The sequence below is a fragment of the Cupressus sempervirens genome, chromosome 8 (genome assembly GCF_028749045.1).
Source record: "Cupressus sempervirens isolate cs-2001-9-10 chromosome 8, ASM2874904v1, whole genome shotgun sequence".
Lineage (NCBI taxonomy): Eukaryota > Viridiplantae > Streptophyta > Pinopsida > Cupressales > Cupressaceae > Cupressus > Cupressus sempervirens.
In genome coordinates, this window is record NC_143125.1 from 345,199,629 (window position 1) to 345,487,986 (window position 288,358).

A 288,358-nucleotide genomic window follows, 5' to 3' on the forward strand; every position below is an offset into this window, starting at 1 on the left:
TCTAGAAATGAGCTCTAATTTCCTTCATAAAGAGTTTTTCCCCCCAAATCAAGGCTTTAATCATGCAATCATGTGAAAACCCTTTGTCTTTAATTACTATATTTAATTTTCATACACACGGGTAAAAGCACAAACCCATGTCACCTTTTATAAAGAAACGTGGTATCAAAATGCGACAGTTCAACATTAGTGACAAAAAAAATGGTATTTGTGTTTAAAATATGAAGATGATGTAAACTGATGAAATATGTAGAATTCGATGAATTTTATGCCTATAATTTTGATAATTTTTTTGAGTAAGAATTTATTCATTTTATTTTATTTTGAAGTCCCCTTTTTAACTGTAAAAGATATAGGGTGTAGTTCCCGTCAAACAAGTATATGCAAATCATCTTTTTTTGTTCTGATTTGAAAATATCTTATAGATGACATGTATAGCTAGTGCACAAAAAAAGAAATAATTATTTTTGATGTATATTTTCTTTGTTATAAGTACTCAAGTTCGACCTTAGTAGAATCCAACTTTTTTTCCTCTCATCAAAGCTTTCCTATGAAATCTATACCTTCTTGAAAAAAAATTACATATTCGTGAAGAAGATTCTCTGCTCTAGAGATAAATATAATTTTTTTATTTTTTTGATATGATTTACTATTTTTGTTCCTTTTTTGAGGGGGCATCTTTTGAAATGTTGAAATATTGACTTATAATACTTTGAGATTATAACATATTATAACTAATCAAAACACTAAAAAATTTATATAATGATGATATTGAATCTGAGATCTATAAAAGGGTATTTTTAATTTTTGAAAAAAATTGAGTTTTGATAGAGAAATGAGATTTGACCAAAACAGGTTTTAGTATCACAAACGGTGACACAGATCTGTGCTTTTACCCACACACTTTATGCAATTTAATTAATATAAAATTTATTAAATTAAAGCTTTCTCTCCCTTATTAAATCATGTGATGTTTTTAATATAATATTTATTAATTTAACTAATAATATTATTTAGAGGTTTTTAAAAATAAAACTCCTAAATAAATTATTATCAAATTAAATAAATATAAATATGCCTAAATTAAAACTTTAATCAAATCTTTTAAATTTAATTATTTCATGCAAATTTAAAGAACTTTTTAATTAAAATATTCTTTTATATTTTTCTTTTCCTCCACTTATTAGTTAGTGTAAGCAATATTGCATAGTTTATTATTTAAATTAATAAGAATAATTAAAGCTCATTATTTAAATACAACTTTGATTTAATAATTATTAATTAAATAATCATAATAAAACAATTTTTTTTTTAATATTTTAATTCTATTTTTATCCAACTTCTTAAATTAGACTTTTAAAATAAATATTTTAAACTGAAGTACATATTTAATTAATTTCTAATTAATTAAATAACATCATATTCTAATCTTTCTTTAACCGATTTTCTAATTTTAGACTTTTTATTTAAAGCATAATTTAATTGTTTTTTAATTAATCAAATATTCACATATTTTAATTTTTTCCTTTTAATCAAATAATATGTATTACTCAACTAATAGTATTACTCAGAGTTTATTATTAAAATAAAACTCTTAAATGATTATAAATATGCTAAAATTAGAACTATAACTTTATCTTTTAATTTTATTCATTTATTTAAGTAAGTCATGAAATATTTTTAATAATATATTTATTAACTTAATTAATAACATTATTTAGAGTTTATTATTAAAATAGAACTCCTAAATAATTAACATTAAATTAAATAAATATAAATACATCAAAAATAGAACTTTACTCAGGTGAGAAGTGTGTAATGAGCTCTACTAGGGTTTGTACGGTCTGCATTTGAGCCCTTTTTGCATTAATGTCTGTCATTCCACATTTAGTGCAGGAATTAATTTTAGCTTATAATGGCCTCAGCTCTGTTCGACCCAGTAGTTACACTGGTGCTAGAGTTGTTGTTGCATGCGATACTGGCTCTGCTGAGCAAATGCCTATGCAAATTTGTGCCCAAGGTATTTCACAAGGTAATTCCTCTCCCAACTTGGTTCTGAATATTTCTGCTTTTGAATCTACCTGCCAATGGCTAGAAACCCAAATCCTTATTGAGTATTTTGTGGGTCGTACTCCATTTGAAAGCATGCCACATCAATGGGTATCCAAAGCCTAGTCCCCCTAGGGATTCACCTTGAAGGGATTCAAAACCTCACCAAGGGTTTTTTCTTGTTTCATTTTGGTAACCCCTCTCAAGTTGAGAGTATTTTCAGCCATGGGTTGTGGACAGTTCGCTTCTCTCTGCTCATTTTCAAGAGATGGTCTCGAGACTTCTACATCTTAGATGACCACAAACTTAGGGTTCTAGTTTGGGTAGAGTTCCCTAGGTTGTCCATCCCTTGCTAGTCTTTTCTCATTGAAATTTCCCAAACTGTGGGAAAAATCATTTGCATGGAACTAGAAATTTTTTTTAATGCCCATCCTTGGTGGAGGGTCTGTATTGAGGTTGACCTTTCTAGGGACCTTAAAGAGACTATGGAAATTTAGATTGGTGCTACCACCTTTTCTCAAAAGGTTCTTTACTTAAATCTCTTGAATAATTGTTTTAGCTATCAATCTACGAGTCACAAGATCAAGGATTGTCCTCTTCTTGAGCATAATTGCTCTCTAGTGTAGGACCCCAAGTTAGCTCTGGCTATTAAAAAAGATAAGTGGAAAATAGTTGTCAAGAAAGGCAAGGGCACTGCTAATCCAAACCCTATTTCTCAAGAACCTAGCCATCCTAGTTCTAGTGTGGCTCCTCTTGCGCCCTCGGCACTAGAGGCTTCTCTGGTTGTGATGCTGCCACCCATTTCAAATCCTACATCGCAAGGGATAGCTAAGCCAAAGGTTTGAGATGCATGGGTTTGGGCACCTCAATCAACTTCTATGATTTATTCTTCATCTCCCTGTCACTCTCATAGCCCTGAAGGAAATAAACAAAGAGCCATCACTTTGGGTCACTCTTTGTTTGAACCCTCTGCTTTCTTACATAACATTTTTTCCTTACTTGAGGATGAGGGGAATATGCAAGCTAGTTTATGATGAATTTTCTCTCATGGAATATGCAGGGGGCTAATAGACCTCCGTAGAAAGTATTCTATTCATGATACCAAGCGTAGGCTTGGCAATATTGATGTTTTGTGTTTGCAAGAAGTTAAAGTCCTTGGGTTCCTTCTCAACTTGGCTTGTCTTGTGATATGGTTGGATGGTGTTAGTTTTTCTTCTCAGCATGAAGCTGGTTGAGGTGGTGTAGTCACTCTCCTCTCCCCTTATCTTTCTCCTTTTGTTACTTCTCATGGTTCTGACCCTATGCAGAGAGTAGTTTGGATTTTGTTGTCTTTTGAAAATCCTTCTTTTGGCATTGTCAATATCAATGCCCCTAATGATGCAATTCAGTGCTCACACTTGTGGAGGTGGCTAGTTGATTCTTTGACACCTGCCACCTAGTTATTCTATGGGTATTATAATATGGTTGAGCTAGCTATTGATAAAGTGGGCCTTATGCCTTTTTGATGGTCAGCTGGTGAGCGAGAAGCCTAGTTCTACATGCAGAACAAGCTGGATCTTTTTTATCCCACTGTTCATTGTCGCTAGACTGATGGCATCTGGTACACATGGTCTAACTTTTGAGAGGGAGCTGATAGGGTCCTTAAAAGGTTGGACCATGCTATGATTTATACTCAGTCCTTTTTTTCTTTTTCTCACACAAGTCTACTACCTGTCACTTTACTCCCTGACGTGACTCTTTTGGACCATTTTCCCATCCACTTCTCCAGTACCTAGAATTTTGCCCCTTCTCATAATTGTAAAGCTCAATTTTACCTTAATAATTTTGTGTTGTCCCATCCACCCATTGTGACCCATATTTTACAAATCGAAACCTTGAACCTAGGCCCCACTCATCCTCTAGGTGGATCCAATAGTGGAATGATGCCATCACCCATACTACGAGGTTTCTTTGCATTTATGGGAGGCAATTGGCCACATACCATAAGAGATCCTATGAGGCCACTATAAAAGATCTTTGTATCACCACTAAAGCTCTTTCCATGAATCCGTTTGATATAGAACTCTAGGTTTGGCTTGCCAACCTTCACCATCAAAAATAAGTTACAAACAATTATGCTACCCAAGGAGCTCAACTCAAAGCCCACCTTCACTAGTTGGAGGTTGGTGATCAAGCTTCCAAGGAATTCTTTAATGTGTTGAGGGCATGCCACTCTATGGTGGGGATCAAGCACATTTGAGAGGTTCAACATACCCTCTATGAGCTTCTTGATATTCTTCAAGCCTTTGTTCGCCATTATGAAAAAGTTTTCATAGCTTAGGGTCCCTCAGTAGCTAGGGACCAAGCCTTATAGGCTTGTTTAGCTGTCATGCCTAAAAATATTGCTCTAGAACAATATGCATTTTGTGAGTAGAAGCTCACTTTGAGGACCTCAAGGAATCTTTCTTTTCCATGGTAGATGATAAGGCCCTTGGTTGTGATGGCTTCCCTTGTGAATTTTACAAAGCATTTTGGGATGAGATTGGTCAAGCTTCCAAGGAATTCTTTAATGCATTGAGGGCACACCACTCTGTGGTGGGGATCAAGCAAATTCGAGAGGGTCAACATGCCCTCTGTGTGCTTCCTAATATTCTTCAAGCCTTTGTTCACCACTATGAAAAAAATTTCATAGCTCAAGGTCCCTGGGCGGCCAGGGACCAAGCCTTGCAGGCTTGTTTGGCTATCATGCCTAAAAAAATTGCTCTAGAACAATATGCATTGTATGAGTAGAAGCTCACTCTAGAGGACCTCAAGGAAGCTATCCTTTCCATGGCAGATGATAAGGCCCCTAGTTGTGATGGCTTCCTTTGTGAATTTTACAAAGCATTTTGGGACAAGATTGGTCTAAAACTGCATAAGGTTTATATTGAGGCATACAATTCCCATTCTGTAGATAATCTTATTAACAAAGGGAATATTAAGTTCATACCTAAGGTGGGTGACCCTAAAGACATCTACAATTGGAGGTCTATCACATTGTTGAATGTTTCCTATAAGATCATTACCAAGGCTCTCTCACTCAAAATCAGTCATCTTCTTCCTCACATCATTCACCCTGAGCAAATGGGTTTTATCAAGTCTCGTTATATCTTCGACAATATAATTTTTGTGTGTGAAGGGATGGAATGGGCTTGTTATTCCAAACAATATGCCATTTTTCTCAAAATTAATTTTTCCAAGGCTTATGATACGATTGAGTAGCCTTTCATTCTAGCCATGCTTCAGGCTCTTGCGTTTAGCCCTACTTTTTTGCAATTAGTCCAAATGCTCTTTAGAGATGCCTCTTCTTGCATCTCTATTAATGGCCATAATTCTCAAGCTTTTGGGCTTTATCTTTCAATTTGCCAAGCCTGCCAGTTGGCACCCTCATTATATGTTTTGGCAGTAAAAGGTTTTGGATATTTGCTCGCAAATACCATCTCCCAAAGAAGGGTTTGAGGTATTTCCCTTCTAGATTCTCCTGATCATCTTGTGAATGGTCATTTTGTAGATGTCTCTTTCCTTACTCTCATTGAGGATGAAGAGAATATTGCCTCCACTTTGCAATGTCTTGACACTTTCTATCTTGCTTTAGGGTTTGCCATTCAGTCGCACAAAAAACCCTTTGTTATAGATAGTCTTACCTTCCTTGTCCTACTTGGCTTGAGCAATACTAGTGGAAATGGGTTCAACATGCTGAAAATTTTCATTTTCTAGGTATCCCCTTTTCCTTCCAAGCCTCATCTGTTGAGCTCTAGAATGAAGTTCTTGCCAGAATAGAGAAGAAGCTAGAGTATTGGATCACCAAACCTCTTTCACTGGTTGGAAAATTCTAGATTTTTTCCAAAGTGTTGGCCACCACGCATGTTTATTATTCTTCCTATTTATCAAAGGCCTCATACCTCAAACTTGAATGCCTTTTGTGTGACTTCCTTTGGGCATGAGACGCTTCTCACAAGGGCTTTCATAAATTTGCCTAGGATTTATGTTGTCTTCCCAAGGAGTCTAATCGCCTTGTCTTATTGTCCACCTAGAAGCAAGGTATTGCTTTATGTGCCAAATGGGTGATTCAAGCTCTTTTCAGTAATGAAACCTAGAAGATTCTGTTAAGGCATTGCATTTCTTTAGGCTTTCTAGTTCATCGCATAGCCTAGAAGGAGATTGGGTTTCAACCCTTCTGATTACCCCTAAACCTATTCAAATTTAGGGTACTTTTGTTTCCAAGAGTATTTGGAAAGCTTGGGAAGCAGTTAAGCCCTAGCTTCACTAGGTTGGCAATTGTTGTAGATATGGGCTTTCCTTGAACCAACATAATCTTTGGTGGTCACCTTTATTTTCTATTCAAGGTGTTCCCTTGGCTAAGGTGTATGGGGCTAGTGCTTTTCATTTTTTTTAAATGTAGCATAAGGACCCCTAAAGATCTTTTCTCTAGAGCTACTATGAGCTTGCAGTCATGGGAAGACATGAGAGTGCAATTCTGGCTCACTCATCCAGATTGACAGACTTTTGATTTGCTATTTTTTCTGGTGCCTTCACATTTGTTACACAAAGTGGGCATTCATTCTTCTTGCCCTTAGTGGAAAGTCTAGAAGTGGTATCCAGACACTCCCGTTACTAGCTATAACGCTAGGTTGGCTTACCAATGGCTGGTTCCTCACTTGCCCATGTTGATGTACTCAACCAATGTTGGCATTTGAAATCCTCACATTGTGCTTGGAGTCATAGGTTCTCCAATGTGTGGAATGCCATTACTGAACCCAAAATTGTGCATTTTGCCTATGTATTCTTTTCCAGGGCTTGTCTTTGGGATCTCGGCTATGGCATCTAGGAGTTCTTGACCCCTGTTGCCCTTTTTATGGTCAACTAGAGTCTTTTTTGCACATTTTTTGTTTCTCTAGATGGACTTAGTGTTACTACAAATGGAACCATGATCTCTTCCACCCCTTTTTCCCAGAACCTTTTTCTTGGCATACGGTTTTTCTGGGTGAAAATACCTTGATTCACTTCAAATACACCCAGATATGGCATGCTTTTAGATTGGAGATCTTATTTACCATTTGGAAAGATCACAATGAAGTCATTTATGCTTACAAAACACTTGACATTAATGTTGCTATGTACTCTAAAGCATGTATTTATAACAATGTCATGTTGCAGATTCCAGTACAAACATGTAAAGTAGCTTTAGAGGTGGCACACTTACAGGAGCTTTTAACTCATTGGGGAAATTCCCTTGTATGGTTGCTCATCTTCTACTAGATTTGGCCTCCAGTGACCATACCCCTCCTTGTGGTCACCATCAACGATGTAGCAATTTCACTCACCACTCACACAGGCCTCACTCTTAGTACCATCACTCTCTGAGCAGTGGTGCTTCTGGTCAATGCCGCACTTTTGGAGGTTTTGGTGGTCAACACTACTTGGCCTCATCTCCTAGAGCTCTAGTTTGAGGTGGTCCCCAATAGCTCCTCCTACTGCTCCTGCTACTGGTTGGCCCTCTACTCACTCAAACCCCAAGTGAGTGTTTCCCCTACTGGACTTAGCCATTTCTCATCCTAGGCCTAAGGGAGAGAAAGATGAAGATAATGTTGCTACTATTGATGATGGTTGGGCTCCCCCTAAGCCATCTACTCACCCCACTTTTGGGTGGGGCTTTGATGATAAGGATCCTCCTTCCTCAGCTAGCGCTACATTGGCAGCATGAGGATTTCTTTGTTTTCTATTATTTTCTAAAGTTTTTTTGATGAATAGTTGATTTTTGGCTATTGGTCATATGAACTTGTGGGGTGATCCTATATCCCCTGGCCCCTTTTTTTGTGAATATGTAACTTTATTGTTTTTTTAAAAAAAATATAAGGGACTATTCATAAAAAAAAAATAAAACTTTAATAAAATCTTTAAATTTAATTTTTTTATTTAATTAATTTCTTAATTAATTAAATATAATTAAATATCATATTTCTTTATAAAATTTCCATTAAATTAAATCACTAAATTATCTTTTAATTTGATTTAATTATAAAAGAAAATCACAACAGACCCTTAAAACCAAATACAACAACTCAACTGAAGGCAAAGAACATAATCAAACTCTAGGGTCAAAATCACAAATTCATGTCACTTGACAAATTTGGATGGGTAAACTAAATCAGATACTTGTCCTACTTTCTAGAACAATTGGCTTAGGTTAGGATTTGGATTCAAGAGTTATCTCCCCACTTATATCATTGAAATACTGCGATAGGGTATGCTCATCCTAGCAATTAAGGGAAGTCGATACTTAGTACCTACAATCTGCATAAAATCTACACATGTACAAACACAATATTCTAAATTAAATAGGAAATGTTAGGAATTGGTTCATCATGTAGATCCCGACTAGTAGGTGACTACGAATCCCTTCCTCAACCACATCAAAAACATCAAACATAAAGAAAACATACACTCACACCATACACATGCAAGTATGGGATAAGTATCCCTAGAAACTGCATAAAAATCATTCATCTAACTAACATCATTCAATAACTGAAATAAATAGCACTAAGTACTTCAACACACACACACACACACACACACACACACATATATGAAATACAATTAATCAATTCTAGTAATCCAACACCGCTAATCATAAAACATAATAATAGAACAGGCCTAAAAGAATCCAGTCAAAACAAATCAGAAAAGTCAAGTAGGGTTAGGCATTACACCTTTAGATTAGAATAGGTAGTTGTCTTTCATGCATTTCTTCTCCCTTTTCCTCTCAAATAGTAGTTAGGTGCACTCTGATAGTAAGGAAGTTGGCCTTCTCTAGAGACTCAATCTCATTGTTCAAGTCCCACAACTTGGAGATTTTTTCCATGTTTTGCAAGGTTTCCTGAGAAGTAGTTCCTTGGGCAAGGGTGCAAGCTTTTGTGAAAACGGAGATATCTAAAGAAACACCCATCCCATATATGATGAAAAACTAAATAGTTATGGTTACTACTTATATTTTATTTCAAATCATCATCATATATCCACATCCCCTCACTCTAGTCCTTAATGATATTCTTCCATCATGTAGAGATTGATCTTCTCTTACATCTATTTGAAATAAATTATTAGCTACCATCATCAGCACAAATTTATAATAATAAAGCATTATTGAAATTTAATTTTCATTGATGATCCATAATGAATCTAATAAACATATATTTAAATCATAATATTCATGATTTACTAACTCATACAAATAAAATCCACTTATTCATATAGTATCGCACTTCACAAGAAATAGGCACTATATTTATTTTAAAAGATTCATAGTGAAAATAATGTAAAATATTGTTTAGGGTGGGGGGGAATGGAAGAAATTAAATTGTTAATATAAACTAGATGATATGAGTTCATTAATTAAACATCTTCCCCCTAAGTCATTTGATACAAGAAAAAGAGGGGCTTCCAAACATAACTCTCAATATAGCCCAACTTAGATTAGCAAAACCCAAGTGGGATGAAGGGATGTCAACACTAAAACCCAAATTATATAAAGGACATACACAAGAAATTTATTTTTCATGGAATTTCCATTAACCTTGACATTTACAATGTAGTCAAATTGAATTAATTGATTAAGTTGACTAGCTTGCCTAGGGTGAATTGATTTAAACACATACATAACTCTACGAAAGAAAGAAATCATATTTGAGACATAAAGAAAAGTGGGAGAAAGTGACTAACCCAAAAGAGGGGTAGTAGAATATTGGAATGTGAAGTCATCCATCTAGTCATCTAGTTGTGGCCGAGTCATCAAATCGAAGGTGCAATTTTTTTGAGACTTACTGTAAATAGTAATTATGTTTGTATTTACTTACTAAAAATAGTAAGTTGTGTAGGTGGCTTTTCGAAAATAGTAATTTTGACAAGTATTTAACATGTGTTGTACGAATCATACTTACTAAATTTAGTAAGTGGTCCTTATTTTGAACTTTGCAACTCGGTTGTTATCAACAACTAGAAGTCATGATTGTTCGTACATTTTGAACACTTCTATAACGATGAAAATTACTTAGCAATGAAAGTTAAGAGATGGGCTTTTGTTTTTTAACTAGAATATATTTACCTGGATTTTTCATGTAAATATTGTGCTATGTGTGTTTTCTTAGTTCTATAATTTTCTATGCTAGGTTCTTTTTCATTATATAAAATACACCTTTTTGCTCAGAAAATTGAAGATTGTGAACTAGAAAACAAGAATAGGGATTGGATATAGAGTAAGGATAGAAAACCCAAAAATTTCAAAAAAGTACATATCCATAGGTATAGGTTGACTTGGTTGACCTAAACCAATATATGTTCTACCAACTCAACATGTTCTCATAAGGTAGAATCATAGTTGATCTCATATCTCTAGGAATAATTTTGATAACCTATTCATGCACACAAGAAAAGTGGATTTTTGTTGGAGGGAAGGTTTTGCCTTAGCCAAGCCCTAAATTGAGGAATCAACCTTGAAATGGAAATGATAATGATAAAGGAAATGCTACAATGTAGTAGAAATGAATCTAACAATGAGTAATATAACTACCCCTGTAGATGCAATTGACTTTGGTATGCAATCAATTATATTAATGTGATAACCTTGACTTAACAAAAAAAAACACAAGGAAACTATGTAAGTCAAAACCTCATGAATGGGAAGGCTTGCAATTTTTCCTTGATGAAGATTTGATGAAATTGGATGGAAGAATGGAAGATCTCCTCGAAAGTAAAACTCCACTACCACCTTATGGAAGAATCTTGATGCAAGAAGCAAGAATGCAAGAAGACATGGAATTGATGAGTGATTGAGATCAAGTGAGTATGTCTAATGGATTTTTTTTGATATCACTTGTGTGCATATGATGTCCTCATGTGTGTGCATAATGTCCTTCATGTCAAAATTTAAAAATTAACAAGTTCCCTTATATACTATTTTTTGGGATTAAAAATAAAGTGAGATGAATGAGGTGTTAAGAGAAATAAATTAAACACCCAATAAAATATGGGTCACATGACCAAAAATCCTCTAGTTATAGGTTGAATAATTAAACCTATACCTAAGGTTATGTTAAGAAAGGATAATCTTTAAGTTACAATGGTAATGCACAAAAAAGCATAAAATGAGAGCCATGCATAGAAATGGGTGATTACTTAGAGATTTGAGAGATATTGGAAGAAGAGAAAGGGACCAAAGACACACTAAGGATGGCTAAACGGTCTCAAAATAAGTGCTTCCATTTTAAGATGGTACACATATCCCTCCACCTTTGTGAACCATAATACTTGATAGTTATTATTTATCAATGTTATAGAGGATTCTGTAAAGTTTTATAAGATGTATTTTTTAATTGATAAAATTCCTAAAGGATCTCATCATAATTATATCATGTAGCACTATATTGTCCATATTAGTTCTATTAGACCTTTTATTGAATAATACTATAATTATGTAAGTATATATTATTTACCTAGATAACCTTGAGTAACTTAGTCATTACCAATCCTAGATATTGTACCTACAAGGAGTTATAGTCAATTGTGTTGGTCTGATTTTTCATAGTGTAGAGAAGTTCTAAAATTTTGGTGACAACAATCATTTAAGTCATGGTATCCTGTAGCTTAGGGTTTCTTTCCTTATAATTTTTCAAATTTTGTGTTACCCTAATCATGTCCTAGTCTCTGTGTTGCTTGAATTTTATTAAATTATCAAGGTTTGTCATCAACATAGTCATTAAATTGACCTAAGTCTATTGAAACCCTAGTTTTTTTTTAAAAAAAATTGAAAGGGTTTGCATAGCACCTAAGTTCCTCCTTTTATGGTCTTACAGTGTTTGAGTTTCCCATAAGAACAAAATGCTTTCTTTTTTATATCTCCATGGTCACACTTCATCAAGTGGTGAAAAGGCTTAAAGGTTTTGTATGCTTTGGAGATGGGCTTACGATTCCATGGTGATAAGTCAAGAGGAAGAGAAAAAAGATTTTATTAAAGTATTTTTAGTCATACGTTGTTTTGTTAAGCGTATGAGTGAAACAAGTTCAAAAGTGACCATGTCATATGGTTTTATAAAAATATGAGTAAAGTGTTAAGCAGATGAGCGAAAAGGTCTTGTGGTTTGATTTATGCACTTTCATTACATTGAATGGTGTAAAGGAATAATATCCTAAGATGGCATAAAGGATGGCTCATGAGAAGACATAAAGTGGTTTTATGATTCTACATGTAAGAGGGAATCATAAGAGCAAAGTAAAGTTTAAATTTCTTTACGTGTCTTTACTGCTTTGACTCGTGAGTAACCATAAAGCTATTTTATAAATAGGAGTTTGTTGTGTGGGACCTATTGAGTTTTTACATGGGCCCTGATGAAAATAAATCAAATGGTGACATGTCACACATCTTAGATGGGCACAGCCCACGTGGCAGACAACTTAAGTTTTTCATTTTGCATGTGCCTAAAATCAATGACAATGTTCTTTTTCTATTTTCCTAAGATTTAATCTAGGTCATTGATAAGTGAAATGAAAAAATTATCATTACATCTTTATGATTGCATGGTCACCATATGAACGAAGATTCATTTCATCCTTTTCTCTGTGGTTATGAGCTAAGTCTAAGTGTATAAGCATAAAAGAGAGATGGGGAATGAAAAGAAGGCTTTACACTTGTATGAGGAGGGAGAAATGAAAGAACAGGATGTAAATTATAAAGGTTTCCTGGTGTTACAAGGATAAGGTAGCTCGTGTGGGTGTAAAGGAGAATAAAGAAAGTAAAAAGCATTACAATGCCAGGGGTAAAGCCCTAAGCATATGAACAAAGGATGGATGTGTAAAGTGTTACGATGCTTCGAATGTTGAAACAAGCATATCAGCATAAAGAAGGTTTTTAGAGGCTTCGATGGTACATGTGCATATGACCATAAAGGGTAAAGTGAAAGGTGTAGTCAATGCTTTACACTAGTATGAGTAATGTGTTCAAGCATAGGCACGTAAGGATTTAATAAGAATGTTTGAGATTCTATAGTATGAAGGGCTACGTAAGAGCACAAAAGGAATTTCAATGTAGTGCTTAAGAAACCCTAGAGCTTCTACACTTGGAGCATTCTGAAGTATCACCAAAAAGACTAAAGGCTTGCTAAGTGTATTTCTACGGTTATGAAGATTGAAGGGTTTTGACTTAGTGTGTAAATGGAGGACCAAAAATAGAAAAGGGAGCGGCTGAGGTCTCATGCCAAGTAAGAAGAAAGGACAAATTCACCATAGCCAAGTAAAATAAAACACCAAGAACTACACTAGGATCGAATTACATAGTTGATATACTTTGCTAACACCCTATAGGAATGGTTTCAAAAGCTAGTGCATGCAGAATTTATTTTAAAAAGTTGGTACATTGCATCATTAAACCATAAAGATTTGATTAACAGAATATTTTCCATTTCAAAGAGTTTGTGTTTCTGTTCTAAAATTCAAAAGTGTCCATAGCTTCATGATTTCTGTGTTACTATTGGAAGAGTTTGAGATATAATTTGCAGAGAAAATGGCTGACAAGGAAGTCAAAGAGGTTCCTATAGAAGAAGTAGAGGTCAAAGATGAGGGTGATGATGTTGTAGAGGTTACAGTAGAAGGAAAAAGGAAGAAGGGTGTTGTAAAAACATAAAAGAGGTCAGAGGTTAGAAATCCAAATAAGCACATAGAAAATTGGCTAAAAATTCTTCCAGGGTCATCCAACGCCATTTTGACGAATGACAATATTTTTAAAGACCCTTACTTTCTATGTCAAGATGCAAAATGCCCTAGGATTGATGGTTTTGGCATGTTTATGTATTTCTACCAGAATAGAACTAAAAACATACCAGTCTACAACTCATGGAATAGGAACATGGAAAAATTAATATTCCCAAAGGTATTTTATGATGTGTACTTGTTAAAGACATTGATAAATTCTTACAATCCAGTCACTAGGACATTCCATAGGCATAACGGGAGTTTTTTGTGTGCACTAGATAGAACTTCTTTCATAGAAGCTTTTGGATTAGAAGGACAAATGGATGTGCCTATTGACATTGAGGATTTAAAAGGGAAATTTGGAAGGAAGAAGGTCCATTTTCTAAACAATGTGATGCTACCCCACCTCCCTTACAATGTCAAGAAAGCAAGGATGATACCAAAGAAGGTAGAAGATCATTTGCCCTTGAGCAGGTTTAAGAATTACTTCGAGAATACTATATATGGATTGCACAAAGTTATAGGAAGTGATGGTGTAGAGGATTGTGTATATGGTTACTTGTATTTAATAGCATGTGATATAAAGGACCCTTTCCAAATAGTGAAATAATGACCCCTACAAAAGCTAGGGAGTTGGCACATAGGAGTGGTATGATTCTGGTACCAAATTGTGACAATGAGAGAGCTTTTGTTCTTGATCGAATGAGGAGACAAGATAAACCAATCATTCATAAAGCCAGTAGCAATGAAGGACTGAAGAGGGGGTTAGGATTCAATATAGACACAAACACCCTAGCAGTATGGAGTGTTGCTCCGAACACCAAAAATACTAAGATGATGGACATACAGGAGACTACACGGGGCAACATGATTGTGTGGACACTAGAATATACCACTGGAAAAGAGATATCTAGCCTATTCAAACACTTTGCACTCATGAATGAGGCAAATGTAGATCAAATTGAGGATAGGCTAGTTGCTGCATATAATGAATGTTTAGATGTTAGAAAACTGTATGAGGAAGAGCTCAAGATGAGCTATGAGTAAAAGCAAAGGATAGAGGAGTTGGAAGGGAGAATTCAGAGCCTAGAAGTAGATGTGGCATCCCTAAAAGACCAACTCAAGACTTCAATGGAAGTAGAACATGCACTTGGACATGTGGAAGAGGTAAGGCACATTGTGGAAGCAGAAGCCCAAATAGAAGATATACCTATAGGTGTGATAGTGCCAATGTCTATGGTCAATGTGGAAGCAGAGGTTCCCCAATCTAACAAAGAAAATAAGAAGAGTGTTATGATGAATGTGCTAAGACATAGGATACGCATCTTGAAGAGAATCTCTCAAGATACATATAATTCATTCATCAACTTACAATCTGCAGAACAGATGTGCAAAGAAGTAGTAGGGTGGCTTGATCCAATTTTCCAACAATGGGGACCTTACATGCAGTTCTTTCATAGGTTAATACCATTGCTAGCTAAGAAGCTAGACCTTCCTTATAAGGTTATTGCTATTAAAGAGGCCATGGACAAAGTAAAGGATCTATTGCAGTTCTTCACAAGAAAACTGGAAACAATTCAAAACAAGATGAAAGTTATTACCAATGGTTTTTATTCTTTAATTCTTTCTATCCTTGATTCTCACAACCAAGTAAAGGATTTAAATGAATGGTTTAATTCTTTTGACCATATTGTAGATTTTCCACAGGTGGCATCCATTTTTCAAGGTGATATTGATGAATTTGCTTTTAATGAACTCATTGATAGTCTATTCAAAATTGAAACTGAGATGAATAGATTTATCACAGAAGGGAAAGTGATTACTGAAGCCAAGTGGCAGAAATCTGTTGGTGAATTAGCAACAACCAAAGCATGCGAGTGGCCAACAAAGAGGGAGGTTATTGTATGGGAAGTAATCACATAAATAAAGGCTTTACCAATAGGGGGCAGTTAAAGAAAAAGAAAAAATTAAAGATTTGATGCTCCAGTTGTCATCTACAACTGCTTCTTGTTGTTTCTTTTTGAATTAAGGTGTCATGGATATTTTGAAAAAGGTCATTGTATTTCTTGTTATAAAAGGACACCCATCCATCACATTTTCCCTTTTCTTGTTGCAACTCATGCTTGTATAAATGAGTTTTCAAGGCATTGTGGAGGTCCAAAAGTTGTATAATTTTGTTGTGTTCAAGAAAAATGTAGTTGGTCCAATACTATGTAGGTATTTGAGTTTACTTTCAAAAAATGTGTACTTTTTGGTGATATATAGAAATGATAGAATCAACAAGATATTATGGGGTTTCTCATTGAATTTCTATTGGTCATTATATTACTCATCTAAAAGGATAATACAAATGAGTATTTGCACCAGATTTGTGTCACCAATTTATGTCTCCATTTTATGAGTTTGTTTACTTTGAGGTCATTTGAATAAAGTTTTAATTGATTGAATGAAATTTGGATGGGTTGTATACTAGCTCTGTTGTTGCTTTTAATTCAAAGGATTAAGTAAATGCTTCAGTAGATCAGTAGAGTTTGTGAGTTTGTGAAATAGATAATTTATAAGAATGGGAATGGGTGATTACAATTGATAGATTCATTTATAAGTTACTTGAATTAGATCTCTTTCCAATAGTTAATTTGTTTCCCAATGGATCCAACACAGGTCACATAAGTCAAAAGTGAGTAAGGGTAAATTCTATCACTACATATCAAATCATTTATAAAATCAAATTCATTTTTATCCTATTTTGTTCAAAATTACAAATGCTGGTCACCACTCATTCATATCTAGTTTTTGAGTCTTGGGTAGCTACTATTTTCAGAAACATTTGTGAACCCTAAGTGAATTATGACTAGATTTGCTCATGAGGGGTGTATATAAACTTGAAGATATTAAAGAATTAGATGAACTATGTATGTTTTAGAAGATAAAAGATGAGAATTAGAATGAAACTAATATAATTCTCATACATCCGTTGGTACCTGAATCATCCCTAGGTATACCCACCTTGGTTTTGCAGAGCCTAAAGAGTAGAAAACCATCTTTGGTTTTTTTAATGTTGGGTCCAAGTGGTTTTCACATGTAATTGTTACTAAGAAGTAGTTGATCCTTAGGTTATGTGAGCATTACCACATTGATATTGAGCATTTTTGTTGTTCAGTAGTTTTAAATACCAACAAAATGGTAGCTCTGCCAGGGACAAGTGTACAACATATGCTTAGGTGTTGAATTACTATGTTTTCTTTGGCTATGTTAGTATTACACTTGTTAGATATTTTGGGAATTACCTGTGGTTTTAGTGGGCTTTTCTAGTGACAAACCTTGAAATTTTGAAAAAGAAAGAGAGAAAACCCCCATGCCATAGGTGTACACTTGTATGTAAGGTCCTTGCAAAGGTGTCTTATCCATCAAGAAAGAGTCGTGATCCCAAAACAAATTTTGATTGGTTGCATTCTATTTGTTAGTTTTCTTCTTGATAATCCCTTGATATTTTACTAGGTCAACAAGATTATTTCATTACTTTTCCCCTAGGTGGGTGGCCACTCAAAAAGGTTTTTAACCAGTGTCAAATATTAAGGAAGTTTTTAGATCATGGGAAGTGTGAAAAATATGCAAGAAAATGTGAAGAAAAACCTAGCTATTAAGTTACAGACTGATCTTCCTCCTAAAGGAAAGAAAAATAGAGTTGTTAAAGGAGCTCAGGTGTAGAAAGGAAATTATTCCCAAGAGAAAATGGCAAGGGAAAATAATACTTACCTTTCTACTATTGAAAAGTAACCCTTCTACAAGGGTCCTAGATCTCATCTTGGTTTATTTGATGATGATTTCTACAATACTCCTGAAATGATATGTCAAGAGAAAGTTGTGAAACCACATGCAATTAGTCCAGATGATAGGAATAGTAATAATATTTTCTAGCATAGTATAAACCCTTTCATGTCAGATTATTCTCTTGAAAGGGTAAGACATAAACATTAGAACTTGAGAGTTTCAATGATGAGAAGACCTCTAGTTCTAACTTTACCATTCTTGACCTTGATGAGAATGAAATATTGAGAATGCAGCTTGCTGAGCAAGAGGCTATTGATAGGAAATTTCAAAAGGAAAGGGAAGAAAAGATTATGAAAGCTTATGAAGAAAAGCAAGAATTACTTAGGCAAATTGTTGCCTTGAATAAGAAGAATGAGAGAGCAGCCAGTGCTTGGTAGCCTAAAATTGTGGGTCAAGTTGAATAGCTTAAAATACAAGAGAAAAAGCTATTAAAAGACCAAGATGCAAACCAAGAGGGTCTTGTGATACAACAGATCAAGAATTATAAGACCCTAGAAGTTAAAAGAGATGTAGAACATGATGTTTGTATTTAAGATAACGGAAAACAAAAGGAAGTTGGTATTAGGATCAATGAACCAAAAAATCTCATCCAGATCCATGATTCTTTGTCACCTTCTAATATTGAGTTGGAGAAAAGGAGGAAGGAGAAGGATGCTTTGGCTAAGAAATTGTAAATTGCAGAGAATGAGGCAGCCATAGCTGAGATGAATAACAAGATTAAGTTTCTAGAGAATGCTAAGAAGCAATATGTATTTACTCCCAAAGATAATGATAGATCAACTATTGCAAATTAGAGTGTTACTAAGTTGTCTACTTCTTTCATCTTTTCTTCATCACAGAAAGTGGATCCTAATAAATCTACTGCAGACACTAGTACTAGTAATGCTTTTAACAATAATGAAAGAAATGTTGTTCATATCTCTAAGATTGATCTACAAAGGAGACCTATTCAGTTAGAAGGTTATAGATAGATACATTTTGAGGGTATTCCTAGTTTCCCTAACCCTATCCCACAAGAAATGAGGAAAAGATTGCCTAATTTTGCTGGAAATAATGCTATCACTTGTGAAGATCACTTGAGGAATTTCCTTGACATGATGAGTGATTATGAAGTTGAGGCTGAAGATGTTATCATGAAGCTATTTGTTTATTCATTAACCAAAGATGCTAGAGAATAGTTCAAGAGGCTCCTTGAGTCATCCATTATAGACTGGAAAGACATTCAATATTGTTTCAAGGAACAATATGGTGATAAAGAAAACCCAAGTTATATTTTAAGTGAGTTCAATAATATTAAGAAGTTGCATAATGAATCTATTACTGACTTCAACACTAGGTTCTAGAAGAGGATGTATAAGCTGATGCAAGCCATGCAAGTTGATGATATGGTATGTATGATCACGTATTTGAATGATTTTGATGGTAAAATGACATACCAACTTAGGGATAAGGAGCCTATGACCTTAAGAGATGCCTTCAAAATTGCTATCAATATAGAAAATAATTTGAGGATTTCAAGGTGATTAGAGAGCAAAAGAGATGATCCTAGGTTGTTTGGGAGCAAGGGGAATAGAAAAGAAAAACACAAATCTATAGGAGGAAAAAAGCATGAGCCTAATGAAATGAGTAAAGTTCTAAATTCTATAAAAGGTTTCAATCTTCCTCAGGAAAAGAATGATAGAAATCCTACTAAAAATAAGGTCCCTTATCAGTCCAACTTCAGTAGATAGAATAGATTGCAAAATTTCCCTTATAGCACTACTTGGAAGGATGGTCAACTCAATGTTCCCCCTCTTAAGAACACCAGTAACAAGGTCACCCCTGATCCCGAATCAAAAAATTCTATAAATGCGATAGATGACCCTGAGTTCATTGCTAAAGCCACATGGTATTTTTTTTGTCAATTACCTAATGCTCCAGAGTATTGTGCAGTAGCTTTGTCATTTTTAGGAAATCAAATTGAGGTAGAAGAAAATTAGGAACATGAAGAGAACAATGATGATGTAGGATGCAATATGTTTGAGTCACATTATGACCATTATGATAGTGATGATCATGACAGGGATGTAGTGGAGCAAAGATAGTTTCAAAATCATATGTAGTAGCAAGTATTTTCTAATGAGGAGAGTGATGTAAAATACAATATATGTAACTTGGAATCTACTAGAGAGGAGGTGATACTAAGGAAGCCTTCTAGAGAAGAGGTTGATTAGATCACTACTAGTATGGTAGCTCAAGTACAGACCAAACATATGGCTCAATATGCTAATGGTGATAAGGTGGCTAGTATACTTATCAAGAAAGTTGACCCTAAGAAAAAGGAAGTTGTAAAGCCTAAGTATATTCCCACTCTGAAGGTCAAAGCTATAAATAAAAAGTGGGAACCAAAGAAAGGGGGAAATCCTAAGGATTTGGAGTTCTCAAATAAGTTTCCCAAGAAATTAGATGAGAAGGTATCAAAAGTGATCACTATAAATGACAAGAATTATCAAAATATTGTGAATACTTTTGATAAGAATCATAATAAAAGGAATGTGATTATTGATAATCCCTTAGATTCTTTTGTAGATACGCTTGTCATTCTATCATAGATCATTGTTAAGGTTCCTTTTTCTGAATTATAAAGGATCCCTAAACACCAAAATAAAGCCACGACATGGTTGGGAAATACTAATGTAAGGATAAGACAAGATTGCAATGAAATTCATGATCCCATGGAAGGAAGCAAAGAAAAGGTAAAAGACAAAGAAGCTGAAGCAGTTGTGTCTCAAATTCCTCAGATGTTTTTGGATAGCTCTATCAATGAATGTTTAGGAAGTGTTGAGCCATTTTTCTTGAGTATCCTAGTGAACGGTAAAACGTTAAAAAATTGCATGATTGATTATGATGCTTCCAATACTATTATGCCTTTTGAAATAATAAACGAATTTGGCTTGAAAGTTGATACTACTTAGGGAAGATGTTGTGCCATAAATAATAGAGAAGTGATAGTCATAGGCACTATCAATGCCTTACCCTATAGATTGATAGCCTATCCAGACAAAGAACTTACTATGAGTGTGTTGGTTGTTGATATTCCACCCTAGTATGGTATGTTTTTGTCTAGAAAGTGGAGTGATGCCATGGGAGGAAGTTTACAATGTGATCTATCATTTGAAAGTTTTAACATTGATGGAAATTTGGTAAAAATAAATAGAGAGCCAACGAGCATACATATGATAGAAGAGGAGATAGAGGATGATATGAAAAACTTTATGGATACATATGTAAATGCATTCTGATCTGAGGTTCTAACTTTGAGGAAAGGTAAGCATAAATCTCAGATGGAAGCAGAAGTTGACACAAAGATAGATAAAGGAGATCTATGGACCATGTTCTTTAATGGTGCTTGCTTCAAAGATGGAGTAGGTGTACATATTTTATTGATTTCTCCTACTAGGGTAACATACAATTTTTTTTTTACATTGAGTTTCCCCTATACTAACAACATAGCATAATATGAGGCTTTGATGTTAGGACTTAGATTGGCTCACAAGCATGGAATAAAATCTTTACATGTTATAGGAGATTCTGAGTTAGTTGTATCCCAAGTAAGGATTGTTTATGTGTCAAAAAATAAAAGATTAAAGCAATACAAAAATGTTATATGGGACATGATTAAATGTTTTGATTCATTTGGGATAGTTTGGAAAGATAGGACTAACAATAAGACAGAAAACTTGCTAGTAAATATAGTAGTAAAACCTAATGATATCATATTTGCTAGCATATATTAAATTAAGACTCAAACTAGGCCCTCCATTCCTAATAATGTCCAAAATTGGCTAGTATTTGAAGATGACAAGGACATTCTAAGATTTTTGAATTGTGAAAATAAGTTGTCAGGACAAGAAATTGATTGTGTAGCTTATGTGGAAAATATAAATGGAAAGGATACTATTTTTGGGCAAGAAGTTGTGCAATTGAAGACTAAAAAAATCCCAAAAGTTTTAGTGGTTTTAGAAACTATTTTTGAAAACCAAGATAGGTCACAAGTTGATGTCAATAAACATGATCCTAAAGATCTGAAGGAGGTAAACTTAGGAACTTAGGAAACACCTAAGAAGGTGTATATTGGTAAGAGATTATCTCCCAAAATTAGGCAAAACCTAATAGATTTCCTAAGGAAATATAGACATGTATTTGCATGGTCATATGATGACTTAAAGGCTTATAGAGAGGATATTTTTCAGCATGAAATCCCTTTGAAGCCAAATGCCAAGCCCTTTAGACAAAAATAGAGGCCAATAAATCCAACCTTGGCTCCCAAAATGCAAGAAGAATTGACCAAGTTAAGAGATGCAAGGATCATAAAGCCTATTAGACATTCCTCTTGGGTGTCCAATTTAGTGCCAGTAAGGAAGAAAAATGGAGATATAAGGTTGTGTGTTGATTTCAGGAATCTTAATATATCTTCATTAAAGGATAATTATGGTTTGCAAAATATGGAGGCTATGTTGCAAAAGGTCATTGGCTCAAAACTTATGTCTATGATGGATGGATTCTCAGGTTACAATCAAGTGGTTGTCAAGGAATCAAAACAATTTAAGACTACTTTCACCACTCCATGGGGTACTTATGTGTATGTCAGGATGCCTTTTGGACTTACTAATGATGGGGCTACTTTTGAATGTGCAATGGATGTAGCTTTTGCTGATATTATTGATAATTTTTTGGTTGTACATCAAGATGATTTAACTACTTATTCTAAAGATGAGAATGATCATTACATGCATCTAGAGAAGGTATTTATTAGAGCCCTCAAGTATGGTGTATATTTAAATCCCAAAAAGTGTCATTTTGGTGTCACAGAAGGAAAGTTGTTAGGGCATCTAGTGGGTAAGCATGGAGTGAGGATTGACCCTAAAAGGGTAGAAGCAATAGATAAGATTCAAAAGTCTAAGAGTGTTAAGGGAATTCAGTCATTTTTTGGAAAAATCAATTTTCTCAAAAGATTTGTGACTAATTTTGAAGAGATTAGCACGCCTATATCAAGAATGTTTAAGAAAGGGTCTGTGATAAAATGGGATGGTGAGCCTAGTATTGCATTCCAAAAGATTAAACAAGCTATTAAGGATGCTCCTATTCTCAGCGCACCAAATTATGCCAAGCCAATGCATATCTTTTCCTTTGCTTCATTTCATACTATTGTTGCAATACTATTATAGAAAAATGAAGAAGGTTATGAACAGCCCATTGCATTCTTCAACAAATCATTACAGACAGAAGAACTTAAATATGACATAAATGAAAAATGAGCATATGCATTGGTGAAAGAGGTGAAGGCTTTTAGGTGTTACTTAATGGGAGCTACTGTTATTGCATTTTTTCCTACTGCTGCTGTAAAAGATATTTTTTCATAACAAGAAGTGTCTAGTAGAAGATGTAGGTGGATTAATAGAATATAAGAATTTAACATTGACATTGAAATCACTAAATTGGTTAGGGGTCAAGGTTTGGCCAAATTGATGTGAGAAGCCAATTTAGAGGCAAACCAAATCAATCAACTTGATGATAGTCGCAAGGATAATCTTTGTGATATGGATACCTCTGATTGGTATAGAGATTTGATCTATTATTTGAAAAACATGAAATCTCCATCAGGATTAATAGACAACCAAAAAAGGTCTCTGAAGTTGCAAGCCATAAGGTATGTCATAGTGCAAGGGCAATTGTGGTGGAGAAATATGGAAGGGGTCTTTTTGAAGTGTGTAGATGAAATTGAGTCTAAAAGGATCCTAAGAGATACGCATGAAGGTGTATGTGGTGGTCATTATATGGCCAAAACTACTGCTCATAAAGTTTTGAGGACTAGTTTTTGGTGGCCAACACTTTTTAGAGACACTCATGAGTTTGTGAAAATATGTGATACTTATCAAAGGTTTAGTGGAAAGTTAAATTTTTTTGGGAATTTACCATTAAGACTTGTTGAAGTGCAAGTACCATTTCAACAATGGGGAATTGATTTCATAGGTGAGATTTCAAAGAAATCTAGTGGTGGACATTCTTGGATCCTGGTAGCTTCTGATTACTTCATGAAGTGGGTTGAAGCAATCCCTACTAGGAGTGCAACAAGTAAAGTAGTTATTAATTTCATTCTAAATAATATTGTGACTAGGTTTGGATCCTCATAGAGGATTGTCACTGATAATGCTATGTATTTTAGATCTGAGGAATATAAGAATTTATATAAACAATATGGCATTACAGAACAAACATCCTCCCCTTATCATCCTCAAGGGAATGGTCAGGTAGAATCAAGCAACAAAAGTATACTAAAGATTATTAAAAGAATATTAGGAGAAAACAAGAAGGCATGGGATTCAAAATTGCCATTAGCTATGTCGGCTAATAGGGTTACTATGAAAAAGGCCATTGGATGTGCCCCATTTGATTTAGTTTATGGAATACAAGCTAGACTTCCACAGAATAACCTAAAGGAGATGTATAAATTTGTTCAACTTTTTGAAGATGATATCATTGATGAGATGCAACTCAGAATGGATGATATCTTGCAATTAGAAGAAATAAGAAGAGAGTCCTTTGATCAGAATGTCAAGCTACAATCATAGATGAAGCACTTATATGACAAGAGGGCCATTGAGAGGAAATTTTAAATAGGTGACATGGTATTAATGTGGAATGCTACAATGGAAGATAAAGGAAAACATGCAAAATTTGACCCAATCTAGTTGGCCCATATAACATTTGTGATACAAATTGTGAAGACTCATATTTTTTGAGGGATTTAAGTGGAGATATTCTTGAATTGCTAATTCATGGATAATTCTTGAAGAGGTGCTTTTCCTAAAAGTATCTATTTTCCATGAACAGTAGTTTTAGGGTTCCTTGTGTTCCTGTACATTTTGTATATTTTGTAAATCCCTGTAAATTTCTCTGTACAGTCTAGTTCCCTATTTTTGTTGCTCTATTTTTGTGCTCTTTGAAGAAAGTTTCATAGTTGTGTCAATTATGTGGTCTCTTCTACCATAGATTTTAATTCTTGCATAGACTTAGGTAGTTTATCATCCCTAGTTAGAGCCACTATTGGTCTAATTTTTCACATTGCAGAGAAGTTCTTAAATTTTGGTGAAAAAAATCATTTAGGTCATGGTATCTTGTAGATTAGGGTTTCTTTCCTTATAATTTTTCAAATTCGGTGTTACCCTAATCATGTCCCAGTCTCTGTGTTGCTTGAATTTTATTATTGTCAAGGTTTGTCATCAACACAGTCATTAAATTTCCCTAAGTCTATTAAAACCCTAGGTTTTTTTAAAAATTTTGAAAGGGTTTGCATAGTGCCTAAGTTCCTCCTTTTATGATCTTATGGTGTTCAAGTTTCTCATAAGAAGGAAATTCTTTCTTGTTTATATCTCTATGGTCACACTTCATCAAGCAGCGAAAAGGCATAAAGGTTTTTTATGCTTTGGAGATGGGTTTATGGTTCCACGGTGATAAGTCAAGTGGAAGAGCAAAAGGAGTTTATTAAAATATTTCTTGTCATATGTTGTTTTATTAAGCATATGAGCATAATAGGTTTAAAAGTGACCATGTCAGATAGTTTTATGGGAATATGAGTAAAGTGTTGAGCGGATGAGCGGAAAGGTCTTGTGGCTTGATTTATGCACTTTCATTACATTGAATGGCGTAAAGGTGTAATATCCTAAGATGGTGTAAAGGATGGCTCATGAGAAGACATAAAGTGGTTTTACAGTTCTACATGTAAGAGGGACTCGTAAGAGAAAAACTAAGTTAAAATTTATTTACGTGCCTTGGCTACTTTGACTTGTGAGTAACTGTAAAGTAATTTTATAAAGAGGAGTTTATTGTGTAGGACTTATTGAGTTGTTAGATGGGCCCTAATGAGAAAAAATCAAATGGTGACATGTCACACATGTCAGATGGGCCCAGCCCGCATGGCAAATGACTTAAGTTTTTCATTTTGCATGTGCCTAAAATCAACAGCGATGTTCTTTTTCTATTTTCCTAAGATTTGATTTGGGTCGTTGATAAGTGAAAAGAAAAAATTATCATTATGTCCTTATGATTGCATGGCCACCATATGAATGAAGAGTTGTTTCATCCTTTTCTCTGTGGTTATGAGCTAAGTCTAAGTGTATAAATGTAAAAGAGAGACAAGGAATGAAAAGAAGGCTTTATGCTTGTACAAGAAGGGAGAAATGAAAGAACATAATATAAATTGTAAAGGTTTCTTGGTGTTACAAGGATAAAGTAGCCTGTGTGGGCATAAAGGAGAATAAAAAAAATAAAAATCATTACGATGCCACGGGTAAATCCCTAAGCGTATGAATGGAGGATGGATGTGTAAAGTGTTACAATGCTTCAAATGTTGAAACAAGCATAATAGCATAAAGAAGGTTTTTAGAGGCTCTGGTGGTACATGTATGTATGAGCATAAAGGGTAAAGTGAAATGTGTAGTCAATGCTTTACGATAGTATGAGCAATGTGTTCAAGCATACACACATAAGGATCTGATAAGAAGGTTTAAGATTCTATGGTATAAAGGGCTACGTAAGAGCATAAAAGGAATTTCAATGTAGTGCTTAAGAAACCATAGCACTTCTATGCTTGGAGCATTCTGAAGTATCACTGAACAGACATAAAGGCTTCCTAAGCATATTTTTTGGGGTTATGAAGATTGAAGGGTTTTAACTCAACGTGTAAACAGAGGACCAAAATTAGAAAAGGGAGCGGCTAAGGTGTCATGCCAAGTAATGAGAAAGGACAAATTAACCATAGCCAAGTAAAATAAAACACTAAGAAGTACACCAAGATCGAATTACATGGTTGATATAGTTTGCTGACACCCTACAGGAATGGTTTTAAAAGCTAGTGAATGTAAAATTTATTTTAAAAAGTTGGTAGATTACATGATTAAACCATAAAGATTTGATTGAACATCAGAACATTTTCCATTTCAAATAGCTTGTGTTTCTATTCTGAAATTCAAAAGTGTCCATAGCTTCATGATTTTTGTGTTACTATTGCAAGAGTTTGAGATATAATTTGTAGAGAAAATGGCTAACAAGGAAGTCAAAGAGGTTCCTACAGAAGAAGTAGAGGTCTAAGATGAGGGTGATGATGTTGTAGAGGTTACAGTTGAAGGAAAAAGGAAGAAGGGTGCTGCAAAAATAGAAAAGAGGTCAAGGGTTAGAAAGCCAAATAAGCATGCAAAAGATTGGCTAAAAATTCTTCCAGGGTCATCCAACACCATTTTGGCAAATGACCATATTTTCAAAGACCCTTACTTCCTATGTCAAGATGTAAAATGCCCTAGGATTGATGGTTTTGGCTTGTTTACATATTTCTACTAGAATAGAACTGAAAATATACCAATCTACAACCCATGGAATAGAAACAAGGAAAATTTAATATTGCTAGAGGTATTTGTTGATGTGGACTTGTTAAAGGCACTAATAAATTCTTACAATCTAGTCACCAGGACATTCCACAGGCATAACGAGAGTTTTTTGTGCGCACTAGATAAAACTTCTTTCATAGAAGCTTTTGGATTAGAAGGACAAATGGATGTGCCTATTGATATTAAGGATTTACAAGTGAAATTTGGAAGGAATAAGACCCATTTTCTAAACAATGTGATGCTACCCCACATCCCTTACAATGTCAAGAAAGAAGGGCTGATACCAAAGAAGGTAGAAGATCATTTGCCCTTGAGCAGGTTTAAGAATTACTTCAAGAATATTGTATATGGATTGCACAAAGTTCTGGGAAGTGATGCCACAAAGGACTCTATATATGGTTCCTTGTTTTTAATAGCATGTGATATATAGGACCCTTTCCATAACAAAGAGTATGACTATGTGGGATTCATCATGGAGAGCATGCACCATCAAATTGTCAATGCAAAGAAAGGAGAAATGAAAGATTTCAAATTTCATCATTACTCATTATTGATGCACCTAATCCTATATTACAACATTGGTTAGATCAGCCAGAACTTCATTGATCAAACTTCTAATGAATTTGGTGAGTTACTGTGCAACTATGGACTCGCATTTGGGATAAAAAAAATCATTATTCAAATGCACTTGTATTTTTCAATTTGTTCAGTTTTGTGATTATGAGGATGGTGGACCATACTCTCTTTAGGACCCCAAATGTTTTGAAAACATTTCTCAGACCTTCTTTTTTGGATGAGAAAACTAAATTAGATCACAACTAGGGGGACACATTTTTGTTTAAGGAGTGCACATTGATGAGGGTATATGCATGCCCATAGCCTCCTCACATATTGCCCAAATATTTACCCCCTAGGTTGGCTATTATTGAATTCTTTCGGCAATTTATATTAATGAACAAAGAGATGATCCCTCTTTCTCTGCACAAACCCACATTTGTTTGTAGAAGTTTCAAGGTAGGAGATTTTGAAATTGGGAAAAATGCATATGAAGAGCTGAGTGAGTACTTAGGTCAATACAAGTTTGCTATTGGGCCTTATAGAATGTATGACCTAGAGAATTACATCACAAATGAGGTTAAAACCATCAGGGGTTACATTCTACCTCCTAGCAAGCCAATCCCTATAGAAGATTTGATTGCTAACATAGTAGCAACAGGGGAAGTTGATGAGCTACTAGGAAAATATTATGAAATAAGGAAGGTGGAGTCCTTAAAAAGGACCAACCTTGATTTCAAAGGTTTCTATATAGAAATTCCATACCCTGGTAACTTGAGAAAGATGCTAGAAAACTTTGATTATATCATTCTCAAATGCCAAATGATCTAAAGGGAGAGGAGGCCACTGTGAACAGAGAATCCCTTGAGCCAGATGTGCAATTGGAGATTGATGTTGAGGAGGAGCAACCATCATCTTCAATGTGGGTGCCAAAAGGAAATAAGATGCAAAAAACAATGCACATCCCAGAGAGGGTGGTGAGTAGGGCTCTGCAAGTAATGCTAGGATATGACCAATATTTTGTTGATGTCAAGAAAAATTACTTGCATCAAAGGGCAACAGAGGCAAGAAAGGCCTCTAGTGATCTACAAATTGTAGCTTCTAGGTTGGATGATAGACTCATCCAATATGAGAAATTTATGGAGGATGATGATTTCATTAAATCATCAAAATTTAAAAGTTTTATGTATAAAATAAGGCAAAACAAGCTCATATTGAGCCTCATGCCAGGAGAAGATCTAAAGAAGAATAAAGAATTGGTTGATAAATTGCTGGCTTATGATCCAAATAGTGAAATAATGAAATAATGACCCCTGCAAAAGCCAGGGAGTTGGTGCACAAGAGTGGTATGATTCTAGTACCAAATTGGGACATTGAGAGAGCTTTTGTTCTTGATCAAATGAGGAGACAAGACAAAGCAATCAGCTATGAAGCTAATAGCAGTGAAGGACTGAAGAGGGGGTTAGGATTCAATATAGACACAAAGACCCTAGCAGTATGGAGTGCTGCCCCAGACACCAAAAAGCCTAAAATGATGGTCATATAGGAGACTGCATAGGACAACATAATTGTGTGGATGCTAGACAATACCAATGGAAAAGAGATCTCTAGCCTAGTCAAACACTTTGCTCTCATTAATGAGGCAAAGGTAGATCAAATCGAGGATAGGCTAGCTACTACATATAATGAATGTTTAGATGTTAGAAAACTGTATGAGGAAGAGCTCAAGATGAGCTATGTGAAAACACAAAGGATAGAAGAGTTGGAAGGGAGAATTCAGAGCCTAGAAGTAGAGGTAGCATCCCTAAAAGACCAACTCAAGACTACAGTAGAGGCAGAACATGCACCTCGACATGTGGAAGAGGTAAGGCACACTATGGAAGCAAAAGCCCAAATAGAAGATATACCTATAGGGGTGACAGTGCCAGTACCTCTGGTCAATGTGGAAGTAGAGGTTCCCCAATCTGACAATGTAATAAATAAGAGTGTTATGATGAATGTGCTAAGACATAGGATAAGCATCTTGAAGAGAATCTCTCAAGATGCATATAATGCATTCATCAACTTACAATCTACAGAACAGATGTGCAAAGAAGAAATAGGGTGGCTTGATCCAATTTTCCAATAATGGGGACCTTACATGTAGTTCTTTGATAGGTTAATACCATTGTTAGCTAATAAGCTAGACCTTCCTAATAAGGTTATTTCTGTTAAAGAGGGCATGGAAAAAGTAAAGGATCTACTATAGTTCTTCACAGGAAAATTAGCAACAATTCAAAACAAGATGAAAGTGCTTACCAATGGTTTTTATTCTTTAATTCTTTCTATCCTTGATTCTGACAACCAAGTAAAGGATTTAAATGAATGATCTAATTCTTTCAACCATATTGTATACTTGCCACAGGTGGCATCCATTTTTCAAGGTGATATTGATGAATGTGCTTTTAATGAACTCATTGATACTCTATTCAAAATTAAAACTGAGATGAATGGATTTATCATAGAAGGGAAAGCGATTACTGATGCCAGGTGGTAGAAATCTATTTGTGAATTAGCAACAACCAAAGCATGCGAGTGGCCAACAAGGAGGGAGGTTATTGTATGGGAAGCAATCTTAGAAATAAAGGCTTTACCAATAGGGGGCAGTTAAAGAAAAAGACAAAATTAAAGATTTGATGCTCCAGCTGTCATCTACAACTATTTTTGTTGTTTACTTTTGAATTAAGGTGTCATGGATATTTTGAAAAAGATTGTTGTATTTCTTGTTGTACAAGAACACCTGTCCATCATATTTTCCCTTTTCTTGTTGCAACTCATGCTTATATAAATGAGTTTTCAAGGCATTGTGGAGGTCCAAAAGTTGTATAATTTTATTGTATTCAAGAAAAATACAGTTAGTCCAATAGTATGTAGTTGTTTTGAGTTTACTTTCAAATGTGTACTTTCTGATGATATATAGAAATGACAAAATCAACAAGATATTATGGGTTTTCTCATTGAATTTCTATTGGTCATTATATTAGTCATCTAAAAGGATAATACAAAGGGGTATTTGCACCAGATTTGTGTCACCAAATTCTGTCTCCATTTTATGAGTTTTTTTACTTTGAGGTCATTTGAATAAAGGTTTAATTGATTGAATGCAATCTGGATGGGTTGTATATTGGTTCTATTGTTGCTTTTAATTCAAAGGATTAAGTAAATGCTTTAGTAGATCAGTAGAGTTTGTGAGTTTACAAAATGGATAATTTATAAGAATGGGAATGAGTGATTACAATTGATAGATTCATTTACAAGTTACTTGAATTAGATCTCTTGCCAATAGTTAATCTATTGCCCAATGGATAAGGCACTAGTCACATAAGTCAAAAGTGAGTAAGGGTAAATTCTGTCACTACGTATCAAATCAATTATAAAATCAAATTCATTTTTATCCTAATTTGTTCAAAATTACAAATGCTGGTCACCACTCATTTGTATCTAGTTTCTGAGTCTTGGGTAGCTGCTATTTCCAAAAACATTTGTGAACCCTAGGAAAATTATGACTAGATTTTCTCATGAGGGATGTATATAAACCTGAAGATATTAAAGAATTGGATGAACTGTGTATGTGTTAGAAGATAAAAGATGAGAATCAGAATGAAACTAATATAATTCTCATACATCCATTAATACTTGAATCATCCCTAGGTATATCCCCCTTGGTTTTGTAGAGCCTAAAGAGTAGAAAACCATCTTTGGTTTTGTTAATGTTGGGTCCAAGTGGTTTGCACATGTAATTGTTTCTAGGAAGTAGTTGATCCTTAGGTTATGTGAGTATTACCACTTTGATATTGAGAATTTTTGTTGTTCAATAGTTTTAAACACAAACAAATTGTATGTTAGAAATTTAATGAATACTTCTTTAAATAAGAAACATTAAAGAAATTGTGCAGCTTGATAAAATCTGGTGGTAGAGAGATTTTATATGATCTTAGGTTGCTAGATTCCAAGAACCTTGTAACATAAGAGATAAATGTATGGGAAAGGGTCTTATTTTTTTAGTCAATTCTGGAAGGAAAATGGCCCACTAGGATCAAGAAGACCCAAGTTCTAAATAGGATAAATGATCGTTTACTTGTATAGAAGATGATGGAAATGGAAAATGTAAGTATGGATGCAAGATGTATGGCAAATGTTGAAGGAAATTTCAGAAAATACAAACTGAAAAAAATTGGTAAGATATTTTTTTCTATTAAAGATGTGATCCTAAAACAAAAAGTAACTTGCAATTTCAATTTGCAAATAGTTTGGAGAGACCAAGTCAAAAGTGGGGACTCTTTCCTATTCCTTTGGCATATTTTTAGACTCAAATTGTAACCACTATCTTGCATTATCCAAATCTTGTCGAAGAATTAGTGTCACTTGTTCTTGCTTAGAAAAAGAGATAATTTTTTAGGGAAAAGCAGGATTTTGTTAATAGAACTCCACTTGAGGTATCAACCTTAAAATTATAATGAAATATGCATGTAGAAAGAACTTATTTATATAAAGAAGAGGCTAGATCCAAAAATTAAATAATTATACCTTCACAAATATATTTGGAAGATTGTTTTAAATTTGTAGAAAAGTTATAGAGATCAAGTCAAAAGTGGGGCTCCTCACCTACTATTTTTACATGATTTTAGTCTTTGTGCATTACCTAGATCTTGCTACAAAATTAGTACCGCTTGTTCTTGCACACAAAAAAGAGATAAATTCTTAGGCATAAGAAATTTTTTGTCAATCAAACCTTGCTTGATGTATTAACCTTAAATTAAAATGAAATATGCATGGTGGATTCAAGTGTGTTAATATAGAGGCTAGATCCAAAAATTAGAAATTTATACCTTCACAAATAGATTTGGAAGATAATTGGATTTTTTGTAGTGTTAGAATTTTTTTAAAATATTAATAAAAGGATGTCTTTCACATATGCCTAGATATCTAAATAGTCCTCAAATATCCAATGTTGTTATTCTAGATTTCTCTTTCGTCAAGACAAAATAAATTCATGTTGACATTCATGTAGTTGATGGAGGATCTTCTTGTATGATCAAGGTCTCAAGAATCATGAATAAAAAAGACCAAGGAAATTAAAAAGAACTCAATTAAGCATCCAATTATATGAGTATAATTTAGGATAGTACATGCAAGCCGTCATTTAGAAAGACCGTGGAATTGCCTTAGACTCATAGTAAAATAAGTCAAAGCATTAGAAACATTTTACCAAGGTCAAAGAGACAAAGAAAGATGTTGCCAAGTGAATTATGTCCTCATCAAATCCAAAACCAAGATTAAAAAAATAAAGAATTCTCAATAAAGAGAGGAGGGATAACATGACCAAACTAGCTTAGTGAGGTATGAATTACCATGGTTTAAGAAAAGAAAGAGATAAAAATGTCAAATGGATGATTAGGCCTAATGAAAAATTCATTGCTAAGTAAATTAAATAATTAAAGTATAGTGGAATGTTGTAATGTAATGTAATGTGTAAAGGCATAAAACATGTAAAGCATGGGGACATAAGAGTTGTTGAATTATATTTTTAAAAATGATGCAAAATTTGGTCATGTAGTGTGTGAAAATGTGAAATAAAGGGTAGATCTTATTCCCTAAAGTTAAAGAAATTGCAAATGCCTTAATGAGAGAAATAACTTTAATGGTCTAGAATACAAGCATAAAAAATTGTTTCCATATTGATATTCTCCTAAGCTAGGAAAAAGCAATGGAAATGAATCAAATGAAAAAAAAAGAGAACAAAGGGATCTAAGTTAACTCTAGAGTTAGTATGATCATATGATAACTCATGTATATCAACAATTATTGCAAAATGAATAGAAATTATCCACCAAAGGTAATAGAGATATGAGCACAATTGGAGAAGAATATATAAGATATGTGAATGAAATTATTTTGGGTCATCCATATAGAGACAAAAAAATAATTGATTTTTTTTCCTCTATTTTCATTGTCCCAAGTAAAAAATGCAAAAATTTGCACATTTACAATAAAACCGCATGCACGAGATAAGATGTATATAACATATAGAAAAAATAAGATATAAATAGAGGAATTTCAAGAAAATTTAATTCTTTTATCACCTATCACTAATGGAGTAACAAGGGTCATCAAAAGAACTATACGCACGTATAACCTGTTGAAAGAGGCATATCATGGGAGAAACACAACACGATCATGAATTTACATAAAATAATTCATTGTACAAGAGGATATGGTCAAGCATATCACTTGCAAACCCCATCTAGGTCAGTATTATTTGGAGATGAAAAAAAGTATGTAAGAGATGCAACATTGAGAATGATAGATGAAGTCATCAAAAGTTCAAAATAAGGAAAATACTCTAATGATGAGTCAAATATTTTTAACTATAAGCTAGGAATAACATTTATTAAAATATACTAGATAGTTTATGATTTATTTTAATAAGATCATGCATATCAAAAAAAATTTATCACCAACAATGTTATTTGAATTAGAAAGATTTTTTTTTTTTTTTTTCATTATGTGAGGTGTATTCATGCAGCTCAACCTAGTGGTCCAGCTTACCTTATGCATTAGAAACAATTTTATCATCACCAATAGTATATTCATCAAAATTAATCATAATAGGACCTATAACATGTACACTATAATAATGCTTATCAAATTGAATTTTCTTTATATTAACTTCTCCCCTTGGGTTATGCATATATAGGTTATTCAAAGGAAATTAAGGCATTATAAGATGTGCTAGTGGAGGAAGTATTTTGGGAAGCTAGATCATGGACCCTAGTATTACATATATAATGATGGTAAAAAACACATTAGCTTAATTTAGTTTTACTTGAAATTTGGGATGGTTTAGGATCAAACAAAATTGGACCATTTTCTCCCTTGGAAGGATAAATATATTAAACCTCACCAAATTGAGAGATAGAAGATGAAAAACACATGTAGTTAAGATAAGAGGTGGAATTGAAGCATAAATAGAAGGAATGAAATGTGTGAGAAAGAATCCAAATCCTACAAACGGATATGAGACATCCTTAGGGTTTCTTAACTCAAAAATAGTTTGGAATTTGAGTTTCTTGTAGGATAAGAATATATGATATTGGATAGGTTGTAATGGTTGAGGCATACAAGGTCAAAATAATTCAATATTGAATTTTCCACAAGTTGGTAAAGGTTTATAAAGACTATGATTGGTAATGATTATTCATCCATGATGAAGAAATTACAAACACTTATGGATAGCAAAGACAATATAATTTATGGAAGTAAGCCAAGGAAGGTCAAGTCTAACTTGAAATTGATTAGAATATGGGATGACATAAATATGACTACCAAATGCAATGGGAAAAGTAATGGAATCATGTGTAGGACAAGTAAAATAATTTAAATAATTACATCTCATTTCTCATAATATTGTTGCAAAAAATGTCATGTGTAAAGTTGTTCCTTAATTATAATATTCACCATGTAAGTGGAATCAATAAGTAGTCCATTAAAAAAAATATTATTAATCTATGTAGTTCAATGCACAGTGGTTCATTAGGCACCTTAATAGTCTCCTTTTAATATCAAATCTAATAAAATATTGAGGTCTCAACTTAGTTATGGGTTTAGGTTGATCAATAAATTTGACAATATTCTTGGCCTCATTACACATATTATCAATATTCATTATGGTAGTCATGTGAGACTTGACAACATTGGTTGAAGAAGAAGACAATGATTGGACAGATTAAATTATGTTGGTTTAATGGAAAGGTAAAGGATCCCTATAGAGGATTGGAATGAAGGATCTTTATAATAGGATCAACTCACAAATGACAAAGTGATTCTTCAACTCCAACATAGCTTGACTCATGGGCTTCTAAATAGGCCCTTGCCTGGGGTATTACGTTAGGAAATTTGGACATTAAAAAACTTGAACTTCCCTATATAATTAAAATATCTTAAAATGTGGCCTAAGGGGAAATGAACACCTGGTTTTCAACAATACACCAACATTCAAGGTTTACACCTATTTTTACTGAAACTGCAATTGACAACATTTATGGATTTGACAAAACAAAGGAATAGGCTATTTAAAACCTTGAACTCTAACTTAAAGGCCTTCTTACAACATATCAAAATTTATTACATTTAACATTCAATAATGAGACACAAACACTACTCTAATTTTGTAGATTGTCTAATCTACAATGGTTGCCAAAAACAATCCTCACAGGGTAGTGATAACACACTTTGTATAAAACCCTTAAAAATTATCAAAATCAGTTTGATCATTCCTGTAGTCTTTCTCCATGTTATATTTTCACTATTTGTGCCCAAACAAATAATTTTAAAAATTAGATTCTCGACTTTTGTCTCTTTACTATCTTTAATGGGACCCAATTACCCAAGGTGACCCAATCCTATAACCTAGTTTCACAAGGTGATATGGTCCACTATGTTGTGATGATGTCAAATTATTAAGTGAACTGAGAAGAAATAAATGAGATTGAATACAAAAGATCATACATGCTGAAATAGGGCCCATGTGAGCAAGAAATGGCATAGGGATACAATTTTGCATGTTAAACATGAAAAGTAATCATGATAGATTATTAGTAATTATGTGAGTAGGATCAAAGAGACATGCCACTATTCATACTCAAATATTAACTAAAATACAATGACTAAAGGTATATAAAGATAAATTAAAAAACCCTTAGAGGCTAAAATAAGGACAATTTTAGATTTTAAGATCAAACATTAGAGGTTAATTAATGACATCATATTTCCATAATCCATCGTGTTATTCTTATAATTTTTAGATTCAATTATGTTGAAGGTTATGCATCGACATTTTTCGTTTAGCTCTTTATTGTCTTGATAATGGACAATGAAATGAGAATTGAATACATAAATTGAATTCATAAACTCTCATGAGAACTAGAGGTCAGATTAAAGATTAACATGACGAATGTATGAAAAGTGACTAAATGAGTTCCAAACCCTAATGCAAAAATAATGGATCATGAAATAAGAAAAAAAAATCCACCTTAACTATCTATGAGAGAGGATAAATAATCAAGAAATATATCAAATATAAAACCACCGATTTGCAAGGTGAAAAGGCCCCAAGGAAAGATTCAAAGTTGCATATTAGAAAATGTCACATTTTCTATCTTATGTAACAAAAAATGATTACACTACATGGTTAAATTTAGGCTAATCAAATAAATGGAATATTGAACCATAACTTAACCTAGATATTAAGTTAGATGGATTGATAACTATGATGAATATTGATAACTAACTCCGTTTGTCATTTTTCAAAAATTGATGTCACAAGTTTGATGTCCATGCATTTAAGTTTCTCACTCTTAAAAGACAATGTGATTTAGTCTTTAACTTTTGTAGTGTCTATCTTAAGATCTATGCAAATTTAATTTGAAGTACACTATCGAATTGTACCATGTACAAATATCTAATAAAACATATTTTATAAGTCTACTTGCATTTCCTTTTCCAATACTTAAACCTGTCCAAATGGTGTTTAGGGATATTGTTGGGTAAATTACATGATAGGTGATCATGTTTTTCTAGGTCAATACTTTTAGTCATCTAGATTAATAGCAATGAGGAATAATAGAGACTGTTCACAAAAATACAAACGACCTGTATTAATAGTTCTTTTATATTTTATAAAATTGAAATATTCAGTGTATATTTTATTATTCATGAATCTAATATATGAATAAATGATCCATGAAATGACTTCAAATATCATTACATAGTAAAGTCACAAAAATGTACATCAAATCCATATGTAACGATCGATAGAAAAGACCAAAAAAAGGAAAGCTGAATTTTGAATATGAAGATTTTACATTTTAAATTCAAAATTCATTCTTATATTTTGAATATGAAGTTTAAGATTTTAGATTCATTCTTATTTCCCTTGTGATTGAAAGGAGACAACCTTGTACCACATGAAAACAAACCACAAATTGAATGGTAGTTTGAAGAAACGTTAAACTCGAATATGGTAGGAAAGGATAAAAACTAATAAGTTAATGTGATTTCAGCATGACATAATGCTTACTTATAGACGCCCGCATCAAACCAAATCTTTGGCATGCACGAGTTTCATAATGACTCATCACCCAACATTTTAGTGACTAGAGAATGAGTCAAAACGGGTTAAATCAATCATTTTTTATAGGTCACTTCAATATTCCATTTCGACTATCAATGTCTACTTTAAATAAAGGAGAATCCTAGAAGTGTGCAAAGGTGGATTTCTTAATTTAAGTAATTGAGTTAATATTAATAAATAAAAACAGTTGAATGTGTGATATAAAAACAATACAATGAATTGACATTCATGTAGAAAGGAAAATAGTAGATATTTTCCATTTTAGATTTTTTAAGTATTTTTATTATTAAGAGGTTAATTGAAGATTATATAAATTATTTTTTAAATCTTATGAGTATGAATTTTAATTAAGCTGAGAGGCTTTCTCCAGTGGTAGCAATCTTCAATGTAAACGTTTTTCATTTTTTTTTAAAAATTGACATTCATTTACTTGTCACAGAAATAAAATATAATCTTAACAGTTATAGAGACTAGTTTAATTTTTCTATTTCATGATATTTCTAAATTATTTATCCTATATACAAGATACAAATTGTTTTAATGTCAAATGAATCTATTGTGCTAAACACATTGCATCGAGAATGCTACTAGCTTATATATATTCAAAGGATATCTCTCGGCTTATTATATACATATATATATAGAATATGTATATAAGCTAGTTGTTAGTTTATGTGATAAAAAATTGTAAATGGAGAGTGTAAGGCGTGAGAGTGAGTTCTTTGAAGAGAGAGACTTTATTCGAATATATGAATTTTGGTTGTAAACATTTTAATATTTTGAAAAAAATTGACATGTAAATCTAATTCTAACTTGGTATTATTATTTTATTGATTAATCTATTTTTCAATAAAAATATGAATAGACTCATGCTAAAGTTGAAATCCATATTAATTGTCAATAGTAAAAGAGAGACATTATATGTTAATTGTAGAAGACCATTTGTTTTGTCTTTATTCTCGTATCTTTAAAAATGGGAGCAATGAATTGTGGACAATGTGGAGTCACATATCATTAGCCATATTTTTTCTTATTTGTTTGCTTCAATGTTGTCAACACAACTATACACCGTGGATTCAAATCCCTCATATATATAGAAATATCTTATCTTAATAAATGGTAGCAATCAATTTAACTGACAGTGCATCATATTTAGCAAGAGTAAATATAACTCACCATATGTTATAGAATCATCTGTTTCTAAATTTATGTTATTAGTTTTTATAAAATAGTTTCCATGGTTTCATTGAATTAGTTTTAGTTTCTATTTTTTACAATATTCATTTCAACTAAATTCATTCTATTTTTATTTAAAAATTTTAAAGAATGATATATATTGCTTATTACCAATCATTATTAGTATTATAGCATTTTCTATATGAAGTTTGTTCATTATTTTTTCAATTAAAGAAAAAGTGTTTCAATATATGAAAGTTTTTTTTCCAGTTAAAATAATAAGATTGAGGGGTTTTTAATTTGGATTATATGATTGTAATCTTCAATTGTCTTGTTCACTATATATATATATATATATATATATATATATATATATATATATATATATAAACTACTATTACTTAAATCTAATTAAAAAATAACACAACATAATTTAATTTCAACAACCATTTAAAAAGTTATTAAAGGTAAGTAAGTTCTATTGGATGAGTTTGTTTCTATATTTTAGAGATTTAATAAAAACTATTAATAAAATGACAAAAGAAAATTCAATTTTTTTTTTTTAAAAATTGAATTTATATTTCATACTAATTATTAAAAGTTAGCATATAGAAAAAAATTGATTTTATAGTTTATAATTACTAAAAAATAAAATATATACTATTACATTTTAATAGAGAAAAGTGTTAAAGATTTTTAATATATGTATGTATGTGTTTAAATCATAATAACAATGACTTTTAATATATTTAGGTTAAAATATAATATGTGCATGTGACTTTCTATTTGCCAAAATTAAATATTATATTATATTTAAGTATTTAAATATATACATAATTTAATGAGTTGATATATTGAAGCTAATTATAAATTAAATAGTTATTCTATTTAAGCTTAAGAATATAAATAAACATCATTTTTAATTAAAATGGTAAAACTACATATTTCTTAAGTAAAAAGTAAAATTCAAATTAATTTTTCTTTATCATTTTTTTGTATTGAAGATCATGAAGACAAAAGAGTACATATTAGAGTACATCAAAATATATCAGAGTTTAACAGTTGATATGAATCATCAATATAGAGAAGCAGTTAAGTTCAAGAAGCATAAGCCTAGATACACATATACCCCTAGTCTATGAGTATGAAAAAATAAATATAGTATGAGCAAGGAGGCTCATCTTCCATATCTGACATCCATGCCATCTTGTTATTCCTCCTCCTGAGATGAGAAGTATTGAGAGGTTGGTGGGGACATATCTTGTCTACAAGGAACACTACTAGTTGCTTAAGCATTAGTAGCATTAACACCTCTTCTCTTTCTCCTCTCCTCACTGGTCTTTAGTTGCTTGATGAACTCCTCAAGTGTGGTATTGAAATTGGGTTTCTCCTTTTCCATTGTATATCCATAGGCCACTTCTCCTTTCTCAAACTTTTCTTTGACTTCATTTGGTAGCTTAATGAACTTACTTTATTTAACCTTCATAATGGCGGTTATCTGCAAGGAGATATTAAAATGAATTAGTCTCCGTAGAGACCTAATAAGAAGCCTAGACTTGCCATCAATTACACCATTGTTCCTCATTTTCCACATGTACCATAGCAGTAAACAAGAGAAAATAAACCCAAAAAAGTTACACATTTTGTTGTTGCTAATAATATTCCAAAAAATAATCTAAATAGGATCAAAATTAACAAATGGGATAACAAAGAGCTTCCAGATATCCTCAATAGGAGGGTGTACAAAAAAGATGTAAAATAAATTTAGGTAGGTTGTAGACTTTTCCAATATTAGGCTCCCTATATGGCTTTTTGAATGGCATCTTGTGTAAGAGGAAACACCAAAGAAAGAAGGACACCTTAGGCTCAATAGGTCATCTCTAGATATTGGTACAATGCTTCTTCCAATTCATAGGGGTAAGATTTAGATTCTAAGAAGAGTTAAGGTGCTCAAAGATATATGCACATCTTAGGAAACGAAGGAGTAGATATTCTTAACTTTGATATTATGAAGGTCGCTATTATCAAGCCAACAAAGAAAGTGACAATAGTCCTAAGGGGTACAACATATCATGGGTAGATTCTTTGAATTTGGGGCATCTCTAATAATAGTTTAGGTTCTCCATTGTGTAAGGGGAATGCCAAATTTAATCTCAAATTTTTCTCAAGGCATTAGTCCACCATTATCAATAAAATCATTGAGTTTTGCAATCTCTTTACTTGAATATTTCTTAGTTGAAGAGTCTTGAAGTAAAGCCAAAGGTTTATCTTTATGATGCAGATTCCACCATAAGGATCTACTGCCATAGAGAACACCTGCATGTACTGAAGGGTTTTTGTACTTTAAGAATTGTCTAGTGAATTTCCAGCTCTTCCACAAGGATTTAAATACATTAGAGTCTTTAACTTTGAAGTTGACTTTCAAGGAGAAGAGATCAAGGGTAGTGAACCCATGCCATTGTTTATTTATAAAAGGGTAGGATCTAGAGAGGTTGTGTCTAATGAACACTTTCCAAGGTTCATCCCTAGTGGTAGCCTTGGAAATCCATTTGACAACTAACACAATACCTTGGAATTTTAGTTCTTTCAAACCAATTCCTCCAACTTCATTTTCTTTAGTGCACCAACTCGACTTGATTACATGCTTGGTCTTACTGTTAATATTGCCTGGCCATAGGAAATTTGTAATGGTTTTTTGGAGAACCTCAAATTGATAAAAATTAAACATCCAAGAAGAAGAGAAGTAGATAGAGTATGAGGAAAGAATTTTAGATAGAGTATGAGGAAAGAATTTTATGGAAAACTTGAATCCTGCCTTTTAGGGATAGGTACCTAAAATCCCATTTATTCAATTTCTTCTCAATATTGATCCTAGTCCAGTCCCACATAGCTTTAAGACTAGGATTGACGATAAATAAAAATCTGACAATGTGGTTTGGACCTCCCCATTGGAAACCAAATCTACTACACCATCTTGGGGCATCTTTCGCCCAACCTTAGGATAAATGAATTTGAAATATAAATCTTTCTACTAGAGGCAACAAAAATTAAATCAAGTTTTCCCATGAGGAGCTCTAGGTTATATTTACTCAGATGGAAAATAATTGCAGCATGATCAACAACTTTAACATTATCTACTTTATCACCATTAGGTAAGGAGATGCCCTAAAGAGTAGGAGACAAGGAAACATCCCTTAGAAGATAGTAAAGTGAGTTGGTAGTTAGGAAAAAAAGGGTAGGTGTAAGAGGGCACCCTTGCCTAATAGACCTAGAGAGTTGGAATTTGTAGGATCTGACACCATACCACCATTATGTAGAGAACACACTATATTAATAAATGGAGGAGGAAATCCAAGAGCATTAAGCATCATTCTAAGGAATCCCCATTCCACTCTTTCATAGCTTTTCTCATAGTCTATGAGTAACAAAACTACTTGTTGTCCTGACTCTCTAGTCCACTCCATAGCTTCCCATCAAGTAATCAAGTTTTCCAGGATAAATCTACCCTTGAAAAATCCATTTTGAGAAGGATTAACAATCTTGGGAGAATATCAACTAATCTCAGTGCAATGATTTTGGAAAGGATCTTATAAGATATGTTCAATAGGGTAGTAGGCCTCCATTTCTTGATAAGTATCTTGTCCTCATTAGTAGGGTAATAGGCCTCATCCTTTAACAAAGAATTGCTTAAGGATAAATTCATAAGATACTTCAATTTTATCCATCTGGCCACTAATTCTAAAGATGCTAGTCAACAAAGGGTGGTGATCTGAAAGGGAGTAAGGAATAAATTGCACTCCTAGGATACCTGTGGTCTTAATGTAGCTAAATGTATCTCTTCTTAGATAGAATCTATCTAACTTGGAGTAGAATCTATTAGTTCCTTGTTGTACCACATACTACTAGTTTCTAGCTAGAGGGTCAAAAAGACCTAACGTAGAGACCATTATATTCCAAAGAAATCGCTCATTTCCTTTCCAATCAAAGTCCATCCCACCAATATTGTCTTGGCTTGACATAATGATATTAAAGTCACCTCCAACTATCCAAGTGATATTAGGTAATTCAAAGAGCCATCTCAAAAGCTTGATTCTTTTGCTAAGTTCATTAGGGGCATAAATAAAACAAATTAGAAAGAAGAAAACATTATCTTGAAGAGAAACCCAAAAGTATTTGTGTCCCCAATCCTTAATACACTTTGACCTTTTAGGACTAATAAGAATAGAAGTTCCCCCTTTTCCTCTCTGGTGGAGAGTAGAATAGCTAACAACATCCTACCAAATGCATTATAATGCAATGTCTATTTGCAATCCAACTACTTTAACTTCTTGAAGCATAATAAAATCTACCTCTTTATTGGATCTCAACAACCTTTTAACAATAAATTTTCTATCTAGGTACTCAAGTCCCTTGACATTCCAAGAAATGTATTTTATATAATTCATTTAGCATCCTTTTTACCAGCATCTATCAAGGCCTATCTTAATTTAAAATAATTGGGGATGTTACTCTTGCAAGCCTTATGGTGTTTGTGTTGGAATTTATAGGTGGGAAGATTTAATTTTGAGGGGGGGACATAGGGGGTGAATAAGAAGTAACTAACTTTAACCTCTTTAAAACCTTTTAACTAAAAACATTCACATGCATCTAATTCATCTAGTAAACATGGAAGTAAAGACATGCATGAAAATAGATAACACCAGAATTTGGTAACCCAGAAACCCTCCATAATGAGAAGGTAAAACTGGGGTGGGGATGACACCCACAAACTATCACTGCAACAATATGTAGATGTTCAAGGTTACAAAGTTTGACTACTTCCAATGGTCTTCCCTATGAAAGGCCTATCCTGTTAAAGACTTTACACCTTGTTAAAAATGACCTGTTTAAAGGATTTACAAACATTCACTTGGAATGCTACCTTGTTAAAGGATTTACAATCTTGTTAAGGATCTACAATGTGGCTATTAAACCAATATGGCTGCTAGACCAACCTATCATCATAGGATTTTCATTCTCACAATACAATGGTTAGAAAGTATAGAAGAATGTCTTGACCTGATGACTTGCAATCCTTAATTACTGATTCCAGATCCTTGTTCAACTCTGTCTACTCTGATCCTTGCTTGATTTGATATGTCTCTCTTCAAAACTCTGATACTCTATTCTTGATCAACTAAATTCTACAATGTTATTCTACTCTGTCTAAGTCTTTAAACCTTCCTGCACTTTGTTATAATTCACCTATACACTTCTCTCATATGTGCACACAATGTGGTATTGTCCTCCTTTTAAATATTTCAAAGACTTAGGGTTAGGTATGAATCTACGATCAATATTTACTCTTCATTTCTCGCTCAATTCTTGCACTTTTCCTATTGGTTGCATGCCTTCTCCATTTTTCTCATTGGCTACATGTTGATTACATAGGTAATGCAAAAGATTCGATCTTATCTTCAATATCCTTCGAGATTCATCCCGAGTCAGCTAAAAAATGGTTTACATCTAAGTTTGTGAAGATACAAACTCATATGTTGATTCTATGTTACTCGACACTTACTATTTTTTGATGCTCGACGCATATCCGAATTCTATTTCACTCGACTCCTATAGTAATTATATTTCACTCGGCACCTATAGTGACTCAACATCTACAGTGACTCGACACTTTAACTTTGCTCGGCACTTGAAGTTCACTCGACACCTATTGAATTCTCTAGCTCAGCACACACTATAGCTTAGCTTCTATATTATACTCGACATCATCTTGAGAATTGGTTAAGTGTGTTGACACTCAATTGTCAAAACCAATTTGAGACCAACAATCTCCCCCTTTGACATGAGAGGAAAAAACACTTAACTGAGCATTATGATTTTGATCTCTATGAGTATACTACACATTCTATTTAGCATATGTACAAAACTTCAAAAACTTGTTCAAAAATTTTATATACCTCAAAAATTTGTAACTCCCCCTAAGCTGATGTGCCATTCCTATAACCAAAAACTCCTTGTGCTGAATTTTTCTCATGGTGATGTGTTTGATACTCTTTGCCTCTATTTCTGTTGATATTCTTTTACACATGTTCACATCTTCTTATAGTTTTTGTATCCTTTTGGCTATATCTCCTTATTACTTCCTCAAAATTTGAATATCTCCCCCTTTGGATATCCTTCATTACCTTCAAAGAATGTAGTATTTGTATATCCCTCATTCTTATTATATGCATAATATTCATATCTCTCCCTTTATTATCTATCCCCTTTTTTTGACACTTATGTCAAAGGGTCCTAAGGATGAATATAATATTTAGCCAAAAATGTTTTATTTACCTCCATGATTATCTTCAGAGAAGCATCCCAATTGTTCAATGTTATTTCTAGTGATTTGTGTTGGATGGTTGTCTCTGCTGCAAGATGTACAAGGCCTTCTAGTGTAGAAAGATTAGGATCTTTCTTTAAAACATTTTCTACATAGGCATGTTCCTTATGTAGGACTTCTAGATGTGGAGTAATAGAGGATTGAATCTAGATTAATTTGGCCTTAATATTGGCCTCTTCTACTTTCCATACAACTAACTCTTTCTTTGTGTGAAGCGTAGTTGCAAAATGCTTCTCACTCTAAGCTGGATCTTTGGGTAATTGTGTGCTAGAGATCTTGAGATTTCGTTCCAAGCTCAATATACTTTGGCTAGATTCTTATGTGAAATATGATGAGTCACAATTTTGAGTACAATGAGAATACATTCCCACGTACTTCTTTAACTTTCTCAATTTTCTTAGACAATTCTACTTGTGAAAGTGCTATCTCACTAGATATTTTCTCATTAACTGTTATTTGAAACTTCTTTTTTGACCATTCTAATAACTTAACAGTAATATCAAGGTCTTCGTTTGTACCTAGTCTAATATGTTGGACAATTTCTCCATGATGGGCTTGGTTTCATTAGGTACTAGTAGTCTAAATACATCAAGAAATATGTCTTTGATTTCCACCAATGCTTGCTTTTGTCTATATTGATTTTTGAGTATCTCCTACTTCTTCCTTCTCTCTAGTGCCTCTTGCACTTCATTTATGTATGCTAAATTCATTGTTTTAGAGTCATAGCTTGGTATGACTATTTCCTCATCAAGTGTAGGGTTTCCATAGTGAAGTACCCTTGCAACCTTGGTGGAGCCTGAGCCTAGTTGTGAAATCTGTAGTGGTACTACATCAGTGCTCGTCTTCTTGGTAGGAGTTCTTGAGGTAGGAAAGTTCACCAATGTCTGTATTGCTTCCTGCTCCTTAGCTATTTTCTCCTCCTCCTCCCCCTCTTTTGTACTACCTTGATCAATAATAATGATTTGAGGGGGTGAACCTTGGTCTTGTGTTATAGTAACATCTTGTCCTGTTTGTTCCTTTGTGGGCTCCTCAATAGTTGTTGTTGCTATGACTATGTGATCAACCCTGGTAGTTGTATCATGTGCTTCTTGCTCTTTTGGTTGATCTAATGTAGTTGTGGGAGGTTGTGAAGGTGGTTCTTGTGTGTTCACCTTCTTCCTTGTAAATTTTGCTACAGCCTTTTGCAATTCTTCCACACTCACCAAAATTGGATTGGTGCATAGTTGTTATTGCAATGTAGTTTGGTGAAGGATCTTTTTGAGATCCTCTAGAGTTAGTGGATTGATGTTCTGACCTGAGGTGTCAAGAACATCCTTAACAATTATTATTTTTGCAAGTGTTGTATGTGGAGGACTTGGTGGTGGCATTTGGGTGTCTTGGAAACTCTATTCTGGCTACTACTTTCAAGCTCTTGCCTCTTCACCTTGTGTCTTCTCCATTGTTTCCTCTTCTTTTTCTTTCTCTCCTTCTTCCTCTTTTTCATTTTTCTCTTCTTCTTCATCATTTCTCTCTTCAAACGGGTCTTCCTACTCTTCCTTAACTATTTTCAACCCATATATAACCTTCCACAAAAGAGTGGATTTCTGCACAACATCCTCAATTTGATTTTGCAGTATACTAAAGGCTCTATATTTGGATGCAAAATTTCTCCCATGTTTCTTGCTATCCTTTTTTATTTGTCCTTTAGTTAGGTCTGGAATTACATGAGGCAATGTAGACTCTCTTATTTCCTTTTCCATATTAAGGTGGTAATGCCATTTATTCTCAACTAATGAGCTTAGCTCTTTAGGCATTGAATTGTCAAGTTCAAGAGGGGTGGTCTTGAACTTAGCCATCATAGTGTAGATGGACTCTTGCACTATGTTTTGTTCTTCCTTTGATAGCTTATTAAAATCTATGGTCTTTAAACTAGTTAGATCTACATTATCTCTAATGTTATTGCAAATACTTTCCAATTTAGATTTGGTAGAATGTCTTACCAATCTAAATTGATCTTCATCAGACTCTATCCTCTCTTCATCTGATTCAGGAGGTGCAACATACTTTCTTCTTCTCTTCTACTCTATAGGTCCTACTTGATCTGTTGCTTTTTGCTTCTCCTATTCTTTTGCCACTTGGGCTATTGCCCTAGTATCTTCCCTTGTAGTTGGCTTGGCTGGATTTGGCTTTGTTGCCTTCTTCTTCTTTCCCTTTGGTTGTACAACTGGCTATTTTTGTGCCTTTCTCTTCTTTGGCTTAGCCTTGGGTGCTTCTTGCTCGACAACTTCCTCTTCTTCAACATCCTCCCATATTCCTTGGGTTAGAGAAAATAGTTCATATCCTTGTTCCTCTTCATCATCCTTGGCTTCTTCACCTTCTTCTTCTTCTGTCGTTCCCTCACCAAATTTGGCCTTTAACTTCTTGACAAGTTTGTCATTCTTCTTTAGTGTGGAGGCAGGTTTTAACTCCATATCTACTTTTGACCTAACCACATCATAGGTTCCAAAATGTGGTGCACTTTTGTCCACTTCTTCTACTAGTAGTGCAGTTATTGTTGATGATGCGTCATCTATATTTATTTCATAACCAAGAGGTCTTAACCATCTCACTCTTAGTATGGAATCTTGAAAGTATGTATAGTCAATATCTACAAGAAAACATACATCATTTACATGTTTCTCTACTAGGGAAACTGGTATCCTTAACCTTTGCCTCGTTGTCTTCTTGAAGTCTTCAAAATAGCTAGTCATAAGGATCTCAAAATTAGCTCCCATCTGCTCTATATATTCACTAACTTGAGCTATGATTGACCTAATTGTCTTCCATGCAACTTTACCAAAAGAAAGAAACTCATTGTACACATAAAAGAATATACAAATTAAAATAGCACCAAATTTGCATTGGGCTCCCTTGGTTCTCCTTATTACTACTAAATTCTCATTGATTTGTTGTAGTTACAATTCTACAAGATCATAAGTATGATCAATTTTCACTAATTTGTAACCATATCCACTACAATGCAAGGCACACTGTCAAGTCTCCTAGATTGGTAGAACTTATGTGCAATGACTCTAACAAAAAAGTCCACAAGAGGGTCTTGAATGGTGTCAATTTTCATTCCTCTCTTGTTCCATTTGGCACCAGTATTCTTCTCAATTGTGTCCTTAGCATCACTTCTAAGGGTCTTTGGCTAATCTAGGGTTGGGTACCTTGTCACTCTATGTACAATAATATTCATGATTTTCATTGTGCCATCCTCCAACGATAAGCTTCCATCATGTATTCTACTAAGTACTAGCCTGATCCATTCAGTCTTGAACACTATAGGGAATTCTAGGGCATGCGTTAAACCCTTCTTCTCAACAATTTGATATTCTTCCTTTAACACTCCATTTTCACACAATTTCTCATAGGCTTCCCTCATTTCCATATCAACTATGGCTCCAATCTTGCAATTGTAACATCTTCTTACATCTTGAACCATAACTACCTTAGGCGCTATGATAGATAGGGCTCCAGTTAGGTTGTTTTTATATGCTACTTCTGGTATTGGGCAAAAATTGAGTTGTTTCACTTCATTGGACACAAGCTAGACCTCAAATGGTTCCTTCTCTTGAGTTTTCCTAGAGCTAGAAGCCATTCATGCAATCTAGGGTTTGTACACAAAGAAAATTTGAAACTACGTAGCTTGACACAAACGTAAATACCTTGAAATTGATGAAATCATGTTAAAATGTTGTTGAAATATTTAATTCTCTACTTTGGAGTTGTTCTATGCTCTTTGTCATCTTTACTCTTAGTTCATGATGAAGAAAAATGATTGAAAATGCGATAATATACCCTATTTTCATTACATTTAATGCTTAGTGCATTTACAACTGTCCACCCAACTTCTGAAGGATTTCTACATTACTCGAGTTCCATTGGCTTTCTCATTACTTGACGTCCACAAGAGTTTCCTTTACTCGACTTCAACTAAATTTTCTCCCGACTTGGCTTCTACCATTTTGATAGTCAACTCAACATGTACTAGAATTTTACTTGGCATCTGAGGGCAACTTGGCAGCACTTGTAAAATCTTGAAATTTTGACTTTGCATCTTTGATCATGCAATTCTCTTCCTTTCAGTACTTGCTTATTTAGGAATTGATGTATGATAAATCTTTGTAAATTAATCCGTCATGCCTTCTTGTGCTTAGTTTGATGAACTATGACCACTTGACTTGTTAGGTGAAGTGTTCCCTTCATTTGATGTGCTACACCCATCTTTCTTCTTCCATGTCTTGTTCATTTCTCCTTTGATGTGTTCAACATCTACCTTCTCTTTACCTTTGTTGTTCCTTGAGTTGGGTGCCTTTGACCTTGTTGGGAAATTTCTGTTGATATGACCAGTCTTTAAGCAACTGAAACATGTGATTTGACTCAATCATCAATCGTAGTTTCCTCTGAAATGTGTTCTTATGCAATTTTTCAGAAATTTGTCCATATTCCTGATAGTAATGACAACTATACCTAGTGTCGTAGTCCAAATTGTAGTGATGTCCATGGTTATTTCCTCTTGTTGAATTATTAGGTTTCCACATAGGCTTTGATCTACACTCAAAAGATCTATGACCATATTTCTTGAAATTGTAGTAGTGACCTTCAAATCTTGGTGTTCTGATAGTCCTATTTCTGTAGTTATGTGCTTGATGTCCTTTCTTTTTGCACTTATGACAATAACTCACATTCTTAGGTTTTTCATGTTGATGGGAATTCTTACTCCTACATACATTAGAGGTATGTCCCTTTTTACCACATAAATGACAAGTAGGTTTAGTATTCTTTCCTTTGTTACTCCTTTCTTCTGTAGTCTTGGATGACTTTCGTTGTTCAGTACTGATGTATCCTAGTCTTGATGTATCATTGCTAGCCCTTGTTGATTTTAGTAGTTTCCCAAAGTACTTGATGGCCTCATTGGGTTTTTTGAAGCTCTATGCAATCTCCTTCTCTCTTTTTAGGTCATTTTGTAGTTGTTCATTTTGTATTTTCAGTGTAGAAATCTCAATGTCCTTGACATTCAATTCATGATGTGCATTCATCATCTGGTTTAGGGTGTCTAGCTACATGTTTGAAATTCTTGCAAGCTCAATTGACTTTTCTTCTAGTCTGTTGGCAAGATTTATCTTATCTTCTATTCAATTACCTCACAAAGCATCATGGCTTGTGATTCTTGTTCAATCTTGAGTGTTCTAATTTCTTTTGCTTGGGCTCTATTCTTCTCCATTAGGTCTATTATTTTTGCATCAAACTCTTTGGAATCTCCATTTGAAAATTGATGTGTCAATCTCCTTGTATTGTGTATCATTCTTAGCTATGGCAATGTCTCTCCTTCTCTTTAAAGATTTTCTCAGTTCCTCCTTGGCTTCTTCAAAAGCATGTAGGGTGAGTTGTATATCTATTACCTAATTCTCTATGATCTTTCCAAGTTTGTAGACTTCCATTTCCAAATCTTTTCTCGAAGTTGTAAGGTTCCTTCTTGTGAGAACTTGGCTCTGATACCAATTGCTGGAATTTACAAGTGGGAAGATTTACTTCTGAGGGGGGTGGGGGCGGGGGGGGGGGGGGGGGGGGGGGTGAATTAGAAGTAACTAAATTTAAACTCTTTAAAACCTTTTAACTGAAAACATTCACATGCATCTAATTCATCTAGTAAACATGAAAAATAAAGACATGCATGAAAATAGATAACAACAGAATTTGGTAACCCAGAAACCCTCCAAAATGAGAAGGTAAAACTGGGGTGGGGATGACACCCACAAAGTATCACTGCAACAATATGTAACTATTCAAGATTACAAAGTTTGACCACTTCCAATGGTCTACCTTGTGAAAGGCCTATCCTATTAAAAACTTTACACCCTATTGAAAGTGACTTGTTTAAAGGATTTACAAACATTCACTTGGAATGCTACCTTGTTAAAGGATTTACAATCCTGTTAAGGATCTACAATGTGGCTATTAACCAATATGGCTACTAGACCAACCTATTGTCATAGGATTTTCATTCTCACAATACAATGTTTAGAAATCATAGAAGAATGTCTTGACCTGATGACTTGCAATCCTTAATTGTTGATTCCAGATCCTTGCTTGATCTAATATGTCTCTCTTCGAAACTCTGATACTCTATTCTTGATCAACTAAATTCTACAATGTTGTTCTGCGCTGTCTAAGTCTTTAAACCTTCCTGCACTTTTCTATAATTCACCCATACACTTCTCTCATATGCACACACAATGGGGTATTGTCCTCCTTTTAAAATTTTTGAAGACTTAGGGTTAGGTATGAATCTACAATCAATATTTACTCTTCATTTGCCACTCAATTCTTGCACTTTTCTTATTGGTTGCATGCCTTCTCCATTTTTCTCATTGGTTGAATGTTGATTACATAGGTAATGCAAAAGATTTGATCTTATCTTCAAGATCGTTTGAGATTTATCTTGAGTCAAATCAAAAATGGTTTACATATGAGTTTGTGAAGATACAAACTCATATACTAATGCTTGGCACATATAGGAATTATGTCTCACTCAGCTCCTATAGTAATTCTATTTCACTCAACATCTATACTCTACTTGGCACCTATAGTGACTCAACATCTATAGTGACTCAACACTTGAACTTTTCTCGACACCAAAGTTCACTCAGCACCTATTGAATTCTTTGGCTTGGCACATACTATAGCTTGGCTTCTATATTATACTTAGCATCATCTTGAGAATTGGTTAAGTATGTTGACACTCAATTGTCAAAACCAATCTAAGACCAACAGTTTGCTATTAGGATTAACAATAGGGGGTTTCCCTCTCTTTCTTTTGACCACATTTCCCAGACCCCCTTCTACCAATTACTTTCTCTACAGAGTAAAAAAAGCCTTCCATCTCACCAAAAACTTCTTCAACATCCATTTTGACCACAAATGTCTCCTACTCCTCAAGCTCAACTAAATTTAATCCAACATCTATTGTTACCTCATCCACATTCTTCTTTGGTGGAGAAAGAGGATATGACAACCCCTAGGGTCATATCACCAAATATTCAGAAGAGTGGGTAAGGGTGGAGGGGCAGGGTTAAAAGTCACTTCAAAACCTAGCAAATTGTCATCCTCATAAGCATCACAGATTTCCTCAAGGCCACTAGGTTGATTCAAATAATCCACACCCCTTATCACAATGATGTGTTTCCAAACTTGTGTTATGTGTTTTCATAAAATAGCTTCCATGATTTCATTGGATTATTTTTAGCTTCTACTTTCAACAATATTTATTTCACCTAAATTCATTATATTTTTTATTCATAAAATATATAAAATGTTGAATAATGACATCTCTTACTTCTTTTCAATCATTATTAGTACTATAGTGTTTTATATATGGAGTTTGTTCATTCTTTTTTCAATTAAAAAAATGTGTTTAAAATATGAATTTGTTTTTTTAAGTTAAATAATAATGTTGAGGAATTTTTAATTTGGATTATATGATTGTAAAATTCAATTATCCAATTCACAATAATTAAAAATATATATGATTTAATTTATTTAAAACTATTATTACCAAATTTTGATTAAAAAATTACAAAACATAATTTAATTTCATTAGCCATTAAAATTTTATTAAAGATAACTAAGTTATATTGGATGTGTTTGTTTCTATATTTTAGAGATTTAATAAAAACTATTAATAAAATGACAAAAGAGATTTGAAACAATTAAAGACTGAATTTATATTTCATATTAATTATTGAAGGTTAGTATTGAGAAAAAAGATGAATTTATTTTTTATTAAAATTGAAAAATAAAATCCATACTATTACATTTTTATAGAGAAAATTGTTAAAGTTTTTGTTAACATACATACATATGTGTGTGTTTTTTAAAATTATAATAGTAATGAATTTTTATATATTAAGGTTTAAAATATAATATGTTCATGTGATTTTCTATTTGTCAAAAGTAAATATTATATTATATTTAAATATTTAAATATATAAATAATCTATAAGTTGATATATTGAAGCTAAGTATAAATTAAATAATTATTCAATTTAAGCTTAAGAATATGAATTAATGTCATTTTTATATATTTAAAATTGTAAAACTACATATTCCTTATGTAAAAACTAAAATTCAAATTATTTTTTCTTCAACATTTACAATTTTGTATATAGATAGATAGATAGATAGATATATAGATTTTCAATTTGATGGTTAGTCATACAATATACTAGCCATGATCTTAGCCTCTAGGGTGGAAATGTCCTCCTTGTAATCATTAATCCGACTCAAATAGGTTTTGTCAATGATAGGTACATATTAGAGAATCTGATTAGTTGTTGGGAGACTCTTGACTAGGATAAACCTCAAGACAAAATATTGGTATGCTACAAATTAGTTACGTGAAAGCCTATGACAAGGTTGAATGGAGTTGTATCCAAATGATGCTCCAAACCCTTGGGTTCCCTCCTATGTTCTTCTACATATTATCTACCCTTATGATAGGAGCTAGGAAGGTAGTTGAGATCAATGGTACTAGGTCTAATTTCTTTGAGCTATCCAAATCAATTGGACAAGGGTTCTCCCTTTCCCCTTCATTGTTTCTCATTATTTCAGACTCTCTTCATTATCTTCTTAGTTATGAATCCTTATCTATAAAAGTTTGAGGCTCGTCTCTTCCAAATAATAATGAGATTTCCAATGTTTAATTTTTTGATGATACTTCTATCTTATTCTTCTTGGAAGAGTGTAACATGGAACACCTTATGAAAAAATTAGATCTTTTTTGTTCATCCTTGGGTAGTAAGTTATTTGTATACAAATCTATTCCTTTGGGATAGGATGATCAACCTCCATCTTGGTTTGCTAAGTTTGGCATTTGGTGGGAAGGGACTAATCATGTTGTGAGGTATTTAGGAATCCCCTTTTATATAAACCCAAATATTAATGAGATGTGACACAAGATCAAGAAGACAATTATTGTGAAATCGAACAAATGGAACTCGAACTATATTACTATGACTGGAAGAGTTCAAGTCTAACAAAAAATCCTACCCTCCTATTATGCTCACTTATTCTCTACTTGGATCTTTAACATTAATAAATTTAGTTTTCTCTAGAAACATGGTTTGATGATAAAGGGAACATGAAATCACATGAAATAAAATAGGATCAGTACTAAAAAAGTAAGGACATTGGAGGTCTAGGGTTGAAATATTTAAGTACTCAAGGGGTTGAATTGAAAATAAAATGGAATAGAAAAATCAACCTATGTTAATGAGCCTTATAAGCTGTTGATTAGGAATAATTTTTCTAGAGATCATCCTTGCAGAGCTAAGTCTTGGAGTGGGCTGAATATGTTGGATCTTTCATCTTGGAGATCAATATGAATGTGGGAAGATCAAATGTATTCAAGTCCATATAGAAAGATTGAGATATATCAATCCACTATTTGGTAATAATTTGAAAATAGACAAGGGGAACATATTGTGTGGACAAATCTCTATTTTCCAGAATCTTAGGCATAGGGATAGGCCACCCTTGTGCAAGGGTTCTTGGCAGGAGATGGGATAAATTTGGAATTTGTAACTTTAAGGACATTCTCATTGGTGGATCTCTTGTACCATGGTTAATGTTAAAGCAGATGTTTGGATTGCATATCTCCGACAGGAGAACATTCTATATGATTAGGCATTGCCTAAGCAACCCGCTTGTGAAGCCTAGCTACTTCTTTGTGTTGGGTAAACATGATGTTCAACTTGATGGTATATGATTGAATCAACAATACCCTTAAAAATTTAAATCTTGGATTCGTAAACTCCTAAGAGATATAATGGCTATTTTCACATGGGATGAAGATAATAAATGAAGAGGTTTATGAATGCAATTACTACTTGCTAATAAATTGAACTATCCAAATTACCACACATCTAAGATTACTTTTGCAAATGGATTCTAATCTAAAGTTCAAACCTCTAAACAATTAAAAATAATGTATTTATGAATGCTATGAATGTTATTAACACACTTCTAAACAATTAATCACAAATACTATTAACACTCCTCTAAACAATTAATCACAATGTTATTATAAAGTTTTGTCTGATTAAAAGTTGGTTTAATTAAGAGTTGAAATCTACTTGGATTGCAAGAGGAGATTTAATGGCAGTAGAAGGTTGTTTTCAATAGGCTAGTTCTAAATACAGAGTGTGGCAGGAACTATGATAAGTGGTGACAGAGAGTATTATGAATGGTGACAGAAAGCTGTGAGTATTATGAGTATTATGGTTCAATAACTAATTGGATAAGGTAGGAGAAATGCAACAAATGGTATTATGAGTACCAAGGTTCAATACATGAATGGTTGTGGTAGGAAGAATGCAATAGATAGTATTATGTAATAGATTTATGTATTAACAAAATAATGATATATAACAAAAATTTTTTTGATAAAACTATCACAACCAATTACTCCATCAGACAATTGAATCCGTGATTAATCAACAAGCTTTGTGTAGATTCAATTAGCAAACATATATATATATATATATATATATATATATATATATATATATATATATATATATATATATATATATGGAAAACTTCTTATAAATGCACAAAATCAAATCTAAAAAGAACACATGAAATCAATAATACTGAAATACTTACAAAGCAAACTAAGATAATCTCACCAAGTTTCCCAAGAAGGGGCCCTCCTCTAGTTTGCAAGGTGAGAAATGTTTTAAAGCCAACTACTACAGAAACTCCATGCTTTTAATACCATAAAATTTTAAGATAATATAAATAGGGTGCTTCATAAATCATATCATATCATGTCTTTTGTTTAACATTTTCTTATATAGACTGAAAATGTTTAACTAGATTAATAACAAAGCTAGAATGGCTGATGGCCTATTCCCTAAATATAGAAAATAATTTGTTTTAGCCGCTGGCCAAACATAATAGTTTACAAAACAACTTGGCTAACATAACATATGACCAAAATCTGATCTATTTAGCCATTCAAAACTGTTTGCCTAAAATAATATAGCAAAACTACAACTTCAAAACTGTTCCTCCACCTAAGTGGCTATCTCCATATTCTCGCATCCTCAGTTCCTATAGCAGAATGAATCAAAATGTATCAATATTTATGCATTAAACATCCACTCTTCAAGAAATATTTCAAACCTTAAGACTTTATTAAATGCATTATATTCTTTAGTAACTAATGGCATAACAAGGGTTAGGACAGGCTTAAGATAAGGCAAAAATGTATAAAGAATGTAAAAAAAAAAAGTAGTTTGCACACCCATCATTCCCTCTAGCTTAAAGGTTTTTCTTTTCCTAATGCAAATGAGGTGATTGGCTGGATCCAATAGGTTTGACATTCAATATCTCTGTATTCTCTTCAACTCTAACTATATCAGTAGCTCCCTTTTCTTGAGAAATAAGTGCTTACAATTGTAACTGTAGCTATTGATTGGTTTGTTGGAGTTGAGTGACAATCTGCCATAATTGTGCATTAGAGAAAGGTGGCATACCCTATTTTGTGGTAGGAACTCCATGAAGTCCACACATTCCTATAGCAATTGGATTGTAGTCACTCTAAACTATAAGAGCGATAGGAGGTGTATCACTACTGACATTAACCATTGGAAGGGCAGATTCATGAAGAAGATGCTCACTTTGTGTATCTTGGTAAAGAACCATATCAGTACTAGTGGCTAGATATTCCATTACATCCTTATCTTGTTGAGTACTTCATAGGGCATATCTCTTCAGTTGTGTGATGAACATCTTCCTATAATTTTTTAATATTAGGATTCCCTTGTTGATTTTATATAATGTCCTCATATTCTTGAATATTCATATCACATGGTGGAGTTTCTTTCCCAATTTTTTCACCAAGTTCCTCACCAATTTCTTTACCAATTAGAGTAATATTCTCACGGTCTTCCATTTCTTCTTCACCTCTTTGTTCAGGTGTCTCTTCTTCCTCTGAAATGGGATGCTAAGTAGTAATGACTTCTTTTTGTTGTTTCTATTTTTTATTTCTACGCTGCTAGTTTCTCAACCTCCTTAAGAGTTGGGAATTCCTTACTTGGAGTTCCTTTGTACCTAGGATTTCCATGTCACAAACAGATCCAACTATGTTAGCTAATCCCTGCAGCCTATCAGGGGCATGCTACTTCTATCGAGTAACCATAGGATGAGGGCTAAGTTTTGGGGTTTCACTTCCTAATTTTCTTTTGGGCTTTAAGGATTTTCCTTTTAGTAGGCTTAAGGGTTTCAAACACCACTTTTTAGAAGGGTTGGCTTCAAGGGTAATATCAATAGTAGGAGGTTGAGGATCTTCTATATGGGTTTACTTCACAAATGCATCCCATTCTAGAACTGTTTGAGCCAGACGAAGGTTGTGGTCAATAATGAGCTTAATTAACCCATAATGATCCAAGGAATCAACATGACCCCGATTATACTGGTCACAAGACCACTTCAGGGATCAAAATAGGTAATATGGAAGTTTAACAAGAACACCATATCGCAAATGTAACATGAGGCAAAAATAGTGGGAAAATACATAATTGTAGTGTCCTTCACAAGTGATATAATGAATTAAATTTTTTGCAATAGCATCCCATGGTTTTGGAAGTGATTTTCATGCTATCCCTTGCCCCTAGACATTCTCGACCAATTCTCCTTGCTGAAGAAACTACTTTTAGTGGGGATTTAAATCTATAACCCTTGATGATGGATTAGGAAAGAAATGGTCACCAATTTGGGGTAGATTAGTGACCTTTGCAATTTTCTATAAACTCACAGGAAACTATAGTCCTCGAACAGTAGCATGAGTTCCCTGAAATCTCAAAGCAAATTTTGCAACTATGGTTACATCAAATCCACACAAGCATTTAAATAAATTTGTCCATCTAGCATGATAAATTTTTTTCAAGGCTTCCTCATTAGCGTATAACTTATCTAAGGACTCTGGTTCAAAGCAAAGATGTTCCCCCCGCCCCCCCCCCCCCCCCCCCCCCCCCCCCCCATGATGACAAGCGACAAAATTTGAACAAGTTTATCATAGAGGAAACAAACAAAAAGAAATGGAAAAAATGACAAGAAGTATGAAATAGATTTAGCAATAGAGGAATGAGGATGATACCATCAAAATTAGTAATAATGGTAAGGTAGGCATAATTAATTTTTAAGGACAAAAGCACTTGTGTAGAAGTGACCTAATGCAAAACCCACAAATGCTTAATAATAATGGAAAGGAGCATTTAATTAATGTCATGGAAATGATGACTCAATAAAGACTTATGTGGAAATGATAAATTGGTACATAACCCCACCTCCCCCCCCAACTTAAGTAGTTGATCCATTTTTGTCATGCCAAATTATCATCAAAAGAATAAAATACATGAAATAAAGCATAAGGTGAGATAATACTTCCTGATGTGGTGACAGTGGTGAGGGAGGAGCCGAAGACATCAGCAAATCCAAGATCACCTAGGAAGGAAAGTGAAAGGCTACAAATTGCAAGGAAAGAGCAACAGGCACACGAGGAGTAAATAAAATTCATCGAAAAAAGATTTGCAAATAATCAGTCACCAAAATGAAGAGACACATGGTAGTGTAGGCCTCTGAAAGGTGGGGAGCAACAAGAGGGTCATGAGGAAGGGATGCCAAGTGAATGGCGATAGGAACAAAGAGACCTTCTATCGCAAAAATCATAGTGAAGTGTTGGAAGTCTTATTTTTTGAGCTCTTTTATTTTATTTTAAAGAATTATGTACGACACCAGACTGTGAAGAAATCAATTTTCAATCAAGTGTCACTTGGAAGTGTTGGAAAACCAATTTTCACTACCAAGAAGTTTGGCAACTACAAGTCACTGGATTACCCAGTTTTCAACAAGTAGTTGGCCAACAATACCAGAGAACTAGTTTTCATTGTTAGATCTTTTTTTGTTTTCTTTAAATATTTATTTCATATATATAATGATATAGATATATTCTATCGATGCTAAGGGAGACCAAAGGGAACCATGGTGAGTTCCTTGGCAATCTCTAGAAAAAAGGCTTCCTTCAAGAGAGGATTCTTATATAGCTTCAATCGATGACTATTAATGAGGAGCTTGTGATGTTCAGAGTCCACAGTGTAGAGCTAAACTCCACCATTGTCATGTACATGCTTAATTTCATAAGGTCCAAGCCATCTTGGATGAAATTTACCTTTAAAATCCTGGAAGCAAGAGTCGTAGAGAAGTGCCCAATCACTAGGCTAGAAAGAACACTGAAAAATGTGTTTGTCATGCCAGAGTGCTTATTGATTTTGAACAAGTTTAGTATGAAGAAGTGCTTCTTGTTGTAACTCATCAAGGGAGTGGAGTTGTGTTAGGCATTCCTTTTGAGCATCAGAGAGACTCAATCCAAGTTGAAATGTATTTCAAAGAGTCTTAATCTCAAACTCAATGGAAAGTACAACCTTCTTACCATAAACCAATTCATAAGGGGTCAGACTAGTGGTGGTCTTCCACATAGTATGATAGGTCCACACAGCTTCAGGAAGTTGTGTGGCCCAATCATGCTTATGAAGTGCCATAGTTTTAGTAAAAATATTTTCCAGTTCCCAATTAGTTACCTCAATTTGTCCATTTGATTGAGGATGATAAGGTGACAATTTTCTGTGGCGAATCTCATATTCTTTAATTAATGTAGTAATGAGGTCTGAAGTGAACTGAGGTTCTTGATCAGTAGTAATCTCACGTAGAACACCAAAGCGAATGAGGATTTCAGAATATAGGAATTTGACAACTTTGGTATCTCTAGCATGCTTAAGTGCGACCGCCTAAACCCACTTTGTGACATAACCTATACAAACAAGAATATATTCCTTATTTTTGGAAGGTGGGTTGATAGGTCCAATGAAATCAAGACTCCATTTTTCAAAAGGTTTAATAGAAAGTTGAGGGTGAAGTGGCATCTCATCTGATCATATAGGATGGCCCATGCACTAGCACTGGTCAAAATGTTGAACATAACATTTGCAATCCTTATGAAGCATAGGCTAGTAATAACCTACAATCAAAATCTTTTGAGAATTTTGTTGAGTAGAAAAGTATCCTCCACAAGGTTTATTATGACAAGCATGAAGAATATCAAAGATGTCTTCCTCAGGAATGCAGTTGGTGCATGATGTTATCAATGCCAGTACAGAATAGAAGACCATTGATCCAAGTATACTATCCACTAAGGCCCACCAACTTACGATGCTCATGAGGAGAGAAGTGCGGTCAAAATTTTCATGTAACCAAATAGTTGGAAATGTCGGCATACCATAGAGTTTTGGTAGAGATCACAAAGAGGTGTTCATTAGGGAATGAGTCATCAACAAGAATGACTTCACTATCAAACTATGGTAACTAGGACAAGAAATCTGCAACCACATTTTCTCAACTAGGCTTATCAAGTATAGTGACATCAAATTCTTGTAATAAAAGTAACCATCTAATAACCCTACCAATTACTATAGGTTTATTCATCTAAAATTGAATTGTTGAATGATCAATATGACCAAACACCTTAGAACTAGTAATGCAGTGCCGAAATTTATTAATAGCATAAACAATAGCTAAAAATTCTTTTTTTGTTACTATGTAGTTTACCTCAGCACTAGTGAAATTCTTACTAATGTAGTAGATTGAATAGCCTTTTGTCCAAGTACTTCACCCATTGAGAAGTTAGAAGAATCACTGTGAATATGGAATGGTAATTCCCAATTAGGACCTCTAAGAACAGGAGTAGTCACTAGCTTGGTCTTAATGGTTTCAAAGGCTTCTTGACATTCAGGGATCCAAGTGAAAATAAAATCTTTAGCTAACAACGAAAACAAAGGAGAAGCAATCTTACTGAAGTTTTGAATAAATCTCCTATAATACTTGACATGACCAAGGAAACTTCGAACATCTTTTTGTGTTGAAGGTGTGGGGAGGTCTTGAATTATTTGGATCTTTTTGGGAACAACTTCTATACCTTTTAATGAGATTAAATGACCTAAAAAAATTCCCTCTATCATCAACATATGACATTTCTCATGGCTTAAAGATAGATTAGTGTCGATACATCACTTAAGCACTTTTTCTAAGTTATCTTTAACTTCATCAAAGGTATTTCCATGAATAGTAAAATCATCCATATAAACTTCTACACAATCATTAACTAGATCAGCAAAGATGCTTAATATTGTGCATTGGAATGTCATAGGGGCATTACATAACCCAAAAGTAAGAACATTGTATGAAAAGGTTCCCCATGGACAAGTAAAGGTAGTTTTGTCCTGATCTTTTGCGACAATGCGGATCTAATTGTACTCACCAAATCCATCCAAGAAGGAGAAGAATTGCTTCCCATTTTTCTTTGGAACAAAAACCAAAGGAGATACCCACCTACTATCTGAAATTAGATAAATGAAACCAACATTCAAGAGTTTTTGTAGTTCTTCTTTGAAAATATAACACAGGGTAGGATTGAGTTTGCATTGTGGTTGTCGAACTGGGTGACTTCCTTCTTCAATGTAGATGTGATGGGTACAAGTGTTAGGATGAATACCTCACATGTCTTGATACTCCCATGCAAATGCATCTCTATGTTCTTTAAGCATACTTATGAGATCCTTAACCTAAGTTGGTGTTAACTATGGATTAATATTGAGGGTACACTCGGGTAGGATTTCCATAGGTTCTAATGATGTAGGTCTTGATGATGTTTCTAGTTTTTCTAAAGACAATGATGGGCTATACAAACATTGATGTGGCAGGAGCTGATGTAACATGAGGAAATGTTGAATAGATTGAGGATTGCCAACTAAAGGAAAATTCCCAAAAGGATAGTCAATAGTCGCATGAGAGGAGAAAACCATGGTTTCTAGGATATCATTAGACTCATACGTATTCTGAAGAAAGTTTACTAAAATGGCCTCATCAGTTAGGTCTTCAAAATGCTATACTTGCTCAATGGTAAGGACTGGAACATAATCACCTAAATCACTGCTGACCCATGTTGGGTCTTTTGTGTCCAATAATGGTTGAGCAGGAGGATATACAGTTAACTCTTTTGTTTGCTCACAATTAGAAATAATCATGTTACTTGACTGACAATTAATGTGGGCATTGGCTTCTGCTAACCAAGGTCTTCCAAGAATGAGAGGATATCCCCCCAACTTAGCTTTGGGCTTAAGGATCATAAAATTGGTTGGGTAATCCCAACTATCAATGGAAAGAATGACATCTTCTATAACCCCTTCTAGTCTAACTAAGGAGTGATCAGCTATTTGAAGCACTATAGGAGAAGGTCTAAGTGCCTCTAAGGATAATTTTATTTTTTTTTCATTTGTCATTACATTTATAGTAGGACCTAAATCAACAAGTGTAATAGGAATAACAATTGTACCGATACTTACCTGGATGATAGGACTACCAGGATCTGCATATTTTGGAATGTTGATATTTCCCAACATTAATTTTGCTAATTGTCCAATAACTTGAACAATTTTTGGATCCTTCTTTTTTTGGCATTGGGTACATAATTCCCATACCATCTTGTTGTATACTGGCACATCCTTGAGAGCCTACAAAAGAGGAATTTTAATGTTAACATTGTATAATTCATTTAAAATATCAAACATAGAATGTGTTGGTTCTTTAGGCTCTGGCTTATGAATGAATCAATTGGGAAAGGGAAGTTCTTTTTCTGACTCCTCTTTAGGTTTATTTGAGACCTCTGTGATAGTAGGTCCTTCAAGAGCCTTCCCAGATCTGAAGTGTACACCATCCAACTCAACCATGTTAACAGGGTAGATAGGCAAATTAGCCATCTCACTATGATAAAGTGGTTGAGAAGGTTTATTATTAGGGTTTGGATTTGGTTGAGTTGGCATGGATGTGGGTTTAGGTGGTTGTGGTCGATTTGAAGAAGATGGACGTATGAGAGGAAGAAATTGTTGAGGTTATTGATAGGGGCTTATTATTGGTGGTGGAGTAAAGGATTGTTGTTTAAGATAGGCTTGCGTATAAGATGGTGAAGGTAGATATGATGATTGTGGAGGTGGATACGAAGGTTGTGGCCTCCATGTTTGATGCCATGGTTATGTACTAGGTTGAAAACTTTGGGGCCATTGTGGATAAGGTTGAGGTTGTTGATAACCTCCATACCATGGACCTTGGTTAGGGAATTGCTAAGGTGGTTTGGAAAAATATTCATTAGAGAACCCTTTAGGTAAGAACTGGCATTATGGAGCCATATAATTAACTGGTTCTTCGGTATATTCCATAGGAATCATCCCTTTAGGAAGAGGTCATAGCATTGAAGTCTTACTAGCTTCCTTGGGTGAAGCTACATGAGTTCAATTATAAGAACAATCTTTTGGTCCATGCTTCTTATGACAAGTTAGACAATATACTGCCAAGGCCTTTTCAACTTCCTCATGCTTCCTTTTAGAATATAGTGTGTCAATTTGTTTGCCCATATGATTTAATAAGTTAGTTTTAAGATCTTCAAGTAAATTACCAATTTCACACTTAGAGATACCTAATGTATTACCCATAGTGGAAAACTTACTTGAATTCCTATGAATAGATTGATGAGACCACGAATAGTTCCTGCATATATCAGGAATATCTTTAAAGGACATTTTAGAAATATCACCTTTTCTAATCAAATTTAAGGCATCCATGGTTTCATCATGAATCCCTCTTAAGAAAAGCATCTTGATAGTTTCCAAAGTTAAATTAGGACATCTTGAACAATGTAAACTAAAGGAAAAATGTTCCAAGAAATCTTCAACTGATTCTTCTTCTCATTGAGTCATGTGAAAGATTTCATCCCATACTTCCTTGGTCTTACAATACTCCTGATATTTTGATAAAAAAACATCTTTCATTTGGTTCCATGTTCTAATGTCCCTAAGACTCATGAACCATCATAATGCAACATCCTTCAAAGTGGCTGGAAATAGCTTTAGTTTTTGTGCATCACTTTGATAATCATAGCTATTACAAAGGACATCAAATTCAAATAGGAACATATTAGGATCTTTGAATGTTAACCCTCTAAATATGGGAAGTGCTTAGTGAGGGATGTTCTTCATAGGGGCATCATCTGCAGGAGGCTGAATAGGGAACTCAAAGGTCATATTGTATTGAACAATTTCATTCCTATTTTTTCTAGCATTATTTTCTCCTACATTATTGTTTTAGACATTGTTAGCCATGACTTATTCCAAAAATTTGGTTGCCTAAGGTGTAAAATATGTTTTAAAGGGTTATTCCTGAGGTTTTATAGGCTTACTACACCTAATTTTGTATGACTTTGCATATTGTTCAGCAATTTGATTTTGATAGTTGATGGATTTTTCTCTTTTTGTGGTTTTTAAATTTTTGAACTACCTACAAATTCCTTCTTAAAAAATCTAGCTTGACTATCTCTAAGCCTATTCATGCACCTAAATGATTTACTGTAGTGGAAACCAAAGGTACTATACTAAGCAAGGTCAACAATTTCTCAAGACTTCTCAAGGGTTCACTATTCCTATCTTGACTTACTATAGTTTCATGCCTTTAATATCTCTCCCTGACAACAACACCAAAAGTGTTGGGTAAAACTGAGGTTCAACTTGATGGTATATGACTGAATCAACAATATGCTTAAAAATGTCAATCTGGGATTCATAAACTCGTGAGAGATATGATGACTATTTGCATAAGGGGTGAAGATAATAAATCAAGAGGTTTATGAATGCAATTACTACTTGCTAATAAATTGAGTTGTCAAAATTACCACACATCTAAGATTACTTTTGCAAATGGATTCTAATCTAAAATTTACACTTCTAAATAGTTAAACACAATGTCTTTATGAATGCTATGAATGTTATTAACACACTTCTAAACAATTAACCACAAATACTATTAAAACTCCTCTAAACAATTAATCACAATGCTATTATAAAGTTTTGTTTGATTAAAATTTGGTTTAATTAAGAGTTGAAATCTACTTGGATTGTGAAAGAGATCTAATAGTGGTAGGAAGTTGTTTTCAATAGGCTAGTCCTAAATACAGAGTGTGGCAAGAAGTATGATAAGTGGTGATAGAGAGGATTATGAATGGTGATAGGAAGTTGTGAGTATTATGAGTATTATGGTTGAATAACTGAATGGATGCGGTAGGAGGAATGCAACAAATGGTATTATGAGTACCAAGGTTCAATAGATGAATGGTTGCGGTAGGAAGAATGCATCAGATAGTATTATGTAATAGATTTATGTATTAATAGAATAATGATATATAATAGACAATTTCTTCATAAATTTTTTGCAACCAATTACTCCATCAGACAATTGAATTTGTGATCAATCAACAAGCTTTGTGTAGATTCAATTAGCACATGTGCACGCGCGCGTGCACGCACGCACACACACACACACACACACACACACACACACACACACACACACGGAAAACTTCTTATAAATGCACACAATCAAATTTGAAAAGAACACATGAAATCAATAATACTAAAATACTTACAAAGAAAACTAAGATAATCTCACCAAGTTTCTTGAGAAGGGGGCCCTCCTCTGGTTCACAAGGTGAGAGATGTTTTAAAGCTGACTACTACAAAAGCTCCATGCTTTTAATACCATAAAATTTTAAGATAATATAAATAGGGTGTTTCATATATCATATCATATCATGTCTTTCATTTAACATTTTCTTATATAGACTAAAAATGTTTAACTAGATTAATAACTAACCTAGAATGGCCTATGGCATATTCCCTAAATATAGACAATAATTTGTTTTCGCTACTGGCCACACATAAAAATTTACAAAACAACCTAGCTAAGATAACATACAGCCAAAAATTGATCTATTTATCCATTCAAAACTGTTTGCCTAAAATAATATAGCAAAACTACAACTTCAAAACTGTTCCTCCATCTAAGTGGCTGACTCCATATTCTTGTATCCTCAGTTCTTGTAGCAGAATGAATCAAAATGTATCAATATTTATGCATTAAACATCCACTCTTCAAGAAATATTTCAAACTTTAAGACTTTATTAAATGCATTATATTCTTTAGTAATTAATGGCATAATAGGGGTTAGGACAGGCTTAAGATAAGGAAAAAATATATAAAGAATGGAAAAAAAAAATAGTTTGCACACCCATCACTTTGTTGACTCTTTCTCTTCCCATCTTCTTTGGCTTGGCTCCAATCCTCTCCATCTTGTTAACTCCAAATATCTTTATTTTGTCCCAACCTTCAACCATACTTAATAGTTTAAACTCTTTATGGAACCTTCATTATGAGTCATTTGAATGAAAGAAGATCTAGGCTAGACCGATTGAACCTAAGATTTCCTACTTCTTACGAAGACTCTTTTTGTACAAGCTTCCCTTCAAGAAACCAAGAGGGGAACCTAATATAAGATTTTATGCAAGAAATTTGAATAAGTTCACCATATAATTTTTTAATGTATTTTTTCCAAGGAAATTTGCTAATTTTTGGGATGAATCTACAAAGAAAATTTGGATTTAAATGTATAATTATTGGTTTTGTTTTGATTACATAAAAAGAAGTTTTAAAGGACCCAAAACCTTTAACATAGTATCAAAGAAGTAGAAACATTAAAGTTCAAAAAATAAAAGGCCTTAGAGAACAATTAAATAACCATAGAAATAGGAGGCCAAAGTATAGCTATGCACTAAAAGACAACAAAAGAAAAGAAAAAGGACAACACTCGAACAACTACAAAGTCTTCAATAGGTCTGAAACTTGATCTATCAGAATGTTCATATTTTTCACAGAAGCTTTCATTTCATCTAGCTTTTCTACTTCTACTCCTTCAGTATTCTTGGAATTGGCCCTTGTGTGCTTGCTCGAGCCTTGGTCCTCATTCACAGTAGAGGATTCATGGGCTTTACTTTGATCCATCTTGTTCAACAAGGTATTGAAATTATCAGTCACAATCTTCAAAATACTACAATTTTGATCTACTAATTTCTTGACTATTTTTTCCATGTTACTTACTCTAGCATCTAGACTTTCCATCCTTTTTTGGACATTTTGTTTACCTATTCAAGATTTCTATATTTGTTTTCAATTATTGGCACACACTTTAGCAAGTTTTTTACCTCTTTCGCATTGCCAATGACTTTAGAGAGCCTATCAACGTGCTAACCCAACGTATGTTCCCCCCTTGTCGTCCTACTAAGATGATAAAAATCCTTGAAATCTCTTGCATTTTCTATTTAAGGGTACCAATATCCTTCATAATTGACCCTGGGTTACCTATAATTCCCTTTAGGAACCCCTTTTCATCCTCTTCCTTGTTATGTTCAAAATACTCCTCCTGATCCCCTTGCATGTTTTTATTGAAGTCCACCTCCTTAGGAACATTGTCACCCTCATCCTAAGAAAACACCAAATTTATTTTCCTTTCCATCCTTTTGATTAAAGGTTCATCATCAGAGGGAACAAAGACCCTTTCTACATTCTTTCCCCTATTTCTCGAGACCTTCCCTGCAGTTCCTCTCTTTTGAAAGCCCTTTCTCTGCTCCTCCTCATAATCACTATCTTGATCCAGCTCACTTTCCTTTCCTTTCCTTTTCTTCTTGGAAGAACTTCCTAGATCCCCTTTCATGATCTTCTTTAAATCCACCTCATCCACCTCATCCTCAGTATGCTTATCAAAATCCTTCTCAAAATCTTTTCCCTCCATCTCATAATCAAGTGATTTCTTACTATGCCTAGGCCTATCCACCTTTTTTGACTTCATAAGGTTCATAATTAAAACCATTAAACACTCATGATAGGAAAGATCTCCCTCAAGGTCATTTTGAAAAGCAAGAATATAATTACCCAGAGATTGTCTAAGGTAAAAAGGAAAATTTATCCTAACCCCATGCCTAAAATGATTAACTAACATGAAATGGTGACCATTAATCTTAGTGAAGGGTCCATCTAAAGCAAGATACTCAATAATAAAAAACACAACAAATCTATAAGGGTACAAAATGGAAGCTGGGCTAAAGTAGGAATTACCTATTTTAACTAGTCTGTTGTATACTTTAGCTGAATCCCCAAACTTGTCAACTGCCCTATCTAAGAGCTTCCTATCTTGGTAGAAATTAACACCCTCCATATCTGTACCCATATCTTTATCTATGATGTCTTCAAATAGCTCCATCCTTTGATTTCCCACTAGAATAGTCTTGTTCCAAGTCTTTATGAAATGTCAAGTAATAGAAGGGTTGCTTCCTTTCAATTTTTCCATAAAACTAGTATTTCCTAGATTTACTTCTTCTTCCTACACTCTTTGCAACTCACAGATTCAATACCTTTTCACTTTCCTTTGATCTTCTTATCTCCAAGAAGAATTTTCTCTCTTCTCAGAAAAACCCTCTATGACTAAAAGCTATAGTTTATGTCACAGCCAAGGAAAATTGTGGGAAAAAAGATCCACAATCTATGTGGTATTGATTGGTAATACACTGTCCTTCTCATAACAGCTCGCCACTTTCCAATTCTACCCATATAATAATTACTCCTTCCTGGCATATTCATCATTAATAAAACACTTTTTCTTACTTCTAACTTTGTCATGTTTGATCAATAAGCACCCCTTAATAGGTATGATATCATTGTGGTTCCATATTACCTTTTCATCACTCTTGCATGCCACATTAGCCACCCAATTAGCAACTTGATTTGTTTCTCTATAATTATGAGTGACAAACAAAAATTTCAAAGGATTTGATAAGATCTATGGCCCTACTTATAATATTAGTAATAGTCCAAGAAGAATTGGTAACTTTATTAAGGCAATTAATTATATTGAGGGAGTCCCCCTCAAGCCATATCTTATTCAAATTCAAACTCTTTGCATAGTTAAGACCATAGAGGGCTGTACTAGCTTCTGCCACATGGTTAGTTTTAACTCCAATAGGAATGGCCATTCCACCCACTCTATCCCCATTCACATTCCTAATGATGATACCACAACCAAAAATTCTTGGGTTGCCCTTCGAGGCCCCATCAAAATTTATCTTATAGAAGTCCATCGGGGGGCAATCCTATCTAGCTAGATCCCTAAGGTTAGGACTAATTTTCACCAAATTGATACCATTTAAATTCCAATTTTGAAGCATTGATTCTTGCCAATCATTTTGAGGTTGTTGACCTTTTCCACTAGATCTAATATTCTCAGTCATCATATTCTTTATCTCATAGAATACCTAATCTAGATTAGATTCAACACCCCTAAACATCCTATCATTACGTTCCTTCAAAATGCCCCAGCAAAGGAACAAGAGAATAAAATCCCACAATCTCAAAACTAAGGCATTATTAGATGGTGACTTCCAACCATTGAAAAAATCTTGAATTTTAGTAGGGAAAACCCAAGTAATATTCAACAAACCATAGAACCTTTCCCATACCCTTCTAGTATAAGAATAGTGAATAGTCATATGGTTAACTGACTCAACATCATTCTTATAGAGATAACATCTATTAACTATGTTGAACCCTCTCTTCAGTAAATTATCTATTGTCAAAACCTTTTCCTACAAGAGATTCCAAAAAAAATTGTTAACATTGGTAGTCATACCTTTAAACTATGCTTTAGCCCAACAAGGATCATGATGCTCTTCAAAAGCATTAGCATACACCAAGGACATAGAAGAAAATCCATTAGGATTATATTTCCATATCAAAGCATCCTCCTCATGGCTTAAAAAGACAACATTCAGAATCTTGTTGAGATAATTCAAATTTCTATCCACTCTTTTGAAATCCAACCATTTATTCTCCTCCCAATAGTCTTCTATGAAAATCTCAAAGAGATTCTTACACTGGTCCATAAAACCATTCCACCTTTGATCAATGCTAAGTGGGTTATCAAGAATCCACATATCATATCAGAAAAGAATAGTCCTCCCATTTTCCACCTTCCATTTGACCCCTTTCTTAACAATCTATTTATTTTTTTGAGTATGTTTCCAAATCACTGAACCCCCTTGCACAGACTCATTGTTAAGAAAGTGTTTAAGATCTTGATTCTGCCTATTGTATTTATCATTCCAAATATCATGCCATTCATCTTCCTCTTTATGTCATCTCCATAAAAACTTGGCAAGCAAAGAATCACTCATAGTGGTAACTCTTCTAAGGCCAAGGCCTCTTTTATTAAAATGCATGTAAACTTTCTCCCAAGAAATCAGGGGCAGTGCTTTTTTTTCCATACCCATCCATAAGAAAAGCTTTTGAATTTTCTAACTTTCCAGAGCAAAATTTCTAGGGATCTTAAAAAAACTCAAGGCATACAATGAAGCATTCTGTATAATGGATTTGAGGTCAATAACCTTACCAACTTGACTAAGGAGGGAACCCTTCCACCCTACTAACTTCGAATGAATTTTATCAATCAACAAACTCCAAAAGATCTTAGGTGGGTCCATACAAAGGGGTAATCCCAGAAGAACTTGGTAAGGTGCCAATCTCATAGCTAATAATTGTTTTAATTTTATTCTATCTAATATCATTAACATTGATAAAATATATCAAACTTTTGTTCTAGTTAATAATTTGACCAGAAGCTTTCCCATAATCCTCCAAAGCCTTCTTTATGTTTCTACCATTTCTAATTGAAGCTTCTCCCTCACTATAGAATCATCCACAAATTGCTGATGTGAACAAATTAGCTCTTTGGATGAGGATTTTAGTCCAACAAAATCCCCCATATTCACCATTTTTTTTGCAAATCTTCCCACACATTCAGCCATTAGAATGAAGAGGATAGGTGAAAGTAGATCCCCTCACCTTAAACCATGAGAAGCCCAGAAAAAAAGAGTTGGAAAACCATTCACTAGCACCAAGAAAGTAGTAGAAGAAACCAACATAAGGACCAAATCCCTAAATCTCTTATTAAAAGCAAAATCTTCGAGCCCTCTTTACAAAAAAGCCTAGTCCTCTCTATTATAAGCTTTGCATAAATAATGTTTAAGGAGGAGCCCCTCTTTCTTGGATAAGGTGAGAGAGTGAATATTTTCATGCACCAAAATAATTGAATCCAAGATCTGCCTACTAGGAACAAAACCATTTTGGTGCTTAAATATCAAATTAGGAAGAAGAGACAAAATTCTAAGAGTTAGCACTTAAGAAATAACTTTATAAAAAGAATTACAAAGACTGATTGGTCAAAATTGGTCATACTATCAGCACCTAACTTTTCTGGAATCAAAGCAAGGAAAGTACCATTCAATTCTTTGAGTATTTTCCTAGAACCAAAGAACTCCTTAACCCCATTACAAACATCATCACCAATGATACACCAATACTTATGGAAAAATAGGAAAGGAAACCCATTTGGACCTGGTGCCTTGTCTCCATCAAAGGAGAAAACAAACTTGGAAATTTCTTCATTAGATAGAATAGAAGTTAGGAATTTATTCTGATCCTCTGATATATAGTTTGGGATGTAGTCCAGAAACATATTCTACTTCTCCTTGTCCAAATTGGGATCACCTTGTAGTAAATTTCTGAAAAAATCCATGGCTTCCCTCTTTATAATCTCCTCATCCTCCATAGCACCTCCATTAGCATTCAGTCTAGAAATTCTATTAGCCATCCTATTCTTCAAAGTAGTCATGTAAAAGTACTTAGTATTTTGATCCCCTTCCTTCAATTTTTTTTCTAGATTGCTACCTCTAGATCATCTCCTCCTTAGTAATAATATCATGTATCTCAATCAATTTCACACTCTCTTCTTCCTTAGAAATAGTCTCATATCCTTCAACCTAAATACTATCCTAAATTTATTTAAGCTCCTCCAAAACCTTCTTTTTATTCTAAAAAAAGTTCCCAAAAACATCCTTGTTCCATCTTTTGATATTCTTTTTAACATTTTTCAACTTGCAATTTTGAACATGGCAGTACCCTCCACATGAATCCTCCACCATTCCTTAATAAGATTTTCAAGTCCAGGATGGAGAGTCCACATTTTTTCAAACCTAAAGGGATAATTCTTCTTAAAGGTTAATAGATCAGCCATAGTAAAAATGGGATAGTGATCCAAGCCAATACAAACCTAAGTAGAAAGAGAGCATTTATATTTTAAGAACCAATCACTACTAATAAGAGCTCTATCCAACCTGACCTAAATGAGGTCCTTTCTAGTTCTTCTATTAGTCCAAGTATAATCAATCCCATGCAAATCCATATCATGCAGAAGATAAATGTCAATAAAATCCATTAAATCCACTCTATTATCCAAGTTAGTTTGACTTCCTCCCATATTTTCATTTTCTTTCAAAGAAGTATTAAAATTCCCCATAATGATCCAATTCTCCTCCATAATTTTTTTTTCTCCGAGTGGTGGTATCTTCCCAAACATCCTTTCTACCCCATTCATAATTGGGACCATAAACATTAGTAAGAACCCATACAAAGCCATCCTTAGAATTGGTAAATCTAATGTTCGTCATATTTCTATTCTAAGAGATAAGTTAGCCATCAATACATTTGTCATTCCAATATACTACCAAACCACCTAAGGCCCCATCAGAATCATTCCCAATAATATTGTCTCCTCTAAAAACCAAGAGACCTTCCACTTTATCCTTCAACATCTTTGTTTCTTGAATTAGTACAATATCAGATTTGTTATCCCTAATCATATTTTTCATAATATCTTATTTGTAAGGATTATTTAATCCTCTAGTATTCCATGATATGAACTTCATTTCTTATGGAAATTTTTTGAGTCTAAGATAGTACTCTGACTACTATTTGATATACTTCTATTAGTCTCAATAATTCTTCTCTACACATTAGATGGTCTACTTGCTAAAGAAGGAGATAAACCAACATGTCCAACCTTAAAACCTTTACCTGATGGTGTTGTGGGTAGACAACAGTCCATGGCTTTGTTGCTCTTAGTTTCACCTTTTTTACTACCTTTTCCCAAAGGTTTGCAAGGGATATCCCCTTTCTTATTACTCCTAGTTTTAAACAAAGCATTCTCTTTATTCTTTTTGGAAGATACAACCTATTTTTATTTTTAGATTTAATGATTCTTTTACCCTCAACTTGAGTCTAGTCTGCACCAAAGTCCTCCTCTGCCCCCTATAGAGCCTTAAAGATTTCTTCAACCTCCCCCCTTTTTTTATTACTTTCTATGGTAGTAACATCTGCAAGCTCGGTTTAATTAGACATTGATTTTCATTACTCATGATGATAGAATTAGGCTCATCATATGAATCAAAAACATCTTCAATAGTGTTATCATTCTAGATCTCCCCACTATCCTCTTCATCCCCTTTATTGGGACTGATCACACTTCCTTCATGAGCTAGAACTTTAGCCTCACTGTTGTGATCTAGTGGAACCCTTACCTGATTATCCCCTTTAGCATTCACCTTTGGTTGAGATGCTTCTTCATCAACCACCAAGGTTCCCTTCACCAAATCACTAACCTCCTAGATATTCCTTTCCTTATCACTACTTATCTCAGCTCCATTCTGATCATTCAATCCTTTACAAACCCATATTCTTTTAAACTTTTTGGGTGCTCCATTCAAAAATGGACTTTTTTTAGCCCAATACCCTAATTTTTTGTAGTGGAAACAAGCAAAGGAAATAGTCTCATACTCATTCTACTTCCATATACCATGTTTAGATTTAAACAAAATAAATTCTAGCATATATGTACCTTGAAGAACACCCACACATATTCTAGCATAGGTCATTCTTCTCCTTGAAACTATAAGTGAATCCATAGAGAGGATCTCACCAAAAGTACTAGAAATACCTTGAAACACATCCTCTACCCAAAACTCTAGCGGTAACCTTGTCAATTTAATCCAAACTGGAGCTTGAATCCTAGATTCATCCAATGAATACAAGTTTGGAGCCCATTTCTATAGAATCAATGTATGTTTATCGAAAACCTAGGGACCATTGGAAAGGATATCACATTTATCTTTTTCACATGAAAAACCAAAGGAAAGGCATCCTTTTGCCATCACAACAATTTCCACCTAGCCTTTTAAAGCCCATTTCCTTTGAAAAAAGGCCCTGACAACCTCAATGTTGGGCCTAGCACCTAAAAACCTTCCTACCAAGGTTGAGTTCATCCTAGAAATATTTCTATCAATTATTTGATCTGGGATTTCTAGTGTAAACATACCTTTATCATTTGAAGAAATATTCTTTATTGGTGGAAAGGATGATTTGCCTACTAGATTGATGCCGAATAGACTAGCCCATTTTTTTGGTAGAACAATAGCCTTCCTAGGACCCCCCTAGAACCATTGTAGTCCTACCATCATTAGGATCCTTCCCCTTTACAAAATTGTCCCTTGTTGACTACGATTACACTCCCGATCTAGTCAATTTTGTCTCATTCCCCCCAAAATTTTGAATCCATTTTTCCTACCCACCACACTTGCACTGCTCCTGCTCCCGCTCACTATCCCTATGGTGATGGTATAGTTTTTTTTGTTTTTTTTTTTATAGTAGCAAGTAGTGTAATATATTTTGGTTTGTTTTATCATTTAGATTACTTTGGAACATTTGGAAGTTATGGAATAATGATGTTTTGTAGGGTAAAGCTAGGCACCTTAATAAGTTTCTGCAACTCATATTTAGTGATGTTGCATTGTAGGTTACAACGATTATAAAGATGAAAGAATGAAAATTCCTCTAGATCCTAAGAGAAGGAAAGATAATTATTGAAAATAAAGAGATACTTGATGGGCACACCATTTCTAAAAACCATAATCACCTAAAAATGATCATCTAGACTATTAGCCTCCTTCTCAACATTTTGGCTAAATTAATTAATCATTTACCTAGGCCAAATTGCTAAAAATCAATTAATTTGTTTATAACCTATAGTTTTTACTATACCATCCTAAGGTCATTATTTTATTAAAAGAACATGTCCCCCTTTAATTAAAAAAAAAACACCCATTCTTCTAACCCACTCAATGTGCACACATAAACCATAGTTCTATTTTACAAATTAAAAGAAAAGACTCCTTTTGTCTCATATGAAAAGTCAACTCTTTGTTTATTGGTTGACTTGTGTATGCACGTGGATCAATCTCATTTTCAAACTCATCTTGATCTTGATCTCCACTATCTGTAAGACTTTAAAAGAGAGAAAGCTTTCCCCCTCAAAGAATCCACACTCTTGAGTATTGTTATGCTACAGGTTTATCATTTGAATTCTTGAGATCTTTTATGGAGAACTTCTACTTCTTATCTCATTCTCTCATCCATCACATGATAGCTTAGAATCATATTTCATATTAGTTTAGTTTCTTTGCAATAGCTTAAATCATATAGTAATTAGTTTGGTTTGTAATACTCTCATTCTTGTTAACATACCTACATTTTGTATATTCATACTAGTTTAATCCACATTTTAATTCTTTCACCTTGTCTCTTAAAGAACCTCCCATTGCATGGCTTACTAGCAAGAAAAGTATTCCTAAGGCTCAGCTAAGAGCCCTCACACTTCAAGTATACTTTCTTGCACTCCATGGATAGGAAGCTCTAAGCCAACATCCAAGTATTCCAAACTAATAGAGTACCTTAGTTAGAAGGGTTTAGAGTGTGACACTTTCTTAGTGTAAATTTTTGGCGCCCATTGTTGGTGCCCATTGTTGGTCACAACATCCTAGTTTTTCTCGTAATCTTGCTGCATTTCTTGCACTTTTGGCATTCTATTTGCATTTTCTTCTTTTTTAATAGTCACAATTTTTGGGTGATACTTTGCCAGTATGGCACAATATTTGTTTGTACTATTGTGCGATACTTTTCTTGTAAAAGTATCACATTCTCTTATTGAACTTTATCATCCTGCCATAGTAAGTTTTTTCACCTAGCTTAAGAAAAAATATCAAATGAAGAAAAACTACCTCACAGGTATACTGAGAAGTATCATACGACAGTCTTCTAGCAAAAATTGTTGCCTTGTTTAAATTTGCTTACTGTTTGGGTGATTTGGTCAATTTTCTCAATTATTGCTTACTGTTTGTCAGATTTTATAGGTTTTTGACTATTTGACAGAGGTATATTTTTAGATTTTATGCTATTTTGGGACTAACTTGTGGGACTAACAGTTGTGTTTATAGGTTGTTTCCTTAAAACTCTTACATAATTTCCTTGAAAAGAATGCATGTCAAAGCTTCAAATGGACAAGGGCTACTAAAATTTGTTTGTAGGGCTGCCCAAGGCATAAAAACTAAACTTGCTTGTTTTTTTTTCTTTTATTCCATGTGTGACATTCTACTAATTGTTTCCATTTTATAGGCACATTAAAATTGTGATTGAGATTCTTTGGTAATAGGAGAATATGCTCTTCACCCTTGTGGCGAATCAAAAATATTGACTTGCCTTTAGATTTTGAAAGCAAGGAGATAATTGAAGCTTCTTGACGTGTTTGGGGGAAATGATCAAGATAGGAGAGTATACTCTTGACCCTCATAGTGAATCAAAAATATTGACTCTTGAAAGTGGATCCAATTTGTTTTAGTTGGAATCCTTTAGAGGGCCTACTCTTGGGCAACCAAGAGGAATGACCCAAGTAGGAACAAGAAAACCAAACTATTCCAACCCACTATAAAATCTAAGCTATCAAGAACACAAAACCTTGGTAGATGTATTGGTTGTCTTTGCTTAGTGTGATTACTTGTGGGATTGGGACCATGAGGAAAATGATAGGTAAGAATGCTTAAGGTGCTCTTGTGGCGGTGAGATCTATTACCCACTACAACGTGTGGTATCCCTTGATTGGGTGCAAGAGGAACATTATGAATGGAAGCCCTCTTTTAAAACCCTAAGTTAGTAGCTACCCTTTTTTTCCACTCAAATTCTTGGTGCAAGGATCAATCCTAGTGGACTACCTAGATCACCCCAAGATTTTACACTCACCATTTGTGTTCTGTTAGTTGTGCTTATGGAACTTCCATGACAAAGCCTTTATCATATGGGCAACCACTTGGTTTGAGGTGAAGGAGCACTTAGCATAGGCTAAGTTGTTGAGTAATGAATCATGACTTTAAGGTAGATTGCTTGGAAAATGTTTTTGAATATGTTGACCTATGTAAACATTCTCACAAATCAAACATCTTTGTAAAATTGGTAGGAAGGTTGTTCTAATATCATGAATGCATATTGAAAAGGTTTCTTTGACCCTTGTTCAATTATTTGAGACATGCTAAAATACCCTTACTATTTGCAAAACTTGTTGTTCTTTGACACAAACTAAAATCTCACACTGTTTGATCTAAAACTATCTAACTATCAAACTAAAAATGTAAAATTTTGAGTCAAAACTATCTCTTTTCATATTTCACTAGAAAACTATTGCATAGTCTCTAGAGAAATATTGCACGACACTTTTTTTCCAAAAAAGTATCCCACAACTCCTTCTAGATCTATCTCTTATTTATATTATGTTTTATTGAACTGATTAAGAAGAACTATCACCTAAGAGAAAAGTATCACCTTGTTATTGTGAACTGTTTCATACAATACAAATTTCTATCCTAGTGTCACCTAGTTTCTAGAAGAATATTGCTTGGGTCATTTTGTTATCAAAATAGAGTCTGCAGTGTGTTTTAACTGATCTAGGGTCTTGTCACTTCATTCTTTACTGGGCCTGGTCTCAAATCTGTATGTTAGGTGTTGTTCTAAGTTGAAAGATGAGTTTAGTCTGTTAGATGTAAGTCTCAAAATATTATTGATGATCACTTGTCAAAATTTGGTTACTATTTTATGCTTGATATTTTCTACTAAGCTTCTTGCTCACTCTCTCAGCTCAAGTCACTAGTGTTGTAAATTCTTGAACACTCTTGACAAGCCATCTATTTTTCTTTGACAACTAATTACTATTTATTGTACAAGCTTCAAATCTAAAAAACTTCTCTCATCCTATTAATAAAAGAAAAGTTCTTACATGCTAGTCACAACTAGGTCCTAAGTTGGTAATGGTTGTCATCCCTCTTTCATTTTTGTACAATTAGAGACTCCATCTAGGTTCCCTCATTGACAACCTTGCGTGGAAGATCCCAATTCTAATCAAATGCAAACAACCAACATCTGGCACAATCCACTTTAGAGTTTAGAAAACCCATTTGGTACACCCTTTGATACACCCATGGGTGAAATTTTGTTGACCAACATGCATCTTGAAGAAATCAAATTCCACTTAGAAGATAAAGTGCATGAAAATGAAAGATTTATGGAAACCATCCGTGGTAGAACTAAGCCTAACATTCATACACACCATGAAGAAACTAGAAGGGGCTATTATAGCAATCCATTTGAACACATTTTCCTTGGTAGAAATGATGGAAATAACACACCTCCAAGGACTCCTAGATTCAATGTGGGGGCATGCCCATCACCACCCATACAATCACAATCACATTATGCAAGTGACGATGAGATCACTAGTGAAGATGTCATAAAATTTCAATAAGACGAACTCACTCAAAAATTGATGCTCAAGGCTTTGGAGCAAAATGGGAACCAATACTTCTAGTATATGACAAAAAAAGGATGGAAACTCCCCCAAGATTTTAATGTGTGATGAATAATAAAAAAATGAGATCCCACCGAGGCTAAAAACTTGAAAGAAGAAATACAAGAATTGAGGAGACAACTTGCACAATTACAAACTTCCAAAGAGCTATCTAAAAATTCATTTGTTGAATCAATATGTGCTCTCCCATTTTATAGGAGTTTATACATGCCTCCATTTCCTAAGGACATAGAGGTTACTAAGTATGAAAAATATGATAGAAATAGTGACCCTCACAATCATGTGAGGCATTTTTATGCTATTAGCATGGATTTCATGCATGAAAACACCTATCTTATGTGATTATTTTCTAGGAGTCTAAGAGGGCAAGCTATGGAGTGGTTCACAAAATTGACACCCCCTCTCAAAAAATTTGACAAAATCATACAATGTTTCATCCAACAATACTCCTACAACATTCAACATCCCATAACTGTGCTAGACTTGTGCACCATCAAACAAAAATAGGGAGAACCTTTTGCAACATACCTTCAAAGATGGAGATCCTTATACTCTAGGTACCCTTGGCAAGTCCTTGAGGCTAACAAAATTGACATCTTTGTCAACACACTTATACCAAAACTATACTTTGACTCAAGAAAATAGTTGTTTACATCCTTCAACACAATGGTTGAGAGTGCATATCATATTGAGGATGTTGCCATCAAGAAGGGTGACATTATTGTGAAAAAAGAGAAAAGTGGTAAGAACAAAAGAAAACCTTGAAACAAAAATAAATATGTTGTCAATGATGGAGTAGTGGATGCTCCTAAGCCCAAGGAGTCTGTGTTCAACCTTTCTAATGTTATTTATGCTACAAAACAATAAGATGGTTCAAAACCACAAAAATATGAAAAGAACACCAAGTTTACAAAGAAAATACATGTTTACATGCTAATGGTTGAACCTTACAATGTGGTCTTGAAGACTCTAATTGCCAAAAAACTGGTCATACTTTTAGACAACTCCCACCCCTATGACCCACCCATCAGGCTTGATTGGTGAAGAGAGGACCATTTTTACAACTATCATACAATAAAAGGCCAAGATACTAATCATTGTCTTAAACTCAAAGATGTAATTCAAGATCTTATCAATACTGGTAAAGTTGTCACAGATGGCCTTGTTAAAATTTTTGACCATAAAGCTTTTAAACAACCCTTGCCAGAATCTAAGAAAGGTGAATCCTTAAAGGCTCCTAAGAAAAATTATGATGCTAAGATCAACTATGTAGATGGTAACACAGATAATGTTATCAACATGATTAAACCTACAGAGTATCTTTTGCATGATGACCTATAATTTGAATAATCAACCCAACTATGATGTCGAGGATGAAGGACCTAAGGTTGTCCTCAAAATGCAAAATGATCCCCAATAATAAAGGACTACCCAAACTAAGGTGGTACCTCGAGTGGCTAAATCTTCCTCTTTATAGTGTGAGCTTCTTAATGTTGTCACTAGGGGGAAATCTAAAATCATCCTAAATGTTGCAAATGATCCTAAGCATGATTCATCCTCCAAACAAGAAACTACCTCAACAATCTCCAATTATGACCTTGTCAGCAAACTGCAACGTATCTTGACTCAAATCTCCATCTTCAAGTTGTTAGAATTGTCCCCTTTGCACAAGGACATCCTTGATAAAGCTTTATGTTCTACTAACTTTCCCACATATATCAATGTAGAATGATTCCAAGCTATGGTCAACCATATCTCTTCAATTTACTACCTCACCTTTTCTAAAGAATATGACAGAACCCTCAATCATAAACATAATCTTGCCTTCTATGTTGAAGTCCAAATCTTTCATGCATTCACCGAGTCTTGATAGACAATGGTGTAGGATTGAACATCATCTCATTCAATGTGATCCAACAATAAGGGATATCTAAATTTTCCATTGATCCTAGGTGCAAGATCACTATCAAAGCCTATGACGAGGTTGAAATACCTTCTAAAGGTCTAATTGTGCTTCCAATTAGAGTTGGTCTAATTGAGAAAGATGGCATTTTCCAATTCCTATACATACCACTTGCATAAAATTTGTTGTTGGGATGACCATGGATTCACAACATGCAAGTAGTAACTTCCATGTATCTTCAGTGTATCAAGTTTCCTTTCAATGGTACTAAGGTAATTATCCTTGGGGACAACTCAATATCTATCAATACGCTATCTACTTTAGAAACATTGGTTCCACATAATCTCTTCTCATGAGCTGAAACTATCCTTTACAAAGTGTGAAAAGAAATTGAAAATGATGAGACTAGGCATGGATGAATACTCTCTAGAATCTATTGCTACTTTACCTATTTTTCCTTAGTCTTATGGGAAACCTTCTACCAAAAAGAAGCCTTCATCTTCTGTGATGATTCTTTTTGGAACTTTTGTTCAATCCTTAGTTCCCCTTGAAGTGGAAAAAGAAGAACAAGCAATCAAAGATTGGATATATAGGGAAGACAAAGATGATGAAGAAGTCACTGCCACTACTCCCATCTCTCCTAATTTCTAGGGTAAAGGATATAAAATTCTTGCAAACATGGGCTATCAGGGTCATAGGTCCTTAACTAGTAACAAAAAGGCTCTAGTAGAACCTGTAAGTCATATCGAGGGTCGCACCACTCGAGATACTATTGGCCTAGGTTTTAGGCTAGAAGATGACATACCAACATTTGATAGAAGAGCACCCATGTCTAGCGAATTAGAAGATGATGATCCCCCATTGTTGATACCACTTTGCAAGATGATAATTTTATGCCTCTCACTTCTCTCCTTTGGAGAGAAGAAACACTAACTATCGACAAGGATGCTGAAACTTCCACTTCTCAATAGTAGGAACAAGATGAATCTAACGATGAAGACCTAAAAATAGGAAAAATTAGACAAAATATTGCTCACTTAATTGCTAGGGATTAGAGTATAGATTCTCATGAGTATGAATGTAAGCCTATCTGATGCATCTTTTGAATTAGGGGTGGATGTCATTTACACCTATGCAACCCAACCAAATTTAGTCAAAGAGTCTAGTGTAGGGTTAGATGAGTTTGGTTCACAAGCTACTCTAGTGGACCATGTTGGTCCCTCTAGGTCGATTCTTGATCTGGATTCCTTTACAACATTCATTATAGGCTCAACTTTGAATGTCACCAAAGATGACTCGTTTTGTATCAACAACCTTGAAGATTTCACATTACTCTCCTTTATTCACCTTGATTTCATAGATTAGTTGGTTCAATATCAAAGACTTGAAATACCATCTTTTCAAAATGACTATGAGATCACTTGCTACCTAAATGCCATTGAACCTATGATTTCTTCCACCAGTGGACCCACAATTAACATGATGGAATCAAATATCAAGTACCCCAATCATAAAATTAAGAGAAAAAAAAAGTGGTCAGATGTCAAAAACCACTTTGTGGCAGTATCTGAACCTAAAAAAAGTAAAAACAAAGACACATCTAATGGTGAAAACCTCCTTGAGACACCTATAGATGAGGTACTTGGTAGTCTGCCAAGCTATATTCAAGATAGATCTTCAGTTCTTGTTCAAGCTATACAACCTATCAATTTGGGGACAGATGAATCTCCTAAAATTATCCATGTGTCTTAGTCATTGTTAGTTGAAGAAAAGGAGATCTTTCCAAGTTCTTTCAAGAAAAGAAGATCAATTTTGCATGGACATACTCAGACATGCTAGGACTTGAAAAAAATATAATTATCCATCATTTATCTATCTCTCCTAATGTGAAACCTATTAAAAAAAAATTGAGAAAGATGCATCCACATGTAGCCCTCTTGGTCAAAGAAGAGTTAGAAAAACTCCTAAGTGCAAAATTTATTAGAGCTATTGATTATGTACAGTGAATTTCCAACATTGTACCTATGTCTAAACATGAAAAATCCATTCAAATCTATACTAATTTTAGAGTTCTAAAAAAAGCATGCCCTAAGGATGACTTTTGACTACCTAACATCAACATGATAGTGGATATGACAGAAGGTTATGAAATGTACTCCCTAATGGATGGTTTTTCTAGGTATAACCAAATTAAGATTGCTCTATTTGATCAATAAAATAGATCCTTTAGATGTGCCTAGGGCACCTTCTACTAGAATGTCATGCCCTTTGGGCTCAAAAATGTTGGTGCTACATATCAAAGAGAAATGACCACCATCTTCCATAATATGATGCATACATATATGGAAGATTATGTTGAGGACACCCTAGAAAAATCTAAATAGTGAGACACACATCTTGGTGAACTTAGTTTGATCTTGGACCGCATGGAACAATTTCAACTTCAGTTAAACCCAAAATAGTGTGCCTTTGGTGTCACATCTATAAAAATACTAGGCTACATTATATTAGTAAAAACCATTGAGGTTGATCTAGAAAAGGTACAAGAAATCTTGGAAATGCCTGCTCCAAGAAATATCAGTCAACTTAGAAGTCTACAAGGATGTCTACAATTCATTAGAAAATTCATTTCTTAGTTGGTTGATAAAGCTCAATATTTTAACAAGAATTTGCATAAAGGCTCTACTCATATTTTGAATTAAGATTGTCAACAAAGTCTAGACCAAATCAAAGGGTACTTGGCTAAACCTCCTATACTAATGCCACCCATACTAGGATAACCTTTGATTTTGTACATCTTAGCTACAATTTCCTCTCTAGGAGAATTATTGGCATAAAGTGATGAGGTTGGAAAAGAACATGTAGTATACTGCATTAGTCACACTTTGGTGGCTTATGAGACAAACTATAGCAACATTGAGAAGGCTTTCTTGGTAGTGATCTTTGCTTCTCAAAAACTAAGACATTAAATGTTGGCACATATAGTTCACCTGATTGCTAAAATTGATCCCTTTAAATACTTGTTGAGTAAAGTTGCACTTACCGGTTAGATGATGATTCTTTCATGATTTTACATTTAGTATGTCAAATACAAAGCTATCAAGGGGTAGGCCATAGCTAACCAATTGGATGATTTTACACTAGAGGATACAACACCTATACAAATTGAGTTTCTAGATGCCTCAATTATGTACATCACTAAGAGAACTTGGAAAATGTTTTTTGATGGCTCTCATACATAGAATGGGGCTAGAGAAGGTGTCTTGTTTATTTCAGCTCATGGTTATAGAATCCCAAAATCTTATAAAATCCTATTCCCTTGCACCAAAAACATTGTGGAATATGAGGCATTAATAAATGGGATCAAAATGGCCCTTGAATGGAGAATCATTGAATTGCACATCTACGAAGATTCACAACTTGTCATAAATCAAGTAAACAATGAATATCAAACAAAGGATGACAATTTGATACCTTACAAGAAGTTGATTGATGGTCTAAGAAACTATTTCACTTTTGTAACATTCCAAAAAATTCCTAGAGCAAAATTCAAGGTTGTTGATGCTATGGCTACTTTAGCATCTATCATCCAGTTGCAAGAACATGAATCATGATTTGAGTTCCTAGTGGAAGAACTATAGCATCCTGCCTATGATTCCCTAGATAACCATATGATCTGCACTATTGTAGGTCATGATTCCTCTCACTATGTGGCTATCTTCTCTTATCTATGTGATCAAGTTATTCCTAAGACCCTCACACACAACCAAAAATACCAACTCCTCTGCAATGCTTCACATTACACTTTGGTCTTTGGTGACTTGTATAGGAAGAATTTAGATAGAGTGTTGCTTAGGTGTTTAGAGCTAGAAGAGACTGAAAAGGCACTTGCTGAATTCCATAATGACATTTGCGGGGCACATTCCAATGGCCTTGCACTTGCTCAAAAATTGCTTAGGGTAGGCTATTACTAGCCAACCATGCAAGCTAACATTGTTCATTATGCTAAGTCCTGTGAGAAATGTAGACTTCATGGAAACTTAATTCATCCTCCTAGATGTGAGCTTATTCCCTCTATGACATAATAGCCATTTCAACAATGGGCCTTTGATTTGGTAGGAAAAATTCATCCAAGTTCATCTAGTGGGCACAAGTTCATTATCACAACAATTGAGTATTTCACCAAATGGGTTGAGGCTATGCCACTATCTACTGCTATAGGAAAACATGTTGCCCTATTTATAATTAACTACATCATTTGTCATTATGGCATTCCTTCCTCCATTATTACTGATAATGGAGGACAATTCAAGAACAAGGACCTCAAATAACTATGCAAGAAATTTAGAATTAAAAAACATTGGTATTCTATCTACTACACCCAAGGGAAAGACCAAGCTGAGGCCTGCAACAAAATATTTTTGAAAAAATTGCACTAAACAGTTCACAAATTTGGGAAGGACTGGCACTTATAGATCAATCCAATGCTATGGGCCTACAAAACTACCATCTGTACTCCTACATGGACCACAACTTTTTCTTTAGTCCATGGTATTGATGTTTTCCTCCACTTAGAAGTTGATATCCCCTCATTATGAGTCTCCTTACAAGGGTTGATAACCAATGAAGACCATAGGGCTATGCGAGTACATGAATTGGAAACTCTTGATGAATGCTATAGGGTTGCTTTTGAGCACATGAGGGCTTATCAGAAACACATGTCTACTTAATATAATAAGAAAGTTCATACTCATGAGATTCAAGTGGGTGAACTTGTGCTTAGAGAAAACCCTAAGAATCAATAGAATTGGGAATAGAAAGGGAAGTTTGAACCTAACTGGTTGGGCCCTTATATTATCATAGCACCATTTGGGTCTGGTGCTTATCAGATTTTCACTTTGAAAGGGGAACAACTGGTGGAGCCTATCAATGTCCTACATGTGAGGAAGTTCTATTCTTAGAGGCTCACCACTCAATTCTTTTGTACATACTTATTGATCCTGAAAAAATCCTAAAAATCCTAAAATTTCCTGAAAAAATGATCATCTTAGTGAAAATCTAGCAATAGGCACTTTGATGCATCACCAAAAAAATTAAAATTCTCAAAAAATACAAAAAAATTGAAAAAAGTCCCAAAAAAATCTACCAAGTGGTGAAAACCTAGAAATAGGCACTACTTGAGACCCTTGCACCTATATCTATCAATCTTAATCACCCACTTAGAAACACATTTCCTAGCTTGGAATTGTTTCTTGTCCTTATCTCAGGGGCACAACTGCTTATCCTATTGAGGTCTCCTTGTGCATTAGGGTTTCTTTGGAAACTCACAAAATAGTGTTTCTTAACACTATCCCCTTTGAAATCAAGTGTTTCTCAACACTTTTCAGATAGTCTACCTACAGTCTCTGATGTTGTGATATTTCTCACTATCAGAATCAAGCTTGAAGAAATGGCCAAGTGAGTTACACACACACACTTAAAAAATAAAAATGGCTGAACTATGATGAACTTGATCTACTTTGTGTGTTGTCTATGATTATTTATTTGCTATGTGCTCCCTCCCTAATAGTCTTTTGAGTATGTCATGGACTAGAAGATTGGGGGTATGGGGCATGTTTTCTTGCTTTCTACTTGTGGGTATACTTTGTTATTCATGCTTGTCTTACTTAACACTTTGAATCACAAATGTATCATCCTTGAATGTTTTTGCAAGACTAAACTTAGGGGTTATCTAGGTGCTTATGCCTTGATATAGGTGTAATCTTGCTATATTAAACTTAGGGAATCTAATCACACAGCCATCTTGACTTACATGTCTTTGATGCTTAGATTAGATTTCCACATTCCTATATGATATTGATCATATTCATATCCTCATAGTTACACTAGTGATGGTTGTATGATCTCATGATGTCCCTAATATATACTCAATGATGAAATTAGAATCTAAATGTTATGTGTTTCTTGTTGGTAAAACACTTTGCATATTAGTTTGTGTTTTAGGTTTAGTCTTGCATTTTTGCATATGGGGAGAGCTCTATCTTCATCTTTTTTGGACATGTCAGCTAACTACTTCCATACCTTCTTTACTTTCTTCTTAATCATTTCTTTTAATCTTCTTGATCTTTTGCTTCACTTCTTTGCTATCCTATCATCACAAGGGGTTAATCTAAACATCACATCTAATCTATCCAAGTGTGACATTATTCAAAACATAAGTCTACATCATAAACATGAGAGCTAAACATCATGCATGAGAGATATCCATGAGCAATAAATTAAAACAATACATGTAAATTTAAAGTGTTGAAACATTGATCAAATTGAGACAAGTACACAAAGCTATTGATCAAATCTAGTATCTCATATATATCATAATGTGTCACTATACATATACAATGTGAGATCCAAAATCTGGATATTCATCTCAAAATACATGAGGTAAACTAAAAACTATCATGAAACATCAAGCCTGGACCTAAGACTAACTTGCTTCCTCTGTAGCTAGTGGTGGCCCTGGTGGAGGAGCCTATCTCCTTTCTAATGGTTGTACTGCACCCTTTGATCTATTTTCCCACTTTGAGTAGTTAGGAAGTCCTTGCCCTAGTGACACCACACCCCAATAGGTGGCATAATAATATGTAACTTTTTCTCCATGATGCGCTCTCTCTCTCTCATAGAAATATCCCCTCCCTATGGAGCTCATCCACTCTCGCTTGCTCATCTATGAGTTGTTGGTCTTGAACTACAATTTCCACCCATGTTGCCTACAACTCTGCCTCCATAGCCCACAACTCTGCATCTCACTCATCATCCCCTCTAGTTGGATACTCCACTTGCAAATCCACTCGCTCCACTCTCCATCATCTCAATGATTGCTCCTCATCATCCTCATCCTCCTCCTCCCTTGTGGCCTGGGCCCACATCTTCCTCCTCCATGCTTGGGAATTTCTCCCTGCCTCCATCTGTCTACCTCTACCTTTTCCTCCACTACCATCTCCCCTATCTCCCCCCTATCTTGCTACTATGAGTGGAGCATCTAGCTAAGTAAATTATGGGAAAGGATGTCTTTGACTTTCATATAGATATTTCAGATCAACACCTACATTTGCTATCTTTGGCCTATAATCCCAAGGCTTTCACACTAATGTTTTTGTCTCTTAGAGGGTTATGTGATAGTCCAAAATAGGAAGCCAAACTTGTGCCTCCTCTCCATGATACCATGCATAAGGGGTCATCTCCACTGAAACTACCTGTTGCTCTAAAAATTGGTGCCATACTCGACTGATCATAAATTGCTCCACAATAGCTGCATGCTTACCAACTAAGGGCCAACTATAGTGCATATACTCTAGCTCCCATGAGTCAGACCATCTATGGAACTATTGGTATCGCTGCCATACAAAGGATGTGAGCTCATCTAATACTCATTGATGATATGTTAGATCTCCACTATGTGTTTGTGGCACTAAATCTCTATATCTAAATATGTACGGTTGGCTATGCTCTCGTGGTAGCACCCATGGCTAGATCACATCAATGTGCTCCTAGGCCCATATCTAATCCAACATTTCTCCATATACCCAAGAATTCTCATCATGGTAAATGATCTCATGCATCTCATGATAGATATCTACAAGGATCGCCAGTTGTCATGCTATCCTCTATGGCTGCTCAATTAGGTCCACTACTAACTTCCCCCATCCTGATAGGAAGCCCTTCTACTCCTAGTTGGTAACTAGAGCCTAAGAAACTAAAGAACAAATTAGACACTATAGCAAGTACTCATCACTATACTCATCTATAAGCTACTCCTACCTCAAATGGTAGTCTAAATTGTAACATCATGGAACATCTCATGTACAATTGCTCACCTCTCTATAGAGGTTTGGTCATAATAAACCTATGACATATTAAAAACCTTGCATCAATTTACCTCACATGGATATCAAAACCTAAAAATGAAAAAGAGAATTTGAATGAAGAACTCATCAGATCACCATAACATGGTACTTGAAGGATGTGATATACATCCTCCAAAGTGATTGTCACCTCTCTAGTAGGCAAGTAAAAGGTGTTTTGCTTGCTATGCCACTGCTTGGCTAGCGCAATCAGAAACCCATGGTTTGGTCATATGTGGGGCATCTATGTAACCCACTTTAGCTCCATACTCGATATGGAGGCCTTCACATCATCAGTAAGATGATCTAAGACACACAAGCCCACCACTTTGGAGGCCCTAATAATAAATGCGAGTAACAAAATTTGCAAAAAAATGACAAATTTTTTTTGTAACATTGTAAAACAATACTCAAACCTTCAAAATTTGGCTAGAAATTACAAAAATTAGGCTGTGTGATACATGCAACACTTTTTGTTGTCTAGGTATCGTGCAATACTTTTTATAATACCTAGGTGATACTTTTCTCCCAAGCAATATTTTGCATTGATCTACACAACATTTGGGTATGGCTCATATGATAAACCTTAAATAATCTAGACTATTAGCTCCCTTCTTAGCATTTTAACCAAATTAATTAATCATTTACCTAGGCAAAATTGCTAAAATTCAATTAACTTGATTATAGCCTATAGTTTTGACTATACCATTCTAAGTTCATTATTTGATTAAAAGAACATGTCCCCTTTTAATTAAATAAAAAACTCCATTCTTCTAACCCACTCAATGTGCACACATAAAGCATTATTTCTATTTTGGAAATTAAAAGAGAAGACTCCTTTTGTCTCATATGCAAAACCAACTCTTTGTTTATTGGTTGACTTGTGTGTGCACATGGACCAATCTCATTTTCAAACTCCACCCTTGATCTTCCATCATCTTAATCTTGATCTCCATTATCTGTACAACTTTAAAAGAGAGATAGAGAGAGAGATCTTCCCCCTCAAATAATTCACACTCTTGAGTATTGTTATGCTGCAGGTTTATCAATCAAAATCTTGAAAGCTTTTGTGGAGAACTTCTACTTCTTATCTCATTCTCTCATCCATCACATGCTATCTTAGAATCATATTTCATAGTATTTTAGTTTCTTTGCAATAGCTTAAATCACATAGTAATTAGTTCGGTTTGTAATACTCTCATTCTTGTTAACATAGTTGTATTTTGTATATTCATACTAGTTTAATCCACATTTGCATTGCATTCTTGCATATTTTCTCTTAAAGAGCCTCCCATTGCATGGTTTACTAGAAAGAAAAGTATTCCTAAGCCTCAACTGAGAGCCCTCACACATTCAAGTATATTTTCTTGCACTCCATGGATAGGGAGCTCTAAGCTGACATCTGAGTGTTCCAAACTAATGGAGTACCTTGGATAGAAGGGTTTAGATTGTGACACTTTCTTAGTGTAAAAAGACAAGGATGAACTTAATATTACACTAGAAAAAATTATCTAGAAACTCAAGGACAAAGGAAAATGGAAAGGGAAAGGTCAAACAAGAAAATAACTACCTATGTAATACACATTAATCCACCTGCATCTCCCATTAATGTTACCACCTCTAAATCCAATAGTAATTTGCCTAACTGTATTGTGGAAGACTTTGATTTATATTTATATTCCTAGTGCTATTTCAACAATGTATCTAAATATTTATATATATCTTGAGAGATTAATCATAGCAAGCTAATATTTTGTATTATAAGCTGGGTATTATGGTCTACACTCAGTAGGTTGAGTTGGGTTTCCTCAATTTGTGGATTCCCTATTTTGTTGTATTTATATGATATGCAATAGAAAAAGTGTTAAAGAATAATATATCTTTCTTGTTTTCAATGATTATTAGTAGTGTAACATTATATGTATGAAGGTTATCTATTATTTTTCCAATTTAACAAAAAATGTATTTTTATATATGATTTTAAAAAAAATTAAAGTGATAGGGTTTAGAGGTTTTTTATTTGGTTATATGATCAATCTTCAACTATTGTGTTCATAGTAAAAAAAAATATATAACATAAAATTCTAAGAAATATAATTACTTAAATTTGCTAAAAAAATTACAAAATTTAATCTAATTAATATAATGATAAAAGAGGGTTTATAATTAGAAAAATAAAAAAATGAATTTATATTTCATGCCAATTATTGAAAGTTGGTATAGAAAATAAAAATTAAATTATTATTTTATAAAGTAAAATATGTACTATTACATTTTGATAGAGAAAAGTGTTAAAGATTTTTTTTAATTATATAAAATTTTAAAACATAATAGTAGTGAGTTTCAATATGTTTAGGTTAAAACAATAATAGTTGCATCTGACTTTGTATTTTCCAAAATTAAGCGTTTAAATATATAAACAATCTAATGTGTTGATATATTGGAACTAAATATAAAATAATTAGTTATTCTATTTAAGGTTAAGAATATAAATAAATGTTATTTTGAATTAAAAGGGTAAAACTACATATTTCTTAAGTAAAAGCTAAAATTTAAATTAGTTTTTCTTTAACATTTACATAGAGAGAGGCTTTAATTTAATAATTTATAAATAAACTATATATTATAAAAATAAAAGTCCTAATAAATCTTGGTTTTCCTATATATATTATATATATAATATATATCTATCAACTTCCACTTCAACCTTTTCTCTATTTCAAATCATAATATAATCTTAATGATAAAACATGTGCTAATGATAATACAAACTAAAACTCTAATTTCAACCCATATTTAATTATAAAATTATTTGAATAAAAAACATATTTTCTAATCATATTAATTATCATATATGTGGTGTCATAATTTTTTAGTTTTAAAGGCAATCTATTACATTAAACATGTTTTTGAAGTAAACATATAAAATATTTAGTATATCATAAATATAAAATATTTAATAATTATAATTTTTTTTATAGATTAGCTATAATTTAAGATAATAATAGTAATAACACATTTTATTCTTGTTACTCTTAACCATGGTCAAGTTGTCTACTAAATGGGGAAATAGGTTCTAGCCTATAGAGTACGAGAATGCTAGCCTCTATTGTAAAAAAATTTGAGCATTTTGGCCACATAATGACAGATTGCAATGCCTCTGCTCAGAAGGACAAGCCAAAGGTAGGCTCACTAGGCATAGTCAAGTCTTCTTCTTTGTTAGGGGAATCTTTGGCTACTCCTATGGGAGTAATAGAAAGTAAAAGGGATAATCCAGATGGCCAGATTATAGAAGAAAGAAACGAGAAAGATAAGGTTGTAAAAGCTGATTAGTTGGGTTTGTTGCCAAGTATTGAAGTGAAGAAAGGGAATAATGTGGAGGAATACCTATTTAGGAAGGAGATAGATGACCTCCTCAAATCCCTAGTGGCAAGAGGGGATATTGCTAAGCAAGCTTTAGAGGAAGATGAAATAGGGACCCCTAGTGGAGCCCCCATGGAAGAACAAATTATAGGCAATGATGCCACTGAGAGTCAAATGTTCTTAGCCAGGAAGCCTCTGGGGTCCCTCAGACCTTTGGACAGACACTATGCTAGCAACATCAGTCAAGAAATCCCTACTTCTAATGGAGGTGAGGGGTGGTGGCAACATAGGAAAACTTATAGTGCTAGATAATTGAACCCAATGAGGGACTATGACCATGAAAAGGTTTAAATTGGTGACTCTTGAGGAAATTGTGGCCAAAGTCATGAGAAGTATTCAGGAGGTTGGATGAAGGATGACCCTCTTGGTACCCTCCTCCCCTCAAATTAGTGTTATGGAAGAATGGGAATTCCATAAGAGGAAAACTAGGGGAGGGAAGAAACCAAATGTGAGGGTAACTAATATTTTGGGTTGTCCTAACAACATAACAACTTGAATGAAGAAAGCAACAAGGGATGTGGCTAGTGGAAGAAAACTTACACTAGAGACAATCAAGAAAGGTAAGAAATGAAATTCCTTTCCTAGAATATTAGGGGGTTGAATAACTCCCAGAAATAGTATGCTCTTAGGCAATGTATTTTACTTGAAAAGGTTGATTGTATCCTAATTTAGAAGAAAAAGATGATTCACCAAAATTTTGCTAAGCTGGCTGATAAATTATGGCCTGGTGTTGCTTTCTTTCATTTGAAAGTGGAAGGGGCCTCAAGGGGCATTGCAACAATGTGGAACTCTAGTGTCTTGACAAGCAGGGAGATCCATAAAGAAAAGAGCTTAATGATTATGGAGATCAGTAATAACAAAAAGGTGTGGAATCAGGTGAACATCTACGCCCCAAATAACTAGGTGGGAAGAAGTGAAGCCTAGGGAAGGGTGGGAAGAGTTGTGGGAAATATGAAGGATAAAAGTATTATGTGTATGGGGGAATTTAACACCCCAGTGTACCAATTGAAAAAGCTTAGGGGGAACAATGACTTCTTAGATTGCATGCAAGATCTTTTGGATTTCATTAACACCAATGATCTTCTTGTTGGTCTCAAAATGGTTTTGAAAATTGAGTGTCAACACATTTAACCACTTTCTACATAGAAACCGAGTACACTACATATGCCAAGCTCCAGTATGCTTCGAGCTATAATTCCAATAGGTGTCGAGTGACTTCAGGAACTGAGCATTATATAGGTGCCGAGTGATATATAGGCACTGAGTTACAATTGATGCCAAGAAAGTTAGAATGCTTCATGTCTTGAGTGAGCTAGAACTATGCATGTGCCGAGCAAGATAGAATGTAATAGGTGTCGAACAAATTAGGATCAAACATGTGCTGAGCACCAGTAATCCAGTATGTGTTGAGTAACACAAAATCAACATATGAGCTTGTGCCTTTACAAACTCTGATGTAAACCATTTTTTGAGCTAACATAGAAGGATTTCAAAGGATAATAAGGATAAGAATGAATCTTTTATATTTCCTATGCAATCAGCATGCATCCAATAAGAAAAATGGAGAAGGCATGCAACCAATGAGAAAAGTGCAAGGAATGAGTGGGAATTAAAGATTCAATATGGATCGTAGATCCATACCTAACCCTAATTATATGAAGCCATTATAAGAAGGCTTAGACCCCTTGATTTCATGTTGTTGAATAGAAGTTAAGAAAGTTGCTAAGCAGATAGCAAAAATTGTAGAATAGGGAAAACAACAGGGATATTATAGACTTAGTGAAATAAGCAGCAATTACATATTTAGTTGATTAGAATAGAACAAGGGCTACAAATAGCAATCAGATCAAGCAAGGATCCCATCAAAATAAGCAGATCAAGTGCCTGAAATCAACAATTAAAGATTGTAAGCAATTAGGTCAAAAGATTTCTAATACTTCCAACAATTTTATTAGATAGTGGTAAATCCTATGTTGATAGGTTAGCTTAACAACTATTTTGTAGATCCTTTGAAGAGATGACCAAATCCTTTAACAAGGTGAAACTTCATGTAAAGTGTTTTAAATCCTTTAACCAAGTCACTATTGACACAGTGCAAAGCCTTTAATAGGGTAGGCCTTTCATAGGGTAGACCATTAGAAGTGGTCAAACAATTATTGCTATAGTGATTTTGTGGGTATCATCCCCACCCTAGTTTTACTTTCTTATTCCTGGAGGGTTTCTGGGTTACCAAATTTTTGGTGTTGTGTTTACTTGCATTTTTTTACTTTATGGTTATTTGATATGTTACATGCATGATGTTTATTATTAGTTAAAATTTTTAATGGATAAAATGCATTACTTCTGATTCACCCCTGCTCTCGAAAGTATTCTTCCCATTTGATTATTCCAACAATTGGTATCAGAGAAAGGTGCTCATAAGGAAAAGCCTAACAACTTAGAGAAAAGATCTAAAGATGGAAGTCTTCAAACTTGGGAAGATTATAGAGAATCAAGTAATTGATGTGCAACTCGCCCTACACAACTTGGAGCAAGCCAAAGAGGAAATGATAAAATCTTTGAAAAGAAGGAAGGATATAGCCATAGCTGAAAATAACACACATTACAAGGAGATTAACACAACACAAGTGTTTTCCAATGGAGATTCTAAGGAATTTAATGCAGAAATAGAAAAACTAATGGAGAAGAATAGAGCTCAAGTAGAAGAAATTAGAATACTTAAGCTTGAACAAGAATCACAAGCCATAATGCTTTGTGAAGTAACTAAACAAAAGAAGAAAGATATTGAAGAAAAGGCTATGATAGAAGATGACAAGAGAAATCTTACCAATAGACTAGAGGAGAAGAAAATTGAGTTTGAAAGAATCTCAAACATGCAACTTGACATCTTAAGCTAGATGATGAATGCTCATCATGAGCTAAACATGAAAGACATTGAGATCTCCACCTTGAGAATTCAAAATGAATAATTGTAGAATGAATTGAGGAAAGAGAAGGAGATAGCATAAAGCTTCAAAAAAACCAATGAGCCTATCAAGTACTTTGTGAAATTACTAAAATCACCAAGGGATAGTAATGATACTTCAGTACTTGGTTACACCAACACTGAATAAGGAGAATCATCCAAGACTACAAAAGAAAGGAATAACAAAGGTAAGAAAATTAAACCTACTTGTCATTTCTATGGTAAAAAGGGACATACCTCTAATGTATGCAAGAGCAAGGATGGCCATCAACATGATAAGCCTAAGAAAGCAAGCTACTATCACAAGTGCAAGAAGCAATGACATCAAGCACATGAATGTAGGACTAGGACTATTAGAACACCAAGATTTGATGGTCACTACTGCAATTGCAAGAAATATGGACATAGAAATTTTGAGTGTGGATCAAAGCCTATGTGGACACCTAATTAGCTTGTAAGGAGAAACAACCATGCACACCACTAAAGCTAGGATTACAATACTATGTATAACTGTCACTACTATTAGGAGTATGGGCACATTCCTAAAATCTACACAAGGACACATTTTAGAGGGAACTACAATAGGTGGTTAAGCCAAACCACATGTTTTAGTTTCTTGAAGACTAGTCATATCAATAGGTATTTCCCAACAAGGTCCAGGGCACCCAAGTCAGAAGTCAACAAAGGAAAAGAGAAAGTAGATGTTGAACAAATTAGAAGGGAAATGAACAAGACCTGGAAGAAGAAAGATGAGTGCAGTACATCAAATGAAGGGATCACTTCACCCAAGAGGTCAAGTGATCACACCTCATCCAACCAAGCATGAATAAGGTGTATGGGACTAATATACATAATTATATCATGCATTAGTCCCAAGACAAACAAGTACTGCAAAGAAGAAATCAACATGAGCAAAGATGCCAAGTCAAATTTTGAAGTTTTTGCAAATACTTTTGAGTTGTCCTTAGATGTTGAGTAAAGCTCCAGTGGATGCTGAGTTGCTAGTAGTGACCAAGTTGATAGTTAGTGTCGAGTTGAGTGTTGGCATTCAAAATTGTAGCTCCGATTTTGAGTACCATTGAGTAAATTAAGCCCTATAAGCGCTTTTAAATACATATGTACCTGGCTATCCATTTGAATCCCATAAGGTGTTTAATGTTTCTAACACCTTCCATTCAGCATGTCCACTCATTTCATGAAGTTAAATTATCATTCCATGTCATTTCGTGAAGTCCCATTTTGAGCAATTGTCAGATCTGCATTTTAACCTATGTCAAATAGCAACATGATGGCTATGTTTGCATATGAATATCCTACACCCACTAATGTTCCATGACTCACCACTTTGAGAATGTTTTGTATCCATACTTGAGAGTCTATGTTTTAGATTTTGAGTCATTTGAGTCCGTTTGACTAGGTTTTGAATCCCTCAAAGTTGGTTATTTATTGTTGTCATGTTGATGTGAATTATTGAAAATTCTAGAAGGCCTTGTTTGACCTATTATAATTTTGACCCAGTTGAACAAAATGAGATAATTTATTTTATGTTTCATTTTAGAGGTCAGAGACTTGCTATGTTTCAAATTTGTGCTTATGAAAAATCCATTTGACCAGTTTTCAAATGCAATTCCAAATGCAATTTCTAATTTTTTATTGGTGTCAAGAAATGCAAATTGATTGGTACCCTTGTTCGGGATGCAATAACTTGAAATCTATGATAGGTGAGATTGAATGGATTGTACCACAATGTTGTACTTCAAAAATACTTTAAGTGTGCCAAGTTTCAAGTCTTGATGAATCCATCTGCACACTTTCCCAGGTCCATTTCATTTGCAAAAATTGCTTTTCTCTCAAGTGTTTCCAGTCTACAAATTTGAGCAGCCTACTTTGACTGCTTTCCATTTGCATCTTGTTATTCATCATGAGCCAAAATAATAGATTTATACTCTCATCATGACAGTGAACTAACACCCTAGTTTTTGTTCTCCCAAGTGTCAGTTTACCTAGTTTTCAAAGCCAAATCTGAATGCATTTTATGTTTTCTAACTTGTTTTGTTGTAGGTAGTTCTGAAAGGGAAACTTCAACAGTTAATATCTTTTGATCTTGAGTTCATCATGAGACGATATTCGATGGGGTGCAAGTGTGTAGAATAAAGAATTAGTGTTTTAGATTCTAGAGTCCAATTAGGTGATTTGGTTAGTTTTTAAGGCCAGTCAAAGGACCATCTAGCACTAAAATGACAGTGGGAAGTAAAGAGAAAAAATGAGTTTTAAAGGATAATTCAATGTTTGAATTTGATTCCAATTAGTATTAGATGATTAATGGGTCAATTTGATGGATAAATTGTTTGAAAATGATTTTTTTTTTAGCCAAACCCACTTTGGGGTCTGACTAAGTTACATAAGATTGATAGGAACACTGTGAGGTTTTATGATGTTTAAAAGGGGAAATTTATAATGATGATGATCTTTAAAGATAGAGTGATTATGAACCAATCATCATTTAAGAATTAGAAATCTAGGCTTCAATTGGAATATTGACCTCAGAATTAAAGGAAAAGAACACACCAGATATTGTAAAAGAATCTGGTGGGAGAAAAGCTCTAGGAAGATGCAAGCAATGGATCTAGAAGACATTTTCAATCAATACTCGATTCAAGATAGTGAAAATATGGAGAGGCTTAATGTAGAGGAAAGAAATGTGGAGCAAGAAAATAATTGTTTGTTAATTAATGATCAAATTAACAATGCTCAAAACAAACTTGCAAAAAGCAAAAATAAAAAACATAAAGCACCTGGAAAAGACATTGATCCAGATTTAGAGAAGAAACCAAGAAAAATAGACTTGGTGAAGCTCGAAAAACATTTGTAGGAACTAGTAAAAGGATCATTAGAGGCAATATGAAAGAGAAAGAGAGAGGAAGACTTAGCTGATAGATATAGAGAAGAATAAGAGATTGTAGAGGCAAAGAGGCACAAACATGAAGATACACAGCTAGACACAGAGGATACAAAAGTATTGGTATGGGTACATTCTAATGCACGAGTCTACAGTGATGTGTATAGATGTAGTTAAGGGTGATGAAAAGGACAGTCCTATGGAGTAGGATTATGGGAGTGAATCTGGTGAAGAAACTAACTAGGCTGAAGCAGCATTAAGGAATGGACATGCTAGTATATTAGGAGATGAAGTTGCAATGGAACTTGGCATAAAATCTAGGCAGAATAGTAGTGCACCTACTAAAAAGCTAGGCTTTGGACTTATAGGATTAGGAAAGTGAGCTATAGTTCCATCTGTTCAATATGAGGAAGATGATGAACTCCATGTTCAAATAAGAGAAGAGGTCATGTAGTTGGAAACAAGCAGCCCATGGCTTACAGAGCTCTAATATTTTAATGCAAATCCCATGCATATGGGCAAGGGTCTTTATTTTTGGAGTTCATGCCCCTGTTTTGGGACACCCATGGCTTCAAAGGAAAAGTATCTACATTTTTTGAGCAAAGAGGCCAAAGAAAAGGTACTGAGTAGCCCATGTTGGAAGTTTTTCACCAATCACAACAAGCAAAGGGATCATCCAATGCATAAGCCATAAAAGTCCATGCAGGGCATAGGTAGCAGGGAAGTCGTCGATTCCTTTATATGCACATTGATGTGTGGATCTAAGAGGCGAATATTTTAGGAGTGTTTGTGTAATGGCTTGAATGCCATTGAAGTGTCCTCAAAAAGAGAAGATGCATATGGGAAAATAGAGGCATGGTAGTGGAAGACCAACGCTAATCTCCTTGGTCGAGTAGAGGCAGCAACAAGGGAAGATCAAAAATCCCACTACAAACAAGGAAAGTTGCCAATTTTAAAGAGGTAGGCGAGTCAAGAGAGCCACACATCATAGAGAACGCCAAGGAGGACATGATCATGAGGCAGTGGTTCAGTTGGCAGTTAGAAATTTTGTAATTCTTTAGTCCCACATAGCCCATGTAGGGGCTTTTTTTTCTTTTTAAATACAACTCCATGCATACTCTATAATGTCTAAAAGACAAGCACTTTTGAAGTGGAAGCCTTGCTGTGGGGCCCATGGTTGGCCAGCTGGGCATGAAGACCATGGTTAATTTTGACCCAAGCTTCATAGAAGGTGTACGCAACACGTGGTAGTTAGTCATATGCCCAAGAGGTAGGTTTCAAAAGCTTCCCCATCCTATGGGAAGGTCTTTAGCATGAGAGCGAAATGCAAATTTCAAATGCTCACAGTGGTAAGCAAATTTGAAGACCCCATGTAGTTGTAAAATAATTTTAAAATGCTCCCAGCAATATGAGTGCTCATATGAGCGTAAAGGGAATTAAAATTGCAAAAGCCCATGTGCACGTAAAAGAAAAATTAGAAGCCCTCCGGTGCTACAAAATTTGAAGACCTCGTATGGTCAGGAAGCAAAAATATATGCTCTCCAATGTTACGAGAAATCATAAAATGAGGTTATTAGCATATGATTAGGAGATAGAATTAATTAATGTATTAATTAATTAATATTTCAAGTGCTATGACCAATATAAAATTGACAAGTGGGTAGAGTAATAAAATGAATATAAAAATAAAAATTCAAAGATTGTTTTGAAAATAAAGATTTTCAAAGATGAAAAAATTTAAATGATTTTAAGGTTTTTATATAGTTTTTACTATATAAATTTTTAAATTTTTCATTTTAATGCTCTAATTTAGTCCAAGAGACATAATTTCAAACTACTACCAAGGGGCAATTTTTGTCCAAAACAAGCACTATAATATACCATTGGAACCAAGAAGAAGTGCATTTTCCAAATATGGGGTTAGTTTTTTAGTAGGTCTTTATCGGTTTGAGTTATGAGCATATTTGTAATTTTTGGGGCATTCTCAGTGGAATGGGTAGAATTCATCATGGAGTATCAGAATCGGTTGTGGAACAAACATTGGTATTGGTTGAACCATAAAATGAATTCTACAAAAGTTTTCATGATTCTAGAGTTCATTTTTTAATTGATTTTTGTTGATCACATTGAGTTCAGATTAGACATTAAAATGAATTATTTGTTCAATCAAATATCTAAGATATTTTTGCATTTGGGAGGCCAAATGATGAGGATTTGATTTTGTAGTTGAGGAGAGAGATCAGAGAGATATTTTTCACTGCTAGGATATGGAATTTCAAGTGGACACATGTCAGTTACAGATCAAATCTAAGAATTCTCTTTTCCTATATCTTTCTTTTTCTTTCTCTTTATAGGGATTGGTTCCAATCTTTGGAGAAAAACCACTCACTGTTGTGATACCATGTTTTTGGTTCCAATTTTGATGTATTCCCAATACTGTGACACCACATTTCCTCTAGCAAATTTCTCTTTTATGAACAACAGTAATGAAGATAAACATAGATAGTTTAGATCTATTAGGTGTTTCTTTGTTTTAAATTCAAGCATATGAATGTATTATTTCAAGAAAATCAATACAAAGAACATCAAGTGTTTGAGTTTTCATTTTAGATCTTGTCTTCCTTATCAGTAATCTTCAATGTTTTATAATCTTTGAACAAAGAGCCTAGGTCATAGTTGCAGTCCCTTAAGGTTGTATGTTGTTTCACTATTGCTTATAACTCAAGGGGTTATGTAAATGCTTCAGGGAAATCAACAAGGTTGCAAGTTTACTGATGAGGATATTAGGTAAAAATGTGATTTAGATTGAACATAGATGTCTATTTACAAGGTGAATGGATAGATCAAATATCTAAAGATATGAATATGTCTCAGGTACCTGTATGTATGTATTTGATTCATAGAATTACCCAATAGATTAGACACTGATTAGTTATAGAATCATTTAGTTCTTATTGTTGCATATTAGGGTTTTTGTTGAATTCAACATCATTGAAGAGCTGAAATTCTAACCCTCACTCAGCTTATGAATTTCATAGATTTGCATTTAGCTACTATTGATATGTGTTATTGCACAAGTTATTAGGAGACATAAGGGTTAAATCTTCTGATTATAGATTCAGGAATATGTTTTTGCACTGGTACCATATTAATTGAATCTAAGGTCCACCGACCTAGGTTTTGTAGAGCCTGAAGTAGAAGAAGGAGTTATGCCTTATAGTTGGCTCGGTGTTTGAAATGATATGTTAAAGATGGGAGTTAGTTGCCCCTAGATGTGTCATATTCTCTTCAGGGTAATTGGAAACCTATAGTGTTTTCAAACACCGAGAAATGTCAATGGAAGCCAAGTGAAGTAGAAATCTAGTGGAAGCCAAGTGAACGAAGTCTAATGGAAGCTGAGTCATGTTGAAACCTTCAAGTGTCAAGTTTACAATTGTATGCACTAAGAATTTAATGCAAGATTTTGAAAGTTATAAGGTCAAATTTTGATCATTTTTACACCATTCAAACATAGGGAAAAGACAAGAAGAGTGTAGAAGCAATCAAACAAAAACCTTGAAGCCTTTTCCATCGATTTCAATAGCAATTCAACATAAATTTCATCAATCTAAGGTATTTTTCAAGTGTTGAGCTACGCAGTGTTAAAGTTTTAATATATTGAAACCCTAGATCGGTATAATGGCTTCTAGTTCTAAGGACCCCATGGGAAAGGAAAGTCACGAGGTCCAGCTAGTTAAAAATGAAGTAAAACAACTTGAGTTTAGACCCATTCCTATGGTAGCCTATAAAAATGACCCTGTTAGCATGTTGTCCATAATTTCACCCAAGATTCTCATGGTGCCAGATGTAAGGAAGTGTTACAACTACAAAATAGGAGTAGTAGGAGACCTTGAAATTTTTCAAGGCTATGACAAGCTGTGTGATAACAAAATACTCAAGGATGAATTTCAAATAGTTGAGAAGAAGGGTTTAACTCATGCCCTAGTTTACCCTATAGGTTTTAAAATAGAGTGGATAAGAATTGTTTTAAGTAGGATACACAATGGCTATTTGTGGCTAGAAATAGGACCAGTTAAGATTACCAAGAAGATAGTGCATAGAGTTATGGGTTTCCCAACCCTAGATCAGCCTAAGACCCTACACAATGATTCTAAAGAAGTTATTGAAAGGAATACAAGGGCCAAGTAGAATAAGAGGGGTATGGCAATTGATACTATAATAGATCCTCTTCTAGATTTTGCAGTGAGAGTGATATCTCACAAATTTTACCAATCTAGTAGATTAAATAGTGCACCATGTATTGTTGTTGATGTAGCCTATAAGCTTGTAAAGAAAGATCATACGTATGATCTAGCAGAACTGATGTTGCAGTAGATAAATGAGAATCTAGGAGCAATAAGAAGGTCAAAAGGTGCTCAATGCAAGTTTGGTTCAGTTCTTGTCTGCATATTCTTCTATGTCATGGAAGAGTTTCCTTCAATTGGAAAGGTGAATTGGAATCCAAACAAAACTACAATCACTCAAATCAATGAGTACATTGATTAGATGGGTGACAACTTTGAAGCACAAATGACAAGCTATTTTGAGGATTTTAAGAAATCCATGAAACAAAGAGTGAGAATACCAATTTCCCTAGTGGAAAAACATATCAATGACATATGCTTCCTGGTAGACATTGAGTACACTTATATTCAAGTAGTAGTTCCAAGGGTGAGATGGCTAAGGCCATTAGGTTATGAACTTGAAATGGATGGAGACTCAACAACAATCACATCATTGCTTGCAGAAGAGATTGTTAAAGAGGCACCTCATTTTGGAACATATGATGTTGTGCATTACAATGTAGATATGAAACTAAAAACAACCTCCACCCTAAAGAAGAAGGATAAACTAGTGAAGAAAATAAAGAAGAAATTTGGTGCAGATATTGAAGGGGCAACAAGTGTTGAAGAGGAAGAAGAAGAAGAAGGTGAAAGTGAAGAAGAAGAACAAGGGCAAGGCCCAATGGAGTTAACCCAAGGCTTAGGAGAAGACAAGGAGGAAGGTGCTAAGGAAGAAGAAGCCAAGGAAGCACCTACACAAGCCAAGTCAAAGATGAGAAAGGCTAAAATTCAGCCTCCAGCCCAACCTCAAGCAAAGAAGGCTAGAAGAACAACACAAGCCAAACCAAAGGCACTAGTAACAAGAGCTACCACAAGGGCCTCTACTCAAAAGACCAAGGAGCAAGCAAAAGAGAAGAAAAAGGCCACTAAACAGATTGGTGAAGTGCAAAAGAAAAGAAGAAAGTACATAGCATAGCCAGACACTAATAATGAGGAGAGAATAGAATTAGAGGATATTAGCCAATTTAGAGTGGTAAGCCATCCTCCCAAATCTGCCATAGATAAAATTTGTGAAAATATTAAGAATGCAGATTTGACTAATTTGAAAAGCCTTGAATTTAACAAGTTAAGTAGAGAAGAACAAAAAAAGATAGAGGAATCAGTGTATGCCATGATGGCTGAATTTAAGAACACACCTCTAGAGCTAGACAATATCATGCCTAGGGAGTTATATGAGATTGTTGAAAACAAATGGCATTATTGTCTCAAAATAGACAAGGAGATTAGAGAATCTACCTTAGCACAAGTGATGCTTGACCTAACAAGAGGTCAAATTACTAAGGCTACTAAGAAACATGGTGGCAAATTTACACCAAAATATAGAGCCTTCAGTATTTTGCAAAATAAAATTGAGGATGTAGTGACTAAGTCCACACAATTGTGGAAGTCAATATACAAATTGACTGATGACAAGGATGCAGAAGTAGATAAGGCTAAAGCCAGTGAGAGGGAAAAGAAAGCCAAAGTAGTGGAGGAGGATAAAGAAAAATAAGAGAAGAAAGGAGAGGAAGAGAAGCAAGAAGAAGAGAAGAAAGAGGAAGAGGATAAAATTAAAAAAAAAGGATAAGAAGAGAAAAGAGAAGAAGAAAAGGAAGATGAGGAGGATAAAGAAAAAGGAGAGGAGGAAACACAAAAGGGAGAAGACATGGCAATAGCAGCAAGAGGAACAAAGTGTGCAAGACACACAAATGCCACCCCCTAGCCCTCCTCATGTAACCATCACACCTGCAGACAGTATAACAATAAAGGATGTTCCTAACAATTTTTCTCAGAACATCAATCCCCCAACTATAGAGGATCTCTCCAAGATCCTTCAACGATCAACTTTACAAGCATAATTATGCACAAATCTTGTATTGGTGAGTGTAGATGAGTTATAGAAGGTAGTAGCAGAACCAAAAAGAGACAAGGTGAAACCACAAGAACCACCTTTCATCTATATAGCTACTAGTACTCAAATTTTAATGCTTCCACCACCATCTCCAACAATGGAAATAGCAAAAGGTGACACCATTCAAAAGCCAAGTGTAGAAGAAGGGAAGTCTAATGAGGAAAAGGAGGATACATGAAAAGAAGAGAAGTAGGACGTCATATAGACATTGGTAGAGTTACCATAAACAATCACTCCTACAAAAACTCTTTAGAAGCCAAGCACTGAAGCCATACCTTTGTAAATCTCCACACTAGGCTCGAGCACAACCAAGGTGACTAGGGTACTTCACTATGGAGACCCTAAGCTAGATGAAGAGATAGTAATACCTTCTTATGACTCTAAGACTATCACAATTGAGAAAATTACATAAATGTAGGATGCATTAAATAGAAGGAGAAGACAAGAAATACTCAGAAAGGAGTATAAACATAAGCAAGCACTACTTGAGATAAAGGACATATTTATGGATGTCTTCAACTTGTAGTCACCGGATGAGTCAAAGCCTATACTAGAACAATTATCAGATATAGTTGACTAGGTGACTAGTGATGACTAGGATACCAACGTCAAACTTATGGAGTGGTATGAGAGGAAGTTTTAGGGAAAGGTAAATGAGAGAATATCAAGTGAAATAACACTTGCACAGGTAGAATTGGACAAAAAAATTGAAAAAGTCAAACTATACTTGAGAACATTTTCTCACTATACAAAAAGCTATATGATTTTTCCAATTTCACACAAGAGACAGGCCAGAGGATATTGAGCTTGGAAAGAAATCTTAAGATTTCTAGCATGCAATTACCAAAAGATCTAGCTCAAAGTGATAATCATTTTGCCCAATCACTTCACACTCAAAGATAGTTACCTACACTCACAAGTAAAGAGGCCAATATAAAGGCCAAATTAATGCAGATTTAGTCCTCCATTACCCCACATTTGGGGGTTCTCCACAAAGAACAATTCTATGATGAAAATGTTCTAAAGAAAGATCCTAATCTTTTGACATTAGATGAGCTTGTACATCTTGCTGCAGAGACTACCATCCAGTATAAGTCACTAGACATTGCTTTGGAGAATTGGGATGTACCTCTCAAGATGATAATGGAGGTAAACAACACATTTTTGGCAAAATATGGTATTACTCTTTAACACCCTTTGACATAAGTATCAAAAAGGGGGAGACAGGTATAATTTTTAGGAGAAATAACAATAAGGAAGATATGACTAAGGGGGAGAATACTAAGTATTCTTAAGTATTCGTAATTACATTCTTTCATTCATTCTTTTGGAGAATAAAAGGGAAAAAATTGTAGATAGCCAAAAAGGGGGAGATAAGACTTAATGTGTAAATAATGTGGAGGAGAAATAATGTTTTGGCGGAGACAAACCAGCTAGAACAAAAAGAATAGCTCAACACATAGGTACAGATTACAAAAATAGGGCGAAGGAAAAGAATATCAAGTACATTTAGCACATAATTTTGGTTGCAAGAATAGACAAGGCACAATCAGCTCAGGGGGAGTTATAAGGTATTTTGAATTTTTTTTGAAATTTGTACATATGTAGAGTAGAATGATTAGTGTACACATAAGGTTAGATCAATAATATTTAGTTAAGTGTTTTTGACACTCATGTCAAAGGGGGAGATTGTTGGTCTCAGAATGCTTTTAACAATTGAGTGTCAACACACTTAACCACTTTCTACATAGAAGCTGAGTACACTACATATGTTGAGCTCTAGTATGTGTCAAGCTAGAATTCCAATAGGTTCTAAGTGACTTTAGGTGTTGAGCATTATATAGGTGCTGAGTGATATATAGGTGCCAAGTCATAATTGATGTCAAGTAAGTTAGAACACTTCATGTGTCGAGTGAGCTAGAACTATGCATGTGTTGAGCATCAATAATCTAGTATGTGTCGAGTAACATAGAATCAACATATGAGTTTGTGCCTTCACAAACTCAAATGTAAACCATTTTTTGAGCTAACATAGAAGTATTTCGAAGGATAATAAGGATAAGAATGAATCTTTTATATTTCCTATGCAATCAACATGTAGCCAATAAGAAAAATGGAGAAGACATGGAACCAATGAGAAAAGTGCAAGGAATGAGCAAGAATTAAAGATTCAATATGGATCATAAATCGATACCTAACTCTAAGTCTACTAATCCTTTATAAGAAGGCTTAGACCCCATGATTTCATATTGCTGAATAGAAGTTAAGGAAGTTGCTAAGTAGCTAGCAAAATTGTAGAACAAGGTAAGCATCAAGGATATCACAAACTTAGTGAATTGAGCAATAATTACATATTCAATTGATTATAATAGAACAAGGGCTATGAATAGATATCAAATCAAGCAAGAATCACCTCAAAATGAGCAGACCGAGTGCCTAAAATAAGCAATTGAACACTGTAAGCAATCAGGTCAAAAGATTTCTAATAATTCTAGCAATTGTATTAGATAGTGGTAAATCTTATGTTGATAAGTTAGCTTAACAACTATTTTTTAGATCCTTTTAAGAGGTGACTAAATCCTTTAATAGGGTGGCACTTCATGTAAAGTGTTTTAAATATTGTAACTAGGTCACTATTGAGATAGTGTAAAGCCTTTAACAAGGCAGGCCTTTGATAGGGTAGACCATCATAAGTGGTCAACCAATTATTGCTGCAGTGATTTTGTGGGTATCATCCCCACCCTAGTTTTACCTTCTTATTCCTAGAGAGTTTCTGGGTTACCAAATTTTTGGTTTTATGTGTTTACTTGCATGTGTTTACTTTATGGTTATTTGATATGTTACATGCGTGATCTTTATTATTAGTTAAAAGTCTTAATGGATAAAATGCATTACTTATGATTCACCCCACTCTTAAAAGTATTCTTCCCATTTGATTATTCCAACACTTCTGGATGTTGATCTACAGAGTAACCCCTTTACTTGGACCAATAATAGGAAGGGTCAAGAGTTGATTCAAGTAAGGGTTGGATTAGCTCCTAGTTTTGGTGGGATGGCCTCACATAATCCCATCCTCCCTAGTTAATCTTTCAAGAACTATTTTTGACCATTTCCCAATTATGTTCAATTGGGAGTGGGCTTAAACCTTTTAGGTACAAAATTATGTGGCAATCCCATCCACACTTTAGAAATAAAGTGGAAGAATGGTGGACTACAGAGTGGATGGGACAACTATGTTCAACCTAACTCAAAAAATTGATAATGTTAGGAGGAATGTTAAGGAATTGGCAAAGAGATCCTTTAAGGATGTGTTTAAAATCAAACAGGATATAGAGGAGGAGCTCAAAAGGTTGCAAGTGGCTATGGCACATGGGGGATGACACTGAGGCTACCACCCAAGAGGAAGAACATTGTAGGATAAAGTGGAAAGAAACTATTAGCAAGGAGGAGGTCTTTTAGTAGAAATGGTCTTGTATTTCTTGGTTGTTTGAAGGAGATAGGAATACCTCTTTTTTTCATAGATCTATCTTGAAACACAAAAAAAAAAACCATTACCTCCCTCAAAGAGGATGAAGGGCCTTAAAGGAGTAGGAGGAAATAGGAAGACATGTGGTTCAGTTCTTCATGAATTCATATAAAGAGGAGGACAAGAGGAGTAACAATATAATCTAGAGAAGTATCCTAAATAAAATCCCAACAGTGTTTGGGAATGAGGAAAATGCTAAGCTCAAGGAGAAAGTCTTAGAAGAGGAGGTGTCGAATATTGTATTCTCTATGAAAGCCTTCAAGGCTTTGGGACCTGATGGCTTCCCACCATCCTTCTTCCAACATTTCTAGGAAGTGATTAAAAATGAACTAATTTGGGCCACTAGAGACATGGTCAAAATTGGGAAAATGCTAATAAGGACCAACATAACCTTTATTGTTCTCATGACTAAGGTAAAAACACCCAAAAAAATAAGGGATCTTAGACTGATCAGCCTTTGTAATACCATATATAAAGTGTTCTCCAAGGTGCTAGTTAACAGGATTAAACCCTTTCTAGATAAGGTTATCAGGAGCCCTCAAAAGGGGTTTGTCCTTGGTTGTCAAATTTTGGACACAATGATTACCACCCATTAAATTATCCACTCCATGGAGAAAAGTTGAAGACCATGCATGGCTCTTAAACTTGATATCTCAAAGACCTATGAAAGAGTCAATTAGACCTTCCTATATGAAGTACTAGAATAGGTGGGGTTTAGAAGAGATATGGTGAATGTCATAAGAAATATGGTGGAAACCACACAATATGGGGTTCTTCTCAAGGAGAACCCCTTGGGAAACTTTGATACTGGAAAAGTCTTGAGACAAGGTGATCCTCCATCCCCTTGCCTTTTTATTATGGTGGCTGAAGTGTTAGGAAGATTAGTTTGTAGACTCGCTGAGTCATGTGACTTAAAAGGTATCCAACCAACTACTACCTTGCTATGGAGGTTATCCACCAATTTGTGGATGACACTTTTCTATTTGGTGAGTCATCTATCTAGGAGGCTAGAGCTTGTAGAACCTTACTCCCTAACTATGGTAATTGTTCAGGTCAACAAATTAATCTAGTTAAGAGTAAGGTCTATTTTTTTAACACCCCTAAGGTTTTGTAGGTTAAAGTTAAAAATATTGTAGGATGCCATTCTTAGAACCTCCCAGAAACTTGCCTTGGGCTCTCCTTGAAAATCAAGGATGTATCTACCACCTATTGGAACATTATTCTAGAAAGGATGCAAAACAGATTTCAGGGTGGAAGGGAAAATTACTTAGTAGTGTAGGAAAACTACAACTACTAGTGGCATCTTTGCAGGGAATACCTATCTATTTTCTCTCCATGTTTATGATAAACCATAGTATGGTCGAAAAACTTGAAAGATTATAAAGGAATTTCCTTTGGTTTGGCATAGAGGAGAGAAACAAATGGAACCTCTTCAATTGGGATACTATTTGAAAACCCACAGATAAATGGGGGTTGGGAATTAATAGAATTGCTTATATGAATAAGGCTCTACTCACTAAAATGGGGTGGCAATTGGTGGAAAACTAGATTAGTTGGGGAAGAATCATGAGGGCCAAATACCTAGCAAACACACATTTTAGATACAACCTCCTCAGTAATGATCTCCCTAGTGGCCCTAACATATGGAACAACATCCACAAGAATAGGTCACATCTAAGGAAAGGAGTAAGATGGCTAGTAGGCAATGGTAAAAAAAAAGATTCAAGGAGGACAACTGGTTAGGGGGGAAAACACTAATCTACAATAAATTTAGCAGCCTTCAGGAACCATTAAAAAGAATGGTGGAGGTGAAGGTGGAGGACTACATTGATGATCAAACAAAATGGAAATGTTTATTTGCTATGAATATTCTTAATAGTAAGGACCTGCTAGTTAAAAAATTGGAGGTAATGATTAGTCACCATTTACTTCCTTTGCATACTCAACCCAACAAGGTGGTTTGGGATAGAAGACTACTAGTCAGTTCTGATTTAACTCAGCCTACTAGCTTATTTTTGAAAATGACTAGACTTCAATCAGCTAGACAAAGATATGGAATAGTCATTTGATTCTAGAGGTTAATTTCTTTTGGTTGATAGTCATGCATGACAAAATCCTAACTACTGACAACCTAACAAGGAGAGGCTGATCGATTACTAATAGATGCTACCTTTGCAAGGAGGAAGAAGAAAGCATTGTGCATCTCTTTCTTGAATGCCTCTATACTTTAAAGGTTTCATCATACATCAAGAACAAGTTCTCATTGGCTTGGGTCATGAACAGAGACATGGAACAATTCATGGAAGAATGGAATTTCCCCTTCTACCACCTCCATCTCAAAATCCTTTGGAATCTCCTCTCCTCACATGCTTGCTGGGGCATTTGGAAGGAGAGGAATAACCAGGTCTTTTGGGATGAGGAAAGGGGAGAGGAGGTTGTGGAAAAGATATTCAGAAAGCTCATTATGGAGAATGTTATGGTGGTTAAATTCAAAGTGCCATAGGAACCCCTGAGTAGGAAGGAGGAGGACATTGCTGGGAATTGGAATATTCTCCCCAACTTCCAAAAATTTGATAACCTAAATTTGTTAGCTAGAAAAAGTACTAGGTGGAACCCTCCCACACTATCTACTATCAAACTCAAATTTGATGGTGCAATGCATGGTGGTTTGGCAGTAGTAGGAGGTGTGCTGTGAAATGAAAAAGGTGATGTGCTATTAGACTTCTTAGGGAATGTGGGCTAGTGAACCAGTAATGTGGCCAAGGCCAATGCCTTACTTTTGGGTCTAAAAATTGTTGAGGAAATGCAAGTGCAAAGATTAACTATAGAAGGTCACTCTAAACTCATCATAGATGCTGTTAAAGGGTGTGGTAAACTGGGTTGGGCTCTTCAATGCATCATGTGGGACATTTGGCAATTCTTGATGACCCTTGACCATTATGACTTACAACACACTTATAGGGAAGGCAATGTGGTGGTAGATGCCCTGGCAGGGTTGGGTTTTGATTTTGTGAGCACAAAAAGCTAGAATAGTATTGAATTGTTAACAGAATATATAAATTCCCTTATTAATAGGGAAAAGACTAATCTAAACTATGCTTGATGACTATCCAAATTTGGAGAATGGAGAAATCTGGTGGTCTTGCTATTATTATGATGGCTAAGATCACTTTGAATTTGACATGAAATTTCATGAGGATCAACCATATGGTTTTCATCAAACAAGGGCATGTAAAAGGAGAAGAAATTAATAACCCTAACTTCAATTTTAGTGCCATCATTTTTTGGTGGTAGCGATGATTATGAAAAAAGTTTCATTTATTACTAATGTTAGATCATTAAGGTATTACATGCAAATTATTTGCACTCCTTGTAATGATGTCTTAAATTGGCCAATACATTTAGGATTCTACATACCTATGAAGAGTAAGGAGAAAGGCATTTTAACCATTGGATACACCATTTTTAGCCCTACCTCTGTGATTTTCTAGGTGGTGCCATTTTTACCAATAAAAATTACTAAGATTATAGAAGAAGATATTGTTGAGGAGAGAGTTGTCATGGGTGGAGACCTTAACAGATTGGAGCTCATGAAGATGGATAATTTTTCCAAAAGACAAGCAACTTGGATAATGTTGAAGGAGGGAGGGTTTTTCCCTTACATGTAGGCTATGGCTGGCTACAAAAAGAATTGTTCTCAATAATTTGTTAGCAGCTAGAAGGACATGCAGGTTACTATTAATGGAATTACCTTTCAAGTGAATGAGGAGACCATAGCTATAGCATTGGTCTTGGATATAACTGGGGGAAGATTATGGAGGTGGTGGATGAAGCCAGCTTGTCTAGTTTTTTGAGAGGCAATGAGGCCCCAAACTGATATCGAGGTGTTTTTAGGAGAGATAAGCTTCTATAGCCTTGGGATGATGTGTGCCTAGTCATAATGAAGTATCTCACTCTAGAAGAAAGACATGGTGAGTATTACTTTTACCATTTCTCTTTGGTTAACCACTTTCATAATAGGGAGTTTATCTGCATTCCCTTTTTTCTAATGCATGCCCTTGAAGAGACTACGATGGATTTTAGGGAGAGAAAAAAGGAAGGGGCTAATTTCACTATTTTATACCAAGGGCTCATGTTTCATCTTTTCCAATTTTGCCTAGCCCTTTTCCCTCCCCATGTGATAGCCATTGATAATATCCTTCCCTTTGGCCCCCCCCTTCTTCTGGAGTTTGTGGGGGTAGCTATGTCTCTACTTCTCAACCATCACCAATCCAAACCCCAGTTAAGGGTAGGAAAAGAAAAACCCTATCCTTGGAGTCCACTACCAATAAAAAGATTAAAACAAATAAGAGGGTGGAGTTAGAAATTGGGGATTTGGATGATGAAATATGTGGGATCAGAATAAGGTTGAGAAGAATAGCTAAGATCCAAGGTAGATACAAACAAAAGGCCAATCGCTCTTAAGAGAAGGAGGAAGAAGACACCAATTTAGAGGAGAGTGATATGATCTTAGGGGATGGTCAGGAGAAGGGGAAGGATAAGATTGATAAAAAGGTGGAGAAGTAGGATGACACCATTGATGGCACCTAGGGTTTTGAGGTGGACAACCCTACCAAGGACCCCTCCCAAGACCCCACACATATTTCTACTACCATCACCATGCATTTATTGATAACCATGGTAATCCCAAACTAGATAAAACCTCCCTAGACACTATCTCCTCTCCTATAAGGAAAGATGGGATGGAAATGTTTAGGGCCTTCACTAACAATCTAGATGTACAGGATGAAAGAAAATCTCCAACGAATTGTAGTAGGGCTCTAAACCTAGGTATTTTGAAGGATGGGCCTATTTCTCATAACGAGTTCTAGGAGTTGAAGGATAGGTGCAATGCACTAGAGGAGGGCTTCATGCTCTTCTAAAAGTTCACTCTAAAGGTGACCCATGCGACAACGACCACTCTTGAACTTCTAGCTCATGAGTTGGAGGAGGAGGGCCTTGGGAAGGAGGACTCAAAGCTTCTCTACAACTTCCTTGCCAAAGACCAGGCCAAAGTCATCCTTGCTAGGAAGGGAAAGAAAAAAGATGCCAATTAGTGGCCTCCCGATGCCTAGTGTTTTTTGGTTCTCTGCTAGTTTTTCTCTCCATCCTTTGGTGATGCTTTTGTTTTTTCTAGTGAACTTGGATATTGGCTATAGGTGGTATTATGTGATGACCACCTACATGCCTTTTGTTAACTTGTTAAAAAATTTTGCTTTTAAGAGTAGGAACTCTAGTACTATGATGTTGATAGTTATGTTTTTTATGTAAATCATTAGGGGTCTATGTGGCTATCTATTGCTTTTTAGTTGGGTGTTTCACCACTATTGTAAAGAGCCAACCCCCTATTTTTGGCTACTTTTATATCAAAAGCACCTTTTATTCTTCATCATGACTACTATTATCTATCTATCTATCTATATAAGCCAAGAGATATCCTTATTGAGGTTCTTATGCTAGTATGAGATCTTAGAATGTATGAAAATATTACTTTGAAATGTATGTATAGAAATCAATAAAGTGATCATAATTTTTTGAGATGCAACTAATAGTTTATATTACTTAGTATCTTGAAAGATTTTGGATTTTATTGTGTATATTGTTTTTGCATTTACGTTTAAGATCATACTTTATGAAAATGGATAGATTATGATGTAAAACATACATGTAGAAAAGAAATACACAATCAAATCTAGAATATTTGAAGTTACTAATTGATGGATTGTGGAAAAGCAATGAATATAAGATTATTTAACTATATTATTGAAAAAAATTGACTAGTAAAGAAAACATTTGAATGAAAGGATTGTCCTTTAACAATTAGTAATAATCATAGTATATAGGCAAATATTAAAAAATATAGATTTTTAGTTATCATGTATATATGAGCAATATTCTTTGAGGTGAGACTTTAGAAGTATGGTCTATATGAATTTACATAGATCATAGAAAGGGGAAAAAATATGTAAAATAAATATTTTATTATAAAATGGATATATGATTAGAAAATATTGTAATGGGGGCTTATATCATGTGCAATTTTGTTGGAAAATATATTCATAAATTATTTTATATAAAACAAAGTTTTGTGATAAGATTTTTGTTACAGGTTAAAATTATTTAAAATGAATATAAAAGATATAAATAGATAGGAGGAAATAAAATTCACCCTCCAAAAGCATAATAAAAGAAAGGTAAAAAACCTAGAAACCAAAAGTAGAGAAATACATAACAAAAGAGCTTCCAAGGATGAAGAAAGCCAATCAAGAAGGATGGAAACATTAAGATAAAACTAGAAAGAGAAAATAAAGTAGTCAATCCTCTCTACAAATAAAGCCACCCATCAGCTAAGATGTAAGAAGAATAAAATATTCCTTTGATCAGGTATAAGGATAAGATTAAGGGAACATACCAAAAGTACCATATTACAACATAATAATTTATGTGATTTTGAAAATATTAAAAAATAAGGGTGAATTATTTATCCATTTCTTTTGCAATACTATATTTTCTTTTATTCACTTTCTTGTTATTAATTTTTCTATTTTTATCATATTCAAGTGAAGTTCTATCTCATTTTTGCTATATCTATATGCATAGTCCATATCATGATTTTCTAAAATATTTGGGACCCTAACTTACCTACTTAATATGTCAAAACTATTCTTTAGTATATTTTTTCCAAAACATGTTACTTATATTAACAATGATGTAAAGGAATCTAATACCAATCTCAAGGATGTAGAGGTATCTAACATTAATGTTGAAAGGAAAAATGCAATGAAATGGAAATTCAACTATATGAATATGTTATGGAACAAAGTAGACCTAGATAGAAAAGAAAATCTAACACACAAAAAATATAATGAAAATGTTATGAGTCAGGATCACAAAAATGTGATATATATATATATATATATATATATATATATATATAATGGTGATGAATAGTAGACCACCAAATAATATATAAATTACAAAGGGGATCCAAAATTGAATCCTTAGGCTACAAATCTGATTTTTATAACCCAAGGGATAAGATAGGCACAAATTAAAGATCTATCCAAAGAAATAGATACTGAGTGCTTCCTTTCTTGTGTAGTTAGGAATGAAGGACAATGTTTGTAAGAGGGGAAGACTAGGAAATGATGACTAATAAGAGATAATATCAGATTTGAGAAATTAAAATGCAAAAATGAAGATATAATTATCTTGAGGGATAGTAGAGGATACACTATTAGACTATATCAAAGCCATTAATAGGCTGAGATATGGAATCCCAAGGCCTATAACTCTTGAGTGTAAAAATCTATGAGCATTAGAAACATGTCACTTTTGGGTGACCTATATTTGAGAGGGTTTTAAGTAGATATCCCAAATGTAAGATAAACACTATATCTTTAGATCTTGTTTTTTTGGGTTTCCATCTTTGCAAATCTACACCTCTATACAAGACAAGGGGGAATTTCCTTGGTCAAGATCCCATTCAAGAATCAATCTTGAAATGATAAATGAAATAGAGGAAATGTTATCATATAGTAGAGATTAAACAAAAATGAAATATATCATACCATGTAGATGTTAGGAATAAAATGCACAACACACAAATGAGAGTTAGGGGTGAATTAGTTGTGACCAAATTAAAACATTAGGCTATCCATCACTTATTAGATTTGAAAAATTAAATGTAATGCAAATAAAATTATGCCATAACACATATAACCAATTGTTTCTTACATGGAAACCTAGCTAAAAGAAAAATAGTTATGAAGATTGAACCCACTAGATGATGTACTAGCACATATAAAACTTTGTTAAAGGTTGGTGGAGAATTCCTATATATTTAGGAACTCACTTGAATCTAAATTCTATATTAAAATAAGGGTAACAACCTTGATTAAATAAGAATCCAAATATAATTATGAAAATAATCGATGAGTGAGCAACCATTCATAATGAATAAGAGTCCAATGAGACAAGCTGACTAAAAGCATCAATAATGCCAACACACACACACACACACACACACACACACACACACACACACACACACACACACACACACAAATTAAAAATAAAATTTAAAAAAAAATAGTGAACCACCAAATAATAAATACATTACGAAGGGGATCCAAAATCTAATCCTTAGGCTACAAATCTGATTTTTATAACCCAAAGGGATAAGAGAGGCATAAATCAAACATCTATCCAAAGAGATAGATACTTAGTGCTTCCTTTGTTGTGTAGTTCGAAATGAAGGACAATGTTTGTAAGAGGGGAAGACTAGGAAATGATGACTAATAAGAGATAATATCATATTTGAGAAATAAAAATGCAAAAATGAAGATATAATCATCTTGAGGGATAGTAGAGGGTACACTATTAGACTATATCAAAGCCATTAACAGATTGAGATATGGAATTCCAAGGCCTATAACTCTTGAGTGTAAAAATCTATGAGCACCAAAAAAATGTCACTTTTGAGTGACCTATATTTGAGAGGGTTTTAAATAGATATCCCAAATGTAAGATAAACACTATATCTTTAGATCTTGTTTTTTGGGTTTGTATCTTTGCAAAACTACACCTCTATACAAGACAAGGGGGAATTTGTTAGGGGAAGGGGATTTACTTGGTCAAGATCCCATTTAGGAATCAATCTTGAAATGATAAATGAAATAGAGGAAATTTTATCATATAGTAGAGATTAAACAAAAATAAAATATATCATACCATGTAGATGTTAGGAATAACAGAGCACAACACACAAATGAGAGTTAGGGGTGAATTAGTTATGACCAAATTAAAACATTAGGCTATCCATCACTTATTAGATTTTAAAAATTAAATGTAATGTAAATAAAATTATACCATAACACATATAGCCAATTGTTTCTTACATGGAACCTAGCTAAGAAAAAAACAAATACAAAGATCAAACCCACTAGATGATGCACTAGCACATATAAAACTTTGCTAAAGGTTCGTGGGGAATTCCCATATATATAGGAATTCAATTGAATCTCACTTCTATATTACAACAAGGGTAACAACCTTGATTAAAAAAGAATCCAAATATAATGATGAAAATAATCAATGAGTGAGAAACAATTCATAGTGAATAAGAGTCCAATGAGACAAGTTGACTAAAAGCATCAATAATGCCAATATAGCTCCTTTAAAGTATACTATTAGATTCCACTCATACCTATATTCAATAAATTCTAATATTTGTCTCTAATCCACTCTTTTCATATCCACATACACTCTTGCACTCATTTCTTCTTCTCCTAATTCACAAAAGAATTCACTCTCTTATACAAATCTCTAACACTTATTATGTTGAATCAATACGAGGCCTAATAAAAAAATTAATTACATCATCCAATGTAATTCCATAATTTATTGTCTAGATCATATTCATAATACATTACAATACCAAATAACACACTATCATGTAATTGCTAATCTTAATAATCCAAACAACACATTTCTTGTCTGAGTTGGCCAATAAATAAATTCTCTTTCATTGTCCAATGAGAAAACTGACTTATGAATCACTAGTCCTGAAGAAACTCTACAAGTAAATGTGAATTTGTATCTTCATGAAGTATCCTAAATCATAGACTAAAATCCCACTCTACTGAAAGTCACCAAAAAAAATATAAAACTACTATCTAAAATAGTTTCTAGTAAATACTCTCAAGACATAGTCTTTAGCAAATATTTTCCAAGTTCTTTCAATTAACTTAGAAACATATGCAATGGAAAACATATCATGTAGACCCACAAACCATTATCCCATAATATTCACGAGCTCATGTTTAGAAAATTGTGTCTTCACCAAAACTCTCTTTCTCTCTCTCTCTAGTTAATCATTAATAGGAACATTATTTAATAGACATATATGTTGACATCAATGAAAAAATATTAATGCTAGACATAACCAACAATAATTCTAAAGAAGAATCTCTAATAGGCCCCCCCTTTGGAATTGAATAAAAAACATAATGTGAAATTTTTTTAATGCACAAAGTGATATATTCAATATCTCGCTTGCATAATTCTTCCTTTTAATCTTTCTTTGTGTATTTTTCACACACACATCTCTCTCTCTCTCTCTCTCTCTCTCTCTCTCTCTCTCTCTCTCTCTCTCTCTCTCTCTAGTATCTACCAAAACATCAATGCTAGATGTAGGATAGTATTGGACTAATGCCTTCCTACATCAATCAATTATGAAAAGGAAAGGCCATCACCCTAAGTACACCTTTGAGATATCTAAAGGCATCCTTTAGTAAGGGCTTTGTAAAGATGTCAAGAATATGTTCATTAGTAGCCATATATTCTAGATGTCAGAGATATTCATAATCTAGTGTTGATTATGAATATGTTTTCTAGTATGCCAAATCACCACATTGATATAGTGAAATAAATGTATGGAAAACATCTATAAATAACTTCATTCCATCCTATGAGGTTAGAAGCTTAACATAGTGAAAATCAAATGGTTCGTAGTTCTTAGTAATAGTTGGTAGTGCAAATCTTTTACTTGAGCTTATGATACTTGTAATAACACACAAACAACAAAGATATTAGTGGTAGTGCACAAACTATGTAGGTTCACTTTTGATGTCAACATTCTTAACTTTTTAATCAATAATCAACTACAAGTCTACAATTGAAATAATAGTCTATTTGAATATTTATCTAATTAAACAAGCATATATCAAATAATAAAAAAGAAAAATATGTTGAAAATTAATGCTTCTTCTTAACATAAATAATTCAATTTATAAAATATCATTATATCACAATAGTATTTTATAAATAAAGAAGAATATAAAATATATTTCAATCAATTACTAAACTTATCTTCAATTTTATTCTTACGAATAATAGATATTTTATGTTGTATTTTGAATTTCCAACAAATTTAAAATCATATCTCATAAACTATGATGTAATCAAATGTTTAAAAAGATAAAAAATCAACAAATATGAAATCATAATTTATGAAATATGATGCAACCAAATGATACAAAGATAGAAACCCCCATTAAATTTGCATATAGATTAAATTCAATGAGGTGGTAATTAATATAACGAAATGAGGTTGAATTCAAAGTGGGAAGCATGAAAACATAGTAGTTATACATCTCATCGTTGCCCTTTGCATGCATAATCAAATACAATTTACGACGAATTTTGTGCTCTAGATTGTCGGTAAAACATGGTAAAAGTTACAGTAAATTTGACTGAAAGTTATGATAACAAAAAGAAAAAAGTTACGACGTGATGAAGAATTGACATCACTTACAGCTCTCATTTTCTTTGTTTAAATCAGTGAAAAGGAGAATATTACTGCCGACATTTTAACACGTAGTATTACCCCACTCAACTTGGCGTATCATACTTTTCATGACTGTTTTTATAGTCAATAACAAAGATTACTTGCTTGCATGCGAATTACCACCACTACCACATGAAAACAAAATGAAATAGCATACATGTTGGTGAAAAGGACGAGTAACAACATTTCATTTTTTCAACATCCATAGGGTAATTGAGTGTCATGATTACGTATGTGAGTGTTATATGTATATTTTTAATTTGAAATTGAAGCATAGATAAAATGACTAAATTACATATTTTTCATTTTTTTATTTTTATTAAAGTTATTTTGTCATTATGATGTATGGGTCGAAAGTAGAGAGAGAGAGAGAGAGAGCGCACACGTTGCTCATATGGTAAGAATAGGTGAAGCAATGAAACATAATAAGGACCATTGTCTTCTAAGGTTGAGATCCATGAATGCACAATGAGGTTTGTGATGAGCCCTGTTATAGTATGGGTGAGTTAGGGTTAGGATTGGTGTTTGTAGAGGTGTTGTGGTGATGATTTTCTAAGTGACTACGTTGAGAGATCTTATCATTTTGAAGTCTTTGGAAGTGTTTTATGATTTTATGAACTAAGAATATTTTGAACTTTGAGGTGTGAGTAGATAAATACTTTCTTTTGAATTCACTTTAAGGGTCCGTTTGGTTCGTGGAATTAAAAAAACCTGGATTTCTACAAAACTTGGTTTAGCCAAATCAAGATTTTGCATATCTTCATTCCGATTTTTGGGATTTTACTGAAACTGTTTATTTCACTTGGAAGATGCGTGTGAAGTGCACAAGCTAGTCCAATCTATATTGTTTTTACACTGCTTAAAAAACAAAACCAGGTTTTGATTTTCAATTCTTGCCTGCTAGTAGGAAGTTGGAAAACCTGGTTTTGAGGCAAAATTGGAAGTCATGTATGCTAATTCTATTTTGCAAATTTTGAAACAAATGCACAAATTTTCAAATCTAGGTTTTGAAAAAGCCAATTCCTGTCATCTTCCATGAAACAAATAAACCTAAAGGGTATGAATTCACTCAAGGGTATGAATTCATTCAAGGGTGAGCGTTCTCTAACTTTTTTAGAGGTGATTTTTATTTAATCTATCTTGATATCTAAATACATGAACTTAAAAATAGTAGATGTGACCACAAAGATTTAAAAAAATAGATATGACCATGTGGAAGGAAATATAGATAACAAACCTTTGGGGATTTCTTGCTTTAATGTTTATATTGGTTTAAATTTTTTATTGGTTGTTCTATTGATTTCTCATTGTACTTGTGGTGATTTAATTTAACACTATTTTATTTATTTTAATATATTTTTAGAACCTTTAACTATGATATGAAAGTAGTTAAGGTGTACTTGTTTGTTTTCACATTTTTAGATAAGTTAAATTTTAATTAATTAATAAATTCAAAATTTTTATGGTAATTTTAAAAATAGATAATGATAATTTAAGCTACTAAACATCTTGCATATATTTTAGAAAAATAGTATAATATTAAATTTCTCTAGCTAGAATGAACATAAATACTATTTTTTTGGAAAAGAGCTTTCAGATACACAACTATAACATCTTTGCAATTTCTCCTCTTCATCATGATGATGGTGTTCATAAAGTGTGATCCAAAATGTTGGTGTAAAATAATAATGAACAATTATATTTAAAATCAAGTGTTCATGCAACATACTTGACTATGAAAGAACTATGTTAACTACAAAGTACATGTGAATTATTTTGGAAGGTCAAGGGTAAAACTTCTCACATCCTAGACATAATCTAATGTTTATTGAAGTCAAGGATGGAAGTCAAATTTAGTAAACAAATAGCATATATAAATGTGTGGCTGGTTTTTAACTTGGTATTACTTATATTTTTAGTTAGAAATCCTAAAGGTGGTTGAATGAATCACACAAGAAATTGGTGAATCATTTGAGTGATTGGTGAATCACACAAACAATTGGGGAATTCATTGAGTAATTAGTTAATCAACCAAGAAATTAGTTGTGAAAAGAATGCTTCCAACACTAAAGGGATAAAATTGATTTTTTTGAAGGCAATTGTTGATGTTTTAAAGTCCACTTACATACCTTTCCACACCAAAAAGGGAAATATTGTGAACATAACTTATGATTAACCAAATAGAGTCTAAGATTCAAAATTTGATTCTATATATGATATTCAATATATTTTAGGAAAACAAGATAAGAAATTATAATAAATACAATAATATTTTTATTAGGAAAGATGTCAAATGTAAAACTATTTTTAACTATTTGAACATTAAAATAAATTTTCCAAAAATCAATAATAATATATTAATAGTGAAGGATACATCCTCATAGAATCTTCATTTTTGTATAAAGATAACTGCAATGTAAACATGAAAGAAAGGATATGCCAATAAATTGATAAGTTGTTGGCATGATGATGATGAATGGAGACATTTTCGAAGTCATAGTGGTTTAATCATCATACTAGTGTTTTCATTTGTATAAACAAGATGGTCTATAGGTAATGGATTGACCATACAAGTAGAAGAAGTGACCGCATTGCCAAAATTGTGAAGTATGTAGTGTACTAGTGAATGTATAACCAACTATAGTGTGATGGATGTGTAGTAGTATGTTTTATGTTTTAGAATAGGTAGTTAATTGGGATGATTGATGGGAGACAATCTTATCAATTTCTAGAGTTCCATCTCTTAGAGATAAGTACAAGTGAAGATTTGATGTAATAAAAAGGTCACAATGTAAAGAACAACATAGCCAATAGAGCTAATTGGGTTGAATTCATCATTTGACAATATTAAATTCAAATGATGGATTAGTTTCCTAGTAAATGAGGTTGGTCCAATGTCATGGCATTGATTTCTACATAATGATGCTTGCCCATGAAATTTGAATTTTATTTGGAGTTGACTCAATAGTAACATGTTTTGGATTTTTCCAACACCTTAAGATAAGTATAAAATAGATCAAAAGATCGATTAGGGATAACCATTGGTGCTATTTTTTTTTATGGTGATAGTACAAAAGATCAAAAGTATTTTAGAAGAAATTCAAAGAAAAAAATTGACTAGATTTATATTGGATTTATCATGCATTGAGTGAAATTAGTAGATCACTTGACACTTTTTGATTGTAACATATTGACAAGAAAAACCCCTTAACTAGGTTACTCTTAACAAGTTGAGAAGGATCCTAAAAGGCCTAAAGTGAAATCCTCTATCAAGGTGACTCTAAGAAGGATTTCAAAGTCTATTAAAAAGGTAGATTGTGATAGGTCTTTGTAATAGCTTTTAAGAAGGCTAAAATACTCTTAACTAGGAATACCCTTAACTAGGTGGATGTAATTGCTTCTAATATGGACAATTATTATTGTAATGGTGATATTTGTGCGTACTAATTCACACTATGGTATTTACCTCGAAGCAAGGTTTTCTATCTGAAAATTATTAGTATTATAATATTGCACATGTGGATGCTTGATTTGATTTACTACTATGTATTACTTGTTATTGTATTTTTATTATTGTAGAAATAATTGGTAAAATAGTATAGATTCATGGTTCCATTAATTCACACATACCCCCTTCCTTTCAATTTCATCTAATATTTACAATTGGTATTAGAGATGAATTGCCTTGAAGAAGTCTAATAGTTGGGAAATATCCTTAAGGGAAAAATGGAGAAAGCTAGATATGTGAATAAACTTGAGGATGCAATTTAAAAGTTGAAGGAACAATTGGAGAAGTCAATAGGAAAGATGAAAGAACAATGGAGTATTATAGAAATAGTGAATCTAAGGAAGCTAAGAAATTAAAGGCTTCATCACAAGAGAATGCGAAGGTTGTTGAGATTATGTGTATTGCACACATTGCATAACATTTTTTATTGTATTATTTTATTTTATTATGTAATAATTTACCTAGAAGAACCGATATGGATGTGAAAAATGTAGAGATTCCCATGGAATATCCTTCTTTCATGCCCAACATTTACAATTAAAACACACCATGTTATTTTCTTGAAACACTAAGGTTTTTTATTCTAAACTGGCAAGTAGGAATAAAGTATTGTCTACTTGTAACTAATGGGGCCATATAATAGTATATAGTTTTATAGTTTTTATAGTGACTTGGAAGGTTTTAAACCCTTAAGTTCAATATAATTTTATCATATGCTCTGTATAAACCTATAACTACTATGCACTCTCCTATGATTTTTAAAGACTAATATGCTTTCATAAATATAATACTATAGTTAGAACTTATGTTTGATAATGATATAATGTGTGTGTATATTAATAGATGTATTAATTTCTTCCTAATTAAAAATTTTCTAGAGTAGGTTCCTATAGCCATATTCCACAAGAAAGGATTAGTCTATTTGTACATTCAATGATTTCTATGAGTTGTTGAGATGAATATATTTTGACATTTGTCTTGTGTACTAATCTCTTGTATGAACAATTCAAAAAGAACTAGAAGAAAAATGATAAAGAGAAGTAATGATAGATTTGTGCAGAAACCATATACAAACAATTTATTAGAAGATTAAGTCAATACAACCATAACCCGCTCATGCACAAATACATAGTTATAGTGTGCTACATTTGATGAAGACTTGTTCAAAAAGGAAGAATGTGTCCTATATTGGTGTATTTCATTAATTTTGTTGATATATCTTTGTTGTTGAAGGATCCTAAATTTAGGGAAGTTGTTTTTTCTTAGATGTTATAAACACGTTGCTGATTAAACTTCTTGAGTTAGTTTAGAAGTGATTGTAATTCAAAAAAATATTCAAATATATAGTTTGTTATTTTCATTTTTTACTATTGATGGTTCAATATCAATAAAAATTACATTTTTTACTTCTCAATATTTTGTCTTGAGCATTTTTTCTTTCACTCATCCAAGGGGGCTCACTTTGTGAATGAACTCAGTTAATAGAATTAATTTCCAATTCAATTAGACTAGTTAGTACTCTACTATTCCTATAGCCACACACTAAAACCACTATTAGTTGTTCCTATAGCATAGGAATACATAACAACATCCTTTTTGTATTCCTATTTCCATGTAATTGATTAATTTTTCCATTCTTCATTCAGAATCAAAACTTCAATTTCATAACTTAAGTAATGACACTTGGGCTAGTTTAGAGAATATACTTTATAGATATCATTTCAAGTATACATCTATGGTTTAAATTTTAAATGTTTTTAATAGGTCATTTGGTTACCACCTAAGGATTTCCAATCCATGAGTAATGAGTGTAATACTCTAGCTTCCAAGCTGAATACTTGGCCAAGCATTTTTGGTGTTATTGCCCTTGACTATATTTTGGGATAACTTCTATTTCTTGGTATTCATGCCATTAGATATTTTCATTTTTACACAATGACATACTATATAAAGGCATCAATAGTTGCTAACCATGGTCTTCCTAGAATGATAGAGTTTTTAGAAATAGATAATATTGGGGGGGGGGGGGGGGGGGGGGTGTTGAATCAATATTCTACAAACTTTTTCCCACAACTAGATATTATTAATTGATTTACAACATGCATAAGAAAGTAAACCAATAATTCTAAATATTAAATAAATCCATACATAAATAAAAATCATAACAGCATAATTTGTTAAGTAGGGAAAACCTGGCCAAGGGAAAACCCCAGTGGGGATGGTACCCACAAATTGATCCACTAAACAAAAGAATCCTATTAAGGATATTTACCCTATTAAGAGTCTATGAATTACATATAGTCTCTCGGTCCTTGTTAGATGACTAGGCCCTATTAAAAGCATCAACCATATTAGGAGTTTCTTCAACCCTATTAGGAGTTGATAATATAATTACATATATATGGAAGAAGAGCCCACTGTACTAACATGCAATTATACAAGATAGTGTGTTTATACAAAATGAGTTAGTTACAATTATAACCTCTTTGTTGTTGGCTATTGTACTTCACATATCTCTAATCTTACATCATACTTTGCATTATGAATCCTTCACATCTGTTCACATACACACTACACACTTCACCAGAAATGACTTCTTACTTGTACTTTTTCTTTTTACAAAACTCTATCTAGTTGTCTTTGATGGTTCCACATGTTTGACTAAATACAAAATTATCCCATGCTAACTTAGGGTTAGCATCTAGGATGTTGTCCCTAAATAATTAAGTAATTATTTTTTAAATAGAATAATTCCTTAACTTGTTATTCATCTTTTACTATTGTTCCCTGTTATGCTTTGTTCATTGCCTTTACTAGTAGATCTGATATAACTAATGTTGTATCTACCATACCATACTGCACACTTAGCCATGTCATTAGGACTATCTACACTACCTATCCTTAACTTCACACATGTCAAATGTTAGTATAGACTTTGTAATATCAAAAACTATCTCTATATTGCTAGTGAAACTATATAATACTTAGACAATGCTCTGTCTCTTACTATAGGGTCTTTATCTGTACATTTTTCCATCTCATCATGAGATATATATTTCCATAAATCACAACCCTTACTCATCCTACCTATTCATATTTCCAACAATATCACCCTTTGGTATTGATGACAACATATGGGAAAATTGGCTAAGTCCCAAAATGTTACTTAAAAACTTCCTCAAAATTTGGCCTTTACAAAAACTTTACAAAATTTCAAAATTAAAAAAATTGTGGATCATTACAGTTATGACCATATTTTCCTTAGATCTCCTAATAATATTGTAATACTACCCCCCTTAGTAAATAATTGTTACTCCCCCTTTCATTATATTCTATACAATTTTCTATTTCTTCTCATCATACAATTTTCCTTAATACTACCCCCCCTTTGATATCAATGATAAAGGTGTCAAAATTTATTTACATTTAAAAAATTTGGATTCTTTACTTCTTCTCTATGCTAATAAGTGAGAAATACACTCTTCAAAACTAACCATCAGACTCTTCATGCTCTTCTCCCATGTGCTTTTTGTTCCTTCTGAAATAGTGAGGAGAGTGCATAATCCATAGGATGCAATCTCAACTGCATTTAGGTCTAAGTAAATAAACTTCTCAAATGATGCCTTTTCTACTGGGAAATCCTCTAACTACTACTCAACTATGCTAAGATTCACTGATAAGTGTTCTCTTAGAAGTGAGAACCTTTTGATGATCTTCTCTTTTCTGAATTCTAATAGACTTATTGTGTCATGAGTCTTTCTCACCTATGTTTCAATTTCTTCAATCTTGACACCAGGTTGGCTGAGCTGGTTTGTTAGTTCTTTCACTTCATCTTCTCATCAATGTCTTTGGTGAAATTGAAAGACATGGCACATTTACCATACAAGGTCTTGCCTTCAATTTCACACCTTCTTAGTTCCTTGATGCAAGCATCAAGAGCTATCGAATCATTTCTGATATTTTGACACATAGTGTCAAACATCTACACATCATGTTTAGCTTGAGCTTGTGCTTGTACTACCTTTGATAAATTTTTGATTTCAAAATCAACTATTGAATCACAACATTGGCTTTGACCTCTGGATTAGGATCCAGTAATTTTACTGTCAATGTACCTTGTAAATTTTCAATTACATCCATCAGAGTATTCTACAAAATGTTCACTTGTTTATTATAAATGATAATCTTTCTTAGGGATGATATCAAATCTATTTGATCATCATCATCTAAGCCTCTAAGTGTTGCAAGGGTTACAAAAATGATGGGTACATTCACCTCATCCTTGTCCTCTTCTTTCTTCTTCTTTTGTTCTTCTTCTCCTCTCCTTTCTTCATCCTCTTTCTTCTTCACATCTTCCTTTCCTTTTGATTTCTTTGACCTTTTTCCTCTTCTCCTCTTTTCCTCCTTTCTTCTTCTTCTTCTCTTCTACTTCTTTCTTCTTCTTCTTTCTTTCTCTTATCTTCTTCTTTCTTCTCATCTTGTTTTCTCTTTTTATTTTCTTCTTCATTCTCTCATTTCTCCTCTTCCTCATCTGAGCTAGAGTAATTAGTGATATTTCCAACAATGTTTTCCCATGATCCTTAAGAGGATCTTTTGTAGTGTTTACTGTCACCTGTGTGGCAACAACTTGCATGGTGTCAATTTTAATTGTGATCTTGGGTGCAATTGTTGCTTCTTTATTCAAATCTTCAATCATCTACATAATTGCCTTCTCTATTTCCTCATTGACTTCCTAATAGTTTCCTCCCATTATTAGTATGGCTCTCTTCTTATTCCTAAGATAAGCTTCTAGACTTTTTAATAGACTAGACATGTGTGCATCATTGTCAATTTGACATAATTTGCTAAGTAAACTATGTCTGATATTTTTATCTCCTTCAACAACTCTTTTCCTTCTATTTATCAATCTCTCATAGAGGTCTTTGGGAATATCATCTTTTACATCCTCAAATTTCTTATTAGATAGAATGATATGTCTGATAACAACATTTTCTAATTGTAGTCGATCTATGCCAATATACAAATGATAAAACTTGTTTAAATGAAAAAAAAAACTTCTATCATTTATGATTGTGTTGTTTACCTTTTCTATTTTAGGCTTCCAAGCCTTCCTTCCTATTTGTGCACTTTTTGGTTCCTTTTTAGTAGATATTTGAGGTTGTATCTAAACTCGCATCTTCTTTCTTAGCAGGCTTGGCTGAATTTCCATTTGTCTCTTGTCTAGTCATGTAGCCATATCCTTCATCCTCTTATTCCTTGGTGAAGTAGGTGATTCTTGTTTCACCTTTGCAAGTCTTACTGACTTCCTCTTCATCTCAATAACTTCTACCTCTTTTTCCTCTGACTCCTCTATGAATGGAATGGAAGGTGTAATAGATGCCTACTAATGTGAAACTACTACATAAGGAGAAATAGGTGTTGCAGTAGGAGGTGTGACCAATGTCATACTATCAGTTAGTCCTATCGATGCCAAGGATGAAATGTACATCATCCCTTGCTAACCAATTTGCTATATTCTAGTGAGAGTTTTCCTCACTACACTTGCTTCCTCAGCTATCATTCTAGATTGTTCCAATGATTTCTTCATTACTACCTCTACCTTTTTCTTGGCTGATTTCTCTAATTGAGTTTGATTGGTTCAAAATCTATTAAAACATTCATCTTTGTCTACTTTAAGGATAGTTTGGGCATATCCTTCTATCTCTTCTTCTATTAGTTCATAACCCAAGGGTTCAATATAGAACCTTCCTTGTTCAACTACTTCCATATATGTGAAGTCTATGTCTACTATGAAGCAAATGTTTCCCTTATATTTGTCTATCATAGAAGGTGGGATTCTAAATCTTTCCTTCATCATCAGATTTGCACTATGATTCACCTTGTCAATAACATGTCTACTATATACTTCTAAAACATTTTCTATTGTATATCTATCACTACTCACTATTGTAGATGTTTGCATAAATGGAAGAACACATTTAATTAAGGACTGAAATATGAAGTGATTGTTCTTCACTTTCTTTATCCTCTTCAAGTTCTCTATCAATTGTATTCTATGAATTTCACACAAGTTGACCTTCTCCTTGTTAACAGAGATTTTGTGAACTTTTTGTATGAAGCCAACTACCATGTCATCTTCTCTGGAGCTATAACACATTCTCACAGCAATGATTCTTCTCAAGAACCTAACATCATGTTGTCTATATTTTCTTATGAAAATCCCTCTACCATTGTAGATTGACTTAGTATTGTCAAGTACCAACTTCTTTACATTTTTATCATTGATTGGTATGCTACCTTCATTACACAATCCTATTACCTCATGAATCAAATTAGCATAAATTTCTATCACATTATCTCCAAGTGAAAACTTACCATCATGAATTCTACTTAAGATTCTCTGTGTCTATTCCTCATTATCAAACTCATAGTAGAAAATAAACTTGACTATGCCATTTTCCTTCAAATACTCAAATCCTTTCTTATAGCTCATATCCTAATTATAAATATTGTCAAATTCCTTGGATATATGACCCTTTCCTACAATCTCAAATTTACTTCTTAGATAGGTACTAACATCTTCCAAGTCTAAGACATTTTTAGGCATTCTTGACAATGTGAAACTAGGGTCATCACTTACATTTTTGACTGGGTTAACCTTTAACTTAGGTCTAGCTTCATCATTTACATTGTGAATCATAGATTTATCCATCCTTATAACTAAATTCTTGACACAAATATGAGATTTAGAAGTGAAACACCTCAATAAAATGTGTAACTAGGGATTTCTTTTCCTTCACACTTGTAAACTCTTCAAATATCCTTCAATTCATTGTCAAATTGCTCTTGGTAGCTTCTTAATACTTCACATGGTTGAATGATACCCCCAGTCATGCTCACATGATTTTATATCTTTGCATAATGATCTCAACATTAATTGCTCAACTACTTAATCTATAAAAACAACTCTCTATTAATAAGTAAATGTGTTTTCATTCATATGGCTTTATAAAATCTCCAAATGATTTACGATCTTAACCAGAGTTTCCTTGTGATGTACTAAACCTACCATTAACTTCAAAACTTCTAATTCAATCTAGATCTTATGTTCTATCTTTTTGGTGCTCTATCTTGAATAGAAAAATGTTTAATTCAAGTAAGATGAATCACACACTATGGATGGTTTCAATCTCTAATCAAGTGCATCAAAATTTTGTTCTTCTAAGACCACATGTGAACTTGATAGATCATTTCCCTTCACAAACACTTTGATAAATTCTTCAACATGCTCTTTAATTGCTTCTTTCTGACTGTCATTGCTACTATCATTCCTTTTGTCATTTCTATTGTTATTCCTTCTATCCATTTTGCAAAAATTCTCTATGTAACCAAATTTATTGCATAACTAACATACATGTGTACTCCTTTTTTGATTAGGTCCATTTGGATTGATTGGTGCTTTGCGATTCCTTGCAATGTGTCCAAAGTTGTTACACTTGTAACACACAACATTTATCCTTGATCCACTACTTCCTTCTCCATCATTGGATCCACTTGAGGATCTCCTTCTTTCATTACCTATAGGGTTAGTATTCCTAAAAAAATTACTATTTTAATTATTACTATCAAACTAAGGTTTTCTATAGTCTACTACTTTATGTCAAAAATCGTGACAATTATAACAATAGAAATTAGTAGTAGTTTTAAAAGACTTACCTTTGCAATCTCTCTTCATACGACCAACTTCACTACATATAAAACATTTACCTCTAAATTCATGTCTTACTTCATTAGGTGGGTCAACTTGCTCTATTTGTTTGGGTTCATCACATTTCTCAGATTGACTTACTTGCTCAACTTCTTTGGGTACTTCTGTAGACTTGCTTGGTTCAATCCTATTTTGATAATTTTCTTTAGGTTCAAGGGTTTCAACAACTAGATCTGGTCCTTTTCTAACTTCAATTTTCTTTGCTGATTTTTTTTCAATAACATATCCAAGACCTATCTTATCATAAGAAGATCTTTGATAGATTAGTTGTTCATGAATTTTCTCACTACTAGAATATAGATTTTCTAATTGTTTCTTAGCTTGGGTCAATTTTCATTTCACAATGGTATTGTACTTCTCTAATTTTACATTCTATATTATAATAGAATCTAGTTTAGATGTTACTTTTTTCAGATGAGATCTTAAATCTGCATTCTCAAACTTTAGATTTGGTTTAGTTTTGTTATAATCTTTCTTCAAGCTTAATTTCAGTTCAACAATCTTGAACTCATGTTTCAAAATTTTAATTTATTTCCTAAGGGTTACTACCTCATCTATAGTGCATCTCCCATTTGATTTATATATGTCATCCTGATGGATGCAACCTTGATGATCTTTCTTTGTGACTGATCATGATTGGGACCATGAGTTGTCTACACCATTGGGGTGATTTGGTTTATATTGTTGCATTACCTAGTTGATTATGCTTTTCATTGATTTATGAGATTATGATGTATTTGATGGTTTTACTAAGGTTTGTGCTAGTGATTATCTAGATTTATGTGGTATCATGATGTTGTTCCATGATTATCTTGAGATGTGTGCATTGATTGCATGGTGTATTATTATCTTGCTGCACTTGACTAGGTTCTTGCAACTATGTTTACTCATGTGTTGGACCATGTTAACTTATATGTTTATGGTGCCTTTTTCCATTATTGAGTACTTAGTATTAATTCCATTATTTAATGCTTAATTAATTAGATAATGAACTATCCATATTAGATTCATGGAATTATGTGCTACAGATTTTCACCTTGTTCATTTCAGTAATTTATGAAAAATGAACTATTTAAATAAAATTAATAAAATTCTTTAATTACTTGATTTCTCATAAATATCACTTCATCTATTTTTTTTTGCATCGACACTTGATTGGGTGTGTTTATTATGCATGAATTATATCCCTAGCAGTGACACATGGAGTTAGTGATCAGACCTTTCATGTTGAGCCAATATCGTCCCTATATGGGTGATGTATCTTCTATTGTTATTTAAATCCTCTGGTAATTGGTAAATCTGGATTCATAATGAATTATGTGTCTAGACTTGTAAGCGTGTCTATGCATTTAGGAATCCACAATGGTTGTGGAAGTTATTTAATTAAATTCCTTTTAATGGCTTCTAGAGGGATTTTATTATTTGATTGAATAATTTTAATTACTAACAACATTTCTGAAGTTGAATTCCATTTAATTGGATTTTCCCAATTTTTTTTGGGTTAAAAAGGGTTTTAATTAAGTGAGCCAATTATTTTCCTATATTCTATTTCACTTTTCAAGTGAATATATATCCCAAAACCTGAGTTCTTTCTCACTTCTCACTTTTAAATTTGAATTTGAGAACAAAAATACCAAAAAACCTCTTAAGGAGGTATTGTTATTTTACTTTTTGTGGGAGCTATAGATGTGGGATTAGTGCAAGATTGTTCTTGTTAGATCCAACTCGAGGAGACCTTGATTTGCCAAGACTTTGGGTAGTTTTAGTGAAGCAATTATTCTACCATGTGCATTCTCATTTTTTCCCTTTTGGTTGCTAGGTAGGGCTATTCCATCTTTATGCCTCAGGTCTATTTCTGAGTCTTTTTTTGGTACTATTTTATAGGAGATAGAGAACTAGTGTTTCCCTTTGTTCCTATATGCTGCCTCTACTCAGTTGGGTGGGTACAAGCATTTGTTTGCCTTTTAAAGTGGGGTTTGGGGTTTTAGACTATTATGTTGGCCATTTTTGCATATAAACTCCAAACCAAAAATTTGTTTGATATCTAGGGTTTTTTAATCCAATTGGAACTAGGGTTTTAATTTCATTGATTTTTATCAGTGTTAGATTTTGGGTATTTTTGAGTTTGTCTTGATTTGTGTACCACCTAGTTTTCTTGGGTTTTCTTGGCACTAATGTTGATCATGAATTCACATTATTTTTGGGGATATTAATATGACCATATATGTATTCTTCTTACATTGGGATTCGTATAAAATCTGTGCTCTCGACTATGTGCTTAGGTGAGTGATTTTATACTTGGTATTTTTATTGTTTCTTATCCAACCCTTGTTGTTTATGATCTTAATAGAGTTGGCATGTGCTTTCCAAGGCCCAAACTCTTGGTTGATATCAGTAGAGTTATGTTTATTGGGGGTTGGGTTGTGCAACTGCATTGCCTATGGGCACTCATCATGGGTATGTAGGGTAGACAAGTGGAGGGGCTTTTCTCGTGACCTCGAGTGATGTTATCGACAAGATAAATGTGAAGAAGTTTCTAATAAGTGACAACTAAATGAATTAATGGGAAATAAAACTAAGATAATAAAATGTGAAATACCTATATGGTTTATCCAAGGTTATTTTCTTGTACGATCTATCTAAGGGCAAGTGTCCGTATGGTTTATCTGAGAACACACTATGATGGCCTCCCGAGGGAGAGTTTCCACATGATGTTTAGCTTGGGATCCATGATGCCAAGTGATTTACTCTCCACTAGAGTCCCTACATAGTAGACCCATAGAACATCTAAGCAAGACCTATTGTATTACATTGTTTCATGATCTTGGTTTTAATACTGTGTACTATTTGGTATGAGTGTTAGCCTTAGATGACTATATGGTGTGTGATTGTGGTTTTGGTATGAGTGTTAGCCTTGGATGACTATATGGTGTGTGATTTTGGTTGGATAATTATCTCCATTAGTGCAAAAGTTGTGGGCCTATGGGTACTACATGGTTCAAAGGCATAGCTACCTATACCACTATTTGAGTCTAGTGTACAAAGATGGTCTACTTCTAGTTTGAGGCTGGTGCTAGATATTCACTTGGTTCTTTGGTGTACCTAGAGTATGTTCTCTTGTGAATCATGCTTTTCTTTGGATGCATTTGATATCATGTTTAGATGATGATTAGTATGTTACTTGATGCATTCTTTTATCATAATGTTGTATCATATTGAAAGATGATGTTCTTACCACTGCTTTGGATTAGTGATGCTATTAGTAGATTAACATGTTGGATGTACTTGTTTATATGATGTTAATTAGTGGTTATTGGTAAGAATGATCTCATGAGACAACTCAAACTATTTTGTTGAAAATTCAAGATTCATGCTTAGGGGTATGGTTAGGGCCCTTGAGGTCTCATGATGCCATTATGGTACAAAGTAGAGCATGGTTGGTTTTTGTAATAATTTGGTATAACTCGGATAACATGTAAGAATTTTCCTTAGGGAAAAATCACCCAAGATCAAGGAACTCAAGCACAAGCACAAGAATAGACCAAAAAGAGTATGATCAGAATAACAATATAGTATTCAATTCATGTGAAATTACACTAGGAGTGCCTATATATAAAGGCCTTTGGAATGCTTCTAGAATGCCTAGGAATCAACATACTAATAAGTCATACAACAAGGCAAATGTCCACTAGGAGTGGATTAACCTCCATTAAGCACAGGAGTAAGTGCAATGATGAGAGGATAAGCCTACAAAGGTGTAGCATGAAAAATAATGTTGTAGACACCATGTGCTAGAATAAGAGTACTAATAACCATGTTGTCTACATGTAAGAATTTTCCTTAGGGAAAAATCACCCAAGATCAAGGAACTCAAACACAAGCACAAGAATAGACCAAAAAGAGTATGATCAAAATAACAATATAGTATTTAATTCATGTGAAAGTACACTAGGATTTTTTGTATATAAATTCCTCTAGAATGCTTCTAGAATGCCTAGGAATCAACATACTAATAAGTCTTACAACAAGGCACATGCCCACCAGGAGTGGATTATCCTCCATTAAGCATAGGAGTAAGTACAATGATAAGAGGACAAGCCTACAAAGGTGTAGCATGAAAAATAATGTTTTAGACACCGTGTGCTAGAATAAGAGTGCTAATAACTATGTTGTCTAAATGAGAACTTAGTTAATTATGCAAACTTGAGTGTTGTAGACACCATATGTTGAATTAGAGTTTCTTACTTCTATTTTGTCAACAAGACAACTCATAAAAGTATGCAAACTCCTAAGTGTCTCATGTAAAAAATAATAAAATAATGCATTGACCTAAGTAAACTTAAGTAAAGTGTAAATAGTGAATAATTATTTACACCAAAAATTTTATTTGGTTATATTGCATGTGTGTACTTTCCTTGTCACTACGATGTTGCTTATGCTCATTTTGTAGATTATATGGATGCATGTTAATACAATGTGTATTTTAGATTCATTCAAGTTCTTACAACTACTTTCATGCTCTCGAGTGATCATTCCTTGAATTATGTGGATCCAGTACTCCCTAGTGTGGAGTTTTCATGTTCTTATGCATTTTCTTCTTACCTTGTTGATGCACTATTAGCATTTCTCACACGGGAAGGGTAGTTTCTCTTGCAAGAACGTATTGTCTTGCATGAGCATAAATTCTCTCACATGAGCATTCATTTTCTATCACGAGTATGTACTTCCTTATGTGATGAAACAAAGTCTCACACACATCTGATGAGGAAGCTCATTCAAGAATGAATCCTGACTCACGCTAGCATCTTGGTTGTTTCCTCACATGGAAAATGGTGTGTTTTCATGAAATTAAAGGAGATGTGAAATATGGTTTTTATTACCCTTTTAGATCTTGCATCTTCCCATATTAGAAACTATTAGCTTTAAGGTGAATAAAATATATCATTTAAGTATAAGTTCGTAAGTTATGGTTTTTTGCTAGGGGATCTTTGGAAGTGTTTGTAAGACTTCCACTAGTGTAGGTGAACATGTGAGTTTAGCCATGTTCCCTATTCTTATCACTTTTTTTAGATGTTTCATTCTTGCACTTGGTTACTTTATGTTTTTGTTGGTAACTTATCTTTTAAAAAATGTTAATCAGTGCATGTTTTATACTTGTGATCTAAAGATCTTCGAGTGGGGCATTACATCATCACTATCACTTGTTTTCTCTCTAAAATATTTTCTAGATTTAAGATGATCGATCTTATCTTTTAGTTTCCCAATGTAATCTTTAGCATCTTCATACTTTTCTTTTAGGTTGTCTCTTTTTTCAGCAAGAAGATCAATTTTCTTAAGGGCTTCTTCTAGGTTCCTCTTTGAACTATTCCATATCTGTAAGGATCTTATTCAAGATGTTAAGCCTCTTTTGAGTAACTGGGCTTTGATACCAATTTTTAGAAATATATAATATTGAGGGGGGGAGGGGGGGGTGGGGTGGTTGAATCAATATTCTCAAATGTTTTCCCACAAGTTGATATTATTAATTGCTTTACAACATGCATAAGAAAGTAAACCAATAATGCTGAATAGTAAATAAATCCATACAAAAAGAGAACTCATAGCACCGTAAGTTTTTAACTAGGGAAACCCTAGCTAATGGAAAACCCTAGTGGGGATGGTATCGACAAAATGATCTACTAAACAAAAGAATCCTATTAAGGATATTGAACCTGTTAAGAATCTATGAATTACATATAGTGTCTTAGTCCTTGTTACTAAGACTAGGCCCTATTAAAAGCCTCAACCCTATTAGGAGTTATTGTTCTCTCAAGAAGTTGTGCCTTGACTGAATTCTACAATTCAATCACTTTGAGTAATATGGAAGCACTCTTGGGTAGTGGGTGTATCGAATGTTAGGAGTGAATCTCCAGATTATAAGTTGGTTCCTTATGATGTCCACCTATTTACTTCTTCAAACTGAAATTAAACTTTGGGGGGAAATGGATAGAAGGATTTTTTGAAAGTAAATGCTAAAAGGTAAATTGAGGTGATACAACAAACATTAATATGAGGATATTTCTGAATTGACATGATGAAACACTTTTGAAGAGTTTAAATAAGCATAACATTGATCATTGTAAACTCATACATAAGTATTTCATAAGAAGGAAAGCACTTTAGGAAAGATGCTAAAGGGAATGATAACATTCATAGTTAAATATTTGAGATAAAGCACATATTCATGACTTATAACCTGTATGAGAACATCCAAAACCTTACTTCCAAAAAAAATTGAGATATAGACTCAAGGATTCAAAATAAATCAAAAAATTTATATCATATCAGTAATTTGAGCAACAAAGTCATTATAAGGAATTCTTAACTTTAACTATTCATTTATTTTAGATTTCAAAGGTAGTTCCATGACATTTCTATAGACTAATTGTAAAGCAAGAATATAGAAAAGCCATGAAGGACTCCAAAGAGGTCAAGAAAAAATCCATTTTGCATCCTACTCTCAAGATTTTTACTAGACCCCCACCCTTCCACATCTTGGAAAAATTTATAAAGAGAAGGATTGCAACAAGCTTCATATGAGAATGACACATGTCAAAAAACTATCTGAAGAATATAGATATTTTCAAAACATTACATCTTACATTTACATTCTACACTCTATATTTGGGTAAAACTAGGAAGATTATCATGAAAAATGCTAGGTGGTACTTACTCCAAGAGTTTTTTAACTAATTTTGTCTTCCTTTGTTGTTTCATCATGAAATTTCTCAACTACATTAGCTAATAGAGTCATGATATCTTCAACTACTCCCATCCCATCCATTTCTTCTCTAGGGTCATTTGAAATATTCGATCCTTCCTTTTGATCTCTTTTCTCTGCTTTATCAAGGATCAAATATTTATTTTCTCTTGTTTCAGCTTTGCAACTTGAACCTATCATTTCTTGCCAACTTTGGTTAAATTCTTAACTGACTATCCACTGAGATCACAAATATAATAGTTGAAAAGTCAACTTCAAATTTAGACCCCCAATCTCTCAATGCTATGATCACAACTCAGTCACTCTATCACCATAGTTAAACCCTTATCATCATTCTTGACCATGATCATGTGACTAACCAAAACATTTTCCATATTGTAACCTTGCACATATTCTCTAACACGTGACACTACATCAAGCTTGAACACTGACTATTTGATTGAAGTGGTATGAGATTGTAGGTTAACAATCTATATCTTGACTCAACCATTAACCCTTGTGATCAAGTGACAAAGACATCACCATATCAAAACCTTAACCTTAGGTTAGAATTAACTCATTACAATCCTGGGACAAGGGCATATGAACTACTATTGAAAAATGGTCCCACTGGTACATGCGTTAGCTTCTTGTTATGTCACTTTAGGTAACCTTCTTTCTTCTTTTGTTAGTGACATAATGACAACCAATGATCTATCTTTGATCAGTCGACTAGGACTCTCTCAAAGGTCAAAACAAGGCCCACAATGCTACAAGTTGTCTCTCTACCACTTTTCAAGCTTAACTCATGATTGGTCTTAACCCCTAATGAACATGCAAAAAAAGAGGAAGTGTACTCTCATAGCCTTAACCATGAGTCTTTATTAACTTTGAGAAACCTTGCCATTAGATAGGAATCACTACTTCACAACTTATATCTTGACCTTAGCATTTAATCTTGTGACCATGTGACTGACCATTAGACTGGTTGCTTCATCCTCAATGCATCATCATAACTTGAAATTTAATCTTGACTATTAACTTTTGCAAATTAGTGATCAAGGAAATCATTGTGTCACTTTCTTGATCTTGGGTTAGCATTAATCTTCTATGACTATGCAAACCATTTCTTCAACTACCCAATTAACTTTTTCACCCAATCTCAACATAAGATGTAACTACATCTTTCATCCTTGGGAAGCTGTGACAACTACCATAATGTTTCATCACCTAGTCATAACTTATTACTTTGGAGCTTTCTTTGATAAAAGATATCAATTTAACATCTTTAGCCTTCATTTGATGCATGATTTTTCTGGAGTTGATCACCTGTGAAGCTGCGATCAAAGGATCTCTAAGACACTTGGCCTACCATGACACATGTCCCTCCCTTATATTCCTACATTTCTAAAACTTTGATCACTTCAGAAATACAAAGATATGTTGACCATAAATTTTCATTTGATTGATGGCTTGTGCAAGGTTAGTCATTCTTTGGCTCATTTGACATCATCATCAAATCAAGTAATACCACATCATCAAGTCCGCTCTAACATACTTCTTACTGCATGGCTCAAACCTTTAACCCGATGACCAGGTGCTAATGCAAATGCATCTTCAAGACTTATACCCTTGATTAGGTTTAACCATTTGTGACTATGAAAACAAATCTTTCACAGTGCCACCATCTTTAATCCCTAGTTAGTTTGACTCTTTGTGACCATGCAAATGAAATTAATAATGTGATGACTATGTTGTATCAAGATCAGGAGCAAAAGTTTGATTGACAGGATAATGGAAGTGGAAACAAAAGTATAGTTCATTTCTATTATTATGGAAGGAATAATACAAAGATCATTTGGATAGTGGGCTCATTCATCTTTACCTTGAAGCTGTTTGGATAGTGAGTCCTTCTACCTTCTACAACTCCTAATAGGGTTGGCACAACCCCTAACAGGGTTGGAATTTCCTAACAGAAATTCAAAGTCTTCTAATAAGGACCGATATGTACTAACTATATTTCATAGACTCCTAATAGGGTCCATCCTCTAACAAGGAATATTTATATTAGTACATCATCTTGTGGATATCATTCCTGTTGGGGTTTTCCATCTGATCAAGGGTTGACCTCATTAATATATCTAGTGTTATTGTGTATGAGTATCTTGTTATGATTGCTGATTATATTGCTTATGTGGTTAAAGATTAATAAGGTTGATAAGTGTTATAATAGTTGAATAAATGATTCATCCCCCTCCTTGTAGAAAATGTAAGAGGAGTAACTAAGAGGGGAGGGGTGAATTAGTTAATACTAAAATAAATTCCAAATCCCTTGGATGTCAGTACAAAATATAAATTGAAAACTGAATACTACTAATGTTGGGTATACACACATAAAATGTTGTAACTCGGTAAGTGCTCGATAAATTCATAACATATAAACTTTAGATGTTATCTATGATTACCATTACTTTAACTTAGTTGCTAACACATAAAAGAAAATAGCACGAACACATTTGACACCAAGATTTAATGTGGAAACCCAATTTGAGAAAAACCACAAATTACAACTAGTTACTATTTTCACTCTTTTGAAGTGAGCCCTATAAGGAGCCAACCTTGTTAAAGGTTACAAAACACACTGTTAGGTGTGATCCTATTAAAAAATTTAATCACCTTGTTAGGAGTGGCCTTTTTAGAGGTCTTGAGACAATTCAATAGAATTTCCACCTTGTTAGAAGATTTGCATATAGTTGTTAAGCCAAATCTGTTAAGAGATTTAGATCATTGCTACAATGGTTAGAGTGTAACAATGAGATGACCTGATTTGCATGCAACTAGATTGTTAATTAAAGATCTCTATTTGGGCTTCTCCTTGATCATTCCTAATTGAATATAGCTTTTTTGCTCCATAAGGATATTCTTCTTATCCTTCAAATTTTCTTCCTCCTCTCATCATTAAATCTTTAGTAACATCTTCATACTTACACATTCACACTTTGAAACCACAACTTAACCTTATATCTTTTATATTGTCAAGTCAGCTCAAATACAACTTAGAATAATTAACATTCATCACCTTAGTGAGCTGGAATAAATAGATGAATCTATTAAGCTTAATATTCCAAAATAAGAAAATCCTTCATTAGCCAACCCAACTCAATAGAAACTAACTCAAAAATAATTTCTTGTGTTAACCAATAGAAGCTCGGTTAACCTACAAAATTGAAAAAATCCTTGGGCAACTGAGTGAGCTTAGTTAGCACTAGTTCCATCTAACTTTCCTTTATTAACTGAGTGAGCTTGATTAACACTCATCTTCTACATACTTTGCTTTGACACCCGAGTGAACTCGGTAGACACTACCTTATGAACTAGGCAACCATAGGAATGCTCAATAGACATAGAAAACTATGTTTACTACCCAAGTGAGCTTGACATGTACTAACTAATAATGATATGACATTTGTGTAACATCAAAGAAAACACACAATTAATCAATTATATCCAACAATCTCCCTGTTTTTCATTGATGGCAACATGACATGTCATAGCACAATAAAATTTTGGATTTATTCTTGAGAACTCCCTCTATTTGTTTGAACTCTTCCTTTTACTTGATTCTTCTGCTGCCAGCAACAACTGCTACCTTGGCTTCATTCATATAACTTTCTCCCTCTTAAAATAAACTTCTCCTTCTTTGGCAAACTTCTCCCTCTTTAGTTCCTTACTTTATTCTAGTTCCAAAAATTTCTCAAAGATATGATAGCAAACTTCTCTCACTTTGAGAACACATGCCAAAGACAACAATTCTATTAATATTAATTTACCTTAAGTATTGATTCATTTGCAACATGTCCTTATCAATTCTACATCAACTGATTGATTTTCAACTTAGCTCTTGTTGATGCATCACTAGACTTTATTTAGTGAGATTTAGATAGGGGAATGATGTGTAGCTTACCTCTTAGATACATAAATACATCCTTAGGTAATGGCTTAGTGAACATGTCTACAATCTATTCTTTTGTATTCACATATTCCAATTTGACTTCTTTATCCTACACCAACTCTCTTAAGAAGTGATATTTTATAGCAATGTGCTTTGTTTTGGTATGCATTACTAGATTATTTGATATTTGATTACTGGTGTTATCATAGTATATGACTATAGGATCCTTGATCTCTATCTTCATTCCTTCCAACAATTGTTTGAACCAAATAATGTTAGAACAATTAACTATTGTTGCCATATATTCTGCCTCTATTGTGGATTGAGATGTACAATTTTTCTTATTTCTTGTCCAAAACACTAGTATTTTACCAAGAAAGAATGCTCCACCACTAGTGCTTTTTCTATCATCAATACTTCCTACCCAATCAACATTAGTAAATACATTCAAGTCCAAATTTCCTCCAAGTTTATACAATAAGCCATAGTCTTTAGTACCTTTAAGATATCTCATGATTCTTTTAATTGCCATCATGTAATTTTGTTTAGGATTTTCTGAGAATCTTGCTAGTATTTCAACTGCTAGAGCAATATTAGGCCTTGTATGTACTACATACTATAATTTTCCAATCATTCATCTATATGTGGTATGATCTACTTCTTTGGAATCATCATTTTTGGAAAGCTTATGTCCAATAGACATAGGGGTTCGAAATGGTCTTGAATCTTCCATTCCAAACTTCTTTAATATCTCCTTGATATACTTAGATTGAGTGATGTAGATAACATTTTTGTTCTGTTGTATTTGCAATCCAACAAAGAATTTTATCTCTCCAAACATGGACATCTCAAATACTTTCCTCATTTCTTCTTAAAATACTTTTCAAAAGTCATCATTTCTTGTAAATAGAGTATCATCAACAAATATTTCTTCCAACACAATCTTTTTGTCTAGTCCTACCCCAATATACAAACTACTATTATCATTTGTTCTTTGAAAGTCAATATATACCAAGCAATTATGAAGTCTTTCGTACCAAGTTTTGGGAGCTTTCTTGAGACCATATAATGCTTTGTGTAACTTGCAAACCATGTCTCTTTTGCTAGGATCTACAAAACCTTCTGGTTGTTCAATGTAGACTTCCTCATCAAGAATTCCATTAAAAAATGTAGATTTAACATCCATTTGATACACTTTAAATCCTTTATGTATTGCATATGCTAGTAAATTTCTAACACCTTCTAGTCTTTCTATAGGAGAAAAAGTTTCACCATAATCAATACCTTCTTCTTGAAAATAGCCCTTGCACACCAATCTTACTTTATTTCTTGAAACTTTTCCATCTTTATTTAGCTTATTTCACAATACCCACTTTGTACCAAATACATATTTATTGTTAGGTTTAGGAAAATGAATCCAAGTTTTGTTCTTTTCTATTTGTTCTATTACTTCTTTCATTTCTTCAATCCAACTTTCATTTTCCAAAGCATCTTTAACATTTCTAGGTTCAAATTTAGTAAGTAAACATGTACCTTTTAATTTGATTCTTGTCATTGTTCCAAAAAATTTGTCTCCAATGATCTGATCAGGTGCATGATGCCTTCTGACATATCTTTCTAACACAAGCTCTTTGGATTTTGAATGAGTTCTACTGTCTTCATTATGAACTTCAATTTCAAGCTTGGGTCCTTCTGTTTATGACTTGGGTCCATTAGACTCGATTTGAACTAGCTCGGTAGCCTCTGATTGTGACTCAAGTCATTTAGACTATAACTCGATAATTGTTGAAGATTTTTGGGACTCGAGAGATGAAGCTTCCTTTCTTTCAAATAGATTTGGCAGAGTATTAGGTTCATAGTAAAAAAATCTTTTGTAATCCTTTGGCTCCTTGTTTCTTTCTTCTTCACTCTTTTCTACAAACTCATCAATTCTAACATGTTCACTTTCTATTATTTCATGAGTAGATAAATTCAAACATTTGTATACTTTAATTTTGCAAGAGTATCCTAGAAATATGCCTTCATCACCTTTTACATCAAATTTTCCTTTTCTAGACTCTTTCAAGATATAACATTTGCTACCAAATACTTTCAAGTAACTTACATTAGGTTTCTAGCTATACCACAGATGATAAGGAGTTTTGTTTGAGTCTTTCTTCAACTATACTCTATTCAAGGTATGAATTGTAGTGCTGATAGCTTTCTTCTAGTATTTGAGATCAACATTCTTTTCAATTATCAAGGTTCTTGCACAATCCATGATAGATCTGTTTCTTCTTTCAACTATACCATTTTGCTATGATGTACTAGGGGTTGACAATTGTCTTTTAATTCCTCTTTCAATGCAAAAATCATTGAATTCATAGAGATGAATTCACCACCTCTATTTGATCTTAAACATTTCAACCTTTTTGCAGTTCCTTTTTCTACTCTTGCTAGATACCACTTGAGCTTTTGAAGGGCTTTTGATTTCTCTTTTAGATACATTATAGTCATCACTTTAGAATAGTCATAAAAAAAAAAGAATGGGAAAATTTCTCCACTATAACTCTCAATTTGAATAGGTATGCATAAGTCTGTATGAACAATTTCCAAGACTTCTTCTGACAGATAGTTTTTGTTTTTGAAACTAGTCTTTCCCATCTTACCAATTTGGAAAATCTTGCATAGACCTATATTAGGCTTCTTCAAACTAGGAATACCTCTTACTCTTGTATGTTTGCATATCTTAACCAAATTATCAAAGTTTACATGATATAGCCTTTTGTGCCACTAGCTTTCTTCTACTTGAGAAATAAAACATGAACAATAACTGAGATCAAGATAAAATAGATTACCTTTTGTTTGCTTGCCAGATCCAACCAGATTTCCTTCTTCATCTAGTAATTTTTTCTATCCATTCATGAATTCTACCTTGAATCCAATGTTATTCACCTATGCCACACTTAGCAGATTATGCTTTAGTCCTTCAACCCAATAAGCACTGACACATACAAGTTCTTTAGTTAATGAGATACATCCTTTTCCTTTTATGTTACAAGGTTCATTATTTCAAAATCTCACACTACCTCCATCATAATATTCCATGTGCTCAAACTTTTTTTTGTCTCTAGTCATATGATGTGAACAACCACTATCAATAATCCATATATCATTTTTGCTAACATGAGAGATAAGTGTCATCTTATCTCCTTCATCATTAGATTCATCTTTTACAACAATGTACACCATTTCATCTTCACTATTATTAGAATATTTAGCTATAAAACAAGATTCTTACCTTTTTCCTTGTAGTTCTTGAAATCCTTCTTTCCTTTGTATTTATTTATTTTCTTTTAATCTTTGATTTCCTTTTTTGGACACTTTACAACAATGTGACCAATTTCTTCATAGGAAAAGAAGATCAGAGGAACTTTACCTTTGTACTTTTCTCTACCTTTGGAATGCTTACTTGCAAGTAGGGCTTCAACAACTTCAAGATCACTATCTAAACTTTCTTCTGATGTTCCTTCTTCTTCACTTCTTGATTGACTAGATTTTGATTTCTTACCCTTTTCTTTGAGTGAGAGTTTAGCTTTAAAATGAGATTCAATAACTTTTGAACTAGGAACATAGTTATCAAAGTTATCTGACTCAAAAGTTATCAATCTTACAACTAGAGCATCCAAAGATATTTTATTATTTGGATCACATCTCATCTCTTGAATGGTAGAAACTCTAATTGTATAAATAGGAAGAAGAGTTATAAGTATCTTTCTTACAACTATTTTCTCTTTAATGTCTCCTCCAGATGCTTTGATTGCACTTACACTTGTTTTGATCCTTTCCACATATTTTCCAATATTCTCATCTTCACTCATTTTCATCTAATCAAAATGACCTCTAAGACTTTTAGCCTTAGCCATTCTTACATTGTCATCTCCTCCATATATATCTTTTAGTTTGATCCACATCTCATGAGTTGTCTTGCAATCTTTGACTTCATCAAATTCAACATAGCTAAGAGCAGATGCAATATCAATCATCATGATGTTATGATTTTTCTTTTTAGCAATATCTTCAATAGATAATATTCCAGTGGGATTCTTGTATTTAGTATCAAGATACTTACATCTTGAGTCAATGATAGTAGCTAAGTGTAACCTCATAAGTCCTTGCCATGTTGCAAAATTGTCCCTGTTCAGCTTGGGAATCTCTCTTCTATAAGACATCCTGATCTTTAGCTTAGGTCCTTGAAACCTTCTCTACAAGCACCAAAATCTTTGATACCAATTGTTGGAAATATAAGAGGAGTAACTGAGAGGGGAGGGGTGAATCAATTACTACTAATATAAATCCTAGATCACTTAGATGTTAGTACAAAATACAAACTAAAAATTGAATACTACTGATTCTCGATAAACACATAAAATATTATAATTCGATAAGTGCTCGATAAATGTTTAACATATAAAATTTAGATACCATTACTTTAACTTAGTTCCTAACATATAAAATAAAATAGCATGAACATATTTGACACCAAGATTTAAAGTGGAAATCCAATTTGGGAATAACCACCAATTGCAACTAGTTACTATTTTCACTCTTCTAAAGTGAGCCCTGTTAGGAGCCAACACTATTAAAGGCTAAAAAAAACACTATTAGGTGTGACCCTATTAAAGAATTTAATCATCCTATTAGGAGTGGCCTTGTTAGAGGTCTTGAGACAATTCAATAGAATTGTCACCTTGTTAGAGGATTTGCAAATAGCTATTAAGACAACTCTGTTCTAGATCTCTGTTCTAAATACCTAATTGGAATGCAATTGAGTTTATGATTATAGATCTCTGTTGTAGCTTGTACTTGATCCTTCTTGATTGAATATAGCTTTTTCTTCTCCACAAGGATATTTTGCTTACCCTTCAAATTTGCTTCCTCTTCTCATCATTAAATCTTCAATAACATCTTTATACTTGCACATTTACACTTTGAAACCACAACTTAACCTTATACTTATATCTTTCATATTGTCAAGTTGGCTCAAATATAACTTAGAATAATTAATATTCATCACCTTAGTTGGCTGGAATCAATAGATAAATCCAATAAGCTTAATATGCCAAAATAATAAAATCCTTCATTAGCTGACCCAAATTAGTAGAGACTAACTCAAAAATGATTTCTTGTGTTAACCAACAGAATCTTGGTTAACACTACAAAATTGTGAAAATCCTTTGGCAACCAAGTGAGCTCAGCTAGCACTGGTTCCATACAACTTTCCTTCATTAACCAAGTGAGATCAATTCTACATACTTTCATTTGATGCCCAAGTGAACTCAATAGACACTACCTTCTGAACTAGGCAATCACAGAATGTTCGATAGACACAGAAAACTATCTTTACTATCCGAGTGAGCTTGACATATACTGACTGATAATGATATAAAATTTGTGTAACATCAAAGACAACACAAAATTAATAAATTTTATCCAACACCCCCCTAGTTATATTGGTAGACTTTATATTTTAACAATTAGTATCAAAGATTTAGGTCCTTGAAGAGAAAGCTTAATAACTTTGGGAGATCAATGGGGAGTTACTTCATAAAAGATCTTCACAAATTTGATGGGGTTAACTATGATAGATGGAAAGAAAAGATGAAGACTTGTCTGCCATGTATGGGTCTAGGATATTGTATTTTGACAAAGGAAAAAAAAAATATTGTTGAAGGAAATGTCAAAGAAAAGGTTAAAGTAGAGAGATCTCTGTTTATGTGCAATATGTCAGCCAAAGAAACCTTACTAAAAACTCTGCCTAAGAATGGATACAGTAGGGTAAAATCATTAGAAACATCTCACAAGATTTGGAAAGCCTTATAATCTACTTTTGAAAGAGATAAACATACAAAAAGAGAAAGATTATAGAATTGGATATGCTTGTTTCAAGATGCTAAAATGTTAGAAGATGAACCTGTAAGAAGCTATGTTGGTAGGATATCTAAGATTGTTGCAAGAATAAAATCATATGGTGTATCTAAGGAAGATTATGATATTATATGGAAGATTTTGAAAATTTTGACACCACCATTCATGCAAGTAGCACATATCATTGAACTACTGATACCCTATACTAAGAAGTTTTCCATGGAAACTTTTCTTGGAAGATTGGAAGAAACAAAAGAAATTTTGAGACAATCTAAAGGATTGACAAGAGTGGAGATAACTTTTGGTACCTTGAGTGTTTGTCCATGCCTTATCTAGAAGTGTAAGCACCCATGGAGCTTTTTCTAGTAGTAGTAGAACTAAATATGAAGAAGATAGAAATATTGAAGAAGGTATAGCCCTACTTATAAAAAGATACCTAGATGGTGAAAAAATATTTAAATTTTCGACTTTTAATGAATTTGGTCATTATGCATCTAAGTGTCCTAAAACAAAGAAAAATAATAAAAGAAATTTCAAGCCTTGAAGACCTAGATATTGTTTGTATGCTAATGAAGATGATGAATATGAAGAAAGAGCTCAAAGTGAAAGTGATGATGAGTTAGGATTTGTAGTCATAAAGGAAGATGAACTTGATAAATAAATTAGAGAAGAAAAAGCTCTAGTTTCCCAAGTTGAAAAAAAATTTGATTGGATTATAGACATTGGATGTTCACATCATATGACTAGTGATATGAACAAGTTTTAAATTCTTAAATCATGATGAAGGTATTGTTAGAGTTGGTAACAATGTGGTATATCATATCATAGGGATATGAACTATTAATCTTGATGGAAAGACTAACACTAATGATGCTTATTTCATTGATGCTTTAAAGAATACCTTGTTGAGTGTTGGATAATTGGTGGATAAAAGTTATCAGTTGTAGTTTAAATAAAAGACTTGTACTATCAAAGATAAAAATGGTACGATGATTGGAATAGGTACAAGATCTAGAGGTAATGTATTTCAATTGAATCCTATTGAGATAACATGTTTGGTTGTAAAATTGATAAAAATTGGTTATGATATAGAAGGTTTTGTCATATGAACTTTGATAACATAGTGAAGGTTAGTAACACATTTGTAGTTGGAGATTTGCCTAAGATCATGAAGGCTACTAATGTTGTTTGCAAAGAGTGTGTCATGGGAAAGAAGAAGAAGGTGTCATTTCCCAGCAAGAAGTTTACTACTATAGAGAAGCTAGAGATTATTCATACATATTTGAGTGGCCCCACCAGAACAAGAGGATTCTATGGAGAAAAGGGCTTTATGATTTTTGTTGATGATTTCACTAGAATGATGTGGGTAGAATTCCTTAAAGAAAAATCTAAAGCATTTGAGAAGTTTATGATATTTAAGAATAGACTTGATAATGAATATGATATTAAGATTAAATGTTTGAGATTAGATAGAGGTGGAGAGTTTACTCCTAGAGATTTTAATATGTTTTGTGAATAAATGAGATTAAGAGATAGTTATCATCACCTAAGACTCTTGAGTAGAATGGGATAGTATAATATGAGAAATAGATCAGTATCAAAGGCAACAAGAGCAATATATTTGAGATTGATGCATCAAAGACATTTTGTAGAGAGGTAGTCAATATAGAAGTATACATCATGAACAAAGTATAGATTAGAAAAGGTTTGAATAATAATCCTTGTGAAATGTGGTTTAGTGATACACCTTTAGTAAATTATTTCATAATTTTTGGAAGTTTTACATAAAGAGAGATGATGATGTTCGTAAGTTTGATCCAAGAAGTGATGAAGGTATGCTCCTTGGTTATTCATTAAAAAGAAAAGCTTATAGATGTTTTAATCATAGAACTAAGACAATTATTGAGTCTGCAAATGTAAACATTGATAAAAAGTTTGGAATTAAGGAGAAAATGATATATTACAATTCTAATGAGGAAGAGGAAAATCTTAGAATTGTTAGAGAAAATATAGAAGTTTTCTATGAGACTAAAAATGACTTGCAAAATGATGTACAAATTGTTGAGCAAAGAGGAGAACCCTATGCTTGAGCATTATTGGAAGAGGAAACCAAAACCCAAGAAAAAGTCAACATAAGATCATGCGTTGTAAGGAATAGGTCCAAATACAAGTTAGGAGTTGGTTCCCAACTACACAAGATGCCATGCCAACATAAGAAATTGCACCACAAAAAACAACATGCCTTGCTGGATGAAAACTCTAAGAATAGAGACCGTAAAGAATGAGACAAAACTCAAAGAATATGAATAATCAAAATACAAACACTTAGGAAAAGGATCTAAGATATGTCCTCCACATGATGTCAAAAGTGTACAAATTGAAACTAAAAGTAGCAATGAATACTTTGCAAATAATAGACTGGTACATAAAACAATAAATATTTTTGGTTGATGCAAGATTTCTCAAACCAAAGGTCCTCCTGCATCAAGAGGATGAGAGTAATTTTGAAGTCTTTCACCTAATATTGGCACCCTAATTAGGACTTCTAAAAAATATTTAGTTCCCTATTTAGTAGTGGTCATCTCCAACACTTACCTCATTCAAGCATTATGCTTGGCTTCAGAGTTTGGTAGATGTAATCAATATTTGAAATATTTTCTTTTCCATTTTGTTGTAGGACCAATTTTTGTAGTGGCGCTACTAAAATGAGGGGGAGGAGATCAAAACATGCATAGTAGAGCCAATAGAGTGGGGATTCAATATTGGAGACCCAAGGGTACGCATGCTGCTACACCAATCCTACATCCCCACTATGGTAGAGGAAACCAAAGGGAGTGCAATAGGAGAGATAGTAGTACGTGTGAGCTATATCACCAGCCCAAGTGAACATCCTCACCCATACATGGTTCACATTGAAGGATGAGTGTTATGACCCTCTAAAGCCTGCATACCCTTGATTAATGTACATGAGTTTATATGTTTTTATTTTATTGTATTTGAAATAATAGTAATTCTCCTCCATACATAAATATATATACCTTAAAAGTTGGCCAAAGATTTATAAGTTGCATATGTACATACGCAAGTATGAATACTATTATGATCTATTTTATTATTAGTGTACATCAACTATGAACACTATTTTGCTAGTTAAAAATGTAACTACATATGAATGCGTAGGTGGATATGTACTAATAATTGTTATGTAAATTTCATGTTTCCAATTTTGTAATAAAGTATTTATGTGCAACATAAGTCTTTGGTTCAATGTAAAAATATAAAAAATAAATGACATATAGAGCGTAGTAGTAGGTTGGTATAAAATACTCTTTTTTATATCAATGGGTTGGATAAAATACTTACTAATACAATATATCATACTTGCTAATCAAATCCAAATTTATAATATATTGGATTTATCATGTTGTATAGTAAAAGTTTTTAGGAACTATTACATGTAGTCTACATACACCTAACTATTTCAAATGGACTCTTTTGCAAAAAAAAAATTGTTGTTAAAATTTTCTTCATTCTCTACTTCAATATATAATTTAATAGAATGTAGAAGATCCTTTATAATTAACTATGCACTTCATAAGACTATTACTTCAGCTACAAAGAAATAACAAGTTTAGAATGAAGATCTAATTGTTTCAATAAACCAATACTTCAACCATAAAATTTTACCATTAATATAAGATAGAGTATTTATTGCAATGTATATAAATATATAGTTTCTTTTTAAACTTAAATCTTCACATAGCTAAATAGACTGAGTAACAACTTAATATATAACACAATATCAATTGGCTTCAATAAATGAAAGAATGATGGATGAAATCTTATTTTAATTGGTCTAAATCCAACCACCCTTATTTGGTAATCTAAGAAGGTATTCTCTAGGAGATGAATTGAAGGATTTGAGCAATACAAATCCACAAAGCCTACAGAATACTTGCATGCAAGAACCTATCACATAGAAGAAAAAGTAAAGAAGAGGTAGGGGTTTTTCTCTAAGAATATGCAAATTGTATTATTAGAATAAAAGAATGAGAGATATTTACAAAAATCAATCCTTATAGAAGGAGATCAAGAAAACCTAAAAGGGAAACCCTAAGAGGTAAAAGACATTTAATAATTACTAATTAATTATTAAATGAAAATGCAAAGTGCATAAAATAAAATCTTAAGGGAGTAAAGGCAATTTAATAAATAAAATAAAATAAACTTTTTACTCTAGCACCCCCTTAAGATGAGAAATAATGCATCTACAAACAATGCATAAAAAGAAAGGAAAATACAATGCAATCCTAAAAGAAAACTTGGGTTTTGACAATGAGGCCTAATGAGGTACCCAATCACAACCAAATCTCTATCAAACAAAGAAATAGGGAAACCTACATGGGAAAAACTCTACTCCAAAAAGCCAATATTCTGTTAAGGAGAAAGCCGACACCAGTCTCAAGGTTGATTCCTGGATCTACAATGAAATAATGGGTTTGAAGAAAAAGGTGGAAATTTTGCAACATAACCTGGATACTATCAATGCTAAACTTAGTCATATGGAAGGACAGATGGGAGACATCCCTAAAAAACTTAACAAATATGAGCAGAAACTCACAATATTAATCAAGGAGAGTAGCACTAAGATGGAACAGGTCACCTCGAGTATTTGGGCAGCCGCTACAAGCCTGGGCAAAAGGGTGAATGAAGATATCATTTCGGCTGAGGTTCCGAGCAAAAGAACAAGGTAGAGCTCGAGGAAGAGTGCTATGAAAGCTGCTGCTACTATGGATGTTGTTTCCATTCAAGAGACTACTGCAATTGGTAAGAAAGTAGCTAAATTGATCCTGGAGCTGCAATAGTGGCACTGGGGTGGGTTCTCTGGTTTGGTGCCTGTCTGGTATTTGTCGCTGGTTGGGGACTCTGGTCTTGGTTTCTGGTTTTTTATAGTTTAGATTGTTTGTGGTTCTAGGTCCCTGTAAAACTTGGGTTAGTTTGTTTTTGGACTTTTCTAGTGGTTTCAGGTCCCTATAAAACTTGATTTTGATACTGTTCTTTAGTTTGTTGCAAGTTTTTTCCTGGTTGGGCTGTCTTGCTTTATCTTTCTATTTTTTGTTAAAGGGTTTTGGGGTCCCTTCAAAACCTATTTTTACCGTAATCTAAAAATCTACTCAAAAAGGTGATAGTAGGAAGATAAGGAAGGAAGGACTCATGACTAAGACCCCCTAAATATAAATTCCTTCACCCCAAGCATAGAATGTAGCTAAAGATACTGAAGGGATGAAAAAGGTTTAGTTAATATGTCTGCAACCTAATCAATAGTGGGAATATACTCCAAGCTTAGAGTTCCATCTTGAATCATACACCTAATGAAGTGCATGTGAAGCTCAACGTGCTTGGCCTGCTGATGCTCAACTAGGTTGTAGGAAATGTGTATAGCACTCTAATTGTTGTACCATAGAAAGGTGGGACTATCAATAGGAAATCCAAACTCTATCATCAACTGTCAAAGCCACAAAACCTCCTGACTAGTTAGCACATATGTCTTGTACTCTGCCTCTGTAAATGATAATGCACGAGCATGATGCTTCTTGCAAGACCATGTGATAGGACCAGAACCAAGATAAAAAACAAATCCAAAAGTAGGCTTGTAAATCATCAATATCACTAGCCCATCTGATTATGTGTAACCAAAAATGTGAGGATCCCATGATATGTAGTATGCTAAATGTACCGCAAGATACATTCATAAGCTTTCCAATGACTCTCATGTGGATAATGTGAGAATTGAGAGATGAGTCCAACCACAAAGGAAATATCAAGATGTATGCATGTCAGGTAGAACAAACTACCCACAAGATGTTTATATAAAAAGGAATCCACTGTAGGAGTAGTAGATAAAACAACACCCAAATGGAAAGGTGTTGGAGAAGTCTTACAATTAAGCATGTTGAATCTTTGAAGCATATCAAGAGCATACTTATGCTAGAGTATGGATATCCCTTCCAAAGACTAAACAACCTATAGGCCTAGAAAATAGTGCAAAAGTCCAAGGTTTGTCATCTCAAATTTCTCTCTTAAGGCTTATTGAACACTCTATATTATGGAGGCTAAGCTACCTATAGTGATGAGATCATGGACATAATGCACAAGTATTAATAGGTCAAATCCATGATGTTGAATGCAAAATGTAGCATTGGAATAACACTGAGTGAACTATGAAGCAAGAAAAAAGGAATCCATCTTCTCATGCAAAGCTTGAGGGGCCTATTTGAGACAATATAAAGACCTCCAAAGCTTGCATACCAATGAGAGTCCTGCACAAAACCATGAGGCTGCTCCATATAGATCTCCTCATGAAGGTTTCCATGCAAAAAAGGTGCTCTTCATGTCCATCTAAAAAACTATCCATCCCTATGAAGCTACAAGGGAGACTACAAGGTGAGTAGAATTCATCTTGGCAATAGGAGAAAAGGTCTCAGAGTAATCAATAACCTCAAGCTGTGAAAATCCATTTGCAACAAGACATGCCTTATATCTCTTAGTAGAACCATTTGCAACATACTTGGTATGGTACACCCACTAGCATTTAACCAACTTTCTTCCTTTCAAAAGAGGAAAAAGATTCCATGTGTGGTTTTTCATCAAAGAAGAGTACTCCTGATCTATAGCCCTATCCCACTCTAAGCTTCCTATCACCTATGAAAAAAATCTATGGATAATCTAAAATGGCATGACTCAAGAATTCATTAGCATAAGTTTGAGTACAAGTGTAATGAGAATCTATAGGATCACCTGCCATAGGTCCTATTGCATCAACATTAGCACAAGCCCACATGGAAACTCATTGAGCAACTAGTGGAGGTGGTGAAGGGGGATAAATATCAAGATCTTCCTTAGAGGATGAATAATCCTATGAAGGAGTAGAGGAAGTACTAGGTAGTGAGGAGAAGCTGGTGATGGTAGCTCCATCTAAGGATAATGCTCATAAAACTAAACATCCTACTAAAATAAGACATCTTTATAATCAAGATCAAACAACCCATAAACCTTCACATCCTCAAAGTAGCCAAAAAGGATTAGTGGTCTTCTCTTCATCTCCATGGCTTACCACTGAGCATTTGGAATAAATGCCCAAGCCTCACTACAAAAAATGTAGAAAGTAGAAACATTTGGCTTGACATGATTCCAAGCCTCCTCAAGAGTCATGTGTCACAATGCCTTATGAGGTGTCTAATTTTGAATATAACTAACCCAATTGATAGCCTCATCCCAAAATGAAGAACTCATAGCTCAAGACTGTATCATACAATTGACCATCTTTTGTAATGTCTTGTTCTTTCTTTCTGCAATCCCATTTTGTTGAGAGGTATGAGGAACTAATGAGAGTCAATTATAACCCATTTTATACCATATTTTAATCCATTTTATAACCTTCATACTCATTCCCACACCTTATTTCCATTCTATTTTATCATATTTTACTATCTTATGCTACATATGGTTAATATATAAGTACTATTTAATATAGTTTTGGGATTAAATTATGGAAATTATTTATTGATTATTTTTACTGATCAATATTATTTATGTCATGGAATACATAGTTTTCAACATTCTAATTCATGGGTGCAAATCTTCCTGTTGCAGTCTAGAATTCTGTAGAACTTCCTTTTGTAGTCTAGAATTTTGCAGAACTTCCTGTTGCCTATCAAACTTCCTATCCCTTGACAGACTACCTATCACCTATTAGACTTCCTATCTCCTAACAAGATTTCCTAATGCCTATTAAGTCTTCCTGATGCCCATTTTATAGATTCATATGTTTGGTTTATTCATAAATCAATTTTCTACCAACCATTTTAAACCCATGGTTAATTTTCAATTATATGAAAGTAGAAAAAAAAATGTGCTTCTTATTTGAGCTTGTTGTTGTAACTAAATAATTTTAATATGAGGACTAAAATGAACATCATAATATTGTTAAGATGGCTAAACCAAACCACCTTATTTTAGCCATCTATTGTTGTAATATTGAACTATATATTTCATCTCTACTATAGCTTGTGAGAGGAGATTTATATATCAGAAAAAAACTTCTAGACATAGATCTTCCTATAGAAGAAGTCTATATTTTTCATGGATGAATAAAATATCATTGTTTTGATTGAAGGAGCATAGAGGATCATTTATTTCCATCACTAGGCATAATGAGGAGGTAGGATCCACTTCTTAGAATGACTGCTGATTTGTTTTAAATTAGAGTGTGTTTTATTTTATGTATGCTTTGATTTGATTTCTTGTATAAAATTCTTATATTATCTTACCTTTTTTAATTCATATTATTGTAATTAATTATTGATTGATGTATTATTTAAGATATAAATATGAATTCAGATTTCTGTGGTTTCTTATTTATTTTATGCCATGCTAAATTCTAAATTAAATTTTAAATTTTATAATGTTTTCTAGTTTTTAATATGTTTTCTTTTAGATTTAAATTTTTGTCACAGGAAGTTATAGTTCCTATCACTAGTTATGTTTTGATTTATTGTAGGTTTCAGCTTAGCTATTGTAACTAGGAAGTGATAGTTCCTGTTGCCAGTTTTGTTTTGGTTTGTTGTAGGTTTCCTTCCACATGTTCTAGTTGCATCCATCCCCACTTTGCATGCTATCTTCATCCCTTGAGAATATATCTACTATACCTTTTGTGAGTTTATAACCCCAGATTGATGTTTAAATGCAAGACAAAATGGCTCTTAATCTTATGAGTTTCCCTTAATATGTGTACCATAGTTTGTCCATATATTTTGGTGCCATTGCTGAGGAAAGGTATTAAAGTTTTTGAAATCATAGTAAGTCAAGTTAGGAACTATGTGCCTTTGGGAGTTTTTGATCACAAGTCAGCCTTACTCAGTCTAATATGTTAGGTTTGCACTGCAGTAAATTATTTAGGTGCATTGTTTTCAATTTTGCAAGTAGGTCATAGAAGTTAGATCCATTATTTATGTTATCATTTTTTGTTGTGAGTAATTGGTAAAGAAAGGGAAATTTGAATGAAATTTTTAAAATGGTGCATTTTCAAGGTAGTCCAAACATATCAAATTTGAAAACAAAAATTGTTGGAGGGATTGCATCAACCAAAGGTGATGTTTTTACACACTCTCTACCTAATGAATAAAAATTAAATGATCTTGATCTTCCATTATGACAGGTATGTCCAATTGTTATTTCTATGTCTGAACAAGAGGATAAAATTGATGAACTTTTATTGCAATGTGATTTCATGAATGAAAATTTAACCATTTGTTGTTCTATTTGTTACAAGAAAGGTGACCAATGCATATGCCCAAACAATGAAGAACATCTGGTGAATGAGGGTAAAAGCATAAACATGTGTCACCCTTTTGTAAAAGGAAAATGCTAACAAAATTATAAGTGTTCATCTTCAATTACATAAAACTAGTAGTATTATTTAGAATTTGACAATGAAGTAAACTAATGAAATGTGTAGAAATGGATGAAGCTTAGGATTATAATTTGTAATAATTATTTGGAATAAGAACTGATATATTCTCCTAATTTTTAAAGTCAATTTGTTACTTGTTGAAAAATGTAATTTTTTTTCTTCGATGAATAGTGAATTGTTTCTGGCTGAGACCATGTTGTTAATTCCAGCTTCGGCTGTGTGAACTCATTCATGGGGTGATCTTGTATCCCTCGACCCCTTTTTTGTGAATTGTAAACTTAGAAAATTTTATTAATTGAAAAGGACTATTCATAAAATAAATAAAAAATGTTGAAAATTAGGGGTCTAGTTCCCACCAAAAAATTATATGGAAATAAAATTATTTTCCTTTGATCTTAGATTATGTTATAGATAACATATATAGCTAGAACAATAAAAAATAAAAATTGTCTTTAGACCTATATTTTATCTTTTATAATGATTCAAATTTTTACTCACCTGAAATCGATAATTTTCATCTCCCACCACATTTTTCAAAATAAATCTATTCTAACTAGAAGAAAAAATATACATTTTTGAAGAGGACTCTCTCCTCTAGAACGTCATGTGATTTTTAATTTTTTTAATATGATTTAATATTTTTTTCTTTCTCAAAATTGACATCTTCTTGAGTTTTAGAATGCATACTTGTAGAATTTGTTAATTATAATATAATATATCTAATTAAAACACTATAAACTCTACATGAGAATATTATTGACTTTTAGCTCTATAAGATGGTGTTTATATGTTATTAAAAAAAATCATAAAAAATAGTTAGAGTTATTGAAACATTAGTTTTCTGAAATAATTTTATTTTTTATAATTGGATACAAACTAGTATAAAACATGCATTTAATAGACATTTCCAATTGGAAAAGAGTGAGCCTGATGAGAGCCAATTATAACCTATTTAATGCCCTATCTTAATCCATTTTATGCACTTACCTATTCACTTCCTTATTCCATTTCCACTATATTTCATTCCATTTTACCATTATAACATTGTATATTGTTTAATATAATTAAGTAGTATTTATTATTGTTTTGGGATTAAAATATGGAAAATTCATTGTTGATTACATTTTACTTATCTTTATTATTGCAACATGTTGACTTGTGGTATATATCTTCCTATCACCTACTCTATGGGAGCTTCTTGCCACAGTTGGGAAGAAACTATTATACAAGATTGGTTAATTGTTTCTTTGATTTCTATATTAGAAGATATTACTAGCATGCTAAGAAAAAATATCATACAAAAAATAAATAGTATTGGTGAATCAAAATAAGATATGACATACTTATTATGAAGGCTATAGCTTGTTATATATACTATAGCTGTAATAGAACCATATTTCCTATATTTTCAATGGATGGAAACAAGGCTTGAATCAATATCCACCATTACAACTATTATGAGTGGTATTTATGATCCACATAGAATACTATCTCCTTTAATAAGTTACATATGACCCATGTAAAACCCGTACTACAGGAAACTAAGCTATTATAGTTGCTAAGGAAGTGAATTGAGATGTGAAGAATTTCCAACCCTCACATGAAAATAAACTCTAGTAATTTGATTCTTTCAAAACTATTTCAAATCCATGTTGGATGCAGACAACGATGCTTGCTGGAAATTGGTTGAAGACAATGGTGCTTGTTGGAAATATTAGAAAAGCATTACCTATTCTTGGCATGAAATATATTTGTGTGATATTCGTTGCATAACCATTTATTTTTAGATTACATCTCTTTGTTTTTATTGGAGATGGATATTAAGGAGGAACCCATTGATCTATTGTTATAACAACAATCATTTTGGCCTATAATGTATGGCAAAGGTTCACGCGAGTTATTAACAACATATCTAAATTTGTATAGTTGTTATTTGTTGCATCTATATAAGTAGTCCAATGTAGATTGAAATTTACTATTCTCCCATTATTATATTTGAAGAATGAAATAATATTACTACTGGTTAATCCAACATAGAAAGACACAATTTCTTCAACTCATCTTGCAAACTAGAGAAAGGGCCCACTCTTGGAAGGTTTGATGAGGCTGTTAATATTGTGAGTTATTTTGGATTGTTTGCTAATTAATTTATGTAGCTTAAGTTTGGTGTGCTTGAGTTGCTGTAGAATACTATTTTATTTTAAAATAATAGTTAGTTCATATTAATACATTTGCAATCTAATTAATATCACAACTGGGTAAGACAAATTATCACATTGACATTATTATATAGATTATTAATAATACCCAAAATATTCTAAATTTGCTATTATATTAAGAGATAAATCAATATAGCAATATTAGATTTATATTAGTAAACTATTATATTAGATTAGTTATATGCCTGGTGCTAGTATTGTTTCCTCTAGACTAGTTGATTTTTTGATTTGTTACATTCATTATCCTCATAGTTGTTAATGTTTTTTTTTTTTTTGATGTTCCTATCACTAGGAAGTGACAATTCTTGTCATTGGGATTTATTTAGTTTTTCATAGATTTTCTTCGTGTGTTGTAACTGCATTCATAATCCCTCATTTCACAACTATCATCTCTTGATGGCATATTGCTCGGACACCTTTCACAAGCTTACACTCTTGGATTGACACTTATAGACTAGTCGAACTTCATCATAAAATTGTTAATTCTTTTGTTATTATTTACCCCAGTGTTGGCCTATCAGAGCCCATATATAAATTAGCTAGAATAAATTTTTCTAGATCATATGTTTGAATAAAATTGATTTTTACATAGAAATACTCAAATTCAGTCATTCTGATAAGTCAACTTGAAAGGTGAAACAACTTATACTTTTACCCATGAAGTACAAGGTATTTGTGAACCTCACCATGCTGACAATGCAAGTGAAGAAGTATTATTTATAACTAGTGAACTATTCCAAAGAATAAATCAAGGAGATCGAGGTATGAATCCTCATTCTTCTACATTACAAAGACAATGTGTTTCTTCAAAACATAATTTTCCATCTAGTGTGTACAATGAATATTATCATGCATGCTCACAACAACCCATATATCCATCTTATATTCTGCCATCTCCATTATTCTCATCTAACTCATATTCACCTATTCTATATACAATACAACCTTTTCCATTATCCTTATTCCATTCATTCCACCCACCATCCACCCCAACATATCCACCAATTGAAATTATAATTCCTCATGAAACATTACATAATAAGGTGGATCAAATAACATATGCTGATGACATTTCAATTATCCTTTTAAATTCTTTTCATATGCATGAAAATGATGATATTGTAATAACCCAAAATTGACTCATTGCCATGACAACCAATTGTGGTCTATTTGATCAACCCTAAAGTCCTATGTCACTAGGAAATTCTCATTCTAATCCTCACTATTTGACTTAATTGTCAAATGCAAAAAACCCTAATCTACATTAATCACACTCTTTATTTAATTCCCAAAGCATAGACTCAAATTAGCTACATTAAACCTGTTGATTAGATTTAATTTAATTTAAAGTGTTTATACTTTGGTTAAATTAAATTATCTCCTAAAGCTAATGTACTAGGGAATTAAATTTATTTAATTTAATAATACTCTCATTTTAATTATTGACTATGATTATTCAATTAATATAAATATACATTTATGAGGTCATATCTCATTCTTATTAAATTAAATAACCTTCTAATTTCTTTTCTTCAGTTGAGGAATGGTAATTCCAAGTGATGTATCTCTCAAATTGGAATTGGCTTAATCCACTCATTCTCACAGTTAGGTGAATTTCAGTTAACTCTCCATCACACTCAAGATCTGAGTGAGTTAACTTCACCTACACTAGGAATTTTCTATCTTGACTAGATCTCACCTTCAATCTTGACCATTGATCTAAGTTGATCTCAACCATTGATTGATTTCAAGAATTCTATATAAGAGGCTTCTAATTCCTCATTACAAAGGTTGGAATTTGAATTGCATACTCACTTGTTTAAAGTTATCATACCTTTTCTTGCTTAGTATCAATATCATTTAGTTTAATACAATGCATACATATAGATTACATGCTTTTTCTTATGCCTAGATTTAAACTGCATCTCTCATTTAGATTAATTGCACAATCATTTAGCTGCATAAGTCCTTCATTCTAAAAGGTTTGGTTGCCCACTTCTTAGTTTGAGAGCGCCAAGGAAAAATCCTTCTAGTTAGAAGGAAACATGTCGCTTTGTTGGACTTCTCAGAGGAACAATTTGATGTTCATTCTAGGATTATCTCTTAGGTAAAGAACATGTTGAAATGTGTGTGAGAATCTAAGGCCCACAATTCACACATACATTTTTGGTGCTAATCATGGGGCAAGAAATTCAATTTTTCTAGCCTCATTTGCTTTAATTTTTGTTATTTTAGTGATTTTTTCATGTCCTATTGTACAAATTTCTAGATTTTTGCATGAGAAATCTCATTTTTTCTCTAAGATTTGAATATTTTCTCCCTTTCTTCATACTTCCTCATGCGAAAAAGTTCCTAAATGCATGGTTTCTCACATGGCACCTCATTTTCTCACACGAGACTATGCAAGATTTTGTGCAAAATTTTGCAACAACACATGCAAAAATGTAGTTTTTCTAGAATTTAGTTTATCATTTCATTTGATTGACATGTTTTCTTTGAAGTAATTTCTTTTAGATTTCTAGTTTTTTTGTAGTATGATAGTGGTTTGAAGGACATTTTGATGAAGACATTTTTTATTCAAACTTTTCAAACATTAACTGACTGTGTGGTTGCAGGACACTATCAAAGATATAAATGTTGAAGACCAATTTTAAACCCACATTGAACATCGTGTATTTTTCTTGCTTTCCACACATAGTATAATTAGGGCTTGTGAACTTTGTAGGGTGCAAGGAAAATAGGGGAGTATGTTCTTTACCACTTGGAGGTCATGACCAAGGGTAAATCAAAAACCTAGATGCCTATGAAAGATGGCATCCAAGGGAGGCAAGCAAGTTAGTAGTTCTCTAGTGCTAGTCCTCTTCTATAAAGGGACAATGATTTCCTTTTAGGGAATCAAAATCTTGAGAAAGGGATAAGTCTAGATCAATTAAGCTAACTCGATGATTAGTGTGTTTTGCATGTTTGGGAAAGGTGATGAGGTAGAGGAGTATGCTCTTTTCCATTGAGGGAAATTAGAAATTTGAATCCTTAGATCTAAACCACCAGTCTGAGTCAACCCTTAAAGGGACTGTCAAAGCGATCCAACCTATAGGAATGACCCAACTGAGCACACTCCTTTCATTGGAGATTCCAACTAACTATAATAAAGAAGCTTTGTAGATCAAAAGACTTTAAAGCCATATTAATTTCCTCCTCTTCATTCCTAATATCACATATGAAGAGGAGGCTCTATCTATTGCACTAGTTGGTATCGGCCCCAGTCTTGCTAGTCAAGTGTATGCACTTTTAGATGCTAGTGTGGACTGTTGGTCTCAAATCCACTTATAGAGCCATCAAGGATTAATATGAATTGAAGCCAAGTAAAAGCCTTTTAGTTAGCTACTACTTGGTTCACCTCTGAAAGGGGGCATAATCTTTGTGCAAGGAGGGGGAAGAATCTCTTATGTAGAACTCATCATAGGCATGTAACTGGGCATTGGAAGGTGGTATACATGCTTGACCCCTACCACAAGGGTGTTCATTCAACATATATGTTATTGAGCCCTTTGAATACACCAAAAAAATAGGCACCCTCTAAGGGGTGACATGGCTATGTGAGGTGCATGCATGCACATAAGTTATGGGATAAAGGTTTTACCTTCTCTACCATTTTTGGTTTTAGGGATAAAGAGTGTTTGTTATCAAGTCTTAAAATTGTCCAAACCCATCTAAACAAATTGAAAGAAAAGACTCCCCCATCCCTCCAAGTTTCTTTGTCCTTAGTTGGATTGTATTCAACTACTAATTGACTCCCATGTCTTTCTAAAAACAACTTGTCTTGTTCAAAAATGACTAATGTCTAACAATTTGAAAACCAACCTTTTTGTCTATCTAAAATCTATCCAAGAAACCAATAGTCTATCTAGAATAGTATGAAACCTTTAAAATCTCTTCAAAATTCAATTTTTATTGTCAATCTATTCCCAGTTTTCATGCTTAGGTTTCCAACATTTCATGTGAAGTCCTTTTTTCTCAACATTTCTTCACGTGCACCTGTCCAGGTTTTCACATGACCTTGAGCAAATCTTTGCACAAGATCTTGTAAAATTGTTAGGATCTTGTTTTCTTATCAACTCAACACATCCTCATGCAACTATAAATAAGTCCTCACATGAGAAACTTGGTCTGAATCTATTGCTTGAAGTCTTTGTCTAGTTCTTTGTGCTTTCTCACATGGCTCCCCTAGAATCTTCATGTGGGATCTTGCCTTGGATTTATCAAAACTATCTATTAGAGCTATCTGCACTCTAAGTCTAGTATGTACCTACAACTTGTTACCTCTTTTTTGTCTATAAACAATTTCAAATAGTGGCATCTTACTTAGCTAATGACTTGTGACCTACACTTTAGGTAGTCTTGTCTCTTAATCATCTTTCTCTTGTCCTTTAGTGTTTGTTATACTCCATGTCATGATAGTCATAATATTTGGCTATTCTAGCCTTTACTTAGACTACTCGTACCCTAGTATACTATACTCTTATCTTATTTCTTTGAGACTACATTCTAGTATGGTCCTTGTCTAGGTTTTGGTCTCTTGTCCTTGTCTATGACTATGGTAACAAGAAGTGGAAATGTGTTTTATCCCCTTAGTCTTAGATGAGGTAGAGCTAGGGGTCATAATCATGGTAGAGGTCACTTTCCAGTTCATACATGGTCTATGTATGGTTCATCTAGTGAGGAGTCCTCATGATCTCCTGCACCTATTAGACAGCTCTGTGTCTAGAGAACATTCTCTATCAACTTACACCAAACTAGAAACCCCTTGTATCAAGAGGATCCCAAAACCATAAAGGTCCTATATCTCTAAAAAATATAGTTGAATTCTTATTCAGAGGACCTTTCCAATCAAAGCATACTGAAACTGTTCACATTCCTACAATGGATTACTTTGATAGCACCATGGAAACAATTTCAACAAGTCTCCTCTCCTATGATACTTTGATTTTAGTCTCCCCCTCTAATCTCCCTTCTATTATATGGGTGGAGAGAAGGAAGCATCACCAACAACTCAAGCATCCTCACATCTTAATAGATGGATGCACCCATTGAATGAGTTACAAATGAGGTCTTGGCCTTTTATAGTTGTTTGATTACAATGAAGAGCCAAGATTGATTTAATATCAAGGGTCAAGATTAAGCCAACATATCCCTAATTAGGGTTTCCATAACTGTTACTAACAATTATTAAATAACCACCCAATTACAATTAAGCACCTCCTTGTGGGTCCATACAAAAATTACATTGCTTCCATGGGCCAATAAGAAATATATTATGTAGAAGCTTGTAAGAGAAGACACCCATCAACATAGTAGAGACCAAGATTGATCTAGGTATGAGAAACATACAGACTCCTTCACTTATGAAAATGAGGAAGAGGAGGAAATACTTCTTGAACACATTGGAAAGTGTCATAAAGATAAAAACTTCCACAAGGTAATGGAAATCCTTCTCAATGAAGAGAAAGAGAAATACTTTCTCAAACTTTCTTAAGAGGGAGCTAAACTACCTCATCACTTTAATGTGGAAACTATCATTAAACATGAGGAGGAAACTAAAACTTCCAAATTGCAAAAATAGTTGAAGATCACGCAATACCAACTAGCCCAAATTATGCATGATAAAGATAAACTTGAAAAAACATACACCTTAGAAGCTCTTTGTCCATTCTCATTTGACAAGAGTATAAACATGCCTCCTTTTCCAAGAGAAGTTGAATTCCCTAAGTATGGAAAATACTTTGGAACTACTGATCCCCAAGATCATTTTCAGGATTTTGGGGCCTTTTCTATGGAATTTATGCATGATCAGACATATCTCATGCATCTATTCCCAAGAAGTCTAGGTGGTCAAGCTATGGAGTGTTTTTCACACTTGCCTCTTGGTAAAAAAAATGTTTGATGAGATTGCTAACCTATTTTCTCAATAGTAGTCTCACAACATGCAACAGTTGGTTAATGATGCAGGAGCATCCAGAGGTATAAGGGCAATCCTGTGTCACCCAAAAAAAAAAAAATTGTACTTAGACTTAGTTTTTGTTTCATGTCTTTTCATTTTTGGATACCCATTTGGGTCAAATAAAGGTTCCAACTCTCATAGTTCCACTATCAGTGTGTTTGAAAATCCCAAAAAAATAGGAGCATACAATTTGGCCATCATTTTGGTGACCTAGAAGGTGTGAATTGGCCAGATGAATATAATTGTGATTTAGAGCATTCCAGAAAAAGAATCAGGTCAAAAGGCCACACGGTTTGAAAGTTATTGCAATTTTTTGAGTTTTGGAGACCCCCTAAGAATGCTTTGAAGTCAGGTTAGGGGCATTAAATGACCTTGAAAAGGGACAAAAAATGGGGGATGAGCAAAGCTAGTCCATAGGGCTATAGAGCGCTTCGAGAGCTTTCTCAAAATGTAAATGATTCATCAATCGAAGCTACGGTTCAAAAGTTATGCCTGTCGAAAGCTTGGTTACCATTTCTGGATTCTTCTAGATTTGCACTGACTTCTAACGTAGCTTTCGGAACCTTCTATTTGGTCAGTGGATGCCTAGTAGTACTTTCTAGAATGTACTCCTAGTCCTTAACCCTCTGGGGTCTATTTAAGGAGATTTTTGGCATTGTAAAAGGCAGTTCGGAGTGGAGTTTGAGAGGAGGTACTAAAAGGAGAAATTATCTCCAGATTTATGCTATTGTAAGCCCTTAGGGCATGTTTTGAAGTTTATTTTCTCTGCACTATTTGTACTAGCTTATTTTCTCAGTTAATATAATTTTCCCTTTTTGTTGGTTCCATTCTTTTCTTGGTTCATGTCCCCATCAAGTGGTATCAGAGCTGGTTTTCCTGAGTGTGTAGATAGAATGCCGACTATGAGGCAGTTTGCACTAGGACTGTGTGGTTGTGGGTTCGAGTTAGAAGATGCCTCCATGAAGAGAGCATGGTGGAAGGGCAAGAGCTATTAATCCTGAGGAGGTTAGAGCCCTCCAAAGGCAGGTGCAGGCATTGCAAGAGGACCTTCGTAGAGGAGCAAATGTTGCCATAGGTGACAATAGTGAGGATGACAATGAAGAAGAAGCAATGGGACCAGAAGAGGAATTTGACGGGGAAGTTCTGAATCCTATAGAGGAAAGGCTTTTTAGGGCCATTACTAAGTTTGGGAAAAGACCTATAATTGAAGTGGGTGTATTTTCAGGAAATCTGAAACCAGATGAGTTGATCGATTGGATCAATGAACTGGAAGAATACTTTTGAGTATGAGGATATCAGGGACCCAGATAGGGTTAAGTTTGCAAAGGCCAAACTGAAAGGCCATGCCAAAATTTGGTGGCAACAGGTTCAATTAGAAAGAAACAGAAGAGGAAAGGAGAAGATCACAAGATGGGATTGCATGGTGGACAAATTGAAGAAGCAGTTCATTCCTATGGACTACGAGCTTGATCTGTTTAAGAAGATGCATGGGTTAAAGCAAGCAAGAAGATCAGTCCAAGAATATACAGAGGAGTTTTACCAACTCTTGATTAGAGTGGGGCATGCAAAAGCAAATAAGGAGAAGGTTGCTCGTTATATCAGTGGGTTGCGACCTAGCATCCAGGAGGAATTAAGTCTAGTAAGAATGACCAACGTTGAAGAGGCATACCAGTTTGCCCTACGAGTTGAATGGAAGCTGAATAAAAGGTTTGAAGAAAGACAAAGAGGGTGCGGTCAAGGAGGAAGGGGAAACGGTAGATCATCTAGAGGCTGCAATGAAACCCAAAAGAAAAATGAAGATGTGGATACTAGCAGAAACCAGAGTAATGAGGGTTTTAATTGCTCCTATGATCAAGACTTTGGAAATCAAAGAGGAAGAGGTAGAGGACGTGGAAAAGGAAGAGGAGGCTTTTGTGGAACCTGTTTCCATTGCAATGAAGAAGGTCATCATGCCTTTGAATGCCCTCAACGACAAGGAAGGACAGATAGGAGAGCTGAGGGCCAAGCTAGGGTTTCTCATGTGGATGAGGATGCACAATCATCACATTTAGAGGATGCAGAAAGAGGAGAGACCTTGGTAAATGAAAGAGTCCTACTAAGTGGTGAGAATGAACTAGGACAATGAAGGAGTTTGTTTCATACTAGATGCAAGTGTGAGGATAAATGTTGTGACGTGATCATTGATGGTGGTAGCACGGATAACCTGGTATCAGAAGAGATGGTCTCTAAGATGAAGCTCAAGAGGGAGAAACATCCCCAGCCCTATCGTATTTCTTAGGTAAAAGATGATCATAAGGTCCTAGTAAGTGAACAATGTTTAGTAAAATTCAAAATTGGGAGTTACCATGATGAAGTTCTCTATGATGTTATTTCGATGGATGTTTGCCATCTATTGTTGGGTAGACCATGGCAGTTTGATAGACATGAAATAAATGATGGACATGCAAACACATACTCTCTGAAAAAGGATGGAGTTCGCCACAAATTGAAGCCCATGAAAAAGGAAGGTGAAAAGGTATGTAGCAGTGCTAGGATTTGTCTTGTTGATGGAAGGAAGTTTTTAGATGGCATGAAACATCAGCATATGTGCTATGCTTTGATTCCTAGGAAAGATAAAGAAGGTAGTAGTGAAATACCATTTGAAGTTTCAGATTTACTAGGGGAATTTGGAGATATTATCTCTGATAATGTTCTAGATGGATTGCCACCAGTAAGTCAAATCAGTCATCAGATAGATCTGATTCCAGGAGCTAGTTTGCCTAACAAGGTTTCTCACAGGATGACTCTTACTAAAATAGAGGAGCTAAATAGACAGGTTTAGGAGTTGTTGAGGAAGGGCTTGATTCGAGAGAGCCTGAGTCCATGTGGAGTACCTACAGTACTTGCACCAAAGAAGGATGGAGAGTGGAGGATGTGTACAGATTCTTGAGCTATAAATAGGATAACCATCAAGTACCAGTTTCCTTTACCAAGGATGGATGATCTTATGGACTACTTGAGTGGAGCTCGGTACTTCACAAAGATAGATCTGAAGAGTGGCTATCATTAGATATGGATTTGAGAAGGAGATGAGTGGACAACCTTCAAGACCAAGGAGGGTCTTTATGAGTGGTTAGTCATGCCCTTTGGATTGATGAACGCCCCAAGAACCTTCATGCGGCTCATGAATGAGGTACTTAAGAAGTTCTTGGGAAAATTTGTTATTGTCTATTTGGATGATATTTTAATTTTTAGCAAGACTTTGGAAGAACATTTACTGCATATTTGTAGTGTCCTTGAAAGGCTAAGGGAGGAGAAACTGTTAATTAATCTAAAGAAGTGTGTCTTTGCAAAAAGGGAGTTAGTCTATTTGGGATTTGTTATATAACCTGAAGGTCTCAAAATGAATCCAAAGAAGGTAAAAGACATCTTGGAATGGCCTACTCCAAGGACTGCTACTGAGGTAAGATCATTTCATGGTCTGGTTAGTTTTTATAGGAAGTTTATTAAGAATTTCAATGGCATATGTGCACCCCTAACTGATACAATAAGACGGGATAGAAAAGAGTTCAAATGGACTGCAACAGCTGCAAGAAGTTTTGAATTGCTTAAAAAGAAGGTGACTGAACAGCCTGTGTTGGAACTTCCAGATTTTAGAAAAGTGTTCCAAGTGGATTGTGATGCTAGTGGTAGTGCTATTGGGGCTATATTAAGCCAAGAAGGTAAGCCTATTGCATATTTTAGTGAAAAATTGAATGATGCAAAGAAGAAGTATTTTGTTTATGATCAAGAATTCTATGCAATAGTTCAGGCCTTAAAGAAATGGAGGCATTATTTATTGCCAAAGGAATTTGTTTTGTATACTGATCATCAGGCATTACAGTACCTAAATAGCCAAGGTAAATTGAATCAAAGGCATATGAAGTGGGTAGAATTCATGCAGAGTTATACATTTGTGTTGAAGCATAGAAGTGGAAAATCTAACAGGGTTGCAGATGCACTAAGTAGGAGACAGTCACTTCTTACAGTAATGCAGGTTGAAGTAGTTGGGTTTGATGAACTCAAGAATTTGTACCCCGAGGATCCTAATTTTGCTGAAGCATGGAAAGCTTGTAAAGAACCTATTGCTGTAGATAGAACCAAGTGGTTAGACTATTTGATTCAGGATGGCATGTTGTTCAAAGGTAGTCAATTGTGCATTCCAAGGAGTTTCATGAGGGAAAATCTGATTAAGGAGAAACACAGTGGAGGAATGGCAGGACATTTTGGTCGAGATAAGACCATTTCCATTCTTAGAGAACATTATTTTTGGCCTCAAATTTCACAGGATGTGAAGAAGTTCGTACAAAGTTGCCAGGTTTGTCAAGTTGCCAAGGGGTTTAGTCACAATACTGGTCTATATCAGCCGTTGTATGTTCCATCAAGGCCATGGGAGGACATAAGTATGGATTTTGTTCTTGGATTGCCAAGGACACAAAGGGGTAATGACTCAGTATTCGTGGTGGTTGATAGGTTCTCCAAAATGGCACATTTCATTCCATGCCACAAAACTCATGATGCTGTCCATATTGCAGACTTGTTTTTCAAAGAGGTGGTAAGACTACATGGTCTTCCAAGGAGTATAGTTTCTGAAAAAGATACTAAATTTGTGGGGTATTTCTGGAGGACATTGTGGAAGAAGTTGAGAACAGACCTAAAATTTAGTTCCATGCATCACCCACAGACTGATGGTCAAACAGAAGTGGTAAATAGAAGTTTGGGCAATTTGCTGAGATGTTTAGTTGGGGATAAGCCCAAGGGATGGGATTTGATTCTACCAAAGGCAAAGTTTGCTTATAATAACTCTATAAATAGGAGTACTGGAAAATCACCATTCCAAATTGTATATGGGAGTAGCCCAAGGACTGCACCAGAGCTGAGGAAGATAGAACAAGGGGAGAGGACAAGTGCTGAAGCAGAAGAATTTGCTAAACATATCAAGCGTCTACATGAGGAGGTTCAAGCACACATTACTAAGATGAATCAAGAATATAAAGCTAGGGCTGATCAAAGGAGAAGACATAAGGAATTCCAAGTAGGGGATCTAGTCATGGTGCACTTACAAAAAGAAAGATTTCCAGCTGGTACTTACAATAAACTGAAAATGAAGAAATTTGGCCCTTGCAAAATTTGGAAGAAACATGACTCAGGAAATGCATATGAAGTGGAGCTGCCAGATGGTATTCACATTTCTCCCATTTTCAACATTGTAGATTTAACAGAGTATCATAATGATGGTGCAGATGATGAGCTGGTGTTAGAGCCATGTCCAATTCCTGCTTCTAAGAAGGAGGAGATAGAAGACATTCTAGATCATTGTGTGGGTAGGAGTACCAAAAATAGGCAGTATGAAGAGTATTTGGTCAAATGGAAAGGATGACCGATCGAGGACTCAACTTGGACTTCAGTAGCTGAGGTTTCCCATTTGGGATTTCCTCTACCATCCATAAAGTGACAGGGTCACTTTTCAATCTACCCTGGGTGTCTGATGCAGGAGCATCCAGAGGTATAAGGGAAATCCTGTGTCACCCAAAAAAAAAAAATTTGTACTTAGACTTAGTTTTTGTTTCATGTCTTTTCATTTTTGGATACCCATTTGGGTCAAATAAAGGTTCCAACTCTCACAGTTCCACTATCAGTGTGTTTGAAAATCCCAAAAAAATAGGAGCATGCAATTTGGCCATCATTTTGGTGACCTAGAAGGTGTGAATTGGCTAGATGAATATAATTGTGATTTAGAGCATTCCAGAAAAAGAATCAGGTCAAAAGGCCCCACGGTTTGAAAGTTATTACAGTTTTTTGAGTTTTGGAGACCCCCTAAGAATGCTTTGAAGTCAGGTTAGGGGCATTAAATGACCTTGAAAATGGACAAAAAATGGGGGATGAGCAAAGCTAGTCCATAGGGCTATAGAGTGCTTCGAGAGCTTTTTGAAAATGTAAACGATTCGTCAATCGAAGCTACGGTTCAAAAGTTATGCCTGTCGAAAGTTTGGTTACCATTTCTGGATTCTTCTAGATTTGCACCGACTTCTAACGTAGCTTTCGGAACCTTCTATTTGGTCAGTGGATGCCTACTAGTACTTTCTAGAATGTACTCCTAGTCCTTAACCCTCTAGGGTCTATTTAAGGAGATTTCTGGCATTGTAAAAGGCAGTTCGGAGTGGAGTTTGAGAGGAGGTACTAAAAGGAGAAATTATCTCCAGATTTATGCTATTGTAAGCCCTTAGGGCATGTTTTGAAGTTTATTTTCTCTACACTGTTTGTACTAGCTTATTTTCTCAGTTAATATCATTTTCCCTTTCTGTTGGTTCCATTCTGTTCTTGGGTCGTGTCCCCATCAGTTAACATCCAAGGCTTGTGTAATCTTAAACAAAAAGTTGGGGAACCTTTCCTTATACTCCTTTAGAGATGGAGACAACTTTACACCAAATATTCACAAAAGATTCCTGAAACAAAAAAAGCTTGATATCTTCACTAATAACATCCTACCTGATTTTGGGTATAGAGTTCAACTTCAAGGTCCACACACCTTTGAAGACATGGTCACACAAGCTATCCATATAGAGGAATTCATGGTAAAAAAGGGTGAACTTACCCTTCAAAAGGACACAAAACAAGGATCCACCTCTAACAAGGACAAACCCAAGTACATGAACAAAAATTGAGAGGTTGTACATGATGGGGTTGTTGACAACATCATGCCTAAACCTGCTAATGCAACCTTTAATCTCACAGATAATCTTAAAGCATCCAAGAATGTTGAGAAATCTCCTTCTAACAATAAGGCACTTGGAAACAAACTAAGGAACTCTTGGGTCTTACGCCCAAAATGAGAGTATACACCTCTTGGTGAACCTTTGGATGTGGTCTACAAGACCTTGCTACAAAAAAAGCTCATTTATCCATTGGATAACTCTCAACCTTATGATCTGCAACCATGACCACCATGGTGGAATAAAATTGTATTTTGCAAATATCACCAAAAGAAAGGTCACAAAACTAGCAACTACATAAACTTGCATCACAAAGTCCAAGACTTGATTGATGATGGTGACATTTTTGTGGACAGACATAAAAATAACATTGATCACAAGGATTTCAAGGAGCTATTCTCAACTTATGAAAAAAGAGAGAGCTCAAAACCAAAACCTAACAACAAGGTCAACTATACATACTCTAACAATGATGATGAGATAGTCCATATAGTTAAACCAATTGGTGTTGAGTATTGTGATGTTATCACCATCAAGGACAAGCAAGATAATAGTAAACCTAAGACACCATTTTTCTTAAGGGGCCCTACTTCCAAGACATTTAAAAATGAATCACCACAATCCTATGCCAACACTATCACACATTCTTGTGCCAAGTTGGTACTCAAAGACCCTATGCCTTCTACTCTTGATCTTGAACAAAACAAAGACAAACCCCTTGCTGATCCATCTAGAAAATGTGCAAAAATTGCAGCAACTTCCATGGATACTAGCTATAGTATCCTCCATTAGTTACAAAAAAATAATTCTCAAATCACAATCTTTGAGCTACTCCAAATCTTGCCTTCTCATAGGTAGATTCTTGATAAAGCCCTCACCGAGGTAGATGTACCTCAAGATCTTGATCTTGAGAGATTCTAATATATGGTAGGTCATCTAACCTCACCTTACTATATATCCTCTGAGGGTGACAACAATTCACTAAGTCACCCACATAATCAACCTCTACACATTGAGGTTATGATACATTAGAAATGGGTCTGTTGTGTGCTCATCGATAATGGAGCTGGTTTAAACATTGTCTCTAGTACTTTGCTTAGACAATTGGACTATTCTAAAGATTCTATTGATCCCTGCCACAAGATCATTATCAAAGTGTATAAAAAAGTTGAATGAAAGTCTTTAGGTCTTGCAGTGTTGCCTCTTTGTGTTGGTCCTATAGAAAGGGATGTCACTTGTTAGGTCCTTGACATTCCCTTGGCTTACAATATTTTGATCAAAAGACCATAGATACATGAGATGCATGTTGTGCCATCTACATACCATCGATGTGTAAAATTCCTATTTCATGGCTCTAAAGTCACCATACCTATAAGCACTAGCTATACTTGTAACATGCTAAAATCTGCTAAAACTTTGTGCCTTCTAATAGGGAATGTATGGACTATCATGATAAAAAGTTGAAGCAAATTGAGCAGTCACTCAAGCTAAAAGAAACTAGAATGGGTGAATATCACATGGAACTAGTTCTATCTCTAACATCCATTCCTAAGTCTCCTCGTCATTTTGCGAGACTGTTGGAAACAAAGAAACCTTTCATGTCAACACCTCAAACTAAGTTTGATGGTACTTTTTTCAAAGCTACTATTCCTATTAAGGAGGAAGCTAAAAATAGAGCAATTGTTGTGTGGATTTACAAAGAGGAAACTCCAGTTGATCTCACCAAATAGGTTTGTGAGATCACTCCTGAGGAATATGGTCTAGGGCTTAGACTCATGAAACACTTTGGATACAAGGGAATTGGTCCTATTGGATGCAATAAAAATGGTTTAATTGATCTCATCAAAGTGATAGCTAGGAAGAGCTAAGATACATCTGGTCTAGGCTTCAAGAAGACCCCCTTTCATCTAGGGATCAACAAATTTGTATCGAAACCTGAAAATTCATCTAAAAATGAGTGACAAGCTGAGTCTAATGATCATGAAGATAATTTTGATGATGAGAATCCTTATCCTTATCCCATTCCTAATGATCTTGCTAAATTCTTTGATGAACCTGATCATTTTGTACCACATGTCAGCACCATGGATGGTGATAGCAATTCTTCTATAGATACTACTAGTTCATAGCATACCCAACCAAAACAAGGAGAGCCTAGTTATGCTTTACACATTGAGTACCTTTGCAAAAATCTATATGATGAAGGAGAGTTTGTTCCCATCATTGTTGTGTAATTCTACAAACTATCTCCATGTAGTATAGATTCTCTCGAGTATGAATTTGATTCTCTCTTAGAAGAAACTATAGACAAAGACATAGATCAAGTTCATGGCTATAAAAACTTTCCTTGAGGTAGGTAAATCATCTAGGGTTATTTTGGATGAGTCCTATTCAGCTAGTGTCCTAAAATATTTGATTAGTGATGTTAGTGCTCAAAGGCATTCAAACACATTTGTGGATGAAGCTACTCTAGGTCTCAAATTGCTTGTCAAAGCATTTAATGATTATACCATGAATGCAATCAAACCCACCACTTCTCTTTCACTCACCTATCCTAAGCTTATAGACTAGAATTCCAATGCATCTAGTGAAGTCCTCACATTCTAAGTACATTCAGTCGGTCCAATAGTATGTAGGTGTTTTGAGTTAGCTTCCAATTGTACTCTCTAATAGATATTGAAATGACAAAAAAAGCAATATATTCTGTGGTTTTCAATTCATTCCTATTGGTCATTGTATTAGTCATATAAAAGGATAATACAAAAGGGTATTTGCAATATATCTGTGTCATCAATTCCTGTCTCCATTTTATGTGTTTATCAGCTTTGAAGTCATTTAAATAAGGTTTAAATTGACTGAATGCAATTTGGATGGGTTGTGTACTGATTTCATTGTTGCTTTTAATTCAAGGAATTATAGAAATGCTTCAGTCAATCAGTATGGTTTATGAATCTATGAATAAGATACTTCATAAGAATGGGAATGGGTGATTATAATTGATTAATTCATTTACAAGTTATTTGAATTAGATCTCCTGCCAATAGTCAATTTTCTGCCCAATGGATAAGGCACTGGTCTCATAAGTTAGAGGTGAACAAGGATGAATTCTTCTACTGCATATCAAACCAAGTATAAAATCAAAATCATTTTTCATTCAATTGTGTTTAAAGTTGTAAATGCTTGTCAATACTCATTTATATCTATTCTCTGAGTCTTAGGTAGTTTCTATTTCCAAGAATATTTGTAAATTCAAGGAGAAAGATGACTAGATCTACTAATGAGGGATGCATAGATGTTTGAGAACATTAAAAGAAGTGAAGTAAACTACTCAAGTGTTAGTGGGTAATAGATAAGAATCAAAATGAAACTAGAAGAATCTTTACACAACAGTTTGCATTAGAATCATCCCAAGGTATACCCACCTTGGTTCTGCAAAGCCTAAAGAGTAGGAAACCACCCATGATTTTGTTGAAGATGGGTCCAACTGGTTTACTCATTGTAGCTGATAATAGGAATTAGCTGATGCTTAGGTTATATGAGTGTCATCATTCTGGTATTGAACATTTTTTTTTTCAGTAGTTTTCAAACCCCAACAGGGTGCCTCAATAATGCAATGCAAATGGAGACTAAGCTAGAATGAGTATGAAAAATATAGCTACACTAAGCATGGATGAGAGTGTTACCACCAACCTAGTTAAACTATGTGAGATGAATCATTGTAAAAAAGGAACTAAAATGACATGCAACATGATATTAAGCTAGAATGCTATGGAATGAGAGAATGAAGATAAGAAAATGGAAGTTCTCCACAAAGCTCCAAAGAAATTTGTTAGAAAACCTAAAACATAACAATATTCAAAAGGTGGATGGATCCTTTGATAAGGGAAGAGATCTTTCTTTTAAAGCCTTAAAGATGGTAGAGATCAAGGTCAAGATGATGGATGATCAACGGTGGAGTTTAAAAAGAGGAGTCACTAATAAAATATAAGTTAACTTTCCATATAAGACAAAAGTCACAAAGCCTTTTCTTTTAATTTGAAAAATAGAAAAAGGAATTTATGTGTGCACTTTAAGTGGGTTAGAATAATGGAGGATTTTATTTAATTAAAAGGGGACATGTTCTTTTAATCAAATAATGAACTTAGGATAGCATAGTCAAACTATAGGTTATAATCAAATTAATTGATTATTTGCAATTTGGTCAAGTTAAATGATTAATTAATTTATCCAAAATATTGAGAAGGGGGCTAATAATCAAGATGACCATTTTTAGGTGATTACATTTTCCCCTCTTTGACTAATGCATGATCAATTTGGGAATACATTACATCAAAGAAAATAGAAGCCAAGTAGGCAGCAATAGATAGAGATATCTAATTCTGAAGAACAAAATGCAGAAGAACATAACAAATCCTAAATGTATAGCCTGATAGTGGTAGTATTGAACACTAGGAAAAATATGATGTTAGAATTCAAGAAGAATGCAAACATCTAGCAAAGAAGATAGATCCAGAGAAAATGAAAAGATCAAACATATGCTCCTAGGAAATAGATAGCTAGAGAAAGCAATGATAGAGTACTTCTAACCCCTCAGGATCGAAATAAAAATGAGGTAAGGGAAATGTAGAAATGAGTGAGATTTGAGAAAATCAAGATATAGTAGTGTCCAAGATGAAAGATAGATGATTTGAACCAAAGAGTGACTATTAAGGAATGATAGAATGCCCCAATTTGAGTAGAGTTGACCATGAAGGATAAACCATAAAAATTAGGTTAAATCAAGTAGAAAAGTGATTTTAGACATGAAAAGGTGAATCAAAGTAGATATGAAGTGTAGAAGTGATGAAGACATGAAGAAATGAAGATGCCCTAGTGATGATTCAAAGATTGGACCTTAAAAGGTCAACTAACTGCTTAGAAGAAGGTAGAATTTTAAAAATATGATTTTGACTATCAAGATGAACTTAGATTTCAATTTTGATCCCAAAAATGGATCGAGGATGTCAAAATTAGCTATGGGTGCAATTTTTGTAAAATTAGGTCAAAATGAGGTTAGAAGGCTATAAAAAGAGTCCAAGTGTCATTTTCAAATTCATTTTTTCTTTTATGAATTTGGAGAGCTTAGAGTGATTTGGAGAGAGAAAATGGCATTAGTAGGTATTCTAATCCATAGACGCTATTCTGAGCATAGCCGGTTGCATAACCAACCAACCAACTACGAGGCACCGGTATGTTTCCAACGTTTTCCCACTTTTTTGACCTTTTTTTGTGCATATTTTGGAAGTAAAACATAGAATATTGTGTGATATTTTAAAATTATCACACAAGCACTTTAGAAAATATCACATGACACTTCGTATCAAAAAAACTACATGGGTAGTCTAAATTATGTCATATGGGACATACCTATTTATCATACGAATCAGTGAAAAATATCACACAATAGAAATGTATCACACTAGTACATCAGAAAATATCACACGATATTAAATAACATTTTTTATCACATACATATAAAAAGAAATGTCACACAGCTTGTTTTGAAGCATTTTTTTTCACTAATTTTTTTTATTTTGATCAATTTTTTTAATGTGTTACTAATGTTTGTATGTCTTGTGTTGTAGATAGCATTTCCAACCCTTCTCATTAGAGCCCCTAGATTGGTGGGATTGTGTGTTGTGTAGTATCTAATAGATGATGAGACTACCACCCTAGCTAGGATGGTTTTGAGATGGGTTATGCAGATGCCCCATATACAAGAGAATCATAAGTGGTGGCACAATGAGAATAACACCTTTCACTTGCTAACTAGAGAGGCCTTGATCACTTTAGAGGATTTTTATCACATTTTTTGAGTACCTTGTCATGGTGATCTAGTGATTTCTAAATTTGATTGTTGATTTTGCACTTTTAGGTTTAGTGATATCCATGTGAGGTATGTTGATGCAAGGCTTGGTGATATATCATAGGTGCACTATGATTATACCCCAATAGAGGTGCAAGTAGTGATGTAGTAGATGTCTTAGGATGTTACCATCCTAGACCACCATCTGAGTTAGGAGTGATTCATTGATGAGTATGGCATTGATTATCCCCTATTGAGTTTGTTATGTTCATTCATTTCTCAAGCCTTGGTAACTAACAGGAGCTAGAAGGGCTTCCCACTAGGATGGGGTAGACTAGTGGAATATTTGATCATGTGGCCTTGGAGGATGGCATGGGGACCAGCTATACTTGTTGATATGTATCATGAGTTACATAAGGTATTATACCATGAGGGTCACTCTTGGGCATGCAAAGCAGTGTTAGCATGACTCTAGGAGTGAAATCATATTACGGTTATCTATCCATAGGTGTAATGATAGGAGCAGAGCTAGCACTACATTTTTGGATACACAAGATTTGTCCTATAGACTCATAGTGGGGATGTCACTTATTATCAGCATATTTTTGATGAGTTCACAACTTTTAGATGGTGGCCCTATTGAGAGTGTCATAGATGGTCAGATACCTAGGAGCTAAAGTATATGAGATATAATAGACCATTAGTAGGTAGGTACCTAGAGATTGTGGAGAGATTTGTGATTATTCAAGTATTGTGTCAGTTTACAGAGCCATAGGTGATCTTAGTGGAGATTATGACCTATACTCACTTCCATTTGGACAAGGTACAAGGGTGGTTACGCATGCTAGACTATCAGATGAATCTTTCAGAGATAATAGCCTTGGTGCGGATTGCTTGAGATTATTACCCAGATGTCACAGATGTAGGAGTAGACCCTACATACCTATATGAGAGGTAGAGGCATCCCTTCCCTCAATTTATAGAGCTAGATGCCCTACTCACAATAGAGGGACATGGGAGAGGGAGAGATAGAGGGTGGAGAAAGATGGAGGTTGAGGATAGTTCCTAATTTGGGAGGAGATGGATGTGAGCACAGGCCACTAGGGAGGAGGAGGAAGAGGAGGTCCCACTAAGGTAGCATTAAGTAGTGTGGGTGGAGGTATAGGTGGAGTAGCCAGCTAGGGCTGGTGATGATCGAGATGGTAGGATTTGGGCTCTAGAGGCTAAGTTATAGGCAGTGCAAGTGACAATTTGATGTGTGAGATCACTAGCTAATGGATTCACAAGAAGAGGTAGATAGATGAGAGCAATCCTGAAGAGATGATTTAGCCAAGGTTTGATGAGAGATGGAGTGGTATATAGCTAGGGCAACATATTATCATAAGGTATATATTATTGTAGTCCTTGCAGACTGATAGGTACTGATGTACTCAGAGAGCGGGGAGATTAGAGCATGTGGTGCAAGCACAAAATAGGAGATTGGCTCTACCACTAGGGACACCACCAGTTGTAGAGGGTGCAAGTCAGTCATAGGTTGATTTTGATAATTTTGAAAGTTTTGATTGTACTGCATATATTTTTGAGATGGATGTCTAGATTTTGGATCCCACATTTGTATATGTAATATGACACATTGATATATATATGAGATACTATATTTGATCAAAAAATTTGTATACTTGTCTCATTTTGATGGATGTTTCAATATTTTGTTTTCATGTGTTGTTTCTGTTTCTATTTCTTGCTCATGTATGCATTACTTTGATACTTATGTAAATATGCTCATGTATATCTCTCTTGTATTTTAGCTCTCATATGTATGATATAGACTTATGTTTTTTAAACATGTGACACTTGGATAGATTGAATGTGATTTTTAAATTAACCCCTTATGATGATAGGATAGAAATAGAGATGAAGCAAAAGATCAAGAAGGTGAAAAGACATGGTAAAGAAGAAAGCAAATAAAGATATGAAAGTAGTCAGCCCATATGTTTGCAAAATGATGAAGAGAGAGCTCTACCCATATGAAAAAGATGTAAGAATGAACCTATAATGTAAACTAATATACAAAGTGGTTTACTAGCAAGAAATGCATAACCTTTAGACTCTAATTTCATTATTGAGCATTTATTAAGAACATCATGATATCATAAAACCATCACTAGTATAACTACAAGGATATTAATATGATCAATATCATATAGTGATGTAGAAATCCAATCTAAGAATCAAAGACATGTAAGTCAAGATGACTATGTGATTAGATTCCCTAAGTTTAGTATAGAAAGATTACACCTGTATGAGAGCATAATGCCAAGATAACCCTTGAGTGTAGTCTTGAAAATATAATTAAGGATGATATGTTTGTGAGTCAAAGTGTCAAATAGGACAAGCATGAATGCTCAAAAACACCTTTAGAAAAACAAAGTATACCCACAAGTAGAAATTCAGAAAACATGCCCCATACCCCTAGTCTTCTAGTCAATGACATCCTTGAAAGGCTATTGCAGAGGAAACATATATTAAAGAAATCATCATAGATTGCACACAAAGAAAATAAATATCAGCATAGCTTAGTCATTTAATTATTTAAGTGTGTGTGTGCGTGTGTGTGTGTGTGTGTGAGTCACTTGGCCATTTCTTCAAGACTTTATTCTAATAGTGAGAAATATCATGACATCAGAGACTGTAGGTAAAATATCTGAGAAGTGTTGAAAAATACTTGATGTCAAGTTGGGGGTAGTGTTAAGAAATACTATTTTTTGAGTTTCCAAATAAACCCTAATGCACATGGAAACCTCAAATAAGCTAAGTAGTTGTGGCCTCAAGATGAGGACAAGAAACAATCCCATGCTAGGAAATGTGTTATGAAGTGAGTGATTAAGATTGATTGACATAGGTGCAAGGGTCTCAAGTAGTTCCTATTTCCAAGTTTTCACCACTTGGCATATGTTTTTAGGACTTTTTAAAAAAAAAAATTGATTTTTTAATTTTACTTTTATTTTTTTGGTGATACGTCAAAGCACCTATTGCTAGGTTTTCACTAAGATGATCATTTTTTTCAAGTGATTTTATGCTTTTCAAGATTTTTTTCAAGATCATAAATATGTACAAGATATCTGAGCAAGGAGCCTCTAACCATAGAACTTCTTCAAATCTAGGACATTGATAGGCTCTACAAGTTCTTCCCCTTCAAGACTGGATAGTTAAGCACCAGACCCAAATATTGTTGTGATAATGTACGGGCCTACCCAATTAGGTTCAAAATTTCCCTTTTGATCTCTATGCTGCTGATTTTTTGGATTCTCCCTAAGCACAATTTTACCTTCTTGAAATGTATGAGGGTGCACTTTCTTGTTATACTAAATAAACATGTGATTAAAAGTAGCCTTGTAACATTCATCAAGAGTCTCTAGTTCATTCACTCACATAGCTCTATGGTATTCATTAGTTATCAACTCATGCAAGGAGACTTGCAAGGAGGAGATCTCAACTTCTAATGGAAGGACAACCTTAGAGCCATAGACTATAGAAAAGGGTGTGGCCCTTGTAGGAGTATGAATAGTCATTCTATAGGCCCAATGTGTTGGATTTATCTGTAAGTATCATTCTTCCTTAGACTTGTGAACTGTGTGGTGTAAGATTTTCAACAATGTTTTGTTGGAAGCCTTAGCTTTTTTTTTCCCTTGATGGTAGTAGATATAAGACCAATGTTGTTTGATTCAAAATTTATGGCACAATTGTTTGAGGTCCTTATTCTTTAATTATCCTTCATTATTAGTAAGAATGGAGGAAAGAATACCATAATGACAAATGATGTGGTTTAGTATAAATAGGGTAACATGTTTGCCTGTAGTAGCAGAAAGTGGCATAGCCTTAACCCATTTGGTGAAATAATGAGTTGTTGTGATGATGAACTTGTGACCACTAGATGAACTTGGATGAATTTTTCCTACCAAGTCAAATGTACATTATTGAAATGGCCAATATGTTATAGAGGGAATCAACTCATGTCTAGGAACATGAATTAAGTTGCCATGAAGTTGACATTTTTGACAAGACTTGGCACAATGAACAACATCATCTTGCATGGTGGGCCAATACTAACCTACCCTAAGTAGCTTTTGAGAAAGTACAAGGCCATTAGAATGTGCCTTGAAAATGCCATTGTGGACTTCAACAAGTTCCTTTTCAGCCTCTTCTAGCTCTAACCATCTAATAAATATTCCATCTAGACACTTCCTATACAAGTCACCAGAGACCAAAGTGTAATGTGAAGCATTGTAGAGGAGTTGACATTTTTGGTTTTGTATGAGGGTTTCAAGAATAAATTGATCATGTAAGTAAGAGAAGATAGCCACATAGTAGGAGGAATCATGACCTACAATAGTGAAGATCACCCAGTTATCTGAGGTGTCATAGATAGGATGATGTAGTTTTTTTGTCAGGAACTCAAATCATGATTCATGTTCTTGTAGTTGGAGGATAGATGCTAGAGTATCCATAGCATTGTCAACCTTGTTTTCTACTCTAGGAATTTGTTGGAATGTCATAAAAAAGAAATAGTCCCTTATAGCATCTATCAACTTCTTGTAAGTATCAACTTGTCATCCTTTGTTTGATATTCATTGTTTAATTGATTTATAACAAGTTGAGAATCTCCATAGATGTGTAATTTAGTGATTCTCCATTGGAGAGCCATTTTTATCCCATTTATTAATGCCTCATATTCTACAATTTTTTCTATGCAAGGAAATAAGAGTTTTTAGGAATTTGGGATCCTATAAACATGAGGGGAAATAAACAAGACACCTACTCCATCACCATTCTATGTATGAGAACCGTTAAAGAATATTTTCCAAGCTCTCCTAGTAATGTACATAATTGAGGCATCTAGAAACTCAATTCACATGGGTGTTGTATCCTTGAGTGGAAAATTAACCAATTGGTTAGCTATAACCTACCATTTGATGGCTTTATGTTTGACATAATGAATGTCAAATTCTAAAAGAATCATCATCCATTTTGCTAGACGACTAGTAAGCTTAGCTTTTCTCAACAAGTATTTAAGAGGATCAATTTTGGTAATCAGGTGTATTGTATGTGCCAACATGTAATGTTAGAGCTTTTGAGAAGCAAAGACCACTGCAAGGTAGGCTTTCTCAATACTGGTGTAGTTCATTTCATAAGCTACCAAAGTTTGACTGATGTAATATATAGCCCAATCTTTAGTAGTCTCATCACTTCATGCTAATAATACTCCTAGAGAAGAAGTTGTAGTTGAGATATACAAGATCAAAGGTTTTCCAAGAATGGGTGGCATCAAAACTTGACGTTTAGCCAAGTACCCTTTGATTTGGTCTAGACTTTCTTGACAATATTTGTTCCAGGTATGAGTAGAGCCTTTATGCAAATTCTTGTTAAAAGATTGAGCTTTATCAACCAATTGGGAAATCAATCTTCTTATGGATTGCAAATTTCCTTGTAGACTTCTAAGTTGAATGATATTTCTTGGAGGAGGCATTTCCATGATGGCTTTGACTTTTTAAGGATTAACCTCAATGCTTTTTTTTGAGACAATGTAGCCTAACAATTTTCTAGATGTAACACCAAAGGGACAATTTTTTGGGTTCAACCTAAGTTGAAACTATTCCATATAGTCCAATATTAGACTAAGGTCTTCAAGATGTGTGTCTCATTTTTTAGATTTAGCCAGTGTGTCATCAACATAGTATTCCATTTTTTATGCAGCATATCATGGAAGATGGTGGTCATTGCTCTTTGATAAGTAGCACTAGAATTTTTGAGCCTAAAGGGCATGACATTCTAGTAGGAATTACCCCATGCCCATGTAAAGATTCTCTTCTCTTGATTATTAGGTGCTTTCTTAATTTGGTTATACCTAGAAAAGCCATCCATGAGGGAGTAAATTTTGTAACCCGCCATCATGTCCACTATCATATTTATGTTTGGTATTGAAAGTCATCCTTGGGGTAGGATTTTCTTAGATGTCTGAAATCAATACAAACTTAGATAGATTTATCATGTTTAGATATAGGTATGATGTGGAAATCCACTCTACATAGTCAATAGCTTTGATAAAGTTTGCACTGAAGAATTTTTCTAACTTTCCTTTGACTAATAAGGCTACATGTGGATGAATCTTTCTTAGTTTTTGTTTAATAGGTTTTACCCTAAGAGAGAGAGATAAATTATGCATGATAAGATCTATGTCAAGCCCTAGCATATTTGAGTATTTCCATGCAAAATTGACCTTCTTATCTTTCAAAATTTTGGCAAAATTCTCCTTTTCCTTAGTTGATAGTGATTGAGCTACATGGATAATGTTAGGAGATTCCATTATTCCAAAGTTGATAGGTTGTGTAGTTTTGATGAGAACTAAAGATCTGTCCTAAAAATAGCTTGGCAGACAATCAAGTACCTCATCTGTAGGCCTAATGAGGTTTTTACCAATAGATACATCTTTTTTTTTACTTTTATAGGTTTAGATACCACCATAATGTGGTTTTATCCATCTAACTACTTGTTTTTTATTTTAATTTTATGACTAAGGTATTTGATATCTAATTCCATCATGTTAACCATGGGTTCATTGGTGGAAGAAGTAATGGGTTCAATGGCATTTAGGTAACAAGTGATCTCATAGTTATTTTGAAAAGATTTTATTTTAGGACTCTGATTTTGGACTGACCAATCTATGAGATCAAGGTGAATCAATGAGAGTGATGTGGAAGCTTCAAGGTGGTGAATATGAAAAGATTCATCTCTAGTGAAATGCGAAGGTGAGCCTATAGTGAACATTGCAAAGAAATCTAGATCAAGAATAGCCCTAGAGGGACTAGTGTGATCCACTAAAACATGTTGTGAGCCAAACTTGTTTGACCCTAAACTAGACTCTTTAAATACATTCAGTTGGGTTGCATAGGTGTAAATGGCATCTACTCCTAGCTCACAAGATGTTTCTGACATGATTTCCCATTCATACTTGTGAGAGTCTATACTCTGATCTCTAGAAATTAGATGAGTAATAGTTTGTCTAATCTATCCCCTATTCATGTCTTCATGGTCAAATTCATCTTATTCTGAGAGTTGAGAAGTGGAAGGTTTAGCATCATTATTGGGAGTGAGTGTTTCTTCTCCCCAAAGGAGAGAAGTTAGAGGCATAAAGTCCTCATCTTGTGAAGTGGAAGCAACAAAGGGAGGACCATCATCCTCTAATTTTCTAGACATGGTGCACTTTGATCAAATGTTGGTATGTCATTTTCTAGCCCATAACCTAGGCTGATAGTATCTTGAGTGTCACAACCTTGAGTATGACTTAAAGGTTCAACTAGAGCTTTTTTGTTACCATTTAAGGGCCCATAGCCCTAATAGCCCATGTTTTTAAGAAATTTATATCCTTTTCCATAGAAGTTAGGAGAAATTGGAGTAGCAACTATGATTCCTTCCTCATCTTCCTCTTCCCTATAGATCTAATCTTTAATTGCTTGTTCCTCTTTTTCTACTTCTAGGGGAATTGATGATTGCACAAAGGTGCCAAAAATGGTCATTGTAGGAGTAGAAGGCTTCATTTTACTAGATGGTTTCCCACAAGATCAAGGAGAAATAAGTAGAGCAGAAATAGAGTCTACAATGTATTCACCCATTCCAAGGCTCATCATTTTCAATTTTTGTTCACACTCTATAAAGGATAGTGTCAACTCATGAGAAGAGAGATTGTGTGGAACCAATGTTACTACAATAGATAACATGTTGATAGACATTGAGTTGTCATTATGGACAACTATTTCAGTACCATTAAAAGGGAACTTGATGCACTGATGGTATATAGAGGCACTACTTTCATTTCATGAATCCATGGTCATCCCAACAACAAATTGTATGTAAGTAGTATGTCTAGGACTTGGAAAATGTCATCTTTCTTGACTAGACCAACTCTAATTGAAGCACAATTAGACTTTGGATGGTGTTTTGACCTTGTCATAGGCTTTTATAGTGATCTTGCACCTGGGTCAATGGAAAATTTAGACATGCCTAACTGTTGTATCACATTGAAGGAAATGATGTTCAACCTAGCACCATTGTCTATCAAGGCTTGGTGAACACAAGTACAAAATATTTGGATGTTGACATGGAGAGCAAGTTTATGGGGATGACTAAGAGCTTGGTCATCTTTTTAGAAAAGGTGAGGTAGTGAAGTGAAGAGGTATGTTTCACCATAGCTTGGAATTCTTCTACATCAATATCCATGAGAACATAGCAAAATGTAAAGCTTTTTCAAGGATAACCTTAATGAGATCTTGAATTATGTCTTTGAGCTTGAAACACTTTTTTAGTGTTGTGACCCTTGCTTTGGTGATAAATTCAAATGTGATCCTCTCTCCACCATAGGGGTCTAACAAGTGGGTCATAGGGATGAGAATTATCTGGTAAAGTAACCAACTTGTTTGCAATTAATATTTTTAAGACCATTTCATAAGGCTCAACCATTGGTGTATAACCATGTCATTTTTCAGTAAACTTAGAGCCCTTATTAGATGTTTGTCGTTTCAAACCTTCTTATCTTTTTGTAGCATAGATAGCATTATAAAGGTTAAACATAGGTTCCTTGGTGTTAGGAGTGTCCACTACTCTATCATTGACAACATACTTGTTTTTATTCCAAGCTTTTCCTTTGTCTTTGCCATTTCCATTATTATTTTTTTCTTTGTTTGCAAAAATGTCACCCTTCTTGATAGCAACATCCTCAATGTGATATGTACTCTCAATCATTGCATTAAAGCATGTGAACAACTATTTTCTTAAGTCAAAGTATAAATTAGGTACAAGTGTGTTGACAATTTTTTTGATTTTTTCAGCTTCAGGAACTTGCTGAGGGTACCTAGAGTATAGGGATCTCCATAATTGGAGGTATGTTGTAAAAATTTCTTCCTATTTTTGTTTAATTTGGCATAAGTCCAACATAGTTATGGGATGTTTAATTTTGTAAGAGTATTGTTGGATAAAGTGTTGTGCAAGCTCATCAATTTTTTTTGAGATGGGGAGTCAATTTTGTGAACCACTCTATAGCTTGCCCTGTTAAACTTCTATGAAAAAAATGCATAATATAGGAGTCTTTATGCATGAAATCCATGCTAATAGAATAGAAATGCCTCACATGATCATGAGGATCACCATTTCCATTGCATTTGTCATACATAGGAACCTTCATATCTTTAGGAAATGGGGGCATGTATAAATTCCTATCAAATGGAAGAGCACATATTGATTCAATAAATGAATTTTTAGGTGTCTCTTTGGTAGTTTGTAATTGTGCAAGTTGTTTCCTTAGTTCTTCAATTTATTCTTGTAAGATTTCAACCTCAATAGGCTCTCATTTTTTGATTATTTGTTGCACATTGAAATCCTGGGGGAGTTTCCATCCTTTTGTTGTCATATACTGGAAATATTGATCCCCATTTTTCTCTAAGTCTTTTAGCATCAATTTTTGAGCAAGTTCATCTTGTTGAAATCTTACAACATCCTCACTAGTGATTTCATCCTCACTTTCATGATATAATTGTGATTGTCTAGGTGGTGATGGACATGCCCTTGAATTGAATCTAGGAGTCCTTAGAGGAGTTTGATTTCCATGATAGTCACTAATAGGAATGTGTTCAAAAGGATTATGATAATATTCTCTTCTAGTTTCCTCCTTGTCTGTTTGGTAGTTAGCTTCAACTTGTTGATCTACTCTTTCCCTAGCATGGATAATTTCTAAAATTCTTTCATTTTCATGTGTGTGCTCTTCTAAGAACTATTTTATTTCATTAGGATGCATGTTGGTCAAAGTGTTTTCACCTATGGGTGTGTCAAAGGGTATTTCAAATGGGTTCTCAAAATTGTAGAGTAGATTGTGTCAAATGTTGGCCATCTATGCTTGACTAGAATTAGGATCTTCTACACAAGGTTGTCCATAAGGACATCTAGGTGGAGTCTCTAACTATTTGAAAATGAAAGGGGAATGACTATCATTACCAACTTGGAACCTAGTTGTGGTTGACATGTAAGGATGTGTCTTTTCTTAATAGGATGAGAGAAGTGTTTTAGATTTGAAGCTCTTGCAATCAAGAATAATCACTTGTCAAGGTAAAATAGATGGCTTGTTAAATTTCTTAAGAAATTATAGCACTAGTGACTTGAGCTGAGTAAGAGAGTAAGAAGCTCAATAGTGAATAGCTAGCATAGAATGGTAACTAGATTTTGACAAGTGATCATCAATGACCTTTCAAGACTTACATCTAACAGACTAAACCCATCTTTTCAACTTTGGACAACACCTAACATACAGATGTGTGACCAAGACTAGGAAGGACTCAAGTAACAATACCCTAGATGAGATAAAGTAGAACAAAAACTTTTTTTTGATAGAAAATAGGCTCAGGTGATAGTAGGATAGCACAATATATCATGTGACACAGTTTCACTAATCGTGTGACACTTTTCTCCTAGGCGATAGTTCACATAGGGCAAGATGATAGATTTCAATTTAGAAAAGTGATAAAATTTACAATAGTAGGGTGACACAATTTGTAAAAACAAATTTCACATGATATTTCTCTAGAGAATATGTGATAAAGTTCTATTTTTATAAAAAAGACAAAATTTTGACTCTAATTTGTGGTGTTTTGGTTTTATAGTTAGATAGTTTTAGGACTAGACATTTTTAGGTTCTAGTTTGTGTCGAGTAACAACAAGATTTGCAAATAATAGGGGTTTTTTTACCATGTCTCAAAAAATTGAACAATGGTAAAAATGACCTTGCCAATACACATTTGTGATATCAAAGTAGCCTTTGTACCATTTTTACCAAGATGTTTGAATTGTAAGAACATTAACACAGGTCAACAGATTCAAAAATAATAGCCAAGCAATCTACCTTAGAGTCATAGTTCATTACTCAACAACTTGGCCCATGTTTGATGCTCCTTTGCCTCACACCAATTTGTTGCCTATAAGAGATATTGTCTTTGTCATGGAAGTTCCATAAGAAAAACCAAGGGAACATAGATGGTGTGTGTAAAATCTTGGGGTGATCTGCATAGTCCACTAGGATTGATCCTTGCACCAAGAATTTGAGCAGCAAAATAGGGTACCTACTAACTTAGAGTGTTTAGAAAGGGTTTCCATTCATAATTTTCCTCTTGTACTCAATTAAGGGACACCCCTTCTTTTGGTGGGTAACAGACCTCATGGTCACAAGAGCACCTAAAGCGTTCTTTCCTAGTGATCTCCTCATGGTCAAAATCCCACAATTGATCACACTAAGTGAAGAAAAAAAATACATCTCCCAAGGTTTTGTGTCCTTGATAGCCTTGAGTTTATAGTGGGTTGGAAAAGCTGAGTATTAGCTTGTTCCCACTTGGGTTGTTCCTCTTAGGTTGTCCAAGAGTAGGCCCTCTAAAGGATTGTAACTACCACAGATTGGATCCACTCTCAAGGGTCAAGATTTCTGATTGACCAAAAGGGTGAAGAGCATACTCTCTTATCTTGATTATTTCCCCCAAAAATTCCAAGAAGCTTCAATTAATCCTCTTTTTCTCAAAATCCAAAGGTGAGTCAAGATTTCTTATTCACCACAAGGGTGAAGAGTATACTTTTATATCACCCAAGGATCCCAATTACAAGTTTTATGTGCCTAGAAAATGAAACATCTAGTAAGATGCCACACATAAAATAAAAGGAATACAAGCAAGTGTTTGAGTTTTTATGCTCTAGGAAACCTTGCAAACAATCATTAGTAGCCCTTGTGCATTTGAAGCCTTGACATGCAATTTTTTTAAGGCAATTAGGCAAACATCTCAAGGTAGCAACGTACAAACAAAACTATTAGCCACACAAGTTAGCTTCAAAATAACATGTAATCTATAAGTAGACCTCCATAAAATAACTACATAGCTATAAAAATCCAGCATATAGCAAGTAGAACTAGGAAACTGACCAAATCACCCAAACAACAAGAAAATTCAAGCTAGGTGATAGTTTATGTTGGAAGACTATCGCACAATACTTCTTAGTAAAAGTGCGTGATCATGTTCTCTTATGTGATATTTCTTCTTAAGCCAAGTGATAGAACTTACAATACTGAGGTGACAAAGTTTAGTATTAACATGCAATAATTTAATAAGAAAAGTGTCACATTGCAATACTAGCAAACATCACATGATACTAGAAAAATATCACCCAAAATCTATGACTATAAAAATAAAAAAAAGTGTAGACAACATGTAAGAAAAGTAACAAAAATAACAAGACAAAGGACAAAATCAAGTGTTCTACCCCATGGTGGGTGCCAAAAATGTACACTAAGAATGTGTAATTCTCTAAACCATTCTATCCAAGTTATTCCATGAGTTTGGAATACCTGGATGTCGACTTAGAGCTCCCTATCCATGGAGTGCAAGAGAGTGTGATTCAAATATGAGGGCTCTTAGTTGAGCCTTAGGGCTGCTCTTTTTTCTAGTAAACCATGCAATAGGAGGTTTTCTTAGAGACAAGATGAAAGAGTGCAAATGTCTACAAAGGGTGCCTCAATAATTCAATGTCAATGAAGACTAAACTAGAATGGGTATGCAAAATGTAGCTATGTTAAGCATGGATGAGAGTGTTATCACCAACCTAGTTAAGCTATGTGAGATGAATCATTGCAAAAAAGGAACTAAACTAACATGTAACATGATATTAAGCTAGAATGCTATTGAATGAGAGAATGAAGACAAGAAAATTGAAGTTCTCCACAAAGATCCAAAGAAACTTGTTAGAAAACTTGTAGCATAACAATATTCAAAAGGTGGATGGATCCTTTGACAAGGGGAGAGATCTTTCTTTAAAGCCATATGGAAAGTAGAGATAAAGGTCAAGATGATGGATGATCAATGGTGGAGTTTTAAAAGAGAAGTGATCCATGTGTACACACAAGTCAACCAATAAAATATAAGTTCACTTCCCATATCAGACAAAAGTCACAAACCCTTTTCTTTTAATTTGTAAAATAGAAAAAATGACTTTATGTGTGCACTTTAAGTGGGTTAGAAGAATGGGGGCTTTCATTTAATTAAAATGGCACCTATTCTTTTAATCAAATAATGAACTTAGGATAGCATAGTCAAACTATAGGTTATAATCAAATTAATTGATTATTAGCAATTTGGTCTAGGTAAATGATTTATTAAATTATCCAAAATGTTGAGAAGGGGGCTAATAGTGTAGATGAAAATTTTTAAGTGATTACAATGATGAGGTGATTTGGAAGATATTAAAAAGTTTAACACCACCATTTAAGCAAGTAGTTCAAATGATATAGTTTTTGATATCTTGTGCCAAAGATTTTATGAAGGAGACATTACTTGGGAGACTTAAAGTAGTTGAGAATGAGATTAGGCACTTTAGAGAATTAACCAAAATAGAAACAACTTTTAGTGCCCTGAATATTCAACCTAGCATGTCAAGGAACACAAGTGCTAGAAGAGACTTTTCTAGTAGTAGCAGATCTTATGAGGACAAAATGATAGGAATAACCCTTATGGTAAGAAGAGAAAATGATCTAAGTGTCCTAAAGCAGAGAAAAACTATAAAGGAAAGTTCAAACCTAGAAGAGATAGAGAGTTTTTGCATGCAAATGAGAAGATGATTCTAATGAACGAGTAGTAAGTGCTAGTGATGACGAAATAGGATTTGTGGCAATTAAAGAAGAAAGTCTAGAGAAAACAACTTTGGTATCAAAATTTGAAAAGAATTTTTTTTGGATAATTGATAGTGGTTGGTCACATCATATGATTGGTGATATGAAAAAGTTTGTTGACTTCAAAAGTCATGATGGAGGCATTGTCAGAGTTGGAAACAATGCAACATGTCATGTTAAAGGTATTGGGTCTGTAATTCTTGATGGTAAGACTAACATTGAGGATGTATATTTTGTTGATGGCTTGAAACACAATCTTCTGAGTGTTGGACAACTAGTGGATAAAGATTATTAGTTATAGTTCATAGAGAAGACATGCATGATCAGAGACAAAGATGGAAAGGTAACTGGAATAGGAACCAGATCTAGAGGTAATGTATTTTAGCTAAATCCTACTAAAATGACATGTTTGGTTGCAAAGGTAGATGAAAGTTAGTTATGGCATAAGATAATTTGTCATATAAACTTTGGCATCATTGTGAAGACCAATAGTATGTTTTCTGTCTTAGATTTACCTAAGATTGTAAAGCATACTAACACAATTTGCAATGAGTATGTATTGGAAAAGCATAATAGAACTTCTTTTCCTAGTAAAAAATTTACTACTATAGAAAAATAGGAGATTATACATACAGATCTTAGAGGTTGTATGAAGACTAAAGGATTTTATGGTGAAAGGTATTTCATGATTTTAGTTGATGAATTTTCTAGAATAATGTGGGTTGCATTTCTTAAAGAAAAATCTGAGGCATTTGATAAGTTCAAGATATTCAAGAATAGAGTTGAGAATGAATCAGGTATGAAGATTAAATGTTTAAAGTCAAATAGAGGAGAAGAATTTACTTCAAATGAGTTTAACATATTTTGTGAAGCTAATGGAATCAAAAAATAGTTATAAGCTCTAAGAACCCCGAATAGAATGGCATTGTAGAAAGAATAAACATGTTAATAATAGAAACAAAAAGAGTTATGTTAGTTGAGAATGATGTATCCAAGATGTTATGCTGAGAAGTTGTGAGTATAATAGTCTACACTATATATAGAGTGCAAGTCAGGAAAGACACAAAAAAGACCCCTTATGAACTATGGTTTGGCCACTCACCTATAGTTAAGTATTTCAAAAAATTTGGTAGCAAGTTGGTGCAGGAGCACCTCAAACATTTAAGTCAAAGTTGAATATTAAGGAGACCTCAAGGACATCCAAAGAAAATTAGGAGGATGGATGCATGATCCAAGTCAACAAATCAACTAGAGGACCCTAGCACCTATTATGGACTTCAAAGGATCCATTTTATGTTTGTAATGTCCTTGAAAGGACTAAAAACTTGACTGTAATGAACTAAGATTGTCCAACTCTTAAGTTATGCTTAAGAAGTCTAGAATAGACTAGTATGGGAATTTAAGTCTTTGGGAAAGGGTTTAGTGTTTAAATAAATCTTTTGGTTATTTAAAATTCAAATATTTAAATGACAACAATTATTTTATGAATAATAGGGAAATTTTTATTTGTTCTATTTTAAACCTAACTTTTCAACTCAACAATTACAACTAGTTGAATTGGTTAATTGGAAGTTGTTTACATATGTGTGAAGTCTCTATTACGAGAAGAGGTGAAACTGGTGTGTATAGGTCTATAGCAGTGGGAAATAAGAAAAACTCTTAAAAATCCTACATTCCCTTCATTTTTGTAAGCTTTTATTGGTTGAATTGGAGGTCCATATGATTTGATAGATTTCTTTACATATTTGAGTTGCTACTCGATGCAATTCATATTGTGTTAAGATCACTATTACACTAGTTGCTGATTGACCCAGACATTCTTTATTTAAATCTATGACTGTAGTAGAGTTTTAGGGAATGGAAGTCATTCCATGAATAATTTAAAGGCCTTGTATTCATGGGATGAAAACTTCTAACTTGTACCATTAAGTAACTAACCATGCATATACAGATTTGTGTGGAATAGGAGTGATCACAGTAAAAGAATAGTGTAAAAATATAATGAAATTGAACACTGCATGTAGCAGTGAATGATCTATCTAAGAAAGGAGTGGATTTTATGCTTGGAAATGCTTTAGTAGGGTAGAGTGAAGGTGAATCCATCACTAATTCGATGTAGGGTCATGTAAAGATTGAACATTGAGGAAGCCCTAGCAAACCAAGGCTTGGAGTCAAGATTTGGGGATTCAAGTGTTGTAGAACCCTTGTGACTGATTGCTTTTGGAATTGACACATAGATGGTATCAAAAGATAGTTTCTAGGAGTAGGAAGTTTCAAGTGGAATATATCATGTGCTTCCTTTGAAAATTGAGACATTTTTATGCATTGAAATAGAGCAATTGTTATGAATAGGTGCATTGGCCCAAAACAGTCATATAAAAGTTTTTTATATGTTATAAAACTCTATAAAGGGTACCTTGAAATGTAATTTTATTTTCAATTACTTTAAGAAGAAGAAATTTGTGTCAGCAACAAGTCTACTACAAGGTTATTAGACAACCTATTAGGCTTTTGGGTTCAATATAAGGAAACTTTGTGAAGTGGGAGTATGGAATTGAATTTGATTCCCAAAAGTCTCTAAATCCAAGATTAGTTGTAGATCTATGAGACCAAAATTATCATTTAGAAGTATTATGACAAGTCAAGCCTTTGAAGCATTTAAGATTTTTGAATACGACCAAGTACCTAGACCTCTAAAATTTGCAATTGTCATTATGTTTTGAATACCACCACCCTTCCCTCTACATCAAGTGGTATTAGAGTGAGGGAAAGGTCTTGTGGAAGTGTACTTGGTCTTGTGAAAATTGGTCCTTGAGTCCCTATACAAGCCCTTACAGTTGAACCATCCTAAGAGGAGTAGCCGTAAGTAGGATTTTGTACCAAGTTGATCAAGAAACCATGGCTAATTGACAAGAAGGAGAGTTGTCAGTCAGCATGACCAACATGGAGTTGGAAAGGATTGTGAAGGAGCAATTAGCTAGTAACAAGAAGGTTAAAGCAGCCCTAGATCAAAGAGACAAAGATAGCCATGAGAAGGATAGATTGATGAGAACTAGGATGCAGAGGATATCAGCATTGGAGAATAGGAATAAGAGCATCGAGTAGGATAAAGTAGTAATAGTGGAAGAAGAAGTTGAAGGAACCCAAGAAGATGAACCAATAGACCTTGAAGATGCAAGGATGGCTAAACTGGTAAAGGTCATAAAGAGTGGAGATGTAAGGATAAGGGAAAACTTACCTATATATTGAGGAAAGATGGATGATGAAGGACTGATAGATTGGTTTGGCGCAATTGAAAATTGCTTTGAGTGTGAAGTGATAGAAGATAAGGACAAAGTAAAGATAGAAAAATCTAGGTTGAAGGGATATGCTTTGTTCTAGTGGGATTGTATCCAGGAAGATAGATGGAATAATAGAAGATTCAAGATGACATCTTGGTATACTATGGTGGATAAAATTAAGGTAAAATTTTTGCCAAGGGATTATAAAGTATGCTTGTATAAGAAGATGATAGATTTTAGGCAAAAGGAGATGGATGTACAAAAGGACACAGAGGAATTCCACAAGCTTGATCTTAGAGTGGATCACAAGGAAGAGATGGAAGAAAAGATTGCAAGGTATATGGGAGGGATGAGGTTCAGTATCCAGGATGAACTTAGTCTTTCTACCGCAATGTTAGTTGATGAGTGCTATTAGTTCACCTTGAAGGCTAAAGAGAAGATAAAAAGGAGATAAGAAAAATATGTTAACTGAAGAGAAGGATCTCCTATTAGGGGAAAAGGTGAAAGAAAAAACTCTAATTTTTAGAATAATAGTGACAAGGATAAGGACAAAACATTTTCAGAATCAAGAGTGGGTTATAGAGATGGAAGAAGTGGAGGAAGAGAAAGTGGAGTATTCACAGGAAGATGCTTCAATTGCAATGAAGTAGGCCATTAGTCCTTTAGGTGTCCTAAATGGTAGGAAGACAAAAGGAGAGATAGAAGAGTGAACTTGGTTGATGAAGAAACAAGAAAGGATGAGCAGAAAGAACCCATCAAAATTCATCCAGAAGAAGGAAAGTTCTTATTGATGGGAAGAAGCAATCAAATACCAAAAGACCTAGGCATATTTAGATCAAATTGTCTCATCCAAAGCAAGGTATGCAAGTTTATAGTTGATTAAGGGGAAAGTAATAATGTGTTATCTTATGAGGTTGTTAAGAAACTAAATTTGAAAAATTTTGTGCATGTTCCTCCTTATTAGGCTCCTTGGGTCAATGAGAGTTAGAATTTTTTGGTTAAGGATCAAGTGGTGGTTGAGTTTTTAGTTTGGAGTTATAGGGACAAGATATTGTGGGATGTAATGCACATGACTTGTGGGCATCTCATTTTAGGAAGACCTTGGCAATGTTCAAGGAGAGTTATGCATGATGGCTATGAAAATACATATGTAGTTCAACAAGGAAAGATAAAGTATAAGTTGTATCCTTTGGTGAGAAGTCATAAGGAGTCTACTTATGTGTTTTGGAGAAGGAATGTAGGCAAGAAGGTAGATTGATATATGTCAAAGAATGGTACAACAAGAAGGAGATTTTGGAGGCATCAAGTTGTTGATAGAGGAAGGGAAAAATAGTCCTAAATCAAGAGGACTTGGGGATCTATACTATGTTCAAGTTGGGGCAATCAATTGTCCAATGATTGGGCAAATGACTAGAGTTGCAGATAAGGACAACAACAAAAGGACCCACTCAAAGGGGCAAAAGGATAGGCATTCAAGCAACAGTACTATCAAGCAAGAGGATAGTCTAATCCAAAAATTTTTGTATATAAAGCTTGGTGTGTGAATGAAAGAACTATCATGAAGGAGCAGGTCACTTTGGGAAACTATTTCATCCCTCAACAGCAGATGAGATCAATGAACAATGGGTCACACCAACAAGTCAACTCTTGAGGCAAGTTTTATTTTCATGGTGGGAAGTATGGTACAAGAGCACCTCAAACATTCAAGTCAAAGTTGAAGATGAAGGAGACCTCAAGGACATCCAAAGAAAAATAGGAGGATGGAATGCATGATACAAGTCAACAAATCAACTAGAGCATCCTAACACCTATTATGGGCTTCAAATAGTGCAATATTTTGTTATACTTCAAAGGATCCCTTTTGTGTTTGTAATGTCCTTAAAAGGACTAAAAGCTTGATTGTAATGGACTAAGATTGTCCAAGTCTAAATTTATGCTTAATAAGTATAGAGTAGGGTAGTGTAGGAGTCTAAGTCTTTAGAAAAGGGTTTATTGTTTAAATAAACCTTTTAATTATTTAAAATTTAAATATTTAAATGAAAATGGCAAGTTTAGGAATAAGAGGGAAGTTTTGATTTGTTATGTTTTAAGCCTCAACCTTTCAACTCAATGATGAAATTTGGTTGAATTGGTTGTTTGGAAGTTATTTAAATATGTGTGAAGTCTCTATTACAAGAAGAGGTAAAACTAGTGTGTACAGGTCTGCAACAATGTGCAATAAGAAAAACTCTTAAAAATCTTGCATCTCCTTCATTTTTTAGAATTTTTTATTTGTTAAATTGGATTTCCATATGATTTGATAGATTTATTTACCTATTTTTGTTTCTACTTGATGCAATTCATATTATGTTAAGATCACAGTTGTGCCAGTTGTTGATTGACATAGACATTCTTCATTTAAATCTATGATTGTAGTAGAGTTTTAGGGAATGGAAGTCATTCCATGAACAATTTAAAGGACTTGTATTAATGGGATGAAAACTTCTAACTTGTACTATTAATTAACTAACCATGCATATGTAGATTTGTGTGGAATAGGCATGATCATAGTAAAAGAACATTCTAAAAATATAATGAAATTGAATGTTGTGTGTCTAGAAGTGAATGATCCATCCAAGAAGTGAGTTAATTTTATTCTTGGAAACACTTTAATAGGGTAGAGTGGAGGTGAATCCATCACTAATTGGATGCAGGGTCTTGTGAAGATCGAACATTGAGGAAGCCCTAGCAAACTAGGGCTTGGAGTCAAGATTTGGGGATTCGGTTGTTGCAGAACCCTTGGGACTAATTCCTTTTGGAATTGACCTATTAATGGTATAAGAAGACACTATCCAAGAGTATGAAGTGTTAGGTGGAATATTTCATGTACTTTGAAAATTGAAACATTTTTATGGATTGAAATAGAGTAATTATTATGAATAGGTGCATTGGCCCAAAACAATCATATAAAAGTTTTTTCTATGTTATAAAAATCTATAAAGGGTACCTTGAAATATAATTTTCTTGTCAATTACTTTTAGAAGAAGAAATTTGTATCAAGAAAAGGTCTACTCCAAGGTTATTGGATAGCCTATTAGGCTTTTGGGTTCATTTTAAGGAAACTTTGTGAAGTGAGAGTATGGAATTGAATTAGAGTCCTAAAAGTCTTTGAATCCAAGATTAGTTGTGGGTATATGAAACCAAAATAATCATTTAGAAGTATTATGACAAGTCAAATCTTTGAAGCATTTAAGGTTGTTGAATAGGCCTAAGTGCCTAGACCTCTAGAATTTGTAATTCTCATTGTATTTTGAATACCACCATCCTTCACTCTACATCACAAGTGTTCTATCAAAAGGGATGATGATGTTGGTATGTTTGATGCTAGAAGTGATGAAGGTACATTTCTTGGCTATTCATTAAAAAGAAGAGCTTATAGATGTTATAATCTAAGAACTAAGACTATTGTTGAGAGTGCAAATGTAAAAGTTGATGAGAAATTTAGGATACAAGAAAGAATAGTAGACTACAATTCAGATGATGAGAATGTTGTTACTAAATCAAGGAATGATGAAGTATTCTTGGAGACTAACAATGATTTGCAAAATGAGGGGGAGCTAAGGTAGGAACAAAACTTAGAACCTTCAACAAAGCTAAGAGTTTAGAGAACAACTCCTACTTCTTGTAAGAATATGACAAAGAATCATCCACCTGAGTAGATCATCAGGACTAGAGATAAAGGTGTGATGACAAGAAGTAGAATCAATGAAGAACTATGTTTGATATCTCAAGTTGAACCAAAGAATGTAGATGAAGCATGTAAAGATGACTATTGGAAGCAAGCTATGAAAGAAGAGTTGGATTAGATAATGAAGAATGAAACATGGGAATTGGTCCCTAGACCATTAGACAAGAATGTGATAGGAGAAAAATGGTAATTTTTGTCACAAAATTTTGTACCTAAGGAAAACCTTGTGAAACATGGAAAAAACCTCCAAGTTGTGAGATTTGAACTATAAGGTTGAGTCTCCAGAGAAGGCCGACTTCCTTTTCTATCAGGATGCACCTAACTACTCTTAGAGAGGAAAATGGAGAAGGGATGCATGAAAGAAAATCTACCTATTCTAACCTAAGGGTCACCAAAATAGAGTTTTCAAACCAATCTTTGCCCATACATGCACACTTGAACTATCATGATGCAGAAAGATATACACAATCCATACTTGTTTTAATCTAAAATCTATATGCAGATACAAATTAGAAAAACCAAATAAATGACACAAGGAAGAAGAGAATTCACTTATATATCATTCTTAGGTCAAAAGGAGATATACTCATGCAAGATTGTAGATATTCATAATACACTAATGAGAGGGAAATAGGTCTTTTACAATACATAAATGTCCAAAGGAGATAAAGCAGAATGTCATATAGGTTTAGAGGCAAAGGGAATTTATGGTGAACTTGCAAAACAATATCAAGAAAATAGAGATGAGTCAATCTTGACAAAATTTACAAAAATTGCCTTTATAGCTTAGACACAACTAAGATATTTTATGTCTTAAACCAAACTCAACCACTACCATTTAAGATTGTAGATAACAATCATATAGATCTGGAGAAAATTTGATCTCGGCATAGATTCAAATGTAATAAAATCCACATTTTTCCAAAATGAAGCCTTGAGAAGATAGAAATGGTGCTATTAAATCACTTTAACCAAGTAGATGGATAAAACTAGAGATGATGGAGTGTTTCCTTTATTTACCAAGCATGAAATTCATTAGAGAGTGGTTGGAATTGATCATTTAGACTAGATTGTGAAAGAAAACATCTCTTCCCCATATTTATGGCTCATGAGTTAGAAAGGTTAGTAGGTCAACTGAGTTCTACAACCAGAAAGCACCATGAGGACCAATATTATTTTATCTTTCCACCACCTTTCTAGGTCTTCATGCATTTGACCACATAACCTACTAACCATGCCAACCTTCCTACTTAACCATGATATCACATAATGGTTAGCCTTGACTGTGACTACCTTTCTTTCAAACTAGGTCCATGAGGACATGTGTCCTTTGGGTACATCCCCACAATGTCTAAAGTTCTCATAATTTTGTAAAGTGGGGATGTGATGACCATTTATCTAGGAAGATCTAATGACATAGATAGAACTAAAAGCATGTGGTCCCTATTGGTACTTGCAACCAAGTAGGAACCACTTGTACACCAACTTGCCAAACACATCAGTACAATCACACAGTGGCCCACAAAATAAAACTTGACCTGACCAACCCTCATGGCACAATGTTGCTCGCTCACATTGTCAAAAGGTTTGATGAAAGATAGAATGCATGAAAGTGACTACCAATAGAAATTCAGTTGTATGCCAACTCACCTAACACCTCATCCACCTTTTCTACTGCAGCCCCCAAATAACAAGCAAGGCCCCATCTAGGACACATGGAAGAAAGTCACTTCCTTGCATTCATTAAAATTCATTCATTTCCATATTACAAGAAAGAACCTGTTGTAGATCATCTTTGATCTGATACCAGATGAAATATAGCCCATAAGATGAAAAAGCACAACCAAAAAATATAACATAATGTTTTAATATAAATTATTTCATGCCCCATTTATTTGAATTTTCAAATATGTGAACATTTTTACATTTGAATTCAAATATGGTAATTTTGGTGGGCATGCAAAAATGACCAACAATTCTAGTGACTCAAGGGGATGCTACCTTGCTATGCATAAACCTGTGACTTTATGCATCCATTGGGCTATAGAGTCATAAAACATGAAGATTTGAATACAGTAAAACCCATATCCCTACCCCTGCTTCTCTACAACTACAAAATAGAAACCAAAATCCTCAGCAACCCTCAAAACTTTAAAAATTCAAAAGAAACCCAACAATTCCATAGAGAGACAACCTACGCTCATGAACTTCTTAGAAAGCAAGAAAACTATTTTAATATGTACAAAAAACCTTTAACCTCCTCTAAAAGAAAGGTTTAAGGTGAATCTCATTGAATGAGATTGGGAGAACTTCACCATCAAGCCTGGATAGCTAAAAAGTGTTGGCCTCTTTGCAGTTGGTGATAACATATGGGCCACTCCATATAGCATCAAATTTGGAGTGCCTCCCCAATGTTTCCCTGTCTATATCCCATTTTAATACTAGATCACCCTCCTTCAAGATTTTGACCCTAGCCTTCTATAGGCACACTAAAAGTACCCCAAATTTTAAAACTTTTAAGTCACCACCCATGATAAATTTCTACTAATGCATTCCTTGATTCTAAGAAAGTCTCTATGAAGGATTCAATCATTACTGAGTCCAGATATGCAAATGTGAAAGCAAATGGAAGTCAAAGTTCATTTTTCTACCATGGAGAAGCATTTCTTGAATTTTTTGCAATGGATTAGTCAACTTGGGATTTTCCACCAAAATGAAAAGTGTAGTGGAAAACTCATTTTTCGCTGCGCCTTTCGCAATCATTTTCTGATTTTCCATTGGAGAAGCAAATATTTCATTTTCCACCAAAAGGAAAAATGTGTAGCGAAAAATTCATTTTTTGCTACGACTTTCGCAATCAAAGTCCAATTTTCCACATGAGGAGAGGAAAGGAAAATCTCAATCCACAATGAAGGTATATGGGGTCTAGCATCAAGATCACTCCAGAAAAATAATTTTTGAATCAATCTACATCAAAATTGTGCCCACTACATGGAAATGGAAAATTGAAGATTGGGTGTGCTTTTCACACTCAAAAATGGAATTTCCACCAAGCATCAAATCCACAATAGAGAGATGGAAAAGAGATTTTAATTGATTAAACAAGGAATGATGATCTCACAATGATTTATTGCTTGAAGATTTGGACATTAACATGACATTAAATATAAAATGGAAAATTCATTTTTTGCTATGACTTTTGTACTCAAAGTTTAGTTTTCCACAAAAGGGAGAAGACAAAAATCTAGTTTCTGCCACAAGCATTCCAAAGAATTGCTCCCAAATTTTAGCAGAGGATCAACATGGTAAGCATGGAAGATAATGTATTGGTAAATTGAAGACATGTGGATTATAGAGCATTGAAAGAAGAGTGGCTGGAAATTTTATTTTATCAATTCTGATTTTGCAACAGTCATATAGACCAACATTTAGTAGCTCATATATTTTGACTCAATGATTATTTTCTTGATCACTTTGGTCAGAATGTAGAAAACTAAGTTTGGAAGAACATATCCAAAAATGAGCTTGATCAAACAATGAAATAAAAAGATATGCCCCACAAAAAATATTCCATTTTTACCTGGCAGTAGTATTTATTTTTCTATCTACTCAACAAAGGAAAGATTTTGATATTGATTTAACATATTTAAATGTCAATTGTTAAAATATAATTTAAATATGTTAATATATATCATTATTAACTTTAAAAGTTAATAAGCATAACAATTTTCAAAAGGAAAGGATGAGAAGTCAAAGAGACAAGATCAGTTACAAAACTAAAAAGTCATCGAAAGAAACCAAACGATTGCTAGAGAATGTATTTATTGTAAAACCTTTTCATTTGCAAGGGGTTCTTCTTTTTTGTGAGAGACAGAGAGCTGGAGTAGGGGGAAGAAAGTTAGTTTAGTTTTTTGCATTCTCATTATGCATGTTAAGAGTTTGAGTTTTTGTAATAGATTTAGCATAAGTTGTGAGCAAATAAAATTTGAGCATTCTTATTTGTGATGTTCAAAGCAACATGGGTTTTATCCTGAATTAGAGCATTTAGTTATTTTTTCCTTTGATTATAATTAATCAAAGTTTTGTTATTTTCAGTTTTGGGCATCATCTTCCATATTGTGTTGAATAATGAATGGGTTGTAGGTCAGAGTATTTGTAGACATTCCTATTACAAGAATTGGGATTATTTAACGCTTTCTTTCATTTCATTTTCCACTGCATTTGCATACATAGCATTCACATTGCATTACCAATGTTAGGGAGTCATAGGGAGTGTGAATTCCTAGGGTTGGCTAGGTGTAGAATTGAATTCTCTACCTGAGTTAGTTTCGTCTAGGGCAGGCTTGGTTTTCCTCTTCTGTTCTTGGGTTAAGAATGTACCCAATTAGTTTAGGAACAAACAAATTCATTGAATATCATTGATAAGGGAGGTGTACCTTTCAATTTAGAGGAAATCTATCAACCTCATGATAGATTATCCAATTGTTGGTATCAAATTGTTTCTCATAGGTTTGAGCATGTAAGAGTTACATTGGAAAGAACAATCTGTTTACCAACACCTTCCTATCAAAACTCATTTTTACCTATTGCTGATGTGTTTCTAGGGTTTGCATGGTTTACTATCTTTTTTCCTTTAGTTCTATTATTTTAGCCACCCAGACTTCCATAGCATCCTCCTTGGCTAGCTCCAATTGATGAGCTAGTTCAAGAGAGGGAAACTCAAGTGAAATAGGAAGCCTTGCTTCCCTTCCATATACTAGCATGAAGGGTGAGTACTTAATTGCTCTCTTGGGAGTGATTTTGTTAGCCCAACGGGTAGTCTTCAGCTTAGCATGCCAATGATTTGAGGAAGTGCTCAAATGTATTCCATATTCAAGAGCCCATGAGTATATATGATTTCTAATAAAAGACTTGGCATTATCTAATATGATGATTGATGTAATACAAAATTTGGTCACTATTCCATCAAGGAACTCAACTATTATAGCTTTTGTTACATCTCTCAGAGCCACTACTTCTATCCATCTTGTGAAACAATTTGTGGCTACCAAGATCCATTTGTGACCAACACTAGAGGGTAGGTTTATTGGACCAATAAAAATTGAACCCCATTTAGCAAAGGGTTGGTGTACTTGGATGGGATGGAGAGAAAGAGTAGCCAATATTTTCTTTCCTAAGAAGAAAACACATTTCCTCACATGTTTTTGGAAATCATTGAAAAGAGATGGCAAATAATAACCAGCCCTCATTATCTTCATTGTTGTAACCCTATCTAAGAAATGACCACCAATGGACCCATCATGGAACTCTTTTAATAGCCTCCTGATTTGATCTATTCTAACACACCTCAATAGGACCCCATTAGAATCCTTCCTGAATAGTATTCTATACACCAAGCCATAAGGGATAGACTACAATATAAATTGTCTTCTCTTAGCTTTATTCAAGCCATGTGGATATCATCCCTCTACCAAGAAATAAATCATATTGTGCAACCAATCATTATAATTTTCATTCTTTGTCAGTTGCACATCTTGTATTAAGAGGGTAGCTTCCTCAGGTGTTTCAAAAGAAGAGACCATTTTCTCAAACAATCCCCTACCTCTCACAAGTTTAGTGACCTTGATGTCAATGTCATATTTCATAGCTTTTATGATCCATCCAACTTTATTTTTATTCATATCTTTGTTCAGCATGAACTCCTTTACACTCACATGTGGAACCAAGAGTTGAACCTTGTTATGAGACAAAAGATGTCTAAATTTTTTGAGAGCCCTTACAATAGTAAGGACTTATTTCTCTATATAGTTGTATCTTCCTTCATAATCCCTAAGCCCCTCACTAAAGAAAGCAATGGGTTGCTCCAAATTCTCATCATTCATTAGTATTAGAACAATTGATATACTTGATTCTCCTCCAAGGGAGTAAAGGACAAAGTCTCTATCAAACTTGGGATTGACAAGAGTGGGAGATAATACAATTTATTTCTTGATCTCTTCAAAACTAGCCTTCCCCTCCTTGTTCCAAGTAAACATCATATTCTTTTTCAAGATAGCTATGAGGGGCTTCACCATGGAGGCAAGATTAGGAATGAACCTTCTTACAAAGTTGATCCTACCAAAAAATCTTTGTAATTCTTTATTGTGACTAGGAAGTGGGAGAGAGAGAATTGCTTCTATTCTCTCTAGATCTATTTTTAGCCCATTTCTTGACACATTATGACCTAGGAGCTTTCCTTGGTTAGTACAAATAAACACTTCTTGGGATTTAGGGACACACCATACTCTCTACATCTTTCAAATACCTATCTTAAATGATCAAAATGATATGCTACATGTTTTGAGAAGATAGTTATATCATCAAGATATACTTTTACAAAATTTTCCAGCACACGCTTGAAGGCCATTTCCATTACCTTCTGAGATGTGGCACCTACATTGGTCAATCCAAATGGCATCTTACAATAACCATAGGCATCCCATTTGGTGGAAAATGTTGTCTTATATTTGTCTGGCTCTTGGACTAGCACTTGATTATAGCTTTAAATCCCATCTAAGAAAGAAAACCTTTCTGAGCCACTAACCTTGGACAAAATATGCTCCATAGAAGGAAGGAGATGGTGATCTTTAAGAGAAGCCTTATTAAGATCCCTAAAATCTAAACACCATCTGAATTCTCGATTCTTCTTTCTAATAGGAACAAGATTGGCTACCCATGAAGAGTGCTTAATAGGAAATATGACATTGGATTCTATAAGTTTGGATAGTTCCTTTCTCATTAAAGGTTCAATCTTTGGATTGACTGGCCTTTGCTTTTGTCTAATAGGGTTAGCACCATGGTTTAAATCTATAGTATGCTAAAATAAACTTGGGTCAAAACCCTTTAAGTGTTCATATGTCTAGGAAATAACATCATTGAATTATTGGCATAAATTAATGAAAACTTCTTGTTCAATATTAGTACATACCTTTCCCAAGTTAAGAGTCTTTCCATCGGCAAAAGTGGCAAGTGTGTAGTCATCCCTCTTTATGGTCAGGTTTGAACCTTTGCCCTTTGCTTGATCATCAAAATTGAAAATGTCCTCTAAGGTGACTAGACCTTTAGGAAATCTATTTGAGCTTAGGTTCATAATTTGGTCCCCATACTGATTTTGTAGCTTGGATTGATTTCTAGTAGAGAACTCTACTTCATTTTGCAAGAAATTTATAATCTATAAATTAGAATTAAATACTTTCCAATTTGTGCAATTATTTGGGACAACAAGCCTTACAATAATTCTAATTTGTTGCTTCTTTTCATTAGTAACATGCCCTAGTATATCATAATGATCTCCAATGGTTTCAAGCCTATTAACTTGTTTGTTTTTGTTTCTTGGGATGCTCTGAATATTGAAAGCCTAAGAGCCTTCAAGTAGATCCCAAACTCTATATTTTTATGATTTAAGAAGTTTGTTTTTCATGACATTATGATTTCAAATTTGATTAACAACCAACTAAATATCCCCAAATACCTTTAAGAGTTTGATGCCTCTCCTTTGTGTTTGTTGGAGACCTTAGATCAGAGCTTCATATTCTACCACATTATTAGTGTAGCTGAATTGGAGCCCATATGAACAGTAGCACCTTAGTTGTGTAGGAGAAATCAACATCACATTAGCTCCTTATCCATTCTTATTTATTGATCCATCAAAATACATACTCCATATCCCACTCATATCTTCTTGTTCCTTCATAAGGTTAGGGATAAGAGCATCCCTTTTTGACACATAGTATGTACCAAGACATGTCTCAAGGGTGTCTAATATGGAATCAAATTGATATTCATTAGCCCATTCATCTAAGAGAAAATTAGGTATCTCTGCTAGAGAAGTGGTAGGTTCATTCACTATCTCATTCTCATCCATTTCTAGGCTAGTAAAATTCATATTGATAAGATTTGGGGTGTAGGGTTCAATATGATGGAGGGCTAGAGGCTCTTCTTTGATTGAAGCCTTGGTCCAATATCTTTTTCTAAAAAACATATATGACCAATCAAATGATATATAACCACCTATTTGGGCAGTAAAGTTTCTTGACAAACAAATGGAAAAATGTGGCTTAACTTCAACAACTAATATATCTTGAGTTGCATTACAAAAATTCATGCATGTAGGGCCATTTCCACATTCCTAAGGATCCCTAAAATCTTGATAGTTGTACAATCCAACTATAATACATCCCTAACAATGGGCTCATATTTCATTTGTAAAGCATTAGCAACACACTTAGGTATCACTGAACTAATAACCCTTGAATCAACCATGCAATTGTGGACTAGTTTATCCCCTATAATTAGAGAAACATAAAATGAAGGAGCTCTAACCTTTTTTTTTTGTTTTGACCTACCTTTATGGTTGTACTAGAATTGTGGGGGTCTCCATGCTAGGTGGTTGATCCTTTGGTTCAATACTTTTCAACTCTTGTTACAACAACTTCTTTTGCGTGGGTATAGTAGCAATAGCATCCCATATAGAAATATTCACATTCATCTTCTTTATCTAATCTACCACACTAAATAAGGCATTAGGTGCTTTGGTAGAAGCCTTGGGAGCTACATGTGTGGGGGGTTGAGTTGGAATAGCTTGGGGGTCATTCACATCCCCTCTAGAACTACTCTAATTTTGTTGTAGAGAAACATTGAGTTGGTCATTTGATTCCCATACATGAGGCATTGCATTTGATTTTGAAGCTTTATTAGGAGGAGGAGAGGTAAAATCTTCAATAGCTCTTCTTTTGCTCCTAGTGTTGTGAGCAATGGAATCTTGGTTTACATTACAATGTTCCGCCACTTGATTATTCATAAAGGAGAAATCATCATGTCTTTGCATATATGAGGCATCTTTAGATTGGTTCTCCTTGTATGATTTTCCTACTATAGGCTCTTCAATGGTCAAACCCAAATAAAATTTAGCCTTTTGACACATGTAATAGGAATAGGAGTAGTTGCAGGAAGGACACAAATCTTGATCCTGAACCATATTGTTTTGAGGGACTATGGCCCTACTTTTATTTGCATTTGAAGTAGAGGCATGACTATTCTACCTACTTTTATCAAAAGGATTGTTCCCATAATTATAATTTGGAGGCCTTCCATTGTTTGGAGTTTGATGTTGCAATTGACATGCCTTTCTATGTTGATCTTGCTGCCTTTCAAAAGTCATCACTTTGTTGCCCACTATTTGCATCATAGAGAAGTTATCTTCCAATTTCTTCTTTTGGCCTTGCAATCTTTTATCTTTGTTCAACATCATAGACTACATCATCTCCTTGATTTCATCTATTCCATTTGAAGATGTGGAAGCTTGAGGGACTAGAGCAAGGTATTGTGATGTGAAAGTTGTGGGAATAGGGGCCATTGTTGGTTGGCAATTTGGGACATCAGGGAAGAAGGGCATAGGAGGCCTTGGAGCTAACTTCCCTCCTTGTATCAATATATTTTGTTCCCTTTTTGGTATTTCATAAGCATCAAGTAAAGTGTCTCCTCTCGTGGTTTGGATTGTGCTAGCAACATCACTATTAAAAGCTTCGAGGTAATGTAACAAGGCATTACTAGGGATAGGTTTTACCAAAGTAGGTATTTTGTCCCATGTTTTCTAAAATCTATAAGTGAAACTAGTCATGCATTCGTGGGGTTCTTTTTTTATGGTAGTTAGCTATTCCAAAAGTGATGAGTAGTCACTTTTGTCCACAAAGTGTTTACATAGTCCTACTCCTAATCCATCCCAATCTATTATAGAGTTATGAGGCAGCCCTCTATACCATTGAAGTGCTTTCCATTTTAAAGATGAAGCTAGAAGCCTAACTACAATATCATCCTCAAATATACCATGAATATTACAAACATTTGCAACCTCTTTAATATGTTCTAAGGGAGAGATAGAAGTCTCACCATTGAAATTTCATATACTTTTGAGAGCTGATATTGGTATGTCATGTCTTTGAGCTAGCAACAGGGGACTTCCACCACTAAATGTAGAAAAATTATGAGCTCTAGGTTGTTCCATATAAGAAAGTGTTCTATTGATATGAGTTGATGGTATTCTAGATTGAGATCTAACAATAGGAGGAGTAGAAATGCATCTTTCAAGGGTATGTGTTTCCTCTATACTCCTAATTGGTGATAAAGATGATGTAGTCTTCTTCCTTATAAGGTTTGAAAATGTAAGTTCTTGATACTAAAATTTACATCTAGAAGATGCACTTGTTTTAGCTTTAGGCATGAATCACTGCAACTTTGGTTTGGAAACTAGATATGAAAGGTGTAGAGTTGCCAAGTGCTTTGTAGAAATTAGCCTCTTGAAGGCCTGAAATATTGAAAGTAGCACTGCTTCCTTAGCATCAATTTGAATTTTTTTTGACACTAGTAGACTTGAAATCTTCTAGAATATAGTCCCACTGGGTGTGCCAAAATTTGTTTTCAAAAAAGTTTGGACCCTTGTCCAAAGTTTTTACCCAAAAAAAACCTTGTGAAACATGGAAATAACCTCAAAGCTATGGGAACTCAACTATGAGGTTGAATCTCTGGAAAAGATTGGCTTCCTTTGATATCAGGATGCACCTAACTACTCTTGGAGAGGAAAAGGGAGAAGGGATGCATGAAAGAAAATCTACCTATTCTAACCTAAGGGTTGATGCACCAAAATAGAGTGTTCAAACCAATCTCTATCCATACATGCACACTTGAACCATCATGACACAAAAATATATACACATCTAGACTCATTTTAATCTAACAACCACATGCTAGATTAGAAAACCCAAATAAATGACATAAGGAAGAAGAGAATTAACTCATATATCATTCATAGGTCAAAAGGAGATACAATCATGCAAGATTATAGATATTCATAATACACCAATGAGAGGAAAATAGGTCTTGTACAATACATCAATGTCCAAAGGAGATAAATTAGAATTTCATACAGGTTCAGAGGCAAAGGGAATTTATAGGGAACTTGTAGAGTAATATCAAGAAAATAGAGAAGAGTTGACCTTGACAAAATTTGCAAAAATTGCCTTTATGGCTTAGGCACAACTGAGATGTTTTTTGTCCTGAACCAAAATCAACCACTACCATTTAATATTGTAGAGAAAAATCATACAGATTTGGAGAAAATTTGATCTCAAGACAAATTTAGATGTAATGAAATCCACATTTTTCTAAAACAAAGCCTTGAGAAGACATAAACAACACCATTAAATCACTTTGACCAAGTAGATGGATAAAACTAAAGATGGTGGAGTGTTTCCTTTTTTTATAGGAATGGAATTCATTAGAGAGTGGTTGGAATCAATCATGAAGATTAGATTGTGCAAGAAAACATCTCTTCCCTTTATTTCTAGCTCATGAGTCAACAAGGTCAGTAGGTCAATCGAGTTCTACAACCAAAAAACACTATGTGGACCAATATTATTTTATCTTTCCACCACCTTGCTAGATCTTCATGCATTTGGCCATGTAGCCTACTAACTGTGCAAACCTTCCAACTTAATCATGATGTCACATAATGTTTAGCCTTAACTATGATTTCCTTTCTTTTAAATTGGGTCCATGAGGACACGTCCTTTAGTTGTTTCTTTGCAATGTCTAAAGTTCTTACAATTTCATAAAGTAGGTGTTGGCCTAGTTTTTTCACCATTCATGTGTTGTTGCATCTAGTAGTGAAAAAACCCTAAGGATATGTTAAAATTATGAGAAATTAGGTCAAGACCTTGGGTAAAATTTGTTGAAACCCTAAAACCCTTTCTTGTTTTTCCCTAACCTTTGAAAAAATTTGAAAATAATATTTCAAAAAAAATTAGGCGAGACAACCTTATCCTAAGTTTTCTTTTTGCAAAGATTATTTTATTATTTTTCATGAAAAAAACTTTTTATTTTCTAAGCTTACCTCTAACCATAGTTACATTTCTTAAATGTTTGTTAATCATTTTGACTATGATGATCTTTTTGGTTGACCATCAATCTTTCTAAGATTGATAGTTAGCACATCACCACAATGAAGAAATGAAAGGTCTTTAGCTAAAGTAGGTAGGTGTATTTGTACCATGCATCCCTTGCTAACAATGGATTATTAATGCACCTTAAATACTAGAATTTGTTAGACTCTATCAAACCTTTATTGGAGTTATCAATACCTATTAGGTCATGTTCTAATTTCCAATGCTTTTATTGGCTAGCTTATTTAATGGGGTTGCTTTGTGTTCAATCTTGAGGCACCATTGATCTTGGTGAGATCAACGGATAGTGCTTTATTGTTATAAGAAAATGCAAGACAATTACATATTGCAGGGAAGTGCCAATAAGATGGATGGCACATGGTGATGTCGTGGACCCACTTTTCTCAAATATAATAATGAAATATCTACCATGGTAGTTGTCAAACATGTTGGCACATAAAGGAAGTATTTCATTGGTTTGTCCTACTGACTATATCCTAAAGGGATGCAATTTTATTACACTATTGATCAAAGTGAGATCGATGGATATCGCTTACCTACATTGATAAAATGACTAAACTTTAAGCATTGCGGGCAAGTGCCTATGTGTCACATGGCATAGTGGGACCAAGTTATAAGGAAGTTTCCAAGTCATGCTAGGTTGGAAGGATTTGATGAGTTAGAGCATAGTAATTGGTGAAGAATGACATGTATGTGCCAGGTCAAAAATGATTATGTCATGGGCCCACTTTTCAAATAAATTTTATCAATAAGGTGTTACATTTTTCTGTGATCATTGATCTTGGTAAGATCAACAACTGGTGCTTCACCATAATGAAAAGATGTAAGGAGATTACCTAAAGTAGGGAAGCACCCATTTGACATGTGGCCAAGACTTTAAAACTTTAAAAGGGATTTTCTTCTTTCAAATAAAATTGTCAAATGTTGTGAGATCGATGGGTGAAATTCAAATCTGAAGCACGCTATGAAAATTAATGGCTAACAAACATAAATATGCTTATAGCTCTTTCATGTGATATTAATACTATAGTATAATTTGCAAAGTTCACCATTATTGAACCACAAAATCGTAAACTTCTCAAGAGCACAAGGGTTTCTAGAACTAGAGGACAAGATTTTGCAAATTTTTTAGTGATTTATAGAGAAATTCATAGAAAACAGGAAGAAAAATGAATAGGTAAGTGGTTTGCAACTCTTGGAAAGTTGAAAATTTACAATTGTGCTAAAAAATATTTAAAATGTCTCCTTGAAAGGAATTTTCTACATAGAAGGACTACCTCAAAAGGGATGTTCATGAATTTTTTGGAACAGTTGCCTTTGTTAGTGAATTAAATAATAAAGGGAAGAGAGCTTATCACAAAAAACCCTAGGTTGGTTGTAGGTGAGGGTTTTTATGATAAAGCCAATTGGGTGAGAGATGCTTAAGTTTTAGTAGGGCTTTAGATTGTTTAAGAAATGGTTTGTAGAATGCAACCTAGATGCCCCATTGAGTAATCTCTAGGAATTTGACATTGGTAAACTAGTTGTTCCTAAGGTATTCTTTGACAGTAACCTATTGTCTGATATGGCCAAGAAATATGACCACATCATGAGAATTGTAAAGAATCATGCTAGGGATAATCTCTTTAGGGTTTCACCTGCACTAATCAATGAGGTTTTTAAACTCAACCCTAACCATGCAATTCATGAGCCTATTGATATGGATGATCTTCAAGAAAGGTATGATGCACAGAGAGTAAATTTGAGAGTAGGGCCATTGCAACAACATATTGCTAAGATTGGGTCACTACCCTTGGTTACACCAAGCACCCCAAAGCCACTAATGAAGAAATACTTCAACCCTAGAGCCTAAGCTTTATATTTCACTCTCAAGATAATAGGGATGGATGAGGAAGAATACATCCAAGGTTCTATTATTCTTATTATGGCTTAGACATTGCAATTTGGAATGAGCACCATTCTTGATTTTGCAACTTTCCTTGTAGAAAAAATTCATAATGGTTTGGTGGGAATCTCAAGGTAAGGGAAATAGACTTTTCTTCTGGTACTCCTTGCTGATGCACATATGTCTCAATAAGGGAGTTATCTTTTTCTCTAATCAAATAGGGCTAGAGCTAGAAAAGGATGGTGAGAAGTTACTAGTCCAGCTATGGAGTGCTAATATGACTTGGGAAGCTAGGGATGCTAGCTATGTCAGAATTGACATATATTTTGCATCAAGGCTCAGATTTCTCCAAAGAGGGGATAGCCCAAGAATTCCATAGCCTTTACTAGAATTAATTAGACCTAAGCACCATGCTAAGGGACTTCTGTTCAGTTATAATTGGGGGGATATAATCCCATACAATGTCTCTATTGTGATTAGAGTTCATGGTTTTTTAGGAAAACATCATGTTTTACCTTTCCATGTACCTCTTAAGATAGGAATTGCAAAATTGTTGTTACAAATTGGAGCCATTGAAGAAAGGGATATGATCGACAAAGGTAAAGGCACTTTCTTTCTGATTGTCACTATGGCTCATGATTTTGTTTTTATTAAGAAAGGCTAGAGGAATCTTAGTTTATTTTTGAATAAATATCACATGGAGGAATCCCATGCAAGGTATATTGATCTAGAAGGATTCTATGACCTCCTCAGGGAGAGGAAAAAAGCCAAGACTATTACACAACATGTATACTTCCCTAAAGATGTATTTAGAAATATCTTTTCATTATAGGAATAGGAAGTTAGAAAAGATAAATGCATCATCTTCAATAAAGTCTTAGAATTCATCAATGCCTTTGACCCTAATTATAATCCTTTGAAAGATAGGAAGCATTGGGGGGCTAGAATGCATGTATTAATGAATAATTTTTTTGCAATAATACAAACTATGAATAAAAAGAAGGCTAATTTTGTTAAAGCATATCCTGATAAAGTAGTAGAGGTGGAGAGAACAAGAAATAGAAAAATGATAGTTTCTCTAGGACAGTATACCTTACAAAGGAGGGTAGGATATATTGTGGTTCAAAGTATACAACATGTTCCTCCTCATAGAAGGCCATGTCCAAAGAGTTCACATGCTACCTGTGCACTCAAAAGACAGAAACTAGAATAGGGATCCTCTTCTCATGTGGAAGAGTATTCACCAACTCAAACCCCACTCTGAATAGAAGATGAAGTTACTTTAAGAGAACAATTATGAAAAAATGGATGGGGAAGGAGACATTGTTAATGCTATTGATATGGAAAGACGAGTGCTTGAGGAGTCTCATGTGTCATCCTTTGACCTCACTATTGCTGATTATAGAGAAAAGGAAATTGATCCTATTATGGTGCAAGCATCCCAAAAAATCATACATGATGAAAATTTTGTTAAATCTTGGGCCTTTGCACAATTTTTGTGGAGGAAGAATATAGGCAATTCTGAAGAGAAATGTAAAGCAATAAAAATAGAGCAACCAAACAAATTGGACTCTGAAATTGAAGAAGAGGTGAAAGAAATTTTTTTGGAACATATTTCCCATTTAACACCTGAGGTCAGGAGATAGTTAGTCAAAGAATCAGGACTTTTGGTTTTGCCAGAGTGGGACATAGCTAATGCTATGATTTTTTATTCTATTAGAAAAGAGAAAAATATGCAATATAAGACCAAAGAAGAAATACTACAAGCACCTAGAGGGGTGAAATTTAGTAATGATCACCAAGACCTACTCATTTGGTCTATTGAAAAAAGAAATGAGACCAAGATGCAATAAATTTCAAGTGTTGAACATATTGGTACTCTTACAGTGTATAGAGTTGATGAAGTACACAGTGGAGATGTCACCAAGATGGCTCAAGAGATGTTATCCTTTGGGAGTGTAGTAGCTGATAAAGAGAAAGGTAAATTGCTCAAACTCAATGCTAAATTTGAAGAAATAATCAAGGCATATGAGGAGAGAGGAAAAAAAATACAACTACTTGAAAACCAAGTCTCCCTAATGGATAAACGACTTGGAAAAAAAATTTGGGGAGTCTAGCAGACAAAGAATTGTATATCCTCACCCCCTAGTTGAGCCATTTAAATCCACCCCCATTATTGAGTAATCAAATACCCCAGAGGCCTGAGTTCTACACTACTAAAGAGTTTGAAGAAGAAAAAACCAAGTTGTATGAATTGCAGATTGAATTGAATAATCAATGTGAAGAGAAGCTTAGTTAAACAATTTTGTACTTGGTAGATAGAATTGAGTGGCCAACGTTTTATGACTAATTGGCAAGAATCCATGATATATGGGATGGAATAAAGAGGGATGAAGACAACTTGAAGCCCATTGTGCAAAAATAGAGTGAAAGAAATGAGGATATTAATGTTATGTGTATTTCTATCATCTAATTACCTTGCCATCAAATAGAGAAGATTTTTTATATACTTAGTAATTTGAAGGAATTGGATGAGAAATGGATTTCTATTCAAAAGAGAATAACAATTTTTTTCCCAAATACATAGCAGAGAAGTTCGACTTTTTTCTTAGTGCCCTTAAAAGGGTTGACAAAATAAAGGAAAAAGAAGAATGGGGAAAGGAATTAGATGAACTACTATGTCATAGAATGAATAATGTTATAAATGGAAAGGGGCATATATTATGGGAAATGACCAATGAAGAGCTAGTTAAAGTGCAACTATTTTACAATGTTATTAGAAAAGATCTTGTTAAAATAGAAAAAGTTGGAAATTTTGTAATAGAAGTGAAGCGGGAAATCATAAATTTTGATTGGCCTGATGACACTATTTTTAACAAATGGAATGAAGAATTTGTATCTTCAAAATAGGTGGCATTAGAAGAAGAGAGTATGGGCAAGAAGGGAATTAGATAATTGATCTTATAGAAGGAGAAAGCCAAACAAAACAACCAATTGTGATTGCTAATCCTAAGGATGAAACTAATGAGGTGGAAGCAAAGGATTCAAAAATAACTATTGTCTTAATAGTTCATGATGGTTACAGTACAAAGCCTTGAGTTGAAGTGAAGTTCCAAATATTAAAGTTGGACACATCATTGACAAGCTTGATGGCTACATACTCTAAGGGATCATAATGAAAAAGTAGCAAATCATAAGATTTGTAACATTCTATAAAGTATAAATAGAAAATAGCCCCACCAGAGGAATATTATGATGTAAAGTTTTTCTATTATGCATTTTTGCCTTTTTTGATAGTAACAGTTGTAAAAGAAAATTGTTTATAGGATAGCTATCAGTTCTCTAAGCCTGAAGCTTGAGCATCTCACTCTATATAAGTGAGATTCCAGGGCTAGAGAGAGGTACCAATTTATTCTATAATTTTAGTCAATACTAAATATTGGTCGGTCTAGTTATTGGTGCAAAACTTTGTGATGTATTTTCTCTACAAATTTTTAAGGATACATTAAAGTTGCATGATTCTAATTTTTTTTTCTTGAGTCATTCTAAGTCTTTTTTCAACTGTATATAATTTTTAAAGGAAATTAATACAAAGATGAACTATCCCTATATCTGTTCATGCTAAATTCTATCTCCATTGTTTTTGATAAGGAAAACAAGTTTTAAGGGGTCCTGAAACCCATAAGTTTAACAACAAGAAAAGCTGAAAATAAGAAAAAAAACGCCCAGCCAAAACATAATCCTTACGGCTGAAAATAAGCCCAAAGGCCCAGCCCAAAATAGCTGCCCACAAAAAAGGCCAGAGAACCAACCAGAAAAATAGAGACCAGACAAAAAGCCAGAGCCGGGAGAAACAAAGACCAAAGGACAGAGACCAAACCTAGCAGACTACTTCTCCATCTCGAGCATGGTCTGGGCAGCTTCGGCGCACTCTTGTTGCTCTTCTACCTTATGATCCTGGGCGTTCGTCAAAACCTGCTCCATAGAGCTGTCCTTGGCTTTATCCACATCCAGCCTATCTTTGTCTCTGTTCTGTTTATCATCTTCCTCCATCTGGTTCCTATCTTTGAGATTATCCAAGAGAGAGAGGATGTTGTCATTGATCGAAGCGAGGAGGGAGATCATTTGACTAGCCAGGTTGTGATTGTAGTTCTCTATATTTTTTACTCTCCTCTCCATCAGAGTCTCCCAGCTGTTCCGGTCGCCTTGGCTTTCAGCACCTGTCTTGCTCTTGATTTTTTCCATTTGGGAAACCCTATCTCTGACATCCTCAAGCTCATGGAAGAGCCATTTAATTGATCTGAAGTTGTCGATCATGCTATTGCGGGCATTGTTCAACAGATTCATACCCGTTTCTCTTGCATTATCAGAAATAGCCACCATAGCCGGGTCAATTAGCTCATTAAGTCTAGGCTTCTCGAGGTCGTCCACCAGGAGTTGGGGTTTCATCGCCTCTCTGTAAATTCCCATAGTGGCCGTTCTCACATTGAAGTTCTTCCAAGCCTTCCTTCTGTTATTAACTTGCACTTCCCCCTCAATCTGTCCAGAGTTGTCATTTTCCTCCAAAGGAGGCTGAGGATGTATAGGGGAGAGGGGAATGGGCAGAGAATCCTTTCCCTAACTGCTGGAGCACTCCATTGTTATTACTTGGTCATTTTGATTTTGTATAAGCAAAGCTTGTTCAATTGAATGCAATTCACTTAATTTTTATGTAAATTCATTATTGCTATTGATTCAATGAATTAAGTAAATTCTCTATTGAATTTTATAGGGTTTATGTGGTAATAGGAAGGATGTCTATAAGAATGAATTTCAATAATAATTGTTGGTACTAGTGGTTGTAATGTAACTAATTAGATCTATAAATTGAAGTAGACTCTAAATCCCAATGGATGAGATACTGGTCTAGTTAATCTAGTCTGCAGATAGAGAGATCATGAATAAGCACCAAGTCTAGAACCCAAATCAACTTTACTTTATCATTTGAAGAGTATCAAAGCTGGTTAGCACTTATTTGCATATAATTTTTGAGTTAATTAGCTACTGTTGCCCCGAAATATTTGTGAAATTGAGAAGAATTGTGACTAACTCTGCTATAAGGGATATGTATTGTTGTGAATTGTCATAGAGTGAGTAAAGAATGTGTGAAGTATCAGATGGAAAATCTTCCATCCCTCAGGTATACCCACTCTAGTTTTGTAGAGCCTAAAGAGAAAAAAATTTGTCTTGATTTTGTTAAAATTGTGTCCAGATATGGGGCACATATAATTGTTTATAGGAAGTAGTTGATCCTTAGATTATTGTGATCTTTGTCATCTTGGTATTAAGTATTTTATTACTTAATGGTTTTTTCATCCAACAAAATGGCAACTCTATTGGGAAGTCATTCAATACATGTGTGAGAAGTACTATAGTTTTTTTGGTCTTGTTGTGTACATGTTTGCTAGATCTTTTTAGTACTGCTTATGGTTATAGTGGACATGTTTTACTAACAAACCTTGAGAATTTTTTAAAAATAAAAGGAAACCCAAATGCCACAGATGTACACTAACGTATACAACCTTTTCAAGTGTCTTATTTGTCAAGAAAGATTTGCAGTCTTATGATCTTTGTGATTGGTTCATCTCTGTGTTAGATATTTCTACATTATCTTGTGTCCTTTCCTTAAAGTCAAGAGTTATTCTATTGTTACATTTTCCCTAGAATAGGGTGGTGACCTTGTCAAGGTTATGAAGCTAGTGCTTATTTGATAAATAGTAAACATGGCTGACAAGAGAAAAAAACATAAGAGCCTATGCAAGAGCCAATCTTGATATACCCTTGTATACCAACCTACCCCAAGGAGATAGGAAGAAACAAAAAAAAGAAAGGAAGATCCAAATCCTACCTAGAAACTCAGAAGTAATACATCAGTATATCCTCAATATCAACCAGTGGTAGGAAGGAGTCTTCTTCACTAAGTTTTGAGTAAAAAACTACCAAGATTTTGGGGGGATATTTAGTTCTCCACTATAAGAAGATCAAGTTTGTCATGATAAGAATGTTTCCTTAGTAGAAGATACATTTCATAGATTAGATATAAACCATAGGCTAGGATATGGGAATTCCATGAAAGATCCTAGAATAGTTCCATATGAAGAACCTAATCTTATAGATCTTGATGATCCGACTGATTCAAAAGCAACTTCTATAGACCCTAAGGGGGTATGTTCAAAAATATAAGTTTTGAAGAAATGGGTCATAGAAGAGGAGGCCAAACATATTCATTTGGAAAAAGAAAGAGAGCAAGCCACTTTGAATGCCATTATTGAAAGAGACAACTTGCTCAGAAGAATGGCTACTTTGAAGGAACAAAATAAGTTAGAAGAAAGGACCTTAGTCCTTCATGCTGATGGGATATAAATACTTTAAGATCTAAGGTTCTAGAATAAGAAAAGCTCATGATCCAAAGGCAAGAACCTATCATTTCCCAAGTCCAAGCTTATAAGCCTATCCAAGTAGATCCTATAGAACCTATTGTGAAACCCATAGATAAGGAAAAGGGTAAAGTTATAAGAATTCAAATAAATGAACCCCAAGCTACATTAAGAAAATTTGTGAATCCTCCCATGTCTAAACTAGACCTTGATCTAGAAAAAGCTAGGAAAGAGAAAGAGGATCTAGAAAAAGAACTTGAGAAGGTTGAGAATGAAGCTCAAGAAACATAAACTAGGAGAAAGATTCAATTCATCAAATCTAACTCTGCTTTAGCTTCCTAGCCCAACTTTTCTACTCAAACTAAAATTTGTATGCCTACTTGTGGACCAGTAATATCCAGTCAAGCTATGTCTTAGTTTGTCCCTATATCTTCATCCACTACTAGTATCTCGATCCCTACTGTCCAAATATAGTAATCTCAAGCCAATATTGCCCAAAATTAGGCCAATATAGCAAGCACATCCAATGCTATAGGTTTTCAAAAAAGGCCTATATATATGGAGAAATTTAGACAAATATCATTCCTAGGGATTCTTGGTTTCCCTCATCCCATATCTTTTGATCTAAGAGATAAAGTTGTTAAGTTCTCTAGGAACAATGCTATTACTAGAGGGGAACACTTGAGAGTCTTTGTAGACATGTTGAATGGCTTTGGTGTTGCGTATGAAGATGTGGTGATGAAACTATTTGTACATTCATTAATAGAAGATGCCAGGGATTAGTTTAAAAGATTACCAGATGATTGCATTAGTTCTTGGAGAGATATGGAGAAATTGTTCAAAGAATAATATGGTAACAATACTAACACTAGTTTTATGTTGAATGATCTCAATAACATCAAGAAAAACCCTAATGAATCTACATTTGATTTCAATGTGAGGTTTTGAAAGGGAATGTACAAATAGCTCCAAGTTATGAGATTGAATGAGGATATTTGTCTTACAACCTATTTTAATGCTTTTGATAGCAAGATGCCTTACCAGTTGAGGGATAAAGATCTTAAAACTTTGAGGGATGCTTATAAGATTGTAGTGACTATTGAAAATAATAGGAAAGCATCTAGTAAGCTTGGTAGGAGAGATGATCCAAATTTGTTCAATCCCAAGAATAACAATGAAAATGAAATTGATAAAATTCCTACAGCTAAGAAACCTAAAGAACCAACAATAGGTCAACTGTTGGAATTATTGAAAAAGATGTACCCAACAACTTTTAATACATACAAGCCTAATGTCGATGACAAGGTCCCAGTGAATAACAACAATTTCAATAGATAACCCAGAATGCAAAACTATCCTTATACCACTCAATGGAAAGATGGTAAGCCAATTCCTAACCAGGTCCAAAATGTAAAAGATAAGGGTATACTAGATCATCTACAAAGAAGCTCTATTAATATGAATGATTATGTGCCATGGTGCATCATAACTCAATCACCTCACTCTTCAGATTATTGTGCAGTTGCTCAATCATTTGCTTTAGGTCAAAATGCACAAAATGCAAAAGAAGAAGAAGAAGAAAAGACCCATGATGATGTAAGCTATAATATGGTGAGCATGTGTGATGATCATGTGGATTCTGATTTGGGAGAAAGAATATCTAAAAATTCTCATGCACCAATAATATAGCATAATATGAGGCTCTTTTATTAGGATTGAAAGTTGCTACCCACCATGGAATTAAAAAGTTATATGTCATAGGTGATTCTAAATTAGTTATCTAACAGATAAGGGAAACATATGCCTCTAAAAATAAAAGATTGAAATAGCATAGAAATGTTGTCTAGGATCAAATTGAAATTTTTGATGCATTTGGTATTTCATAGAGAGATAGGAGTCAGAATAAGATGGCCGAGCTATTAGAAAATGTAGCTATTAAGCCTAAAGATGTATCATTTGTAGGAATTTCATAGATTGAGGTTCAGAATAGGCCATCAATACCTGACAATATTGAACATTGGCAAGTATTTGAAGATGACAAAGACATTGTAAATTTCTTGTTGAATGAAGACAAATACCATGGTTAGGAATTAGACTGTAGTGATCTAATTGAAACCATAGATGGTAAGGAAACAATTTTTGGTCAAGAGGTCATACAATTAAAGAATAATAAGGTACCTAAGGGTTTAGTTGTTCTAGAGAACATGTTTGACAACCAAGATAGGGTAATGCTTAGAGCTAAAGATCCTAAACCCCAAGAGCTAGACGAAATAAACCTTGGTACTACATAGGCCCCCAAGACAGTTTATATTGGTTAGAATTTGTTAGCTAAAATTAGAAAGCCTTTTATTAACTTGCTAAGAAAATATAGACATGTGGATCTCTAGGCATATAGAGAAGACCCTTTCCAACATGCTGTATCACTGAAAGAAAATGCAAAACCTTTTAGGTAGAAGAAAAGACCTATAAATCCTACCTTAGCACCTAAAATGTAAGAAGAGCTAGTGAAGCTAAGGGATGGAGGGATAATTAAACGTATTAGGCATTCCACTTGGGTCTCAAATCTGGTACCTATCAGGAAAAAGAATGGAGACATCAAACTATGTGTAAATTTCAAAAACCTAAATATTGCTTCTCTAAAAGATAATTATGGGTTGCCAAACATGAAGGCTATGTTACATCAAGTAACTAGTTCTAAAATAATTTCCATGATGGATGGGTTCTTAGGGTATAAGTAGGTCTTGGGGAAGGAACAATAATAGTTTAAAACAACCTTTACTACTCCATGGGGAATCTATCTATATGTGAGAATGCCATTTGGGTTGATTAATGCTAGTGCAACTTTTTAAAGGGCTACGAATGTAGGCTTCTATGATTACATCAATAAGTTTATGGTATTATACCAAGATGATCTTACAACTTATTCCAAGCAAGCTAAAGACCATTGTAGACACTTGGAGAAGATTTTTATCAAAGCCTTGAAATATGGAGTATCTTTAAATCCAAAGAAATGTACATTTGGGGTTACCAAAGGCAGATTACTAGGACATACAGTGTCAAAAGATAGTGTAAAGATAGATCCTAAGATAGTGGCAGCCATTGATAAGGTGCCTAAGCCAAAAAATGTGAAGAGAATACAATCTTTCTTTGGGCAAGTTAACTTTCTAAGAAGTTTTGTTACTAACTTTTCTGAAATTAGTAAACCTATTTCTAAAATGCTCAAGAAAGGAGCTACTATAAATTGGGATGGTGATCCTTCACAAGATTCTAAAGATATCAAGACTACCATAAAGAATGCTCCAGTCCTTAGGACTCTAGATTATACAAAGCCCATGCAGATATTTTCTTTTGCATCCTTCCATACTGTAGCTACAATTTTATTATAGAGAAAAGAGGAAGGATATGAGCAGCCAATTGCATTTTTTAGCAAATCATTGCATCCTGCTAAACTAAAATATGAGATCAATTAGAAATAGGCTTATACCTTGGTGAAAGCTATTAAGGCTTTTAGATGCTACTTGGTAGGTGTCATTGTCATTGTATTTGTACCTAGTGCTTCTATAAAAAAATGTATTTTCTCAACAAGAAGTATCAGGTAGAAGATGCAGATGGATCAATAGGATCCAAGAATTTAACATTGAAATACAAATAACAAATTTGGTGAGAAGTTAGGGGTTATCTAATCTTATGGCTCAATCCAATTTGGATGCTAATTAAATAAACTTGGTGATAGATGACTTAAAGTCAAGTTTATCTTGTATGGACCATTGTGAATTGTATACTAATGTCATTCATTATCTACAACACATGGAAGTTCCTTCCCATCTGACTAAAAATTAAAAAAGAAGCACCAAACTACAAGCCATCAAATATATTATTGTGAATAATAGCTTATATTGGATAAATTTTGAAGGAGTACTACTAAAGTGTGTTGAACAAGAGAAATCAATAGAGGTATTGAATGAAATGCATACTAGAGTTTGTGGAGGACATTATATGGCCAAGACCACTATGCACAAGGTAATGAGAGCTAGATTCTAGTGACCATCCCTTTTTAAAGATGGTTAGATAATGGTTAGAAAGTGTGATTCTTGTCAAAGGTTTGTAGGTAAATTAAAAATTTTAGGTAATACTCCATTAAAGCCAGTTGAAGTTCAAGCACCATTTCAACAATGGGGAATGGATTTTATAGGTGAGATTTCCCCCAAGTCTAGCACTAGTTATTCATGGATTTTTCTTGCTACTAATTATTTCACAAAGTAGGTAGAGGCAATACCAACATGAATTGCAACTAGTAAGGTTGTAAAAAAATTTCTTCTCAACAACATCATTTCATGCTTTAGTCACCCACAGAAAATTGTGATAGATAATGCATTGTGCTTTAGATTTGAGGAGTTTATAAAATTTTGTGATAAATATGGAATAACAAGATCAACATCTTCTCCTTATCATCGATAAGGAAATGGAAAAGTTGAATCCAAAAATAAAAGCTTGCTTAAGTCTATTAAGAGAACCTTGGATGATAACAAGAAGGCTTGGGATTCCAAGATGCAGTTAGCAATATGGGCTAACAGAGTGACTGTGAAGAAAGCCATTGGTGTAGAACCTTTTGATATTGTATATGGAATCTAGGCAAGGATGCCTTAGAATAATCTAGTGGGTTTGTATAAGTACATTCAAATGTATGATGAAGATATCATTAATGATATGCAAAAAAGGTTGGATGAGTTAGTTGGATTAATTGAGACCAGGAAAGAGGCATCACTTAGAAATAAAAAATTGCAACTATAGGTCAAAGCACTCTATGATAAAAAGCTAGTGAGTAGGAAATTTGAAGTTGGAGATTTAGTCATCATGTGTAATGCTAGGATTGAGGATAAAGGAAAACATGGTAAGTTTGATCCTATATGGTTAGGTCCCTATCTAATTGAAAATACATGAGGAGAAGACTCTTATATTCTCAAAGATCTATCAGGAAACGTTCTTGAATTTCCAATTCATGGATAGTTCTTGAAGAGGTATTTTTCTTAAAATACTTGTTTCTTCCATGAACAGTAGTTTAGGGTTTCCTTGTACATTCTGTGAACTCTTTGTGTGTTCTGTATAGCCCCTATATATTCTCTTTTATATGTTTTTTCTCTCTTAGAGTTTTCAAAAAGTAAGAAGGTCAAGCTTTTGGTCTACTTCTCCTAGGGATTCTAATCCCTCATATGAATTCTACTTATTCATTATCTCTAGACAGAGCCACTATTGTTGCATACAATAGTGAAAAAACCCTAAGGATATGTTAAATTTTTGAGAAATTAGGTCAAGACCTTGGCTAAAATTTGTTGAAACCCTAAAACCCTTACTTGTTTTTCCCTAACCTTTGAAAAATTTGAAAATAATATTTCAAACAAAATTAGGCAGGACAAGCTTATCCTAAGTTTTCTTTTTACAAAGATTACTTTATTATTTTTCATGAAATAAACCTTTTTATTTGCTAAGCTCACCTTAAACCGTAGTTACATTTCTTAAATGTTTGTTAATCATTTTGACTATGGTGATCTTTTTGGTTGACCATCCATCTCTCTAAGATCAAACATTAGTGCATCACTAAAATAAACAAATGCAAGGTCATTAGCTAAAGTAGGCAAGCCCCTTCACGCCATGTAGCCCTTGCTGATAGTAGATTCTTAATGTGCCTCAAAGACCAAAATTTGTTAGACTCTATCATACCTTTTTCATATTTTTTAGTACCTCTTAGTGCACATTCTAATTTCCTATGATGTTATTGACTAGCTCATTTAATTGACTTACTTTGTGTTCAATATTGAGGTACCATTGATCTTGGCGAGATTGATGGATAGTGCTTTAACATTATAAGAAAATGCAAGATAGATACATATTGTGGGGAAGTCCCAATAGGACGTATGGCACATGGTGACATCGTAGACCTAATTTTCTCAAATAAAATAATGAAATTTTGACCATGGTAGTTGTTAGACATGTTGTGCATAAAGGAAGTATTTCATTGGCTAGTCCTACTAACTGGATCCTAAAGGGATGATTTTATTACACTATTGATCAAAGTGAGATTGATGGATAGTGTTTACCCACATTGATAAAATGACTAAAATTTAAGCATTGTGAGCAAGTGCCTATGTGCCACATGGCATAGTGGGACCAAGTTATAAGGAAATTGTGAGTCACGCCAGGGTGGAAGGATTTGATGAGTCAGAGCATAGTAATTAGCAAAGAATGATATGTACATGCCAGGTCAAAAATGATTATGTCATGGGCCCTTTTCAAATAAAGATTATTAATAAGGTGTTTCATTTTTCTATGATCACTGATCTTGGTAAGATCAATGACCAACGCTTCAACACAATGAAAAGATGCAAGGAAATTATTTGACATGTGGCCAAGACTTTAAAACTTTAAAAGGGCTTTTCTTCTTTCAAATAAAATTGTTAGATGATCTAAGATCGATTGGTGAAATTCAAATCTAAAGCACGATATGGAAATTAATATCTAATGAACATAAATGTGCTTAGAGATCTTTCATGTGATATTAATACTATAGTATAATTTGCAAAATTCACCATTATTAAACCACATAATTGTAAATTTCTCAAGAGCGCAAGGGTTTTCAGAGCTAGGGTACAAGATTTTACCAATTTTTCAGTTATTTATAGAGAAATTCTTAGAAAAAAGGAAGCAAAATTAGTAGGTGAGTGGTTTACAAGTCTTAGAAAGTTGAAAATTTAAAATTGTGCTAAGAATTATTAAAATACCTCCCTGAAAGGAATTTTCTAGCTAGAAGGACTACCTTAAAAGGGTTGTTCATGAGGATTTTTTCAAATAGTTTCCTTTGTTAGTAAATGAAATAACAAAGGGAAGAGAGCTTATCCCAAAAAACCCTAGGTTGGTTGTAGGTGAGGGTTTTTATGATGGAGCCAATTGGGTGAGAGATGCTCAAGTTTTAATAGGGGGTTTATAATTGTTTAAGAAATGGTTTGTAGAACACAACCTAGATACCCCATTGAGTAATGTTTCGTAATTTGATATTGGTAAATTAGTTGTTCTTGGGGTATTCTTTGGCAATGACCTATTGCTTGATATGGCCAAGAAATATGACCACATAATGGGAATTGTAAAGAATCATGTTGGGGATAATCTCTTTAGGGTTTCACTTAAACTGATTAGTGAGGTTTTTTAAATCAAGCCTAACCATGAAATTCATGAGTCTATTGATATGGATGATCTTCAAGAAAGGTATAATGCACAGAGAGTATATTTGAGAGTAGGGCCATTGCAACAACATATTACTAAGATTGGGTCGCTACCCTTGGTTACACCAAGCACCCCAAAGCCACTAATGAAGAAATACTTCAACCCTAGAGCCTAAGAATTATATTTCACTCTCTACAAGATATTTGGGATGGATGAGGAAGAATACATCCAAGGTTCTATTATTCTTATTATGGATTAGACATTATAGTTTAGAATGAGCACCATTCTTGATTTTGCCACTTTCCTTGTAGAAGAAATTCATAATGGTTTGGTGGGAATATCTCAAGGTAAGGTAAATAGTCCTTTTTACTAGTACTCCTTGCTGATGCACATATGTCTCTATAATGGAGTTGCCCTTTTCTCTAAGAGAATGGAGCTAGATCTAGAAAAGGATGGTGAGAAGCTACCAATCTAGCTATGAAGTGTTGATATCACTTGGGAAGCTAGGGATGCTAGCGATGTCAGATTTGACAAATATTTTTCATCAAGGCTTAGATTGCTCCTGAGAGGGAATAGCCCAAGAATTCCATAGCCTTTAGTAGAATTAATTAGACCTAAGCACCATGCTAAGGTGCTTTTTTCAGTCATAATTAGGGGGATATAATCCCATACAATGTCTCTACTATGATTAGAGTTTATGATTTTTTAGGAAAACCTCATGTTTTACTTTTCCATGTACATCTGAAGATAGGAATTGTAGAATTGCTATGGAAAATTGGAACCATTGAATAAAGGGATATGATCAGCAAAGGTAAATACATTTTCTTTCCTATTGTCACTATGGCTCATGATTTTTTTTTTGTTAAGAAAGGCTGGAGGAATCTCAATTTATTTTTGAATAAAATTGACATGGTGGAATCCCATGCAAGGTATATTGAACTAGAAGGATTATATGATCTCCTTAGGGAGAGGACAAAATCTAAGACTATTACACAACATGTATACTTCCTTGAAGATGTTTTTAGAAATATCTTTCATTACAGAAATAGGAAGTTAGAAAAGAAAACTGGATAGTCTTCAGTAAAGTCTTAGAATTTATCAATGCTTTTGACACTGATTATAATCCTTTGAAAGATAAAAAGTATTAGGGGGCTAGAATGCATGTATTAATGAATAATTTTTTTGCAATAATATAAACTATGAATGAAAAGAATGCCACTTTTGCTAAAACATATCCTAATAAAGTAGTAGAGGTGGAGAGAAGAATAAGTAGCAGAATGATAGTTGCTCTAGGTTAGTATACCTTACAAAGGAGGGTAGGATGTATTGTGGTTCAAAATATAAAACATATTTCCTCTCATAGAAGGCCAAGATTAGAGAGTCCACCTACTACCAGTGCACCCAAAAGGCAGAAACTAGAATAGAGATGAAGCAACTTTAAGGGAACAATTAAGACAAATGGGTGGGGAAGGAGACATAGTTGTTAATACTACTGATATGGAAACAAGAGTGCCTAAGGAGCCTCCTATGACATCCTTTGACCTCACTATTTCTGATTACAAAGGTAAGGAAATTTATCCTATCATTGCGCAAACATCCCAAAAATTCATAGATGATGAAAATTTTGTTAAATCTAGGGCCTTTGCACAATTTTTGTGGCAAAAGAATATAGGAAATTTTGAGGAGAAATGCAAAGCAATAAAAACAAAGAAACCAAAAAAATTGGACTCTAAAAATGAAGAAGAGGTGAAAGCTAATTTTTGGAAGACTTTCCCATTTGACACCTAAGGTCGAGAGACAATCAAAGAATTAGGACTTTTGGTTTTGCTAGAGTGGGACATAGCTAATGCTCTGATTTTTTATTCTATTAGAAAAGAGAACAATGTGCAATATAAGACTGAAGAAGAAATTCTACAAGCACATAGAGGGGTGAAATTTAGTAATGATCACCAAGCCCTGGTCATTTGGTCCATTGAAAAAAGAAACAAGACCAGGATGCAAGAAATTTCAAGTGCTGAATATATTGGTACTCTTACAGTATACAAAGCTAATGAAGTACATAGTGGAGATGTCACCAAGATGGCTCAAGAGATGTTATCCTTTGGGAGTGTAGTAGCTGATAAAGAGAAAGGTAAATTTCTTGAACTTAATGCTAAATTTGAAGAAATACTCAAGGCATATGAGGAGAGAGGAAATGGAATACAACTACTTGAAAACCAAGTCTCCCAAATGGATAAACAACTTGGAAAAAGGAAAGTTAGGGAGTCTAGTAGACCAAGAATTGTATATCCTCACCCCCTAGTTGAGCCATTTAAATCCACCCCAATTATTGAGTTACTAGATACCCCACAAAGGCCTGAGTTCTCCACTGGTGAAGAGTTTGAAGAAGAAAAAACCAAGTTATATGAATTGTAGATTGAATTGAATAATTAGTATGAAGAGAAGCTTAGGAAAATAATTTTGTACTTGGTAGATAGAATCGAGTGGTCAAAATTTAATGACTAGTTGGCAAGAATCCAAGATATATGGGATGAATAAAAGAGGGATGAAGACAAATTGAAGCCCATTGTACAAAAATGGAGTGAAAGAAATGAGGATATTACTATTATGTGTATTTTTGTCATCCAACTACCTTGCCATCAAATAGAGAAGATTTTTGATATACTTAGTAATTTGAAGGACTTGGATGAGAAATAGATTTCTATTTAGAAGAGAAGAACAATTTGTTTTTACAAGTACATAGCAGAGAAGTTTGATCATTTTCCTAGTGCCCTTAAAAGGTTTGATAGAATAAAGGAAAAAGAAGAATTGGGAAAGGAATTAGATGAACTACTATGTAATAGAATGAATAATGTTATAAATGAAAAGGGGCATATATTATGGGCAATGACCAATGAAGAGCTGGTCGAAGTGCAACTATTTTACAATGTTATTTGAAAAGATCTTTTTTGAAATAGAAAAAGTTGGAAATTTTATAACAAAAGTGCAGTGAGAAATCCTAAATTTTGATTGGCCTAATGACACTATTTTTAACAAATGGAAAAAATAATTTGTGTCTATAGAATAAGTGGCATAAAAAAAAAAGAGTATGGGCCAATAAGGGAATAAAATAATTGATCTTATAGAAGGAGAAAGCCAAATAGAACAACTAATTGTGATTGCTAATCTAGACAATCAAGATGATGTGGTGGCAGCAAAGGATTCAGAAATAACTATTGTCTTAAGAGTTCATGATGGTGAGAGTGCAGAGCCTCAAGTTGAAGTGAAGTTGCAAACATTAAAGTTAGACACATCATTTACAAGCTCAATGGCTACATACTTTGAGGAATTAGAATGATAAAGAAGAAAATCATAACATTTATAACATTCTATTAAGTATAAACAGAAAATGGCCCCACCAAAGGAATATTATGATGTATAGTTTTTATGTTATATAAAATTTTTTCTTTTGTGATAGTAAAAATTGTAAAAATTTTGTCTATTGGACAACTATCAGTTCTTTAAGCCTAAATCATGTTGCATCTCACTCTATATAAGTGAGATTCCAAGGCTAGAGAGAGGGTCCAATTTATTGTATAATTTTAGTCTATACTAAATATTGGTTGGTCCGGTTATTGGTGTAAAACTTTGTGATGTATTTTCTTTGCAAATTTTTGAGAATAAATTAATGTTGCATGATTCTAATGTCTTTTCTTGAGTCATGTTGAGTCTTTTTTCAATTGTATATAATTTTTAAAGGAAATTAATAAAAAGATGAATTGTCCCCATATCTATTCTTGCTAAATTTTTTCTCCATTGTTATTACCTAGTCATTTCAATGTTGTATAAGCAAAGCTTGTTCAATTAAATGCAATTCACTTTATGTTGTATGCCAATTCATTATTTCTATTGATTAAATGAATTAAGTAAATGCTCTAATGAATCTACTAGGGTTTCTATGGTAATAGGAAGGATGTCTATAAGAATGAATTTTAGTAAGAATTACTGGTAGTATTGGTTGTAATGCAACCAATTAGATCTATAAATTTAAGTAGACTTTGAATCCCAATGGATGAGGCACTAATCTAGTAAATCTAGTCTTCATATAGAGAGATCATGAATAAGAACCAAGTCTAGAATCCAAATTGACTTTACTTTACCATTTGAAGAGTATGAAAGCTGGTCAACACTTATTTGCATATAATTTCTAAGTCTTAATTAGCTACTATTTCCTAAAAATATTTTTGAAATTGAGAAGAATTGTGACCAAATCTACTATAAGGGATGTGTATTGTTGTAAATTTTCATAGAGTGAGTAAAGGATGTGTGTAGTATTAGATTAAAAATCTTCCATATCTCAAGTATACCCACCTTGACTTTACAAAGCCTAAAGAGTAGAAAATATGTCTTGATTTTGTTAAAGTTGTGTCTAGATATGGAGCACATATAATTGTTTATAGGAAGTAGCTGATCCTTAGATTATTGTGATTTTTGTCATCTTGGTATTAAGTATTTTATTGCTTAATGATTTTTTCATTCAATAGCAAGGATGTAACAACTATTGATTTGGGAAGATCTAATGGCACATACAGAATTGAAAACATGTGGTCCCTATTAGTACGTGCAACCAACTAGGAACCCCCCATATGTTGGCTCACTAGACATATGAGCATAATCATACTATGACCCACAAAATAAAACCTAATTCCATTAATCCATATGGCACGATGTCGCTTGCATTCTTAGAATGTATGATGAGAGATGGAATGTGGGAAAGTGACTACCAATAGAAATCCAACCATATCAACTCACCTGACAACTCATCCACTTTCTCTATGGTGACCCCAAACAAGAAGCAAGTCCCCACCTAGGATGCATGGAAGAAGGTCACTTCCATGCATTCATTAAAATTCATTCATTTCCAATTGTGGGAAAGTGCTTGTTGTAGATTATCTTTGACCAGATGGTAGATGAAGTACAACCCATAAGATGAAAAAGTGTAGCCAAAAAATATAACATAAGGTTTTAATATAAAGTATTTTGTGCCCCATTTATTTGAATTTTCAAATATGTGATTGTTTCTACATTGAATTCAAATATGGTAATTTTGGTAGGTAGGCAAAAATGACCAACAATAATTTAGAAACAAAATGACTGAACAAAGTGAAGCTATAAGGAACAAAGCAAGATTAGTATGTAAAGGTTACTTACATCAAGAAGAAATAGAATATGATGAAACCTATTCTCCTGTGGCAAGAAAAGAAGTAGTAAGGTTGTTCTTAGCATATACAACATATAAGAAATTCAAAATGTATCAGATGGATGTCAAGTTAGCATTTCTAAACAGAGAACTTGAAGAAGAGGTATGAATAGAACAACCTAAAGGTTGTCCTTTTACAAATGAAAAGGACATAGTATGCAAATTGAAGAAAGCATTATATTTCTTGAAGCAAGCACCCCAAACTTGGTATGCAAAGTTGGACAAGCATTTGACAAAGCTTGGATACAAAGGTATGGCATATAGTAATCTATATTAGAAAGAAATTGATGATGGATTGATGATTTTGGTAATATTTTTTGATGATATCATATTTGGAGGAAATGATTATGAAAGTGACAAGTTTGAAAAAGAAATGAAGAAGAAATTTGAAATAAACATGATAGGAGAAATGAAATATTTTCTTGGATTACAGATTGTATAGGACAAAGAAGGAATCTTCATTTCTTAGAGTAAGTATTTGAAAGATCTACTAATAAAGTTTTGTTTGGAAACATGTAAACCTATTGGAACACCCATGGTAACTAGACAAGTTATGTACAAAGGATGAGATACCTACTATTGAGTAGAAGAATGTTAGAAATAGAAATTACTTGGGGGGGTGAATTTGTAATTTAAAAAATTTAGTCACCAACTAAATATTATTTGTTACTTTGAACCATGCATAATAAAGTAATAAAGTAATGCTAAACACTAAGAGTAACCATGCACAAAGATAACTCATAGCACCATATTTTGTTATTAACTAGGGAAACCCTGGCCAAGGGAAAAACCTGATGGGGATGATACCTAGTAGATAATATACTGATATATATGTTCCCTATTAGAGGATGGAACCTATTAGGATTCAATGAGAAAATTCAATATAGAGTCCCTATTAGGAGACTTTGAAACCCTGTTAGGAGATTCCAACCCTTTTAGGAGTTGTAGTACAGTAGATGCAAGATGGGCCCACTACCCAAACATGTACTTCCAATTACAAGAAGAGCTCACTGCCCAAAAAAGTAATTAGTCTTCATATATATAGATGTTGTAACTTATTTCTTCACTGATCCTCTGACCTTAGCTAGATCTCAGATCACAAAATCAAGTTCACATATATTGCTTCATAGAAAGTTTGCACATCATAATACAATTGTTTGATATAACATATCACAACACATTTGAATTTGCAAGATGTCCTTAGCATAAATACCATGCTTTTTCAAAAATTGCTACTAGGTCAGCTAAGACCATAACATAATTCTCCAACTTAGAGTAAACATCTAGGTTGTTAGCCCTAATTAGTCAAATAATTATTTTGTAAACAAAATAATTTGTTTCCTTTAATTCTACTATCCTTTTTCATTGGTAAAATATGAATATCTCTTATCCATATAGTCCATACTGATGTCTAAGGTTATACATGTCATCATCAACATGTATACTATCTCCATCTAAGTTCACTAATCATAATATGATGTCAATAAAAAGTTACATACAAAACAATACACTGTTGTAAACTAAATTCATACTTAGACAATTTTTTGATTACCAAAAGTTAAGTATCTTTATTTTCGAGGTTTTCTACAAGTGTGTACATCATGTGTTTCCATAAATAAAATTAATTTCATATCTTCATTATCCAAATTTCAACAATCTCCTCCTTTGGCATTAATGGCAACAAAATAGGAAAAATTGGCTAAGTAACAAAAACTTGCCAAAAACATTATAATATCAATACACTAATCATTATTTACAACTTATCCATCTTACATATGATCCCCTATTCAATATGATTCCATACTTTACAATTTTATCTTGTCCCCTTTACCTTATTTACAATTTTTTTATACATTTTCTCCCCCTTTGATATCAATGACAAAGGTTGGAATGCCAAAAAATGTCAAAAACTACTATAAAAAATTATGTAATCATCTGCCTTGAATTGATAATATCTTGATTCATTTGTCAAAACTTCCCTTAAGATTATTCATACCTTTTATTCATGTATCCTTGGTTGTTTAAGCAAAGGTGAGAATTGCACATAGGGCATATGATGGAATCTCAATTGTATTAAGATTGGAGTATAAAAATCTCGAGTAGGTGTCCTTGGCTTGACACACTCCTCCAACTGTCTCTCAACAATAGATATTTTTAGAGCAATAAACTCTCTCAAATCCAATAATCTCTTCAAAAAAAATTCTTTTTGAAGTTCTAGTTTCCTGATATCATTATGAATACTAGCCACTTATCCTTCAAAGTCATCAGATTCATTAGAAGGTTGTTGTATCTAGCTAGATAGAGCTTTTAGCTCACTCAGCTTTCCTTCAATCTTACTATCAAGATCCTTGGTCAACTTATGAGATAAGGTACACTTGATGTACAATATCTTTCCATCTTGTTGACATTTATGAAGTTCCTTGATACAAGTATCAAGACTTAGCAAATCATTCTTGATGTTCTGACAAATGGTGCTAAATAGATTTGCATCATGTGAAATCTAGGCCTTTGACTCTACCACATTCAAAAAATTTGTAAATTATTCATCAAAAATTTTCAACACTAAATGTGCCCTCTATTTAGGATCTATCTCTATATGCTTGACTACTAGAGTACTATGTAATCTATCAGTAACCTCCATTAAGGTTCTTTGTAGGCTCTTCACTTCCCTATTCTTCTCAATAAGTTTTGCTAGAGATGAGATCAAGTCAATTTGATCATTATCATCACTTGTTAGGCTAGCAAGAAAAAGTAGAGTAGATGAACTAGATGGTTTAGATTCATCTTCCCTTTGCTTCTTCTCTGCTACCTCTCTCACTATTCTCTCTTCTTTTTCTTTTCTATCTTTCTCTTTATTTTCTTCCTCCTCTATTCTCTTCTTCCTTTCTTCCTCTACTTTCTTTTTCTTTTCTTCCTCAACTCTTCTTTTCATTTCATCTTCAAGAAATTTTTGCTTGGCTTCTTCTATTTTCCTCTTTTCTTCTTCTAATAGTCTCTTCTCCTCTTCAATTTGTTTTAGTTGGTCTTGAATATCCTTGGTATGAGATTTAGGCTATTTGGAACTCTCAAAATGGTTAGTATCATCAATGTTAATAATAACATTGGTTTGATCAATCTACATTCTGTCACCACTTACTACACTTACAAGGTTCTAGGTGTTGGTGAAGGTGATGTCTTAGAATTTGTCATCACCTGACTAATAGTTGTGGCTATCTCACTTCTTATTTTATCCTTCTCACCTTGTTTCTTAAGTAAGGTTCCAAACTAATCAACAAATTCCTAACTTCTTCTCCATCATTAGTCTTGCATATTATCCTTATCATTGACTTTTGAAGTTCTATGTCTTCTTCTTGAGCTAGTGCCTTCTTTTCAATAAGTCTATCATATACTTTCTAATTTATTGTGCCTTCAATATCTTTAAGTTTCAGATTTTTAGATATTATATATCTCATAATAGAGATGTCAATCTAATATTTCTCAATATCATTATAGAAATCATAAAATTTTTTCATCTAAAAAAAGTTCCCTTTAGTAGAAATGGCTGAATTTATCTTTTCAATTTTGGGCTTCTAGGGTTGCCTTGCTTTACTTGTTGTCTATTTAGAAATGGTCACTTTCTCTACTTGTTTTGCTTGTTGTTGTTTTTGTTCTTCTTTATTGTATTCCATAATTCTCAAAAATGTCTTTTGCCTTTTACATGATCTAGTAGCCTATTGCTTGACTCTTTTTCTCTTTGTAGTCATAGCTTTCACTAATCTCTCCGATTTCCTCTTTGGCTCACTTGGTTGTACATCTAACACTACAACATATGGAATGCTTTATTCTGAAGATGTATCTATAATAGACATTAACAAAGGTTGCATATACATTGTACCTTGTTTCATTATCTATCTAACTGCCTATGAACCACTTTCTATCATACTGACCTCTGTTAAAGCTTTCTTCACTATTGTCTCTATCTTCTTGTGAGATGATTTCTCTAAGGATACCTGATTAGTTGATTGGGTAATCTCCTCATAATTCCAAAATCTTCTTAGCTTGCTCCTTCTTGGATTTCAATAGTAGATCAATGTATCAAATTGCTACATCATCACTTAATTCATAACCTAAGGGATCAAGAAATCTTTCCCAAGGTTCTACTACCTGTATGTGAATTAAATATGTATCAACCATAACACATATGTCATCTTTAATATTTCTAAAATTCCAGGTGCAATTCTAGATCTTTGTCTCATCTCATTCTGAAAAGTTTTCACTATCAAATTCCTACTATCTAGGATTTTATCTATTGGATGTCTTCTACATACATTTGTAATCTTCTCCATGGTACATCTCTCACTAATCATAATTTTTATTATTGATAAGTATGGAAATCTCTTAAGTACATGAAAGAATATATAATTGATCAATGATTGAAATCTAAACACGCCATTCTTTTTCCTCTTGATTTCCTCCAAGATTTCAAGACATTGTATTCTTAAAATGTCTCTAAGATTAACTTGTTCCTTCTCAACACAAATCTTATAAGCTACATAGATGAATCCTATTGACAATTCATCTATCTTAGAACTTGCATATATAGAGTAGGCAATGATTATGCTCAGGAATCTTACATCATCTTGTTTAATGGTGCTAATCTACATGGCCTTCCCATTATAAAATTCTTTTGTGTAGCTCTCAATTTTCTTCTTAAAATTTTTCTCACCTATAGGTACAATGCCTCATTTTCTAAGACCAATTACCTCATTAATAAGGTCAGCTAAAATTTCAACTACATTGTCTTCAATCCATATTTTTTCATCATGAATTCTACTTAGTTTGATCTAATTCCATTCATTAGTGTCCAATTCTTGGTAGAAATGATATTTGAACAGGTCTAATTCTTTTAAATGTTCAAATCTGGGCTTTACAGTCATATCATGGTTAAAGACTAATTCAATATCTTTGTTCATATACTCACTTCCAATAGATTCAAACTTTTTGTTAAGATAACTTCCTATTTCTTCCAAATAAACTACTTTGTTTAGAGTAATGGATAATGTTGAATTAGGGTTTCCTTCTATGGGTTTCATGAAAACAACCTTCAATTTTGGTCTCTCCTCATTCTCACCATTATGAACTACTAACATATCCATTATTATATCAAATATAAACTTTATTGAAGAAATTCTATGAATAAAAAATAAAATACCTCTTTTCAAAAATTGGGTTTACTTTGAAATCTCCTTGTCAAGTCACTTCTAAGTGTTCTATGCTTCTAATGTAATCACAATAAAGTGGTAATCAAGTCTATACTCCATTTTATTCATTCAATTCAAACTTGCATTAATTGTGTACTTTGCAAACATGAAAAAGTTGTCAACTACATTTTGAAATCAAATATCTATTCAATAATCTCTATTCGATCTTCAAATGCTATCTAAAGTTTACCATAGCTTCCTTCCATCATGACAATGCTCCAAGAATCTTTGCTCCATGAAATTCTCTATAGGAAACATATTTTCATCTTTTGTTATAGAATTAACTTTCTCTATAATAATAGTAACTCTTAATTCCTTCATAACAAGTTTTGATAAGCTCCAAATTTTAAGTGATCTTGGATATCATCTAAACTTATCTCAATACACCTTTTCCTAGCTTTGCTACCCACAATTCAATCTCTGAATCAAGTTTCAAATTCCAGTGTTATGAAGAAGCTTAATTTAACTTAGTTGAATCAAACTTGATTACTAACTTTGATCTTCCTATCTCACCATCTTCTAACTTATCTTCTAAGATATATAATCTTTTTACAAATGTTTGATTGAGTTCTTCTCGAAGTTCACTAACTACATTTCTTTGTTCCTCATTGTCTTTCCTAGTTCTAGACTTCCTTTCATGGTTCCTTCTATAATTTTTTATGTTTCTTCTATCATTCCTTCTATTTCCAAAGTTTCTTCCATTGTTCCTTCTATTTCCAAAGTTTCTATCCATTCTACAATATGTTGTATGTCCAAAGTTGTTGCATAACTGACATACTAGAGTTCTGCTTCTAAATTTATGTTGATCAACTAGTGCATGGAAATTCTTAGCTATGTGTCCAAATTTTTTACACTTATAAGACATGATCTATCTTCTTTCTTCGTAATGTTTTTCTTTTCTTAATGTCCTTTCATTAGATCTTCTTCTATCTATAGGGTTAGTATTTCCAGACATTCTACTATTCCTTCTATCATTATCATATTTAGGATTCTTACAATCAATTTCTTTGTGACCCATACCATGAAAATTATGACAATAAAAATCCTTAACATGATTAAATGACTTATTTGTAAAATATCTTTTCATATGACCTATTTCATTACATGAAAAACATGTACCTCTAAATTCATACCTAGTTTATTTAGGAGATTCCACTTGCTTTTATTCATCCAATATCTCAACTTTCTTGTCTTGTCCAACTTCTTTAGGTTTATCAAAAGATTGACTAGATTCAATCTTATCATAAGATTTATCTTTTTCTTTTAGATTTGATCTCTTTTTAGGTTTCTTTGCAGACATGTTAAATAGATAACTAGGACTAGTCTTATCATAGTTAGGTCTATGTATTAACATTGAATCATCAATATTTTATCTACTATGATAAAATTTCTCAATTTTTTTCTTGTATTGAGTTAGTTAACCTTTCATAATAGTGTTTTACTTATGATGTTCTTCATGATCTCCTTTCAATGTTTCAAATTCAAATGTCTTCTTCACTAGACTTTCTCTAAGATCTGTATTCTTAGTCTTCAAATTAGATTCAACTTTTCTAGGATCATTCTTCAAAGTCAAATTTAGATTGGTAATTTTTAATTCATGCTTCAAGATCTTATACTTTATCTTTAGCTTTCAATAATCATCATCACTAGTTTTAGATTCATTAGATTTAGGCTTGGATTTGAGATGTTCAATCTTGTCCTTCAATTGTCCAATATATACTTTGGAGTCTTCATATCTATCCTTTAGCTTATCTAGTTCTTTTGTAAGGATATCATTTTTTTCAAGTGCCTCTTCAAGGTTCTTCATCAACATATCCAAAGGGATATTACTCAAGCTATTAAGCCTCTTCTATGTAACTGCACTTTGATACCAATGTTAGAAATATGAATTATTGAAGGGGGGATTGTGGGGGGTGGGGGGTGAATCAATAATTTACAAACTTAGTTGCCAATTGAATATTATTTATTACTTTGAACCATACATAAGAAATTAATAAAGTAATGTTGAATAGTTTCAGTAACCATGCACAAGGATAACTCATAACACCATATTTTGTTAACTAGGGAAACCCTAGCCAAGGGAAAACCCTAATGAAGATGATGCCCACTAGATAATATATTTATATATATGTTCCTTATTAGAAGATGGAACCTATTAGGAGTCAATGAAAAATTCACAATAGAGAGTCCCTATTAGGAGACTTTGAATCCTTGTTGGGAGATTCCAACCCTATTAGGAGTTGTAGTATAGTAGATGCAAGATGAGCTCACTACCCAAACATGCACTTCCAATTACAAGAAGAGAACACTACCCAAAAAAGTAATTAGTCTTTAGGAATATAGATGTTGTAACTTCTTTCTTGATTAATCTTCTAACCTTATCTAAATCTCAGATCACAAAATTAACTTCACATATATCGCTTCAAGGAAAGTTTTCATATCGCAATGCAATTGCTCAATACAACATATCACAACACATTTGAATTTTCAAGATGTCCTTAGCATAAATACCATGCATTTTCACAAATTTATGCTAGGTTTACTTAGTTCATAATATAATTTTCCAACTTAGAGTAAGCATCTAGTATGTTGGCCCTAATTGGACAAGTAATTATTTTGTAAAAAAAATAATTCCTTTCCTTTAATTATGCTATCCTATTTCACTACTAAAACATGAATATCTCTTTTTTGTACAATCTATACTAATGTTTGAGATTATACACATCATCATCAACATGTATACTATCTCCATCTAACTTTTCTAATAATAATATGATGCCAATAATAAGTTACATGCAAAATAACACACTATTGTAAACCAAATTCATACTTAGACAATTTTATGAATACTAAAGGCTAAGTATCTTTATTTTCAAGGTTTTTTACAAGCATGTTCAGAACATGTTTCTATAAATGAAAAAAATTACATATCTTTATTAGCCAATTATCAACAAAGAAGTACAAATCTATGATCAGAGGATTGCAATATATGACTCACACAAGGCTGGATACAACAAATATAGTTAGAATTGTTGCAAGATTTCAAGTTGACCCAAAAGAAGCACATTGTGTTGCACTCAAAAGGATATTTAGATATTTGAAAGAAACACTAAAGTTCTAATAATGGTATGAAATATCTAATGATTTTACTTTATATGCTTATGTTGATGTTAATTGAGTAGGCAGTATGGATGATAGAAAGAGCACTAGTGGTGGAGCCTTCTTTCTTGGAGGAATATTGGTTTCTTGGCTAATATAGAAACATGATTATACCTTAGAAAGTATAGTGGAAGAAGAATATTTTGTAGTAGAAAATAATTGTAATCAAGTTCTTTGGATGAAGCAGATGTGAAAGGATATAAGGATAGAATTTAGTGAACTTGTTGTCGTACATTGTGATAACACTAGTGCAGTACATATGCCCAAGAATCTAATGTCATATTCTAAGAATAAGCAAATTTTTATCAAGTATCACATGTTGAGAGAGAAAGTTTCAAAAAATGAAATTATATTGGAGTATGTAAGCACCAAAGGGAGAATTATAGATATTTTCAATAAGCCTCTTCGCAAAGAGAGTTTTCAATATTTGTGAAGTATGTTAGGGGTTATGCTATTTCCTACATCAGAGTAGATGATGCAAGAGTGCATCAATCTAGTGTAACCAAGCACTATTGTTTTTTTGGATTGAATGATGGTGCTTCCTATATGGTAGAGTATCTATGATGGAAAAAGTCATCTAGGACTCTTGTTGTATGTTTTTTTTCAATAGTTTTGTCAAACACTTGAGCAAGTTAGAGACATTTTTTATAGAGATTGATGGTTTCTAAAACCTTTGACATTGATTTCAATGGGGGAGAAGAACAACATAAAAAATGGTTTGGGATAAGTATAGTATGGAAAAATAGTTTGATATAAAGAATATTTAGGTATATCAATAGGGAAGAATGATTAATGAAGAGGATTTAAAAAGAAAGGTTAATAGTCTTTCACTATTGGTATTTTTGGAACTAGATATTTTTCATCTATGTTGCCATCAATACAAAAGGGGGAGATTGTTGGAAGCATGAATGATGATGATATTCCTATGGGAGAGTATTGTAGAAATATGATTAGATTATTATCATGATAATATGTTACATTCATGACTGTGTTTGTCATTGATCTCAACATAGTAGTTTTCTATGGTATCTCACTAGTAATTTTGGTCAAATTTTTATTGCTATTTTTCTCATTTAAATTTTGACCAAATTGCAAGTTGGTCAAAATTTTGACCACCTACAATTTGGTCAAAATTTTGATGAGAGAAATAGTGACAAACCTTGGTAAAAAATTGGGTCCAAATGTACTAGTGTCTGATAGAAGAACAATGGAAAGATCAAGATAGATTGTTAAGTACTTTCACTAGTAAGGTTAAAGGGAGATACTACTAAGTTTCTAGTATATGTAGCTAACCTTAGAATCCTAAGATATTAAATTTGGAAGAAATTATGCAAGTTTCAGTGAAGATTTTTCTAAGATAAATTTTATAGAGGCATGTTCTAGTAAACTTGTTATATCTCTTAACAGATTTGTTATTCTAAGAAGCTAAAGTTAAAGATGTGTAGAAGACATGTTGGAGATGATGTGGCTAAGCTTGCTCATCATAATATTACATGTAAGAAAATTTATTCAAGTTATAAGATGAAAGATTAATGTTATCACTAAGTGTAACATATTCTTAATGTGGTTGTATAATAATTATTTGAGAAGGTGTAATAGGTGACTCAGGGAATTGTTTTATGGATTTAGTATAAAGGAAGGAAATTTTTCTTTATCATGTATGGATTTAAGTGAATGATTGTAAGCAACATGAAGAGAAGAATGTGAAGATAAGCAAAGCAAAATGAAGGTGAATGAAACTTTGTTGCCAAGGTTTTATTGAATGATCTAAATTTTAATACTTGGATCCTAGGTTTATGACCTAGTCTTTAGGGTATAATAGTGATTGGTCAAGTTGTTAGGATAGAGGAAAGAAGTTAAAGTACAATACATACAATTATTTTGCAAGGAATAGTTGAGAGATCAACTAGACAATGAGCTCATTTATCTTTCCCTAGAAGCTATTTGGACAATGGGTCCTTCTATCTTCCACAAATATTAATAGGGTTGTAATCTTCTAACAAGGATTCAAAGTCTCCTAATAGAGATTCATATGTACTAAATGTTGTAATAGACTCCTAACAGGGTCCATCCTCTAACAAGGAATATTTATATTAGTACATCATCTTGTGGGCATCATTCCCACTGGGGTTTTCCCTCTGATGAAGGGTTTCAATAGTTAACATATCTAGTATAATTGTGTATGTGCATCATGTTATGGTTGTTTACTTTGGTTGAATGGTTAAGATTATTTAAGGCGGATAAATGTTTAAATTACTAGATAACTAATTCACCCCCCTCCCCTCTTTGTTATCTTGGTGGGATATTGTTTCTAATAGTTGCCTCTTTATAGCCACCAACTTATTACTCATTCTTTTCATTACTACAATACTATCCTCCATCCTCTCTTCTTGATCTTACAACCTCTTATCCATACATGGCATCAATTTCTGCATCATGGATTCAATCTTATCAACTCTATTAGAAGATGTGGAGGTTATTGAGACCACGACAAGGGGTTGACTTGTAGAGGAAGTATGAATAGGGGCTACAATAGGCTGATGATTGGGCATGTTAGGGAAGAAGGGCCTTAGTGCTAACTTCACTCCCTATATCAAGATACTTTTCATTCTTATGGAAATCTCATAAGAATTTGGTAAAATGTACCCTCCCACAGATTGTAGAGTGGTATCAATATCACTCTTAAAGGCTTTGAGGTAATAGAAGAATGCATTACTAGGAGAAGGCTTTATTATAGTGGGTATTCTATCCCATGTCTTTTAAAATATATAATTAGAATTTGTCATATATTCATGGGGTGCTCTCTTGATGGTTGTTAGCTACTTTCAAAGTGATAGGTGATCATTTTTTTTGTTAAAATTCTTACAAAGTCCTATCCCTAACCAATCCCAATCAGTAATGGAGTTATGAGGAAAACCTCTATACCATTGTAAGGCTTTTACTTTCAAGGATGAAGCTAGAATCCTAATAACAACATCATCCTCTATAATTCCATGTATATATAAACATTTGAAATCTCTTGAATATGTTCTATAAGGAAGGTGGAAGTTTCACTAGTGAAATCAGGTATATTTTTGAGAACTAACATTGGAATATTATGTCTTTGAGCCAAAAGGAGAGGACTCCCACCATTAAAGGTGGCAATTGCATGTGCCCTAGGTAAAGCCATATGAAATAATGACCTATTTATATGAAAATATGGCAACCTAGGCTATGATCTATCAACATGAGGAGTGGAAAGAGATCTTGTAGGTGTATATGCTATTGTTGTACTCCTAAATGGTGATAGAGACAATCTATTTCTCTTTTTTCTAGGGTTTTAAAATGAAAGCTCAATGTATTGAAAATTACCTCTAGAAAATGCCCTTGCATTAGCTTTCAGCATGAATCATAACAACTTGGTCTAGGAACCAAATATATTGTAGGATAGAGTTGGAAAGTACTTGAAAATGAATTTCTTGAAGGCCTAAAAATATTGAGAGTGACACTATCTTCTCAGCATGTATCAAAACTTTTCTTCTTTGACACCAATGAACTTATAAAGTTTCAAAAGTTTGTCCCACTAGGTGTGCCAAAAACTATTGTCACAAAATTTTGTACCCTTGCCTAATTTTTTTTACCTAAAGGAAACCTTGTGAAATATGGAAACAACCTCCAAGTTGTGGGATTTGAGCAATAAGGTTTAGTCTCCAGAGAAGGATGGTTTCCTTTGCTATTAGAATGCACCTAAGCTACACTTGGAGAGGAAAAGGGAGAAGAATACATGAAAGAAAACTACTTGATCTATTCTAAGGAGGTGATGCACTATAATAAAGTGTTCAATCCTATCTCTTCCCATACATGAACAATTAACTATCATGACACCAAAATATATGCAAATTTAGACTAGTTTATGTTGGAAATATAGAATGAATAGCTTTTGGGGGGGGGTGTGAATTAGTTACCACTAAAATATTTTTAGATCCTCTAGATGTCAACAATAAAATTGATTTCTCTTGTTATATGGTAAACACACAAAAATGATGTAACTCGGTAAATGCAGAGTGTGATTTACTTCTAGCTAAACTTAAAATATTAACAATGATTAATTTTCAACCATAATAGAAATAACATGAACACATGAGACACTAGGATTTAACATGGAAACCCAATATGGGAAAAACCACCAATGTAACTAGTTACTATTTTCACTCTTCTAAGTGAGCCCTGTTAGGAGCCAACATGATTAAAGGTTACAAAACACACTGTTAGGTGTGACCTTGTTAGGGGATTTAATCACCCTATTAGGAGTGGCCTTGCAAGAGGTCTTAAAACTATTCAATGGAACTATCACCTTGTTAGAGGATTTACAACTAGCTATTAAACCAACTATGTTAAGAGATTTTAGATCATTGCTACAATGGTTAGAGAGTAACAATGAAATGACTTGATTGTGATGCAAATGAATTTATGATTACAAATCTCTATTCTACTTCATCCTTTATCCTTCTTGATCGAATAATACTTTTCTACTCCATAAGGATACCTACTTATCCTTCAAGTTTTCTCTTACTCTTTCTTTCTCAATCCAATCAACACACTTGCACACACAATAAAAATCTCAACTTGACCTTTTATTTATACCATCCAGATTATCAAGTTAGCTCAATTAAAAATTGCAATAACCAATAATCATTACCATAGTTGGCTAGAAACAATACTTAAAATAAATAAGCTTCTTATGCCAAAACAAAAAAATCCTTCATTGGTCGATCCTGCTTGATAAATACTAGTTTTGAGATGATTTCCTATGTTAACCAATAGAAGCTTGGTTAACACTATAAAATTGAAAAAATCCTTTGGCAACCAAGTGAACTCAGTGAACACTAACTTTGTCCAACTTTACTTCGCTAACCATGAGAACTTAGTTAACACTATTTCCTGCCTAAATTCCTTTGATGCTTGAGTGAGCTCAGTAGACACTTTCTTTGTAGAGTAATATTTAGGAACACTTAGTAGAAAAGGAAAACTATCTTTCTAACTAAGTGAGCTCAGTAAGCACTAATTGACAACTGATATGACATTTGTGTAACATCAAAGACAACACACAATTAGCCAATTGTATCCAATAATCTCTCTCTTTGGCATTGATGGCAATACAACATGTCATAGCACAATAAAATTTGGGAACAAGACTTTCTCTGATAGAAATTTTATCCCTCTTGAATTTTTACCAAAAACTTCTTCTCTTTCATGTAGTAATTTCCCTTTATGAAGGAATTACATAACTTCTATAATAGTATACTTCTCCTTGAAAAGATATAAAAAAATTTCAAAAAGATATGATAGTAATCTTCTCCCTCTTTGACAACACATGCCAAAGACAACACATACCAAATTAGTATCAATGTACCTTGAGTATTGATCTATATGCAATATTCCCTTTGACTATATTGTATCAACTAATTTATCTTCAACTTGGTTCTTGTTGATGCATCACAAAAGCTTTATTTAGTGAGCTTTAGATATGGGAATGACCCCTAACTTACCTCTTAGATACAAGAACACATCCTTAGGTAATGGCTTGGTGAATATGTCTTCAATTTGTTCTTTTGGGTGAACATATTCTAATCTAATTTCTTTGTCTTGCACCAATTCTCTCACAAAATGATATTTTATAGCAATGTGCTTAGTTTTGGAATGCATCACTAGGTTCTTTGATATGTTGATTGCACTGGTGTTATCAAAATACATGACAACTAGTTCTTTAATATCAAACTTCATGCCTTCCAACAATTGTTTAAACCAAACAATATTGGAACAATTCACTACAGTTGCAACATATTTTGCTTCTATTATAGATTTGGATATGCAATTTTGCTTCTTGCTTGTCCAAGATACCAACCTTTTACCAAGAAAGAATGCTCCACCACTTGTACTCTTTCCATCATCAAGATTTTCTACCTAATTAGCATTAGTGAATACCTTTAGGTCTAAGTTTCCTTCAAATTTGTACCATAAGCCATAGTCTTCAGTACCTTTTAGATATCTAAAAATTCTTTTGATTGCCATCATATGATTCTCTCTAGGTTTAGATGAGAATCTTGCTACTATCCCAATTGCTAAAGCAATATCAAGGCTTGTATGAACTACATACTATAATTTTCCAATCATTGATCTATATAAGGTTTGATCTACCTCTTTTGAATCATCATCTTTGGTAAGCTTCAATCCAATACACATGGGGGTTTCAACTAGTTTAGAATCTTCCATTCCAAATTTCTTGAATATCTCTTTGATATACTTAGATTGAGTAATTTAGATACCATTCTTGCTTTGTTGTATCTATAGTCCAACAAAGAATTTTATCTCACCAAACATGGAAATTTCAAAATCTTTGTTCATTTGTTCTAAAAATTCTTTGCATAGGTCATCATTCCCTATAAATAGAGTGTCATCCACAAATATTTCTACCAATACAATCTTGTTATCTGGTCATGCCTTGATATACAAACTATTGTTATCATTAGTTCTCTAAAAACCAATCTGTATAAGGTAGTTGTGCAACCTCTGATACCATGCTCTAGGAGCTTGTTTTAGACCAAACAATGTGTTGGTGTTTTTGAAAAACTAATAAGCAAAAAAATGCTCAATACCAAAATGACATCACTCACACAATCTAAAGACTAGCCAATTCCTATTAACAATTGTATGTGCAAACCATTTGGACCCAACTTCAACAAAACCAAGGGTGGTTTTCTACTCTTTAGGCTCTACAAAACTAGGGTGGGTATACCCAAGAATGATTCTAGACTGGAAAATGTTGTATAAGGATTATTTTAGTTTCATTCTGATTCTCATCTCAAATATTTAAATACATGCATAATTCATTACAATTTGATAAACACATCCCATATAATAGATCTAGCCAAAATTCTTCTATAGGTCTACACGTGTTCTGAGCAATAGTGGCTAACTGAATCTAAAACATTCCATGTAGTCAAGTACTGGCCAAATTTGAAGATCTGTAGGAAATAAAAGTAAAATTGATTATAATTCTACATTTGAAAACCATTTATGACATATTTCTCTTCTAGTTGAATCAATTTGACCAGTGCCTAATCCATTGGGGTTCAGAGTCTACAACAAATCCTTAGATCTAATTTATTGCCTTACAAGAAATATTATCAGCAATTCTTATCAAAATTCATCATTCAAAAAATCCTTTCTACTACTGCATCAACCTTATCAAATTCATCAAAGCTTTTACTTAATACATTGAACTAATAGCAGTGATGAACAGATATACAACCTAACTAGATTGCATTCAATTGCACAAGCTTTTACTCATACAATATCAAGATAACCAAGTAATCAAAAGGAGACAAAATTCATAAAGAATTGATATGGGGATAGCTCATAATTTGTATTCATTTTCCTTGAAAATTGTATACATTTCCAGTAAAGTCAAAATGACCTTAAGAAGAAACACAAAGATCATTCTATATTCATGTATTCTCAAGAACTAACAAAGAAATAACATCACAAACTTGATCAAATATTAGACTGAGAACAAACTAAGTATATCACCTAGAAACAATAAAAATTAGACCTTTTCTCTAGCCTTGGAATCTCACTTATATAGTGTGAGATGCAACAAGCTTTAGGCTAAGAGAAAATGATAGGTGTCCTTTACAAGAAATATTTACATACACCTATCACAAAATGACAAAAATGTGGGTAATAGAAGATATCCAAATCAAAACATTCTTTTTGGTGGGTCAGCTTCTGTCACATCTTCTAATGTTGTTGAGTTCGCTATTATTATAATCCCTCTATGTATGCAACTATCATATTAGCCAATGATGAAGTTTGTTCTAATGATGGCACATTAATCTCCACCTATGAGTTTTCATCATATTTATCCTGTATGGTGGGAGTAACTTCTACCTTTTTCTCTTCTTCTGTTGTATCAACATCCTGTGTTCTCAGGCTTGCAACTAAAAGTGACTGATTATTGTTGTCTTCTTCTTCCAGTTGGGCTTGAGTAGTGATGGTGTTAATGATTTGGATCTCCTCACCCTGCACCTCATCATTGTCAGTTTCATCTTCATCAAACTGTTCACCAGGAGCTATTTCTACCATTCACTTGTCAAACAATGTGTCATTTGGCCAATTGAATTGCAAAATATCTCTTTGTCTTTTTAACACATACTTAGCTTCACTATTAATAGCAACAAATTCCTATTTTAAAGAATCAAATAATATTTGGGCCTTCACCATTTCTTCCATTTTGGTAGCCCACCATGCATGCCCTATTTCATTTATAATTCTATTCATCCTTAAACAAAAAATATCATCAAGTTCCTTTGCCCATTCATCTTTATTTTTCAAATTATTGCTTTTATCTAGGGCACAAGGAAACAAACTAAATTTTTGGATCTTGTATTTGTCAAATGTTTTTCAATTTGATCATAAGAACCCCTTATGATAGAGAAAAACAAAAATGTCATTGCTTTCTCCCTTCTTACCCATTAATTCACAATAGGCTTTAGAGCCTCATCATTGGCTTTCAACTCCTCCCAGATACTGATCGTCCCGGCTAACTGATCATGGATTAGTGGCCATTCAACTTTGTCCCCCAAATATGTGAGAGCTTTTCTTAGTTTATCTTCACATTTTGACTCGAACTCTACATGTAAGGCCCACAGTTTACCCTTTTCTTCTTCAAAATCCTCAGCAGTGTAGTACTGTGGCCTTTGGGGTGTATCTAGTATTTCTATGAGGGGGGTGGATTTGAAGGGTTCAATTGGAGGATGGGGGTATGTTATTCTTGGCTTAGTGGACTTACCCATTAGCTTGTCTTCAAGCTCAATTCTCCTTTTTACTCCTTATTAAAGGCCTCAAGAATTTTGTCATATTTATTCTGTAATTCAAACATAGCTTGTTCCTCCTTAGCAGTGACCAAAAGAAACTTGGAAGAATCCACATTCTAGTGTGCTACTTGCACATGTGAGGTATCATCAACTCTTCTCACAATTATGCTTCCCATCAATCTAGACATATGGTTGTGATAATGGGGCTCTAGATCCTCTTCTTAATGACCAGCTAACCAATGAAACTTGATCTTCAATTAATGCAGTGGCTTGAAAGTTCCCTTTATATTGATCTTGCAAGGTCAGTTTATTTGAGACAAAACTAAAAACTGAGGCATCAACAATATCCCAATTTGGTAACAATAAAATGTTAGATGCCTTCACCATTTGCCTTCCATACTTAGGGCTTATATTTTGAAATTCTTTCATCATTTCTTCTTTTGTTTGGTTCAGGAAGGCAACTTCATCCATTTTTGGATGCTCTGTTTTCACCCTTTTACATTTCTCCTCAAAAATATTCGCGTTTTCCCTCCATGCAAACTGTTGAAAAGCCCTAGATTTCACAAAACTGTCATCAGCAAAAAATTGATGACTTGCTTGTTCTAACACAAGGTCCAATTCCCTAGCTCTATAGTCAGCTATTATTAGATCTAGACTTGGGAGGGGAGGTTTTGGAGGGTTACCTTCATCCTCAAAGTGGATTGAGTGGGCGAATATTCCTCAACTTGAGGCCTCTCTTCTCTCATTACCCTTTTCCTCTTGGGACAAGGCTCATCAAGTCTCTCCATTAGGGTTGTACTAGTGGATCCCATTATTTGTTTGCCCTTATCTACAAGAGCCCCTTTATTTTGAATTATAGTGTAGCCAGGCTTCTTCTGTACAATTATTTGACTAGCTCCTATATTAGGAGTGAAAGCCAACCTCCTCATGACTTCTTTGGCCTTATTAGGATAAGAATCAATAAAAAAATGTTTTTTCTCATTCATGGCTTCCATTATTTTAGGGAAGTTACTCATGAGCTTATTTATTCTGTCAGCCTTTGTATTAGCATTATCTAAAGGACTATATTTCTGATCAAAACAATGAATGAATTCTAGGACCTGGGAGTAAACTCTCTATTTTTCTTTTTTAGTTTCTTGTTCCTACAATGAGAATTCATTCCTTATAATGTCCTCTAGATAATATGAATCATGTCTAACCTATCCTAGCTTAATCCTATGCCTCAAGGTCTGATTGAAAAATCCCTCAAAATCACAAAAATGGGGATGGAAGACAACCATTATATACTAATCCAAAATTTCATGCAAAAAGATCCAACCCCCTTTTGTAATCACAAAATGATGGGCCAATATATAGGTAGGGAAAATTGACCCTAGTTGCCTCTTCAATAGAAACATTTCTTCTACTCCTCCTAGTTGCCACAAAACTTCAGCCATTCCTACCTTGAAAGGTACTTGGTAAGGCAAGACATGAGGACTCCCTTTAAAACCATAAATTCTAAAAATAGTAGAAACAGAGTAAGCAATGATATCTCCCCAATTATGTGAAACTTTCAAATAATGGGGGCTATCCATAGGCCTGATGAGGCTTATTAGTGCCTTGGGGATTCTAGGATTGTCACTCAATATGAGGCATCTCAATTTAGAAGCAAAATATGTATCAAATCTGACAAAACTGGCATTATTTGCATCCCAGGTCATATCTGCACTCCACAACTAGACTGGCAGTACTTCCCCATTTTCCTCTCTATTCAATTCCATCTCATTACCAAAATATATCACCCCCTTGAACAAGAACATATGCATTAATAGAGAATAGAGGCCAAAAGTTTTCTCCACTTTGCCTTTCACAATTCTAACTAAACCAATGTGAATTTCTTTAGCCAAAAAGGAGGCAAAATCAAAGATAACATCTACACCAAAAGAAGCAATTTTAACCATCATATAGATAAGGCCAATGGGCATGAAATCCTACTCATCTTCACCAAAAACATGGCACAGGGTCTTGTATATCTCTACAGCTCGAGAAGTGAAAAGACTCTTCTTGAAAGGTTCTCTAGAGGTTGCAATAATTACTGGAAAAGTTCCTATAGTACCGATGTGTGCCCTTAGTGCACCTCCCCTAATTACATCTCTCTTTGCTTTGTATTTATTCTCTAATTTTGGCAAATTGATTGGCACATGGTAATCTGACAATGGTTCTAGGTGAAAAACTTCTCTAATTTCTTCAGGGCTAATTAAGACCAGAGGCACACCATCATTTCTTCTCACAAACCTAATAGCTTGGTCATAATTCTTGGCAATGGCTTCTAGTGAATCATAATCCATGAAAACACCTGGAACTACTAGCTTTCCCAAATAAAAATTCCAGATATTAGCATGAGGGGCAAACAACTTCCTTTCTAAAAACCACTTTTTAAACAAAACAAGGCTAGTTTGAGTAGTTATTACATCCCTAACTCAGTTCCCCTTGTCATATAAGTCATCGGCAATTTTTAGCCTAGGATTTAAGGAAATTAATGTTTTAACTTGTGCAGGATTTTTAGTGGATTGTGGGAGTAAATTTAACAAATCATCATGAACATTCCTATCCATATAATTAACTTGCCCAGAGAATGCTTTCTCAGGAGGCATCTTGATTGTAATAATAGGAACTGGAATGTCACAAAGGTTATAAATGAGTACTTACTTGACTTGCCAAACTTATTCTTCTTTGAACTTCTACAGTTGCTCTTGAACATATGAGGAATTTCTTCACGTCTTTACCAGGCTTAACACAATATGATCAATAGGTTCTTGTGCTCAGAAAACATGAAATCTTGTTTGCATGGGACTAGAATTAATGAAAATCTCTTGTATTATACTCTATTTCTCCCACACACGAAGCTTTCATTCATCATAAATTTTCATAATAGAAAAATAGAGTAGCATCACACTTGCTTTTAAATTTGCACCATTGATCCTTGAAAAATCCTATGATCTAGGAATGAAAACTAGGCTGACTCAATGTTCTTCTTAGCATGTTGGCAGTCAAACCAATAAAATACCTCTATCTGTACCTTTCCTTCAATGTTGGTGTTTCAAACTGGGCCCATGAATGACCAAGGACATGTGTCATCAACTCACTAACTCGCTATACATAACTTTCGAGCACCTTTCCATAGCAAGCTAGTGATAACCACTGATTTTGCTTTGATCGTGTGGTAGATATTTGAAATAAATTGTAAGAAAACAATGGTGGGCCCCTTTCTTGCTAACTTGCTATACATAATCTTTGCACATCTCTTCATAGTGAGTTAATGAGTATCATTGATCCATGCTTGATTTGACGATCAGAATTCTTTGTATATTTTATACATGGGGAGTGGGTCCAGGTACTACTGTCGCTGAGCTGGCTCAAAACATTAGCAGACATATGTATTTTTTTATCTCTTAATGACATCACATGTTCTTGGCCTTTCCATGTTCATGATTTTTAGGTGGGTTGCTACATCGCTACCAACAAAAATATTAACTACCCGGGTAGTGATATAGAGAGTTCTAACGAATCCATATTTTTCAGCTTATAGATGCTCAATAGGATGCCACCATGTAATTTGATCTACACAATTCAGCTTTATCATGTCACTCATTTAGGACCCACCTTTAAGAATTTTCTATTACATCACCACTTTTTGACTAGTCACTACATCACTACTGACAAAATTACCAACTATCTAGCTAGTAATACAATGACCTCCCAGTAAACATCAAAACCGACACTGGGAAATAAAACTCTAAGTGACACAACTTACATATAAATAAAAGCAAAGATTGCACAATATTTTCCTCAAGATCCTCAAAATCATTCCTTCTTATAAAAGAATGCCATCTTTTATCATGACTGGGCCTTCACTATGTTGCTACTGAAAAATTGGCATTATTTTGACTAGTGATATATCGACCTTTGAGGGATTCTCAATTTTGGTGATGGAGAACAAACACACATTGATTGTAAATTTACCATTTAATACTGGTGTCAAAAAAGGCAATCGTGTATATTTATAAGTCTGTATGGAATTTTTTGTGGTCACATCAACCTTTAAAAGAGCACCACCTTTTGCAAAATATAGGCATTCGTTATGTTGCCATCAACAAGTTGCATGGATTTTTTGATAGCGACTTAGCGAATTGCCGGAGAGGCTTGGACTCCGATGACACTATTTTTGGGTTTTTTTCTCATGTTTCTTCTAAAAATTGACAAGCCTAGGACATAACACATGGTCATAATGTCACAATTCTTGGTGCCAAACTTCATTTTTTTAGTATCACAACATAGTTATCCAATGGTCACTACCTCACAAGGCGTAACATTTGAGCATCTTTCTATAACGAGTATGCGACAACCATAGATTCAAATAAGATTTGACGATGGGATAAAACCTCTTTCAAAAGGGCTAAACCATGACCTCAAAATGGGTGGGAAAATAATATTTGCTTATCCCTTTTTTTCAAAACTTTCGCACCAAGGAATTTTTAAATGGAATGAGACATAGAGTTTTAATTGAAAATTTTATAGGCTAACAAAATGGAAGATTTAGCTAGAAACCCTATTCACCATTAATGGATTCTAATCTAGATTTTTAAACCTGGACAAAGGAATTTTATCACACAAAAATTTAGAGCAACACAGTGCTTTGTGTAATTTGCAGACCATGTCCTTTTTGTCATGATCAACAAAACCTTCTAGTTGTTCAATGTAGACTTCTTCATCTAGAATACCATTGAGAAATATAGATTTAACATCCATATGATATACTTTGAATCCTCTATGAGTAGCATATGCAAGTAGAGTCCTAATACCTTCTAATCTTGCAACATGAGAAAAAGTCTCACCATAATCAATTCCTTCTTCTTGAGAGTAGCCTTTACACACCAATCTTGCTTTGTTTCTTGATACTTTTCCATCTTCATTTAGCTTATTTCTGAATACCCATTTTTGTTCCAATCACATTTTTATCTTTAGGCCTAAGAACAAGGGCCCAAGTTTTGTTCTTCTCCATTTGTTCTATTTCTTCATTCATGGCCTCAATCTAACTTTCATTTTCCAATGTATCTTTAACATTTCTTGGTTCAAAATCAACAAGTAAACATGTACCTTTTAGCCTACTTCTTGTCATAGTACCTTCTAATTTATCTCTAATAATTTGATTAGGTGTATGATGCCTTCTAACATACTTGACCAATATAGGTTCTTTGCCTTTTTTTTGAGTTGTACTATCTTCATTTTGAATTTCAACTTTTGGTTTTGGTTGCTCATACTCAGTAAGCATTGGCTTGGCAGTGTTAGAATGTGACTTGGGTCCTTGTGACTCAATTTGAACTTCTTGCAACTTAGTAACTAAGGAAGACTCAGGAGTAGAAGTCTCCTTATTGATAGATGTGTCTAGCAATGTATTAGGTTCGAAGTAAACAAATCTTCTAGTTCCTTTTTGCTTTCGTCTTTAGTTCTTTTTGCAAACTCATCAATCCTCATGTGTGCACTTTCTATGATTTTATGAGTAGACAAATTCAAACATCTATATGCCTTACTTCTACAAGAATATCCTAAGAATATACCTTCATCACCTTTTACATCAAACTTCCCTTTTCTAAACTCTTACAAGATATAGCATTTATTTCTAGATACTTTTAGGTAACTTACATTGGGTTTTTAGCCATACCATAATTCATAGGGAGTTTTATATGAGTCCTTCTTCAACTATACTTGGTTTAAAGTATGAAATATAGTGCTAATAGATTCCTTCTAGTATTTGATAGCAATGTTCTTTTCAATTATTAGAGCCCTTGCACAACCATGATAGATTTGTTTCTTCTTTCAGCTATTTCATTCTACTTAGGAGTACCAGGGGCTAATACCTATCTTTTAATTCCTCTTTCAATGAAAAATTTATTGAATTCATTTGAGATGAATTCACCAGCTCTGTCTGATCTTAAGCATTTAAATCTTTTCCTCATTTTCTTTTCTATTCTTGCTAGGTACCATTTGAATTTCTCAAATTCTTTTGACTTTTCTCTAAGATACATAAAAGTCATCATTCTAGAATAGTCATCAAAAAAAAGAATAAAGAATTTTTCTCCGCTATAGCTTTTTATTCGAATGAGTCCACATAGGTCAATATGTACAATTTCCAAGGCATCTTTAGACTGATAGTTTTTTCTTTTAAACTAATCTTTCCCATTTTGCCAATTTGACAATTTTGTATAAACCAACATCTAGTTTCTTCAAACTAGGAATACCTCTTACTTTTCTAAATTTTCTTATCTTGACCATATTATCAAATTTTACATGACATAATCTTTTGTGCCATAACCAACTTTCTTCCATTTGAGCAATAAAACATGAACAATCACCAAGATCAAGATAAAATAGGTTACCTCTTGTTTGTTTGATTGATCCAATCAGATTACCTTTGTCATCCAGTAGTCTTGCCTTGCCATGCATGAATTCCACCTTGAATCCAATGTTGATTAGCTATGCCACACTTAGTAGATTATGTTTTAGTTCTTCAACCCAATAGGCATTGACACATACAAGTTCTTTAGTTAATAAGATTTGACCTTTCCCTTTTATGCAACAAGGTTCATTGTTTCCAAACCTTACACTACCACCATCATAGTCTTCAAAGTGTTCAAAATTTGTTCTATTTCCAGTCATATGATGTGAACATCCACTGTCTATGATCCATGTGTCATTTTTATTGACATGAGAGATAAGTGCCATCTTATTTTCTTCTTCATTAGATTCAACTTTCACAGTAATGTATACTATTTCATCTTCATTGTTATTAGAATCTTTGGCCATAAAAAAAGTCTTCTTACCTTTGTCCTTGAATGATTTTTAATTTTTGAAATCCTTCTTGTCATTGCACTTGTGACTTTTCTTCTCATCCTTGTTTTCTTTGTTTTGGCACTTGGCACCAATATGACCAATTTCTTCACATGAAAAATAGATTAGGGAAACTTTACCTTCGTATTTTCCTATGCTTCTAGAATATTTCTTTGCAAGTAAAACTTCAACAACTTCAAGATCACTATTAGAACTTTCCTCTTATTCCTCTTCACTTTTTGACTAAATGTCCTTTATTTTCTTGCCTTTCTCTTTGAGTGAAAGTTTGGCCTCAAAAGTAGATTGAATACTTTTGGAAGCTAGAACATAATTGTCATAGTTGTCTAGCTCAAAAGTTGTCAATCTTCCTACTAAGGTATCCAAAGTTATCTTGTGATTTGGCTCGCACCTCTTTTCTTGAATGGGAAATAATCTAATAGCATAGATAAGAATAAATGTTCTAAGAACTTTACTTATGAAAATTTCATCCTTGATTTCTCCTTTAGAAGCTTTGATTTTACTGACACTAGCTTTGATTCTTTCCACATACTTGGAAACATTTTCATTTTCTCTCATTCTCATTTGATCAAACTATCCTCAAAGACTTTCTGCTTTGGCTCTCCTCACATTTTCATCACCACCATAGATGTCCTTTAGCTTGTTCCATATATCTAAAGTGGTTTTGCAGTCCTTGATCTCATAAAATTCATCATAGCTAAGAATAGATGCAATATCAATCATCATGGTGTTATAGTTCTTTTTCTCAGTAATATCTCCAACAGATAATGTACTAGTAGGAGTTGTGTATTCTGCATCAAGGTATTTCATGCTTGAATCACTAATGGAGGCTAGATGAAGTCTCATGAGTCCCTACCATACTGAAAAGTTGTCTTTGTCTAGCTTTGGAATCTCTCTCTTGTAAGACATCCTGATCTTCGACTTAGGTCCTTGAAACCTTCCTGTAAGCACCAAAAGCTTTGATACTAATTATTAGAAATATAGGAGTAACTGGGGGGAGTTAATCAATTACCACTAAAATATTTTTAGATCCCTTAGATGTCAACAATAAAACTAATTATTGTTGTTATACGGTAAACACACAAAAATGCTACAAATCAATAAATCCAAAGTGTGATTTACTTTTAGCTTAACTTAAAATATTAACAGTGATTAATTTGTAAGCATAAGAGAAATAACATGAACACATGAGACACTAGGATTTAACATGGAAACCCAATATGGGAAAAACCACCAATGTAACTAGTTACTATTTTCACTCTTCTAAACTAAGCTTTGTTAGGAGCCAACTTGGTTAAAGGTTACAAAACACACTATTAGGTGTGACCTTGTTAGAGGATTTAATCACCCTATTAGGAGTAGCCTTGCAAGAGGTCTTAAAAAAAATCAATGGAACTATCACCTTGTTAGAGGATTTACAACGAGTTGTTAAACCAACTTTGTTAAGAGATTTTAGATCACTGCTACAATGGTTAGAGAGTAACAATGAAATGGCCTGATTATGATGCAACTGAATTACTAATTATAGATCTCTATTTTTCTTCATCCTTGATTCTTCCTAATCAAATAATACTTTTCTGCTCCAAAAGGATACCTGCTTATCCTTCAAGTTCATTCTTACTCTTTCTTTCTCAATCCAATCAACACACTAAAAATTTCAACTTGAACTTTTATTCATACGATAGAAATTATCAAGTCAACTCAATTACAAATTAAAATAACCAATGATCATTACCACAATCGGCTAGAAACAATACTTAAAATAAATAAGCTTCTTATGCCAAACAACAAAATCCTTCATTGGCTGACCCTACTTGGTAAACGCTGGTTTTAAGATGATTTCCTCTGATAACCAATAGAAGCTTGGTTAACACTACAAACATGCAGAAATCCTTTGGCAACCGAGTGCACTTGGTGAATACTGACTTTATCCAACTTTACTTTGCTAACCATGAGAACTTGGTTAACATTGTTTCCTACTTGAATTCCTTTGATGCCCGAGTGAGCTCGGTAGACATTGTCTTCGTAGAGTAATATTCAGGAATGCTTAGTGGACAAGGAAAACTATCTTTCTAAACAAGTGAGCTCAGTAAGCATTATCTAACAAATGATATGGCATTTGTGTAACATCAAAGACAACACACAATTAGAAAATTGTATCCAACATTTTAATCTTTCAATCACATCTAGATCAGAGAACCAAAAGTGGCACAAGGAAGCAGACTTTCACAATATATCATTCATTGGAAAAAGAGATATAGTCATGTAAATTATAGATATCCACAATACATTAAAGATAGGAAAATAGATCTTGCACAGTATATCAATGACTAAAAGAGATAAGGGAGGATAACATGAATACTTTAGAGAAAAAGAGAATTTACAATGTACATGCCAAAAAATTCCAAGGAAAATAGAGAAGAATTGACCCTTCAAAAGATTACAAAATGTGCTTTTATAGCTTAAGCATAACTTAGATAAATTCTACCCTAAGGGAAAACTCAACAACCATATTCAAGATGGAAGAGAGTAGTCACTACAAATTTAGGAAAGATCTAATCATGGCATACACGAAAATATAGGAAAATCACTTATTCACCAAATAGAGCCCTTGAGAAGATAGAAATGACAGCCATTAATATTTTGACTAATTAGATGGACCAACAAGTAGTAATGGAGTATCTCTCTTCATTTATCAAACATGGGGAAAGATGAAAGTGGTTGTAACAGATTGAAAAGATCAAATCCACCATCAAAGATTTGCTTCCTTTGTTATCAACTTGCCAAGTCAGTCATATCATTGGTCGACTTGGAGTCAATCCCCAATGGTTACCACATGGATCGGTCATATTATCATTTTTTGTACTCTACGATGTCTCCCTACTTTGACCATCTCATACAATCATAGCTTTGCCATCTTTCCTTTTGACTAACATCAAATGCCTATGATTGAGAAAACAAACTATTATCACCACTATGTAGCTTGCCCTTGACATTTCTCACTAATCGTCATAACCTTGCGAAGGTTGAAAGTTAACCACATTTGCATCATCACTAGTTAACCCAAAGTCAACCTTAACTCACTTTTACCTTGTGAAACAAGGAAGATTGCTCGATTGTAATGCTAACTATGGCCTACAATTTAACCCATGTGACCATGTAATACAAGGAAAATTGCAACATCACCACTTACACCTAGGTTATCCATTCTATGCTTGTGACCATGTGCAAATAATGGAATCACTCCATTAGGACCTGTACTTCATTTAAACCCTAACCCACTACAATCAAGTGATAATAGTGTAGTTACCTCATTGCTACTTGAACTTTGGTTAGCTCTTACTCTATCATGATTGTGCAAACCAAAGGATGATCTGCACGGTTACAACTTAAAATATTTCAAAGGTATAACATGAAAATAAGGGCTACAAGACTTAGGATAAAAAGGATATGACCAAAGTTAAATTAGTTCATGAAAACCTTTCAAATATTTGAAACTTGAAACCCTAGGTGACCGTTGAGCGGCTTATCATTTGAATTTGACTTTTTTGGTGGGAGGGAATTTTGGATAACAATTACTATCAAGTCCTTTTCCTAAACACATCACTTGTTTGTCTCTCTAAAAGTTTATTTTTCCTTTGAGAGATCTTTTTTTCACAACATGTCCTATCTACTATCAAAAAAGTCTTATCCTTGTATTTAAGAAATGGTTCTTAGAAAATCCATTTGCAAGACCCCTAAGTCTAGTTTGTTCCATTTTACCTCTTACTTCCAACCTAAGATGTTATATCATTCATTGATAAAATCATTTTTTGCCCACTTAGACTCAATTGCTATCCAAAAATTCATGTTTTCTAACCTTAGTAAAAGAAATAGTTAACATAACCACTGCCATGAACCCAAGTTTAGATAAACCTAGGACAAATTAGTGGAAGCATCATGTCAAACCAACCAAAACCAAAATTTAGAAAGGTCAAACTTAAGAAACCAAAGTTATAGAGAGATTGAAGTTAAACACAAGAAATACACACCTAATCCAAGACTTGCTAAACTAGATAGAAATGAGAAAGAAGGTATTGAGGTTTCTCTACAATTAGAGAGGGATAAAAAAATGAAACATGACCTTAAGACATAGAATCAATCAAAGCCTCATCAACTACACTAGATACACCCACTTTGATTAGGTCCCTCTTCTTCCACACACACTTTGTACTTATCACATCATATATTTATCCCTTAGGGTTATCATATAGGTTATTATCCCCCTTAGGAATTCTTAGATGCATCATCCTTTGGTTACACTTTAGAAACCCATCCCCATCCAAATGCTATGATAGATCAAAATCCTCCATCATCCTCATCATCCTTAAAAATTTGGTGTAACTTTGCTAGAGTTATCCATACTACATCCTATATCCATCATACTATCATAATTATCCCTTTGATTTAGCATTGTCCAAGGTAGTCTAAATTTGTCACTTTTGTCGCTCATTAACTTTAGCTAAAGGTTGGGCTCCATATTTGATCATCATTTGTCTTCCAATGGGTCATAAGTCTATCTAGAGTTGACATCATCATCATATCTTGAGCTTACACATAGGGAAACATCTTTTTTACTTTGACATCACATCACTAATCCTTTAGGACCCCTATATATCATATTATTAGAAGTAAGATCTTCCATCATCCTCCTTTTCATATATAATACATCTCTACATCCTACAAAATCCTTGCATCATAGTTGTTACATCCTTAGGAAGCTTAGAAAATACCCCCTTGCATATTTGCACCCATTATCATACCTACTAGAAATATAAGAGGAGTAAATAAGAGGGGAGGGTTGAATTAGTTATCACTAAAATAAATCCCAAATCCCTTAGAAGTCAGATTATAAACTTCACTAAAAATATTGATGCTCAGCAAACACACAGACACTCGATTTACACTAGTAAATGTGTAAGTCGACAAACACTAAAATAACAACTATAACTCGATATATGAAAATCTTAAGATATTATATAAGATTATCCTTACTTAGCTTAGTTTCATACACATAAAAAAAATAACATGAACACAAGTGAGACCAAGATTTAAGGTGGAAACCCAATTTGGGAAAAACCACCAATTTTAACTACTTACTAATTTTCACTCTTCTAAAGTGAGCTTTTCTAGGAGCCAACCCTATTAAAGGTTACTAAACACACTATTAGGTCTGAACCTGTTAGAGGATTTAATCACCCTATTAGGAGTAGCCTTTTTAGAGTTCTTTAGATATTTCAATCTAGAAATGCCACCTTGTTAGAGGATTTACAAATAGTTGTTAAGCCAACTCTATTAAGAGACTTAGATCACTGCTACAATGGTTAGAGAGTAATAATGTGATGACCTAATTTTTGATGCAATCTAAATTTTTGATTATAGATCTCACTTCTGGTTTTTATACTTGATCCTTTTTTATCAAATGTATCTTTTTTTAGAATTACAAATGGGAAACATATACTTCTGAGAGGGGAGGGGTGAATTAGAAGTATTAATCTTTAACCAATAAAATTTTTAATTTAAAAAAATGCATGCATTAACATATTGAAATAACATGTAAAGTAAATGCATCCACATAAACACTTGACACCAAATATGATCACCCAAAAACCCTCCAAATGAGAAGGTAAAACTAGAGTGGGGTTGACACCCACAATTCTCCACTACTGCAGCAATAAAGTGTCACCTGTTAAGGTTACATAATTTGACCATTTTCATGATCTACCTTATTAAAGTCTTACAAAGGATTGTTGGATCCTACCCTATTAAAGGATTTAGAACACCCTATTAGAAGTGTGCCTAGTTAAAGGACTTTCAAAATATTCACTTGGAATGTCACCCTATTAAAGGATTTTACAGTGACTATTAAATCAGCCTTAGTCCAAAAGATTTCATCCTATTAATATAGTTGTTAGAAAGCAATAGTAAAACGTTTGATTTGATAACTTGCAACTTTGCCTCGCTGATTTCATATCATAGTTCTATCAATCTTGATCCTCTTGATCTATTATAACAATGTTGTATCACTTCTCCTCTATTCTACAAACTAATTCTACAATTATTTCGCACTTCTAAGTCACCTTGAACACTTTCAAATCTATTCACCCCTTCTCTCCCTTCAATTCTTCACTTGCACCACTTCCTTTTACATACACATATATACTTTGAATTATGGGGCTTTTTCTTCCTTAAAAAGACTTTGGTGGCTTAGGGTTAGGTATGAATCTATGACTATGATTCATTCATTTTCCCACTTAATCCCTTCCAATTTTATGATTGGTTGCATGTTGATTGCATGAAAACCAAATACATTTTATCTTATCTTCAAAGCTTCAAGATCTATCTATAAGTTGGCATAAAAATGGTTTACAAAGTTTTTTGTGCCATCACAAACAACTAGGTCCATTCTGTGTTACTCGACAGTTGATAATATTGATGCTCAACACTTATTGTAATTCTATCTGGCTCGATACTTGAACTTTCTTGACATCAACTATATGTTCAACACTTGAATTACTTGGCACATGAGTGACTTGACACTCATTGAAACTTGACATCTATACATATTATACTCGGCATGTATTACTAGCTCGGTATGAACTTAGTAAATATCTCAAGTGTGTTGACACTCAATTGTCAAAACCAAACTAGGATCAACAATCTTCCCCTTTGACATGAGTGTCGAAAACACTTAACTGTATATAATAGATCTAATCTTCTCAAGTATAATATATACGTAGTTTGGCATATATACAAAACTTCAAAATTTCCAAAACTCTATAATAAACTCATATACCTCAAAATTTTGTAACTCCCCTTGAGTTAATGTGCATTTTTTGTGTCCAAAATCTCTTCTCTTCTTTGAGTAGATTTGCTTCATGTTGATATTCTCTGTCTTCAAAAATACTAACACTATGTTTCTATCTGATATACTCTTTTTTTGCTCTTTTTTTGTTTGTTATCCCCCTTTTAGGTTGTCTCCCTCTATATACTGATATTCTTTATCTCTCCCCTTGAATACTTATCTCCCCCTTTTTTGACACTGATATCAAAGGGTCTATATAGTAATTGTGTATTTGTCCAAAAAGTTCTTGTGAACTTCCATTATAATATGTAGAGTAGCATCCTAGTTGTCTAATGCAACATCTAAGGACTTTATTTGGATAGTTGTCTCAGCTGCAAGGTGAACTAGTATGTCCAAAGTTGAAATATTAGGATCTTTCTTTAAAACTATTTATGTATATGCTAGTTTCTTTTGGAGTATTCCCATATGAGGGGGAAGGGAGGCTTGTATATTAATCAACTTGGCTCTTATATTATCCTCTTTTGCTATTAACAGAGCTAGTTGATTTTGTGTTTGAACCATTGAATGAAAAATCTTCTCACTCTAAGTTGGATTCTTAGGTAATCACATACCTAATAGTTTTAAATTGATCTCCAAGCTCAAAATCCTATGGCTCATTTTTTGTGTGAAGAGTGTGGGATCACACAATTTTGTGTACAATGAGAATATGTTCTCAAGTACTTTCTTCACTTTCTCAATTTTGGTAGCTAATTCAACTTGTGATAGTGCTATTTTATTAGATATTTTCTCATTAACTTTCCCTTGAAATTTCTTCTTAGACCATTGCATAAGTTTAGTATTAGTATCCTAGTCTTCATTAGTCACCTATTCCACAATTTCTAATAGTTGTTCTAATATGGGCTTGGATTCTTCAAGTGTTTGGAAGCTAAAGGTATCCAAAAGGATGTCCTTAATCTCTTGTAATGTTTTCCTTTGTTTATACTCTTTTAAAAGTATTTATTGAGTTTTATTTCTCTCCAAGGCTGCTTGCATTGTACTTATCTTTTCTAATGTCATGGTTACATAGTCATATTTAGGTGTCACTATCTCTTCATCTAAAAATGCATCACCATAGTGAAATACCTTCACAACTTTGGATGAGCTAGAGCCTAGTGATAAAATTTTAAATGGTATTGCATTAGTACTTGACATTTGAAGGACTTTTTTTGGATAGCTAGATGTTGGTAAATTTACTAGTGTTTGAATGGATTCTTGCTCCTTCTCCTTGGGTGTGTCCTTTTCTTCATTCTTGTCTTGATCAATTGTTAATATTTGACCCACTCCTTGTGTTTTTGTATCAGGTATAGATATCTTTGTATGTCCTATTTTGTGCTTCTAAATTTTTTTCCTCTTGAGCAGTCTATGTTGTTGTTCAACCATGAAAACTTTTGCAATAGTATCAACCTTTGTAGATGTATCATCTGATGTTTGCACTAAAGGTTCACCACTTGTAGCTAAAGGGATGACAAAAGACAATTCTTGTGTATTCACCTTAGCTACTACTTTTTGAAGTTCATCTACACTGACCAACACTAGGTTCTCACATAATCTAGCTTGTAGTGTGGTTTGGTCAAGGATCTTCTTTAGATCGTTTGTAGTTAATGGATTGATGTTCTGAGGTGAACTATTAGGAATATCCTTTACTTTTATAGTTTTTGTACATTTTTTTTTGTCATGTGGAGGCCTCATAGCTAGCATTTGTGTGTGTTGCTCTTCAGCTATTGCCATTTCATTTGACTTCTTTGGTGTCTCCTCCATAGTGGTGTTTTCCTTTTCTTTTTCTTTCTCCTCTTCCTTATCCTCATCCTCCTCATTATTTCTACCCTCAAAGGGGTCTATTTCTCCTACTTTAATTGAATTTAGGCCATATATCAATTTCCACATTTGTGTGGATTTCTTTACAACATCCTCAATTTTGTTCTGCAGAATGTTGAATGCCCTATATTTTGGTGCAAATCTACTACCATATTTCTTATTGGCCTTGGTAATTTTTCCCTTTGATATATTTAGCATCACTTGTGATAATTTTGATTCCCTTATTTCCTTTTCCATGTTTAGGCTATAATGCCACTTATTCTTAGCAATTGCATACAATTACTTTGGCATTGTATTATCCAATTCAAGAGGAGTGTTCTTGAATTTTGTCATCATGACATACACTAACTCTTCTATCATATTTTGGTCTTCTCTACCAATTTTTTCAAAGTTAATACATTTTAATTCAGTTAAGTCTACATTATCTTTAATATTATCACAAATATTTTCAAGATTAGATTTAGGCGTATAACTTACCACTCTAAACTAACTTGTATCCTCAGACTCTGTCTTCTCATCATCTGTCTTTGGTTGTGCTATGTATTTTCTTCCTGGTTTCTTCTACACTAGATTAGTTTTTTTAGTAGCCTTAATTTTCTCTTTTTCTTTCTCCTTAGCATTTTGAGTAGTTTCCCTTGCAGTGGATCTTTTGTTGGAGCTATAGGCTTTGTTGCACTTGGTTTGGCAACCCTTTTTGGCTTTGGTTTAGCTATAGGTTGTGCCATAGCTTTCCTCTTCTTTGGTTTAATCTTTGTTGTGCTTCCTTGGCTTCTTCTTCCTCTACACTTTCTTCTTCCTAATCTTCACCCATGCCTTCAGTTAAAGAAATAGGTCCTTGCCCTTGCACCTCTTCTTCCTCTTCATCATCTCATCATCTTCTTCATCATTATTCCCTGCACCTTCTCCAAACTTAGCCTTCAGCTTCCTCACCATTTTGTCCTTCTTTTTCAAAGTTGAGCATGTCTTCAATTACATTTCAACCTTTGACTTCACAACATCATAATTACTAAATTTTTTGGCACTTTTGTCAATTTCTTCTGCAAGTAGTGTAGTGATAGTAGTTGAGGCTTCATGAACATTAATTTCATATCCTAGAGGCTTTAGCCATCTAACTCTAGGTGTAGTAGCTTGGATGAAAGTGTAGTTAATGTCTACAAGGAAACAAATATCATTGTAGTGTTACTCAACTAAGGAAACATGAATCCTCAACCTCTCTTTCATAGACTTCTTAAAGTCTTCAAAATAACTTGTCATTATTGATTCAAAATTTTCTCCCATTTGTTCAATATACTCATTTATTTGAACTGCAACTAACCTATTGGTCTTCCATCCTATTTTTCCAAAAGATGGGAACTCTTTTGTACATAGGAAAATATATTTACCATTATTGAACCAAATTTACATTGAGCACTCTTTGACTTTCTTATTGCTCCTAGGTTTTCCATTGTCTGCTACATTTGGAGTTCTGCAGGATCATAGGTATGATCTTTCTTAACAATCTTATAGCCTACATTAAGTGCTATATAGGGAACACTATTTAGTCTGCTTGACTGATAGGATTTATGTGAAATGACTCTGATGGGAAAGTCAAGAAGTGGATCTATAATAGTGCCAATAGTCATTCCATGGTTGTTCCACTTAGCCTCTATGTTTCTCTCAATTACCTCTTTGGAGTTGGTCTTCAATGTCTTGGGACAATCTAGGGTTGGGTATCTAGTAACCCTATGAATAATTATCTTTGAAATTTTGATAGGTCCACCCTCTAACCATATACAACCATCATGTATTTTTCTCAGAACTATTTTCATCCACTCGGTTTTGAAAACTATTAGGAAATCTAGGGCATGAGTTAAGCGCTTTCTCTCTACAATCTTGAATTCCTCCTTCAATACACTATTTTCACACAATTTTTCATATTCTTGTATGATTTCCATGTCTCCAATGCCTCCTACCTTGCAATTATAGCACTTTCTTATATCTTGTACCATTACAACCTTAGGCAGAATCATAGATAACACACTTGTTAGGTCATTTTAATAAGAGACTTTTGGTATAGCCTTGAAATCTAGTTGTTTAACCTCATTGCTAATGAATTGAACATCGAACATCTCTTTCTCTTTCATAGCTCTTGAACTAGATGCCATTTTTACAATCTAGTGTTTAACAAATATGAAACTATGTAGCTCAACAGATGAAGAATACCTTTAAAATTGATGGACTAATGCTTGATCTTCACTATGATCCATGCAAATTCTTTGATCTCTCTTGTGAATCACTTCTTCGCTCTGCTCATTCTTGCTCTGAGTTCATAATGACAAAAAAATGTGAAATTTGACCTTATACCTTTTAAAAATATAGCATTTATTGCATGTTGCATGTACAGTTGTAAACTTGGCTTCAATACAATTTCTATTTCACTCAACATTCATTGATTGTTATCATCACTCGATAGCTACTACTGATTAGCTCCAACTAACTTTGGCTGATAGCTTGGCACATACTAGTATTTTACTTGACAACTGAAGAGGAATTTTCTCACTAAGCAGTAATGTGAAAACTTAAAGATTTGACGTTGGATTTTCCTTATTATCTTGCATCTTTCTTCATGCTAATATATCTTTTTCAATACTAACTTCATTTGGAACTAATGTAAGATAAAAATAAATTAAATATCAGTCCCTCATACATCCTTTTAGCTTAATTTGATGAGGTGTGACCACTTTACCTATTTGGTGAAGTGATCCCATCATTTGATGTGTTGCATCCATCTTTCTTCTTCCATGTTTTGTTCATCTGTCCTCTAGTGTGTTCAACATCTACTTTGCCTTTTCCTTTGTTGAACTCTGAATTAGGTGCCTTTGACCTTGTTGGGCAATGCTTGCTGATATGACTAGTCTTTAAACAACTAAAGAATGTTGTTTGACTCAACCATCTATTGTAGTTACCATTGAAATGTGTGCTTATGCAATTCTCAAGGATATGTCCATACTCTTGACAACAATGATAGCTATATCTTGTATTGTAATCCCAGTTATACGAGTTTTCATAGCTTCTTACCTTTATTAGCTTTCTTGATGACCATGTGGACTTGGATCTACATTGAAAGGCTTTATTTCCAAACTTATGACAATTGTACCAGGGTCCTTCAAATTTTGGTGCATGCATGGTTGTGGTTTTGCATTCATGTGATTGATGACCTTGTTTGTTGCACTTGTGAGAATGAGTCATGGTTTTTGGCTTAACATTCTAATTAGGATTCTTACTCTTGTAAACATTGGCTATATGTCCTTTCTTACCATAATGATGACAAGTGGGTTTAGGATTCTTACCTTTATTGTTTCTTTCCTTAATAGCTTTGGATGATTCTCATTCTTTAGTGCTTATGTAGCCCAATCTTGATGTATCTTTATTGGATCTAGGGGATTTTAGTAGTTTCTCAAAGTGCTTCATTGCTTCATTTGGCTTATTGAAACTTTTAGCAAACTCCTTTTCTCTTTTTAGGTCATTCTATAGCTATTCATTCTACAACTTTAGTGTGGTTCTTTCAAGGTCTTTGACTTCAACTCATGATGAGCATTCATCATTTGGCTTAAGGTGTCCAATTGCACGTTTGAGATCCTAGATAGCTTTTTTGACCTTTCCTCCAATTTGCTTGCCAAAATTATTTTGTCTTCTTCAATCATGGTCTTGTCTTCTATAGCTTCCTTCTTTTGTTCATTCACCTCACATAGCAGTATAGCTTGTGATTCTTGTTCCAACTTGAGATTTTTGATTTCTTGACCTTGTGCTCTATTCTTTTCAATTAGATCTATAATTTCTACATCAAATTCACTAGAATTACCATCTACAAACAACTTTATGGTGTCAATCTCTTTTTATTGTGTGTCATTTTATGTTATAGAAATCTCTTTCCTTCTCTTTAGCAAACTCTTCAAAGCATTTCTGGCTTCATTCAGTTATTGTAGTATGAGATGTATCTCAATATCATAGTTTTAAATGGTCTTTCCCAACTTGTAAACTTCAATTTCAAGATCTTTTCTCCAACCTATAAAGCCTCTTCTCATAAGAACTCAACTTTGATACCATTTGATGGAATTACAAATGGGAAACATATACTTCTGAGAGGGGGGTGAATTAGAAATATTAATCTTTAACCAATAAAACTTTTAATTTAAAATGATGCATGTATTAACATATTGAAATAACATGTAAATTAAATGCATCCACATAAACACTTGACACTAGATATGATTACCCAAAAACCCTCCAAATGAGAAGGTAAAACTAGGTGGGAATGACACCCACAATTCTCCACTACTATAGCAATAAAGTGTCACCTATTAAGGTTACATAGTTTAACCATTTTCATGATATAGCCTGTGAAAGGTATGCTCTATTAAAGGTTTACAAAGGATTGTTGGATCATACCCTATTAAAGGATTTTGAATACCCTACTAGAAGTGTACCTAGTTAAAGGACTTTCAAAGTATTCACTTGGAATGTCACCTTGCGAAAGGATTTTACAATGACTATTAAATCAACCTTAGTCCAAAGGATTTCACCTTGCTAATATAGTTGTTAGAAAGTACAGTAGAATGTTTGATTTGATAACTTATAACTTTGCCTTGCTAATTTTAGATCAGAGTTTTTTGCATCCTGATCCTCTTGATCTATTATAACAATGTTGTGCCACTTCTCCTCTATTCTACAAACTGATTCTACAATTCTTTCACACTTCTAAGTCACCTTCAATTCTTCACTCACATCACTTCCTCATACATACACATACATACTTTGAATTATGGGGCTTCAGCTTCCTTAAAAAAAAAATTTGTGGCTTAGGCTTAGGTATGAATCTACAATTGAGATTCATTCATTTTCTCACTTAATCCCTTCCAATTTTCTAATTGGTTGTATGTTGATGGCATAGGAAAACCAAATAGATTCGATCTTATCTTCAAAGCTTCAAGATCCATCCATAAGTCAGCATAAAAATAGTTTATAAAGTTATTTGTGTCATCATAAACAACTAGGTCTATTCTATGTTACTTGGAACTTGATAATACTAATGCTCGACACTTATTGTAACTCTTTTTGGCTAAGCACCTAAACTTTCTTAGCATCAAATGTATGCTCTACACTTGAATTACTCAACACATGAGTGACTTGGCACTCATTGCAACTTGACATCTATACATATTATATTTGTCATGTATTACTAGCTTGGTATGAACTTATTAAATATCTTAAGTGTGTTGACACTCAATTGTCAAAACCAAACTAAGATCAACATCTTTGTAGCTCAATAAGGATATTTTTTTGATCCTTCTAATTTTCTTCCTCTAAGCATCTTCAAATCTTCTATTCTTTACACACATTCAAACCTCAACTTGACCTTATATTTATATTAAACATTGTCAAGTTATCTTGAATACAACTTAGAATACTTAATGTTCATCTCCTCAATCAGCTAGAACAATCAAATAAATCAATTGAACTCAATATGCCAAAACAAGAAAATCCTTCACTAGCCAATCCTGCTCAGTAGACACTAACATAGAAATTATTTTTCTATGTTAACCATGTAAACTCATTTAACACTACATATTCATAAAGTTCCTTTGGTAGCTGAGTGAGCTTGGTTAACACTCAACTTCTGTGATCTTCTCTTTATCACTCGAGTGAACTTGGTAGATACTATCTTCTAAACTTGGAAAACTCTAGAATGCTTGATAGATATAGGAAATGATCTTCATTGACCGAGTGAGTTCAACATACACTAATTGGAAATGATATTACATCTTTTGTAACATGAAAAACAATATATAATTAACCAATTATTTTCAATAATCTCCCCCTTTGGCATTTATGGCAACACAACATGTCATAATACAATGAAATTTTAGAGAAAGAATAAAGTAAGGAACATATCCTTAGTTTCACTCTAATTCTCATCCATGAAACTCCCTCTATCAATATGAACTCCCTTTGCCTTTAGTGTCACCCTCTATCAACAAAACTCTGTCTTGAACATCTTCTTCTAATAGAAAACTCTCCATTTTTGATATCAGACAAAGTTCTCCCATTTTGATATCTTAAAAAAAAATTGCTAAGATATGACAAAAAACTCCCCCTCTTTGATATCTCATGCCAAATACAATAGTCATAGAATACCAATGTAACTTATGTGCTGATTCATATGTAATGTGTCCTTTTCAATACTACATCAACTGACTAGTCTTAAATATGCTCTCATTAATACATCACTATACTTCATTTAATGAGCTTCAGATATGGGAATGACCCCTAACTTACCTCTTAGATAAAAAAATGTGTCCTTAAGTAATGGTTTAGTGAATATATCTACAATTTTTTCTTTAGTATTCACATATTCCAATCTTGCCTCTTTATCTTGTACCAATTATCTCAAAAATGATATTTTATAGCAATGTGCTTGGTTTTGGTATGCATCATAGGATTCTTAGATATATTAATTGTACTAGTCATAGAATATAACCATTGGATCATTGATTTCTATCTTTATGTCTGCAAACAATTGCTTGAGACCAAACAACATTGAAAAAATTAATTGTTGCTGCTACATATTCTACCTCCATTGTAGATTGAGAAATACAATAATATTTCTTTCTTGTCGAAGAAACTAGTCTTTTAGCAAGAACAAACACTCCACCTTTGGTGCTCTTTCTATCATCAACACTACCTACTCAATTAGCATCTATGAATGCTTTCAAATCCAAATTGTCTCCATTCTTGCACCATAATCTATAGTCTTCAGTACCCTTTAGATGCCTCATGATTCTCTTGATTGCCTTCATGTGATTTTGTTTGGGATTTTCTGAGAATCTTTCCACCATACCAACTATTAATGCAATATCAAGAATTGTGTGCACTACATATTGTATTTTTCTAATCATTGATTTGCATGTGGTTTGATATACCTCTTTTCAAATAGGTTTTCCAACTGGTCTTGAATCTTCCATTCCAAACTTCTTTAGTATCTCCTTGATATATTTGGATTGAGTAATATAGATATCATCTTTCTTCTGTTGGATTTTTAATCCAACAAAGAAGTTTATCTCTCCAAACATGGACATATCAAATTCTTTACTCATCTCTTTTGAAAATACCTTGCATAAATCATCATTTCTTGTAAACAAAGTGCCATCCACAAAGATTTCAGCCAATACATTTTCTTGTCTAGTCCTTCTTTGATATACAAGTTGTTGTTATCATTTTTTCTTTGAAAACCAATTTTTATGAAGTAGTTATGAAGTCATGCATACCAAGCTCTAGGAGCTTTCTTGAGACCATACAATGCTTTGTGTAATTTGTAGACTGTATCCTTTTTTCTAGGATTCACAAAACCTTCAGGTTGTTCTATGTAAAATTCCTCTTTGAGAATTCTATTCAAGAATGTAGATTTTACATCCATTTGATAAGCTCTGAATCCTTTATGTGCAACATAAGCAAGTAAATTTCTAACACCTTCTAATCTAGAAACATGAGAAAAAGTTTCACCATAATTAATATGTTCTTCTTGAGAATAATCATTTCATACTAACCTTGCTTTGTTTCTAGATACTTCTCCATCTTCATTCAACTTATTTCTTAAAACCCACTTTGTGCCAATTAAATTTTTATCCTTGGGTCTAGGAACAAGAGTCCAAGTCTTATTCCTCTCTATCTATTCTATTTCTTCATTCATAGCTTCAATCCAACTTTCATCATCTAAATCATCTTTCACTAATCTAGGCTCAAATTCAGCAAGGAAACATATACCTTTCAATTTGTTTCTTGTCATTGTTCCATATGATTTGTCTCCAATGATCTAATTAGGTGCATGGTGCCTTCTAACATATCTTGCTAACATAGGTACTTTGGATTTAATTTTTTTAAGCTCAAGTCCCACTGTCTATGACTTGGGTCCATTAGACTCAGTTTTCTCTAGCAATAGATTGATAGCTTCTGATTGTGACTCAGGTCCTTCAGACTATGACTCAAGTTGTACTAGTTGTAACTCAGTAGCTTTTGGAGATTTTGGGCACTTAGGAGGTGAAGTTCGCTGACTTCCAATTTGATTTGGCAATGTATCAGGTTCATAGTAGACAAGATTTTTGTAATTCTTACATTCTTTGTTAGTTTCTTCTTCACTTTTTTATGCAAACACATCAATTCTTACATGTGCACTTTATATGATCTTATGAGTTGATAAATTCCAACATTTATATGCTTTTCTTCTACAGGAGTATCCTAAGAATATTCCTTCATCACCTTTAACATCAAATTTACCTTTCCTAGATTCCTTCAAGATATAAAATTTGCAACCAAATATTTTTAAGTAACTTACATTAGTTTGTAACCATACCATAGTTCATAAGGATTTTGATTTGAGTCTTTTTTCAATTATACTATGTTTAAGGTATGCACTACAGTACTGATTGCTTCCTTCCAATATTAGATTGCAACCCTCTTTTCTATCATTAAAGTTCTTGCACAATCCATGATGGATCTATTCCTTCTTTCAGTTATACCATTCTGTTGTGGTGTACCAAGGATTGATACTTGTCTCTTAATTCCTCTTTCAATGTAGAATTTATTGAACTCATTGGAAATGAACTCGCCACCTCTATCTGATCTCAAACACTTCAACTTCTTTCTAGTCTCTTTCTCTACTCTTGCCATATACCAATTAAATTTTTGAAATGCCTTAGACTTTGCTTTCAGATACATTATGGTCTTGATTCTAGAATAATCATAAAAAAAAAGAATAAAATACTTATCTCCACTATAAATTTCTCTTCCAATAGGTCCACATAAGTTTGTATGAACTAGCTCCAAGACTTCTTCAGAATGATAGTCCTTGCTTTTGAAGCTTGTCTTTCTCATCTTACCAATTTGACAATTTTTGCATAGGCTCATATTAGGTTTCCTCAAACTAGGAATACCTCTAACTCTTTTGTTCTTTCTTATCTTGATCAAATTATCAAAGTTCACTTTACATATCCTTTTATGTCATTACTAGCTTTCTTCTACTTGAAAAATAGAACATGAACTTTCACTGAGATATAGGTAGAATAGGTTACCTTTTGTTTGTTTTCCAAACCCAACTAGATTTACTTTTCCATTTGGCAGCTTGGCCTTCCCATTCATGAATTCTACCTTGAATCCAATGTTATTCAACTATGCCAAACTCATTAAATTATGCTTTAGTCCTTCAACCCAATAAGCATTATCACATCTAAGTTCATTGGTTAGTGAAATACAACTTCTTCCTTTTATGCAACATGGTTCATTATTTCTAAATCTCACACTTCCACCATCATAATGTTCCATATGTTCAAACTTTTTTTTATCATGAGTCATATGATGTGAGCAACCACTATCAATAATCCATGTATCATTTTTTCTAACATGAGAGATAAGTGTCATTTTATCTCCTTCATCATCAAATTCATCTTTTATAGAAATATATACAATTTCATCATCTTCACTACTATCTAAATCTTTAGCCATAAAACAAGATTTTTTACCTTTGTCCTTGTAGTCCTTGAAATTCTTGAAATCCTTCTTTTCTTTGTACTTGTTGTTCTTCTTTTCATCTTTTTCTTCTTTACTTGTACATCTTGTAGCAATGTATCCAACTTCTTCACAAGAGAAATAGATTAAAGGGATTTTACCTTTATACTTTCCTTTTCCTTTGGTATACCTTCTTGCAAGTAATGCTTCAATGGCTTCAAGATCACATCAAAGCTATCTTCCTCTCCACTTTTAGATTGTTTTCTTTTAGATATTTTAGCTTTCTTCTTAAGTGATACCTTGGCTTCAAATGAAAAATCAAGATTTCTAGAACTAGGAGTATAATTATCATAGTTACCTAGTTCAAATATAGTCAATCATCTAACTAGAGCATCCAAAGTTATCTTGTTATTTGTATCACATCTCATCTCTTGAATAGAAAATACTCTAATTGAATAGATAGGAAGAAGGGTTTTGAGTACCTTACTTACCACTATCACATCTTCTATTGCTCCTCTATAGGCTTTGATAGCACTGACATTGGATTTGATTCTCTCAAAATATTTTGCAATGTTTTCATCCTCTCTCATTTTCATTTGATCAAACTTGCCTCTCAACCTTTCTACCTTGGCTCTTTTGATGTTATCATCACCTCCATAGATATCCTTTAGTTTGGTCCACATTTCATGAGTAGTATCACATCCTTTGACTTCATCAAATTTAATATAGTTAAGAGCTGATGCAATGTCAATCATCATGATATTATGATTTTTCTTTTCAGCAATATTTTCCATAGTCAATGTTCCACTAGGAGCCTTGTAAGAATTTTTTAGATATTTAAAACTTGAATCACTTAGGGTCACTATGTGCAACTTCATAAGTTCTTTCCATGCCTCAAAATTATCTTTGTTTAGCTTGGGAATCTCTCTTTTTTAAGACATCGTAATATTTAGCTTAGGTCCTTGAAACCTTCTTTGCAAGCACCAAGAAGCTCTGATACCAATTGTTGGAAATATAAGAGGAGTAACTAAAAGGGGAGTAGTGAGTTAGTTACCACTAAAATAAATCCCATATCCATTTGATGTCAACACATATTATAAACTTCATTGAAAATAATTATGCTTGGCAAACACACAGGCACTCAGTTTACACTAGTAAATGTTGGAACTCGACAAAAACTAAAATAACAATTGTAACTCAGTAAACACAAATATTAAGATATTATCTAAAATTATCCTTACTTAGCTTAGTTTCATACACATAAAATAAATAGCATGAACAGAAGTGACACCAAGATTTAAAGTGGAAACCCAGTCTGGAAAAAACCATCAATTGCAACTAGTTATTAATTTCACTCTTACAAAGTGAGCCCTATTAGGATCCAACCCTCTTAAAGGATACAAAAAACACTTTTAGGTTTGAACCTATTAGAAGAATTAATCACCTTATTAGTAGTGGCCTTATTAGAGGCCTTTAGACACTTCAATCTAGAAATGCCACCTTGTTAAAGGATTTACAAATAGTTGTTAAGCCAAATCTATTAAAAGATTTAGATCACTACTACAATAGTTAAAGAGTAACAACATGATTACCTAATATTTCGTGCAATTTGAATTTTTTATTATGTATCACTTAATCTAGTAGTGTAATATTGAATACTAACTAACAAAGAAAAGATTAACCCAACTAAAGCAGTTAACACTTGTGATAGGATAGGGTTATCACCATGAAAGAAGACAAACCAAGAATGATAGGATCCTTATGGTATAGCCTACGATGACATAGCTAAGTACTTGATTGGTAGAGATGTGTGCTGATAGTGTTCTCAAGCTTCTAATTGATGGACAATGATCAAGTATGGGGGTGGATGGATGATTCAACAATGGAGGTATGAAGGGGTTTCAACATTATGATGGTATTTTGGTAGTTTTTAGGCTCTCAAAATAGCATGATAACTTTGCATGGAAGGTGGATGGTATTTGCGAAGGGAGAGGGTTTCATTTATAGGCCAAGGGTAGAGAGATGGATGGTTAGGATGGAAGGATGGAAGAGTGGTGAGGGAGGGCTAAGATGCATTCAAAGGGAGCACATGGATTGTGCTTCTTTGGAGCCAATTAGGAGATGACACATGTCATAGGGTGATTGGATGGAGGAAAGGGCAAGATCAATAGTCAACAAAGGAGGCTCAAGAGATAAGGCTTCATAAATGTTCACAAATTATTTGTAAGAGCTTTTAATGCTTGTGTAAGAGCCATAAATACTTGAGGGTGAGGGTGAGGATGAGATTGTTGACTTTGGCTTGGGTTACCAAGTCTTAACCCTTGCTTAAATTTGTGCACATGTTTAGGAGGATGATTAGGTTTAGCTTTGATGGGATGGGCTAGTTAGGTGGTTAAGTGAGGTTAGTATGGGTGGATGGGTTGGATTAGAGGTTAGGATAGTGTTTAGGGATGATTTAAAGGTTTGGGAAAATTTATTAAATGATTTCTTTAATAAATAAAGGATTTGGGATTAAATTAAATAGATTTGAACCACACTATTCCAAAGAAGTTTATATATAAATGATGTGAAGGAGACTTTTTAAGTTGAAGTGATTGCCCTAGTTTTGAGTAGAAAAGGAGAAAATAGACTGTGTGATGCCCCCTCAAGAAGGTGGTAGGGAAAGAAAATGAGGCATGGTGGCTTCTTAAAAATTATGTGAATCTAAGGCGAGTAGGAGGACTAAGAGTGGCTAACAGATTAGGTTTAAGGAAGCTCATACTCTCACTATGGGAGAATGATCCAAAGGAAAACCTTGTGTGCAAGGATAACCAATGGTTAAGAACACTAGTTAAAAGGGGAGGGAGGGTGATTGGCTATTTAGATTGAAAACCTAGGGAAGTAATTTGGAAGATGGTAGGTTGGGGTAAATTATGATTCTAGGATTGTTATTGGTGATGACTAAGATTATGATTGATGTAGAAGCTATGATTATGATTGATGTAGGAGTTATGATTGTGATTGATACTAGATTGGATACTATATGATTGATGGATTAGTTAGATCATAATGACAGGATTGATTAGATGGGATGCTTGGATAGGATGTGATGTTTTGATAGGATGGGATGCTTGGATAGGATGGGATGTGTTCATAGGATGGGATGCTTAGCTATGATGGGATGTGTTGATAGGATGTGATGTTTGGATAGGATGAGATGTTTCAAGGAATTCATTGAAGCTTAAATGTGGGGATGTTCCAAAGGGGAGCACCACCATATAGTTGAGCACTTATTTTGATGTAGGAATATTGGAGATATGCCAAGGTTACTATGAACATCAAGGACTTTGTACCAATATTACATAGGACTGACATGAAACAAACACACAAGGATTGCCCCAACATCACACATGAATCCTAGAGAAATTAGAGTGGAAATGATACTAGGTAACCCACAAGCAAACAATATTTCCCAAGTGCACCATCTAACCAAAAGTGATCACATGTTTGGACTATGCAATGGTCATATCCAATTGACTCACAAGAGAAAAAGAGAAGATGAAAGTGAGATCAAAACCCTGCTCTTGAATTGCCCCATTTGTGGCACACCATGATATAAAAGATCATAGTGACCTTGAGGAGGGAACAACCCAAATTTCTTAGAAGAGATGCATTAAGAACCAAACTTGAAATCCTAAAAAGAAAATAAATTGAAAGAAAATGTGAATCCATGAAAAAGTAACCTTTTTCCAAAGAGATCGATAGGACTGGATACTAATGGACCAAGATTAGATGAGAGGAAGCATGCATCCTACAAGGATCTATCGATAATATTGAGGACTGGGAGGATTCTGACAATCAGAACATTTTAGGACAACATTTTGATGACAAGGGATCTCGTACAAGGATTTGCTATCACCTAACTAAGAGAACTACAACTATGATAAAGAATGAATAGATACGAAGATATGAGAGATATATAATGGTACAAAGTGAAGGAATGATGAACAAGGAATATATAGTTGAAAGACCAAAGTATGTACAAGGGATTACCATAAAAAAGCCTAAAATGATAGGATAGCAGTAGGAAAGATAAAGATGAGAAGATAGTGGATAAAAATATTGGGATGAGGAGATAGAGGGGATGAAAGACTTGGGATGGGAAGGTAGTGGATAAAAAGCTCAAGATGAGGTGATAGTAGATGAAAGCTCAAGATAGAAAATAAAAAGCTGGGGATAAGGAGATAGAGGAAAAGCATAGGATAAGAAGATAGAGAAAAACCTCGGGATAAGGAGATAAAGGGGATAAAAAGATTGGGATGGGAAGATAGTAGATAAAAAGCTTGGGATGAGGAGATAGCAGATCTAAAAAGCTTAGTATCAGGAGATAGCAGGAGAAAATGGATTGATGTTGGGTAGGGTGATATGGATAAGGGAATGATATACCTAAAAACAAGGAGTGGGAAGGATGGATCCCAATGATAATGATTGGGGTTTTCACCAAGGTGTGCAACAAGGATGGGCAAGTGAGTAAAAAGGTGATTGGATGAGTGAAAAAGATGTGCAATAGAATGGTGTAGTTGATGGTAGATTTCTAGGAGGACGAGGATATGAATGGATGACATTGGGGTATATGGGGATAACCTAGGGTTAGATACCAATGACAAGGGATGTGCCAGGTGGTGGAAAGATGGAGAGATGGTGAGAAATGCAAGGATAGGAGAAAAATGTATGACCATTTTGGGGATAACCAGATGAAAATAGGGCTAGGATGGGGGAGGGAATATAGACACAAAATGGTATCCAAGGAATATAGTGACCCTAGTTATATGTTATTCAAGAGAAGGTGGGATAGGATAGATGGTTGGATGATAAGAGGATAAGGGAGATAGATGGAAGCTAGGATGTGAAAGGTGAATGAGGTAGATGGTAACTAATGATGGGTGGATGAGGCTCATGGAGGGATGATATGGATGAAAGAATGGGTGGATAAAGGATAGGTGGATACAAACTTTAATGGGGAATAGATGTCAAAAGGATGACCAAAAGCATGGACTTAGTGGTGGATTTTCTTTGTATCAAGATCCAAAGGACGATGGAAGGTGAAATGGATAAGATGTGGTGGGTATGGTGGGATGAGATGGGTATGGTGGGTGATGGAAAGTGCCTATAGGTATATAGGGCATTTGATTAAAGGGATTACACATGAAACTTATTTCCCAAGTTTTCTTCATGGTACTTGTCCAAGGTGCTTGAATTGCCAAGTTTTCACTAGTGGATGGTATTTTTTTAAATTTTTGATGCATATTTACTCATAGATGTTGGTAGGATGGGGAGAAAAGGATTGGATTAAAGGAGTGGGATGGTGGGTGGGAGTTGGTAGATAAGGGATGGGAAGACATAAGACTTGTGGGTAAATGGAAGAGGAAAATGGAAAGATCATCATTGCCACACACCTTGAGAGGTGATGAAGTAGTAGGAAGATCATGTTTTAACAAGGTGAAGGAGAAAATGGAGATGGAGGATGAGAAATATAGGATAAGAAGCATAGGGACCAAAAGTGGATTAGGGGGGATGAAGGATGTATATATGGAGATTTTGATAAAGGATGAATGGATGAGGTTTTTTGAGTAGCATGAATGGATGCCAATTGAGATTTTTCTTTGAGATGAATTTCTTTTATGAGCATCCTAGGTATCCACATGATTTTTGATTTTTGTTACTTGGGCCTTTGTAGCCTCTTGGATTTTTTTTTTGAGTGGGATTAAATGTTTCTCTTTTGGAAAATGTATTTTAGAAGGGACATGTCAAAACTTTGATTTTTGTGGATTTGTGGATTTATGCTTTCATTAGCCATGGTATGGGAACAAGAGCATGGGGGATATGGAGGGATTATGGATGGAGTGATAAAGGTTGAAGGTTGGAAGGGATTCAAGGATGAGGGCCTTTGATGATCTAGCTTGCGATTTAGAGGGGATGGAATGGTGGATTAGAATACAGGATATGGATGCATATAATTGCCCAAAATGGATGGAGGGAATGAAGGATATGGGTCTAAAATAGATTGAAACAAGGAAGGAGTAGGTCTCAAGACAAATGGAGGAGATGAAGTATTTAGATGAGGTATATAAGGACCCAAAATAGATGGAAAGGATGGGGGATTTAGATAAGGAATATATGGACCCAAAATGGAGGGTTGAAAAGAAGTAGTAGGATAAGGGCCCAAAATAGATGGAGAACAAGATGGACGGGAACTTTGGGGTGAAGATGGAAGGGCTTGGGACCATGAAGGGGTAGGAGGGATACCAACATCTAGAGATACACTTTTCTTTCTTTCTTCAATATGATGTTCATTATTTGGAACACAAGATCTGAGTCCATTATTAGTTGAAGGAGTTGAAGCTTTAGATATGATAGTTATTTCTTCTTTTATAGATCTATCATCATGGGATGGAAGGATAGGATCTTGATTTTGATGGGGTGATGGGAATGTATCTTAAGATGGAGTAGGTATTTTGGTAGGATTGGGATATGGAGGGGATGGTGATTGTTCTTTAGATGGAGTGAATAGTGAAAGTGGATCATGTAGGGGAATAAGTGGGATAGTGGGATCTTCTTTTGTATCATGGGATATTTCAACATTCTTTTGGACAAGAGCTTGATAGGAATGGATGGGAGTGGATGGTATGATATGAGAAGTATGGATGGTTTCTTTAAGTGAGGTAGATGGATGGGTGAGAGTTTCTTCAATGGGAATGAGTTGATGGGGGAGGGCCTCATTAGGTTTATTACATAAGATTTGGGGGTAATGTTAGGAGGAGGAGATGTGGATGGGATTTGGAGGGATTTGATGAATGGGAGGTAGGAGATGGATTTTATTTGTGTTTCCTTGTAAAATTACTTGGAGATGTATGTGTTGAACTGGGAAGAGTAAGGGGAGTAGGGTGATGCATTGTATGACTAGGACTAGTTGGAGGATTTGAAAAGTGGAGTGGAGGATATGGGGATGGTGGGCTTGGACTAGGGATGTAGTTACTAGCATTGTTTAGGAAGGGTAGAAATTAGGATATGTACATGGAGGAAGATGGAGATATTACTAATGTATAAGAGGAATATGTGGGCACAATATACGAAGGAGGTCAGAATAGATTTCCCTTGTCAAAGCCAAGGTAAGGAGTACTAGTGGGTATGCATGAAGGAATGATGGAGTAGTTTGGAGGATGTTGGGAGTAATATCTCTAAGGCTTTCAATATACCCATCATATTTGAAAAGATAATCATCATCATTGGAATGGGATGGAGTGGGAGATAAGGTGGGATGACAAAACTCATCATAATAGGATCATGACATCATGTTTTGATGATGAGTTGGGTAGGGATGGAATGTTACTAGTTAAGACATGGAGTGAAAAGGAAGACTTTATGGAGGACCTTAGGAATGATGGTACTAGAGGAAAGCTTGGAAGCATGGATGAATCTTAGATGAGGTAGTGACTATGCTAACTATGCCTTTCATTTGGGTTGAAAGATTGACCAATGGTTGGGTTGTTGCGAATGGACTTGCTAACAATCGTTTCAAAGGATAGACAAGTGATCTATTTAGCAAAAAGATTTGATATTTTTTGAAACATGGGGAGGGTTTTGAACACTCAAGAACATCAAACACACCAATAGCCCTATAAGATATTTTACAAGGATATAAAAGCTTACCTAGGGGTGTCCTCAGTATATGCAAGGTACATGTACCCCAAATCTATAGATGAAAGAAAATAATGGCACATAGTAAAGAGGAGATGGTAACCCAAATCTCAACCTTCACTTCCCAAAGGTATAAAGCTCTTTGGGGCTTAGCCAAGAGTGACAAGATTACACTTGCAAGAGAGTTGTCTTTCGATTCACCTCCCAATATTTATACTCACTAGAATGCTAGAGTTGAGGTCATCCCAAAGGGTGATGAAATCCCCAAGTAGGCCTCCTAAAAAGTGTAAAACAAGACCACATAAGTGATCTTGGGTTTAAAAGAAACTCATTCTTTTCCAATTAATGATTTAGATTTTGTAATCTATGATTGAAGACACTCATCTTTATGGCATACAATATTCATTCCAACTTTACAACATCATCAACATAATGAAAATTGAAAGTTCATCAACATAATAAATTTTAGCATTGTTGAAATGTGTCAAAACCATGCAATGTTCATTGATTTTTAGTCATTCAAGATTGAGTTAAACTTTTTTATGCCCAAATTTGAAGAGTGAGGTATAGCAATGATTATTTGATCCTTGGAATTCAAGATTGTATTTGTTATTTTAATCATGCATTCCAATGAAAAAATTGATTATAATCCATGGTATTCAAGATTTATTTAAGCGACATTTATTCAATGAGAGATATGTTTAAACATGCAAGTTCATTCTAAGAAAAACTTACAAAAAACATGGTTAGACTTTGAAGATGCTCCAATCTACAATGCAACAAAAAAACCAATTTTATTAGTTATACAAATGTTCCCAAAATCAAAGCTTAACTATGGGGAAAAAAAAAAAAAAAACTTTTTTTGTTCTTTTTTATAAGTGTAAAAATGCTTAGAATTACCCCTATCCTACATGACCACCAAAAGTCAAAATTTGATCCTACAAGTTTAGGATAGTGATCCCGCAGGATTGAACAATGATCCCATGGCACATGAATGTAGTTGAGAGGTGGCAAGATTGCAATATAGAAAACTAGTGAAAAAAATAGAAAAATAGGCCATAGGTTAAAAGGTTGCAGAGAAATCTCGTGAAATAGTGATCCTGTAGGTTCTTGGGGGAGTGTTCCTATGGACAGATGGGTCAGTGGGTTTTCTTGAGGAGGGAGAAACTAGGTTTTAGGGGTTGACTAATAGGGTAAAGTATTCTTGCCTATCTTTTCCAGCAATCTCGTTAGTGAAAAATGATGTTCCCATGGGAATAGGGTTGATGAGGATATAGGGGATGTGATTAATGACACATGGTTAACTATGGTTAGACAAACATCGATCCCACCTTCGTGGGTTCATGTTCTTGCTGGTTTATGATAGTGATCCACCAGTTGTGGGTTCATGATTCTAGGGTGGTGGGATCGCCAACAAAGTGCATTTGGAAGTTTTTTAAAGTAAAAATTGTGTATATGGCTAGGAGCATGATTTCTAATGAGAGACATATGTACCTACAAAAATATTAGCAAACCATCTACACACACACACAAGCCCAAAATGTTAGTTTTTTTAGTCTAACATATAACAAGGAGAAAAAATAAGATTATAGTGACCTGAATGAGGGGTCCCACTATGTGTGCCAAAATGTATCACCTAATCTAGTAGTGTAATATTGAATATTAACTAACAAAGAAAACATTAACACAACTAAAGTAGTTAAAACTTATGATAGGATGGGGTTATCACCATCAAAGAAGGAAAACCAAGAATGGTAGGCACGTTATTGTATAATCTATGATAATGTAGTTGTGTCCCTGGTGGGTAGAGATGTGTGCTCATGGTGTGCTCAAGATTTTGATTGATGGATGATGATCAAGTATGGGGGTGGATGGATGATTCAACAATGGACGTATAGATGGGTTTCAGCATTATGATGGTATTTTTGTAGTTTTTAGGCTCTCAAAATAGCATGATAACTTTGCATGGAAGGTGGATGGTATTTGTGAAGGGAGAGGGTTTCATTTATAGGCCAAGGGGTAGAAATATGGATGGTTAGGATGCAAGGATGGAAGAGTGGTGAGGGAGGGTTAAGATGCATTCAAAGGGGAGCACATGGATTGTGCTTGTTTGGAGCCAATTAGGAGTTGACACATGTCACAAGGTGATTGGATGGAGGAAAGGGCAAGATGAATAGTCAACAAAGGAGGCTCAAGAGATAAGGCTTCATAAATATTCATAAATGTTTTGTAAGAGCTTTTAATGCTTGTGTAAGAGCCATAAATGCTTGAGGGTGAGGGTGAGGATGAGATTGTTGACTTTGGCTTGGGTTAGCAAGTCTTAACCCTTGCTTAAAGTTGTGCACATGTTTAGGAGGGGGATTAGGCTCAGCTTTGATGGGATGGGCTAGTTAGGTGGCTAAGTGAGGTTAGTGTGGGTGGATGGGTTGGATTAGGGGTTAGGATAGGGTTTAGGAATGTTTTAAAAGTTTGGAATAATTCAATAAATGATTTATTTAATAAATAAGGGATGTGGGATTAAATTAAATACATTTGAAGATTTATTTAATTTAATAGAGGAATAAGAATTTAATTGATAAATTGATTTTGGGTTATCATTTGATTTTATCAATTAGACTTATAGTTAATTTAATTAATTAATTAACTAGAGTGTGACAATTAATTAATTAAATAATAAATATTTAATCAATAATGTCCTAGGAGATGACTAAATATGATTAACTATTATGTAATCAGATTTAGGTGTCTACAAATTATAGATCTCAATTTTGGCTTGTATAATTGATCTTTTCTTATCAAATGTATCTTTGCAACTCAACAAGGATATTCTACTTATCCTTCTAATTCACTTCCTCTAAGCATCTTCAAATCTTCTATTCCTTACACACATTCAAACCTTAACTTGACCTTATATTTATTTCTTACGAATTGTCAAATTAGGTTGAATACAACTTAGAATACTTAATATTCATCTTCTCAATCAGCTATAACAATCAAACAAATCAATTAAACTCAATAAATCGAAATAAGAATTTTTTTCGATAGTTGACCCTACTCAGTAGACACTAACATAGAAATTATTTTCCTATATTAACTAAGTGAACTTGGTTAACACTACATATTGATAAAGTTCTTTTGGTAATCAAGTAATCTTGGTTAACACTAGTTCTATCCAACTTTTCCTTCATTAACTAAGTGAGCTTGGTTAATGCTCAACTTCTATGACCTCCTCTTTGTCACTCGAGTGAACTTAGTAGACACTGTCTTCTGAGCTTAGCAAACTATAGAATGCTTAGTAGACACAAGAAACTATCTTCATTGCTTGAGTGAGATTAGCATGTGCTAACTAGCAATGATATGATATTTTGTGTAACATCAAAGACAATAGATAATTAACTAATAGTTTTCAAAAATACCATCTTGCATCTCACCCTTAGGAGCATTATGATTTCATGTCACCTACCACACATTTATGCAAGAAAAAAAGGAAGAAGAACGAAATATACCCTATTCTTAGTGGTGGCTAGGCTAGAACACAACTAGATCCAATAGTATCCATGATTACACATGAAACACCATCACAGAATCTAGAAGATTTGGGTTCCTCACTATCAGACATAGATGCCTTTATGAATAAAACTAGGCATGCAATCCTTGTTAATGCTATCATAGACAAAAATAGATAAACCATCATTGTAAATTTTAGAGAGATAATGTTGGTATATTTGGCTTTGGGAGGCCACCAACTTTGGACATATCAAATCCTATACATATGTTGTTTGGAAAACTCCCACTAACCATTGGTCCCTCTAATCCCAATGACCCATTTTTCATACCTAGAAGAGAACATCAAATAGTGATACCAAAAATCATCGACTCAAATATACCCTCCACCCAACTTGGTGCTCCCATCCCACAAAGTAACCAACCCAACATTGTACAATCATTAATCCATGCAACACCTTAGAAACCTACCTCATACAACCCACACCTACAACCATTTATATCAGTATTTTTTTTGTTGCAACTTCACAACTCACATCCATTCCATTCAACATTATAGGACCTTCCACCTCCTAAATTGTTGCTTCCACCTCATATACACCCACTAATAGTGCACTCAACATATTCTAATAGAACACCCAATCAACATTGTAGTTCACTACAAGGATTCTACCAACAAGGCCTAGCAATCAACCTCTCATCACCCCTAATCCATTTAACTCTATTCCAAACACCACCATGTCATTCTTACTTGGTCCTTGGAATTTTGGACAAATATAGGGGTAGAACACAAGCCTCCCTATTAGTAATTCATTCATGCCAACCTTCCAAGCACATCAACCACCACCACCACCAACCAATCTACTACAACCCAACACCAATTACTTTTCTATGCCACCAATTAATTAGAGAGTAGCCAAATGATACCACAATGAAAACAACTAGAAATAGGGATAGTTGACTAAATCAACTATTTGGCACCCCACAACACCCAATTTCCATCTCAAGCAAGAGTGCAACCAACATACATTGGACATCATGTGCAATCTCAAAGTAAAGCACCAATATATTCACCACCACCCCTCTAGTAGTAACCACCACAATAGAGGTATATGGAAGCACCTATTCAAAATTATCTTTCTAGAAAATAATCCCACACCTATCCACCCTAGTAGCAATTGTAGTATCAATAATTAACCCAAAAAGTTTAGGAATATGTCCAACCACCATCCCAAAAAATAATAAATCCTATCAAAGAAATAGTTGAATCCATATTGCACCCAAAACATTACACCCATCAAAGGCATTCATACTCACCTATCCCATCTGACACATACCTTACACTTAGGGCACTAGGATTGGGGCACCAACTATAACATTTGTCAACCCTATGGGGGAAGGAATGATGAATGCTCTAAATGCACTCAAAGATGGAATTGAATCCAAGACCTTCAAATTTAAAGATGTTTATCCATACCCATTTGATAAAGCTATTAGAATGTGACCCTTCCCCAAGCACTTTGAGATTCCCAAATTTGATAAATCTAGGGGAAAGAAGATCCAATCACACTTGTCAAGGAATTTTACATGCATTTCCAATAAGTGGCCTAAAATAATTTATTACTCATGTGCCTCTTTCCTAAAATTCTAGGAGGTCTTGCTCTTGAATGGTTCTATTGAATACCCAGGGTACAGTTAACACCTTTTCTTATCTTTTAGAAGCCTTTGTGGTACAATACACCCATATTGTTGAAACTAAGTTATCTTTGGTCAATTTAGTCCATACTAAACAAAAAGAGGACAAAATCCTCCTTGATTACTTGCAAAAGTTGAAAATTCTCACAACACGAATCTCTTACAAAACACCAAAGTGCCACCTTGTCAAAATGTTCATTAATAATGCACATCCTAGACTCTCTCACCATATGGTCATGAATTTCCCACAAACATACAAAGATATAAAAGATAAAGGCATTGGCCTCAAGAAGGGGCTTATTAATGATGGAATCATAAAGCATCATAAAGAAAATAACCAAGAGAGGATACTGTAATGATAAACCATGATATTACAAGAACATAGTAACAAATGTTGCCATTGATAGCCGATATGTCTATGTAGTTGGTGTCATACCCAAAAAATAAAACACCCCTAATTAACATAAATTCCAAAAAATAACTATCATATCAACCAAACACATGCTATCAATAACCAATACAACATCAATATCAACACAACACACCAACACCCAATTATCAAGAACCAAGAAATCATACCAATGCTATCAACATTGTAGCTAAACAAAAACAATGGGTCTAAAAAAATCCTCATATATAAAACCCCTTGGAGGAACCACTCGATGTCATTTTAAAAAAATTATCCCTTAAAAATTTCATCCACTACCACTAACACAACCATTGGACCCAGTCCAACCTAAAACATTGTGGTATATAATGAATGAATTCTACAAATTTTATTGTGTGAAAGGTCATCTCACCCTTATATGCATGCAACTCAAATTATTAAGTGTAAGATATAATCAATCATAAGGAAATCATGGTTAGAGAACAAGCCTCCCCAAATGCAATACTATTGATCAATCAAAATGCATTCTCACCATCCAAAAAAATGCAAGAAAGGAACCTATATAGAAAACAATACCCAACCCAAGGAAGGTGACAATTGTGATAGATCACAAGACTAAACTTTAGCATACCTTGACTATGGTAATTTAATCAAATGTATATCCAAAGATGAACCTTTTGGTAATGTGATAAATATAAAGGGTCTAGACAATCAATGTCTAGTCACAACATAGTAGACCCAACTCAATATTGTAGGGCCACCCACATCTACACTTGCTCATTAATACAATATTATTGGTCATCTTGGAAATATGCTAGCCAAAATTACTCTACAACAACCCAATTTATAGGGATATCCTTAACAATTCCCTCCATGAATTCTATGTCCCTACTAATATCCATGCCATAAAATTTAGAAACCTAGTGGGACACCTCTTAGCCTCATGTGCACTATCCTTCATTAAACCCTATGATGTTCCAAAAATTGAGCTAGATCACATCCTTCCACTTTGCATAGTCTTCATAGTCTCTAACTTCTTCATGAAAAGGGTCATGATGACAGTCCCTATGTACTTTTAAGTTCATTAAACAAGAAGAATTCACTAAGCAAGACATTATCAAAGAGGCCATCACTATCAAGGCCCATGCAATTTGGAAATAACTATAGAGGGAAATATCTTGTTTCCCATTAGAGTTGGGCCTACTACTCAAGAAATAGTATGCCACATAATTAATCTTAACCTACCTTTCAACATCCTCCTTAGATGACCATGGATTCATCCATGAAAGTCCTTCCATCCACTTATCATTTAGTGTATCAAATTTCCACATACAAGCACTAAGATAACCATACATTCTAATCTAGAACCTTTTGTATATTGCAATATGGTAGAAACATCCTATGATAATCATTTCCTAGGAAAACCTAAAATGACCTTGACCTTGATACCATCTTAGCCTCCACACTCTCTGCCATTAAGATCAACTACTAGGGTTGTGGTGAATATAGTCTCTCAAATGTATTTTTTGTTGGTAGCTTTCCTCTTGACACACACACTTGAGGGAACCCCACCTATCAAGGACCAAAGAAAGATACAACTCCTCAACTCAAACAACTATGGCCTACTACATTTTTTTCCAATGGGATCCTCAATAGGGAAGAAATGGGCCTTAACATCAGTACATGGCTATACAAGGATCCACCTTCCAAAGACGAAAATCTCCTCAACTACTTGAAACATAAATATCCCTACTCACAATAAATTTCTACAAAACAATGAGATTATCAAGGAAGTGTCGTAGGAAAAGAGGAG